We start from the raw sequence: 242,290 nt of genomic DNA, 5'->3' as shown, positions 1-242,290 counted from the left end.
CATTTACTACATAATCTTATCATTTTTATCATTGATAGATTTTGACAAATTTTGTTATATTTATAATTTTTTAAAATGTTACTATATATTTAATTATTTTGAATATAATTACTATATTTATAACTATCTCTTCTAAAACAAGATTAGAAAATAAAAGACTAAATATTAATTTGGTACTTTTAAGACATTCTAAGTTAATTTTGAATAGATGTTTTGTTTGAAGTTTTTAAAGGATGGTTTGCTAATTTTATTGTGCTCGCATCCTAAAATTTTCAATTTGATGCTGAAATACCTTGTAATTAATATAAATGGCCTATTTTTATATAATCCATAATTGCACTCACACCCTAAATTTTCCAATTTGATGTTGAAGACCTTGTTAATATAAATGACCTATTTTTGTATATTTCCATAATAGTCACGTGTATTCATGGAATAGTCTTTTCTTAACAAAATTACAAACATAGCATTAAATTAGTAAGTTCAAACTCACGACTTTTTATGATACAAATATAACGATGATGAATTATTCATATTGTTTTAACTTTTAAACTATAAAAGAATGGATAGAGAAAGAATTGCAAAAGTTCATCATGCCCTTGTAGTATATTGTGATTTAAATGAATATTTCATGTTTTTTTCTAAAGATTATGAATCTTATGTTATGAAGTAAATCAAGGGAGATCTAAAATTTAGGTATGTCTAGCTTGAAATTAGTTGATTTGACATATGAAGGAATCTTCAATGGAGTAGATTGAATCTCAAGTATGAGAATCTTCACATGCAATGTATTTTCAATCATTCATTATGACCAAACCTCTCTAAAAAATTTATTGGCATTATTAGCTCACATGGTGAGAGGAAAAAAACAATATGTAATAACAAAAATCAAATTGACTTACAATTTGATTGCTTTAGGGGAAAGGAGTGTATTAAAGTTACCCAAAATAATCAAATCAGTAGTACTGTAGATTATGAGGGAAAGAAAATTGTGATAGGAAAGAAACCAAACTAAAAAGAATTAAATTAAAAATATATTTTTTTCTTCGATTCAGTAGGTTAAAATCATGTGTTCACAGTTACTTTAAGATGACTCGAAATTAATTTAGTATTTAATTTTATGTTCTCACATACAATATTTTCAAAGTCGAATTTAAGTTTATTTTCAAAATAGTGTCATTCTAAGGCTTTTTAAACAAATTTTAATGATATAGAAATTGTAAAATTAAATATTAAATGGATTTTGAAAAGTTAAATATATGTTTAAAAGTGAAATTGAATGTAATAAGGAGGGATTTAAACAAAATTATATAAAGAAAACACACACACATTAAACCCTCTTCGTTTTTTAACTGAGTGAAAAATGAGATATTGTAGGAAAGGAAGTGAATGGCAAAGTGGAGTGGTTAAAAGTTAAAGCAAGGAGATTTGGAGTATAGCTATCTCCCAAGTCTCTTTCACTTTGGCAGCTCAATGTTAAACCAATAATACATAATACGTGGCAAACATTCGAACTCCCATGTGCCCTATGAAAATATAACAATATATCCATGTATGCACTATATATTTTATTAAAATTTCGGAAGCCTATTAACTTTGGAACCACAATTTATCATCAAGTTTTTGAAGTGGTTAAAGCCAAGAAATCTAAGGCGTACATATTTACACAATCTCTGACGAGTGAATAGGGAGATGAGCTTTGACAAAATATAGTGGTGTAGCCTGCTATATAATTATGATCATAATGTGTGGAACCAACCTTTTGAACTTTTCTGGTTGCATATAGCACGAGTTTATTTATTTATTTATTTATTGTGGTTATTTTATTGTTTTCTTTTTATAAAAAAAGATGATGATGAAAAAAAATGCCTATTGGAGAGTTAAAGCATAGGATACTGATTGGTGGAAATAATTATTAACTTTGATTTCCCTTTCATCTAAGGCATCAAATCTCTGAAAATAAAGAATTCCAAAATTTTAAAAAGTTTCAGCCTTTCATGATTCCATAGTAGACATAAAGTTGGAGCTATTGGAAAACTATTTTCTTATTGTCAATTTGATAGGTATTTGATTGGGTTGACATCTCCACCTCTCTTTGTTTATGGGTGTTTTATTCAATTATATATATATATATTTGAAAAAAATCCTTTTGAATCTAGTATATCTTTAACTTGATTTTTTTATTATTTAGAAGAAAAAAAAAGCATAGAAAAAATTAAATAATATGATTGCTGATCTCTTCAAAATCACTTATTTGCAAGGAGAGTTTTAATTGAAGCACACTAAACAATAGTATAGCATTAATTCTTTCTATGTTCTTTGGTTTCTATCCAAAATTTAAAAATTTATCTAATTTAAGTTAACTCCTAGATTTATTTTTTTCTTTCATTTCTTTCTTTTGGAACAAAGTCATGTTAAAAAGGACAGATGAGGATTGGGATTCTCTGCCTTTTAGTTTTTAAGTATTACACAAAATTTCAAGAAAAAAGAAAAAATATTTTTCCAAAGTTTCTTTAGTGCTGGTTTAACAAAAGCTATTCATATGCCGCAACAATCCACTTTATCGTAAGGATCGAGTTAGATTGAATTTTTTTATGTTTTATTCGAATTAGGTTGGTTTCGGTTACATTTTTAAAAATTGGGATCCAATCTGAATTTCTAATATTATTAAAATATGTATATTATAACTTATAAATATTATTATAAAGTTTGTAATACATGTGTTTGGATTTTGATTTTTAATATTTGAGTTTTATGAAATTTTAGTTATTAATATGGGTTAGCAGACAAATTTATGTATTTTAAGTTAATAAAAATATATTTAATAAAATAAGATAAAATAAATAGCTCGAAAATCCAACCCAACCCAAAATTCAGCTTAAGCTAAAGATATTAGGATTATTTGTGTTGCTAATTTGACCAATATAAAAATTCAAATTAGGCAAAAAAAAATCTACCTAAACCAACACAAATTCACATCACTAGTTCATATATTTATCTAACTCTAATTTACTTGCACTAAAATGTATCCTAAATAAGAAGAATACGGGATGTTATTAAATCATACCAAAAGTCCATTTTCTTTGAGAAGAACTACATTTGACCGTTGAGATTTAAAGTCTATCATTATGTCATAGTTAATAATGTAATTTCAATAACCTTAATAGAGTCCAATCAAATCAAAGGAAATTATTATTATTTTAAAATATTTTTTTTATAATCGAAATGATTTAATAATAATTGAAAAACATTACATTCATATTTTGTTAGAAATTGTTAGGGATGAAAAAGAAATTAAACTATATAAGAAAAACATAAATAAGATATAAACTTTACTGTATTTTATAAATAATTTATGTCCAAATATATAAGTTCACCAAAAACCTGTTAAATACTGGTTTCAAAATTCATAAAGCTCTATAGAAATTCAGTTTTAAAAATCACCTTATCAATATATATGCTTTAAATTATTATTATCATTGTTGTTAAATAAAAATTAAGAATATGGTTAAAATTTAAATATAAACAACAATGGTCTATCAAGATAATTTAAATCTAATTCAACAAATAAAATCATATAAATTACCTTAAAAAACAAACAACCTACACGTGTCAGTAAGCGAAACAAAAGATCGGAAACATTATTATGTTTTGTTCGCCACATCATCATATATAGTTAATAATTTATTAACGATATGATTAAATTGTATAACAATTTTAATATTATTTCTAGAAACTATTATTAATCAAATTAACAATTTAGTGATTGATTGGTTTGGAAGGGGAGCAATATAATTAATTGATTATTAAAGAATAAAACCTTTCGTATCAACGGCTGAGGTTTTCTTCAAATAAAATAAAGGAGATTTTCTATAAATTCACCCTAAAGACAAAAGAAAAAAAAGAAAGAAAGATATTTACTTCTGTTGAAATGGGATGGAGATATGAGGGGGAAAGTCCGATAGTCTGAGGGGAAACAATCTGTTCCGATTTTCCTGAGAGATTTGAGGAATCCCAATTTCTTCTTTTGAATTTTGAAATCAACAGATTTTTCCATTTTCAGTTTGAGTCGCAATCTTCGATTTTTCTTATCCGCAACCAATCTGTTGAAATCAAATAAATTTATTTTTGTTGTTGTGTTTCGTATTTTTTTGGAGCAACAACTGATATTATTCTCAGACTGAGATAAGATTCTGATTATGTTTTGGCCTGAAAGTGACTATATTTAGCTTTTGTTAAGTAAAGTTTGTTTTGATGTTTTCTGGGTTCCGCATATGAGAAACTTCGTTTCCATTTGTAGCGATTGATGAGAAAATCGGGTTTAATCATATGATATGAAGCATATCCTTAGTTGACCGAAACTGGTTTTGAGTAATTGGAGAAGAGATTTTGGAGAATTTTCTTTTTCCCTTAGCCAATCGTACTCCAGAATTCTTAAAGTTTGGACTTTCTTATTGATCGTTCGAGAAATTGATAAGAGTTTTCCTAGTTTTTTCTTTTACTACATATATATTTTCATTTTCCATATGGAGATTACTGCATCAAACAAGTGCCATCTGCCACTTCTTTCCATTTTGAGAGTCTACCTGCAAATTCTTTAGGGAAATCCTCTTATTTTCCGTAAACAAAATTTCCCCCAAAAGTGTTTTTCACTCATCTAGAGTAGAACCGATGGCCGTGTCATTAAGCCGTTTTTCATTATGGTTTTGGAACGGGAAGGAGAAAGAGACAGTTGCAAATGGGTCGACCCCAAATTCTTCATCTGAGTTCGGTACTGGTCTGAGAGAACCGGAGAGTCTTAAGTTCAAGAGGGTGGACTTGCCTTCTTCATCAAAGAAAGTCAATAAGCAGAAATGGCAAAGTAAGAAAGAAACAAGGATTGAGTGGGAATACGATTTTGTGATGGTACCATCTGGCGGTGATGACATGCAAATGTCTGATTCTGGTGACGAGGCTGATTGGTCTATTGGTTGGTTGGAGCCTCATGGTCCCGGTTTTCAGAGTGATGATAGTTTTGCTGTTTTGGTCCCTTCCTATAGCAATCGTTGCAAGGAGGTGGTGGAGGGTTCGAACGTGGAGCTTTTGGCTGCCATTAAAAAACTTCAAAATGAATTCTCACCTGGTAAGGCCTTCTATTCTGTTAGTGGTGTGCATTATTCTGTTATTTGATCCTATGCTATTGTCCATTAGTTTCTAAATTTTCTTTTATGCGCTTCGAATATACTTCTTAAGCTGGTTTTGGGAGTGTAAAAAAAATAGTGTTGCTTTGTGATTTTACTATGATTTGTGCTCCAATTGAGAGATAAAGGGAATGTTTGGGACCTGGGTTGACATTGGGGATGTTTTGGAGCTTTTTTCAGTAATGTTGTTTGTTTTATGTTTGAAGATAAAATTGATTCTTAGATAGCGATCAATTACTTATAAAGATAAAGTCGGATTTTCAAAGGAAAAACTTATCAAGGGCCAATGAGTTGAAAACAACCTTTTGGTATCCTCGAATGTAATCAGAATTATGGAGAACCAGAATTATGAAATGTGTGAAAATGGAAAGAGATTGTAATAGGGATTACAAACCAGGTCCAAAAGCCTCAATGTAAACGTGGGCTTGGGATTACAACCCATTAAAAACTAGCCTCCCAAACAAGGAGTCCATGTTAAACAAAACAGAATGCTTCCCAGAAGTGCTCTCAAACATTTCCCATATGTTATACATTATTGTGGATGGATAGCTGAAAATGCAATGACTTAAACAGTACTTGCACATATTTTCCTTTAATCCTTTATTATATTAAAAAAACAGAATGCTTCTCTAAAAAGCTACTAAGTAATTCATATATGTTATCAATTATTGTATATTCTTCATTATCTTGCATCTGCTGGAATCAAGATGTGGTAGATGAATAGCTGCAAGTCTGCAATAAGTCACTGTATTCATTCTTTAGGAAAACCAGTTTTGAATCTCTCCTTTCAGAGGCAAGACTTTCTTTATATTGTACTGGACAGGTCTCTTGGTTATCTTTTGTGTGCATTGCATGAATTACTCCACTAAATTTCATGATTTGAAGGAAGCAACATCAGACAACTTTTGCATGATGACACCAAGTGTATCATTGTACAACTAAAATGAAAAATCATGGTACTAAGGAAACATGTCGTGGTGGCAGCTGGTCAGACGTAGGGTGATAGATTAACAGCCAAATTTCTCCTCTTTGATGTGCTTTTTGGTAAAACCTTTTTTCCCAGGAAGTTTCAATATAAATAGTGATTTATGTTCTGTTAATTGTTTATTGTCTTCCTATCAACTAGCGTTTGAGTCGTTATTTCCGGTGCATTTGTGTTTCTGAACCATGCTTCATTCTGGACTTAGCCAAGGAATGAGCTTTTAAAGTTGCAGAAAAATGACTGGCGTTACAATACCTTGGAACTATAGTCAGGAGTTGTCAGATGTAATAGCTTTGATGACCAGTATGTTTTCAAGCTGATAAAGCTTAATCCTTTAACTCACTTTTGGTGTGTTTTAAAAAAAGACCTGCTGAGAGAGTTATTTACCATCAATCTCCTAAATTAAGTAGAGATCTCTTTAGTCTTTCCAAAAGATGATTTTTCATTCTGAATCTACATTATAAAATGAGAAGGAAAAGGCAACAGATAACAACTTTCTTTAAATGGTTTTGCAGCTGATGAATAGCTTCAACATCTAAGTTTTAATGTGTCTCATTTTTTTTTTTTTTGTAGAGAGCAAGAAGTATATGGAGCTATGGCTTTCTTCGCTGCAAAACTCGGTAGCCTGAAGTACTCTAGGTGACAACGCTTCGCTGATGCTCATTACCCAAAGTTTAGTATCTTACAGACTAGCAGTTTATAAAATAGAATAACAGACCTAAGTTTTGTTTTGTGCATATCAAGATCTTGCTTTCCATGCTCCTGTTTTGCATACATAAATTTGATTGACAATCTGGAAATCATTGGAAAGGGGATTTTCTTTCTTTTTATTTTTGTTTTCGTTCACCCCATATTGTATACACTATATGGTATACAGTCCATATACTAACTACTACCGTTTTTTTTTGTCCTATTTCCTATAATTATCTCTCATGGACTTGTTCATCCTCCCCTCCCCGTTCCTTAATTCAAATTTCTATTAAACATAAGTTTTTCATTTTGTAGCCACTTCAATTTTTGTTTTCTAAAATTAAACCTATTTTCTCTATTTGTCTCATAACAGTTTACATCTTTTTAAAATATAATGGTTGAATTCTTAGTGACTTTAAAGCTTTATTTTCTAGTTTTAACATTTAGTTTAGTTTTTTATAACCATCATTAAAATATAAATAACAAAGAAAGGAAGTTGGAGTGTTCTGTTTATAAGTTTAATTTTTCGAAATCTTAAACAAAGTAACCATAGGGTCTTCAAAAATTAATGTTTTAAGAAATTAGAGATAAGGATCTGGTGAACAAAGTTTAATTTTATTTACTAGATATTTTTGAAAGTCGATGGCGGAGAGACTGAATACACTCAAAATAAGAACTAAACTTATATAGTCTCCATTTGCCCCAAAAGGTTCATGGTTACATGTACTGTGCGAACTAAATGGGCTTCCATACACATGATGTCTTTTATGTTCCTCGAGAGCAGAGCTTAGCTTAATTAATTTCACTAAGTGGCTTCCTCAAAGTGGTTTAATTGAAACCTCAGATACCACCTTGGCTCCTCTCCCCCTTGCCATGTACAGGCCTATGTGGTGCATCAACTCCTGAACAATATTACTAACATTGATTAAACCAGAAAAAAGATGTACTATTATACTGATTAGAATCCCTCTAATTCACTACAACAATTAGAAAAACAATAAAGTAAAGCAAGTTCATGTGTGATTTCAGCGGGTCCTATCGCCTCCAATAAAAATAAGGTTTGAACCAAAGAAGAGACAAAAAACGCGAGAAATAAAGAACAAGAAAAAAACAAAACCAAAACAGTCCTTTTCATGATATTAAATATTAAAATTTGTATGGAAAGTCAACAATGAATTAAGAATTTGGGTACCTGTGGGTGAGCAATGGCATCTCCTAAGGTCTTGGCCACAGAAACAGGAAGATCATAAGTGGCGCAGCCACCAGAATATACTATCACATCCTCCAATGGTGAAAGGAAACCGCGATTTCTTGCTGATAATGTTGAACATACAAAATCCAGCACGCATATGTCCGTGCAAATTCCTAGCACTAGGATCTATTCATGTTCAAAAGGAGAAAGCATATCAAAATTTACTTCTCTGATTGAATAAACAAAAAAAGAATCCGTAACTAAACCAATTTGGACCTACGATTGAATACTTGAGAGACTCACATTTTTTATCTGATTTTTCTTCACCCAATCGATGAAAATGTTAGAGCCATCTTTTTCCAAACAACCTAAAAATCCATCGATGCAATCTTTGCATCTCAGCGTCACATTCGCCTCGTTTTCCAGCCATTGCAGGGCTGCAAATACGTACGGTAGGTTTTCAAAAATTGGCTGTGTATTTTCATTGCAAATTGCTAAAGTTAGATTCAACCACGGAAATTAGCAGTACGTACCTGGAACTAATTTGGATTCATCTGTTCCAGCAATACAATGAGGAGGATAAGGATGCTCTGGAATGTCCGGATGATGAGAATCAAGAAACGCGAATATAGGCCATTTTTTCTCGCAGAAAACTCTGGCGAGTCTTGCCGATTCTTCCACCATTTGAGAAATTTGCTTGTTGTGTTGTTTCGGAGCCTGTAAAAACAAGCCGTCACAATCTAATCAAATCGACCGAAGCACCAGGAATCTCCGTGATCAATCGAAACTTAAAATTGGTGAACGAGAAGAAGAACAGGAAGGAGCAGATGGAATTACCAAATTTCCAGCGCCGACGGTGCAGAAGCCATTAACGACATCGACGAGGACGAGGCCGGTGTTGACGTCACCGGACAAAACGAAAGGCTCTTGAGTAACGGGAAGGTGCTCCTTCAACAGCTCCATGACCTCCAAGACCATCGTCTTCTTCCGATTCAGATTAAGGGAAAAACAGTAAACAAATAGGAGAGGCTGGTCAAAGAAAGTAGTCTCATTGATTTGCAATCTCAACCATTCGATTTAAAGTAACAAATATATATATATATATATATATATACCCACTAAAAATCACGTAATTGACTTTTAAATATATGAAAGAAGAGTACGGAGAAAGTCTTCTCTCGTGCTTTTTTACGTCACCATTTGGTTTAAAGATTTGTAGATGGTGAGAAGATCTTTGGAAGAAGAGATGTTTATGAAAAATATTATTAGAACAATAAAATTTACCTTTGTCTTATTTCCTCAAATTTTCTAATGGGTTTAAATTTTTTCGTAAGTTTTTATTTATGCTTATAAACTTGAAGGTAAGCTTTAATCATGCTAGGATCATTTCATTTTATTTCAGTATAATTTTACCTATCAGCTTGTCTCAAAATAACATTAGCTTATGCTCAACATTTTTTTTTTTAAAATAAAGAGAGTTTTATTAAATAAAATCATCTTTTAAAAGTTGGTTTGAAAGAGATAGTCAAACAATTGATACTCATTCAATAAAGCCTTAACTTTTGCTATTTTGTTATAACTTCATTACATCCTGACAACCGAAGTTGAAGAGTGTGGATGGAAAATATTTTGTTAATTCCCTCAACTTTTGCTATTTTGTTATAACTTCATTACATTCTCGACTACAGAAGTTGAAGAGTATGGATGGAAAATGTCTTGCTAATTCTTTAATTCTTCAACCAACAATCACATTTAGAGATCCTTTCATCTTCTTCATTAATCATCTTTATAGATGGTTGACAATTAGATTCGATGATCAAATTAGGACATTGAAGGATATTGTAAAATGGAGGCCTTCTCAACTTGCATGAGAACAATTACAAATAAATAAGCATAAATAGTTATCTTTATTGATATGAGAAATTTTTTGAATAGTACAAAAAGAAAATATGACTATAATAATTCCAAATTAACAAATAGTCAAATAGACAAGAAAGGGAAAATGATAGATTATAGCATTAAAATCTGAAATGGACGTAGTGGGAGAATTTGGTTCTGAGTTTGCCACTACTTGCTTCAAGAAATGTGCTTTTGAAGAAATGTGCTTTTTTCCAACCCACAAATTGGGTACAACTTACAAAGAGGTGTGAAATTTACAATCACTCAATATATAATTATTCACCCATAAATCATGATGCCACCACCACCAATCCCCATTGTAATTCCTGCAAAAGCAAAGTTTTATTTACTCTTATAATTGCTTTTTTTTTTTTGTTTTTTTGCTAAACTTTAATCTTATAATATAATATTTATGCTAAATTTTTTTACAAAAATATTTTAAATTACACCAAAAAGAAATTATAGCAAATCATATAAAATACGCACCATCAAATTTAGCCTAATAATTTGCCGACACTAAATTGAGCGTAACCTTTACAATATACTAAACCGCCAAATTAAGAAAATATAGATTCCAACGGAAGTTTACCACCAAATCAAAACAGCGTTCCAAACGGCAGGCTACGACGTCGTTTCACAGACGAGCTTGAGGTTTGGACCATACCCATACCATTCCCACCCAACCCAAGATCCGTTTGACCATTAGATTCAAGAAGTCAAAATTCATCCTCAGAATTCAGAGCATCCACAAGGATTCCATTTGTCTATCCAAATACCGATTCATCTCTCTTTCCGGCGATCGTCGATTTTCAGTCTCCGCCATGTGTAACGGCCACCACCGACCATTGTTCAGAGGTAGCCCTCCTCCATACCAGACCTCCGTACCGGAAAACGGCGCCGCATCCGTTGTGGACAACCTACGGGGCCGATTAGAAGAAACCGAGTTGCGGCTGGCTCAAGTTAGGGCTCGAGAGGCGGAGCTCAGCCGACTCTTGGAGGAAATGAAACGGTTAGTATCTGTGATGGAGATCCTCGAGAACTACCTGAAACGGCAGTACAGCGACCGTCAAGAATATGTGGTTCGTCTCCTCTCCCCTGTATCTCGAAAATAAAAATTCCTCTTCGCCGTCGGTGTCTATAATTTTAGCAGTACCATCCAAAACTCGTTTTGTTTACTTGCATCTTCGCTCTTCTCACTCTCAATCCTCGTAGATTGTAATCGCCACCAAATGTATGGATTTATTCGTCCTAGATTTCTCTTGTGAATGGAATCGTGGAATCGATATCATTGGCTTGCTCAATCGATGGAGATTTTCAGTTTTTTTGAATGAGAGCGAGTTGCAAATCGCTTAGACGATCATTTTGTTGTTTCTTGATGGAATATATGGCAGTTTTCTGTAATCCAATTAGTCATATTGTATGTATTTCTCAGATTAACGTTGGTTTTAATAGGTTTTTAAATGAAACTTATGTGCAATTCATCTGACTTGGGAATGGAATCGTGGAGTTGATACCATTAACTCTGTTCAATCGAAGGAGATTTCGAGTACGCCTAATGAGAGCGAAACCATGAGCAGAATGTTTTGTTGGACTCTTAATGGAATTTTTGACAGTTTTGTGTAGTGTAATTGGACATAATTTATTCTCTGACTGACTAACGTTAGCTTGAAAAGATTCATAGATGAAATTTGATGGCAAATGTTCCATTTCAACTACCAAAAATTATGGAGGATCGAATTTATTATCGTTTGTTGTTATACAAATAGAAATAAGGGTAGAAGAGAGAAGTAAAATACTATTGCTCTTCATAAAGATTTGGGGAGGGACGGTAGAGATCTTGAATATGAACAGTCCCGTGCCTTGGCTTACTGGGTTTTACAGAATTGAGTAGAGAGATAAAGAAAGAAAATCAGAAAAACTCGTCTATTTTCTAGTGTACATTCTAATATTAGTGGCTAAAATGTTTAAACATTTGAGTTCTCATTTTGCCAGTCCTGAATTAGAGAGCGAAGAGTATGATTAGGGGTGAGATAAGGGTGTTGCAGCTTCAAGTTGGTCATTGGTGATGTTTCGTGTCCTGCTCCTATCCATTGTTCTATGGCCTCTAGCTCATACGAAAACCCGTCTGCTGCCACATGTGGGTTCTTCATCACTTCCTGCATCCACAGTTGACCAAATTTGTCCTTTTATTCCACGAACTCAATTTTGTTTTTAGTTGAACTTGAAAGTAAAATAAATTATATGGCTCATGGGTAATGGGTATAATAAGCATTGATGATTTAAGTTGCTTAAGGACGCAGGGAAGTGGTTGTAAGAGCGGAGAAATTCAATAAACCTGCAAGATGGGACAGATGAAGATTCTTGGCACATCATCTACGTCCTCATTAGCTGCATCTGCACCTTCAATAACTTCCACTTTCTTTCCATTTCCCACAACCAGATCATCTGCTTTCCTCTTGATCTCATCGATCTCTTCCATGACCGTTCCCAATTTAACATCTGAACTGGAACCATTTGGAGTTGCACATCTCAAAGCCAGATCAAGTAGATGATCAACCAAGCTCAATGGCCACTGTCCAGCTTTTTCATCTAGAATCTGGACCAGACCCACCTTACCCATTGACAATACCTCCTCAATCTGCCCTGCCCCAGTCCTCCCAGTTACAATGTGTAGCAACAGAGCCCCAAAAGCTCGGATGTCCAACTCAATACCTCTACCTTCATCCAATTCGTCGAGCCCAAAACCAGTGACTTTCGCAGCAAGGTTTTGGTCTAGGAGAATTTTGGACAGGGTGAGCTTGCCATGAGAAATGGGTTGAGGTTGAGCCTGGTGAAGGAAGCTCAGGCCTGAGCATACCTCTGAAGCTATACGGATTCTTTCGCTCCACATGAGAGGGCGACAGATTTTCTTGGATCTCTTGTTGGAATTGGAAGGAAGTAGTCTGTCACTTAAGCTACCACTATGCATGTAATCAAAGACAATGCATTTGAGCTCAGGGCAGAATCCTATCATGGCAATCAGATGAGGGTGATGGATATGGCTTAAAAGCTCCACCTGCAAATAAACATTTCAAAACATTTGGTTTATATGGAAACATATAGTTTTTGGCAGTTGAAAAGTAGGCAGCTGCTACCTTAGATTGGAAATCGTCTTCTGACAGACGATTTCCTGAGGTGATCATCTGGATTGCAACTGACAAATGGTTGATACGTCCTCTATACACTCGGGAACTCAATCTCATTTGTTCTGAAAAGTTATCTGTGGCCAAGGTGATCTCTTCCACCGTGTACACTCTTGTACTACAAGACACTTCGATTGACCTTTCGCCCATTCCAATGGCATCTCTATCTTTACAGAACTCAATTCTCCGGTGAAGAATCTCTCTTTGTCTTCTCAGCTCCTCGATTGCTCTCACCATCCCCTTTTTTGTTTTTGCTGTCTTCTCCAATTGAGCCTCTAAACGTGATTTTTCTGCTGTGGAAATTTGTAGCTTGCTTGATAATTCAGCTTGGAGTTTGAGAAGTGAACTTAATCTGGTCTTGCTTTCCTCGATATCGGCTACTATTTCAAGGATGTATTCTTTTGCAGAATCCAATTCTTTTTGCAAGTCTTCCCTAATTGTAACCTCTTCTTTTATCTTAGCTTCAAGCTCGTCAGTCTGCACATCATGAACGGTTTGATGGTTACGAGAATCAATATAAAATGAATCAAACAGAGGGAAGAAAGAGGCTAAATACCCGCTGACTGCACAAATTAATGGCCCACTCTGCTTTAGCTTGCCTTTCAGAACTACCCTTTGCTTCATCTCTCATCAACTGGATGCTCTTGCGAGCTTCCTCAATTTTAGTTCGCAGGTGCTCAATTCTTTCCTCAGGATTCTGTCAACATCAGCAAGGCAATTGGTATACTGTGTAACATAACTGGTACAGATCAAAATGAGAAACATTTCTAGGAACTAAGTAAAAAAAGGCTCAGTATGGCAGCATCCTTTACTCTATCGTAGACTAATGGTCCAACCCTAGGACAATCAAAGGGGAAGACTACTGTCATTGTTGCTAGAAAGCAAAGTGGATTTGATGCCTCCAAAACTTGACAAATCCAATACTGTAATGTAAAAATGATGATGAAAAGCTATTATTTAATTTATTGCTCGATCAAACAGTAACATTTTTACCATGTTTGAATCCAGATAATCCAGAATATTGAACCGGGTTGAACTAGAATTTTCAAGGACACCATCTTGATCCTGCTCACAGTCTTCTTCTTCCTGCACATTCAATGAAAGTAATTCCTCATAGTAGTTCTCTAGTTCTTGAACATTATGGTCCCAATAATTTTGAGAGCTCATCGAATTTGAACTATGTGGTGAAGAAGACGAGAGACTCAAATTCCTGTCTGAGAAATAGGTTGGGTCTTCCACGAACATCTTTCCCAGCCAACCCTTTAACGAATGCTTAGTGCTGATTTTAGAGATCCTTACACCGCTTTCATCTTCCATGATTCTTTCGTCTCTGAGAAATACCTGTTTTCCTCCCCATATTACATATAACTCGCAAAAATGGGCCTTGTTCCTATAAATGTAAAACGAACCACTAATAGCATTCTTTGGCTTCCTGCAAAAGAACAATTCACAGACAAGATGCTTCAATGTAAGAACTGCAGTCTTATCTAATATCATCAAATCTCAGAAAGTTTCTGCATACCAAGATGAAGATTTCATGAATGTGAAACCAATGACCAAATTGGTTATTCCCAGTTCTGAAACCAAGTCAACAATGAGCTTATGAACAGGTTTATCAGATTTCTCAACTTTGAGAATCTCTGCTCTTACCTAAAGCCACAAAAGGATCAATATTTGGTGCAAATGCTAGAATTTTGCAAGAAACAATAAGGTAGAGAAGCCAAACCTTGCCACAGAATTCCACATATTTAGAGAGTATCTTGTTGATCTTTTCCTGCTCATATCTCCTTAGAACTTCCACTTTCTCCTCACTTACAGAACTCACAGGCAGCTTCCCAACTGAAATGAAGTAAAAAACCAAGAAGATTAGGAGAAGGAATAAGCAATCGAATAATGAAAAATAAATTGAAGAAAAGCCAGAGTTAACATGGAGTGTGAACGTATTCCATGGAATTGTTGTAGGAGACATGAAGAATCACTATTGAAATTGGGTGAGACTTCCATTTCCTTAGAGTCCATCCCAAGGTCTTGAACCCATCTCGAAGATCGTTCCCGATAGCGACAAAAACCTTCTCTTCTTTGGCGTTCATCGACAAAGGTGCTTTGGCATTGGGTTGTGATTGAAGGAGTTGCCAATGACTTCCTCAAGGCGTTAGTGGGTAAATTCAGAAATTGGAAAGGTTTTCTGGGATTTGTTCTTTTTTGGGAGGTTTAAGAGTGAAATCTTCATAGAAGGATGGTTTTAGATATTCAATGTTCTGGCGAAGACTTTTTCCCATCGTCTTCTTCCATTTCCATTTAAATTTACTCTCTCTCTCTGTTCTGTATCTGAAGAGACAAGGACGGCCATGATTTTTTATTTTATATTCGCGCGAGGCCTTGCCATAGGAGACGTTGTTTCGGTTGGCAATTGGCTATCATCTTTTCCTTGGGTTGGTTATTCGTTTCTCTCCCTCCTATTATGTCAAAATGATTAGCCAAATTATTTTTATTTTATTGGGGGTAGTCTAAAGAAGATTTCAAACACCCCCGGTCTTACTTTTAGTACAACAATTACACATCTTCAGAAAGAAAAAAAAATAAATAAAAATAGAACAAACTCACACTTTAAATATAAGACAGGACTCATCTATTTGTTTAAAAAATAAAAGAGAATGAAAAGAAATCTATCATCATAATCACCATTATAATATAGGGGAGGAGGGAAATTGTCCTTTTCGTGGAGGTTGAGTGAATGAAAAGTGCTAAGATTTCTTAATAAAATAAGTCGGGTTTCTTGCTTCAAAAAAATTCCCAATTTCGGTTTATTATTTAGAAATATTACTTCCGGTTAAGGAAGACTTTATTGTAAGATAAGATAAAATATCATTTAATATGTTGTAATATTAGTAATTTATTTAGACACAACAAATAAATATTTAATTCGGATATTTTTAACAAATAACAACAATAATCTTGTAAAAAAAAACCACAATAATTAAATATTTCTTTGCCATGGAGAAATATCAATTTGATCATGGTGATTAATCTTTCACACCTTCGGTTTAATTCTTAACGAAATAACATGTACTGTTTTCAAATCTATTGCATAGTACTACTATAGATAGCAATATGGTATTCTCTCTATAATTTTCATAGACAATTTTACTAAGAATAATTAGAATCAAGTAAGAGGAACAATCCTCAAAATTTATGCCTCTTGTTATTGATATCATATCATGCATAACCTGGGCTATGAAAGAGAGGGATAGAGTAAAAATTAATCTGAAAATAGAAATAATTAAATTAAGGTAAAGCACACTTTTGGTTTCTTAGGTTTGGAGTTAATGTCTATTTGGTCTCTTAACTTTAATGCATATTAGACCATTAAATGTTAATGTGAACGGTTATATTTGATGAAGAGTAAATTATATAGAATTAGTTGAGAAATAAATTAAAATAAAAGCTTTAAAATATATCTATCATCAACGAAGGGCAGCCAAATTTTTTAGTCCTGTGATTATCGAGAAGATTTTCCCATACAATATGATAACCCAAACCCAAAGGGAATAATGAATCATGCTACTTTTATTTCAGCATGGATTGGAAGTTGCTTGACTGTTTAAAGCCATGTAACGGGTAATCGGCCGGTGAAAACGTAAACTCCCTTCACTTCCAGGAAGCCCAAGCAACAATGAGAGCTTTAACATTCTCTATAAGTGTTGGCACTAAAACTAGAGGTCTTCCGGGTATTAGAATTACCAATGTGGGGATTTTGCCGACAACTACTTTTACAATCTCGTTGCCATTGAAGGGTATGATAAGCTTGGAGTCGTTGCCAGCAGATCCGAGGTATGGACTTCCACCTATAGCCACAGTAGCAGATTATATGTATATTTTGAGCTTTTATTTTAATTTATTTTATAATTAATTTAATATAATTTACATATCATTAGATATAACTAAGGTATTTAACAAAGGTAGGAACCAAAGCATCTTATTTTAAAATTAAAACTTCATGAATTAAATAGATGTTAACTTTGAATTTCACAGACCAAAAATGTATTTATACATTTAAATTGCTAAATATCTTAATAACAATCATTGGTAGCTGTATTTTCTATAGTTTTAATAATTTAAGAAAAATTGAACTCGTTTTGTGGACTCTTCGTAACAAATTACGGTATTTTCTATAGTTTTATTAATTTAACAAAAATTTAACTCTACACATATTTTTAGACTCTGTGCTGCGGCGACGCCGGGAACGGACGGCTTTCATTTTACCGGGACGTCTGTTTCTTCTATTCCTGTATGGCTCTCCTCGGCGACGATGGTCGGGGCTATGAGCTAGCTCGAAAGCTCGAAACGCTTGGGGTATGGCGGACTTGGCTCGGAGATTTCAGTTACTCTATCTTTGTGCCTTTTCTCTCTTCGACTTCCACATGGGATACATTCATGCGAACCGACGATTCAAAATCTAGGGCTCAGATCCAGCTACAACTTAGGGCTCGGGCTCTTCTTTTCGACAAAGCTAGCGTCTCCCTCTTCCTCCGTTCCACTCCCTCGCCTTCTTCACCTTCTTATTCTACTGGAAATTCGTTATCGTCCTCTTCTCTGGCTATTTCGAAGCTCAATCCTAATTGTGAGATTCATTTCGATTTCGATTATTGTTTTTCTTATGGTTACTGTACTTCCTCAGCATCGAGTTTGGTGTTATGTTTTGCAGACTTGCAGCTTCACGGTGATGATGTATATTTTACACTAGAAAATTCTTCAAAAGATGGGGTTCAACAGCGGGAGGGTCATGTTTCCTCCAATAAGGCTTCCGGCAAGGTTCTATGTTATGCTTATTCAAGTAGTTTCTAGATATTTTACTATTTCCCATGCTTTAATTGGTTAATTTTGCTTGAAATTTGAATGCGTCACAATTTGCAATTTCTTCCCCCCCCCCCCCCCCCCCCCCCCCCCCAATATTGTTCTTGTGAGAACTACAATTTGTGGATTGAATCTAGTGTTTAGCGGCTTCTTACAATCGTCTGCCTGATTTGGGCGTTTTGTGATTTCGGGAACTGATTGGATTTGGGGTGGAACCTTAATCTACTTATCACGAAAGGATTTGATTAGATGAAGTTGCGTGATCTCAAATCAATTGCATTGATGTTGCTTGTTAGCCATCTCTAAATTTTAATGCTTCCTTTTAAAATTTATTTTATTCCAAAGAGTTACTGGAGCTGTTCAGGTCTAATTTGTGTTCCATTATGGAAAGTACTTAATGGCAGATTATGGCTTAAATTGATCAATTGTATCTATCTTTCTTCTACAGTTTTCTTTGAAATCTGAATTTGCAACAATTATGTAGTTCTATAGTTTAGGCCTCTCATTCTCTTCTATATATATATATATATGTACAAACTAAACCTTCTTCTCGAACGTGATATTATCTTGCTCAAAAGAAGAAGGAAAGAAAAAAGAGAACATCAATAAGCTGATGCCGGTCATGACAGAGAAATATTAGTATCGCATGATACCTTGTGTAGCTATGGTTCTTGCTCAGAAATATGATAGAAGTTTACTTTCCTCCTTGTTAGATTTAGTCTCCTTTGGTGTGGCTTTAATTGTTCAATGTTCATTTCAGATGATTACTAGATAGGATGGGAGATTTGAAGAGCAAAATGTTTTTAAGGTCAATAATATGATCTTGGTATATTTATGCTTATTTATACTTACGAGTGGTTATAGCCTATAATTTGTAGCGTCCAATCCCCAAAATGCAGCATACCTTACTTGTTGACTGGATTTGCAGATTCAGCCAAAAGCAGCTTCAAGTGCTGGGCCAAGATCTAGAGAATCTGACATTGGTGATTCATCCCAAAGATTGAAAAATGAACTTCCTGAAGCATGGTACAGTCAGTTCATTGAGAAGTATAGAGTTAAACAGCCATATCGTTTGTCACATGGGAACAATGTTGCAGACAAAAGAACATCCGAGGAAATGTCTTCTTACCTTAGATTACTTGAGAAACATAAGAAAAGGCGTACGGTCTTTAAAGACGATCTACTGACAAATTTTGGAAATTCTGTCTCAGCAAATGCCTCCAGTTCTGTTTTCGATTTCAGTAATTCAGTTGAAGATGATGCTAATTTTTTCCCAGAAATCATGTTTACTTTTAACTGTGTGCCGGAGAGTGCACTTCCACCGCCTGATGATATGAAAGACAATAGGAAACCGGAAATTTCTGGAGTCATTGACACTTTGCCTCAACCTATTACTAGGAATTCGGCCATGATGGAGAGGCTTGGTGTGAAGCCTGATTATGTTAGCACAGAACGGGGTGTTAATGTACACCGTGCAAAAAGTGGATCAGGAGGGAACAGGAAAAGTCTTGGTCAAGAGCAATCTTTTCAGATGTCTCAGAAAGTAGTAGCTCGAATGTTGATGAGTTTAGGGTTTGAGGGTGCCACAGAAGTTCCATTGGAGGTTTTCTCCCAGTTTTTGAGCTGTCATATCTGTAAACTTGGTAGCACTTTGAGAGTACTGGCTGATAGTTACAGAAAGCAGTGTTCGGCTGTGGATTTACTCAGGATGTTCCTTAAAACAATGGGATATAGGTAAGCTTGAGTTATTTTCCTTATATTTTTCATGAGATTGATATGAAATTAAATGATGTAAATAAAGACTTGGAAGTGTTTAAATGCCCAACAGTTCTACCGTGGACACTTTTTCATGTTAATAATTCTCACCATCTCGTTTCCTCTATTTCTTCGGGTCATGTTTCCAATGTCATCATTCCTAGGGCTATATCTAGTTCCATAATGTTTTGTTATTTTGTCATTTATGTCATTTATGTCAATGCTGTTAATCTGTTTGAACAAATGATTGCAGAAGCTTTTGCTTTTCTTTTCTTAATTATAAAAATATTAAGCTTGAATCTGATCTCTAAACTTGTAGGGGATACAATAATCTCAAAGAGATTTGTTAGATAGCATCTGCATTTGTGATCAAGTTAAGTTCAAGCTACTTTATGACATTTCCTTTGGTTACCTCACCCCATGCAGTAATTTTGGACCCTTGGCGGACATTGTCAAGGATGGTTCCAGGAATTATGTACGGCAATCCACGCACCATGGAGTCCAGCCACAGTTGCAGGCGCAGCATCAGACCCTTCTTCAAGTGCCTCAGCAAGTATGTATCTCTATATTTTCTCCTGCATGTTAATTTTTGTTTTATGCTACTTGCCCTTGTAGTATGAGGTCCCTATTGCATGATGTTCTCATGTTGCAGACGCTAGACATTGAATATCAAGTTCTGGGTAGATATCCTTTGCTGGCATAACTCTCTCCCTGCTTCGAGACACAAACAGATTTCTGTCCCACATTGTTTTCCCGTTTAACTTTAACGTGCCATTCATCTCTTGAATATTCATTGTTTCACATGCCCTTGATGTTGCTGAAAAGAAATTGATGATATTTATTATCCATAGGGTAGCTGGATTTCCTCAAACCATTTGTTAAGACCTCATTGCTGTATTTTGTTTGTCCAACTCTCTGATACTTATTAGAAGTTAAAAACTCGATACTGCATATTGAAATCATAAAACAAATTTGTTGGATCTGTAGGTACCCAGACAAATGCATCCCCAGATGCAGCAGATGGTTCATACACAAGCATTTCAGCAACAGCAGCAGCAGCAATTTGTGCTTGAAAAGATGCGAAGACGGCAAGCTGCAACCCCACGTGCTGTTATGGAAGCAAACAAAGACAGACCACTACTTCAAGTCAAGGTTGAAAACACAGAATTGCCAATGGATGGTAATGCCTTAAATGCTCTTAACATCAGACATCCACAGTTGCAGTTCCGCCAACAGCAAATTGCAGCTATGTCTAATATTCATGCTTCACCGGGAAATCAGTTCAGGCAAATGCCTTCTATGCAAATGCCCCAAATCCAGACACCGTAAGAGAATCTTAAAATATGAAAATTATAAGTTTCTTCTTAAATGAGTTATTTCCTGAGCTGTTGTAGCGTTCTTATTGATATGCAGGAATACTAATGTCGTTAGGGCTCCACCGGTGAAGGTTGAAGGCTTCCAAGAACTGATGGGTGGGGATTCTTCATCTAAACATGACTCGGAGGAAGCTAGATTGACTTCCCCTTCAAGTAAATAGTTTAGGAAGTTGCAATTTATTGTTAAATCTGATCCATGTACATGTGTCTCTCTCTCTCTCTCTCTCTGCGAACCACAAATTTTACAAGGTTCAAAAAACTTGTGCACACCCAATCCCATTATATATCCGAGAAGGCTTGAGCCACCCAAGTTGTGATGGGGTTGGTAACTTCTTACGTCGTCCAGGATAATTGTTTCACCAATCACAGCAGTCTCGGACCCTTGCTCTGCTGGTTCAACATACTTTCCTTCTATTAACTGTCAATAGGGTTTATTTAGAAAAATTATTTTAAACGATAAAACTACTAAAAATTTAAAATTTCACGATCTAGATAAGATATCTTATAGACACATATAGTATTTTATTTTGGTGTGGTCCTAGATAAATTGTTATATTTTATTAAAATAATTTGATATTATGTTAATTGCTATTATATAAATATTATATTAAAATTTGAAATTCGTTTTTGTTTGATGGTCGAGAACATTTACATTGTTCTTTAGATTGTGTAAATGCGGAGTTATTTTTTCCTACTAGAAAGAAAGAGCGGTTTATCCATAAATTCAAACTGTATGTTTGGAATTAAATTCTTGGGTTTTTTTCAATTTAAATTTAACTCCTAATGACAAATTTAACTATTTATTTAATTTTTTGTGGAAGGCTGGAAGTTCAGTTTCAGTTAATCGATTAATTTGTTTTTAACCAAACGAAAAAATACCTCACTTCTTTAATGCCATTTTAGGGCAATTTTTGCAAAGAATTAATCGAAATCTTTTGCAATGAATTTTATATATGCGAAAGAGAAACTTTCCTAATTTTTCATTAGGGAAACCTTTGTGGGGTATTGGGAAATTTCCAACTTTCCAGAAGAAACTTCGGAAACTTCTTCATAAACCCTTTCTCCTCTTTTCTTTCTTTTCTAAAAAAAAATGGATACGCTATTCATGCCAAAACCAAGTTCAATTTGGCAACAAATTTGAGTTTTTCATACTGTAAGTCCCTTCCTCTTAAATCATAAATCTATTTAATCAAATAATGTTATTACATACTCATTATTATTATTATCATTAAACAAAAAATATATGTCATGTACAAAAATATGCAAAATTAATTTGGGCTTTAAAAAATCCCCTATACTTGAAGTATGAAAAATGGGTCATTGGTAGGGAGAGTTTTTTATTATCAGGAGGCGGTTATAAATATGTTAAAAGAGTGTTTTTCTTTCTATTCATCTATTAAAATTTTATAGAGTTTTGACAATGAATTTTATAAATAAAATATAAAAACAAATTATTGTCATACATTCTTAATATGATATTCTCATACACAACTATTCATATATGCATCTTTAATTTCTAATCATTTTATTCTCATCTCAATTTTCTCAATCCAAACGATCCCTATTGATATTGATATGAATTATCTAATTCATTAGGATATTTGTACTACTCATATTTTGATATGAGTTAAAATGATTCACACTTATCCTGATTCATACAATGACCATTTGTTTTTCCCTGTTTAATGGTTGAAAAATTATTTTCTTAGTATATCTTTTCATGGTCTTTATATTTAAATATCTAAATTTTTAGTCCAACTTTAAAACACAAAGTCAAGTTTATAAAAACAATTCTAATAAGATATCATCCAAAAAGAGTGTTATAAACTTAATTTTTAAAAAATAAAAAATTAAATGATCATCGAATCATGCACTTGTTACTAATATTCCAAAATTCTTTAACCTTTACGTCTAATCTATTAAATCTTTAATACAAAAATTTTATTAAATTTTGTTTTTATACGTTAGGATGCAAATATCATATTGGTCTTGGGTCGTTGACAAACTCCTTTTAGTTTGTTGACGTCGAACTGATGAGCTGAGGTAGACTACCAAACGGTGTTTAGTTTAGTTAAATAGTCAAAGTACTTGTTTAAAATAGAGTGAGACTATTCATAAAGTCCATCATTAAACATTGATTGACTCTGAGATATATGTAATATTGAGTGGGAAGTAAGATAGGTTTATTCTCGAAGTTAAAGGCCTAAATATATTACTCTCGAATGATAGAGTTGAGCTCGATATGGTTATATCCACTACTCGAATATGTTTCGAATTTTCATTAAAGAAAAGGACATGCAAACATCAAGGGCTTGGACTACTCTTGGGGTCCTTGTGCTTGGGTTGTCTGTAATTCTTAGACCTCACTTTAGGTAATAAATGAAGTATGGTTAATTTTTATTCCAACATCATTCTAAATGTGTTCATGCAAATAGACATGCCATATAGAACAAAAGAATTTTGATACATTCAATTTTTGCAATTAAAATGTGGAGATTTGATCCTTTTACTAAAATAAAATCTAGCCCAAAAGTAGATCATATTATTCCAACTTGTTTATTTGGTGAATATATTAAAATAGATCTTTTTTACCAAGATTTTTTCTGAAGATTGCGAGCACTGAGAAATTGTTAAATGTATCCAATTTTATCCTAACAATAGGACAATTTTATTTTCGAAGTCTTTTTTTTTTTGTCTAGTTGCATGAAACATGTATAGTGAAAATAAAATTTCTTCGTACTAACTGTTAGGCAAATACTTGAATACATTTGTTCAAGTGCAAAAAAATTTGAATCACACATATATAGATGCTTAATCTTAAGCTCTTGTTGACAACATATCAATTCATTTTAAAATCTCGCTACAATCAAAGGTTACAATAGATAATAAAAAGATATATTAAAGAAAAGTAAATAAAAGTAATAATAAAAGCATAGAATTTGATAACCACATTTCTCCAATAAATAACTCAGTCAAAGTTTACTTCAATGCTATGTTATATATATTTACGCTCTTGTACTTCAATTCCGGACCCTCAACAAAGGAAAGACCTCACAAAAACCTCAATGGACGTCAACCAAGAAGCTTTCCACATAGTTATGCTCCAATGGCTAGCTTTCGGCGCATATGATTCCTTTTCTTGAACTCTCCAAACTCATTGCTCAGATGGGTCACCGAGTCTTCTTCATTTTCATGCTCCCACGTATGATTTCTTTTCTTGAATTATATATGATATCTAAGTAGACTAGTGTAGCTAGTATTGATTGCGATATTTTGTTATATACGTAAGTATTTTTTAAAATTTTATAATTTAAAATAACTTTTCTTGAATTAATTCGATAGATTTTAAAAAATGTATATTAAAGAAAATGTCTTAGAAAAAATAGAAGAAACATACTTTTCTTTTTGTTGTTGTCCTTTCATACTTATTTTTAACTAAGTTTGACCATTTATGTGGAAATAATGTTGTAATCCCTCTCTCTAACATACAAATAGTTTTTATTTTTTTATAATGTTTATTTATTTTTTGAACTAAAATTGTTTATTTCTCAAAAAATATATTATCGTAATTCATCTAAAATAATTTATCACTCAAACAAAAATTGCTAAATATGATAATGTAAAATTATAATCTCTATTGTAAAGTAAAAAACTAGCAATGATGTTGACATGAATCATATATTATTTTAAACCATAATAAAATATCAAAACTTGGGCGCAAATAAAAAAAAAACTAAAAAGTATTGATGATGCATTAAAAAAAGAAAAAGAAAAAAAAGAACAAAGAACAAGAACTACTCTTCCTCTAATTATTTTTTCATATTTGTTTTCTCTAATCTTTCTTTTATTTGGCCGTATTTTGATTTTGTTTGGGACGACAATATTTTAATATTTAGATCTAATGGAATGGAAGCATTTTTTAGAAAAATAAGAATGGTAAATGTGTAAGGTCACATCATTTAAAAATATATATAAAAAAAAAATCCAACTTGATTTTTTAAACTATAAAATAATATAATATTTCCGTTGTCTCTTCCCACTTTTCTAAACTCTCCTTCCTCCTTCCTCCTTCCTCCTTCCCATCCAACAAAGACAGTCTCCTAATTTCCTTACTCTTCTTTCATCCTTATACCTTTCTAACTTCTCCTTTTCTTGGCTTTCTTATTATCAATCTTCTCTCTTCATCTTTTTTTTTTTTTTTTCTCTTTTTTCTTTTCCGTTTCTTTATCTTATTCCTTACCTTTCTAACTTCTCCTTTTTCTTGGGTTTCTTATTATCTATCTTCTCTCTTTTATCTTTTTTTTTTTTTCCGTTTCTTTATCTTATTCCTTATACCTTTCTAATTTCCGATGGATACGGTTAACGGAAGGAAAAGAAATGAACACGGGTATTGGTCTTGAAGCACGTGCAGGCAGCTCCAATTTAATATTAATGAATAAACAAACTCGCTGTCTGCCAACGTTATAGTATATTATATTATATACGTTCGTCCTTTCATACTTCCACTTCCAACACCTCCATTATTTAAATTCACATTTCGCACTACCATAGCAATCCAACTACCCCCACACTACCATGGCCGTCGACAACAAGCTTCATATAGCCATCTTTCCATGGCTAGCTTTCGGCCATATGATACCTTTCCTTGAGCTCTCCAAACTTATTGCTCAAAAAGGTCACCGAGTCTCTTTCGTTTCCACTCCCAGAAACATCGATCGACTCCCCACCAAACTCCCTCCCCATCTATCTTCTTTTCTCCGCTTCGTCAAACTTCCTTTCCCTCAAATCCATGATCTGCCCCCCGACGCAGAGGCCACATCCGATGTCCCTTACGACAAAGTTCAGTTTCTCAAAAAGGCCCTCGACGACCTCAAACAACCCCTCGTTGACTTTCTTCAATCTTCCGATGTTGATTGGATCTTGTTCGACTTCGCTCCCTATTGGTTGAGTCAAGACGTTGGACCAACACTTGGAATCAAAACTGCTTTCTTTAGTATTTACACTCCTGAATGTCTTGTATTTCTCGGACCCATGTTCGGCGATAATCGAATTAAACCAGAGGATTTTACTGTTTCCCCTGATTGGGTTCCCTTCCCAACTAACGTGGTGTTTCGCCACTTCGAAATCATGAGGATCTTCGATAGTGTATCCGGTAACATCACCGGAGTTTCTGATTTAGATCGCATGAAAAGGGGTGCCCATTACAGCGATTTAGTGGTTGTGAGAGGCTGCCCTGAATTTGGACAGGAGTGGATTCAATTACTTGGTGATATATACTGTAAACCTGTTTTCCCAGTAGGTCAACTTCCAACGACGGAGTACGAAACAGGGGATGAAAATCCAGCGTGGGGGACGATTAAAGAGTGGCTGGACAAACAACCCAAAGCTTCGGTTGTTTACGTGGCATTTGGAAGTGAGGCTAAGCCCAGTCAGAATGAACTGACAGAAATCGCTTTAGGATTGGAAAAATCAGATCTGCGATTCTTTTGGGTGTTTAGAACACGACGAGGACCAAGCGACCCAGATCCAATTGAATTACCCGAGGGTTTTGAGGAACGAACCAAAGAACGGGGTGTTGTGTGGACTACCTGGGCGCCACAGTTGAAAATATTGGGGCATGAGTCGGTGGGTGGGTTCTTGACACACTCCGGTTGGAGCTCTGTCGTGGAAGCGATTCAGAGTGAAAAGGCTTTGGTGTTACTGACATTTCTTGCAGATCAAGGAATCAATGCGAGGGTGTTGGAAGAGAAGAAGATGGGTTACTCAGTTCCGAGGAACGAATTAGATGGTTCGTTTACAAGGGATGCGGTGGCAGAATCATTGAAGCTAGTAGTAGCAGAGGAAGAAGGTAAGATTTACCGAGAAACAATAAGAAAGGCGAAATCTTTGTTTGTGAATAAAGAGAAAGACGACAAACTAATTGATCGGCTATTGGACCATATGAAAGAAAAAATGACCAAAAATGAACCACTTTGAGGTGAGTATGCTCCGAATTTTTACGTGTAACCAATCTTGATATGGGGCTTCTTTTATTTGCTTAATTAGTCCCTCTCTCCAAGTATATGGCTTTATTGTTTTAAATTAAAACTTGGTGTTTCAATAATATTTTGATCTTAATAATTGAATATTATTGTTTCATTTTAATTTTAATAAGGTAAAATCATAGTTTTTCCTTCTTTTTTTGGAAATACATGTTTACTAGAACGAGACTTCAATTTTCTTGCATGTGTATTTTGTGTTGGTTTCTATTTGTTACTCAATCCCACAGTTATAAGACTCGTATCACATCAAAATCTAATGATCAGATGTTCTTTTTCTCCTCATCCCCAATCATACCTACAGACTAAAGAGGTAAAAGTATTTATTTTATCAAGAACAAAACCTTTTTGTACTTTTGTTGAAAAGAAACTTAATACAATATAAACCGCATAAATAATAAATATCATCCAATTGAGGTCAGAGACTTTTCAGATTTTTGGTGAATTTGCCCCTTGATTTTCTCTTGATATTGATGAAGATCCATTCGTCAAATTTTACCCATACAATTAGGCAAAATGATGAGACAGGTAGCTTAGATTAATTGGTTCAACCGAAATTCCAAATAACAATATTTTAATGGTGAGGGATAATTCAAAATAGTAATAAAATATTCTTTGAGCTTATTAGGTCAAATCCAGCTTTGTATCATTTGCTGATGTGAATGCTTTTTCACATTTTCGTGGAATTAAAATCACCTTTGTGCGGTGAAAATTAAAAGTTGGTTGTTTTTGAAAGGAAACGACTCTTAATTTTACTTCTGAGGGCCAGAGGGATGGAAAGACAGGGATAGGATAAGATGCCCCAAACAAATAATTGCTGCCTTTTTTCATTTTTATATTTGGACAAAATTAATTAGACAATTTTAAAAAGTACAAATATTTTGTCTAAAATTCTCACAATTCTTCGAATTAATTGTTTTCTTTTTGTGGGTGGATCAATAAAAAAAAAAAAAGAGAAAAATAAAATAAAATAGAACGAGCTTACACTCTATATTTTTTAATTCTTACCACTCTAGCCATAACCTTCCCACAACAGTAAACTAGCAACTTGTAACTTACACCTTAAATTTTAAAACATTTCCTCTGGTTTTGAATTAACTTAAAAAAAAAAAAATTTATAAACTTATTTTTATTTAATTTTTTTTTTATAAAGTTTGTAAAAATGCATAAAAATGAGTGGTCGACAAATATTTCAACTTTTTAAAATAAAAATATATTTTTCTAAAATTATTCCTAATCTATATTTTAAATTGGGATTTTTTTTTTAAAATTTAGAAATCAATAAATTCTATATATTCCCAATGTGTGTTGTCCAAAGTCCACTCAACTATTTTTCCTCTACTAAAATTTTCCTTTTTCTATTCTTCTTTATAAAGTAAAAGCTGCCCAAAAAATTTATACTCCTATAAAACTATACTCTATATATTTAGACTAGAAATTGACAGTCGAAAAAATATATATTCATATTATCTAAAATTAATATTGATGTGCAGCTGTTTTAAATACATTCAATAGGCCTGCGGCCATTATCAATAATGTATTTATTATAACTGCTACGAGTAACACTTCATTTTCTCTGTTTTGTAGCTTACCACAATATAAGCATATGTATGGTTTCTTTTTGGACCTCATTGATTCAGTTGGAGGAGAAGAATACAAAGTCATTTTATAATAAAAAATTTAGATGAATCACTTAATCTATTACAATTGAATCAAGAGTTATTTTCATATATAATAAAATAGATAAAACTAGAAAAACTTTCGTAAATATAACAAATTACTAAATTAGTTAACAATTTTCATATTAGCCTTTTTTTTTTAATATCTCAGATTTTTTTTATCTATTTTCCTTCTCTTTTTTGCTCTTTCTTTTAGCTGTCATTTCTTTCTTACCCAAATCTGATTTCTTTTATTCATTATTGATCGCATAATCATTGAAGCTAGTAGTAGTAGAGAAAGAAGGTAAGATCTACCGAGAAACAATAAGAAAGGCAAAAGATTTGTTTGTGAATAAAGAGAAAGATGACAAACTAATTGATCGGCTATTAGACCATATGGAAAGAAAAAAACGAACAAGAACGAATAACTTTGAGGTTAGTATGCACGTACGGAATTTTTACGTGTAACAAATCTTGATATGGGGCTTCTTTTATTTACTTGATTAGTCTGTGTGTCCAAGTTTATGGCTTTTATTGTGTGGAATTTAAACGTGGTGGGTGTTACAATAATATTTTGATCCACAATGTAACATCTAAATGTCAGTCCAAAAGTAAAATTGAAGGACATTAATAAGTAATAATTGTACTTGCGTGGGGCTGGAGAGATATGGAAAGACACAGATACAAAACGACCAAACAACTAATAATTGTCTTTATTTCTTTATTTTACGTTTGGCCATAACCTTCATTGGGGAAAAGCAAAACTATAAAACTATACATTTATTTATTCAAAGTAAAGAATAAAGTTTGCATTAAAACATTAAGAAAAAGATTCCACAAAATTACCACAAAAAAAGCAAAATTCATCTATCATAATTGCATTTGGCAGCCCATGGTCAGACGACAATAGTGTTCTAATTCTTATGACTAATCATGTCGCAAACACCATCTAATAATTTTTATTGTAATTAGCACATAATTAGTTATCAAATAAATATATGTATTTGTCATTCTAACACCACGAAGCAGAATAATTATAACTATTGAGATTGTGATCGATTGCCACATCCTTTTAATAAGTATATCTAGATATATCAAAACATCGCGTTGTACTAAAAAGAATCTCGCACTTCTAAATATATCGTTATAATCTTTTTTTCTGAACCATTTGCTTTTATGTCGTCTTTTGTATGAATTTTAGTTAGTTCTTGATTTGAGTTTAGGTATACTTATTATGAGTTAATTATTGATTTCAAATAGATTAATTTTAGATTAAGTTGTATTATTTTATTAAAGTTAGATTATTTTCCTTGAAGGTCATTGAAACAGTTAATTGATGAAATTTTTTTAAGGTTGAATTGGGAAAAAAGTTGGATGTTAGGTATGGGTAAATTTTATTAAGTTATTAAATAAACATTTTCCTACTATGTAATGGAAATATTAATTCATCCGATATTTAACATTAAATTCGAAAATAGATATCGATCTAAAATTAAAGTACGGTTTCAATATTAAATTTTGGTTTTTATTTTGAGCTAAGAAATTTTAGCGTAAAATTTTAAAGAATGAGAGTATTTTTTTAGTTTTAAGTATATTAATGAAACTTTTCAATTGATATTTTTTAAACAAAAATTTATGATTTTCATAAAAAATAGGTGATAAAATATTTTTATACTGATTTTCAAAGTGTCATTTTTTTTAACTTCTACAAATTTAGAGGTATTTAAAGTCTACAAAGTTGACCGCTACCAGAAAGTTGGTTATGAACTTTTAAATTTGCTATTTTACGAATGGAAAAAGAGCACTTTTTTTTTTTAACCATTTTTGCAAATATACTACACATTTGACTATGGACAACACGAGTCTGGCATTATTGCTACTGTTTCATCCAAATTTGGACAACGACCCTATACTGAATCCCGATCACACACCACACCCGAACCGGAGCCATCCTTTTCAGACCTTCTTTAGCGTTAACTTCCGCTAACACCCAACATTCTTAACGTTTCCTCCATGGCCGAAGACAAGAAGCTCCACATTGTAATGCTCCCATGGTTCGCTTTTGGGCATATGATCCCTTTTCTTGAGCTCTCCAAACTCATTGCTCAAAAGGGTCACCGTGTCTCCTTCGTTTCCACTCCCAAAAACATCGACCGTCTCCCCACACAACTCCCTCCCCATTTATCTCCTTTTCTAAGCTTCGTCAAAATTCCTATGCCTCAACTCGACAATTTGCCCCCAGATGCAGAGGCCACCATTGATCTCCCTTATGACAAAATTCGATTTCTTAAAGAGGCATACGACGCCCTCAAACAACCCCTCTCTGACTTTCTTCGAACTTCAGATGCAGATTGTGTTTTATACGATTTCTTTCCCTATTGGATTGGTCAAGAGATCGGACCAAACCTTGGGATTAAAACGGCTTTTTTCAGTATCTTTATTCCCGAAACTCTGGCATTCGCCGGTCCTATGTCGTCAAGAGATCATCGTAAGAAAGTCGAGGATTTTACTGTTCCTCCCGACTGGATCCCCTTCCCCACCACTGTAGCCTTACGTCACTACGAAATGAAGAAGATTTTTGACGAGGCTGTAACAGGTGAATCCACTGGGGTTTCTGATTTAGACCGCCTGAAGTTGAGTGCTCACAACAGCGATTTTATTGTTTTGAAAGCTTGCCCTGAGTTCGGACAAGAGTGGATTCAACTTGTTGGAGATATACACGGTAAGAATGTATTTCCAACTGGTCAACTTCCGACATCGGAGTACGATTCTGGGGACGACAATCAAGAGTGGCAGTCGATTAAAGAATGGCTCGACAAACAACCTATAGGTTCTGTGGTCTACGTGGCATTCGGGAGCGAGGCCAAACCTAGTCAGGACGAACTATAACAGAGATCGCTTTTGGGTTGGAAAAATCGGAGTTGCCATTCTTTTGGGTTTTGAGGACACGGTCAGGATTGTCCGACCCAAATGTAACTGAGTTACCTGAGGGGTTCGAGGAACGAACCAAAGGACGGGGCATCGTGTGGAATACATGGGCGCCACAATTGAAAATATTGGGTCATGAGTCTGTGGGTGGGTTTTTGTCACACTCTGGTTGGAGCTCTGCTGTGGAAGCGATTCAGAGTGAGAAAGCTATGATATTTTTGCCCTTTCTGGTGGATCAAGGAATCATCGCAAGAATTTTGGAAGAAAAGAAGGTGGGTTACTGTATTCCAAGGAATCTATTAGATGGTTCGTTTACAAGAGACTCAGTGGAGGAATCATTAAAACTGGTAATGGTGGAGGATGAAGGCAAGATTTATAGAGAGAAAATAAAAGAGTTGAAGGGTTTATTTGTGAACAAAGAAAGGGACGAGAGGTTAATAGATCAGTTTCTAAGCTACTTGAAGACTCATAGAAACGTTGATGAGGCACTTTAAAAATGGTGGATCTTGATTCTTTGGTTTCATATTCTGATCTGCATTGAATATATATGTTGGTAGGCACACGTGCATCTTATTATTTTTCCTCGTAAATAATATAAAATACTTTGAGTTTAGGGGTAGGCTGCAATCCACCCTCTCGCGTTTGAAAATATGTTCAAACACAAGATACTACACCAACCAATTATTTAGGGAACTGTTTTTGAGAGAACGTCTACATAAGGTATCTCATCAAGTTACTAAGTTTCGTTGGATTTGTAACCTTAAGGTTGGAGAGTTACGACATCTTTACATATTGTATTAGGATTCCATTCATCGTATTTGAATGAGTGTAATTTTTATTTCGATAGCATACTTTTTGCGTCTCTACTTGGTACCTTAGCTAAGTTGTACAGCTTGGTGTTTTCTTTTATAATTTGAATCGGAGTTGAGATTTGTTTTTTAAAGAATTCGTGGTAGTTATCAAGCCTTCCTTGATTTTTTTTCTTGTATTGTATATATTTTTCTTTTAAGCGTATTTGGTTGTTTTGATCTCTTAGTCTATTAGTTCTTTACTAGGGGCCACGTTTTCTATATCATACTAGAAAATGACACAAATTATATATAAGATTAAATTACATGTTTAGTTCTCAAATTTTAAAAACTCGTGTCTACAAGTCTTTAGAATAAAAATATATCAATATATTTTTAAAAAAACAAGAAAATTCATCTTTGATTCTTAATATTTTTAATTGAGCTTAATATGTCTCTAAAATTTAATTTTGAGTCTAATTCATTTTTATAATCTATTCTCTCCTCTCTTTTTTTTTTTTTCGAACTAAAAGAAAGCACATGTGTTATATACAAAATTGCAAGTATATATATGGTACATTTTAAAACAATTTATGCTTAATAGAGTCAGCTAATTTTTTTAAGATTTTAGTAATGCATACAAAATGAAAGAAATATCAAAACTTAAGAATCTGTTTAAAATTTGGAAGGGTAGGAACCAATTTGGTAATTTGAATTTCATATATAAATTAGATGTATTGATATATAACACTTTTAGATTAAATAATATTTAGCTACAAAATATCTACATATAAATGTAAAAACAAAATAAAGAAGCACACAAAATAATTTCTTGTTACTTTATTATTTAATTCAACTAAATTAACGTTACTAACCATTTTATTTACATACTATAAAAATATGGAATCTGATTCAATCTATAATCTTTTCAATTCTATAATAAATGTGAGTTAATTATATATCCTGAACAAGCAACAGATCTTCATACACTGACACAGCAAAACGTTTTAAAATTTAACAAATCTTTAAATTAGGAGATAATTAGAATATCTCAAAAAATAAATAATAATAAAGTACAAACTCCATTCATTTCCCACGTGTAAGACAAAATGGTTGACAACCTACTATATTTTTTAATTTAAATCAAAGTAGGTGAGATTACATAGTTATTTTTTAATCCCTTAATGAAATCTTTATGGAATATATTTTAAGTGGATTGCATATACAATTATTGTTATGTATTATTGATGAAAATAATATTAAAAATATTTAATAGTTTTTTTTTTCTTTTTTACATGATTCCAAATATTATCAAACCGCACTAATGAATAAAAGGTTAAATTTGAGGAAATATACCACGATGTTTTGTCTCCAAACTTTGAGAAAGTTTCAATTTTACTGTTAAGTTTGAAGATGGTTTCAAAATCTCATTGTGTTGAAGGAACAAATAATACTTTATAAGATGAAACTAATGGAAGCAGGATCTTAATATTCTATAGAGTTGTGTTGATCATGTGAATATTAATTATCAATACATTTAACCTGTCGTCAAATATAATTGATATCAACACATGCACATAAGATTTATATATATATATATATATATATATACCTCGTACATCCAAACCCAACAACACCTCCATTATTATTTTACTTGTATTTTGCACCACCATCAAAGCCAAGCACCTCCCGCCTCCTCAGTCCTCACAGGCTACCATGGCCGGTGACAAGAATCTCCATATAGTAATGTTCCCATGGCTAGCTTTCGGCCATATGATTCCTTATCTTGAACTTTCCAAACTTATTGCTCAAAAGGGTCACCGAGTCTCCTTCGTTTCCACTCCCAAAAACATCGACCGTCTCCCCACACAACTCCCTCCTCATTTATCTCCTTTTCTCAGCTTCGTCAAAATTCCTCTGCCTCAACTCCATAATCTGCCTCCCGACGCAGAGGCCACATCCGATCTCCCTTACGACAAAGTTCAGTTTCTCAAAGAAGCCTTCGACGCCCTCAAACAACCCCTCTCTGACTTTCTTCGAACTTCCGATGCAGATTGGATCGTGTACGACTTTGTTCCCTATTGGATTGGTCAAGAGGTCGGACCCAATCTCCGGATTAAGACCGCTTTTTTCAGTATCTTCATTCTCCAATCTCTCGCATTCGTCGGTCCTATGTTAGGGGACCGTCGCATGAAACTGGAGGATTTTACGGTTCCTCCCGACTGGATCCCTTTCCCCACTACCGTAGCATTTCGTCACTTCGAAATTAAGAAGCTTTTCGACTTTGTAGCTGGTAATACCACCGGAGTTTCCGATATAGATCGCTTTAAAATGAGTGCTCACTACAGCGATTTAGTGGTTGTGAGAGCCTTCCCTGAATACGAACCGGAGTGGATTCAACTGCTTGAAGATATACACGATAAAACCGTTATCCCAGTTGGTCAACTACCCACGTCGGAGCACGATTCGAAGGAAGACAATCGATCGTGGCAGTCCATTAAAGAATGGCTGGACAAACAAGCTAAAGGTTCTGTGGTCTACGTGGCATTCGGGAGTGAGGCCAAGCCTAGTCAACACGAACTAACAGAGATTGCTTTAGGTTTGGAAAAATCGAGGTTTCCGTTTTTTTGGGTTCTAAGGACACGGCTCGGACTATCTGATCCGGACCCGAATGAGTTACCCGAAGGATTTGAGGAACGAACTAAAGGGCAGGGTGTTGTGTGCACCACTTGGGCGCCGCAATTGAAAATATTGGGGCATGAGTCAGTTGGTGGGTTTTTGACACACTCTGGTTGGAGCTCTGTTGTGGAAGCGATTCAGAGTGAAAGAGCTTTGGTGTTACTATCTTTCTTGGCGGACCAAGGAATCATTGCGAGAGTGTTGGAAGAGAAGAAGATGGGTTACTGCGTTCCAAGGAGCCAATTGGATGGTTCGTTTACAAGGGACTCAGTGGCCGAATCATTGAAGTTGGTAATGGTGGAGGAAGAAGGTAAGATTTATAGGGAGAGAATAAGAGAGATGAAGGATTTGTTTGTGAACAAAGAAAGAGATGAGAAGTTAATGGATGGGTTTTTGAGCTATCTAAAAAAGCATAGAAATGTTGATGATGAGGATCATTAATTATGATATTCTGAACGTTAAACTGTGTAAGACAATCAGTCTTCTTGATTCTTCCACTGGTCGGGTTCATGAACAATGTTAAGGTGCATCTAGGTAACTGGGTTCTTGATCATTGCTCTTTCATTTAAACTTGTTTAAAGTTTGATACAACAATAAAAGATGCACCATTCGTTAACACGGTGATAATCAACGCTGCAAATTTTGATTTTTCCTATTGTGAATTGCTAAAGGGTGAGCAGAATAAATTTTTTTCTTTATGTAAATAGAAAATGTTATGAAGCAATATAACATAAACTCATCAAGATGTTAGAAATAATTGTTTGAGTTTAAAATAAACTCAACATGATATTCTTCGCGAGGTCAAAAATTCGATCCTCTATACCGATGTTAAAAAAATATATAAAAAAAAAAAAAGAACTCGAGTCTTATTATAATTTACTTTTAAACGATAAAGTTTGGCAATAATTTTCGTATGAAATAAAATTAAAGGACGCATACTTCATAGTGGCCTAGTTCTTTTAAATTTTTTGCATGCACAACGAGAACCTCATTTTTTAAAATATAATATCATGACACTCTACTTTCAAAAGAGATTCTTTTTCCTTCTTTTTATTTTTTTAGTATAATAGAGTGACACGTACTTAACCTAGTTTTAGCCAAATTCACTTTAGTTGATTTAAAGTTATTTTTTCTTAATTGATAAAATAATAATGATAATTTTCCTTCAAATAAAGACAAATTGTGCATGTAAATATTTTTTCAAACTCGATAGAAAAGAAGGTTCATTGAGACCTAAATTTATTTTCAAAAATGTTAACATAAACTGATGGTAAATACAAATTTAAGATTTTATTGCGTACTAAATATTAAAAAGTCTCAAACCATAACAACCCAAATTAAGGAGGAAAAACTTTTGCATTCTTGGAATTATCCATGTTCAAAACTTCACCCATATCGCCTTTTGAAAATAAATACAGCTAATCCAATATAGTCTAAGAAGCAATTGCTGTTGAACAACTCCTCAGTTCTAGAAAAACAGGAGCAAAATCAAGCTAATGGCTCTAAGAGAAATTTAAAAAAAATGATTAGTAATTTGACAAAGGAAAAAAATTGTGAGAATTTGGCTAATCCTAGATGCTAATGTTCTATTTCTAAAATAATATCCCTTACATTCTTTGCGATGCAGGCAATGTCAATGATGCTCCTTGGCTTTGAAATTCATCTGCTGAAACCATTGGACCTTGTGTGTACATTCTCTGAGTTCCAGCAGGCGTGGGAATGCATAACCATTCCGATTTCGGTGCCATACCTGCATTTCTATGAACTAATGGAGGTCTATACATTCTCTCTGAAGTGGATGCTAAAGATTCACCTTGTTGGGAAGCAGTGGAAGCCATATTATCATCCCTTTCAGACAAACTAGACAAGAACATTCTGTCTGAGGTTGATTGCAAAGTGACATCGGTATGAGAGGCTAAGCCGATATGGTCATTTCCATCAGAAGAGGGAGGCGCATAATGCCTCTCTGAAGAAGGAAACAAGGAGGTATCAGATCTCTGCAATGTTTGACCTATAGTGTCGTTCAGATGGGAAGTTGCTAGCATGTATACCCGTTCTGATGATTGACACATGCTGTTGATTCTTCGAGACGGACCGGTACTATCATGTCCATGGTTAATTAGACAAATAGTGTCATGAGATGTTGGCACGTATAGCCCCCCCTCTGCAGCTATGACCAAAGCAGGATGAGTTGTTCGACATGCCTGTCCTTTGATGCTGCTTGTCTGTGATAAGGGCGCATGGATCCTGTCAGAACTGGATGGAATTGAATCAGCCCTCGGGGTTTCATCCCAATGAGATTTATGAGGTATGTACAGTCTATCAGATGATCTGGATGTTGCCATTGACATAGCTTGACCAGCTAAATCTCTATCACGCGCTGAAAGCATTGCAGGAGACAAATCTTGGTTGGATACATCCCCCTCCGATGATAAAGTAGAAATCAGGGAGAGTCCCTGACCGTGCAAATTCCTATCAGGAGTCGGCGGAGAGGAGGTGGATCTTTCATTAGTTAAGCCTGTCGGAGTTATTAGAGGGCTCGGCAGCAGTACAGAGACGCTGGGTGAATCCCTTTCGGATGTGGAAGGCAACGGGGGTAAACTCCTGTGCTTCATACCAGGTGAATCTTTCTCAGATGTTGAAACCAACATGGAAGGTGCATCCCGGGATCTCAAACGTCTCTCAGATGGTGAAGGCACCGCCATTGAGACTCCAATACTTGGTGAGTTCTTCCATTGTTGAGCCACTCTCTTCAATTGGGTGTAAAACTCCAGCCCTACCTTGTCTTCAAATTACAAACCAGACGATGAGAGGAGAAAGTGAGAGCAAAAAGAAATGAAGGATAATAGTGCAAGATGGAAACGAGGCATTAAGAGGATGAAAAGTTGAACTGAAAAAGAACTTGATCAACAGCAGAAGTTGGCTTCAAACCATTAAAGGAAGATGGCAACGGAACTGTAACAGGAACATTGATACCAACCTGAAAATGATTTAGGAAGGAAAATAAAAATGAATAGGAAACGAACAACAAATATGTATCTCTATTTAGGAAAACATTCATAGAATAAAATAGGCCTAGGTATGTGGTTATTGGTGACAAATAGGCCCAGCTTAGAACTTCCATGAAAATGTTCGAAGTCCAAAGGTTTCACTCAACATTATAATAAACATGTCAGAGCAAAACATAAAAAATTCAACCTATCGACTTGGGCGTTCAACAAACGAATCTAAATGTATAGAAAATTGTACAGCCAATAAATTTGATCACTAACCATTCCCACTTCCACTTCACTCTGAAACTTCCTCGCATAAATGCCAGAAGTTGTGAATATGGAAGCTCCATTTCGGTTTCTGCAAAAAAATTGACAAAAGAAGATCAAAGAATATCCAGGGAGTCATGACTAAGGAGGAGGAATTTTGCATGTGCAAACACCTTATCATCAAAAAAGAGTCAACAAAAAAAGGGTCTACAAATTTTCTTCTTCAAGAAAGCAGCTTCAAGAAGCTACAACCAACACCAAGATTTAAAAGAAAAGCACTACTTTAAAATAGAGAGAGAAAATTTTAAGGTGTCAAGGAATACCAGAAACGTAAAATGGTATATGGAATGCAGCACCTCAATGACTATAATTGTTAAAGTATGCCATCTAAATGTCACCTCAGATTACTAGAGTCAGAAGAAGTACTTGTTTCGGTTTACAATGGATATAGCCTCCTCTAGGTTGTCCGCCTGCCGGTAAAACCAAAGGAAAACAATAAGACAGCCTGATGAAAACAAAGAATATTACCAATCGGATGAAAAACTGGGTAGTACCTGCATAAAAAGGAGAACTGGTCCAAAAAATTCTTCCTGTCGACACAAATTATTGCCGTTAAAACTAATGTGCAACCGAATGCTGTCAAAAAATTGACAACATTTCAACAGAAAGAGATAAGAGGACCTTGTAGCACTCCATGTCAGTTGTTACACCCGATAAAATGGTTGGGCCGATAAAATTTCCATTTTCATATCCTGAGACCTACATAAGGTTACAAAAAACTTAGAAACGCCCAAAAGTTCTATTGTTCATTAATGAAAAGCAGGAGCATCAGATTTTAGTAAAAGATAATAACAGGAATCTATTTAACAAACTCGGAATAATAACAAATCAGTACCACAATATCTCTACCGTCTAGCAAAAGTCTAGCACCATCTTCAATGCCACTTTGAACTAATTTACAAAAACGATTTTTCACCTGTAGAAGATTTTTCCGAGAATTAATTTAATAGTTGAATATGATTGTGCATGGTAACATAAAGACATGAATGTCCCACTAAACGTACAGACGGCATGCTTTCTTGTAACTGTTTTGAGAGAGAACAAGATGTTAGGCCTCTTATTGTGAATATGTATACTAGGAAGGCCAATGTGAAACCACCCATGGTAGATGTTTATAACAGAAAGGGTAAAAGAGAAAACTGAGTGAGTTTGTAATGGGGACGCGCCCTGTAGCCTTGTAGTTTATGAGAGTGGGGTATCTGTTTATTTTGGGATTAGCGGAGCATTTTTGGGAGAGAGCAAGCCTCTCAAATTGGCTGGTAGCTTGTATGGTGAATTCTTAATTTTTGTTCCTGCTTATACATAAATAAAACATCCCCATACACCTATCACAAGAGTTATGAGTGTCACAAGACCATTAAGAACAAAACACTCAACATGGAATTAAGTTACTTTTAATTGAAGAAGACACATTGGCAAAACATTCACAAAAAAATGAACTGCCAGCTTTAATGACAAAGTTTCATATTCAAATTAAAGTTAGAGTTTAGCCTTCACCTGAAATTATCAAATGATTAGAGGCAAAAGAATAATCTCCTACATATGCATAGACCATAGATCTCGTAACCTAATAATAAGAAGTTTATCTGTACACTTACCTCTTTGGTAGTTACAGGACCAAGGTCAGCATTGGGATCTGTTCCCACATTCACTTTAAGTGCTTTGGCACATTCCACAAGTTTTTCTTCCCTGGAAAATCATGATAGAATACCAATAACTAGAAAACTCATATGTTCATAAATTTAAATTAATAATTAGGAGCACCCTAACTGCAAAAAATTATCGATACAACCGAGAAACCAGTTCATTCCAACAAAAAAAAAAAACACCTAACTAACAAAGGGACAAGATGTCCCTTCCTCAACGAGAAGCTGTTACAGAAACATCCAATCTAGGTTAATGGTGATAGTGGAATAATTACAAAAAGATTTGTGATGGCTATCGATGAACAAAACTTGACAAACTATTGGTCTACATGCCAGTAAGTAGAATTAGACCGTCCAATTTTTATAATTTTCGATACAAAAGGTAGTTTTAATTTTGTTGTTTTCAAAAGTTCAGTGAAAAGCTAATTTACAAGTAGAAAGAAGGAAGAAGTCCAAATGTAGTTGGGAGCCAAAGTGCATACGTTGCATATTTGATACTTGTAGAAATGTTGGGAGGCACAAAAATGTAATGATTGTGTTTCATCTTCATAATACACATACTGTGAAGTAAACAGACCTCCGCAGCATCAAAAGATTAAGGCGTCACTTGGCTGTCTACGACAGCTTATGACTGACGTAATGGATTTATGAAAGCTAATGTTCTTAGACATGCTCTCAATCATAGGAAGCCAATCTGCCTATGCTTGCAACCAGATAATCCATATTCGGAATCTTATAGAACGTGTCTTTTCTCAAGGATCTTAAACTTCAAAATAAAATAGAAAATAAAAAATCAAGAATAAACAAACTAGGTACTAGTACTGCAAGGATAGGAAATAAATTAATGTCCACAAAACCATGAATTTTGATTATAATTGTCCAGAGATGATGAACTCAATCAAGTAGCAGACTTCGAAAGGAAAGGAAAGAAGAAGGAAGAAAAGGATTGCGATAAACAAAAGAATCACTATACCACAGAGTTGAACTCCCAACGGAGACAATGATGTCAACAGCCATACATGTCCGTCCAACAATACCCAACCCAGCATCAACCAGAGCACTTAAAGTAGCCTCCATGTTAGCATCAGGCATAATAATTGCATGACTCTTGCCTCCAAAGTGGGACTAAGCAATCAACATAAAGATCAGCCAAATTCTTCAATAGATTATCCTAATTGTAACACTTTTAACAAAAGGAACAAAACAGTGAACGAACAGGGTAAACCTGAACTTTCTTTGCTGTAGCAGCAGCCCTAGCATATATGTGTTTTCCAACCTTCAAGTAAAATAAACAGTAAAGTAAAAAGAGAAGACAATGAAAATTCTGAATAGTCAACCAAAACATACTAAACTTGCAAGTTAATTTTCGTTTCAATCGTGTACAGGAATGAAAATTACATGGAACGTGTCTTAGTCATAAAGAAAAAGTAGTCATGGGAATTGAACACAAAGCTAATTATGAAAAAAATCATCCATGAAAGTAAAGAACAGTTAAATAAGAGATGTAACATGCTCTTATAGATATTTATCATGGTCCGTCAAACATACTAAACTTTCATTTTTTCATTAGGCATTTCATGTACTATTAATAAGGAGAAGTACTTACTGAACTTGAACTGGAAAAGGATACAGCTTTTATGTCCTCGTCGTCACATATATAGTTGATGATATCCTGACCAGAGAATTTAAAATAAAAAATGGAGAGAACATGAATCAAAACATAGCAAAATCACTATTAAACATAATATTAATCATTCAAAACTAATTTTTATGGTACGAAAATTGCATCTAAAAGAGTCGAATTAAATATTAAATTAATTTTAAGTGATTCAAAGCTTATTTCAAACATGACAAAAATGATTTGAACATTTTCAAAATCACTACCAAACATGCACAAAGAAAATAAAAATCAACAACTCAAATAAGAATTAGAAAAGTAAATATAAAAATATAAGAAATTTGAGAAAGAAGAAAAAGCTTTGAACACCATCATGGTAATGCGTAGTGGTAAATAGGGGGCCATGAACTTGATGAAGGGCTAAGAAAACATGGGTCCGATATGTGGTAGCTACCTACATAGGATTTTAATATCCTACGGATTTTCTGAACACTCAAATTTTGTAGGATGCAGGTTGTCCCATGAGATCAGTTAAAGTGTGTGTAAACTAGTCCAGACAATCATGAATTCAGAAGCACAGATTAACTACACGGACACGGCGATACGCCATATTTTAAAAACCTAGAACACGACACGGCAAGAACATGTCTATTAAATATTCATTTTAATATTTATCTTTTATAGTAAAAAATATATAATAAATGAGTTGATGCATTTATATGCTTACAAAAATTGTATTATGCACTCAAAAGTTATTATCATTGTCATATATGTGCCTTTTTAGTCTACTCAACAAATGTTCTATACATATCTAATATATTTGATGCACAAACAAGTGTCTCATACGTGTCCACCAAGTGTCAGGGTATCTCCGACACGTGTCGGACACAGACATATTGGCCAAACTAAAGTGTCCGTGCTTCTTAGCTCATGGATGTAAAAAAAAAAATTACCAATGGGGTGATGTTAGAAAATGTTATATGACACCCTTTTCATTCAAAGGAATGAGCAGTATACAAGAAAGTGCAACTCCTATTTTCGTGGCAAGCCCGCAGGCATAGGGTATCTAAAGGACTCGGACAGAGTTGCCCGAATCGCTCATAAAATGTGATAGCAAAAGATTAATTTTACTACTCATTAGGAATCGAACTGTTTATGATCTGAATAATACGCCATAAATAAAATCGGGAAGCCATGTTGCTATTTAATTTTGCAGTAAGATAAAACTCAATGAAATTTCAAGAGGTCTAAAGAGGAGATCAATTTCCTCCCAGTATGTTTTATGGATATGCAGATTAAATATTAGGAAGTTAAATGTCTACAATTTAAACTGTATGACATTGTGCATCTGACATTTGGATACGTAAGAGAACTATTGTCTGGTAGTTAAATATTTTATTTTATGATGTTGTTTTAGAACGCCCTTAGTTGGGGACATATTAAGACTATTAAAAGGGCCATATTAGTAATTAACTAGTAAGTTTGTTAAGATTTTTAGTTATAAATAGGAGTGGAGTTGGGAGCAAGGGGTAAAAAATTTAGCAGGAATTTTCAGTTGGGGAATTTGAGAGAGCATAGCCCTCTCGAAAAGCTATAGACTGTAATTTCTTCTTTGATATTGCAATATATATTTCTATCATTTAGTGATCTTTGTGTATTTTTTGTTCTTGAGAGTCCACGTTAGATTGTTAGGGTGATAACTTAACATAGTCATGGGAAGTAAATAAATTTAATTACATAGTTAGCTATCAAATAATGTACCAGTACTAATTGATAGTCTTCTTTTATATTTAAAAAAAATCATCGATATATGAAATGAATAAAGAAGTAGAAAACTCCAAACTCCGAAAGTGGGAAAGTTAATATTATTCAAAATAACAGAAGATTAACTCAGGAAGTATGCTATTTAGATGCCAATCAAAAGAAACAATATCTCTCATGGAACTGTCTTACATGGGATCCATGAACAATATTCAAAACACCATCAGGCAAGCCAGACTCCATCGCTAATGCAGCTAGCAACATTGAAGCCCCTGAAATGGATAATATTACCATATGCTAAAACTGTGACGTGCAGGATAATAAAAGCATTTTTACTCAAAATAATAATAATAATAATAGATTTTGTAGCAAGATCCGTTCACTATACAATAATAAGAAATACAACACTAAATAACCCCTGGACTAATGTTGACTGTAGAAAAGCCAAAAGAACTAGACCAAAATGCGTCTATGTATAATTTATAACATCACGCCAGGGAAGGATTTCTACATGACGTGCCAAGTTTCATCACTGTCAAAGTGAACTCTCGTGGAGATTTTTGTTGCTAGCAACATTCAAATATCAGCGTTCCCAAATCCCAAATAGTAAATCACATTAGATAACTTGTCCCTTATCCTACCTTTTTTTCAAATATAGGAAACGAGATGAGAAAAATGTATTTGATTGCAATAAAAATTAATAGGAAAAAAATTCATCTCTGCTGCAGATGTGGGGATTTCATAGATCACGTTTACAAGTAAGAGAAAGAGATAGATTCTGAACATACCGGGGTGCGTTTCACATGGTTTAAGAACAAATGTATTGCCACATGTAACTGCAATTGGAAACATCTGTGCATGGCAAGGATAACATACTTAGCACTTTGCACTCCGGTTTCCTTTATAAATATGTAAAGCAAAGATTTGAGAGTTCATAAAAGAAAATGATAGAACATAAATTTTAGGTTAAATTACAAGTTTAATTTAAAAAATTTTGAATTTTGTTTCTAATAAGAGAGGAATTTCATGCATTTTTTAAAATTTTATCGATTTATAAAGCACAAAATGAAAACTTTGGAGGCCTACGAGCTACTAGATAATTTTTAGACATATGAAAAGGTTAAATTTCAAGTAAAAATATTGAATAAAGAAAGGAGGTGGGGAAAAGGAATGAAGGTCAATAGAAGCAAACAGAAAGCACGGGGGCATACCCATAAGGAAACTGTTGCTGGATGGTTTAAAGAGCATATGCCAGCACACACACCCATTGGTTCTCTGATGCAGTACGAATCAATTCCATCAGATGCACTAGGGATGAACTCCCCCATTTGCATAGTGGCCAATCCACAAGCATGTTTAACCACCTCTTCAGGCAAAACAGAAGGCAAGTGAGTGCAATCTTTTCATCTGTGATCACGTGATGTGATACTGCAACAAGATATAATAAGTGAATGTACCAACCTAAACCACAGATAATATCATCTTGAGCATCCTTTAATGTTTTTCCCTGTTCTGCAACAATATTCATTACAAGCTTATCCTAATAACAAGAATTCTTGCCATATCAGAAAATCAAGGTTTATATATTTCAAGTTATTCTAGAAAAGACATGACTGATACTAACCATGTCCCTGAGGATGAGCTCCTGGAACTTGAACATAACACACTGACGAGTATAGATCGGTGTGTTTCTCCATGAGGGAAAAGCTTGTTTGGCTGCATTGACAGCAGCCTTAAACTCTTCGTAGGTTGTTAAAGGGACATGAGAAACAACTTCTTGTGTTGCCTAACTCAAAAGTAGAGGGCACACCATGATTGACATGTAAACCCCCATTTATGAACAAATAAGTTGTCTGAAGTATAGAGCTTACTGGGTTAATAACATCAACCACTTGACAGTTGTGCGAATCCAAAAGTTCCCCTCCAATTAAATTAGGAACCTTCTACAGTTCAAACAATTACTTATCACCTTTGGGTCAGTCAAATATGTGTCATATACATTGGAACCAATCAAATAAGAGTATAGGGACAGACATCTCATCTACATCATTTTTTGTCCGTTTGTATTGGATCTTACCAGCTGATGATTTTGCTTGATTGAATCCCCAGCGACAGTATGACTACTATTTGCAGGAACGGAAATATTAGGCCTCCAAGACTTGAAATTCTTTTCTGAAAAAAAAAAATCTGGTTTAAGAGTCTGAGTTTGAGAAAAGCAACCATACTCGCTATTAGAACTCGATGCCTATAACGCCACAAAAGTACTGAAATTTAACGTTCTCATTTATCAATCCAATTGTTGTAACCATAAATGGATGTACAGGAGTATTAGGATTAACCTGAAAAGAGTTACAAACTTTAACTCTAGCCACCTAATAAACTAAAATTGCTCCTCTGACATCAAATTTAGATAAGATGCACCCGAGGACTATATTCTCGATCAAAACAGGGAAAAGAAAAACTAAAAACCAACCACAAGGCCAGCATAGAGCAATATTAGGACTCAGTTTCAATGCTACCTCCATCAAGAGCCTGTGGAACTACATTTCTCTTCGTCTCATTATTATTATTATTATTATTTCTCATCTCCCACATTGACAAGCAATGAATCTTTTCCCAGCAAAGTAGACACAAGCGATAACCTGATAGATTTCCTTGGCGAATTTTGGCTTTGAGGTTATACAAATGCCTTGGTGTTGACTGCAGATCTGGATTGTGTTGTTTGAGAGCTTTAAGCACTTGACGTGGTTTTATACCAGCTTCAGTCATTAGTTTTATTTGCTTTACTTCATCCTCTGTAAAACGGCGACTGTAAGGATGCTCTGACCTATCTTTTAAGGGCTCATGGTTATGGTTCCCATTTTTAATGGTAAGCATCCAGGCATCATCTTCCTTCTTGCCAATTGCTTCAAATGGGCAATTTATCAGGCGTGAGCTAGCTTTCCTTTTGCGTGGACTCTGATCAATCTTACGCCTGTTGCGGTACACACCTCCTCTATCACAACCAAGGATGACCCTTCTATCTTTCCTAGACTTCTTAATCGTTACAACATATCCCTGATCAGCACCAAAATCACGAACATATTTAATAAGATCTTCACGATCTTCAAATCTTCCGGGCTGAGGAGGGTGCATTTTCTTTTGTGCTACTAATCCTGTTTGACCTTGAGTTCCCATTTTACAGATAGTAAAAAAACCTGATAGGAATAAAGAACAATGAGAAATACAATGGCTGAGAATGAGAAATTGTGAAGCTTTTAAACATTAATGGTTTACAAGAAAGTAAAATAAATAAGAAAAAACAATGGAATGGGACCTAGCTTTCTAGACTGCACTGCAAATGAATATATAACAGCATTATAGATTACCATTACAGAGGAACGTCAACTTCCTTAAATAACGCATTCGACTCCATGATCCACATCACAAGTGATAGACCCAAAATAAGCTTCTTCTCGTGTGGGATATTCTCAAATTCCTTTGCCTTCAATCTACTTCGATGGTTACTCTTCAATTGCCTCGGAAAGTTTACTTGACTGTAAGATGGGACCAAAAATCGCATCTATGCTTAAAAAAAAAAAAAAAGCAACAACGCCAATAAAAGGCTTAACTATCGAATACACAATGCAAACTCCCTAAGGAAAGTTAGTACCATTAAAATAAATAATAAAAAATTCAAAAACAAAATCAATCTTCTTGACAACTTGTTGTTTGTAATTTAGGTCATTCTAGAAAGTACTTGTTTCACCTTCAATGCATACACACACTTCATATGCAAAATGCGTTTCTGATATAATTCAATTTTCAAATATTTGGACGTAAGTATAAATTACACATAGATCTCAAACGGAGGTGTAATGATAGTTCATGTCTTAAAGTGAAAATTCCATCAAGAATTCATAAGCTAGTTAGAACAAGATGTCCACAGGAAATAAGAAATGACATTCTATTTGAACCAAAATAATAAAATAATTATAATAACAATTTTGAAAATCATAAACTCCCATTTTTCATGAAGAAGATTAAAAAGAAAAGAGAGGGATGACCAAAGAAAAAGAAATACCACTGAACCATTGAGCAAGCCAATGTGAAGGGTCTTAACTGATAAAGGTTTGAAAATATCTACGTTAAATACTATTCGTCAAGCAACAAAATGCAGAACGATCACAACCAACTTTGTCAAATTTCTAAGCAAAGAAACTTTGACTGTTCAATTCACAACTTGATCAATATCTATCTAAATTATAACACGGACTACATATATCACATGACAACATTTTCACACAGAAGAAGTGAGCGATCTCAATCCATCAGGAAAAAGTTCATTCACAAAAAGTTTTTCAGAATTCAACAACCCCGTAGGAAATGACCAGAGCACAGCTTAAAATGGAAGAATTTCAAACAAAAAAACATAAATAATATCCATACAAAATGTCTCAAATCAGAATAGTAAATACAAAACACAAGACTCCCAAGAATCTCCCCTCCCGCCCAGATATTATTGATCAGAGGTTAAAACCTATTACAATATTCAGATCATTTCTTCTCATGTTCTATCACTTATTTATCAGCTATGGTAGCTATCTTAGGAAAAAATAAATTACATCTGTCACACTATATTCTGTATCCTATACATTGCTAAATATAGAATAAAATTGAATATGTGATATTCTCTTCCTTCTCTAGGATGATTGCGGTATTCCTTCCATCTCTGAAAAGATACACATCGCTGCATATGCCAATACTCCCCCTCAAGTTGGTATGTAAGCATCTTGCATACCTAACTTGTCAATTATGCTGGTGAACGTTTTGCTCATGACAGCCTTCGTTAATATGTCTGCGAGTTGCTCCCCTGATCTCACATGCACCATCTGAATGACATTTGATTCCAGTTTCTCCTTTATAAAATGTCGATCTATCTCCACATGTTTAGTTCTGTCATGCTGTACCGGGTTGTGAGAGATATCAATCGCAGGTCGACTGTCACAATATAAGTCCATTGCCTGAGTAGGTGCGAATCCCAATTCTCCGAGTAACCTCCTCAACCACAATAATTCACATATTCCCTTCGCAACTCCTCTGAATTCAGCTTCTGCACTAGAGAGTGCTACAACACTTTGTTTCTTACTTCTCCAAGTTACTAGATTACCTCCGACAAAGGTAAAGTAACCTGCTGTGGACCTTCTATCACTTACACTCCCTGCCCAATCAGCATCAGTGAAACCTGAAACATCAAGGTGTCCATTCTTCTTGAAAGTTATACCCTTGCCTGGGCATCCCTTCAGATATCGTATTATTCGCATGACTGCGTCCATGTGGTCTTCACTTGGGTTGTGCATAAACTGACTTACCACACTAACCCCATAGGCTATATCCGGCCTTGTATGTGCTAGATAGATCAACTTTCCTACCAACCTTTGGTACCTCTCTTTGTTAGCTGGTACTTGGTCTGGAAATTCTCCTAATTTAACCCCTTGAACTACAGGTGTATCAGCTGGTCTACAGTCCAGCATTCCAATCTCTGCGAGTAGATCCAAAATGTATTTTCTTTGAGATAATACAATACCTTGTCTTGATCGCATTACCTCAATTCCAAGAAAATACTTCAATCCTCCCAAATTCTTCATCTCGAATTCACCTGAGAGTTTCTTTTCCAGAGTTGCAATTTCTTGTGTGTCATTTCCCGTCACTATCATGTCATCGACATAAATGATTAAGGCTGTCAACTTCTCCTGGTTTCTTTTCAGGAACAATGTGTGGTCAGAGTCACATTGTTTGAATCCGTAGCTTTGCATTGCTCTACAAAATCTGCCGAACCAGGCACGTGGGGATTGCTTCAATCCGTACAGCGCTTTGTTCAATTTACACACCATCGGCTTGGCATTTGTACTTTTGTATCCTGGGGGTTGCTCCATGTACACTTCTTCTTTCAGCTCTCCATGTAAAAAAGCATTCTTCACATCAAATTGGTGCAAAGGCCAGTCTAAATTAGCTGCAAGAGACAACAAAACTCGAATGGTATTTAGTTTAGCTACGGGTGAGAAAGTTTCTTGAAAATCTATACCCTGTGTTTGTGTATACCCTTTCGCAACCAGTCTCGCTTTGTATCTGTCAATCTCCCCATTAGCATTGTACTTAATTGAAAACACCCATCTGCACCCTACAGGTATTTTCCCTTGTGGTAGTTCCACCAAAGTCCAAGTTTTGTTGTTATATAATGCACTCATTTCAGCTTCCATAGCTTGTGACCAATTCGGATCAGATTTTGCCTCATCTACATTTTCTGGTATCTTACAGGACAATAAGTTCTCATTAAACCTTTTTACAGGTCCAGATAAAGATTTGGTATCTACGAAATTTGCAATGGGGTATTTGCTCTTTTTATGCCTATCTTCATCTGGTTCATACCGTTTAGGTGGTATACCCCTATTGCATCTGACTGGTAACGTATACTTAGAGGTAGGAAGACTTACCTGAAGCTGATCCTCAGGAGACATTGGGCCTTGTGGTTCTTCATTGGGTTGTATCACTTCTTCATTTTCACTTTCCATTCCAAAGACTGCTCTGTTTTTGTTTCTAGAGTACATTTCTAGTGGTTTATTTCCATCCGTAGCCCCATTACCATCTCCATCCGATTCATCAGTTCCATTACCATTTCCATCTGATTTATCAGTACCAGAAACGCCATCCTGGCCATACTGTTCACAACCAGGGGTCCATCCCTGAAAACTTAATAAATCCTTGTTCTTCCATACATCGGATTCACTACTGTTCTCCCCCTGATCCGATTGTATGGTGGGTTTAAAGAATGCCTCATGTTCCATGAACGTAACATCCATCGTAACGTACCATTTTCGAGAGTCTACATCAAAGCACTTATACCCTTTTTGATTCTGCCCAAAACCGAGAAACACACACCGTACAGCATAAGGTGAAAGTTTTGAGCGTTGTGTTTTTGGTACGTGGACATATGCAACACACCCGAATATTTTTGGTGTCAGACTAAGAACCGATGGAATGGAGTGATGCTTTTCTAATGTTTTTAGAGGAGTTTGGAAATTATTGATCTTTGTGGGTAATCGATTTAATACATATACTGCCATAAGGATTGATTTATCCCAGAATTTTGTCGGAACATGATATTCAAACAACAGTGCTCGTGACATTTCCAAGATGTGTCTATTTTTCCGTTCGGCGACCCCATTTTGTTGCGGTGTCCCTACACACGAGGTCTCATGTACAATTCCCATTTGAACAAAGAAATCTTTAAGTACTTTTCCAATGAACTCCCCGCCGTTATCACTCCGAAAAAATTTAATCCCTTTTCCAAACTGTGTTTTAATCATGGTATAAAAATTTTTAAAAACACTTGGCACTTCATCTTTACTCTTTAACAGGTAAACCCATGTCATTCTTGTACAGTCATCGATAAATAACACAAACCATTTATTTCCATCTATAGAGCTTACAGGAGCGGGTCCCCACACGTCTGAGTGAATCAAATCAAAAGGACTATTACTTTTATTTGAACTTGGTGCATACGACACACGATGACTCTTTGCTTTTATGCAAGTATCACAATTAAACACAGTAAGATTGTTATTCTTGAATAAATGAGGCAGAAGTTTCTTCATATACCCAAGAGAAGGATGACCCAAACGTCGGTGCCATGTCCAAATTTTATTCTGCACTTCCGTTTGATCAACCACTAAACTTGCTCTTCCAGCTTTAAGATCTTCAAGATGATACAACCCATCTCTTTCAATACCACGCCCAATGATCTCCTTCGTGAGGATGTCCTGGATTATAAAATAGTCAGAATACATCTTTACCACACAATTTCTGTCCTTTGTCAATTTACTGACTGACATTAGCCTCGTAGCCAGAGATGGTACTACCAGTACATTTGATAAGTTTAACTGAGAGGTTACTTTAATACTTCCTGCACATTTCACTGGATAGGAGATTCCGTTAGCATTTAATATCTCAGTTTTCTTTGTAACACACTCAGCAGTAAGATCAGTTTTAGTGAATGTCATGTGATCAGATGCACCGGAATCAACTATCCATGTACTGTTATCATTAGACAAGTTGGAGGAGAGAAAGATTATACCTTCACTTGGAGAATCATCACCATTCTTACCCGATACTGCAATGGAGACCTTGCCTCTTTTTGCCTCAGCTTGCTTCTTTTTCAACTCCTTGTACCAATCTGGGTACCCATGGATTTTAAAACAGGTGTCTTTACTATGGCCTTTGCCGCCACAGTGGGTGCACTTGAGAACTGCTTCAGTTTTGTTGTATCGTGTTGTAAAGTGTACAGCACCTTGATTAGAACTGGATTCCTTTCCCTGTACCTGCGATGACAGAGACAGTGGATCTCCTGGAACCGAGTTGTTACTGTTCCCATGGGTTGAGTTAGTACTGATGTGAGGAACACCAGCAACCTGTTTTGCACCTTGCACAATCATTGCCGCTGAGTTAGACAAATCCGTGCTCTTGCCAACCATAACAGATTGACGCACATCTTCACGACGCACATGTCCATACGTCTCTTCAACAGTTGGTAATGGTGTCATCCTAAGGATCTCGGCCCGAATGCCATCGAATCTGTCCTCAAGACCCCCAAGGAAAATATACACCTTTCTATCTTGCTCTACTCTGTTATATTTCTCAATATCTATGGGACAGGTCATAGGGTTTGGTTTTCTAAACTCAATCTCCTTCCAAAGTCCTTGTAGAGTATAGAAATAATCTTCTAGTGTACCGGTTTGTTTTAACCCATAAACCTTTACTTCAAGATCATAGATCTGGGTGTTGTCATTACCATCAAAAAATGTTAATTTGATGCTATCCCATACCTCCTTGGCAGTAGAAAACCGTATGAAATTCCCAATCAAATTAGGGTCAAGGGAGCTGAGAATCCAACCTTTTACCATGGAGTTGTCAGACATCCATCGCTTGTAGCCTGTGTCATTAGACGCAGGTTGAGTTCGTTCGCCATTGATATGGCCGAGTTTGTCCTTAGATGCAAGGAGCACCTCCACCATTTGCGACCATACACCATAGTTACGGCCGTTGAACACTATCGTCATTGGTGGTAGCCCTCCCTCAGGTCCTGTGGCTGGACCAAGCGGCGGTTGAAAGTTTCGAAACATCGCCTTGGTTAATTTCTCGGTGAGATCTTCAATGAACTTGGACGACACAGTATTGCCATCCACAATGAGTTGCTGGTTATTCGTCTCTTCTGCCATGGTTATCGTTTAGAGAGAGGAACGGATATGGTTCGAACTTGGCTCTGATACCATGTCTCAAATCAGAATAGTAAATACAAAACACAAGACTCCCAAGAATCTCCCCTCCCGCCCAGATATTATTGATCAGAGGTTAAAACCTATTACAATATTCAGATCATTTCTTCTCATGTTCTATCACTTATTTATCAGCTATGGTAGCTATCTTAGGAAAAAATAAATTACATCTGTCACACTATATTCTGTATCCTATACATTGCTAAATATAGAATAAAATTGAATATGTGATATTCTCTTCCTTCTCTAGGATGATTGCGGTATTCCTTCCATCTCTGAAAAGATACACATCGCTGCATATGCCAATAACAAAATACCCACCAAATTCAAACAGCAACCTAAGCTAATACTTGGAATTTCAATCCACCCAGCATCTCATAATTTAATTTGTAACAACAACAAGAAGAAATGAGCTTCACCTGACCAGACAGAGCTCATTTGTGCACCTAATTAGCATTTCCAAAGAAAAATAAGCTTCTTAGAATTAGAATCAAACTAAGAAATTTCACAGCGTGATTAAAGAAATAAATGAAAGGGAGAAAAATCAAGTCCAAACCTCCAGTGAGGTGAAAGATCCGACAGACTAGCAATACTTTCAGTAAAGCAACTCCAATCAGTATAATTTCATAATCAAAAAATATATACATAAACAAATTGAAAATCACCTCATGAAAAAATTGAAGTGAAATTTTGAACGGTGGAAGTGGAAGCTGGACAAGATCGTGGGCGCCTCCAAGGTTTTTTCTTTTCTTTTTTTTTTCCTATTTTCTCTTAACGAGCTCGGGCGCCCTTGCGCCGGAGTTCAGAGACGGGAACCGGATTCACGCGATAGATGAAGTCGCGTGTTGAAAACAGTTTGAAGTCAATTGATGTGGAGGTCGAAGATTGGCCGATGTCATGACGCGCCTGATTGAAAGTGGATGATTGGTTATTCTATTTGATTCTTTAAGGCCTTCTTAGTTCTTCTCGTCCGTGTTTTTTGATTTTTTTGGTCGCCGTCCATTTTTAATAGCACGAAATTCGATCGAGTGCATTTTTTAACAACGACGAGATGTAGGATTTTGGACTTTCAATCTCAACAATGGGAGAGTTTGACGTATTTAAAAAGCTATGGTCAATGCTTAGATATTTAAAACTCATCTTTCTTTGCATTAACAAACTTTTTATTTAAATAATACGTTAAAAATATTATAATGGGTAGTTGCAACTCGAAATTAAAAGTTTGCAAATTAGTTTTTGGGATCTTACACGTATGGAAACAATATATTTTATGTGATTTCCTTTTTTTATTATTATTATTATTCAATTTTTTCGATCTTGTTTTTTGAAAGGATACCAGTGATGGGAGCTAGAGAAGAGCATCCCTATCACAATTTTTATTAACATAAGGAGTTGCAAAGGTTCATTTACATAGGAAGATTACAGAAGGCATTTATGTTTAATGTTAAAGTAGCTTGACTGTAATTTTTGAGTATTTTGCTTTTTGAGGACCAACTTTCCGTGAGAGTGCAGATATCTTCCGAAGCGTTTTGATAGGATGAATCTTTTTCTGCAAAGATAAGATTGTTTCTTCGTATCCAAATTGTCCATAAGGTAGCTATGGCTGCATTGAAGCTGATGATGTTCTTTGCATTACCACCTGTTAGTCTACATAGGCTTAAGCAGAGGTCTTTTACATTTTTTCAATCTTTGGTTTATTGTCGTGTATCATTCAATCAAATAAAATTATTGTTAATGAAAAGATTGCTAAATTTATTTACAAAATTTTAGAATTTATAAATAGATGATAGATACCGATAAAAATGTGAGATTATAATATTTTGTAATTATTTTTTGTCATTTTGTTATATCTTCAAAAATCTATAAATTAATATACTTTATAATTGATATTTGATAGATGGATTGATTATACAATTGATATACTAAATTTATCAATCAATGAGTATTCATGCACTTTAGGTTACCTGTGGTCTTGATTCGAACTCTTAGTTGTTTGTTTCATAATATTATTTTTCTAGTACATTGTCATCAATTTAAAATAAATTTATTTTAGGTGGTAAAACATTGTAAATTTACGTTGTTAAATTATTAATACGTCAATATTACACTTGAAATCAAACTTTGAATGGGTGGTTATCTATTTGTTGATGTACTATAGAACAATGTATGTTTAATAATTAACTATTGATAAAGCTAACACAATAACTGTTTTTGGATTGACGTACAATTGATAAATTAATATTACATATTTGAAATCTACTTTATAATAAATGTAATTGATATACTATTAATTTAAATGGACTTAGAACGACTTTTAATATACTATTGGTATACTACTTTTAACTATTCTAGAATGAATTTGAAGAGATCGATAATACATAAATTATAATATGATACTTGCAGTCATTAGTATAGAACTTCAACAAGTTAATGCATTCACCTCGGCACCAACTCACGTTGAGTTGAAGAAGAAAGAGAACAAAAGGAAAACAATAAAGTAATTCTTCATGGGGAAACATCTTACATTAATGATAATTTATTGTGACAGAAAGAATGTTAGTTCGCAATGGGTCAGAATTCTTTTTTTAAAAAAAAAAAAAATTCACATCCTTCAATTTCTGTAGATTTTAACTCGGGTTCTCTACAACTTTTTTCATCATCAGAAGAAAAGTAGATTGAAAATTATGATAAGGCCTAATCTTATGTGAAAGACATACTGTATGTTAAAATGAATTTTGTTAAATCAACGAGTTCTTTTTACTAAGTATCTTATCTTAGCCTTTATTATTTATATTTTAACATATTAACTAATTGATTTAAATCTACTATAACATTATAGAAAAATGAAAGTAATTATTATTTCAAATGGTCAATTATAGATTCATATGGTTAATTATAGATTGTGAATACTGGATATAGTAACTTCTTAAATACATGAATTCTGCCGCATATGGTTAATTAGAGTTCAGTTTTTTTTTCTTTTTCTTTTTCTTTTTGGTAACTTCAAGAAAACAAACACATAAATTTCTTGTATTGATAATAATCACATGAAAAGAAAAAGAAAAAAAAGTTAATTTATGATATGTTGTAACCGATTAAGCATGAAGTCAACTAGAAAACAGTGCAAGGGAAGGGGCCTTGAAAAAGAGCAGATAACGCATATTTGCCTGAAGTATCAGCGCAACTTGGTGCAATACATGGATGCAACAACTCCATGTAAACGTTACAACGGCAATGCCATCACCACGCCACGTTCCATTTTCCCATAGCGACAAAAAGCATCATCTTCATCAAAATTATTTTAATTTCCACCGTTCACTTTAACCTCCACAGAATACTTAATAGCTAGAACCACGATTATTATTATTAATTTAAGTTTTAAGAATTTTTTTATAATAAAAATCTCAAAAAGAAAATAAAAATACATTATCCTTTTTTCTTTTTCAAAAAATTTGTATTTTGTTAATTTTTTTATTTTTTATTTTGAGAATTTTTCATTTTAACTTAAACAAACTCTAATGTATTGATAACAATTCTCAATCATATGATAATTTGAAGTTTATAGAGCACTTTGAATTTATACACTCATTTCCAATTTTGGTTTGTGTTCTCTAACAAATAACCGTCAGAAAATTCAGCTGAAAACGTTGATCATATTTTACATCAACGTTTTTCTTTTCTTAATAATTTCTTTGTGGGTGGGGGATGGCTTACCTCCCAGTCTACGGTAAATGGGTGTATGGATGCAAATCGTGCCACTCCTGAACATCATCGCACCGGGCGGCGCTGTCGCCGGAGTTATATCCTGCTGCCGCCGTTCCCGTCGTCATTGAGGGGGCCGTATAAGAATCCCCAAAGAACCACTCGTCCGCCACCGCAGATTCTCCTCCTGCTCTGGCTCCGGCAACGACGACGGTTTCTTTTCTTGCATTACTGAAATCGGAAGAATTATTGCAAGCCTCCGGTTTCAAAATCTCCAGATTCCGAAACGAGCCTGGGTTCAGTTCTTGGCCGTGATCTTCAAATGCGATTGGAGAGGAAACTCCCCTGTTTTTATCAATGGCGGTATTGTTATGTCCTGATCCAAATAGCATCGCTAGCCTTTGCTGCTGTAATTTCCAGTGAAGGTCTTGGTTCATAGAGCTCAAAGATTCAATCGAAGACGCAAGACTCGTGTCTACATTCAGCGAATTAACAAACCCAGTTGAAGGAATGAAGGAATTATTTAAACTTCTCGATTGATCAAGAGAAAACCCTCCAAACTGATCGTAGAGACCCATCGACGGAGCAGAGGAGAAAGACGAATTTCGACTTCCACTCAATTGACCCGACGAAAAACCATTGACGAAGAAACCCAACCGGCCAATTTCCAAATTAGACGAACCTGAGTCATCCTTGGACGACGACGGCAGCCTCAATGACGACGAAGACGACGACGATTTAAGCTTCTTGTTTTTCCGGCAGCCACCGCCGACTGGAACATTGCGCAACGCCCCACCTTTGGTCCAGTATCTGCGACAGGTCTTGCAGAAATACCTAGGCTGAGTTAGGCTATAATTGTTGTAGTAACAGAATTTGGTGTTGGGGGAATCACAACGAGGGCATTTGAGTGGGTGTTGACTATGATCTGATATAGGTTTTGGGTGCCGGCTGCCACCGGAGGAGAGTTTTTCCGGCAACATTTGAAATTAGCAATGAAAACAGAGGAAGAAGAAGAATAATAATAAGAAGAAGAAGAAGTAGAAAAAGAAGAAGAGGAAGGGAAAGTGCGGTTGGGGGGTTGTTGAGTTTCGTAGTGAAGATGGCAAAGGGAATTAAATGGAGGGAGTGATGCATGGGAAACAAGAGAGGGAACACAAAAAAGAAGGTGGATGCTTGGCCTGTGATTTTCATCAAAGAGGAAGCTACCCATTTTTATTTTTAACTTGTAAATTCAAATTAAATACTAATCTTCATAACTATTAATTAATCCTCATACATACTTATCATCATTTTACTCCTCCTTTTGAGATTCATTGAATTATCAAATAATTTTAGTGAACTTGCTTCCTAACCTAGTTTTTGGATTGTGCGTTTCAAATTATTTTATAAATGTTTTTAATAATTTCTTTTTATAAAATATGTTGTTTAAGTTTATAAACTAATAATTCCTTCTTTGAATTCAAATATGATATAATATCAGAATTTATAAACTGTAACAGCATATATTATAAATCAATAATTATACAAATTTAAGAACATGACAAATACTAATTAATAAATCTTTTCACTATAACAAATAATTAATATCTCATGATAAAATGGCGGGTAGCTATCTTATTCATATATATGTGTGTCTATTTCTTTCTCAAGAAATTATGAAAAAAAAAAAAAAACATACATTAACAACAATTATATTGATATTAAATTTCTAATCAGATACATAAAGAAACGTTGAAAGAAATAACTTTATTATTATTAATTTATTAATCATATCATTTTCAGATATCTATTTTTCATATCACCAATAAAATTTACAATAAATAAGTTGGGTTTATTGCATCTTTGTTATTAGAAAAATCTCCACCTAAAATAAGTAAGTATTATATTCTTAATAAACGAAATTTTTTGTTCATTTTTGACAATTACTCATAACAAACACAATGATTAAGATTAATTATAATTAATTAATATAGACAAGATTATACAAATTAAATATGTAAAAGTGTAATTTTAAAACAATAATAATAGTCTATGCTATATAAGTGTAGGTAAGCAATTGAGCCCTAAGATTTAAAAGTAGCTACTTGACAGTGTTCATAACCATGTTTAAATTTTATTGTAGGGAAAACCTTCACAATTTATACTGCATTTATTATTTGGATAGTGTGAAAGTGTAATACCTTGAACATAAGTAGTAGTTAAAAATTTAAACCTAAAATGTCAAAAGTCCAAACTCTAAACTCCTCCTATGGCATAGGTAGTTATAGCTAGTTGAGAGAAGATATATTAAATGTTGGCAAAGTACCATCAAATATTCTAAGCTATAATTATTTGACATTTTGATACATGCTAAATAGACAGTTGTAACACTAACATTACATTTGTTTAAAAAAATGCATGCCTTAGCATAGTATAGTTAGAGGATAAGAGTGGTATAGATAGAAAAATGTCTATAATAGTACAATATAACTAATACTTTGTTGATTGATATGTACCATCCGACGTATCAAATTTTTATTTAATAATTTGATTGTAGTTTTAGCTTGTCTCTAATTTTATCTATTTTATGATCACATGATGATCGTATGTATTTTTGTCTTTTTTCTATGAACTATTTAAGGATACTCGAATTCCTTCTTTTTAAAGATTATTTAATGTTTTGCCTTTAGATTGTTTGATTTTGATAAGTTGGATAAATTGAATTGTGGCTTTCCAGCATTTTGAATCTTACAATCGATTGAAATTATATGTTAAGAGCTCATGATGGGACTGACGATCATATCTTGTAGAGTGTTTAAATATTGGATCAAGACTTGACTTAAATATCTCATCATAAGCTAATATGCGTTTAACTCGAACTTAGAATAACTCTCGTAGTTAAGATCATATCAGTTTTGGGGTTTCATAGTGATCGAAAAATATGGTACTTCTCATCTCAAAATAGTATGTAGTATGTAATTTCAATTTGCTTGGTTTTGGTATGTGATGTATTCTAACACTTACTTTTATCGCAAACAATAAATTAATGAAAATATAAAGAAAATTAAATTAAGATTGGATAATTTTGATTGGATGTTGAATATACACTAAATACTTTTCTAATTAACCCTACATGAAAATATAATGGGGTGTAGGCGAAGGTTTATATCGTAAAGAAAACAGGGGTGGATGTTTTGGGTAAGGGCAGCCACGGCAGAAAGAGAAGAAATGAAGTGGAGCCAAGGCACTGCCAACTTAATTCCCAACATTTTGTCTATTTCCCTTTCTACGTACAGTACTCTCCTTTCAATCCGATATATGTGTCCTCCACACCCCTCTATTTCTGATCTATTTATTTTCATCAATCTTGGACCAAGTTTCACGTTGCTTTAGGTTTTATATCAAATTAAAGGTTAAATACTAACATAGTACAACAATAACCAAACAATAATATTGTTAGGTTGATGGTCATCATTGGCCAAATGCTTGCCTATAATGTGTATGGTTGAAATTATTCTACCCTCATCTATTCAAAATTTACATCGACTTTAGGTGAAAATTTCAATATTGACGAGGATGAAGAAAATATTTATATTTTAAAAATTAAATAACTAAAATAAACACTTTAAAAATTTAAGACCGACACATATGTAACAAATATAAATATTTAAAGATTCAAATGGAATGGACACACAACTAGAGCACCTAAATGGAATTAAGTACTTGTTATTTTTGTATATCTGATAAATAATGTCATTATTGGCATAAAAGGTTTTTTCTTTTTAGCAAATATGTGTAAACGAGGTAACCAAACCCACCAACTCAAATAAATTATAGGGTGAAAATTCCAGTTAAGAACATAAACTTTAAAATGTGTAGTACACTTTTTTCATTTTGTAGATATGACACTTTTAGTGTATAGAGTGTATGAAGTGTGGATTATGATTCTAACTTTTAGAACTTATTTTGAAATACTATTTGTAAGAAGCTCTAACTTTTATTCCTGATCATGAACGAGAGACAAAACACAACTATGAAAGCTCTCTTTCAAAACCATGAAAAAATGAACTTGTTTGTTCTTGATTTATCTAAGAGCAAACATAAACTTAACACAAAAATGATTATGTATCCATAATATCATCAATAAAAGGACGGGTCTAGATGACAACGTAGTTTGACAAACAGAAATCTAACATATAGTGTTTGACAATTTCACTAACTCCAACAAGTATGATTCAATAACTAGAAGTTGAATTGGCATCACATGCTATTTTTTTCCCTCTCTTATCAGTTCTGATTATATATGAAACCCTGTATGTATGTATTTAAAAGTGTAGAATAATTAAACGCTATATTATTTTTTGCCAAAAATGATTATATATAACATAATCTTAAAATAACTATCAAACATGCACTAGGCTAGATTGCTTCAGCTTCAAGAAAGAGATTGAGTAGACACTATAAATTGTTCAAAAGTTAATCCGAACTTGTGACACACGATCCAAGTCAGCTCTAGAGTTACTATAGCTAAGTTGTTGTAATTTTGAAGTGTGTCCCGTAGTGGGATTTGAATATCATAATATATGAGTTGACATTATTTTGATGGTAATAATTTCTTGGGTTGTTTGATTCTGAAGACAGAAATTAGAAGATCAGGAATTGGAATGAATACGAATATGATCAATCGCCATCAGCCCTGCAACGTGAGACATATGGTATTCATCAACCCACTCATGAATAACGTTTGATTAATTTCCAATGGGTAAAAACTCTGTCTTTGATTTGCTAGCTCTCTCGATATCGTCGCCTTCCCAAGAGTACGGCTAAAGCGTGCTCTGACTATGGCTCTCTGGCCCTACGCCAGGGTCGTCGCTACCATTTTGTCTCACCTGCGGTTAACTCTAAATTTGTAATATGCTATCATAATTTAGCTTGCGCACTTTGGCTTACTCAGCTAACAATTACCAAATGTATTGATTGGCTACCAACATTAATAGAAAAAAGTTGGCAGCATCTACCATGGTGCATGTAAGTATATTTAAACGTGAAAAGAAATTTGAATAATAGTCAACATAATTATATTAGAGAGATAAAAGTTTATTGTAAACGAGATAATTTTTAAAAATATTTACAAATATAACAAAATACAGGTTTCTATTAATTTTTATCGATATTGTTGTCGGTAGAGTTCACGTGAGTAGAAGTCTATCAATTTCTATAATTAATCAATAATAAAATAATTTCTCAACAAATTGAATAACAATAACATTTTTCTAATAAATTTTGGGCTATTTGTATACTTCTTTGATAAATTATGTGATGATCTTCTGATAGAGATTTCGGAGAGAACAAAATTTATTTACTTAAAAATACACCCTCTTTTTGGTCTTATTTGCTTGGCCTTTCTACGGTCTACATTAAATTCAGAGGTTACTCATTGTCGTATTCCTTTGTCCTTATAAATTGTATGTATGAACTTTGGTACAAAGATTTATCTAGTTTGATGGCCTAGTTAAATGGTAAATTTTAGATGAATTGTAAGATGGACCATAATTGTGCGACTCGTGAAAGTTCTCGTTGAAACAATGGTTTTTGACTCTCAATAAGAAAAAGACAACATAACAAGGTAGAGAAACATTGGGTTTTTTCCCAAATCAATGGGTAAAAGGTGAATTCCACTATTGAAATGTTTTTTTTTTTCAATTTGAGTCACTTTCGTCACATATTTTAAAAATAAAATAAAGTTTTTTGTTTTTTTTTTTGACATATCTAACTTTTAATATAATTAAAATGATAATTTGAAATACAACAATTATCTTAAATTAAAGATAACAAATATAACAAAATCTATACTATTTTTTTTTTTTATCTTTTTACCTTGGGTTGTAGTCAAAATTTATCGTAATTACCCCTTTTTTCAAGCTTTTGGTATATCCTTGATTAATGTGGGCACAAAAGTTATATTTGACAGCGGCCCTTAATTTTATTTAGAAAACATTAAAATTATTCCAAAGTCCAAACGAATTATAATTAATTACGAGATAACTTGTAACATACTGTTAATTAACCTAAGCCTATTTTTGTGGTTGGCGCGATCTAAGGCCGCTTATTTGCAGAAATTGCGAAGTGGTTTCTGGACACAAAACGCACGGTCCAATTTGAGAAGAATCGAGTTCTTGCTCCCGCCAATTTTTTCGACTAAACTTCTATTGGTTTGAGAGCAACTCAATTCTCAACATTGAATCTCAGGTATGTGCTTAATGAATCTTTGTATTTATTACGTAATTTTTCTAGCGGCCGCTAAGTTTTTTTTTGTTGTTGCCAACCAAGTGTTTGATGAAATGCCCGTATGAATTATTTTAATAAAGTTGCAATGCTTGCTGGGACTGATCGAGTTTCTTATTTTAACCTGTATGTATTTATGAATAATTTCTGTTCAACTGTTAATTTTTAAGATGCTTGACATCACTCTCTCATTTTTGCTCTTACTTTGTCGCCGTCTTCTTCTTTCCCTAATCAGTATGTTATTCTCATGCTCGTATGATTTAAGACAGTTAATTGCAGCTTTCAGGGTCTTCATTGACTTGGGTAGACCATAGAACTGTCTTTTCTGAGATGATTTACTCAACGCTTTAAAGCATTAACCAAAATATGGCAGCGACAAAGCCTCGGACAGGCAGCTTTTCACGCAACTTCTCTTCTGCTCATTCATCTAAGACGCCAGGATATAAACACGGTCCCAATGGCACGACATTCATCTCATCCGGAATACCAGACCTTGACAGTACTTTCAACACCATATTCATCAGTTCAAAATTGTTGGAATTTGAAATATTGAAACCTTTTAATCCATTCCCATATCCTACTTTTGGACTAGCCTCAATTTCTCCATTTTTTTGGTTGCAGAGATTCTTTGTGGTGGGTTTCCTTTGGGAAGCTTGGTCTTGGTAATGGAAGATGCAGAAGCTCCTCATCACATGCTTTTATTGCGGAATTTTATGTCTCAGGGACTTGTTCACAACCAACCTCTTCTTTATGCTAGTCCATCCAGAGACCCAAGAGGATTCTTGGGTACTTTGCCGAGCCCAGGGGCATCCAAAGATGACAAATCTCGTGATAATTCTTCTGAACAGGTGCTACACTTTTTATTCACTTATACAATTACTTCGATTTCGGATTTAGATGGAAAGATGTATGATCTGATTGGATTTATTTCAGGAGAAGGGCTTGAGGATTGCTTGGCAATATAAGAAGTATTTTGGAGATGATCAAGAGAGCACCAATGCCATTGGTAACCTTACTGACCTCAACCTAATAGTTTTTGGCTGGTGTTTGATCTCAATGAACAGCAACAAATGGATTGTTTTAATTATGTGGTGAAACTGCTTGTCATATTATGATGAAGTCTTCTGGGAAAAAGTACAACTTTCTGTCAACTTTCATGCAGTATATATATTTAGTTCATGTCCATTCGAGGATTGTAGTACAACTTTCATCCTGACATGTTTCCCATGTTACGAAAACATCTTGAAATCTATTTTTTTTTCCCAACCCCTTAAATAATGACTCACTCTCACTGCCACAACATTAAATATAATATAATACTGTTCTTATTGGAGAAAATTATGTAATTCTTGTACAGACAGTAAATACGAGTTTTGCAATGACTTTGATTTGCGAAGGCCATTTGACAGACATTTTTTCAGCGGAAAGCATGTGGAATGTGTTAGTATTCTAGATTCTTCTAGTCTTTCTAATTTTCGCGATCGCTGCGCCACGTTCCTATCACAAGTTCCAAGGTACCGTTGGCCTCTGCTTTCCCTCCTAAATTACATATATTAAAGTAATTGCATTAGTATGTTAGATTCAATTTGAGTTCATTATAAAATATTTCAAGCAACCATTCTTAGTCTGCAATAAGCGCTAGCTTCTTTTTGAGGTGGGTGGAGATGGAAATAGTTGGATTGGGATCTTGGATTAGATTCTGTATCTCCTCGTTGGCATTTGGAGAATGTTTGATAAAGATAAATAGGGTCTTCTTATTTAAGATTGGGATTTGGGAACAAATTGGGCATCAAATTACATCATGCAGTGTTTTCATGACATGTAGTTTTTGCTAAACGCAACCATCCGAGCTCATTTTCTAACTCCGAATGCAAGGGCAAAAACTTTAGGCCAATACGAAATGAACTATTCTGGATTTCATCTGTAATTTATCCCACCTTCAGATTTGGCATTCAAGAAAACCTTTGTGAGAGAGTGAGCGTGGAATCTATTTGGGAGAAAACCTGACTTTTGGACTGAATTGATTATTAACCTGACTTTTGGACTGAATTGATTATTATTTTCTGAAAGGAAACCAGTTTTTCATTGATGAAATGAAAAGATACTAATGCGCAAAATACATTTGAAACAAAATAAGCTGGATAAAGCAAATACAACAAAATATAACACATAACTGACCTAATCAAGAAAAGTAAAGAAAATACAATCAAATACAAAGCCCACAACAGAACAAAATGGCTTCAAACGAAACTCTAAACATCAACCGAGTCGAATTATTTTATTTATGTATTAGTTGAATGTGCATAATTGGAGGATATTTTTAACCGGAGTTGAGGACTTTGTCCCTTGTTCGTTGTTGTACAGCGTCTTGGATATATGTCGCTGCCCTTCTTTTCATCTGTTTGCTTTTGCAACCTTGTTCACCCTCTTATTTTTTTTATATGAAAGTTTTGTTTTCAAAAAGAAAACAATGGGGAAAAGAAAAAGTGAATCTGTCAATTGGGGTAATTTGAACTTTGAAGTTTATTTTAATTTATGTTTGATGTGATCACTCCAGTATGATTCATTTTAATTTATATAGTACTTACATTGATGTCATGCGACAATTCCAGAAATGATGGCAATATATCCTCTGCTGGCCGTATTGCCATTCAATCATTATGTGCTCCACAATGTGATCACTCCAACATGGTTAGTGACAGATTAAATTTAAGCTGGCAATGATCGCATTATAATGATCGTTTCTTAAGTTTCATTACATTGATAGAGCTCTGTGCACATTTTCCTCCAAGGGAAGATTTGAAATTCTTTACTGTGTTAAAAATCTACGTTTGCTGCAGGAATGGGAAATGCTTTCCTTTTTAAGGTATCTGAAAAGCATGGTAAGGTCCTCAAATGCAGTAGCTGTAGTGACGTTTCCACCTTCTCTTCTTTCGCCGTCCTTCTCTAAAAGATGGCAGCACATGGCGGATACCTTGCTTTCAGTCAGAGCAATCCCAGGTTTAGACTTGGCAACTATATTTACCTTTTTGTCTCTGACATCATTGAGAATTGACTAGAAATTATTACAGATGAGGATAAGGAATTAGCAAAGCTCCTCACTGGCTACCAAGACATGGTTGGTCTTCTCAATGTGCATAAAGTAGCTCAAATCAATACACAGGTATGCATGCCTGCAACTTAGGAATGGACTGAATGCTGAAATGCTGTTTGTGCAATTTTTTCACCTAACGTTAGCTTCTTTACTCTTCTGCGTATTTCTATTGGTTTTGGTTCATACATGAGCCGGATCACTGGCCCCCAATGGTCATCTCGACTCTTTATTTATAACTGGACTTGATATGCATCAATATTCTGGTTGATTTTACGTTTAAGCGGATTAATCTAGAAAAAAACTTAACTAGGAAGGCATTTTTATTTTAACTAAAAGGTCAAAGGTTAGAATTTTCACTTCCAAGTGTCCATGAACTAAAATTTTAAAAAAGTATATATATGATCTTCAGAAAACTTCCCTGATCGATCTATTTCCCAAACTTTCTAAATTGAAATATAATTTTCCTGGATGATAACTTCTTTTTAGCTGGTTTCTAATCGTGCTTATTGATTTCAAAATCCAACTGCAGGTTCCAAAGATTCTTGAGGCGACTACGTTCTCTATAAAGTTGCAAAAGAGAAGGTACTTAGTTTTAGAATGCCTTAATCAAGCGCCCATTGATGTTTCAAGTGGCAGCTCATATGGCTCAACTGGGAGTTGTTCTGGCTCCTCTAAGACAGCTTCTCTCGAGTTTTAGTTTGCTAGTGCGTCAGCATAAAGAGTTTTAAGGGTTGAATGATTGAAGTTTAATGTTAAGTTTAAGATGGTATTTTGTTGATTGTTGATTAGTTGTATTTTCCCTTGCTCTTTTGGATCCATTATTGTTTTTTGGTTTCATGTCCATTAGATTTGAAAATTTAAAAAAAAAAAAATCAAATAATTCAAATGGAATTAAAATTTTAATAATTTATTAGATACCAAATTTGAAGGTTTAAAGATTTATAAGATACACTTTTAATTTGATCAAATCTAATATAAATTCGATGAGATCAATTATTCACAAATTTAGTATAAAAGTTGTAATTTGACTTTTCTTTTCCTCCCAACAGAATTATACATATTCATTTTGTCTTGATAAATGAAAACAATTATTCCCTCTCTTGAATATGCCAAATTTGTGGCCAAACACTTCATAAAAAAGTAAAATAATAAAATAAAACTCCCTCTATATGTCAAAGAATAAGACAAAAAAAGCTGCATCGTAAAGACGACACCAGGATAAACAGATATCAAAGGGATAGCAAAACTCAAAGATACATCACATCATATACAAATGTCAAACTGTTTAGGAAAAAGAGACCTGGGAGACTACTTTTGGTTTTATTTCCAATAGAACGTGTTATTCATTTTTATGTCCAATTGCAAGTTTACACCATTATGTTGAGTTCATTGAACACAGGTTGACAAATTCCACTTTTTAAGATCAACCGCAAGAGAATTCCTTTTTCATTGAAGAAAGCAAAATCCCCGGTGTTCGTATTCACAAAGATAATAGAAACAAATAAAGTCACCGAGACAAATACAAAAATTTCAAAGTAGGACTTTCGAGATTGTTCTTTGTTGGACTCGAGCATCACCAACCCATTACCAAGCGGCGCTTGGCTAATTATATACCAAACTTGTGGGTTCACTCCTACTTTGTACACACTGTTATGTTTTTCAACCTTTCACAACTGATAACTATTAAGAAAAATATGGATTGTTTTGAAAATTAATAATGATAAAGAAGGGGAAGGGAAACCATTTCTTTGCCCCTCTTTTATTTTGAGTAATTTAAAATATGATAAAAACAAATTTGTGCTAAAATCGATCTCCCACGTACATTTATTATATTACATTATATTATAACTTTTAAGACTTCTCAAATTTGAAATATACAATCTAACACAGAATGAGAGTGTTTTGTGTTTTCCCATTTAACTATTTGACTTTAGTTTTTAATTTCAAAAATTAAGCTTTACAAATAGTTCATCTTACCCTCTATAAGCTTGTGTCAATAACTTTGTTTCTCCAAATACAAATTCACTTGATATGTGAAGGTTGGGTGAGTTTTTTCGCCAAATTTTTCATCAATAAACTAATAGATACCAGTAATGTTTATAAAATTAATTTTAAAACATCAAATAGAAGACAAAAAAAAAAAAAAAAAAAAAAGTTAATTTATATTTATATATACACACTCTAAAGAATAAGTAGTAACAGCCCTGTTCGTACTAAAATAAAAATTTAAAAAAATTTCTTTATCACGTGAGATCATCTAAAAATTGACTTTTATTTTTATAAAATATTTAGAATTTATGACATATTTACATCAATTGGGTAATGTTTAATTTGATTATATATTTTATATCTAATCATATTAGTGAACATAGATACTACAAATTTAATAGATCAGGCTAGAATTATATTTTTCCAACACACATAAGTCCAAGCCAAATTTTAGTCCCCATAACTTTTGACACATTAATTAGTAGGTGAAAAAACCTGGTGGAATGGCATAGAAATTAAATCCAACTACCCAGCTACTAAACACAACAATAAATGGATACCTATTCAAAAACCCCTCCAACCACCCATATTTAAGGCCTGTTTCTCCTTAATATTATTCATCGAAAAACTTGCGATGCCTACCCGTCAACTCTTATCATCACTGCTAATATATGTTATACGTTAACTGAACAATATTTATTTTGGCATTTTCAATCGAATCGTAGAACGTACTCAATGTATAGAAGTGTTGGTATTAAGCTTGGAAAAGATGACGAAATACACATAAATGACGTTCTAATTAGATCCCTACATCTTACGTACCGTCATTATCACGTCATTCCCTTAAATATAAGTTATGATTGTTACATGTAGTTGGTAATCTCTCAACAAAAGTAAAAGGTAGAGTTTTGGGATGTTCATGTACTTCACAGATCGTAAAAGAAAAATGGCATCCATTTTGTACAGTGGAAGGAAAAGGTTGGAAGATTCTCGTGAAGTGGAGGAGAAGCCGCGGAAACCTAAACTAAATTCAAACCGGCCGAAAAGTGGGGCCGATTTATTTTGGGGCTGAGGTCATGCAGTATGTCAGGTGGACCCTGACCCGGTTTGGCCCAGCCCATGAAAAACGGTGCCTTCTCTTCTATTGGTGCTATTAATAACCAAGACAGGACACTCCCAACCTCCCCACACCATTCACTGGCCTTCAAATCAGCAACTCCAACCAAAGGAAATTACTTCTTCTCCTTATCCTTCTTCGTTTCACATTTTCAAATCTTGTTACGATGGGGAAATCGCCGGCGGAACAGCACCCTAAGAAGGCTTTCGGATGGGCTGCATCCGATACCTCCGGCATTCTTTCTCCCTTTCATTTCTCCCGAAGGTTCTCTTATTTTTCTTTCTTCGTTTTGTGAACAACTGCAGATCATCAATGGAAATATTAATACACGGATTTATTTCTTCTTTTCTTTACACTAGAAATATGTAGTGCGTTCTGGAGAAATGGTTGCATGTGCCTTTTCTTTTGATTCCTATTGTTATTTAAAAAAAAAAGAACAAAAAAAGAACAGAATGATGGTATTGGGTTGGGGTTCTTTCTTCTTGTTCTTGTTCTTGTTTTATGTAGAATATTCAATGGGATTCAAATTTACGATATGCTTGAGAATATCATGGGTGATGAGATCTCTATTTTCTTTAGATGTATCAACAAAAATGTGTAGACGTAGGAATTCTAAAAATTTATATTAATCATCTAAACTCATATTTAGTTTATTATTTTTGAAAAAAATAAACACTTTTCTTTTATCTGTTATTAAATCTGGTCTTCCTATTAGGATTGATGTTCATATTGCGATTTATTGATATATTTTAAATGATATTTATTAAAGATTTTGGAGTCGTCGATAATCTTTTAAGAGTAAATATCGTAGTTATCGATTTTTCTTAAAATATATTGTAGTTATCAATTAATACTTAAACAAACCCTTCATTTGGATCAATCGTAATGTTTAATTTTAAAAATATTAATTACTATCATTAATTTTCTTGGTATATATATCTAGATGCTGAGCTATGCTCACATACAGATTATTTGTGTTTGTGTGACTATTTAGGAAGATTTTATATATAATAGTAATTATATTCTAATTTTTATAATTATAAGACAAATTTATTTTTTTAAAATTATAGGTACTAAATTTTAATGGGACCAAAGTTGTCTTAATTGTTGGCATTTAGTAAGTTTATTATTTATTTGGCTGAGTTCAATGGTAATTGATATCATTTTTTTTTGGCCCATCTTCCATCTTACTAAAAAAAGTTATTTTTACTTTTAATAAATTTTAAAAAAATATATTGGGTGGGATGCACAAAAATAATGGATCACTTGCTCTCTAATAATTGTGGAGGAAACAACTTTAATTGGTTATTTGTACTGAGTGGTTGAACCGATGAATATGGTATGCAGAGAAACAGGGGAAAATGATGTAGCTTTTAAAGTTCTTTACTGTGGAATTTGTCATTCTGATCTTCACATGGTGAAGAATGAATGGGGCAATACTATTTACCCCATTGTTCCTGGGTGCGTCCTCTCTATCTTTTCTTCTTCCCTCCATTTTTGAATCAATTCCCGGCACTCGTGAATTTTCATGATCATGTTCTTAGTTCAAGTATGGTTCTTGTTGTTGTTGTTTGAATTTGTAGTCATGAAATCGTGGGTGAGGTAACCGAGGTTGGAAGCAAAGTAAAGAATTTCAAGGTCGGAGATAAAGTTGGCGTAGGATGTATGGTTGGATCCTGCCGCTCCTGTGATAACTGTTCCAACGACCTTGAGAACTATTGCCCCAAAATGATCCTCACCTACTCCAGCAAGGACTCTGACGGCTCCATAACCTACGGAGGCTACTCCGACTGTATGGTTGCCAATGAGCATTTCATTGTTCGCATTCCCGACAGCATCCCTCTGCAAGCCGGGGCTCCCCTGCTTTGTGCTGGTATCACAGTTTACAGCCCTTTGAGATATTTTGGACTTGATAAGCCTGGAATGAAAATTGGTGTGGTTGGTCTTGGTGGGCTCGGCCATGTCGCCGTCAAATTTGCTAAGGCCTTCGGCGCTAAGGTTACTGTGATTAGTACCTCGCCTAACAAGAAGCAGGAGGCTACTGAACGTCTTGGGGCTGATTCATTCTTGGTCAGCCGTGATCAAGAGCAAATGCAGGTGAGATTTATGAATTATAGTGATTTGAATTTGGTATTGGTTTTGTTGTGTTTTTATGTATGAAAGTACAAGTATAATGATACGATATTGATATTTGTTGACTCAGGCTGCTAGGGGGACTTTGGACGGTATCATAGATACAGTCTCTGCTACCCATCCCCTTCTTCCTCTGCTGTCGCTTGTTAAAACACATGGAAAATTGGTTTTGGTTGGTGCACCAGAGAAGCCACTGGAGATCCCTGCCTTTGCTCTTATTGGGGGTAATATATCAATCATAACATAAAATTCTTTGTGGAAGGGGAAATTTTGATTTTATTTCACATTAATTATATTTTCTGCTCTTGCAATTTACAGGTAGAAAAACAATGGCCGGTAGTTGCATTGGAGGGATGAAGGAAACACAAGAGATGATTGATTTTGCTGCCAAACACAACATTACTGCAGATATTGAGTTGATTCCGATGGACGACGTCAATAAGGCAATGGAACGGATGCTGAAACAGGATGTCAAGTATCGATTCGTCATCGACATTGCTAACTCATTGAAGTCTAGCAGTTAAAAGAAAAAAAAAACACATTTGATTGAGCTTGTCAACTTTCTGATATTGTACCAGCAGACCATTTACCTGTGTTCTTTTTCTTTTTCTCCATGGAAGTCATGTTTTGGTAATTGGGTTATAGTAATATGAAATTGTATGCTTCATTACTAATAAATAATTGGGTATTGGTAACAACAAGGTATATAGCCGAGAAATTGGCTAACAAAAGAAAATGTTGAAAAACTATCTCGAATTACAAGATTTTCCTACTCCTATCTTACAAAAATAATAATGATAATAATAAATGAATATAAACGAAAAAATTGGCTCTACTAGTAATAATCCTATTCGTATTTGGTATCACTCTACGTCTTCGAATCGTATATAGTCGTACATTACTCCTTGAAATGCTCCTGTATGTCTTCTTTGGGTTAGATAGATTACGTTTTCACCTTCTACCAAATATTGGCTTGGAACCTTGAAGTTGAATAACCAATAAAGCCCATGAATTCCATGTCTGGCAATGGCGTTATCTTTTCCTGATGACCAATACCCGGTTGTGAAATGAGGTCGTTTGGTTGACGGGTTGTTGAATCGGATATCGATCACAGCCTCAGTTGAGGAGGCCAAGGCTAATCGAAGCATATAGTTACCGATCTTTTTAGGCCTTTGAAGATGAAACACAATTTGCCACGTTGTTGCCTCATAGATGCCAGAATTCGTAGCTCTAGTGACATGAGCGAAGAACCAGTTACGATGGTAATCGTCGGTGTCGACATTGTACACAAGATCTTGATGTGGATACAATTCGGCATAACGTTCCCAAAGACCGTATTGTCGAAAATTATCGTCATGGATGTGGATCTTGGAATCATTGTAAAAGCGATTCATGAGGGTAGGTCGAGGACTTGGTATATAGAACTCAGCCGCCTTCCGATCTGGGATGCCGATCTCCCACAAAGTTGGGCCTTGTCTTGGAGGGTCAAAGACCAACAAATTTAGATTTGTGGAACTTCTTGGTGTGATGGTGATTTCCTTGTCATACTTGTAATCACCAAGGACACCAGGTACCCAAGCATATAAATTGTAAGTTCCCGATCTTATGTTATCAATAGAGAAGTATCCATGTTCATCCGCTCGTGTCCAAAATTGGTATCCCTATAAATGAGAATGAGGACAATATCAACTGTTCTATATAACCATCTAAGAAGAACAATACTTAAAAAGTGCATTTTAAGCTGCATTTATTTGTCATAGAGCTACCTTGCTTTCTCTTTGCCAAGACCCCAGTTCCCCAGGAGCAGCAAGGCCCACATAAGCGGAATCCGCCCACATCTGTGGGTACTTGGCGTATCTGTCAAAGAAGTAAACGACGTCAGTTTCAGGACATGTGTAAGAAATGTTTTTATTCTTATTATGCACAAAGACAAATGAAAGCAACGGAACAAACCTATCTCGGACTAATAATTGACCTCTCAAGCTTCCTCTTTGGTCTGACGATGGAAATTCTCTGGATTCAACGAAGTTGTATGGCCATCTACTTGTTTCAATCGTCATCTGATTTCAAAAGTATTCTCATTTTACAAATAAATAAATAGCTCCAAATGACACTTTTATTTCTTTTCTAAAAAAAGTTAAAAAGAATACCTGGTTTTTAGCATCCTCCCAGAGTGAACCGGGATTATCATTTCCGGTTGGGTCCGAGTTTAAATAAGTAAAAACCGGTCCGAATACCTTCTTCCAAGCTTCTCCCTCTCGAAATCTCATGGAAACGTCTTTACCCGCATAATGCGTACTCACAAACATCTTTCATATGTGTAGAAAAATATGGTTTAGATTAAAACAAATATCATGAAAAGCACAAAAAAAAAAAAAAAAAAAAAAAAAAAGTAAAGAAAGGTGTTGGGCTTACAGAAAGAGTTATGGGGCCGACGTGGGAAGTGAGATCTTGCTTGACGGGGCCAGCCGTACGGAACTCATCACTGGGCGTGATCATCCAGAATCCCACGTGTGGGTCACTCGACTCCCATCCATGAACCCTGTTCTCCATATTTTCTAATGAGTATTGGTACTTATCGTCCACCTGCACCACACACCGTCCGTCACACCCCAATTACAAAACACACACATTATTCTTATATATATGTATATGTATGTATGTATTTTCTTTTTCTCCATACCTCTCCTTGAAAGCTGGGATCGGCGGGTCGGGTTAATAGAACCGCCTCCGGATAATCCAAAGGCTTCCCAGCAAGACGGTCCTCTGCAGTTGGCATCATCCTCTGTCTATCGTCCGATACCGCCATGTAATGAAATCTGACCGTTGATTACAGTACCAAAAATCAAATAAATGAATTTACGTTTATTTTTTTGATTGACAAAGCTAGGGGAAATAATTAAAAGATTAAAAAATAACACTAACTTGTCCCCTAGGAGTTTGTAGGCAATTCTAATTTGATCAACGTCAATTTGAGGCCATCCATTGAGGCGTTCAAATATACCATATGAATAGAACCCAGAATCGCCACGTCGCACAATATACCTGAAATATATTTTCGACTTAAAACTTTAAAAGTTGTCATGCATTTGAAATATATAAATCATATTTATATATGGAAACACACAAAACACATACATGCATAATTAGAAAATAATTAGGGAGAGAAGGAGCAACCTTTTGTCTATGTTCAAAGGGAGCGAAGAAGCGTCGGAAGGGTCCCATGTTTTGGTGAATGAAAGCTCTACTTGGTCATTGTTGGCGGTAATTACTTTGAAATTCGTCGCTCTTACCCTGTAAATACATCTTTATAAAGTCAATTTATTTGTAAAATTAAAGAAGGGGTTGTTAGATTTGCATGAAATAATTAAACTTGGTCAGTTAAAATAACACAAATCAGTAGTTACCTGTCAGTGGCACTAGCTTTATTAGGGCGGTTCCAAACCACGTCCCAATACCTACACACCACGTCAACAGTAATAACATTAAACCAAATTTTTATGAACATGTAATTAATAATCTTTTGCATAAGTTTTTTTCTTTTTTTCTTTTTTTCTTTTTTTACAATGATTTCTATATATAAAAGAAAAGATTTAGAGATTTTACCCTCTGTTATAGTGGACGTTGTGAATTTCAAGGAGGTTGTCAATACCCTTGTATTTTAAAGCAATAACATTGCCATCAGGACGAGAAAAAGTGACTCGAACTATGCCATTGTCAATTATTACCTGAAAATAAAAAAAAAAATAATAAAAAAAAAAGAATAGAATTTTCCCATCTTAGTAAATAAATAAATACACATAATCCAGACATGCCTTAAATATTTGAAAGCATTGTTTTTTTGCAATATCAAAATTATATTCAACAAGATTCCAGATTTGTAAGGGCGGATCATATGGTTTTATTTTATTTTCAAGATATATCGTAATCAAAATTTAAAAACTTCCAAAAAAAAAATTGCTAAAATATAATCGTTATGTTAAGTTGGGTAACTTTTTTCAATAATGGAAAACCAATACCAAATCCTTAAAAAAAATTTATATTGAATTAAACTGAATTGTTATGCCAAAAAAAAAAAAAAAGTTTAATTGTAAAATATGTTTTTTAGCATAAAATAAACAAACGTAGAGAGGAGGATTAACGTTAGTAGAATTTTCACCTGACCATGATTCTGCAATTCCAACGTTACGTCGCGTGACAACATTGTTTTATTGTTGTTCTCCACCAAAATTCTTCCAACAAAAAAATCAAAATCAAAATCAAACCATTAACCCATTCATCGGGCAACAATTAAAAAAAAAATGTCCAGTCAATTTTTTCAACGTAAAAAAAAAAGCATTAATCTTAATTGTATTTGAAAAGTAAAAGGTTGAACAACAACGCAATGAAGAAGAAGAAGAAGAAGAAGAAGAAGAAGAAGAAGAACTAACTGTTGGGAAAAATCTTGTTGTTGTGGTACCGGTACGGCCATGGCAAGAGCTAAACCGAAGAATAAGAAAAGGAGAGCAGCCATTGTTGAGAAGCGACGAAGCTTTTTGTGTTGTGTTGTTCTTATTTTGGCATTCTTGATCTCCATCGTTGAAGGGGGTTTCAATGAATAATAATACTTCAACGTCGTTCCAATATAACACAGCGACTTCAAAACATTAATTGCCAAAATTAAACCATCTCTCCTTAAAAAGGTTAATTAATTCAATATAATAAACATATATAATACGAGGAATAAAAAGGCTGTAATTAATTAATTTTGCATGGATTAAATAATAAACCAATAATAGTATTAGTAATGAGGTTACCTATATTTGAAGGAAATAAAATAGAATATTTGCAAAACAAGCAGATGTCTTTTGTAATCGAGAGAAAGAGAAAAAAGAAACAAACAAAGCTCTCTCTTTCAAATAGGCAGCAGAGTTGGGTTTTTATAACTTTAGGAAGAGGGAATGTGGAATACTAATGTATATTTAAATTCTTCTAATTTAGAAAAGAAAATATTTTTATTTCCTTAGATACTCCCTATTTATTTTTAGGCCTGCTAACACATTTTACTTTATTCGTATATATTAGTCTATTTCTTTTTTGCTATATTTGAAAACAAATTAAAATATAATTCGAATAGTAATTTATTATAATATTTATAGTTTATTTAATTTTGGTAAATATATAAATTTGAAAGTGGTTTGTGGGTGTTATACCAATATTTGACAAATTGGGAGAGGCAGTTGCTGTGGTGGCATGCATGTTGGAGAGAGACATTTTATTTTATAGTATTAAATGGGAAATTTAATTAATTAGGTGAACTTCTAAATTTCCCTCTCTAAAACCAAAAGATAATTGCTTTGCTAATTTCCTTTCATGAAAACTCTTTTGAATTTCTCTTTTCCTTCAACCCTAACCAATGAACCTCTTCAACTTTCAATCAAACATATGTATGAAAAATACCTTTTTGACACATTAATTCGTTGTTATCTTGCGAGGCTTAACTACGTATATATGAATATTAGATTTGATAAATTTATTTTATCGAATGATAATTTCAATTAATTATGTGATAATCCTAGGAATTATGTTCATTTGGTAGGGGATGAAGATAACAATTAGGTGAAAACCCACTTTGGAAATTAATTAATTGTAATATATATGCCTCCAAATGCGAAAACTACAAAAGATTATTTTGAAGAATATGAGTATTTTACGTTTGTTCACACCACACACATACACAAATTTGTTACAAAAACTAGTTGAGGCATAACTTGATAATAATATGATTTAGGTCAATGTTTTTTTTAATTTCTTTGACTTTTAAAAGACTGGGCATTTGGCAAACCTAACTCTAAGCTTTGCCCGTAATGGACTAGACTTTCCCTTTTGTTTTCTTGACCAAGAAATACTAAGAAAAGTATTCTGGCGGTTCCTCCTAAAATTCCTAATCTTATATTACTATTAACAGTTTCATCAAAGTCTAATCTAACTAATTTTAAGTTTGGGATTATCTCTTAATCAACCAGGATTAGTCAAGGAAGCAAAATTTCAAATTTTAATAATGCATGTGATAGAGATTTGAACTTGTATCTGGATGGAATTTAATATATTGGTTTTCTAATTATATTATATAAATGGTAATCACAATTTTAAGTGATAATAACCAAGAGTATGACAATATTTTTTAAGAATTGAAAATATAAAAGAGTTCGTGGACTATGAGAAAGTTTATGATTTATCATTTATATATTTTAACCGATTTTGCGGTATGCTGTATCTTTGAATTTAATTGTTTTATTTATTACAACCGTCCTTAATAACTAATGATTATTATTCATCGAAAATTTAATCTAATGAGTTGTTCAACCCAAGAGTTAGATTATAAAGTTGAACCAGTCCGATTAAAGCATAAACAACACCTTAAGCTCTCAAACTTATGTGTGGGTTGAAATTTCCAGGGTTGACTCATTAGAATGAGAAGAGTGTGAGGTGGATCATTCAATGCAATTTTGTTAAATGTTATAATATATATTGCAAGCTAATTTAGCTATGTTTTCTTTAGATTAAACTAGTTTCTAGAATTTTGACTTTATACAATTTTTTGTTTTCATTTTCATTTTTATATCCGACTTATACTACTTTTGATCGAAAATTAATTAAAAATTTTGAAAAAATTAAAATTACCCCAATGAATCAAATGAAAGGTTAGTACATTATTGAGAAAGATTGTAAATATGTACTTCAAATAAAACAGATCAGTAGCATACCTTTTATATATCTTCTAAATCACTTGCCAAATTTCATAAAAAAAAAAAAAAAAAAAGTCCAATGAACCCACAAAAATGTTACCCAAAACCAAAATAGGGCAAAGTGTGGGAACTTCCGGCGGTGGACGACGACGTGGAGGCACCCGACCACCGGTGATCAGTCGTCTAAAGATGAAGAAACGAAAATTTATTTACTTTATTGTTCTTCGTTTCCCTAAACTCATTGTGTATGTTTGTGTTTATATATAATATTCACATCAATGTCATAAATCCAAATCCCTCCTTTTACATCATAAATTTCAAATCTTTCAAATATTTAACCTAATTAAATTATCATAAAATCTATTATCTCAACAATTATTTTCAGTTGACTCCATAATCTAAAATTAAAGGAATTAAAGCTAAATTATATAAGATAATCTGTTTTAATTCATGTGGATTTAGCATGTTATATATTTTTTAATTGTAATTAATGTAACCCATCGTTGTTTCGATAAGTATTTTGTTTATTTGTTTTTTGTGTTTACATTTTTAAAATTAAATTAATTTTCCCCTTATTCTTAGAAGGATAACATATCAACTGTTAAATAAAAAAGTTGAAATATTAATCAAATTTTAGAAAACAAAAATAAGTTTTTAAGATTTAGTGTGTTTTGTCGTGTATTAGGAAAGAAACATTTCATTTCTAATATTTCATTCTCTGAAAGTCTATGATTTCATTACCCTATTTTTAACCATATATTTTTTTATCCTATTTTTTGACATTTCTTTTTAAAATAACATTATGTAAAGAAAACAAAATCCCATTTTGCATCCTAAGGTAGTTGTTCTCAAATTGCCCCAACCTTATTGTGGTAGCTTAATATAATTGGGCCTCAGCGTCGAAGCCCTTTTACCCATTTTGAATGAAACGTTATGGCCTATATACTATATGCTATAAACCTTTGGACTTAATTATTATTAAAATTATGGCATTTTATTAATTAGATTAGTTAAATTATACATCTTGATTTATTATTTTATTTAAACACATACATACATCTTTGGGGTTGGTCTCATTGTTAAGTTCATGTTCAATGGTCGACCACATTATCAAAATGACTATCAAATATGGCCACATGTACGTTGGCTTGTCTTAGGTCTCAAGATGGTTGATAAAGTTGCATGTATATGTTATATATTAGCTTCTCACCGCAATTTGATTTTTCTAAATTATCTATTTAATACACACAACTAACAAAGTAACTTAATACCATAATTTCTTTTAACAACTCAAAAACAGATGGATCAAATTAAAGGTGCACATGTACCACCATATTTCAACTAGAGCTAATACATTTTTAGCACGTCCATTACATTCTAGATAAAAATGATGCACTCAAACAAAGAAATGAAAAAATTACAATGTCGATGTACAAGGCCACTAAGAGAGGTGCTCTAGCCTCTAGATACACAAAAACAAGTACAATTAAAATATAAAGTTTAGAGGACAGTCTTCCAAACAAAAATACTTTGATTACATGTTAATTCAATCATCCAATACCTTATCTCAAAAGTTATGTATTTGATTTTTCTTTTTTCCTTTGAAATCCTAGAAATATATTTCAAATTATTAGACCAATAGTGAATTTATTACCGCAAATAATAATAAACACAAAATGTAACATAGATATATATAGGATAAGCTCTAAAAATTAAAGAGATAAATATACATATATAGATAGATAGATGATATTACACAAAGACCAATAAGGCATATGAAAAATGTAATTGAAGAAGATAGCATGTGGGGTTTTAGCATCAAAAGCGACATTCCAAGATTTATCTTCCACTCCCAAAGAACAAATAAAATGAAATAAAATAATACAATACGATCTTAATTTCTCTTGGATGGCTAAACCCTATGAGGGCTATCATAAAGGGAAGAGTATATCATGTGCACATCAAAAAAGAAAAACTATTCTCCACTCTTTTAAGCATGCAATTTCAATTTTATTTGGACACAAAAATCCACAACTAAGTTTTTATTATTTAATTTTTCTTGGGTTTCGATGGTATATGATTTGTTGATGATTGACACCTGTCTAAGCTCGTTAACATAAGCAACAAGTTGAGAGTAATTTAAATGAAAAGGAAAATAATATATATGTAATGTTTTGAATTTAGGTGTGTCCTTAATCCAGGGGGGGGGGGGGGGTTTCATTGGAACTTTCAGCCACATTATCGAATCTTATTGGTACAACCATATCAACTTCACGTGGCCTCGACCAGTAGAAATTCGAGATTTAAGACAAGTCACCAGGACCTTTCATCATTATATATATATATATATTGATTCTATCTATTCACCCCTCCCAAACACTACTATCTTTATTATTATTATTATTATTATTATTATTATTATTATTATTATTATTATTATTATTATTATTATTATTATTATTATTATTATTATTATTATTATTATTATTATGTACTCCAAAACCATATAGAAACTATATCTTTAATTAATTCATTCATGTTAAATTTAACCGATGCTTTTTTAGTATATTTAATTCAATTTGGAAGTTTAATTTATTTGATCCATAAAACTACAATTTTCAGTCTAATTATTTTTTGAAAATTAGTTCTACTAACCCTTCTTTCATTTTTTTTTTAATTTCTTATTTAGTTATATATTTTTTATAAACATTTTCAAGTATTAAAAGTCAAAGTTTCCATTTGATTCATCAATTTTTTTGTTAAAAAAAATGGTGGAAAATATCTTGAAAAATAGTTTTTGTTTCTAAAAATCGGCTCATAATTCAACCCTTTTACTCGATAAAAAAATTTCAAGGAAATAGACTTCATAATAAAACAACAAAAAAGAAAACCAAATGATTATAGGATAGAAACTTACTTATATAATGACATTTTTAACCTTTCGCAAAAAGACTCCGAAGGTGCACTATTTAACCCAAAAAAATATCATAGAAAGATTGTTTTTAAATCTTACGGTAATATTACCAAATAACTCAATTTTTAATAGCTCAATCCTTCGTATAGTTAAAACACAAATATCATTGGAAGACAAATCAATAGTAAAAGAGACCTCCATATTACTAAAAGAGGTGGATTGCAAGTGGGAAATTTGAGTTTTAAGTAAATATACAAACAATAGAGATTAAGATGTAATGATATTTCTTAAATTTTCCTAAAATGGTAGCTTGCAAGTTTCAAAAAAGGGTTCAATTTTTGGTAATATTCCAAGTACCAAATAGAACAAGTGGAGTAAGGACTTAGATATTCTCAAATTCTTTTGATATACTCTTTTAATTAAACAATATTCCTTATTTGGAAACTTTAAAGTTTCAAAAACCAAACCAATTTTTTGCCAAATTGTTTCAAGTTCCAAAAACCAAACTGATCAAAACATGTTGTCTCTGACAATCCCACTCCATCCAGACTTTGCCTCCAATGCCATTTTCTTTTGCTCACTAATTTTCTGATCACCTCAAACTAATAATATATATAAACTTAACTTAGTTTCAACTTCCACTATTTAAGGTTGCAAAACAAATCCAAACAAAAAGTTCTTCTCTCTCGTGGAATGGGTATATATGTTTAAGCAGTACTCCAACAGCTCTATGCCACTAATAATCTTTAATTAGTGGAAGAAATCAAAATAATTAAATAAAATGCAAATGGCACCAAATATAAACCAAATTGCAAATGGCCACAAGAGGTATCATATTCCAACAACATGGGCACAATATATTTAGGATTTTAAAACCTCTATTATTTAAATTTCTTCATAAGAACAATCAAATCATGAACTAGTGTTTTGTGCACAAGTGAAGTAACCCTTCAGTTATGCCCTTTAAAATAAAAGTACTTTATTTATTTATTCTAATTTAAAAATGATGCATCATCATGGATACTTAATTGATAGATTATAAAGCATTTCAGAAAACAATAGCCAATAACATAATCAATCTTTCAAAAATTATAGAAATGTCACTTTAGTTAGTCATCAATTCAAAAGTTTGTGCTAGCTAGTAAAACAAATCATGATTTAATTAGTTTATATTTTTCTCCCATTTCTTTAATTCTAAACTTCTTTTTCTTCTTCTTCTTTCTAAACTATATATTCAATCTCTAATATTTATAAAAACCCATTCCATTTTTGTAAAAAGAGGTCAAAAGAAAAGTGATTGACCTTAAAAAATATAAATAGAATAGTATTAATGTATTGTGTATTTTATATATGTATATATATAAAGTACAAACAATTCGTACAGCAGTTTAGTATAATTTAATAAATCCCCCCATCCCAACTGAATCCCCTTTAAACAGTGCTCAGATTCCTCATTTTGGCCTAAGCCTAAAAAATTTGTTTTCGGCTACCATAAAATCTTCTCGTAGGAGAAACAAAAAACCCAATTGGAGAGAAGAAGGAAGCTACCACTAATTTTTGTTCTTCAAAATAATTAGTAAGTCACAACCTTGCTTTATTTATTTCTAATTGGGGCTTTTTTGTTTGTTTAATTAGTAATCATTGTGAGATTTGTTCACAGGGGTTGGAGAAGGTGAAATAAATCATCAATTGAAGAAACCCTAATTTGAAGAAGATATGGGTAGAGGGAAGATTGTGATAAGAAGGATTGATAATTCAGCAAGTAGACAAGTAACTTTCTCAAAGAGAAGAAAGGGACTTATTAAAAAGGCTAAAGAACTCTCTATTCTCTGTGATGCTGAAGTTGGTCTCATTATTTTTTCTAGTTCTGGCAAACACTACGAATTTGCAAGCTCTAGGTTTGTGATTTCTCTCTCTTAGCTCGTTTTTAGATCAGATATATGTATTAATGGATCGAGTTTTCTGAAATTTTGTTTGACTTGTTAGTTAGTTGATAATCTTAGTTTTTTTTTTTTGGATTTAGAACTCAAAAGGGGAATGGTTATGATGAAATAGGTTTTAAAGCTGCTTTTATTAGGAAGAAATCTCTAGCTATACTATGAAATTATTTTCTTTGATTTGTTTGGGGTGAGATTTAGAGTTATATGATTTGTTTTTGGTGATCAGCATGCATTCAATAATTGAGAAATATAACAGAAGGAAGGAGGAAGATGAACTACTGTTGAATCCAATTTCAGATGTGAAGGTATAGATAATATTTATCCTCCGTGAAAGGAGCTTTTCTTTTTTCTTTCAATTTCTCTTGATCTCTTTGTCCAAATTTATATGTGCATATAGTTTCATATTGTTGAGTTCTACATTTTTTGCTTGCGACATTTAGTGATGTTTTTTTGGGTGGATTTTCTAGTAGAAATAAGTATGTATTGAGATGACTCTTTCATGATTTACAAAAACTTGTCTTTGGGTCTAATTTGACGGATATACACCATATGGGGAAAATGTATGTATGTATAGAAAATTCAAAAGTAGTTTCACATTAATATGAATTACATTCATATAAACACTATAATTAATCTTTTTAACATAATATTGTAACTCCGTGAGTTATCTCTAAAATGTTATTCAATGAAGTTGATACATAATGTATCTAATTTTTCATAATGATTGGATGTGAAGTTTTGAAATTTTGGATTTCCCTTATATTTACATCCTCGTTTAAAGTACATTTCACTTTTTATCTCATACGTTTATTAGCTTCATTATTGTAGCAACCGATTCGAATAATTTATCTTATCCCTACAATTTGTTTGTCGATTGTTTTAATAATGTAATCACCCTTATGATTAGTTGGTTAAATTGCAAAATTTAGACCCTAGAACTTTTCGAGTAGTAAAAGGATCTCTAAACTTAAGAATGTCTTAAAGGTATTTGAATTTTGTTGTATCTAATAGAATGGTAAGCTTTAAAATGTGGTATATAATATCTGATATATTAGATATCAAATTGAATATCGTATGCTTAATCAGAATACATAAGACTTTTAAATTTTCAATGTTGGTCAATGTAGCATGTCTGTAAATTTGAAGAGACCTGGACTAGAATATTGATCTCTCTGCTCTGACACAAAAAATTGAGATTCTCAAAACGAAAAGACTTAAATAATTAAACACATATATAATTTTATTTGTTATTTAATGTGAAAGATGTGTGTTGGGTTGTTCTTTTTACATTGATAGTTATGGCAGAAGGAGGTAACAACATTAAGGCAGCAACTACATAACTTGCAGGAGAACAATAGGTATAACTACACCTTCTTCTTTTTTTTTTAATTTTTCTAAGATTTTTCAATTACCAAAAAATATATGAAAATTTGTTATAAATAGAAAAAGAAGACTACTTACAACATATAGTAAAAACAGATCATGAATTAATTCCTACAAACACAGATGTTAATTTTTAATAAATCTGACACTGGGTTTGTTATATACCTGTGTTTTCATTTTTTATTTCTCTTCTTTTTCCTTCCATTTTTTAAATGACTTCTTTTCCTTAGAAATTGTTGTTGCCTTATAGTATTAAATATGCAGAAAGTTAATGGGGGAGCAACTGTATGGTTTATCAATCAAAGATCTAAACAATCTTGAGAATCAATTGGAGTTTAGCTTACAAAGCATTCGAATTAAAAAGGTTAGTTATGATTTATATCTATCATCGATAGATTCTAATAGATTTTATTAATATTTATAATTTTTTTAATATATGGTAAATTATTATATTCTTACTAATCTCTTTAATGTTATTATTATTAATATTAGAAATTATCAAGTAAATATTAAGCACAGCTAAAAGGTTAGAAAATGACAAACAATTCCAATGGAAATGCTCGAAATGTTTTGAGGAAAGTGGAATATATATATATATATATATACACACTTTTTATAGGTTGAAGTAAAGAGCACTCCAAAGAAAAGGAAACGTCAAGATTGGTATAATTTTTCAAAATAAACATTCTTTCTAAAGTACGTTTTATTATATATTTTTTTTCTACAACAAATTTGAACTTTTGTACTTATGAGTATGCGTTAGTTACCCTCCGGCCTTCATAAATCATGTTGATAGACATTTATAGATAATAATTGTCTACCAGTATGTACAAATTTTTCTCAATTTAACATTAATTAGTAACTTGTATGTTGCATGCAGGAACAAATATTAAACGAAGAAATAAAAGAATTGAACAGAAAGGTAATAGAAAAACATATCTAAATTTTTTTTTCATCTTAACCGAGATTGTGTAAAAAAAAACTTCGAGAATTGATTCTCCATCCCATAACCATTTTATATTTTAATTTTCACTCAATTTTATACTAACTTTTAATGCAAAATGTCATTTGTTGATGTTTATTTGGTTTCTCCGGTTTCAACACTTAACAAGGTTTAAAAAATAGTTCTAAATAGTTCTTATATTAAAGTCGACTAACTGAATAATGACGTAACATTAAAATAATAATTATTTCTAATTATTTTATATTCATTATTTTTATTGCTTATTTTTATTTTCTTTTGTATTTCTTCTTGGGCTCCGGTTATATTTCTGTATTTTATTTTTAGTATTTTTTTTTATGTACTTTAGTTTATTTTATTAGTTAAGTAATGTTCAACTTTTAACGTATAAACTATTTAGAACTATTTCTTTAACTTCATAAATTAAAATGTCACTTTTGAAACTTCATGGATCAAATAGATATCAACACCAAATTTAGACCACAAATGCATGTTGCTCTGAATTATAAAATTTAACTTAGGAATCATTTGAATTGAGAACTTGCAAAAGTTTGAAAGGTAATTTATTTTTATTTAAATTATTTGGATGAAAATAATTTAAATTCACTCTAAGATTGCTGAATAATATTTTAATATTTTCTCTCCAAAGTGACATATTTTTTTATCTTAACATTCGAACAAGTATTCCAAAAACAGCTTTAGTATTTTTAAAACAAACTTATTTGTGTAAAGTAGTTAATTTCTTTAAAACTAGATCGATTAAAATTTTACAATTTTCAGGGAATTCTGATGCACCAAGAAAATATAGAGTTGTGCAATAAAGTAAGCCTTTATTGTCAAGAAAACATGGAATTACACAGAAAGGTATCCACTCTCAAATTTCAAAACATTAACAACAATTACATCCATCCATACATACATCATTATGATAATTCAAATTTGAAAACAAGAAAAAAGCTTCATAATCTCTGCAGGTTTATGGGCATAATTCAAGATCAGAGATGAACTTGGCCAACACCGGAAATGCCTTAATTCCATATGGTATCATCACTGCCACCGCCGCTGCCGCCCCTATTGCCGGGAACGACCTGTGTGTGCCAATTCATCTTCAGCTCAGCCCGCCGGAGCAACAACCTTAATTTTAATCAACTGACTTCAACGCCCTACAAAACGAACGTATTATATATATATATATATATATATATATATATATATAAAAGGGTACAGAATTAATCATTAATTAAAGTTTCGGATAATTTGGTAAATGAATTATAAGTATTACTGTGTACGTAAAAGGATTGGTGTTTTAAATTTTTGAGAAATAAAAGGCAACAATTCCAGTTTTCTTTTCTCTATATGCATTATTGTCAGGTTGCTAATTTTTCTTGATATATATGAAGCCTAAAATTCGAGTCAAAGCAAAGATTCTCTTCCCTTCTTTTTTTAATCAGGAGTGAAAGTGTAAAATATTAAGTTCAAAAATCTTTCACTCGGACAACCCAAATAAATCAGAAGTTTAATAATGTAATAATTTGAATCTCGGGTTAAACAAGAAATTAACCTCCAATTTTACTCTTTTAATGGTAAAGTGTAAGATTATGAAAACCTAATAAACGAAATTAATGAAAAAATATTCAAAACGTAGACTTTAATATATATTTTTGTATCTTTTTCCCTAAATTACTTATTCTTAATGTTGGATGTGGTCGTTTCTTTGAAGGAATAATGGAGCTCATCTCAATCTAATTCTTTTTTCTTAATTATTTGGGACTTGTAAATTTAATATTTTAAAGATATTGTTTTTGTTTCTGTTTTTATTTTTATTTCTTGGCACTTGCAAAGGAAAAAGAAGAAGAAGAATAAGGAAAAAATCAGTTCAACTCATTATCGTCCTGTGGATTAAAAAATATATAAAAACTATTTTTGTATTTCTTTTTATAAAATTTATCAATAATACTCTTCTTTTTAAGTTTAATTACTTTACCTGAAACAAGAGATTTGAACACATTTGATCTCTGGACCAATAATTCATATAAATGTCTCTCGATAGACTTTCTTCTCTCTTTTAAAGAGGAAGATATTTCACGTATTGTCAGAGAAGTTCTTCATACTAAAGTCATTTAAAAGCTCTCCCAGTAGGTAACCGTGAAAGAGGGAAGAGATTTTCGAGTATGGAAAACCTCTGGATTTGAAATCATTGTTTATATACATTGTATTGATTTTGTATATTTTTACAAGATCAATTGCAAATTTTTGTGTATCTCAGTCCTTTCTATCTTTAGCTTTTCCAACTTTCTACGTGGATATCAAGATGCTTTCTAACCTATTGACTAAAAATTGTTACAAATAAAATTAAGAATAAGATTTCCAATCGATATTTGTTATGCGACTAAAATGAATAATAAAGAAAAGCGTGTTTAAAAATATAAATTTTGTTCTCACTCAATTTATTTAACATAAGTGAGTGTGAGAATGCAATAATAATAAAAGAAAAATAATAATAATAAAAGCAAGATCTGCTTTCCTTTTATTCTGAGTAAATAATTTACTTAAACTAATTTAGGAATCTGGAGTTTAGATAAGATTAATGTTAGAAACTGGAATATATTGTGATCAGTTGTGGTATGATATACCACAATATAGACTTTGCTTACATCTACCTTTTTAAAACAAAACACACATTAATAATTAGAACAATTTTTATAAACATAATTGATCATTTTTATCCTTTTCCATATCAATAATTTTGTTTTAAATAAATTACATTAATAAGTAAAAACGAAGATTATAACAATAGGTTACCCAAAAAATTGATATAGATAATAATATTTTCGCATAAAGAACAAAATATTGCCAGAAAAAGTTACAGAAAACGATAAGATGTAAAATAAATTATCAAACATGACCGAGATTCTTAAGATTTATCGGAAGTTTATGGAAACTAAATTTAGACCATTGAAAGGACACGTAGATTATAAAATTCAGAGCACAAAAATATTTATATTTTAAAGATAAATTTAAGATATATAATTTTTAGTTTAGAAATTGTGTGGATGAAGAATTAATTAATTAGTAATTAGTATTTAATTTACTACGATATAATTAGGTGGGTATAATTATTAAAGATCGTAAATATTAAGGCATGGACTTACTAATTAGTGGGTTGCCATGATAATGACGGTCTCATAATAATTGTGCATTGGATATTTATTGAAAAACCATCATGACTCCTAATAATCACTCAATATAGGTATTTCTTTCTCATACATTAATGAGTATTAAGTAAAAAAATTTGACAACCATGTTATTATTAAGGTCTCCTAATATAATTTCATTTCTCCCACTAAGTCAACTTAAACACAGTTTAATTTGGATAAGATCTTTATTTTATTTTAACCATATATATTCTGTTTGTTAATTAGAGTATGTTTCAATTATTAATTTTCTATATCTTTTCCAATCAATTTTTTCCTTTCTGTGTCTTTCCTTTATCATTGTTAGAGTGTCTATTTGTTATGTAATTTATTGTACTCTAAATCAAATTAATCTTGTGTTTTATTGAACATCAACTCGACTTACAATACAATAGATAAATACTCATAAATAAATAAAACAAGACGTACAATATATTTTCTAAACACCAGACTTTGTATATAGGTGTATTGGACAAGACATACACTTGATTTGATATATGCAAAAGAAAAAGAGATAAGGAAAAATATATTAAAAAATTAATAATTAGAATAAATCTTAAATGATGGTAGAAAAATTATCTTCGACAAAATATGTATATCATTAATAAATATGGATTTGTTTTTTTTTTTTTTTTTTTTTTTGTCACTTTATAGTACTATCTATCATTGATAAAGAAATATTCACTAATAAATCTAAATATTATTTACTATATAGAAAAGGATGAATGAGGAAGGTTAGTTGAAGGAAGCAATTTTAGTTTAAAAAGTATGTTTAGAATTACACTTTTGTTGAGCTCACTCAATATGCTATCTTCGTGGGACCCGCCAAAAAGAGAAAAGGAGAAAAAAAAAATGAAAATGGCGGCCAATCAATGGGCGGCATCTGTCATCTGAAAAACTGTACACACAAGAAAGAATGTTCATCTTCTTGGTAGATCTACATTTCTCTAATCTCCACGCTCCCACCATCCATTTATTCATAAATCTCAAACACATCCAAAATTAACGGACTAAAATTTTGGAAAAAACAAAAACAAAAAATCTCAAAAGAAAATTGCAGTGATTCAACTTAGAAACTCCTACCATAATCCATCTACAGCCATCGACGAGGATCGGATCAATTAAACCGTTCATCTCGAAATCCCTATCTCGTTTTCTCGGTTGTAGCTGTCGTAACAACGGCTGCCCTCGTCAAAATTCTGGGAATAGCTAACGGCGTCGTATTGGAAAGACAGAGATTTCGATCCATATATACTCATGCTATCTTTCACCCACTTTCTAAGAAGATACCGCCATCTCCAGGCGCTTCTTTTGCCTCCAGCGCCGCCGTGGATGCGAGTATACCCTACTGATCCTTCGTGGACCGGGAAGCATGCCGCCGGAGAAGCGGGAACGCAGCCGGAGAGGTAGGGAAGTCGACTGCAGCCGAGATCTCTCTCCATGTTAATATTGGGGGAATGGAGGATGAAACCGAGAAAGGAATTAAAGAGAGAAAAGAAAGAAGTTATATTAGGATGAGAGCTTGATGGAGGGTTGCGTCAAAAAGAGATATTAATGAAAGAGAAAAGTGAGATCCACTTGACCAATATGCTCTTGCAGTGGGACGATGCCCTTATGGCCTATTCTGTTTCGTTTCCACCTACTTTATGGGCCTTACCTAATTATTGGATCTGTATTTTTAAATATTACTTACTTACCTTATCTTTCTCTTCCCTTCAAATACTTTCTTTTCTTTTTTTTTTTTGTTTGTTTTCGTAAAAACTAAAAGGAGAGAGAGCAATCCTATGCTGTTTTTGTATTTGTTTTAATTCGAAACTTTTGCTTAAATTATTACCACCTATTCGCACTCAAATCTTGTTATCATTTAAAGCCTATGTAGGCTTGATTGGGTAGGATTTTACAACGTCTTACTTTCCGAATGACATTGTTACAAAATTCTCACATCAATATATACATATAATATTAAGTCTATCTCACACTTTTCTTGTCTAAATATGCATTCATTAAACATAAGCTATATTTCTTTAAAATATATAATGAAGTTTATAATTTAGAAACGAAATAAAAATAAAAGTTATAAGTTTGTAACCCAATCCTTATCCTACAATTGAATTTGTAATTTACATTTTAAATTAGATGAAAATAGTTAGTGAAAATACAAATTTAAATTAGTTGAGTGTATATATTTAATATATATATATATATAAATAAATAAAAATATTGAAATAATTGATTTTACTTCTTGTTTGACATGATTACTACCAAAAAAAAGTAAGTTTGACAAAAGAAGAAGTTTCTAAAATTTTGTTACCAGTAAATTAAGAAAATTCTATTTTATATTATTATTTATGGAAAAAATATTAATATATATGACAAATTTTTAGACGATGGAAAAGTAAATATGGTGATTAGTATATATAATTATAAATGTTGCCGCGCCTATTTTTAGAATACTTTTGCAACAGTCCTAAATAACATTATTAAATAATGTATTTTTAAAGCTTATTTACGTATTTAAAATAATATTGAAAGCAATTATATGCAAAAAAAAAAATGTGTATTCAATATAAGATTTAAAGTGAACATACACATTAAATAACCCGATAAAAAAAAGTTTAGAGTCTAAATCAAATACATTACGATTTTTTTAAAAAAAAGAACAACACCTTAATTAACAAAATTGATAACTAGCTAATATATATACATGACTATCCACAATGGAACGTAACTAAGCCACCAAATAAAATCGGTTGTAATGTAAGAAAGAAGAAGATTAGTTATTTAAAAGAAGAAGAAAGGGAAATTATTGTTGACATCCATTGACGAATCACATAAAAAAGGTATATTATGAAACATGATCAATAAATAAATACAAAAAACTTTTGCCAATGGTTTAGTTAACATTATAAAACTTTTATTCCCTTAATAATAAAATAATAATAGTAGGATGGATGGATGTTTGTTTAATTGATTTGAATAGCTGGCTTTATTGGGTAAAGTATAATATGATAATAATTATAACATCAATACCGCATTACGTCAAGTAGGTCGCTCATGACTCACTACTCACTCCACACCTTCAAATGTAGTTTCTGCCTTCAACAAGATAATTCGTTTTCCTAAATTAAACAAATTACTTTCTTTTTTCTTCTTTCAAATGACAAACTTTGAGATGAGGATACAAACAAACCATAATTGCAATAATTAAAAACAAAGGAAAAAAAAAACATACAAACTAATTATATATATCTAACAAAAGTAGCGCAACTCAATAAAATAGATCGTCTCAGAAAAAAATACATATTTAAAAACTCTTGGATGAAAACATTAAACCACTTAAAATATTACAGGATTTTATTGGATTAAATAACTTGCAAATCATCGTGAACCAAAAATAGGTATAAATATACTAGATGACAACACATCAATTTTGACCGTAGAAGATTGTTCGCACTAAAATGACAATTCGACATGTTTATTATAAAAGTATTGTGTACTATGAAATTTATTTTTTAATTTAATAATTAAAAAAAAATTACTGATAAGAGTCCTATCGGTGTCTAATGCTATTTATCGTTGATCTAGTATGATATCTTGCTATATTTAAAAATATTTATAAAAAAAAGAAAAACTATTTTACGTTGTTGTATTACAATATTTCAAATTTAATAAATCGTGTATTTGTCGAGGGAGGGAAGGTGATATTAAAATTTTAAAGACATTTTTTGTAAAATGAAAACATGTAACGAAAATGGTTCAATTATTTAAGTCCAAGATGTGAGTGTCCGTTAACAACCTCATCTTGAAAAGCCGCACCCGACATGACGGATTTGTTGGTTGTCCTATTTCTAAGCTACATCTCATTCTCCACTACAACTCGTAATATCAAAATAAAATTAGCAATATTATTATTCACTTTTCTTTTCCTATCTTTTTTTTTTTATCATTTTTCTCTTTTCTTTTAAAAACTTCATTCATGATAATATGATGATCTTAATAATCTTCCAACTTATTTCAACTTCTCTTTTGTTGTTTTTTTAAACATCTAAACTTAAAATCATACAACAATATTTATAATTTGAACTAAAATAATGATAAAAATAGAATTTCATTACAAAATTAAGTTTTGGGTTGCGTTCAAAAACCACAATATTTTGTGCTTTAATTTAGTTTAATTTTAAAGCCTTTTTAAATTTAGCGTTTTATATATATATATATATATATATATATATATATATATATGTTTGCATCATAGTTTGTTAGAATTATTATTGAAGTGGATTTTGTACCAATTGGTTTTTGTTAAACTTTTGGGATTTTACCATTTCGGACTCAAAAGTGCTGGACCTCAACGCCAACTTCGTGGGCCAAAACAATTCGGGCCTCCGCAACAAAGCCCATTAATATTTCAGATAATTTTTTATATATTGTTTTAAATAAATGGAGAAATTATGCATTATACCAAATTTAGGTCCGTTTGATAATATTGGTCTTGTTCCTATTTTATTTTAGTTGGCTCATTGAATTAATTTTAAATTAACATTATTTAAGAGAAATGATTTGAATGAGAAATAGTATTTCAAATTAAATTTTAATAGCATGGGATTAATAAAAGCTATAGTATTATAGTTATTGATTTTACAGTAAGATTTATGTTTTTAATATTTTAATAAATTTTGTACTTTCTTTATTTTTACATAATTAAATTATATTTAAACAAAAAAAATCAATCGAAAATGTTATGAAAAACAACACAAGAAACGAAAAATAAAAAATTGACCATCCCACAAATTACCATTTTTACAAGAAAACGAGAACGTTATCAAATAAAATCTTAACGACGCCCATACAATATTAGTATTTCTATTTCAATACTATAAATTGTTGTTTCGATGTGGAAATAGTGATAATAATAATAATGGTAAAAGTATTTATATTTCTAAAGTGGATGTAACGATTATGTGTTCATTTAGTCAAATTTAAACCACAAACTTTTCGATTAGTATAATGTAATTTAACAATAGTGGTTTAGAGGATGCCGCAATTTCGTTACTACCTTGTGTTGTGTTAATGGACATTTATGAGATGTAAATAAAGGCAACCCTATGAAGAAAAAAATGTAGAAAATTTTGTGGCATAGGTTGAATTTAAAAAGTATAGGGTTTGATATTTGAGAAGATGACTTTTTGTGCCTTTTCTTTATATATAAACATTGGAAAAGAAAATTTATATTTGTGGCTTGGAAATGTTCAACTATGGATGGGATATATGCGGTTAATTTTGAATGCGCGCGGGAGCATACTCATGAAAAATACAAAAATGAAAATATGCATTCTTTTTCTTTTTTTTTTTTCAATAAGAAAACCCCACGAACTCAAATGCTAAAATAAAATGTGCGAGCCTGAGTGGAGTGGATAAAACGAAGCAGATAGGGAGAATATGGCACTGGCAATGGCCATGGCGTTACGTAGGCTTTCTTCTTCCGTTCACAGCCCCCTTCGTCACCTCCATGGCGGCTCTTTCCGTTATCTGGTCTCCTTCTCTTTTCTATTCTTCCCTTTACTTTTTTAATTTTTTTTTCTCTCCGCATAATGCATGCCTGAGCTGCTCGGAGCCATTAACTAACGTCGTTTACCTTGCCTTCTTCTTCTTCGTTTTTCTTTTTACACAATCAAGAAACACATAAGAGATTATCTAGATTGATTACTGTATAATTCTTACTCTCCTTCTTCTAATCCTTAACTGTTTCATTGTTTTCTTAGTCTTCTTTGCCCAACGAAGCTGTTTATGATAAGGAGAGACCGCGCGTTCCGGTAATTTAATCTCTCTATTATTCTTTGATGTATACACGCGCATTTCATGTCTCAAATTATGCTTATGGTTTCATATCTTACAGTGGCCTAAACAATTGAACGATCCGCTCGAGGTAGTTGATCCAGAAATTGCAGACATAATCGAACTCGAAAAGGCCAGGCAATGGAAGGTAGAACAGTTTCACTGTGAAGTTTGTTTTGTATTTTAGTTGACAATACTTATTTTATTTTAATTGCTTGAATCTTTTGGATGCTTATCTGATCATCAATCAACATCGTTCAATTTAAAATTGGTTTGGCTGGGATGAGATAAAAACCCTGTGGTACTCAACTCAATCCAATTGAAGTGTTTTTTTTTTTTTCTTTTCTTTTCTCATGTTTTTCAGTTGACAACTTATTTAAATATTTACGCTCTTGTTATTTTGAGTTCTTGTCTGATAGTTAACCACTTTCCTTAATAGATGGTATTTCCATATATTGTCGAGTCAAATGCTTAATTTCTCTTTGAAGTTCAATCTTTCAATGGAAACCTTAATCTATTTTTCATTTGAAGGGCCTGGAACTCATACCATCTGAGAACTTCACTTCCGTGTCTGTGATGCAAGCAGTTGGATCTGTTATGACTAACAAATATAGTGAAGGTTATCCTGGGGCTAGATACTATGGAGGGAACGAGTACGTGAATGTTTAAGTTTTTTCTTAAAAATTATTTTTTCTTGTTATTTGATGGCCATACCTTAAAGTAGCCAATAAACGTGTAAATAAGTCCTATCGTTTACTGGCCGTGCAACACTGAAGATTTCAGTTTCTTATTATCATCGCCATCATTTTTCTTTAGAAAATTGAATCCTCATCATCATCGTTATTGTTTCTACATTTTGTAGGTACATTGACATGGCCGAATCCTTGTGCCAGAAGCGTGCTCTTGAAGCATTTAGATTGGATCCAGAAAAGTGGGGAGGTATTAAATATAGTTGTCTTGGAATAACGAATGTCTAGAATCACTATATGGCATTTAAATTTTATCCAGTGGGATAAGACAGCCATTGGTTAATGGAGAGAGGTTCATATATTCATTGGTATAGGAATGTTTTAACTGGGGAACTTTCAGTCATTCACAATTTTTTATTGAATATCATGGTTTTGTTGCAGTGAATGTCCAATCTTTATCTGGCTCTCCATCCAATTTTCAAGTTTATACTGCATTGCTAAAACCTCACGATAGAATTATGGCACTTGATCTTCCTCATGGTGGACATCTCTCTCATGGTTACCAGGTGCCTGGCTGTAACTTTTTGAACTCTGTTGATATAAGCCTCTGTATCTTTTTTTTTTTTTTTTAAAAAAAATTATTTTTAATTATCATCATGTTCTATTTCTGTAATATACTTTTCTCATCAATCTCTCGATGTTACTCAACCGGTTTCATTTTAGCCATTCATTTTATAAAAAAATTGTTTTTTAGTGGTTGCTATTTTATGAACAAATATCAATAATATGTTGTAACATTATTCCTCTGCATATTTTACTATTAGAAGTATCCTCTTTAGTAAATCATTTTTTGGGCACTGCTTAACTAATAAGTAACAACTAAACTGTCTTTTGTGTGATTGTGCAGACTGATACCAAAAAGATCTCTGCAGTATCTATTTTTTTTGAGACAATGCCATACAGATTGGATGAGAGCACGGGCTATATTGACTATGACCAGGTATTGTGCAATTTATTCTCACCATTCTTTTATCTTTGTTATATGGTCCCAAGCAAAATCCCAAGTTAAAAAAATTTGAGGAGTCCATTTCAAGCAAACAATATGGTGATCTGGAAAAACTAACAAGTTTCTAGCATTTTTTTTTTGCCATGAAAACCGGTTTCTCTGACTAACTTTTCTTCCTGATCAAAGTTTTATCCAAGTCTTCACTATATCAAGTATTTTTGAATGTTTGACCAGAGTTTAGTAATAGTCTACGCAGTATATGAAAGTGTAGTTTTGAACTTACTGGATTAGTGATATAGTTCCTTTTGGTGTAAATTGAGCAATTAATAAACTTTGAAGTCATGTTACTGATGCATTTAACTACAAATGACAGTTGGAGAGAAGTGCTACTCTTTTCCGACCTAAGTTAATTGTTGCTGGTGCCAGTGCCTATGCACGCCTATATGATTATGCACGTATACGCAAGGTACACTCATTGACCTTCATATGCATTTCAACTGAAGCACTTCAATTCTATCGAATATTGTGGTCTCGATCTCAGGCTACACCTTGGATGGTCCAAGGCTCACATGTGCTAAGCCTTTCCACAGGTCTGTGATAAACAAAAAGCTATAATGTTGGCAGATATGGCACATATCAGTGGATTGGTTGCTGCTGGTGTTATCCCTTCACCATTTGAATATGCTGATGTTGTAACCACCACCACTCACAAGTCACTTCGTGGCCCACGTGGAGCCATGATTTTTTTTAGGAAAGGAGTGAAAGAGATAAACAAACAAGGGCGGGAGGTACTTCTGTTTGGTTTTTTATAAGTGCAAATAGTATCCTTGACCTTCTGTATTCATTATTCTCACTTTAGGATAGATGCATTTTTTACAAAATTTTCTGAATTGAAAATTTAAGGCAATTATATGAAGTTGTAATAATGGCAACATCTCTTGCATCCCCCTGAAGGTGTTATATGACTACGAGGACAAAATCAACCAGGCTGTCTTTCCTGGTCTACAAGGTGGTCCGCACAACCACACAATTACTGGTTTAGCAGTTGCACTGAAACAGGTTCGCTTAATGATATACATGTTTCTCTTATTGATTTTACTAGGAATATGAAAATTTTGCAAAATTTTCATTTATGGATGTAGGCAACAACTCCAGAATACAAAGCCTATCAAGAGCAAGTTCTTAGGAATTGCTCAAATTTTGCACAGGTATCTAATTTTCATTAGATGAACTAAATTGTCACCCAGGACATTTTCATATCAGGTACAAAAGTTTTATTTGACTTGCTTTTGATATTTTGGCTGACCATATTAGAAAAACTAATGCAGTCTCTCGTTGAGAAAGGCTATGAACTTGTATCTGGTGGAACTGAGAATCATCTGGTTCTAGTAAACTTGAAGAATAAGGTAAGAGACGCGCCTTGCTCTTGTTTTGCTATTTAAAGAAACTTTCTTTATTTTTTATTTTCTTATTCGTAGTTCTTTGTGAATTGAAATGCTTAGAGAAACTAATAATCTTCTATTTAGTTTGTGTCGCTTAACAAGATATTTTCTAAACAAGGTTACTTTGTTATATATATTCTGGTTATGAAGTTTCGCTCAAGAAGATGCTCTTAGGAAAAAAAGTGAAAACTTGACTATTATTTTAAATAACTCCGTCCAGGGTATTGATGGTTCAAGAGTTGAAAAGGTGCTGGAATCAGTTCATATCGCTGCCAACAAAAACACTGTTCCTGGAGATGTCTCAGCTATGGTTCCCGGTGGTATCAGGATGGGTAAAATCCTAAATTGAGCCGATATCCATTGTGGTTACCATCAGTTTAGCTAATATCCATTTATCATTCAGGAACTCCGGCTCTTACCTCCAGAGGATTTGTTGAGGAAGATTTCGCTAAGGTAGCAGAGTTCTTTGATGCTGCTGTGAACATAGCCGTAAAGATCAAAGCAGAAACCAAAGGTTCCTAATGCCCCTTTTAATTTAACTTTACGGGTACTTGGCATTTATTTATTTTGGCCAAACCTGGGTCTGTCCCTTCTAAGATAAGATTTATCATCTTGTTTATCCAGGAACAAAATTGAAGGACTTTCTTACCACAATGGAATCAACTCCTTACTTCCAGTCCGAGATCAAAAATCTAAAACACGATGTTGAGGAATATGCAAAGAAATTTCCTACTATTGGTTTTGAAAAGGAAACAATGAAATACAAGAGCTGAGAAAAAAAAAGCCTGCCTGGTAAGATATCATTTTAGAAGACAATTTTTTTTTCTTTCTCATGTATGGTTACTTTGTATAAATAACTTAACTGGATTATTGTTATCTTCTTTGTTGCAAGAAGACTCTTTAAGATTTTACCAAATATATTTATACACACACACACACACACACACATATATATTAAAAAGAACTACCTTTTGTTTTGTTTTAAAGCTGAGTTTCTAACATTACTTTTCAAACTTGGAAACTTAGAGACAAAATGTCGATCACTTTCTTCTAAATAACATAAAGTGAAATCCATATGCTGTAGTTGTAATCGCTCAGTTATAAAATGCTTATATATGTCTGGAACAGGAATGAAGCAGAAAAGAAATGGTGGCCAAGAAACTAAAGGGTCGTGTGTCAAGTTTGTAAGTTTTAATTATTTTATGTGCACAAATTCAGCAGATCATTTTGATTGGGTCTGAGATGTATATATTGCATTTTGAAGTTATCTACGAAAATAAACTGGTTTGGTTCCAGTTATTTCTTTCCCAGTAGTTTGTCATCATTTAGAATATATTTAATCATTTGATCTATCTTTTTTTCTTTTCTTAATCCTATTAAATTAAAATTAACTTGGTTATTATGATCTTACTCTGTATTTGATATAGAAAACAGTTCCGTAATACGACTTCTAGCTCCAGGTTCCACCAAAATAAAACTTAAAAGTAAGTTCTCAAAAAAGGGGAGTCCAATTTTTATTTAGAATAAACAAAACATCCACTAAAATAAACGTAACAGCTACGAACATGATCAATGATGGTAGAGCGGCAGTGGCAGCCTCCACAACAATCGTCAATAGGATATATAAACTGGATGACAAGATGTTTGCATTATTACAACTTCATATAATAGAGAGTTTTAGAAAGTAAACTTTGTAGGTATAACCTATTAATGAACTCATTTATTTTTTATATGACAACTCAATAAATCAACGACTCCTTAATTTTTGAAATGACGCAATTATAAATTTGGATATGTTCTTTTAGTGATAGAATATATAAACTGAATTAAACATAAGATTGATAAAGTTTAAAACTTTCTCCTCCTATCTTTTATAATATTTAAATAAGATAGATCAGTAACAAAAACCCTATAGTTTGTTGAGTTACTATGTTGATTAATTTGGGTTAATATAATTTTCTCCATTAATCCATAGTTTTCATTAAAATAAGAAGTTTAAACGTTTAAAATGGTCAGGTTAAGAAGATTAAGTTTATACACTTTATATTTAAAGATCTTGATGTCAAAATAAATATAGATGATAGATTAATCATCGAAAAGCACTTTAAAATAAAACCACAAAGTCATATATTTTCTTTTCTTTTCTTTCTTTCAAAGTTTAAGAAAATAATTAATAGGCAAGTAAAGATCGAAGATAATTATATGTTAGATTGTTAGTTATCCTAAATGTCCCAATACCCTTTCTCAATGTAGTCTTCAATCTTTAGAGGCTTTAAATTTCATATTGTATAAATCTACTTTTTTTAACAAGTCATTATTATCTCTAAATATAATAAATGAAGGAATGGTAAAAAAAAAAAAGGACAAAAATTGACAAGATATTTATGATATCAAATTATCTTTTGTATGTTTGGAAAAAAGACTGATAATGAATATAAACATGCAAAACTTTATGATTTTGTTGATGTTTGTATTCTGAAAATTTTAACGAGTTTATTGTGATGAGCAATTGAATAAGTTACCAAGGTTTAGAAACAGTACATATAGATAAAAGAAAAAAGAAAAGGAAAGGTTGAAATAGTAATACGCAGTTTCTATTTTGTTAAAATTAGTAAAAACTACAAGCAATATTTAATAAGTTTAGAATCTAAAGTCATGAAATTGAAAGATTAAAGAAGAAGGAATTACTTTTGAAGAAAAGAAAAAAAGAAAAAAAGGAAAAATCAAATCCAGTTTTGATCGGAGAGAGATATTTGTGTGTGCAGCTGCATAATATAGTTTGGTGAAAATGGTAACCACAATGAACTCGCTTTCGGGTGGTGGTTTGTTTATGGTTATGCTATATTGAAATTTAGAGCTCAAACCTTGCCTTCCCCTTCAACACCGATTTCAACCCATCTTCTTATTTGAGTTCGCGCCATACAGAAAGATCTCTTTCTCATGGCTAGAGCTGGAGGAATTACCAACGCTGTAAACGTAGGGATAGCGGTTCAAGCTGATTGGGAGAATCGCGAATTCATCTCTCATATTTCCATCAATGTCCGTCGTCTCTTTGATTTCCTCGTCCATTTCGGTACTCGTCCCTTTTTCTCGCTCTCTCTCATCGATTCTTAGATCTCTTCTATTATTAGAAATTTCCTCATGTATTTAACTTGTTATAATTAGTTACCTTTTTTAATCCAAAACTTTTGATATTTTCTTTATGATCTTGATAATTGAATCCCATCTCTTATTCTGGATTTCTATCATTGTTTTATCTTCTGGGAATTGATTAACCGAGCACCCATTTGCCCTATGATTTTTCAATCTCCGGCGATGGTTTTCCTGTAAGATTTTTTTTTTCAATTTTGAAGTCAGTATTGCTGTATATTTTACTTGTTCGGCTACTAATCGTAGGAATATTCGGGTTTCTAATTAATGTCCTTGTTTCATTAGAGGCAACAACAAAAAGCAAGTTGGCATCTTTGAACGAGAAACTTGATACCCTGGAGAGGCGGCTTGAAATGCTTGAAGTGCAAGTCAGTACTGCATCTGCTAACTCATCTCTTTTTACCACTTAATGTTTACTTTACCTTGTATAAAGAGACATAGCTCCCTGTTATAGTTTTTGTCTTGTTTTCACTAGTGTAAACGAAATATGAGGATCTTGTGTAATGATTATGTGTACACATTGATGGTAAAGTCATATCTGTCTAGTGCTTTTATACTGATCTTCTTGAATTCTAATTCATGTTCTGTGCTTCAAGGAATATACACAATTAGGATCATTTTTGTTTCCTTGACTCAACTAGCAAGTTGTTAAATGACACGAGTCTTTGGTGAAGGTTGTTGAAAATACCCCTGGAAGTTCTTTGGGTCATCTTGTCCTTAAATTACCTCCACTCTTCATCAGTCCGTCCACCATAGCACTCAATTTTGATCAAATAATTGTTTTAGCCTTTTCTATTGCATTTCCCTCAGCTAATTGATTGATCAAATAGTTGCTCTTGGGCCTTTTTTTATTGCATTTTTCTTAGCCCCTTAATATTATTCCTGTGTTCTCTATATATTTGATTCTTTAAATATGCAAACATAGCAAATGTTATTTTGTTGCTATGTTTTTTTTGGTCGTCTTTGAACTTTTGGCGGATGCTCCAAATTCTTAGTAATCATAAATGAGCAGCTGTGACACGGGCGAAGACTCCACCAAGGTAATGTAGATATTAACTGGTAGGCCATGAAAACGTAAACCTGAGGCATGACAAATAAGTGACTTCTATGCAAAATACCAATGAAGGAGTTCTTCGGAATTTAGGTTTTTTCAAATATTTGATCATCTCCAATGTTGAAATTGATTTGTTTGCCTGCTTTATTATAGGATATGATTTTTCGATAACAATGCATTTAATTCATCCAAAATTGAGTTAAAGAGAACCGAAAACCAGGATGAAAGAGAGGATGAACGAACAGGACCTAGAGAGGAGGGTGAGCTGCCAGGAATTATTATTCAGCGAGAGAATTTAGAATTGGAATATGGATATGAAGGTGACCCTGCATCATTTGAGAATGAATCTCCTAGGATATTATGGCTATGGACACAGTTTATTATAGCTCTTGAATTTGTTTTTGTCCAAATTCAAGAACTTCGTTGCTGTTATTTTAACTTCGGTTTCTCCAAGGAAATTGAAAGTCATCTTTTACTGCAGTTTCACTGATGTAAGTAGAACTTGGTTTTCCAATACAAGAAAAAAAGAGGGAAAATGAAAGCAAATTTCACTCTGAATTAAATCAGCAATCTAATATAAGAACTAAGTGTATGACCATATTTGGTTCTTCACTTCCTCTGGTTCTTGGATGCAAAACGAAGAATTAGGTAGAATAGAATCCTATAAAGCACGGCCCAAGCAAACATCACAGCCACATTTTCCCACTTTTTATCTGAATCGGTACTGATGTGAAGACTTTCCAATATGTTGATACCAGAAATATCAGTTCCATTTGATTGCTTCCCGAATGAAATGGGAGTTTGATACTCATTCATCAACAGCCCTTCATATGGATATGTCATCGTGGAAATCTTGTTCATCCACTTCCAGTATGGAGGAATGTCGTGGCTGTTTAAGAAGTACCCACAAAACAAGAAAAAGAGGGCAGTGAAAGCAATCACAGCTGCATAACCCAAGATATAGTTTGGTACTACTGAGCTAATGAATACAACGAATGAGTTTGTTGAAAGCAGGGACATGTAGAGGACTATCAGAAAGTATATGAAAGATCCCCGAAGTTTCAAAGCAAACCAAACTATCAAAGCATAAACCAGAGCTTGCAGGCCAAGAAAAGGCAGGTGAGTAATCAAACCAGCTATGGTGTAAGATGATGCTCTGTAGGCATTGTGGGAAGTTTCACGGATGAAAATGAAACGTTCTTGTATGAACGCTGGGACAGCATCATTGGAAGAGAAAAAGAAGAGACAGACGGTAAAGATGAAGAAGCTGAGACGGTCTGTAATTCCTTGGGTATTCTCTTTAGGTTTCAAGAACATTGTAGCCATCATAAATCCCATCACTGTCAGGACCATCAACCTTGAGAGGAACAGCTCGGGTGTTCGTGAGATGTTCTTGAAATTTCTACGCATAAGAATCCAGGTCTCAGAGAAGAACGAGTTTGGAATCCTTTTTCCCAGGTTATTATGGATGGGAACAGATTTTGAACCGATATTTGAAGTCAGGTAGTCATTTTCATTCACTGTGTAATCACTGCTATGAGGTGTTGGTGTGCCATTAAGAACATCAAATGAATATGCATAAGAGGCCGAAGAATTACTGCAAATCAAGTAAAACTGAAGATTATAGTTCTGAATTCGGCTTTGATGCTGTATTAAATGGATGTTAATAGTAAAATAGTAATTAAATGCAACTCTTAAAAATTGGTTTGAAGTACCTCATTTGATTACGATTTTTTGTTCCGTCTTGTTGTCTTTGTGTCAGCCTCGATGCCTGCATAACCACACTATTACTCGCACTCCATGATCTTGATGTATTATAAGGGCTTCTCAAACTATGGTTAAAATCGTTTAAAGCGCGAGAATTAGTTTGCAAATGGAGTCGTTTTCCAGTTACAAAGTTGCCAGACTGAGAGGATGAAACCGGCGAGGATTGTATAGTAGATAGTGAAATCTCTTCATCAGTCAAGTGGGGTGGATTTGTTCCTGTTCTAGCAAACTCGGCTAGTGCCTCCACTCCAAATTCAGACTGATCATATGCTCGAATAACATCCATTAGATATTCAATTGGACTTTCTCCTTGAGGCACTTTTCGTCCCATTACAGTGAGATGGTGATTAACATCCTTTGGTGGTCCTTGAAACATAAGCTGTCCTCGAGCAAGAATGATGAGATGGTCTAAGAATGATAGGATTCGTGATGATGGCTGGTGGATTGTAAGGACCACCGTGCTGCCAGTGCGAGCTATGTTATGAACCTTTTCAATGACACTATAAGCACTGGTTGAGTCTAGTCCTGAAGTTGGCTCATCAAGGAAGAGCAATGATGGCCCATGGATGATGTCCACCCCAATCGATACTCTTCTTCGTTCGCCGCCAGACACCCCTCTTGTTCCTTCATCTCCAATATAGGTGTTTCGAGCTGACTGCAATACAACAACCAACCATTGATTTCATTTGTTAGATCTTGAAATATAGCAAGTACATTAAAAGGAAAAAAGCTAATGATCTGCTTACAGATAAGCCAAGTTGCTCAATCATGTTTTCCGCTCGTTGCATTTTTTCGTTCGTTGGAATTGGACCAAGCCGAAAGTCTGCTGCAAACATCAGAGTCTCATATACAGTGAGCTTTGGGAAGAGCCTGTCATCTTGCATGATATATGCAGAAGTTTTTTTAATCAAGCTTGGGCTCATTTCCATGCCATCTAAAGAAACACTGCCCTTCAGGCTTCCACTTGCAATTCTTCCTGCTAGACCATCCAAAAAGGTAGATTTTCCAGCCCCACTGGGACCTAATACTGCAGTGATACTTCCTTTTGGTGCATACCCCGAAATCCTGTGCAACAAATCTACTTCTTGCTTCACCAGTTTCCCTTCATGTTCCTTGTCTTTTAACACAGTATAAGTAAGGTCAAAAAACTCAAGCCCACCATTAAACTTTGTCCGGTAACCACCACCATTGGCCATCTCTCCTGGTTAGTGTAGCAAGCTTTATAGAGAAAGAAAATTAAAACACCATGCGGAAAGGGAGTTGAGAGACTTCCGGTTCGTTTTGTTTTTCCTTCTTTTGGGGGTCTCCCAATTTTTTGGCTGTAGGAGGCCGAAGAGGAGTTAAATGGAAACAATTCAGCTTAGAATTGGAGCAAAATCCTAAGTTATCAAATTCCATTCTTTGAAGAATCCGTACTAGATTGTATGGATCGCAAAGAACTAGAAACTTTCTTGTTTTCTTCATCCAATTTTGGCTTATGCCTAGCGTTTGTGTTTTTAGCACACCAGCCCTCTGCTGTTTTTCATTCTAGTCCTTGTTAGGATTAACATTCCGACGACAGTTGGATTTGGAGTTTTGCCATTTCGACGTCTCGCTTCTTTCATCAGTGTCGTAAGAACCTGGATATTTATTTGATCCACAGTGTCATCCATTGTTGGATTGCGCATTTTTATATTTTCGAGCTGAGTTTTGTTGGAGATAGGAATCATAATCATCGATGATGCCTTCTTGACTTATGTTTAGATGTTGATTTGTATTGGATCTAAATTATTCTCCACGCTGTAGATAAGGCCAACATGGCAACACCAAGATGACATATTACAAATGTTACCATTATTTACTTCCTATTTTTGATAAGTTATCATAATTTACTTGATTTGACAAAAACAATAGTTCAGAAGTAAATCAAGATAAAGAATGTAAACTTTCGTATGATTCTTGAAAACCTCCAACATTATTATATAAAGTTGTTACATCTAGTCCTACATACACTAAATTTATGCCTTACATAATGATAAAATTTGAAACAAAACAGAGTAAGGTTAGCTAGTAGGCAAACAGACACCATGGATCACAGCACCAGCAGCATTGGTCAACAAGACAGCAGCAGCACAGGGCAGCAAGACTGAGAAATAAGATAGAGAGAAAACATTAGGTTGTTATAAACATTAGGTTGGGATTTAGATGATTGGAATTACCAAGCCTCCAGGCATCCGGGTCCCTGGGGAGGAGCCGCTGCATATTGTGGTGGCGCTACCACTGGAGGCGGCGGCGGTCCCTGATAGTAACCTTCACCGTAGTAAGGATAAGCGTACTTGCCTTGGCTCATCTTTTACTTCATGCAGATCAAAACCCAGAGCAGATTTTATGTGATATTAGCATTTCGATTGAATTAGAAAGAGAGTTTTTATGGTTGTTTGTTGTTGCCAACGTGGCTTAGCAGATTGAAGTGTTGATGACAAGTAGCCATTTTTGCCGAATCCAGAATAAACGTGTGAGTTATCCATAGCCGAGCGGTGATGAAGGAAAGTAAGTTTAATGTTTGTTTTGAGTTTTAACCCAACAATGGAACTGCCGAACTGGAGACCGCATTTTAGGGTTTGGTTTTAAATTTTTAATTTTGGTCTCTAATTATTTATTAGACATATACGACTAAGGGGTAAGTGAATACGAGAATTTTTTAATTCTTGGTTGTTTTTTTTTTCCCTTTGTTTGAAATCAATTTTTTTTCGTTTAATAAATACTCGGCTCAATAAATTTTTGTTTATGTTCAAATTTTATTAAACACATCGTTTAAAGTTTTGTGTCTTATTAAATACAAAATTTGATTTTATGTTTATAAATTTGTTAACCAAATCTTGGATTGGATATCGAATATCTATTAAACTAAAATAATAAAGGATAAAACAAACAAATAAATAATTATCCTTATATACTTGGTTAAAACTTTAAGGGGCCGTTTGGGGAAAGGGTTAGGTTATGATAAACCTAGTTAAGATAAACCTAGAATTATAATAAGATGTGTTTGGGGGAATGATTATAGAGAAAGTGTTATGATAAGATGTGTTTGGGGGAAGGGTTATGGATGAAATGTTATGATAATGTTGTGAAGAAGGATTGAGGAAAAGTTGAAGAAGGGTTAAGAAGTGTTGAACAAGGGTTGGGGAAGGGTTAAGGAGTTAAAACTAGGGTTACATAACCCTTCTCCCAAACGGGGGTTGGATTACATAACCCTGACCCCCATAATCCAACCCTTCCCCCAAACGTCCCATAAAACTTTGTTACTAATTCGCGAGTTTAATGAAAAATTTTCAATTAGGGTTATAGTTTAGGGTTTTTATTTATTTGATTCGTTTTTAGTCTTTTCATGTAGACTCAAATATTAAAAGTTTCAATTCAAGACCATGTAAACTATACTTAAATATAAAACTTCATTAAAAATAACAATGTTTTGTTAATACTTCCTCAAATCAACTGCGAATTTTTAAGTTGAGGTATATTTTAATTTAACACGAGCATATACTTTAAGATGTGTTGATTTCACATATATATACACACTTACAAGACCTGGATTGAAATTACATGCTCTAAATCTCCCAAGCTTATTATATGATCACCAAGAGGAATAACTCTTTTTCCATATTCATCTGCCAAACTAACATGGTTACAAGGATCCACCATTATGCTGCTTTCAGCCGATTGATTTCTCTTCACATACAAGCGATCAAAGCCAATCAGCTGCCGCTGAGGGGTGCCCGTCAAGACCTTTGGAAACTCAGAGAACATCATCACTACATGGCTTCCATCAAACTCACCAACGTTACTAACTGATAACTTAACTTCAAATCTCAGCAAATCACATGATTCTACTTCCTCTACTTCCATATAACTCATATTCACTCCATCTCCTACTTGAGGTATTATTCTTCTCCTAGACATCTCAATTTTCCCCAAAAGACTCAACTTCTTTGGTGCTGATAACAACCTATACTTGAAACTTGTGTAACTCAAGCCTTCCCCGAATCCGTAGACTCTATCTCCGGTGTAAAATCGATATGTTCTTCCGGGGTAACCACGAGATGGGTTGGGTCTCATGTGCATATCGTTCATAGGAACGTTGGTGAATGATTGTGGATACCATGTTACGGGTAACCTTCCACCTGAGATTTAGTTTAAAACAATATAAAATACACAAACTGGAAACGAAAACTAATTTTATATATATGTTAGACTAATGTGCTTTCTACTAATAATGAGTTGTAGTGAGTAAGAGCATACATAGTTCAGAGAATAAGACGCTAATTATTGTGAGGATGCAAACCTGGGTTGTAGTCTCCAAATATGACTTCAGCCAGAGCCTTCCCACCAGCTTCGCCAGGATTCCCAATCCAAAGAATACTTGCAACTCTTGAGTCTTTCTTAGCAAAAGATATATCAAGCGGTCCTCCGCCAATGAGTACAAGAATGATCGGTTTCTTACTCACGGATGCCACGGAAGATACAAGGTCCATTTGTCTACCAGGTAGTAAAAGACTAACTCGGTCTAGATCTTCAGTTTCTTGAGATGCATCAAGTCCAGCCACTACAATGACAAAATCAGCTTTTTTGGCTATAAGAATTGCTTTGTCAAATCCGCTATCCGATGCACATGGCACATCAAGGCAGCCAGATGCAAAAAATATAGTCTCTGCATACTCTTGAAATCCCTCAACAAGGCTCATTGGGCTGCAGGGAACTCCTGATCAACGAAATGAATTTTCTGACTATCATTAGCTCACCAGGATGAGTGATTACATAAAGAACAAAGGAAGCAGATTCTAAGTTCAGCTGCCCATTAATGAAACCTTGGCGTGGTTAGAAACTCAAGTACCAGAACTATGCAACCGACAAAAGTAGAATCAAACTAAAACATAAATAAAGACCAACAAGAAAATCCCACCTGCATAACCTCCAAGCAATTTGCTTGAATCATTAGCCAAAGATCCAATAACAGTTAACGAAGAAATGGCATTCTTATCCAACGGAAGAAATCTGTTTTCATTCTTCAACAGCACAATTCCTTGCCTTGCAGCTTCAAGAGCCAGAGTTTTGTGTTGTGCGGTGCAAACATTTTGTGCTCCCAGCTCCCCAAACATCCCCTCCCTTGGATTCCCATCAAAGAATCCAAGACGGGCTTGAACCGAAAATAGATTAATGAGAGCACTATCCAACTCTTCTTCTTTCACCTTCCCTTGATCAATCGCGGATTTTGTACTCCGAAGCATGAATGTACCACAGTTAATATCCAATCCTACAAGCAGTTAAACATTTTATCATCACTTCTTAGAGTAAAGAAAACACCCCAAACTGAATGACACTAGAGGTAGCTGATCCGTAGCAGGCATAACAATACCTGCTTTTAGAACATCAGCTACAGCATCCTCAGGGGTGTCGGTGTACTTTTGATATTCATAAACTGTTGCTACTGCATCACAGTCTGAGGTGATGTACCTGTATTTGGTTGACACAAGTAAAAAAAACTCCAACCTAAAACAGCATATTAACTTGTTTCTATATGACAAAAGTGATAGTTGTTCAAACTTTCATATCTAGGACATCCCTTACTCTACAAATCTTAAACTTTTACTTAATGCAATAACTAATAAAGGGAAGTGCTTACCCTTTCAATCCCCAATCATTTCGAGCTTTCTTCAGGAGATCGGGATTTGCACATGCAGGCACCCCATTAACCGCATTGTAAGAACACATCAAGCAGCTAGCCTTTCCTTGTTGAATACAGCTTCGAAAAGGTGGCTGATACGTATCCCCGAGATCTTGCTCAGTTACCTACTAAAACGAGAACCGATAAGCTAAAACGATAGCGAAGCTCAGAGTAAGAAAATTTCTTTGGATTTCAAGGAAAAAAAAAAGAAGAAAGAAACAACTTTGCTGACAATTGTTTGTTTGGTCAGAAAAGTCTGAAGTTTTGAAATGAATGGAAAGACAATCTACTTCCATTAAATGATTTATTAGATAGACGAAAACAGAGTATCTTGAAAACAATTCAAAATTCAGAAGAACTCCGTGGGGGGCCATTGAACAGCTGGAGAAAGCGCGGGCTCGCAATTGAGATGATCAGACTAAGGCCTTCTTTGAATTGTGTTTACAATTGATTAAAAGAGAACTTAGAAAAATTAATTCAACAGGCCTATCGTAAAGCAGTTGAGATCATAGTAGGTAGTTTCAAATCTTGGACAGGTACTTGAATGAACTAAGCTAAAAATTGGGTGATATGATAGTGATACATAGCGAGAAAGAAAGTAAATCTTACCACAGAATCGAAGGTATACCTAGAGAAATTATTCCATTTCTCCAAATCGTAAGCAGTGAAATGCTTGCAACAAGCAGAGACCATTAAACTTCCCATCCCATTATCTTCTTCCAATACCCCGTTTCGAATTTCATGTTCTTTCATCCAATTCCCGCTCTGAAGACCTCTCACAAACTGAATCGAATAAGCCGAAGCGACCATGGGATCTTCACCCGGAGTCTCCTGGCCTCTTCCCCATCTGGGGTCCCTAAAAATGTTAATATTAGGGGCCCAAATTGTTAACCCACATTGCCCAACATTGAACATTGCTCTAGCCTCGACTGCGATCGCCGACCCAATTAAGAACCAGAGAGTTCTATTAAACGATGCAGCCGTGACGATGACTTGCGGGAAGATAGTGGCCGAAGTTATGGGGCCGTTGAAGGACACGCCAGGGCCGTTGGTGGCTATGCCATGTAGACCCTCCGACCACCACTGGTAGGAAGGAATACCCAAACGAGGAATGCTAGAGGCATTGTTTGAGAGCTGTTGGATCTTTTCATCGAGAGTGAGCAATGAGACTAAGGACTGAGCTCTGGCTGTGAAGGAGAGGGATTTATTGCAGAAGGGATAAGATTGATGGAGAGATGGATTACATGGAAACTGGAAGTCTGAGGATGAATTGCACAACTGGATCAAGAAGAAGAAGAAGAAGAAGTAGAAGATTGATTTCATTTGGAGATGGAAGAAGATGAGAGAACTGAATCGAAGATGGTTTGGTATGTTTCATAAATGACGAATTTTGGTGATCAACAATTGGTATGTAGTTGTAGCAGAATTGGAGTTCAGTATCCATAAAAGATGACCAATTGGGTATATCTGAAAAGTGTGGATAATTCTATTCCTTTTCTACCTAAATCACAACTTTTCAAGCTTAAACATTTTTAATCAATTTTAGAACCATTTCATTCCAATCATTAAACTTTGAAATAAATTGTTCTCTTACATAATTTACAACATTTTTTACGTATGAATTCGTGTGGTAATTCAAGTACACAAATTGAGTCTGTAAATTCAATATTTTTTGAGTTAACAACTTAATTTTTTATATGATTGAAAAATATCGTACATAATTATTTTGTAGTTTTCCCAAAAAGATTAACCTACATAAATGGAATGGAATAACATGGGATATCATTTAGGGATAAAACTTGATAACAGTTGACATGTATTGGTCAACTAAACAAACAAAATATGTTTATGCTTAGCTACTCATTGGGCCACGAACCCACGAATGGGCCGAATATTTTGGACTCAATATTTGAGAGCTGCTCCAGCCCCAACCAACCCTCCAACAGAATCCAAAAAAAAAAAAAGCAAATAGCACCATTTTGAAGATAAATTAAAAATATTACACAATCATTAAATACTTATAAAAATAACAAACGTTCATCTGTGAAAACGTTGATCCGTGACTATCACTGATAGATTATAGATGATAATTTCTATCAATAATATCAACTAATAGTACATTTTTCAAATTAAAAAAAAAAAAACGAAACATTTGAAATAGTGGACTTTTTTAGCATTCTTTTTACATTACAAATATTTTGTTATTATATATTATTTTAAATGTCATTTATGCAACTTAAACGTGAAAAAAAATAGGTCCATAAACCAAAAGAAACAGAAGAAATACAATACTTTTTGAGAAAAAGGATGGTGTAGTACTCCCATCGACGATGGCTGTCAATCAAATTTCGTTGATTAAATATTAAGGTCAAAGACGTCATTCTATCTAATTCAAAGAAGAAAGATAAAAATCAATTACATTTCGATTTTGATGTGATCTAAATTAGCATACAAAAAACGAATAAGAGGGGGTGGTGGTGGTGGTGGTGGTAATACAACTATTTATATAATTCATAATTTTGTCTCTTGTTTGGGATAGACACCACCCAATCAATCCTCCCTTCTTAATTTGAATCTCACACTTCTTCAAATAAAACACTAAGTATCTAATATAACAAAAATAAAAACAACCACTAACTACATCTTTAACCTCACAAAAAAAGAAAAAAGAAAAAAGAAAAAAGAAAAAAAAGAGAATCCATCATATGATATTCTATTTTTAAGTTTGTAAGTTTAATCACACATCTTTGTAATATTTGTACTATTTTAAATTGACTAAAAAAATGCTTTTTAGAAATCTCATTTTAAATTAAGTAATTTGAGTGATTAATAAATATTCTAATTTTCTTTAAAATGGTTTTTCTAATTAAACACTTGAAAAGTAAATTACAAATACAACATAACTTAAGTGTTAGTCCACTAAAGCAAATAGCAAACAAGTAAGTTAATATTACTTGCAAATCAAGTTTACATTTTCTACTTCTATTCTAAATTTTTAAATGAGGATGATTTAAATTATTAAAAATGGTATCCAACAAAAATCGTACTCGTAAATGAGCAGATAGTTAAATATAAACTTTCTTCATTATCTTGTTGGTGTGTGTGTGATTGCCAAAGATTCCTTTAGTGTTTTTTTTTTTTTTTTTACCACTTTTCTTTTTCCTTTAAACAAAATATAGGAAATTGTAAAAGCAAAAAGATGCGATTTCTTTTAATTACTAAATTCCATATACCGATGCCCCTTCTGCAATAATTGAACAAAAAGGGATTTTTTGTCAATTTTGTTAATGCGTATAAATAGTATACTACACACCCAAATGAGTATTCTAACTCAATTATCATCGTACGTCTTCAAATTTGTGAATCCAAGCTTGTTGAGTTTATACGAGGTAAGGTCCAAATCTTAAAAAAGTCTTAAAATCAACGTGAATCTTTGGATCAATCCATATTCTTAAACTAATCATTGTAATAAATATTACCAAGAGGATAACAATCGAATTGAGCTTACTAATTCAACTTTAACAAAAATTTAGAAGTTGGGGTGTGATTAAGTAAGAATATCGTAGATTTGAATGTTGAAATGGACTTTATAGAATTCATTAGAGTCGTAAGGTAAGTAGAGGCTAAAGAAAGTGAGTTTGGGTGTCTGAAAGGCCGGCCGGCCGGCCGGCGGAGCACTAAATTAATGTTGTAGGAAAAGAACAACACAAACTCAAGGAATCCGCGGAGTAAATTAATGAAAGTAATTAATTAATGACAATAAATTATTAACTGCAGAGATTAATTTTAAAATTACCAATAAATGTGAAACGAATTATAATAAAATTAAATGTCAAGTGTGTGTGTATGTATATATAGAAACTATGTCTCACTCTAAGGCACAGAAGCATAAAAAGGGTCAAACAAGATGCCAAGAATGAAATCATAATAAAATACAAAACCAGCTGTAAAATTTAATCATTTAATGTGGTGTTCTACTCTATGAAAAAAGACACACTGTGACGAACTTGTTTGGATCTCAATCTTCAACTACACAATTATATGTTATTTAGGATTTTTTTTTTCTTGGTTTATTATATTTTGAAAAAGTTGACTACTAGTGGTTCAGCTCTCGTTTTCATATAACAATTAAAGAAAAATCAATTCAGAGGTTCTGATGATGATGATGATGATGTGTAGCATTCAAAATATAAATCATATATAATTTTCAGAGCTTGTCCACATTTATATTTTTTTCAACCAGTTGAAAGTTAAGTTGAAATCTTTTTATTTTCATTATTATTCACATATAAAGAAGAAGTCTGTACCAATCACACAAGACTGTGAGAGTGTATATAGATGAGCCAAATATATACATATCTCTATATATATGATCTTCTCAAGAACAATCTGACAGTTCTGTCTTAAGAAAGAACTGTTTTTTTCCCAGAGTTATGATGAAGCTACACAAAAGTTGAAACCTACACTATTCCAGTACAAGAAACAATTGTTGCACCCACAACTTCATGTCTTTTTTTTAATTTCAATCAAAATTTTCAAATAATTTGTCACTATGTATAGCTGATATATTTCTTTTTCTTTTCTTTTCTTTTCTTTTTTTTTTTTTTTTTTTTTTTTTTTTTTTTTTTTGTTTGGACAAGGTTACGTTTTGATGGAATATTTGATCTGGAAGTTGATAATGCATGCTGCTGCTAAATTAATATCAATTCAGTCATGTTCATTTTGACTAGGAATAAAATATAGGTTAGAATTAAGTATGAAGAAATATGGATCTGTGAAGAAAAGTAGAAGAGAAAAACAGAAGAATATAGTTCAAATCGTTGAATTATACCAATATATATCGGGTATGATAGTTGATAATTAGTATATGTTTCTTTAAGACAGGTTCTCTCTGTCAACTTTCATATATTCTCCTCAACTCAAATACATTTTTAACTTGATTTTAATTTCTATTTTATCCTTTAAAATAAGATTTCTTTTATTCTAATCAAATCTATCTTTTTTATCGTTCCTTCTAAGAAATGAAATCGTATAGTAAAATTTTAGATTCTATCAAAGATAGGCATTGATAAACTTTTATTACTGTCTATCAACGTTACCGATAAAAGTAGTATCTATTCATGACAGAATCTAAAATTTTGCTATATTTATAAATATTTTATCAAAATTGTCATTTTTTAACAATTCCTCAAAATAAAATATATTATTTTAAACAATTATTAAAAACTATAAATTGTATAAAGATAATAATAGTAGGTACCTTATTTTAGTTAATATTTCTAAAACTATATAATTTAACATTATTTACCAAAAGAGAATAACCTATTTTTTCAAGTTTCAAAGTTGAAATTTAAGGAGCATTATTGGACCATTATTGTTAAAAGTTATAATAATATCACATTAGCCTCAACAAAGCTTAGAGTATAAATAGGTAGACACCTTTTCTTATATATATAACTATAAGAGTACTTGTGAAATAAGTGGAACATTTTTTTCACAAAGTTGGTTTAACCATGAATTTGGGGTAAACTTACAATAGAAGATATTTCTTTTTTTCTTTCAAACGAATAATATCTAACATTATTTCACATATTAAAAAAATGTACTATTGCTTTTTCTGAAGTAACATGTAATTAGGGATGCTTATGTTTATCGATCTTTATTTTTCTCTCCTCTTCTACAATATTCATGGTAAAAGCACAACACGATGTGTGGAAAAATGTAGATGAGAATAGAACATCTTCAAAAGGGGATCATATCACAGATTTTAAGCAAACAATTAGATTTTGTTTGTGGATGAGAATTGGTCATCCATTGCAGATTAAAAGGAAGACTGCGGTGTTATGTGATAAAATAAAACAATAGATGGAATCTTATGATTGGATAAGAGAAGAAGAGAATGAAAATGGATATAATATATATATCTTAGTAAAAGATGAAAGGGATTAGGGGTTTGAGAATTGGCGAATTGGGTGTTTACAGTTTCACCACTGCCACAAATATATTGTTAAAAATACACTTCTTTTTAGGCTCTTCTCTTCTCTCCCTTTTCGACCTCCCCCCTCCCCCCACCCCTCCTTTTCTTGTCCTGAAATGACCCGTGAAGCATTCTGACATCTCTCCCCCTCCTCCTCTTTTCATTACTCTACCTCTATTTTAATTACCACAAAGTTTTATAATTACATACTCCCAACTTAATTTTACACATATATCCGTAAAAATAGATGTTTGAAATTATAGCCATGACAATTTTAGTACAAGTGTGGAGAAGATCCTAACATTTGATCATGAAATTTTCCATTAAACTAAATTCATTCTTGCAAAACGTAGAAAAGAAATTTAATATCATAATTTTTACGTTAAATAGTTCATGCAAAGAAGTTTAAATGGATGGTTATAAAGTTATAAGTTTAGTTACTAATATTTCGACACTTTTATCGAATTGATTTTAAAGTCCATCTCTACTTCGATAATTGACAATGACTATAACAATAAAGATAGAAGTTCAAATTAAAAGTAAAATTAAAACGAATATGAAAATAAATTCTCTCATAAAGTATTTTCACAGTGATCTAAGAAGCATTTCTTTTTCTTTCAAAGAACAAAACTCATATCAAATAGAAATGTATGGATGAATTAAAGTAAAGGGGTTGTAATGTGGATTAAAATTATAGAAATTCGGTGGGGGGGGGGGGGGGGGGGGGAAATGATGTCAATTAGAGGGTACTGCAAGAGAAGACATGCACGTACGTACTTGTTGTAGTATACACTCACTCGGGAAGAGTCAGACAACACTTTTGTTTTGAATATATAAATAAATAAATTACGTAATTTAAAAATAACTAAATTTAATTATATATATAAGAAGAAAAAGAAAAGAAAAAAGAGATGAGAAAGCATAGACAACCGAGTCAAAGGGCAAAGTGATGAAAATAATGTTGCTGTCAATTGTTACCTACCAAACACAGCAGCAGCTCCACATCACACAATCCGTACAAACAACCAAATACCACTTTTTATTCACTATTTTAAATACCCAAAAAAAAAAACATGTTTGGTCTGTGGCTGATGATCTGTTCAAAGTCCATGGTTTTTAATCCACTACCAAAACAACTATGGAAGCGGTTTTCCATGTTTCACTATAATATAATATCCTTCCACATAAAAAACCCACCATTTCTAACCAAAAATAAACCACTCTCTTTCTCATTTCTCATTATGATGACTTCTATTTGAGTGTGTGCGCCTAAATTAAAGTTCACCTCACCATAAAGTTCAACTGGAAGGATAATTAATTGACATTTTATTTAATCCCAAGTTGTATTTATGTTTTATATTGGTTTTAATGATTGATATTTGGGAGTAAATGACATAATCGATGTTGATATCAAGCAAAAATGGAGAGGATATAGTTAAAGAAAGAAAGGGTAAGAAGATTTCAGCCATTAATGGCAATTTAGGATCAACATTAGTCTAAAGGTGAAGCCATATAGAATACATAATGAGAAACATATTAACGCATTCTCCGACCCAGCCCTGAGATGATCTTAGGTCTAAATCAATCCTAAAGAAATATCAAAGGTACACGTCCTAAACTAATGATTCAAAAACAAGTTTGAAAGTCTTCTTTAAAGAAGGACCGAGATTAACTAATTAAATCTATAAATACATCATGGAAACCGTAAAAAAAGAGGTATGTGCTTATGCAATATATTGGTGAGCATGTACGTGAAAGTCAAATGTGTATGTTTTCTTTCTATTTAAATTTTGACATGAAGAGTAGGTATTTAATTAATTAATAAAAATGAAAACTGGGAGGTGAAAGAGAGAGGAGTAAGAGAGAATTTTGGTGGTCACATGGTATGGGGTCTGGTTTGGTGTATGCGTATCAGATGGTCGGCCCAATTGCACGATGCCTCTGATATAATTTCTAATCTAAAATCCCCTAACCACACACACACACACATATATATATATTGAAACTAAGAAAACAAAGAAAAGACATTTGTTCCATGCATTGCATCAATATGTATGGATGTTGCAAATCTCACTCAAACCAATCTCTTTCTGACTATTTTGTCCTTTTAAAAACAAGCTTTAATATTATATTCATTCATTTATTTATCATATTTATAGGCAGACTGCCATGAATAACAACTAAAAATATTACAAAATATAGTAAAAATTCATCAAGTTCATTTAAGTTCGATATTAGAATTTTTCTCTTAAAATATTAGTTTGCGGGTTTTCAATAGTAACTTTTTATATATAGTAATTAGGAGTATAAACGTGATGATCACGTTTATTTTATTGATACGAGAATGGTTCTTTTTTGGAACGTAAAATTAAAAACAGAGTCATATTATGTTCAAATGGAAGAAAATCATATTATGTTATTTATCACTGTTATATTTAAAATTATGAATATATTAGTACAAAATTTGATATTATGCTTGATAGATTTCTTTTAACTTGTAAATTTTGTGTAAAGCTCACAAAACTACGAATTAAGACGCTAAAATTAAAAGTTCAAATGGTAATGGGCATCGTTAAAAAATTATACACCTAAATAAAGTTCAAACACCTGAACTTTCTTTTGGTTGAAGATAATTACATACACACATACTTCTTTAATCAGTTAAAGTTATAGATACTCAAACTTTGATCTGAGTAACAATTATCTAGAGAGGCCGGGGAAGTTTATTTGAGAAATTGTCTTGATATTTTTGTTAATGTAGCTTGGTTATTAAAAATCACAATCAAATTCAATTAGTTTGTGTAACGGTGGACTAATGTTGAACGACTGATCCAAATTTAAGTTATCTATACTCCTTAGAATTGCGATGGAAAGGACGACTGTTCCTATATGGTTATGCTTTGTTGCAGAAGAAGACAATTCTTTTGTATGACCTAACGTAAAGGGCACGTTAGTTTAGTATTGATCAAAATGTGCTTTGAAAAAGCCTCCGTCCTACAAAAACTTCTTATATTTTCTTCATGTTGTTTTTAAGAATAAGACTTTCATTGGTGAAAGATATTTTTAAATACAGTAAAATGAATCATTACTAATTAAAATTTTTCTATATTTATAGATTTTATTACAAAATTTATCACTTAAATCAATTTTGCTTTTTATTTTTTGTTTTATATTCTTTGTGTAAAGATCATAATAGAACTGTTTTGATCAATAGCACTAATATCTCAATCTTTTCAAATATACTAGTCACACAAAGTGTACGATTTTATAAAATAGTGTAAGAACAGAAAACTCTACAACTTAAACCCTGAAGTTTTCCTAGCATTAGTATTCAAGATACAAACTTGTCAATAAAATAACTCAACTTGCTTATATAATTAGAGATCAACTGTATGGTGATGATGATCAGAATATTCTAGTTTAATATTTTGCTTAAAGTTGTTAATTTATGTTAAGTAATGTCTATTTATTATTTTATAATTAAATAGTTAACTGTCTTGGTAAGGCTATAAATTAAATTAAACAACCAATTTAATTAAGGTTGTAGCAGAAAGCTTTATATTATCCCTTTATAACCCAACTTTGTTCTTTAGAAAGTGTTGCTATCTCGTGTTTAAGGGAGAGATTTTTTAAATAGAATTTGGTTCTTTGGAGTATGACCTCTCATCTCTAAGGGATCATGAGATTTTTCTGCTTGACCCTAAACTTGTCTTCGATGGTAATTGACCTTGCAGTCAGATATTCATCTCTCCACCACACACATCATAGTGTGCGTATATATCTATATATATATATATATATAGATCAAAAGATGATAGATCACATGTTTGTGTAGTTTTTTTTTTTTTCTTCTTCTTCTTTTTACATCAGTATTTAATTTAATATACTACAACACGTAGGTGTCATTTCAACAGTGGTCGTGAATAATTGAAATTCTAAAGAAAGAGAAAAAACTTATTTACAACAAAAAAGAAATAAGAGAGAGAAAATATATCCTCTCTAAAAGACTAAAACTGATAGATGAGATCAGTACACTATTTGAATACCCAAGAAAGGGAATAAAAAATTGCAAAATATATAATAGTGAAGAAGAAGAAGAAGAAGAAGAAGAAGAAGAAGAGAAAAAGTTGGTTAGAAAAAGAAGATCGGTTGGTTTAAATGATGATATGGAGCAAAAGATCAGAAAAACAAGAAATATATATAAAATGGAAGAATGAAGAAGTGGTGGGGGGAGGGAGAGAGAGGGTTTGTGATGCAATTTCAGAAAATAAGAGAGAAGCCAGGGAGGGGCATGAGAGCAAATTATTAAAGTAGAAGATTGAAAAAGCAAACGCCCTTTTTTCTCAATAATTCTGGTTGCCCTTTTCCTCTGCCCCGACAAAAACTACTTACCTTACCACCACCTCTTCATCAACTTTACAACACACACACACACACACACACACATATATATATATGAATTGACCTCAAAACTATATAATATTCAATTCCTTCCTTATATTACATCACTCTCACTCTCACTCTCACTTTATTTTCTTTTCTTCTTTGCTACTACCCCCACCTCTTTATTTTTATTATTTCAATTACTTTACTTTACTGCAACAAATATGATATTATACATTATTAATTACTTTTCCTCCAAATTTCTTCTCTACTCTCTTCAATATTTATACCTTAGTTTTTAAATTCAATTTATCAATGTAAATCACTACTTATTACAATGCTTCTATATATTGGATTGAGATCAATATCCATGACCTTAACTTTTCATTGAACAAAAACTAAATGTTTTTTTTAAGTATAAGTTGAGGTTGGTAAAGATTTAAACCTCTAATCTAAACAAAATATACATGCATAAACTTTGAAAATCTTGTTAAAAGATTAAAATACGATTTTGAAGGGTTTAATTTTTAAAAGAAAAAAAAAATTAAAGTTGAGAAATAAAATCTCTTTATTTAGATTGTTGCATGCACATATAGTTTGTTTAAATTTTTCTTTTTTCTTAAAATGATTTGCCCGCTTTTCATACTAAATAATTTAAGGTCAAAAAAGCTATTCAAAACCCTAACTATTGCTTTAGGAAATAACTTCTAGTAAAGAAAGAAAAATGATTCAAATTGGTATTAATACGATAAAATCACAAATTGGAAGTCAAAATTAGTTACAAAAGGTAGAATTTTTTAAAGCTAATCCGAGATTAAATAACAATACAAACAAGTCTGAAGCACCCCATTAATTTTGCAAGAGAAAAAAACAAGTTGCTGTAAATGATACGAGTAGGTAAATTATATATTTGATGACCCACTTAATTAATAATTAGGTGGCCGTAATTGAAACTATATATTTATAAATTCAACATCTCATCACACAAACTAATAATAATAATAATAGTAAGCATGACTTGTTTAATTGATATATAATAAAAATTCACGATAGAAAATAATTGGGGGTGACAATCACATCATGTTATCATTTGATTTTATTAAACTAAAAGACAATATGAATTCATTGCAACGTTATCTATGAAAAAGGAAAGAAATTAACATCAAAGTTTTTTTAATGTACTCGTATACATTATAGTTTTTTTTTTCTTTAAGAAAAGAAAACATTATACTTAGTATTTTGTTCAATAATTCTTAATACGCTTTTGGCCACGTATACCTAAGGTTGGTAGAGTTGCATTTCTTTCTGTGTATATATATATTTGGATCAAATGCATTATGTTTTTGTGTGTATATTTACTTTATCCTTGAGCATTGTTTTGGTTTTAGTTCCATGTTTTGTTCTTCAAAAAACCCATCTATTTTTTAACATTACAAAAAACCCATCTATTTTTTAACATTAGGGGGTAAATATATAAGGGCTCATGTGATGATTAATTCTAGCTCATCCAATCTTTATATTGGATTATAAAAATTAAAAATAAATAAATAAATAAACAATATAATGTTTTCTAATCCTTACTCCAAATAAAAATATTTCATCAAATAAAAAATGAGATGCAGTGACACTAAACAAATAAAACTTCAAAATTTGAAATCACATTTAAGATAGAAGCATAATATATTAACTATTTGAGGTTAATTGTCATAATATTGCTAGTTAGTGCTTTCCAAAATAAGTGTAATGCCAAGTTAAAAAAATACCCATATAATACTTCTTTAATAAAAAAAAGTAGGGCACCAAATAATTGGAATTTGAATTTCAGAAAAGAAAGATTTTGTTACTTATAATTTGCAAATGAAAACTTGGATGGACTATACAAAAATGAGTGGAACTCCAAATCCAACCAAGTAATATTTTTCTTTACAACTTTAGCCAACAATAATACTATTAATACTATTTCCCTTAGAAACATTAAATTATATATATGTATGAAGAAATATTACACCAAAATCCCATTTTGTCACATGCTGCATAAGATTTCTATGCTAGGCCTTGTGATAATTGCTTTATTTATTCAATGTGTGTTAAGTTTTCCTTTTTTAAAAAGAAAAAAAGAAAAAAAGAGAGAAGGATCAGGATCAATAGGTGTATAACTATCTTCTAATTCCATTCATTAATGTTAAACAAATTACAAAGGGATTAACCAAAAGAGGAAGCAAGAAAAAAGCCCCCAAATTAGACAAGGGGTTTAAACAAAAGTATTGATGTAACTTCTGAATAACTTTTTAAGCTGAGAGGACCAAAGACCCACCAAAACCAACACCATTTTCCCACGGTTTAAATACATTATTGTGAAGGTCGTTAATAGTATAATTATTTCTCTTTAATCTTAAGATTCCAACGTATAACAATAGAGGCATTGGGTGGTTAGTTACTAAACTCACCCACATTTTAATTAATTTGTCTAATCTCATGCATGACACTTGAGATATAAGAAAATTCATGCGATATTGAACCTCAATGAATTGAAATAATTCACTCTAAATGTTAAAATAATTATACACGTAACAGAGGGGTATAGTATTTATTAATTTATATGGGTATAGTATTGATTAAATGATGGTATGTTGGTGCCTTTTTTTGGGTGAGACAGATTTGTGGGTCAAAGCTATGTTGAGTTGTTTATTTGAAAAAAGAAAACAAATTTTGTCTGATTGATAAGTTGGGTGAAAAAGACATAAATTCACAGAGGAGAGAGAAGTTTTTAGTGAGAGAAAATCGCAAAAAAGCAGATTCCTTTTTCCCATAGCCCTCCTTAGCCCCTTGCCCTTAGGGTTAGTACATACCATATGCAGTATAACATGATCATCACTTTTTTTTTTTTTTTTTTTTTTTTTGTTTAAATCTCAAATCTTTTTTTTTTATTTTTTATATATTATAATATTTCCTCAACTTGGTGTAACTACATGTTCATTACTCTGTTTCCCACTTTCTTCAGACCAAAAGAAGAAGACAATGGAGCTCAGTCAACATGGTTTCTTAGAGGAGTTATTTGCTTCAACACCTTGGACTTCTTCATACTCAAATGGGTTTAATGATTTTTTTCAAAATGGCTGGAATTTCAGTTCTTTTGATGAAAATCCCCAAATGGGTTCTTCCACTTTCCCCAATTTTCCCACTATCCAAACAGCTAATGATTTTTCTTTCGCCGATCAACAACTCTACAGCAATTTTCTCGAAGGGTTTGCAATGCCGGAGCTTGATTCCTCATCCTACACTAAGAACAACGAAACCCCACCGTTTGTTTCGCAAGAAGAAATGAGTAATAAGAATAATGGTTACCCTCCGGTGGCGATGGAGGAGGAAGAACTTGGTTTTATGGAGAGTGAAACAGCTCCAAGTGTTTGTAAAGTGGAAATGGAGCAAATGGGTGTTCGTGAAATTAATGGTTCTATAATGGGTATCGCAGAATTGGGGAAAAGAAGCAGCAACAAAGCTAAGAAGATTGAAGGACAGCCTTCAAAGAATTTAATGGCGGAAAGAAGAAGAAGGAAGCGGTTGAATGATCGGCTTTCAATGCTCAGAGCCATAGTCCCTAAAATAAGCAAGGTGAAAACGAATCTAAGGCTTCCATTTTTCTTTCTTCAATCCATTACTCTTTGTTATTTAAAGTTTTTTTTTTTTTTTTTTTTAAATGTAAAGTAGATGGATAGAACGTCTATACTTGGAGACACCATCGATTATGTGAAAGAGCTGCTAGAAAGAATCAATAACTTGAAAGAAGAGGAAACTGGTTTAGATTCAAATCACGTGGGGTTATTCAATGGGATCTCTAATGAAGGGAAGTCCAATGAAGTTCAAGTGAGAAATTCTCCAAAGGTATCTGGTTTCATTGTCATTGTTTGTTACTGTTTAGTTTTAATCTGCCATTGTTAAGCTAATGGTTGAAGCTTTGTTGTTGTTTGTTACACAGTTCGATGTTGAAAGGAAGGAGAAGGAGACTCGAATCGACATTTGCTGTGCAACAAGGCCAGGATTATTGCTGTCTACAGTCAACACATTAGAAGCATTGGGTCTTGAGATTCAGCAGTGTGTTATTAGCTGCTTCAATGATTTTTCGATGCAAGCTTCTTGTGCAGAGGTTTTGTTTTGTTGTGTTCTGTTTGTTTCTTTTGGTTTGTAATATTTCGATTTCTGTGTTTGTCTTCTTTTTTTTTTTTTTTTTTTCTTTTCTGAATGTTAAAAAAAATGTTGGTCTTTTTTGTCAGCAGGGAAGTGCTCAGAAAGCTGTGGCAAGTTCTGATGATATAAAGGATGCACTGTTCAGAAATGCAGGATATGGAGGAAAGTGCTTGTAGAGGAAACACTTCAAATCAGGAGCTCACCTTCAGGAGGAACGTTGAAGTGAAGAACATTAATGGCGTTCTTCATAAGGATGAATGAGAATCTGTTGCAATTAGAAATAATTGATCCGGAAGGCTCTTTCTAATAATTAATCTTGGTTTTATTCGATGCATTTAGTGATTAGATTTAGATATACCGAAAATGACACTCCAATAATGTACTGAACGAGATGAACAAAAAGGTTCCATTTTTCGTGATAGTATTCTCTTTTCTTAGTTGGGATTTTAGCAGTCTGTTGTTCATGTTATCCTTCCCTTCTGATTAACTCTAATCAACTTATGCTTCGGATTACATCGTAACGTTATATGCCAATGAGTAAAGACTGAAAGGCTTCAAGAATTGCAATTAACATAGACTGGAATTGCTGAAAGTTAGTAACTACACAAAATCGTAAGGAAAACTCTCTTTATACACAGATCCATGTTATCCAAGGCATTTAGGCGAAGTTAAAAAAATTGCATGTATCAAGGATCATCTTCATTATCATAATCGACATTGTAGCAAAAATCTTCGCCGTCTTCAAAATCAGGAATATTGTTCGTTGCATTGGCTTCCAAGTGTTGAAATTGTTGGATGGCATCCCTTGCATCAGAAATTAATGCATTTTTAGCAGCTCTAAGGTCATTAGTTCTTGTGGTATGGATTCCCTTTGAACCCTCCTCTTTGGAGATGCAACTTTTTCTGCATTTTGACATTGATTTTCTCTTTGCTTCCCTACAATGTAACTGGTCGATATACTTCTCGTGCAAGACCCTGTTCTTCACCTGTTTCAATACTGGTGGACTAACAACTCTCTCAACTGAGGTGCTAAATCTAGAAAGTGGCTTCTTGTGATTCGACAAGGATCTCCCATGGAGGAATCCTTGGTTTCCCTGTAAATCTATCATGCTAGAGAGTTGTTTACTTGGAAGAGGAGTATGGTTAGAGAGATTAATATTTGGCTCGAGTTGCGAGAACAAATCGGCCTCATAGTTAATGGCCCCCTGAAAGTTCTTCTCTAACAAATATCTCACAGCTTTCTGTGCATTATGGCTTTTCTGACTCTTGCGACTAGGCTTTCTCGACTTCGCACTATCAAGATTTAGAAGCTCGCCCTCTGAAAACAAGAGTTCCGTTGGAGATGATTTTGTACTCCGTGTTCTGAATCGAGGCCGAGGTTGAGGAGGAGTCATATGATCAGAATGAACTTTGTCGAAGCAATCTTGGGCAGACTTTCCAGGCACCTGTGAATTGCAATCCACATAACACAATGTTAAAGTAGATTGGGTTTTCCTTTTTCAACGGAATGATGAAGATATTGCCAACCAAAAAGTAGACTTTGTGGACCTACTATAATACAAAGGAAGCGATGAGTTTTCAATGCATTGCGAAACAGAAAAGAACTTGGTAATTAAATAAATGAAATGCAGACAAGACCATTCTAGTGGCTATAACTGAATTGGTGCATTTTTAAAATTTTGAAAACGTATAAGCTCCCAACTGAAGTCTAATTAAGTAGAAAAAAACTACTTCAGCTTGTAGAAAATCCTGTCCATTCCATTGCAGTCTGAACGTTAAGATAAATGGAGAGGAGTTGGTAACAAAATTTTCATTGACTTCATGTCCTAGATTTACAAAATTTAAGCCATCGTTCACTATTCCTGGAAATGTACCAAAATGTGCTAGTGTGCCCAATAGCTCTTATATACTACGAGCACAGAAAAAGTGGAGGGAGAATAGGTGAATTAAATTGGAAGAACAACTGCACATTCCTGATACCACCACAAACAACCGACTTAAATCAAACTCTAGAAAATGATGCCTAGTAAAATTCTCAACTATTTCTTAGAAAACTGTTGTTCGTATTACAAATTTACAAGACACACGGAAGCAATAATGGAGTGCCAAATGTATAGCAGTGAAAAAGATGAGACAAGCAGCAGTACGAGTTATCTAATCAAATATCAAAAGCAAGATAGCAGGAAATACCAATTTGGAAACCTTCTTCCAAAATTGGGGAGTGGGCTTTGCAACATAATATGCTCTCTGCAACGCGACTTCCTGTTCCTTAGTCCACCCTTGTCTAATCCCAACCACGCCATCCTCTCGCTTTCTTTTCCTTGTACCCACTGATTTTTTTTCCATTTCTCCATCAACTACTTGTGTTCCCTCAGCTTTTGTTGCAATATCCTCACGATCAGCAGAATTTCCCCTCTGCCTCTCTCCTGCGGCCACTTTTTCCCCATGGGAGCTCACACTTGCATCAACATTCAGGTCACGTAATGACCCAGTCGTTCTTCTCGAACCAGTATGATTCTCCCGTTTTCGGCTACTCTTCTCGAGACCAGCTTGCTGACCCGAAAAAATGTGGGACTTGCCGATACTTCGATTCCCCCCAACTCCATTACTGAATCTTGGAGATCTTCTCACATTAGGGCTTGGATTTTTCAAATCATTCAACCACCCCCCAGAGGAAATTGAACTCTTTGAAACTTTCGTGTTACGACCCTCGAGCGCATTGTCAATCTTCGGCGCACAGGATAACCTAGGAGATCGTCTTGGAGCCCATTTTTCCTCAAACACATTTTCAAATATCGAATACTTTTTCGACCCAGTACTCGAACCCTTGTTTTTACTCGAAACAACACCAGATTTACTCGCTCTTTTCGGGGTATTTACACGAACAGATTTAGGGGTTTTAAGAGAAACATCGTTAGAAGGTTCGAGAGAAGCGTGGGAAGAGTGTACCTGGCGGATTGGGGACAGAGCACGGCGGAACGTCGGGGTTGTGGGAGATGAAATTTCATTCTTTCGCAGAAACCTAAGAGATCTCCGCGTAGTGGGAAATTCCTGCTGTTCAGTGGAAGGTAGAAATCTTGGGGATCTTCGAAGAGTTTTGATGTCCACAGAGCTAGCGATGGAGTTGACGATGGGCATTCTCACAAACACTTTCCAGACATCTTTGGTTTGAATGTTGGGAAAAACGCGCTATCATAATTTTTTTAAAAAATAAAATAAAATAAAATAACTAAAACTAAAAACTAATAAATGATCAAATGAAAGGGCTAAAGGCTAAGGGCCCATGAGTGAGCTTCGGGCCTTGTTTATTACTCCCAATACAATTGTCCATTTTGTTGGGCTCCATGCAATGAATTCAATGGACCAAGCCCAATTAATAATTTATCTCATACCGAAACTTCTGACCTTTTGGAGGGACTTTCCGCACTTTATTTGTTGATATTAAAGATTTATATTCATAAATATCAGTAAACTTCACATAATGTTAATGTTAACAGACATGCCCCACACAATTTAAGAAAAACTGTTTGAGTTGGATGGTATAGTAAAGGATGTAGACCGTCGTGGCTCAAAGGCCAAGCCAAACACACTCTCCTCTCGATTGGTTCAAAGTAAAAAATTTGATTTATTCACCCAAGTGAAGAGTTTGTGTGTGTGTGTGTGTTTTATATCACACCAATAGTGGTCAAGTACAGTAGATTAAAGTGAAGAAAATATATTAGGATATAACAGAAATTCCATGCCCCCAATGAGGTTAAAAATGACAATTTACACCAAAAGAACACCTTCTAGTCTCTCTCTTTCTTTTTGTTTTTCTCTCTTTTTCTTTGGAATATATAGATAAATAAATAGAGTAGAGTAATTAAGCAATTGCACTTTCATTTTGTCATTGCAGACAGCATCTGATAGTACACAGAAAGAAGAAAAAGAAAATAATATTGCAGCATCTAATGATCTAAAGGAATTAGATTCCTGCATAATCGCATCCATCCAATCCTAAGAACAATCCCATTTTAAAAATAGACAAGGAAAATTTTACTTATATATATATATATATAAATGAAAAAGAAAAAAGAAAAAGTAGGGTTTATTATATATTCTAATATTTGTACCTAACTTGGTCACTAGGGAATTGGAGTAGAAGTGGTGATATTTGTAAGCAAGTGGTTTGTTTTGTTTTGTTTGAATTTGGTGTGTTCTGTAGTATCCCACTCTCCAACGTCCCTTTCATTCAATAATAAAATCATATTTCCCTATTTACCTAATTTCCCTATTTTCTTTTCTTTTTATATATTATCTCTATATTTATCTCTTTTTCTTCCTTTTTCTTTTTTCTTTCTTTTTTTCTTTTCAATATCACTTTAAAGTTAACTTACCCATTTCCATATTTGTCATTTTCTTTTTCTATAAAACAAGCAATGAGCAGTAAGTGATTTTTTTAAAGTGAAAGCAACTTTTTTACGTGCAGTGGAGTTGGAACCACCAGTTTAAATGGATCAAGTGTTAATACTACATCTATATGCACACAAAAAGAGAAAAAAAAATCAAGATTTCGAAATTATATATATACACACATATAGTTGAACTAAAATTAACTAAAACGGTCGTTATAGAAATTGCTATATAATATATATTAAAAAAAAAAACAAAAGAATTCATGTAATTTAATTGGAAAAAAAAAACACACACACACTAAGCAAACACAATGTCTCACCATGGGTAACTCCCACTGTTTTAGTGGAGATTTTGCTATGATACAGAATGTTGTGATCAGGTTGTAAAAAAAGAATTAGATACACAACAATCCGAACTAAATGAATTTTTAAACCGTATTAATATATTCATAATACTCGTATAATATTTGGAATTGTTTTTTTTTTCCTTTTAAATATATACTATTCAAAAAGTATTTTTTATTATTCATTAATAGCGTGATGAATAAGCACATATTATAAATTTAAAAAAGTTGATTATTTGACCTCTCATCATACTTTCATTGAACCTAAAAAGGAAATAGATTGAGCCATATGAAAGTGTTGTCCTGCTGAAATTTAAAAAGAAAAGAAAGTCATTTAACAAGTAAAAACCCAATTTTATGGTTGCTGAAAAATCTCAAAACATTATTATTAAGCATAAGACTAACAAAAAGGCAATTCTAATAATAAGAATTAGATTTAAACTTTTTTTTTTTTTTTAATTTCCAAAGTATAGGTACGACATTTAAAAATGGATGTTGGAGAAGTGGGTTGAAATTAAAACCATATCCTGGAATGAATTAAGCCAGCCCATAGTTATGAATTTGGGATTATCATCATTAATTTGACTTAGTTGTTAAACAAACCCAACAATTGATTTTTAATTGGGAAAAAGAAACATGCATGTTACGTCGTATTTCCACTTCAGTGTAATGAAAATTAGTTATATTGGAGATAAGAACACTAAAAATTAATAAAAATAAAAACCAAAGAATTTGCATCTCATTGGGCACTACCAATTCAATTTGTCCCACACCAACGAAGGCTCAGAGTAGTACTCTTTTCTCATCCGTACGTTTGTAACCCTTCGTTTTTGGTTTGAATTGTGGGGTGGCGGAAACTCCCCTTTCCCTTTTCTCCCCTCTGCCCTACCTTCTTTTTCATTTAATTAGGTCAATGTTTATTTTCCATTATTGATGCTAATTATTTTCCCTTCTATTTTGAATACCATCTCTCTAATAATATCTTTTTCAATTAATTTTATATGTGTATCATTTCTCGAATCAAAATATTTGTAAAATATATTTTAGTGATATTTTGTTATATTTATATATTTTTTAAAAATATTTTAGTTGTACATCAAACATCTTTTTCTTTTTCTATTTTTTACTTTCTTTCTTTTTTTTTTGGATTTTTTTCTGTTTTTTTTTTAATTAAAGAGTGGATTTTGTCAGAAATTTGTGTGGTAATTTATATAGAACATTTATGTTATGTCGTTTGACTTTATAATTGATTTGCTTATTACATTTACACACTACTAAAAAAAATCCATTTTTTACTAAATTCTAAAGTACATAAAGTACTTAAAATAAGTACTGTTTTTTAATATTATTATCATATACTTTTTGTATATATATTTTCACCTTAATAATGCATAATTCCACTGATTATATTTTGGGAGATATTATTTTGGCTAAACATATATTCTTGAGAAATAATAATAATAAGAATAAGAGACAAAATCTTATGATGTAATACCTTTGTTCTCTTGTGTAACTAAAAAGTGGTTGGGAAGAAGTTTGAGAAAGAAAAAAGAAAATTAAAAAAAGTGGACATATAATATATGCTCACTATTAAACCTTCCATAATATTCTATTAGCTAATATTTCTTTACACCATAAATTATATATCAAACTTTAATATCGATCATTGTTCTTATTCATATGTTATATTAAAATAATAATTATTAATATTATAATGAATATTAGAATATAATTATTCTCTACTTTAAAACTCTATTTAGTAGCATTTACTCTCTATGAGAATCTCTATTATATTTAATTGTCCATTTGTTTTGTACCAATTTTTCTTTTTTCTTTGGGGGAAAAACACTTTTTACCAAACCTAAATTAAAATATAATTATATTAAGACAAGTGATGCATGGTAATCTTGTTACTGAGTTAATGGAGATTTAACTGTTTAAAAAAAATTTGATGTGAATTTTAAATATGTAAACTAAGACTCAACCGGAAAAAAAAAATTAAAATTAATCGAAAAGGGAAGTAAATGTTATGTCTATTTTAATAAACGATCTCTTGGACCATTATTTACTTTCATACTTTAATAAGCCATACAGCTTGATCTAAAACTTTTAAGTTAATTGGTGAAAGTAAATTTAATAGTAAAGACACAGTTGCAAATATAACAATTATACCGAAAGAATTTGTAAACATAACACGATTTATAAGAATTTGTAAATATATCAAAATTTAAGTGATGGGCAATGTCACTACATGATAGACCATATCGCTAAAAAAAGTCAAGTCCATCATCATCGATATATTTTGGTGTATTAAATTTTCAATTCTTTATTATACTTTTTAATTATTAACCTAAAAAAGTGCTATCCATCGTATGCAATTAACCTTAACCCTAACAAATACATCACTATGTCCATATATAGTAAATACATGTCATTACTAAAAAGTTTGTCATTATAGGAGGTACTGAAATTGACTTAAAAAGTTTGTCATTAGAATTTTTGAGTGTGTTAGTAATTAATAAAACGAAATTAGGATGGTTAGGAGAGTGAGATTGTTTATTAAAAGAAAAGTTGAAATATTAGTGAGATGCAGACGTGGTTCGTACAAGCTTGAAATCATGGTTGGGTGTGTGTGGTACATGCCCAAGATGTACTTGGGAAGATGGTGGAAACAATATATGGTAGTGTTTTAAAATATTTAAAACAAAACAAAACAAAAGAAGGGCATATTTACCTTTTTGTTTATAGAATGGTCAATGGCTTCTGCTTTATGGAGGTGGAATATCAACCAAAGTGCTCGACAATGGAATCATCTCGTGATCAAATTTTTTATCATTAAATTAAATTATGACCCAAAGAAAATTATATTTTTCACTAAGTTTTCCTGTTTCAAGTCAATTAATTTACCAAATTGTTTCATGGGGGAATTGATTTGGACGTTGATTTCATCATGTATACCATATTATTCTTTATTTAGGGAGAGAATGAAAGAAAAATCTTAAGCCATTTTAAGGAGAGAGAGAAAAAAAAAACGTCCTTTTCTATTTATTTAACTTTGAAAATTCCAATTCATCTACAAATTAAGTCTGGGGATTGGAAATGTCCTTGTAATTTACAAATGGTAAGTTTTTCTTTTTTAAAAAAAAAAAAAAAAAAAACCATTTAAAATCAACTTTGATTTGCTGATTAAAAGGGTTAATTTTCAAATTTCATGACTAATTAAATAGGCCATAAATTCAAATTTTAGAAATCAAATGGGTGTATTTTATTTGGAAAAGGTAAGTTTTTTAAAGTTCAATTTCTCAATGTCAAGCCTCCAAAAATAAACAATCATACAATTCTGAATTTTTTAAATTCATCATATCCGTATACACTCACAACAATCATATTCTTGTTCTTTCAACAATGCTTCTACAATTATAGAAATTTTAATCGTTTTTTTTTTTTATCTTTTAAAATATATTGATGTGATCCAAATTTTAAAATATCCCCAATATCAATTAAAACATCCTCCATGGATATTTTCAAAAGAAAAAAAACTAATAATCAAACACATAATAACAAAAATAGTTTATACTTTCCATATAAGTTAAAACGTTGCTATCAACTTTACTAATTTTTTTTCATAACGTCAAATTTAAGAACGTTGTAATATTAGATAATAGGAAGGAAAATGTAATACAAAAACACACCTCAAACGTGGGCTTTCAGTTCAAGAAAAAAGAAATGGTGAAGAAGAGATACAAAAGATCAAAGGTACAAAACAAAAGATCAAAGTACAATGGAGGAAGTAAAGAAAGAATTAAGGAAAAGAAAGATGAAAGAGCATAGTGCGGGAAACAGGGGAATTTAAAGTGATGATGAGGTGAATGTGAATGAAAAATGGAGTTGAAATGTATACAAATATGTGGGTCAGTGTTTGTGTTTGTGTTTGTCATCATTTTGCACTCTCTATCCATCTTCTCTTCTTCTTCATCCCTCATCATATAATCTCATCTCTATCATCCCATTTCTTCCATTTTTAAAATGTCAACATTTATAGAAATTATAATGACAAAATCTTTATGTCAATAGTGTTTTCTATGCCATCTAAAACAAGTTTAAATATTTATTATTTATGTACACGTTTGGGTCTCCTCCATGTTGATTTTTGTTGCGGATGTCCAAAGAGGTATTAAGCCAAATTCATAGCTGAAAAAGAGATAAAACTCTCAAGATCAAAGCTCTATATTGAAATGTTAATCAAAAGACTTTCTATTACAATCATAAATTATTGACAATTTATATAAATAGTAACTAAATCATACTAATCACCTTCTAGTTCATCTCATCACCAATCATCTAATCACTCATTTCATTATCAATTGGTTATGAGATGAAATTTTATACTATTAAATAAGTTATCGTCTAGTAAAGACTATAAACTAATTTATATTTTATAATTATTTTGACAAGATTGAGAAAGATGTTAAAGCTTAAGCAATATGATTAATTTCCTGATGCCAATGATTTGAACTTTGAAGGGAATAATATAGTATTGTTGATTTATATAAACAATAATATTTATAGTGTGTATTTGTTGAAATCTTGAATGAACATGGATGAGATTTTGTTCTGATTGCATCAAATTTAGTTCAATAAAAATTTAAATTAAACAGAGGTAAAATATAAATATAGTTTTAAGAAATATATATATATATATATATATATATATATAAAGGAAAAAAAAAAGAAATACTACATTATTGCTCATTATTGTTTCATATTAAAGTATAAAATGTTTTTGTTTTAAATGAATTAAAATGGGTGTCATGTTCTATTTTTTGTGCTTTGGATTTATTTTGAGGTTACTTGTACTTGAGGCCAAAGTATGCTAACATAATTGGTTCTAAACTTGTACCAAAATTATTAAGAATGATCTGTCCACAAACCTCTACTTTTCTTCTTATTTTTCCTCTTTAATACACTTAGCAATATTCGATGGCCAAAAATTATGAGGACAACGTTCACGTATTGCTTTTCTAATTTTATGGTGACTAAAAGTTACTAAGAGAATCTAAAGTAAACTTCTTTTCAAGATAATTCAATGCAAATTCACATTTTCTTAGATGTATTTGTTTTGAAAGGCAACGGGAAAATAAGAAGAATAAAAATTTACGAATACAAAGATTGTGATGTTTTAATTTGAGAATTAAAATATGAAAAATTGCAATCCTATAAAATATGGTCAAATGAAACCGTTTTAGTTTGGAAATTTTTTATGTATAATTTGAAAGTCCTGAAAATTATTAAATAAGTCCCAAAAATTCAATTCATAGGGTTCCAATCCAAACAATCTCTAAATTTGGGTGTTAGAAATACTTAACTCTTCTTTCATCATTCTCCAAAATTGAAATTGAATCTTAAAAATCGAAAAAGGAAAATAACTAAAAAGGGTTTTTTCTGTCCTCAAATGACAATTTATTCCTTGCTTCAATAAAAATCATTCTCTTTTATATTTTAATATTTAATAACTTGTCAACTTTGTTAACGGTATCAAATTAGACTTTAAATTTTTATAAGTGTATTATTTTCGTATATAAAATACGACCTTACAACTCGATTTAAATTTATATATTCACTTAATAATTTTGTAACAAATGAACTACTTTAACTAAACATAACATCTCCTTGCAGTTAAAAGCCTTTAGTTTGGTGTCTTTCTTTCTTTCTTTCTTTCTTTCTTTCTTTTTTGAAAAAAGCACATTTAAAGTTTATATATTTGACCTAAAAAGTGAGAGTATAACTTTTTCTTGAGATTCCTCTCTAAAAAATGAAGTTTATTATTATTTTTTTTAACATTTTAATCTTGCTTTCATATATATCTTTTTAGAAGTAGAATACCTGAATTGTTAACTAATTTTAACCACAAAATAAAATTTCAAAAACTTGATTTTGATTTTTAAAAATATTAGTAAAAGTAAATAACATAAGAAGAAGAGACACAAAGGTGAATGAGATTTTTATAAATTGAACTTTCAAAAACTAAAAAGTTATGGGGCAAACAAAACTTAATTAAAATATCAGGGAAAAAGTAGTTGAAATCAACTACCTTTATTGATTTTTCTTAAAAATAAAAAGAAAACCTTATATTTTATAACCAAAATTTAATTTAGATTATTGCTTTTAGATTATAGGAGCATAATTTTACTGATATTGTACTTCCAGACACAGTGGGGTTCAATTTCTCTTACTCTACGGATTGTTATAAAAACTCAAATGAATTGATAAATCCCAAATTCATTACCAAATGTCTTCTTAAAAGCATATTCATTGGGTTGGTTAGTGCTCTGTTTTTAATTGCTTTCACAAATCATTTCGTTAAACATCAAAAAGGAATTAGAGTGAAACAGAACATTAATAAAATAGACTGTTTTTAATTCATAATAATTACGCTCCTCTCTTTTTTTTTTTTTTTTTTCCTCCGTAAGTTTGTAACTGCGGCAAAGGCAGATACGAAACTTGGTGATGAACGCTTGTGAAATTGAAATATACAAAATAATGAAATTGGAAGCCATTGAAATTCCTTTTCACAAGGAAAGAAAAAACAGATGAAACTCAAAAGAATTCATTTGTTTCTACTATCTATGTACACACATCAATCAATGGTGAAACTGAATCTGAATCTGAGTCGGCTAATAGAAAGGAACCGCAATTCGCAGCGGCTTTAACGGCTTCTCCACTTTCACCTCAATCATCTCCGGCCGCAACGGTTCCCTAGGGCACGGCATCGCAATAAACTTCGGAATGGAATCCCCAGGCATCAACACCGACAAGCTTTCTCTCTGGTTCTTCTCCAAATCCTGGTTCACGAAAACCAATTCATCGTTTCAGCAAAAATCAAAACCCGAAAGAGGAAAAAAAAAAGAAAAAGAAAAAAAAAAAAAAGGAAAGCACGCACGAAGAATGAATGAAAATTACCTGAGTAGGGTTGGATTTGGAGGGAGGTGATTGTGGGTGAAGATCGTGACGATCGCGTAAGGGTTGAGAAGTGGAACGGCGGAGGGATCTGAGTTTGTCCCAGTGATAGCAACAGGAGAAGATTCCGCTCAAGGTGAAGATAACGAGAAGGAGAAGAGCAGTGCCGAGGGGAAAGCCTAAGGAGGGTCGGGATGGGTCGGAGTGAGGGGGAGAGAAATTGGGACTCTCCATGTGGAATCTGTCATGGAAATGGGTAAAGCAAAATCAAGAAGGGGAAAGAAAAATGGAATGAGGAAATGGGAGGGAGGATTTGGGGGAATATATAATAATGGAAAACAGAGGAAAGTGAGAGAAGGAAGAAGAAGAAGAAGAAGAAGAAGAAGAAAAGTATGTGTACAATGTAAAGGTACAGCTAAGTACGGAAAAAGATATGGAGCCCACAATGGTGTTGGTGCTAATGCTGCTCAGCACTCTGCACTTGCTAAGAAAAAGGTATTTATTTGGTTTTTCTTTTCCTTTTTAACTTTCATTTTCTGTAGAAAAATGCTTACAAGATATGATTCGGTTGTTTGTTTGTTTATTTGTTTATTTCCTTTTGGGAGTGTCTAGATTCAATCTTATGAACTGTAATTGTGAATTTGAGATAGCAACAAAGGAGAGAGCAAAAGAGGCTGCGGCCGTATGCCGTGTGGGATTAGGATTATTAACAAATTGCTGTGAGTGCCGTCCATTTGGCTTCACTCTTTTGTTGACTTCACCATCTGTAGATGAAAGCCGAGTTTGGGATTGTAGTTGTAGTGAAGTGAGTAACAAAATCAAGTGCTTTGGAGTATAGTGAATCCTGATATCTATCTCTATTTAGGAAGTGACAAGTTGGGGGGAGAAATGAGTATGAGATGGAAAGGATAGATAAGATAGAGGGAGAAAGTGGGTGGAAGAAAGTGGAAGGTAAAGGGAGGAAGAGAAGGCCCAGTTGATAAACGGGCCACACCAGACTCAGGGTCAGGGGGAAACAACGGACGCCACTTTGGGTTGGCTCAGGCTGTCTCCCAATAAAACTGACCCTTCGTTACCACCAACCCTCACCCACTCGCTTTCCCTCTCCTTTTTTCATATCCTTCTTAGTTCTTTCTTTCCAATCGCATTTAACATTTTCCGCATACAACTGTACATTATATCAAACCTTTTCTATTCCCCTACAAATGCAAATGATTGTGATATTTTTATACTTTCTTTCAATTCTAATACATCAAACTTTTTCCATGTGCAAAATTCTATATTGAAAAAATCAATACGACTTTAACTTTTTATAAGATAAATGAATCACTATTCTTATTCATAATTGGCTTTGAGATGGAATTTTATACTATCATATATAGAATCTATCAAACCCATATAGGTATTCAATCTAATAAAAAAAATCATTCAATCTGTTCAAGATTGGTCATCCCAAAAAATGGACGGACATGTTGAGGATCTCACACTGAAAAAACAAAAGGAACTAACTCTTTGTAAGATAGATAAGAAGAAATTACATACTTTCAAATATATAGTCATATCTACATCTATACAAACTAAATTAAAGTTTTCATTTTTCATTAAAAATTTGAGAGGGCAACCGACTACACATTAGTTTAACTCTCCAAACCTTTCAAATTTTAATTGGATTAAGTTGAATTGCTATTTTTTTTTTTATTAACTTATAATATTCTAATTTATCTTACATTATAGCTAAAATCTCATAAAACATATCTATTATAAATCTTGAACAAAGACAATATTGCAACAAATCCTTAAAGAAAAAGGATAAAAATTCAACCTAAAGTTGAAACCCTAAAATTAAAAATATGCAGATGCAATTGGGGTTAAGTAAACTCAAAACCAACTTGACAAAATAGAAAACATTTATTAAACCTAACACACATTTATTATATGGGATTGGATAGTTGAAATTGAAAATATTCGAATATTCGAATCATTTGAACACCCCCACAGCTGAAGTAGTTATTGGTCATATTTTGTCGTAGTTATTGTAATAGTGGTAGAGTTTGAAAAAGTGCATATTGTTTTCTTCGGATAAAGGAGAAGGGAATATTTGAGGTAAAAGAAAAGAAGGTGTACTTTTGGAGTTTGAAAGTTTGAAAAAATGAAGTTGGGGCGAGGCCCATATGCTTCGGCCTTGTCTATAGGACCACTAGCCTTCATCCCTCCTTAGGGGCCACTACAAATATCTATACAAAATCCCCATTTTCAACCCTACAATACCAAAGTCAGATTTGAATTAAACCTTTTTTCTTCTCTCCACTTCGTTTCCAGGAAACAACGTGTGGAATAAATTCCTCAGACGGCACCAATTGCTAGATTTTATTTTTCTTTATGTCAAAAATATCTCAATTAGATTTATTGCATTAATCAATTTCTAATCTTTTTATATATATAACTTGAATAAGTTCATAGACTGAACCAACATAACCATGGATATTTGAGGACTAAAACTGTAACTTAACCAGTTGTTAAATAAAATATAGATATGTTACAAATTTACGGCATATATATAAAGACGAAATTATGCACAATTTGGGTTTCATGAGGTTCTCAATTTATTCGGGCTTCGGCCTTTTACACTTCTTCGGTGGTGGGCTATCTACGGGTTGGCCCAGCTGTTTTTGTCCATATCAAATGCCTCTTTTTCTAGATATATTCTGAAAACTCATATTTATTTTACATTTCTTGCCATCTACTTTTTTCTTTTTCAATGATTTGTTATCAATTCTATCTCTACTTTAATGAAGTAATTGTTCTTTTATATATATATATATATATATATATATAATAATAATAATAAAATATATTGCACAAGGATAAAATAATTTTATATATAGTATAAAAATAGTAAAAAACTAAAATATCCACGTCCAACCATCAATTTTGGCATTGCTTAACGAAATTCTCAAATTAATAATTATCACCGATGACATCTATCAACGATGAAATCCATCAGTGATAACAACTATAACTGATAGCACGAGAGGAAAAAATTGAATGGTAAAATTGACATTTAAAAAATTTACCATATTACTGGTAGAAATTGCTATTTTTACAAATATTGTTCTCGTGACCATATATTATGTTTATTTTATGATTTATGCAATCTTCTTTTATTAATGTTAAATTACCATACAAAAAGCATACTATAAAATGTTATAAACTAATAGTTTAAAATAACAACCGTTGGAGGTGGCCAACAATAAATTCCAAAAGTGATAGGTAAAGTATGTCGATGACAATTGTTGAAAGTTAGTTGGTAGACCACATTAAAGTTTGTTAGCAATGGTGATCATAATTTCTCGTACAAATTAGAGATAGCTTAACTATTAAACATTGAAAGTTAATTTTTTTAAAAAATTGATTTCAAGTGTTTAACCTAAACTTCAATGTAATGTATGTCACAATAATCCAAATAAATATACATTTGAATTGCATGCATTGGTTATATCCCAATCGACGTGGGGTTAAGTTTTCTTTTTTTCTTCTTCTATTAATTTAATTGAAATTGGTCCTTGAAGTGGTTGAAATACATAAAGTTGGGTTCATTTGAAGAATGCAAAAACTCGTGTCTGAAATAGATGTTCCTAAAACACGTTCGGAGTATATGAGGTATTAAGTAGTTACATTATAATAAAGTGTTATAATAATTTAGGTTTAAGAATCAGAATTATTTTAGGTCGGATGAAAAATAATAAATACGATAAAAAAAAAAGAATTTAAAGAGAAAAATAATGTTGTGAATGATAGGTTAAAATAATTAAAAATAATGTTGTGGTGTTTTTTTTTTTTTTATTGGGAATTAAAATTGAATTGGAATACAAAGGAGGGTGGTAAAATTGGATGAAGAAGTTCCCATACATAACTTGGGACTACGGTCAGTTGTAAAGAAGATGAAAAGTTAAGAGGGAGTGGTGGGGGGAAGGTTAAGAGTGAGACAAAGAAGGTATCTTCCACACGTGGGAGAGATAAACGTGTGTGAAGTGAATGGTCCCCAAGGCAGAGGGCAGGGCAGGGCAGGGCAGAGTGTGTCGCTGTTGATGGTTAATCCACTGTTCAAAATCAGAAGAAGAAGAGGAAGGAAGGAAGGAAAAAAGGCCAAATTGGTTTTTGATACTTGTCAGTAGTGCTACTCACTCTTGTCGTTCCCCTGCCATCTCACCAATCCCTTACTATTGGGCCTCCTCCCTCCGCCCGGCCCATTACAGAGACACAAGGAAAAAGAAAAACGGAGTTGAAGCCGGCACTGGGTCCCCCACTCCTTCAAAAATGATGAGAAATGAGAAGGAAAGGAAGAAGCAAAGCGTGAAAGAAGGTTTGGGTTCTGTGAGTTTTAATTAGGAAGAGAGTGGGCGTGGGAAACCGGACCCAGCTGAGGTCATGATGCCTTGCCGGTGCCGCCACCAACTCTGCTGCCACCCTCTCTGTCTCTCTCCCTTTTTCTTTTCTTTTCTTTTCTTTTCTTTTCTTTTTTTCTATAATAAAATTTTAAAACTATTTGAAATTAAGTATTACTAATGGTATTATTATTTTAGAAAACAAACAAATAAAAAAGAAAAGTAATGATGGGGGGTGGAAGAGGGATAGTTAAAGGAAAGAAATGAAGGGGGGAAGGGGGGAAGGGGGAAGGGGTCAGAAAGTTAAGGAGTAAGAAGCCGGCAAAGGAACTTGAAAGTGGCGCTTTTCTGTCCCCCCACCTCCTCCCTGTTTTCTTCTGTCCCCCTCCTCTCTTTTTTTTTTTTTTCTCTTCTTATTTCTCTTCCCTACAAATTACTTACACCCCTACTTCATAAATGTTAATATTCAATATTCCTACTCCTATCATTTTCAATTTAATAACCATTAACTCGACCTTTTTTTATATATTTATACCAAAAAAAAAAACTTCATTTTATTTTCTATTACAATATGGTTTAGTCAATAATATATATCATTTATTATTCTCGATGTCAAATCGATAATAATTTTTTTTAAAGAAAACATAATTTCATAAACCGAAGCAAAATTTGTGGTTTAAGCCATGGAAATGATGCAAGCAAGGCGGACAATAAGTAGTATTTATAGAAAAAATATGTTCCATTTAGGGAGGGAAAAATGTTTTGGTTTTTGTTTTTCAAACAACTTTTCTTTTTCCTTTCTTATCTATCTGGATGGATGAAACCCTCTTTTAAAACTAATATTTACTAAATTTTAACTTTTAGATTTAACATGTTTGTATCTCTATTTGTAATCACAAATAATTGTACGTTGATTTGTGTATAACTCAATTTGACAAAATCTTACCTTTCTTTTATTAACAAAAGTAAGATATTGGAGCATCCGAACTTAATGAATTGGGGATTAAGTATTTAGTTTGTATATATAAGACTTATTAGTCGATTTCTTGTTAAGAAGATGATGCTGTTTTAATATTTTTTCCTATTCATAACAATTTCTAGTAAATTTAATATAGAGGTAAAATAGATAATTAAATACATTATGCCAATGGTTGCATGTGTATATTAAAGAATCTAAAAGTCACAAGCAATTTGAACGGTTGGATGTCACACTCAAAAGGTCAACTTCGATTTTTATTATATCAAACAAATATTGTTTCTTCGTATATAAGTATCAAACAAACATTGAAAGACGAAGAAAAATACCAAAATGCCACTATAGTATTTCGTAGTATTATCTTCTCTTCTTTTCTTCTTCTAACCAACAAGAATACAAGAGAATTATGTATGAATTATTAGAAAAAGATTGTTTATGAATTTATTTGATTACTTTATATAAGTTTACATTTTTTTTTAATTTGTGTCGCAATTCACCAAATATTATGTTTGTCGTGCTAAATATACGTGTGATTTCGTAATTTATTTTAAAAATATATATCATCCACATCAATATTTTTACCCAATGTCGTATTTTTTTTACATTATAGACCCGTAGTGCACTCAATTTGACTATTTTTAAAATTCAAACATGGATACATGTGGAAATTTAATGTTTTGTAGTTTGAAAGATTTATAATACTAAAAAGTGAGTTGAATTGGGTCGATTCAACCTAAGACCAAACTAATTGTCAAACAAAAAGTTATATTTGGTTCAATTAAATTTCACTGTACTCAAAGTTAGTATCTTTAAATACCAACAAACCACACTTATTTTTATTAACCAACAACGACGTGACAACAATTTATTTCAAAGTAATTAACGTTCGAAAGAATTCGACATGTTTTTATTGAATAAAAAAAAATCACATTTTCTTATAATAAAGTTACCACCTAACTAAAATAAATAAATAAATCAAAATTGAAATAACTATTTATAATGAAGATTTAAATCGTAGAATATTCTTTTTTTGAAATAGTACGAAACTACGTCGTAACTATAAAATTTGTTATAACGAACTATACTCGTAAAATTTGAGATGGAAGATGGTATAGTTTATTAATGATTAGAATCCAAGCCATGGAGATAAATTTATGTATAAAAGATGTTAATCTGGATCAAATATGATGTAAAAGATGAAGGGTAGTTTGTGTAATTAGAATAATTAAAAGAGAAGAAGAAGGAAGTAATGAATAAATGAAATTGGGGGGGGGGGGGGGGGGGGGAGAGAAGGGTAAAGTGGAGATTTCGAGGTGGACAGGCATTTCTGGAGTCGCCCCAACGAATTCGAAGATGATTTTTTTTAAACTTTGGAGACGTAGAGGAGACCAACAAAAAAAAAAGAAGAAGAAGAAGAAGAAGGATTCACTACATTCGTTCATATATTAATGTTGGTTGCCTATCAAGAAGCTTCCACCCCCCCTCCATTCTTTTTTTTTTACTTTCTTTTTACTCTCTAACTAATATTATTCGTATTTTGAAGATTGTATTTTTAATTTAGAAAATAGAATAGAGTTTTTATATATGTAATGTAAAATATGATCATAAATTGAAATAAAGATTCGATATAATATATATACACACTTTTTGGGATATAATCATTATGAAGATGTACGACAATACTGACAAAATAAAACTAGACAAAATTAATTCAAAATTTGGGCAGAGTTTTAACACTTATTTTCAACTCTGCCCCTTTCTCTTTTTTAATTTCCGGAGCTTGGAGTTTTCTCGGGGAAGAAAACACACAATACTCTTTTGTTGCTTTCTGCTTAATGGAAGGCCCTTAACCCTCCCTCCCTCCCCCTCTCTCTCTCTCTCTCTCTCGTTCTCCCTCCCCAAATCATCACCCTTCTGATCTTCCCTTCTGATCTACAGCTTCTTCTAGGTAATCTCTACTCTCTTCTTCCTTGTATTCTTCTCTCTCTTTACACGCTCTTCAATATCATGTTGCCTACGCTCCCAATCCATTTTTCTTTTCAATGTCTAAGCTGGAGCTGAGTTCTCCAGTTTTGTTATGATCCTACTCTTCTTCTCTCTCGGCCTTAACGTGACTGAGAATATTCAAGAAAACGAAGAGATGGAAGATGATGAGCCGTTACTCTCATCACCATGTTTTAATGAAACGAATAATGAACTTTTAAGCTAACTACTGCTGCATTAGCAGTTGCTGTGTTTTTTTGTTCATTTCTGTGAAATAAGGCCGTCGGAAATCTGCGTATGTCATTTTCTGAAATTAAGAGAAGTTGTATCGATTAGTTTCTTTTGATTTTGCTCTTCTCCAAACACATGGACGACTTGTGCTTTCTATTGACTAGTTTCTTCTGATTTTATTTCATCTTGCTCTTCATTCTGATCAAACGAAAAGCTGCTGCCGGTGTATATATTCATGTTTCTTCGTTTGGTTGATTTTTATTTTCTGCCTTTGCTTCTGAATCAAGCCATGCAGTTCCGGTATTTCATGGTGTTAATTGTTGGTCAAAGTCAAGCTGTTTTTACAATGTATTTTGGGTTATAACGTCTGTATCAAGTGATCCTCAAGGGTTGATTCTCGAATCGCAATACTCCTCTATAATTTTTTCAGAACTTCAGACTATTGGCTAGTTTGAAAGGGATCTTTTACTTTTAACTCGAAGAAAGGGAGATCAATCGTGTGATCCCTTGATTTTAATTCCAATACTCCTGGCATAACCCCTTTTAAACCTAAAAATTTGGATCCTTTTTGCCTTGTAAACTATCTGCTTTCTTTTTTAGTTCAGTTCCCATATTTGTGTAATACTGATCTAGTTTTGCTTATTTCAGGGTTTAAAACATTTTGATTAGATTGTATAGATATTTCAACTTTGAAGTTCAATGTCACCTCCACTGCTGAATTCTGTAGAGGAGGCTCTTGGCAATGTCCCTGTAGTGGCTGCTTCACCTTCTATGGACTGTCATTCCCAAAATGGTACCAAATTTAGAGAGCGGAACTACCTCCGGCTATCACCCTGTTCTTCGGTGGACAGCTCTGCGGTGTCTAACTTGTCAGAGGAGAACAAAAGCAACCTCAATTTGAAAGCTACCGAGTTGAGACTTGGTCTACCTGGATCTCTGTCACCTGAAAGAGATCAGGAATTTACCTTGATAAGCTCTGGAGAACCTGATGAGAAAACTTTACTTCAATTGCTTCCTTCAACGGATGGGTATAGTGTGGCATCACAGAAGAATATTATTGCTGGCAGCAAAAGAGGTTTTTCTGATACCATGGAGGGGTACTCAGAGGTGAAAGGCCCCCTTTACACCGAAAGAAATTGGATGTTTCATGCAGCCAGTTCGGATCCTGAGTCTCCATATCCTGTGAGCCAAGGGAAGTTTCATGCCAGTTCAGGTATAAATGCAATGCTATCGTCCAGGCCGTCTGGTTCCCATCCAAATGCAACCAAAGAATTGCCCTCAAAGGGATTGCAGGAATGGCCCTGTGAGACTAAAGGATCTGACAATGGCAATAAAGGTGCTACGAATGACCACAACAATGCTCCGGCTTCAAAGTAAGTGAAACTGGTTGTAGACGGGTGCACTTGATTTTGATGGCAGGAACTATGATATTATCTAGGATAGAAGTAATTTAAGTTCAACTGATGACAGATTGCCAACTCTTCTCCTTTTACAGGGCGCAGGTTGTTGGTTGGCCACCTATTAAATCATTCCGGAAAAATTCATTGGTCACTAACTCTAAAAACAATGATGAAGTTGACGGAAAGCCAGGTTCAAGTGCTCTTTTTGTGAAAGTGAGCATGGAGGGAGCTCCATATTTGAGGAAGGTAGATCTGAGAACTTACTCTACATATCAGGAACTCTCTTCTGCCCTCGAGAAGATGTTTAGCTGTTTTACTCTAGGTGAGGTCCAATTATTTTCAACTTATAGTATGCCAGATCTTTTTTCTACGATGAGACTAAAATAATATTTCACATTTTCCAAACTCATTATGGTTAGTATTGGTATTAGGTGGTCCTTATCTACATTGTCACATTGAATCTTAAGTATACCATATTTTTCTATGGATCTCATGTTGTAGGTCAATGTGGATCCCATGGAGTTTCTGGGAGGGATAAACTGAGTGAGAGCAAGTTAAGGGATCATCTGCATGGATCCGAATATGTGCTTACATATGAAGATAGAGATGGTGACTGGATGCTTGTTGGGGAAATCCCCTGGGAGTAAGTTTTCTGACTTCGATTATTCGATCATAGATGGTATTCTTACTTTTGTCAATGTAAATTCTTTAGTAACTTAACAAGAGTACTATATTGAGTGAGTTGACTCCTGAATATGTTTTAGAAGTTCCATCCTTTTATAGAGAATGGATTGTTTAGATTTTTGTCTTTGAAATACTTCTCCTTCAGCATGTTGTCGCTGATTTCTCCCATTAATTTGATTTTATTAGATAATATTTTCAAGATTCTGGCTAATTACTCTACATAAAATTTTGTGGACTTGTATGACAGGATGTTCATTGATTCCTGCAAGAGGCTGAAAATCGTAAAGGGCTCTGACGCAATTGGTTTAGGTACAGTTCAGAAGTTGATTTTTTATTTTTTTAGATATGTATTTCATCTGCCAAAACTTAGTTGTTTGGCAGACTCAACTTTTTTCCTGTTGGAAAGGCAGTTGAAACTATGAAACATCACTCCATTTTTTATGAGATTAAGAGGGGTAGAAGTGATTCATGAATTTAACGAATAAATATATGCTCATTTCTTTCTCATTCAAGGTCTGTGTATTCCATCAACTCATATGATAATAGTTTGTCTATACTTCCAGCTCATTATTATCCCTCCGAGTTACTTACCCATCGGAATCTATTGCTATAGATATGCCTTGGAGTTAAAAGTATCTCTTGTTTGTTATTTCTTTGCTCTCTGTCCGTCACTTTAAGTGGTGAACATGAGAAGAACACTATCTCTCTTTTATTGACTAAATAAGCCTAGGATCAATTAGTACGTCTAACTTACTAATTTGCACCATGAATTAGCCCTTTTGCCTTTGCATCAACTGTTAGTTTGACCTTTGTTGGGGGTGGGTTCTGGTTCACATGTATTGTAGATTGTAGTTGATAAGTAGTGGCACTCATTAATTGCTTTCTTCTGTAGCCCCAAGAGCAACGGAGATCCAAAAATAGGATTTTTAGCTATTGCTGAAGTGACGACTCCTCTACCAAAATTCAGAATGGTGGTGTGAAGGAGAGAAAACGTATAAGTTAAAAGAAGTTAGAAAATGACTGCTGCGCAGGATGGCATTTGTGGTTCAGATGCGTACCTTGTCCTTTTTCCATGTTTTGACTCCCTGAAAGTTGTCCTCTTTCATTTATTTTTGTCTTTTGCCTTTGCTTTTGTAAACCATAATTTAGTCATTTATCATAATTGTTGTTTCTGGATCTTATAACCTTCTATGAATCTTATCGTTCAGATAATTTGTATTCATCGAATGCACCTGATTAGATCACTCTGACTATTTTCTCCCTTGCCTAGCTTTTCTTGGTTTGAAGCTATAACACAATATGGTTGTCATTGTTTACTGTTTAGTTTTGAAGTGATAAGTTAAATTGTAATCTGGGATAGAGTGGTATAAAAGTTAGTTTAATGATAAATGTCTAATCTCATTATGTAAATACAATTATTGAGATGCAACACTCCGCTATAAACAACGGATTTATAGTTAGTTTCTTCAAAGTTCAAACTATAACAGATCTGTTGACTTTCTCATTGTAGGGATAAGTAAGCATATAGTTTTGTTTATCTACAATTTGTGAGTGGAAGTAATTATATCAACCATATTGCTGTTTCAACCTTTTTGGTTTGATTATGTTTGAATCACCTGTCATCTCAACACTTCCTCCACTGTCTTTTTGTTTGATTGGACCATTCTATATGAGAACATATCTTGCTTAACTTTCCATTCCAAATTGCCTTACTATTTGTTAAACTCTGCTTCATAAACAATTCAGGTTCGTGGATTTTATTCTTTAATATTATTAATTATTGGTCATAAGTTAGTGCTTTGTAAATCATGACTAGCCCCTCTAAAGTTAGCAAGAACAAAGAAGGTATTTTGATGGGACCTATTAGCTCTTGATTATATGGATTATTGATATCCTTTTGCTTTTCCTCCCAATGGTGTCTTTTTGTTGTTTACCATTGAAAATTGTAGTCTCTTTTCCAGCGGCCGACGCCCACTGGCTGGGGGCTTTCTTTTTCAGGGGAACAGGATCAAAGGTGAGTTCTATATTTAAGTTGAAGTCAATTATTTAGTGCATAAAGCTTTTAATCATGGTAATTTTTTACTCTGCAAGATTTTTTTTTTCCTGCCGACTCTTATCGTTATCAAGTGGATGGTGTTTAAGTATTATTTTGGGCTCGAGATGTGACACAACAGGACTCATAGAGGGTAGATTTTAAATTATTGTATGGCCTTGATTTTCTTACCTTCATTTGAAAGGCTGTGTTCCCAGGTGTTAGAAGATTTTGACCTTTGAATGGTCTTCACAAGTCCCAGAACTTGCAAAGACGTCTCATAATTGATCTCAGTTCTTTAAACTACATTCCATGATGGGGAAGAATTGATTCTTTAATTTTCAATTAGTTTTTTTAGTCAACAAGAATTTTGAAATGTCAAATTAGTTTTGGTTTTTTTTTTTTTTACTGAGTTTTTATTTAAATTTAATCCATGTATTTTTAATTTATGACAAACTTCAATAGAAATCTTTTAAATTTTGTAATGAAATTTCATCGAAATCAAGCATCAATTGTTATTATGTACTAAACTTTTGTAGTTAGTAACTGCGTTTGAACCATAAAATTGATGATATATAGATTTAGTTATTGTAACTTCAAGTAAATCGTTTTGTTTACGAGGCAAAGTCGTTTAGCTAACAACTTTCTCTTCCCCTCAAATGATGACTTTTATAAAAATAATTGCTATTCATAAATTCGAAAAGTTCAGTAATGGAATAATATTGGCGTATATTTTAATTAAGAATGAGCCACCTTTTTTCATATCAAAATTAAATGGTAATTTATTTTTCCTGAATTTGGGGTTTGATCTCCCATACTTTTTTTATACTGAGAAAGAAATTAATTTCAATATTATTCTCTTTTTCATTATTTTCTAAATTTCTGGAATAATTTCATAGGACTGATTCCCTATTAAGTAGTGTAGGTACATCACTTTCACTACATATATTATTCTTTTTCTTGAAACGCTTTCAATGTATTGCTTTGTTTATGAATAGTTTAGTTATTTTTGTAAAAACGGAATGGGTTTTGTTACTTTAGCATATCAAGAGATCATTTTAGTTCACAAGCATGCATGTCTGTATAAGATGCATTATCAAGAACTGATCAGTGCTTCAAACTTTAGCATTGAACAAAACGTACGAATTGCAGGTTTGTTTTTGAAAGAGAGACACAGATCTACAAAATGGGTGGGTGTGGTATGGCTAAATGTTCTAGAGATACTCAAAACAAGAACCAACTTGACAACAACCAATGTTCTTCACCACATGTATGAAATGGCCATAACAGAATGAGTAATAAGACAACAAACTCCATTGGGAAACCATAACAAAAAAAAAAAAAAAAAAAAAAAGACATCAAATTTCCGAAAAGGACGCCCGGCTGCAAGAGCAAGAGATAATGAATAAAACATGTTTGTAAAAAGTCCTCAATGAAAAAAGAAAAAAAGACCTAAACCACAGTACAGCTCAAGCTGAAGGCTGAAGCAGAGGCATTTAATAGTGAAACATAGTGATTGTGCAATGGCAGTGTTGGTCAGTCCCTACAAAAACTCTTATGCCCACACCATTAACATCAATGTGTACCGTACCCTTCTGTTTTTTTTTTTTGGTAATTTTATGGCCTCTTTCTTCTCTTCTCTTCATCTCTTTCATATGCCCCCACACATTCCCTAAATGACTTTGTCAAATCAAACCAAAAACAAAAACTTAGCCATATAATATAACTGATGCCCTCACCCTCGTTGCTCCACGCGTTCTTTCCTAACCCTTTCACGTCGTCGTCAATCGATTAGAGACTTTTCACGTTGTTTTTATAAGATGTTAAATGTTTCGACTATGGTTAATAATTTAAAAACTAAATCGTCGTTGTCTAAGTTATAAAATTTAAAGACTAAGTTGGAGTAAACCTTTGATTGTCTCAGCTCACGTTTTTTTGTAAATTTAAAGTTGGTGTAATGTATGGCAAATGTTTGTTCTGCATTTATTTCTTATTGTCTGATCTGATATTGACAGATGCTCATATTAATTACTTTCTGGTTTACACTCTCAGAAAACCACATACCCTTGTAATCATCAACACATTCAGTTCCTTAGTAAATGCATCTCTGTAGAGATTTTCTTTCCACCTTTCATCATTTGGAATTAAAACAATAATAAATAATAACCATCTCCATTCGGTACAAATCTTCACATCTGGAAGGAACGTTGCCTAATTCATCTTCATGCCATGCGATTGATATAATCTAAGGTTGAGAAGTTGAGCTTATGTGTTTGTTATATATAATTATGGATCCAGCCATATCCACAAACTTCAAATGTTAGATGAAAACTTCAAATTTCCACCCACGTTTAATGTTAAACTTGAATAATTAAATAATTAATTGATAAGTCAAACAACGTTGGTTGCAATAAAACGACATAAACTTGTATAAAATGTTTTTATAAATTAAACCAATATATAAGATTGTACAAATCTAGGTATGCCAACTCCAAAAAGAGGTTAATAAATTGAGTCAGAAAAAGAAAAAGGGTAAGTCAAACATATCTTCTAAGCATAATATATATATGCATATGTCAGTGTTTTGCATTGTTCTTTTTTTTTTTTTATTTATTGTGGAGATGTCAGGATGGGTTAATAGAGAGATGTGATTTTAAATTATAGTCCCATAAATCATTGCCTTTATCCTGATTTTGATTATAGGGATCACACACAAATCTATTGGTCTCTTCAAATGGTGGCATAAGGTGGTGGTTTAATTTCTCAATAACCTAATTCTTGTCTTAATCCTTCCAAAATAATATACTCATTTACACCCAACTTCACTTCCTATCTCCCTCAAAATCTCTCCACATTTTTCACGTTGATTTTAAATTTCTTTTCTACCTAATTCATTTACATTACTTACTTTCCGTCGCATATTTTTAAAATAATAATTAATTAGAAGCTTATAGTCTAAATTTTAAAATCATATTGACAACTTAATACATTAGTTGAATAGATGTGTGTTGAAACTTGAAATTAGTAAATTAGAGGAGTGGTATGAGATTTGCTATAATATCTTTAAATTAAAAAAAAAAAAAAACTAAAACAAAGATCTAGTATACGTGTTTATAACGTTATATATACAATACTATTTTGATATTGTATTTTTAACTCTAATTTATTTTGGTTGATGTATTTTGAAATATTTATTTAAACATGAGTTTTAAATTAATAATAAAAAAGGAGTAAAATTGTGGGTTTGCCATTAGATGCGACCATATGGTTTGGAATCATATGCTTCTCTCCTCTTCTCTTAAGTGGGGGTTTTTGTTTTTATATATACAAAAAAAGAATTGTTAATACAAAAGTGGAAAAGAATCGTAATGATATTTTGGTGGGAAATCAAATCCATTAAGTGTAAAGAAATAAGAAAAACTAATTTTGGGGGGGTGAGGAGATGGGATTAATAATTAGGGAGATGGGGGTGGTGGGTGTGGGTGTGGGTGCGGTGCATTCCCTTTGCATCCCACTCCAAAGTGGACTTAACCCTTCTTTTCTTTTCTTTTCTTTTCTTTTCTCTTCTCTTCTCTTCTTTCTTATTATAAATTTAAATTTCTTTCTTTTCACTTTCTTGGATATAAATCACATTAATTAATTATAACCTCTCTTTTAAAACACATCAAATCCATCCATTTTATTTCTTTTTTTCCCTTTTCCTTCTAGAATGCTTACAATATTATTATTCTTTATGCACAATTCTAATTCCCCTTTTGTTCCTATCTATCTATCTTTTCAATTTTATTTCATCTTCAAGTTTTTACATCTCCTTTTATTTTCTATTTTTTATTTCCTAAATTTTGTTATTGTTGGATGTTATTCCATAGATTTCAAATTATTCGGGTTCCCTTTTTATATATAACGTCGACATGTTGTGTCATGTGTGTTTGTTGAAATAAGTAAATAGTTTTTTTAAAAAAAAATTATCGTAAATTACATAAGTGTTGAAAATATTTATCAAATATAACAAAATTTCGTATTTTATCAATAATAAACGTTGATAAAATTCTATCGGTGTTATATATAAAATTTTGATATATTTTGAATCATTTTACTATATATTAAAAAGTATCCCTAGTTGGTATTGAAAAAATGAAAAAGTAATTATAAGAACAAATATTCATTTTCTTTTTGAATGTTTAAGGTCCAAAATATTCTTTTTTTTAATAATAAAAAAAAGAACAAAACCTTATAAAATTAAAGGAGAAAACTTTTGCTTAAGAATATTTTTTTAAAAAAAAAAAAACATTTGCATTTAAAGGATTTAGTTTTAGTATAGATATATTATTTTGTTTTAATTTGATGTAAATATACTATCTAGACTTGGCAATAAGAACAATCCCTTTTAAATATATATATATATATATATATATATATATATATATATATATATATATATATATATATATATATATATATATATATATATATATATATATATATATAATTAAGTACATTCTTAATTGAAATATTAAAATTAGATCACTAGAAAGATATATAGGATGTTAGAGAGAGAGAGAGAGAGAGAGAGTAAAATTAGAATCAAAATTTTAAAACATTAAAAAGTACATCCTTAATTGAAAAAATGATTTGAGAAAGATAGAGGATAAGAAAAAAAGAAAAAGGTAACAGTAAATAAAATAAAAATAACATAGAGCATATGATGAGAAGATTGAATAAATAAGAATGTTAGTGTTGGAGTTTAAAGAAGAAGTGAGATTATCTGAAAATTATTGGCAACCACTTCTTTTTGTTTTATATTTATTTGAGCTTCTTTAATTTGTATATTATTTTCATGAAGATATGGCTAAAGAAACCTTATGGACCCTCCAAATAGGCCTAAGATTCCTTCTTCCAGTGGGTCCAAATTTGTGTTACATTTTCTTTTTCCAACCAAATATATATATATATATATATATATATATATATATATATATATATATATATATATATATATTCAACTCAATCCCACTGCATTTAATTAAAGACTTCCCTTACTTTGGTTAATACATGGTTCTTATGTATTAATACAACATTCATATACTTCATATCAGACATTTTATTTTTAAAATATATTAATGAGCATGTTCCAAATATAACAATCAACTTAATCAATTAAAGTATCCAATTATATATTACAAGCTAAAATATTTTGTAGATATAGAGTTTTATACTAATATATATTTTTTATTTTATTTGTAATTAAATTAATAAACTAAATTATGTCACTGCTCTTTCTTTTTTCTTTATATTTTTATATGTAAGTTATCATGTAAAGATTTATGTCATCTTTGTTTATTTCATTATTTCTTAGATGCAACAATTGATACCTATCTTAAAGCTAAAGTTGGGGCTAGTTTACATAATTAAGCCCTAATATTGTTAATACAAGTAGTCTATTTATTTTATTTGGTTCATAAAGTAAATATCAATTAAAGGAAAACACATGCATTTGTTTATTCTAAAAGAATTTGATGTGAAATGACGAGCCAATTTTTCTATTTTTAATTACAATTTTAATTTTTTTTTTTACTTCAATTCTTTCTAAATATTTACTTTCAAATAATGGAAAAAAAAAATTATTTCTATTAAATAAAATGACTTAGCTACTTTAACCTAAAACAACGTTTCAAAAAAAAAATTTAATTTTTAGAGAATTATTGGACTATGTTAGAACAATGTAAGTAATAACTTTCATTAATAGTGACAAATTAAAAGAAAAGTATCAAATCTTTACGTGAGTACCAAAGCAAAGGTATTAAATCTTTTACACTTTCTGAATATCATAGAGAAATAATTAAAATTTTCCAACAAAAAATGGAGAAAAGTTCCAAGAAGGAAAGCAATATAATTGAACAAAGTAAGATATGGTATGTAAAGACATTAGATTTAAGATATAGGAGGGAATGAAATATTAAAAATGGGAACATAGAGTTAAAAATGATATTATATAGGAATGTTAGGGTTGGGGATATGCATGGTAAATAGGGTGTTGAGTTTGCCACTATGAATGATATGTAATAGAGACATATGCTTCATAGTTGTAAGAGAGGAATCAAAAAAAAAAGGAAAGTGACAACACCATTGCCCAATACATAATAAATAATATCAAAAAAAAATTCACATATTTTCAGCATCATTATTCCGTCACATCAATTCACTATCATTATATTTCTCTTTTTTGTTCCATCCTTAAATTAAATTTACAATGCTTAAATATATTGAAGCTAAAGAAATCCACCGGCTAATAGTTATAATTAGTTACATTAATTTTGTATTTTTAATTATCTTATTATAGTGTGAAATAATAAAAAGAAAAAAGAAAAAAGAAAAAACTTTGTTAGAAATGTAATGTGACAAAATTTTTAGAGAAACGTTAAATAAAAAAGGAAAAAAGGTAAGGGAAAAAAAATTGATTGATTTGATTGAATGATTGATAGGTTAGAGTAGAGAGAGGTGTGGAGGGCCACCCAACCCCCCAATCAAACACACGGAATTCCCATCAATCATGTGCTGCCCTATTTTCACATTCAGTGCAAATAATTGTGCTCTAAACCCCTGCCCGCTGCCCTTCCTTCCTTTTCCTTTTTCTTTTTCTTTTTTTTCTCACAAATACCCAAAAAGAAAAATATATATATATATATACGAAATTTGCAATTCATACTTTACTTTCAATTCAAAACAAGATGCCGAGGAAATTAACCATAACTTTTAAGCAGGCTGATAATTGATGAATGAAAATGTGGATTTTTCTTTTAATTTGTAATGTTACATTAAAATAGGCATATGGTGAGCAATTTAAAAATAATAATAGTAAGTAAGAAAGGCTCCTATAATGTGACAATTATTATGATGCAAAGTACGATTGTATTATTGAAAGAGGACAAGGGATTCACTATTGTTGTAGAAGGCAGGCATAAATCATTATTCAATTTGAGAGTACAATAGGTTTCTTATTTCTATATATTTAATTAATTAATTAATTAATTAATTAAGTTAAGCATTGAATATATTTACTTCTTTTTAGGCCACTATGGTTTTAAATGTAGTTTTGGTTTTTGCCTAAAATTGGTATGAAAGGAATTTTTATTTACGTTTTATTCCATCTTTTCTTCTTCTTTTTTTCTTTTCTGGCTATGTGCTTAAATTTTGTGAAATTAATAATCTTGAAGTTTATCAATATTCCAATAAATTAAAATAAACAACTTTTTATTTGATATATTGGTGTAGTATATATTTGTTGGGATCGTGGATATGTAATTCATCACAAACCTAATTTGTATTGATAAAAGATCTATATTGGATGAAACAAAAGTAAAGTTGTGAAAAAGCAAACTTATAAAAATTAGATCCAAATTGAACAGCCCTAAAAATCTAAAAGCATATAATTTAGGGACTATTAAAATGGCCCCTAAAAACTTAGCCATGTAAGAGTGATTTTCAAGGTTTAACAACCAATTTCTACATTTTAAAAAATACACTTTCACGACAATTCTTAGTAGAGTTTTGTTATATTAACATTACTTTTTAACGATGAGACATAGACTTTGTTAAATTTAGTTACCAATTTCACCATACAAACATCTATACATAATAACATATAGAGATTATTTTGATCCTAAACTATCTAAAAATGATATAGATGATTATTTATTTCATACAAATATAAAAACTAATTAAAGTGAGTATAGTTTAATTATCGTTGTCTCATAAATTATGTTAAAAATATTTCACAAACATAAAAGGTAAAACTTTTGGAACAAAAGACAATTATTCATGAAACTATGCAATAAGTCATCAATATATATATATATATATAGTTATAAGGCAATATGTTTTGGCATGGGGACTTTTTGCCTTTAGTAGCTTTAAAAATCTACTTTTTCTTATTACATTCTTTTTGTACATTTACTAATTTCAACCTTCACATCATTTTTTATTTTTACTGCTGTCTCTCTCTCTCTCTCTCTCTCTCTCTCCCCCCACTTTACCTACTCACTTTTTCTCAATTACTTTATTCTTCACTTTCCCACATTTTATTTTATTTATTTTTCAAAAATAAATAAGCAAATAAAATCTCCTTTTCAGATAAAAATGAAAAGAACTTATGTGTGGGACCATTTTTTTTTCTGCTATTTACACACTTTTTATTTTCAGTATTTATATTTATTTTCAATATTATAAACATTATCTAAAAATGTAGGCTCTCTTTTTATAAAACCCATTAAATTGAGAAAGAAACAAAATTAGCTGTCAATTACAAGGTTCTATTTTCATTTAAAATTATGATGTGATTTCTCTCTCAATCTTTAATATTCAATTTCAAGTTTCCAAGTCTTTTTTTTTTTCTTTTTAAAGAAAAAGAAATTAAATAATATAAAACCATCAATCATGCAATGTTCAAGATTCCTACATGATATATTGTATCTTTTTTCAATCAATTTCTACTTTCGCTGGAAACTAAACAAAATTCATTGATTAGATAATAATGCAATATAACAAAGTTTAAAATTACCATGTATCTATTCAACATTCACATAAATTATCTATCAATTATAGTTATATTTAAACTTTGAATTAAAACTACCTAAAAAAATCATTTCAACATGTCAACAATTAACATTTTTGTAATACAACTTGATTTGTCTAACTTAAATATGTCGAACTAGAAAATAAAGTATAATGTACAAATCATTTTAAGAATTCATTGTTTTTTAATGTTTATGTCATTCTTTTTTATTTGAAGTCGTTGAACAGTGAAAAATATCTAATTAAATAATGACTATATAAATATACACACCAAAGGATGGGATCCTTTAATCTGTCAGTTTAATTCTTAATTATACTCTTTTCAAAATAATATATTAAAATAATCAATCGGATCATTCTAGGCAGAAATATTAAATTAGAGTGTGTTAACAAAATAAAATGGATGCATTCATATAGAAATATGTAAATGAAGAAATAATTTATTACTAAACATCAACAATTTTTTATAAGGAAATTGATTTAGGCCTTTTTTTAAGGGACATGTTCTAATTACCAAATCTGACAACTGACATGGCTAATTAGACATGTTGAAGAGTGGCATGCTTATAACTTTAAAAATGTATTCACAAAATTAAACATAATTTGACAATGCAAATTTTTGTATGGAAATACTTAATTTTATATTGTTTTTTAATTTTTCTATTGAAGGACTTAATCAATAAGTTTAATATAATAATATATAACTGGTAAATTATCAAGGGATTTTTTTTTTTTTAAAAAAAATACTAACTATGAAAAAAAAACCATTAAAATACCAAAACTTATTACACTTTTTTATTTTGTTACAAAGCATAAATAATTTGTTCATTCTATTATTTTATTTTAAGAAGGGGGAAATTTAAAATCCATTTAAAAGTATCCAAATGATTAAGAATGATAGGATACATACCTAACTGTTGACAATCAACTAAGCATTAGAATGAATCTTGACTATTATTTATTTACTTATTTTTAAAATAGTTATGAGATTTTTTATAAAATCTTTTATTTTACAGTATCATACAATATACGATATACACATTTTTATTAGATATTATCTTAAATTTAATTCTATTCATTAGTTTAAACTTTTGAATGAACAAGTATTCGTATCAAAATAGGTTACTTCAAAATATTAAGATTGAAATCAAGAGAGAACAATGGAGAAAATTGTATTAATTTGTTGTGAATGTTACAAACGACAATAAATTAAATGAAAAATATTACATATCTTTACATAAATCAAGCAATACATAATTGATAGTACATTTAACTTATTACACTAAATAATTTAACATTCTTATAAAATCAAGTAAGAAAAAAAATATTAGATGTTATATTAAATTTACCATTATCTATTAGTTTATGTATTTAGGTTAACGGTGATTCAAGATATTTTAATTAAAAAAATAAAATAAAAATCGAAATTATAGTATGAAATATTGTGTTTATCCAACATTTTACCTTTTAAAGTCATAATCTAAATACATTTTTTTTAATATTGTTTCAAATTTAAAACTTTTTAGAAAACAAATAATATGTATGTATGTATAGAACAAAAGTCGAAAATGTAAATCAAATTTACTATTCAATATTTAAAATGCTTAAAATTGAAGAGAGTTTTTTTAGGTGGATTTTATTTTTAATTAAAAATGAAAATTGCAAAAAGAATTGACCAAATGAGAAAAAAAAAAAAAGCATAAATGATTTATTTTGATAATGAGGATATTAAAATGATGGAATTGGAATAAAAAAAGAGTAAAAACCGAATGGTTTGAAAGCGTAAGTTGAGGTAAGTGTCAGAATTATCTCATGCATGGGGTTAAAAGTTAAAAATATAATTTACACAAGCACTTTTTACCCATTTTCCAATTTCACAATGCCACTCACCCTCCACCCCACCACCTGCCGGTAACCGGTAACCGGTCACCTCCCTTTGAAAACATAATCAAACCGGGAGGTGAGGATCCACACGAACCTTAACAAAATCATCTCCATTTCCCAATATTAACACAAACCCTAATTATTTTCTACTAATTACCCTAAACCCCACTTTTTCCTTTTTCTTTTTAACTTTTTTTTTTTTTTTTAATCTTTTTACCGCCATCCATCCACCGTCCCACGGACGGATCCCGTCTACCCTGCAGTCCCGTTCCCAGTGGATTGCGGGTAATTATTTTCTTGAACTCCGTAACACTATAAATCCACGGCTCTCGTTTATCATCTCCTCCATCTACCAATTATCACTCCTCAAAATTAAATAAAAGAAAAGAAAGGGTTTTGCTGCCAATAATGCGACAGCAATAAGTAGCCCATGTTACTCCACACAAATTTTAATTAAACTCTTTTCTTCCTCTCTCTTTCTACTCATTGATTTTTATTCTTTCTTTTTAACTAATTAACCAATTCAATTTCTTAAATAATCTTACCCTAAAGCGAAAATGAAAAGAAATTTAACTTCCTAGGTTGCTTTGGCATCAATTGTTCTAAGGTACTGATTTTAATTAGTTTAACTTTATAACTCTTTTGGAGAGAGAGTCACGTCAATTCAATAATGGTGGGTTTTTAGAAAAATCCTTGTCACATTAATGCATGACCTAAGTTTGATATACCCCATAACTGAAGCCTCCAGAAATATACATATATAAAATTGTTTATCCGTTGATAATAAAATAATATATTGGAAGATGGCTTGAAAATTAAGCTAATTTCTATGATAAAGATTGTAGATCTCTATCAAACTTATTTTAAAAAAGGAAGATATATATAAATAAAAAATGCGGCTTTTGGCTTTAATAATAAGTCAAATTTCAAAACACACATATCTCTCTCTTTTTATTTTATAATTATTGTGCATTGGACTTTGGAAAAAAGCATGTGAATTTAGTCCCATGAGTCAAGATCGCCCCCCTTCATTCAAACATTGCTTCTATTTGTCATCTTCTCTATCTATTTCTTCTTCTTCTTCTTCTTATTCTTCTTCTTCTTATTCTTTTTTCTTTTTTTTTCCTCAAGTTTTTTTACAAATATTAATGTTCAATTAATTGATTTAATCACTTCTACTGTATATACCAATATTAGACATTCTTAATATCTTTTATAAATACTGGTGAAACATAGATGTTAGAATGATATTATCAACATTTGACATTCCTAACTTACACAAGTATTTGTTGACATTATCAATATATATCCAATAAAATTAAAATGATTTCAATATTGCTATATGGGTATTAGAATTGATGAGAAAGTTAAGTTATCTTTATATGCAGCAAAGCAGAATTACAGACATATATGGCATATTTGAAATAGTAAAAAAAAAAAAAAAAAGGGGGAAGAAAGGGAGGAGGAAGGACGAAGAAAAAGTTGTATTGAATAAAAGCAATAATAATTAAAAAAGGAGGGAACTAAAAGAAGCCAAAAACACATAATAATGGGAAAACAAAATCCTGAAGATCTTATCAAATTAATGAAAATGAACGTGCAAAAGCAAAACAAAAGGAAATGGACCCTTTCTTTTTTCTTTTTTCTTTTTTTTTTTTTAATTTTTATTTTAATTTTTAATTTATATATGTTTTTGGTTTGTGGTATAGAAATGGACAGAATCAGAAGGATCTGAGTGTGTGCAGTCTTTGTGGGTGCAGAGAGGGTTCAGTGGCAGAGCCACACACACACACCCAGACCCAGACCAAGACCCATTCTATTCTAATTCTTTTTAAAAATTAAAAGGGAAACAGACAGACCCTCCTAACCAAAAAATATTTGGTAGCTTTCTATCACTCCCCAATCACCCAAATTGGTAAGTTTTTAATACTTTGGGTGTGGTGTGGGTATCAAATGCTAAAGGCTGCCCAATCCTCAATCCCAAACAATGCCTTTCCACTTCATCCTTTAAGTATCATGTATTTACGCTCCTTTCTTCTGTGGTTAAAAGTCTTTTTTGTTTTTAACCAACATTTTCTTTTCTTTCTTCTCTTTTTAAGAAATCTAATGGTTTTGGTTTCTAAATTTTCATTTTGTTAAAAATTTAATCTGTAATATTCTTTTTATGTGTATCCATTGTTCAGTAAAGTTTTGGTTAAAATAACATCATCCGTGCGTGTTTAAAATAAGATCGGTATTGTGTGTGTTTTATTTTCTTCTAAATTCTTTTAGTTTGGTTAAATAACGCTTAAGTTATTGGTAAATTTTAAGACAAAAACAAGTTCTTGATTATTTTTTTAATTTTATAATTGACTTGAGTTTTTAAAAAATAACAGTAGATTGTAAATGATTATGGGTGAGAGTGATGTTTATAAGCTTACTTTTTAAAAACCAAATAGTTATAAATAAAGGTTTTAATTTTTATTTTGAAAACTATATCTGCTTCCTTCTAGTTTCTTCACTGTGGTTTCATTTTTTAAAAGGAAAAATTCAAATTCTTTTGCAAAATTTAAAGATAAATTAGGTTTTAGGAACTATAGTATGTTCGATTACGATTTCTAAAAAATTGTATTTCGTTGGTATTTGGATTTTGTTCATATTCGTTGTTATAAGACACTTGTGAGTTTGACCTTTGGTTGGCTCCTTTGTTTGTGGTTGTAATTTTTGAGATGAGATGTCTTCTGTAAGAGATTCTCATGTTGTCGTGAAGCAGAGTTAACCACACTTTAAGCACACGAGGTCAAGATTATGTTTTGGAGATTACTAATTCTTTTTCCTTGGAAGTTATGGAGTGGACTAACTACTAGGCCTTCCCTTAACACTTGCCTCTTGTTAAGTGTAATGTTAGCAACCTGTAATATTTATCGATTGATCAACTAATTGTCCCAAACCACCGGACATTGACTTTGTCCATGAGGTTTGGATCTCAAGATGCTTATTTCTTCGTAAATTTTTATCATTATTTTCATCACGCATCTAAATTATTAGCTAAATTGTATATATATATAAACCAAATTTGTATAAAGCAACTAATTAACAAATAGAGCCTACATATTTTGTTGTAAAATTTTTGGCATAGATAGATAACAAAAAATTCAATTTACAAAAAACAGAAAACATGCAATTAAACTTTTGGGTAATCTTGGTGTTAATAATTTTAGTTTTTGAAATGACCAATTAAAAATGGCATATATGTTAATGAGGAAGGATGTAGCAAAAGAAAAGGACACGTGTCATTATCCTGGAAAAGTAAATTAGGCTTAGGAATAGAAGCGAGAGCGTTGACCTGTGAAAAAAAGTCGGCAACCTCCAGTTGCCAGTCACCTTCACCCGTAAACTCCATCCCCCAAATTCTTTAGTCTTACCCATTCCGCAATCTCCCCATCAATCCCTCTCCCATTCAGATTCATTATTATTCCCGAGAACACTAAACCCCTTTCTTTTTTCTCTTTCAAATTCCTTCTTTTTCTTTTTGTCAAATCCTTCTTCTTCAGTTCCCATTTCGAACCAGCACACTCTCCCCATCCATTTCATTTCTTCCATGTGATCCATTTTCACCTCTCATTTTTCCTTTTGAAACACATTCAAGATTATTTACAATGACGGGTTGGAGAAGGGCCTTCTGCACTTCCATTCCTAAAGATACACTTTCAACTGATATCTCCAATGAATCCTTAAGCCCCAGAATCAGCTCTAAATTTGGGTTTTTCTCTAACCCATCAACCCCTCCTTCTCAATCCCGCCGCCAGCCCGACCACCCTGGTCTCGGTCTCCGCTGTCGAACCTCCGTTGCCACTTCTGTTTCTACACCTTCTTCCACTTCCAATAGCCCCAAGCTGATGACCCAAAAGAAAACCGGTGCCTCTAGATTGTTGTTCCATTTCTCCAATCCTTCTTCTCCCAAATCCCCTTCTGGTTTCTCCTTCATTAAAACTGGTTTACGGCTTTCCAAGGTATGCAATTCTCTTTTTCTCTCTGCTCTACTCTGCACGGTCGCAGTCAAATATGGTCTCTTATTCAAGATTCAATGAAATTGTCTCTATTTCTAATTCCCCTTTGCTTTTTTTCAATAAGCTATCATTTTAACCCGACCTTTTTTTTTTTTTTTCACTTTGCAGAGTAGGTGTGGAATCTGTTTACAGAGTGTTAAAAGAGGACAAGGAACGGCCATTTTCACATCAGAATGCTCTCACTCCTTTCACTTTCCTTGCATCTCTGCTCACATTAAGAAGAATCGAACTGTGGCGTGTCCTGTTTGCAGCTCTATCTGGAATGAAGCTCCGTTGCTTGATGGTCATAACGCTCTGAAGAAACCAATCCAGACGGATAAGACGAGAGGTGTAGAATCGATCAAATCCGGAGAAGTCAAATCGAAGCCGCTTAAGGTTTATAATGATGACGAGCCTTTGATGTCCCCGACTTCCGGTGGTCGCTGTAATCCTATACCGGAATCTGACGAAAACGAAGACGATGAAGAACAGGATAGCGCTGTGGAGTTCCAAGGTTTCTTTGCTACATCTGCACCCTTAGCGTCACCGAGATTACCTAACATTGTGAAAAATGTTGAAGTAAGTCTATTGCCTGAGGCTGCGGTGATTGCAGCCGGTCGCAGCTATGAGACTTATGCGGTGGTGTTGAAGGTGAAGGCTCCTGCTCAATCTGCGACGACATCCTCTTCGCCAATGAATCGGAGCCTTCGTCCTCCAATCGATTTGGTAACCGTGTTGGATGTGAGTGCAAGTGCGAACAACGCCAAACTCCAAATGGTGAAACGCACTATGCGATTAGTCATTTCATCTCTCGGTTGCACGGACCGCCTCTCGATTGTGGCGTTCTCCGCCAGTTCGAAGCGGTTGTTGTCACTACGGAGAATGACCTCCAATGGCCGCCGATCGGCGCGCCGAATCGTTGATTTGCTCTGCGAAGTTGGCCAAGGGGCGTGCATTAACGATGCAATAAAGAAGGCAGCGAAAGTTCTCGAAGATCGGCGAGAGAGAAATCCCGCCGCCAGTATCATCCTCATTTCCGACGGTCGCGATGACCGCGTTGGAGCTTCTTACTCCGGCAACTACAAACGATCTTCTCCAGTCGTGTGCTCCACGCGCTTCCCCCACCTGGAGATACCCGTTCACGCCATATCCTTCGGCGACGGCCTGGTGGCGCCGGAAGACGCGTTGGCCAATTGTGTTAGTGGCCTGTTGAGTGTGGTGGTTCAAGATCTCAGACTCCAACTCGGCTTCGTATCCGGTTCGACCCCGGCCGAGATAGCTGCGGTCTATTCGCTCTCCTCTCGCCCGACAGTTCTGGAACCCGGTTCGATTCGGATCGGGGATCTCTCTTCCGAAGAAGTCCGAGAAATGCTTGTGGAATTGAAAGTGCCAGCTTCCTCCATTGGGACCCACCCTCTATTGTCCGTACGATCATCTTTCAAGGACACGTCATCGCACTCACAAGGACTCGTTTGTTCCAAACAACACGCATTACCTTTACCCAGGCCGCGGACCGTCCGATCTTCCGGGTCTAACATCGAACGGCTAAGGAACCTCCACGTCACAATCCGAGCTGTAGCCGAGTCACAACGCTTGATAGAACACAATGATTTCTCGGCAGCACAACACTTGCTGTCATCGGCTCGAGCCTTGCTGTTAAAACAATCCGGTTCCACATCAGCCAGCGAGTACATAAAAGGCTTGGACGTCGAGTCTGCCGCGCTGAACCGACGGAAACAACAACAGATGCAAACCCAACGACAGAACGTGATGGCAGGACGAGAGACAAGCAGAATAGACGAAAAGGTTGAGCAGCTTACGCCCACTTCGGCTTGGAGAGCCGCGGAAAGACTGGCTAAAGTTGCGATTATGAGGAAGTCGATGAACAGAGTCAGCGACTTACACGGCTTCGAAGATGCCAGATTTTAATTCAAAAATTATAATTTAAAAAAAAAAAACATAAAATAATAAATCATTCTTGAAAATAAAAAATAATAAAAAAGGAAAAAAATTATGATTGGACTAGTGGGGGATGGGCCCGAGCCTAGAATATGGACAAGAGGAACAAGACGGCTAGGCCCTTTTCCTTCTTTTTTTTCTTTTAATTTTGGGGGTTGGCAATTGAAAGGAACAGTTTGGTAAGGGTAGAGCGGGGGACCCAACAAAGAAGAGATTCAAGAAGAAGAAATTTGCATTATTTTGATCCAAAACTTAGGCAGCCCCATCTCTGTTTGTTTCTTCCTCCTTTAAATATCCACTTCTTCTTTTCTTTTTCTTTTTCTTTTTTTTTTTTTTCTCTCTCTTAATTTTGTAAAAAAACTTGAAGATATAATATAGCTCTTTTATTATGAAATGAACTGAGAACATGTTCGGTTTTGTACGTTTGTTTCTTATGTTTGTATGTATGAGCTGTTGGTTAATGTTCAAATCGATTTTGTTTCTATGTACCCATTTCTTTTAACAGTATTGTATTTCTATTTCTATTTCTTTTTCTTTTTCGGAGGGTTTAAGAATTAGGAATTAGTTGGAAGGAAGGAAGGAAGGAAGTGATGTGGGTGGGTGGGAGGTTTTTATGAGAAGGGGTTTTGTTTATGTTATATTAAATTAAAAGGGTATTTGTTTTGAAGTGATGGTCATAATTAAAGAGTGGACATTTAATTAGAGTATACATAAGGGTGTGATTGATATGATAATGTTTAAAGGGAGGGGATATGAATGAATTTGGTTGCTATTTGGATATATTCATATATAAATATCACATGTGGCGCACTAAACCAATTACTTTAGTCAATCAAATGTCAAAGAAAAAGAAAAAAGAGGAAAAGGAAAAGGAAACACACTGGATAACCTCAAACATCATCAATAGAAAGAGAGAGAAGGCGAAAGTGGTGTATCGTCTCAGTTTCACATCTTTCACAACAGACCAAAACAGGAATTCCATACAAAAAATGCAATTTCAAACCTCATCCCATCTATTCTGGAGTAACCTATTTTACAACTTTCTTAATTCTCTCCCTGCCAAACAAAAACAATCCCTCAAACATTCATTGGGATAAATGTTATGACAGATCAAAACAAACAAATAAGAAAGAAAAGAAAGAGTAATAATTGGGTGCATCCGGATGCACCCATCGTTGTGTATTGCACTACTCACTCTAATCACACAAAAACAAATAAAAAATGTTTGTAAAAAGAAGTTAAAAATTGGCATATGGTAAACTATAATTAACAATTAAATGAGATCCAAAAAATAAATGTAATCTATAATGCAAACAAATTTTTTTATGAGAATTATGTTTTTTCTAAAGTAAAAAAAAGACAAAAAGATCGAAACTAAAACGGGGATAACTCAAATAACATCAAATATGTATAATCAACTTTAAAGTTAAAAGATTTGAACTCCATCTCTAAACGAAGGAAAGAAAGTCCAAAAAAGTCCAAAATTTTTGTAACCGAGTAGGTCCAAATAAAAGTGTTGATCTAAGATGTACAACCCCACAAAATATTTCCTTACGGTAGTAAGTAAAGATTCCGTGGAAGATGCAGACACCACCACCTGCCTAAAAGCAATTGCAAAGGTCAAGATTTGGTTTTTGATCTTGGGATACATCCGTAGGTAGGGGAGAGGAAAAAGAGCAAGTAACAAACCATGGAGTCATTTGGATAAATATTACTTTCATCTATAAGTTCGTATGCTATTGTTATTCATTTTCTTTCCCATTTTTCAAAAATCAATCTCTGTTTTGGGGAAAGTTTTAAAGACTAGTTTTTGTTTTTGAAATTTGGGTAAGAATTCACGTATTTCTAATGTTGAAATAATAAGAGAACAATTAAAAATGAAAAAGCATAAATTTAAAGAATAGAAATCTAGAAACAAATTCCCCGACACTGCTGTAGCATTAGAAATGCCTAAATAATAGAGAGAGATTTTCACTCTACTGTCAAAATCTTTCCCATTCCCATATTTACTTTAAACAAACCAAAACGTATTTAATATCATCGATATCAGCCGGTACAAAACTGAAATGCATCGATGCAAAAAAGAAGTGACTTTTCAATGGTCCTTTGAAGGGTTAAAAAAAGGACAGAAGGTAAGAAAAGGTTTAGGATGAAAGGGGGAGGCTTTTATAAGCTTATTTTTAGAGGATTTCTTTACTGCGCCACCTTTTGGAGAGCTAATGACCTCCTTAATTTGCGCAGACTTTTGGAACCAAAACCAATTATGATGAGTGGTTTGGGCTTCGTATTCTTTAGCTTTACTTTAGTTTCGATAATGTATTGGTTGAAGGAGCATGAATCATGTCTATGAATAATGCAATAATAAAGTAGTGTGTATGTGGGTAGGTATCAATATCCCCCTCTCCCTTCTAGTGCCCACTCCCCATTCTATTTATTCAATAAAAAAAGAAAAAGAAAAGAAATGGTGAAGGTGGTGCATCATCATAATCCCTATGTCTATGTGGGCAACAAGGTTTCCATAATGAGCGACAAAAGACTTGAGGAGGAGGTGCAAAAGTTGGTAATCAAGACCTGAGTCTTGCTCCGACTTGTTCATCTTTTCTTTCAAATATTCTTGCCTCCTCAACACAGGAATCATTTTGTTTAGAATATACAAATGGAAAGGGAATGAGTAAAATCATTGGTTAGAGATCTTAAAGTATTGTATCAACTTTTCTATATACATGGGTAAGAATGAGTTCGACGTAACTTTCATAACAATGACAAATAGAAGTTAGTAAAGTGTACTTTACAATAACTTTTCCTTATCTTTTCTCTCTTTTTTAGAAAATGTAAATAGTGCTGCTATCTCCAAGAGTTTGGCTATTAATAATAATAAGGTTAAAAGGTAAATTTGGTCCTTATAGTTTCAAAAACTTATAATTTAGTCTCTATATTTTGATAAAAACGGCATATGGACTACCTATGAAGTTTTATCGACAACCATGAGTAAATTCAAACTTTTAAAATTATATAAACTAAACTCCAAGAAGGGGGTATTAGGGCCGAGAATTATTCTGATACTATAATAATCACCTCTTGTTATAGTAAATACTATTTAAAACTTTCCAATTAAGCTACGGTCAACATTATTTCAAAAATACTCAAATTGCTATAGTATTTACTATTTTACATTCATCATATCTTTTTATTATTTGCTATAGTATTTTACTATTTTCTTTTCAAACTAAACAGTTTACACCTAAAAAACACATTATTATAACTCAAACTAAAATAATTAACATCTCAAATACAAATTATTATACCTCAACTATAATAACCCCAGACTATAATAACCATTCCCTTACCCTAAACGCCCCCGCCCTCTGAGGGATCGCTTGAGCACTCAATTCCAAGTAGGTGGAGTGCGCTATTATAACCTACTCCATGTCTAGGGCTCTACATGTACTAATGATGTTCCCAACTATTATAACCTACAATTAACTATAGGATTACTTTACTATTTCCTATCTATCCTCTCTCTTCCTCTTTATTGCAATGTTTTCTATTTTTTACTCGGACTAAAATAGTTTATACCTCAATCACAAACTATAAACCAACTCAACGCCCCCACGCCCCCACATGCTCCCCCAGCTCTTTCAAACCACAGGCCAAATTTACAATTTAACCTAGTAATAATAATTCACTTTAAAAGTACTAATTTTGAAAGTTATTGGGGCTCACCTTCAGTATTCTCATCGCATACGTTCTGCTGTAGTTGTCACAGGTTGCTGATTAGAATAATAGGTTCATAGGGGCCATATGGATCTGTATTGGCCTAACATCAAATTCCAGCATCTCCATCGTCAAGGCCTAATGTTGATGAAATTAGGCCCATGGCCAAATCCATACCTGAACACAGGGCCACAAAAACCTAAGCATCCAAGAGGCGGTAGATCTCTATCTCATTAGACAAAATCCAAGTAACTTAGTATGGGGCTTAAATTTCTTTGATCTCAATTATAGTTATGTTGAGAAAATAAAAGGAGAAAACATATTTATTTAGGAGGTGAGCTCCAGAAGCAGCTAAGCACACTCCTATGCTGTAAACCTATCATCAAACTTAAAAGATGTCTATGGAGTGACTTGCTCAACGTTCCAACACGTAGAAAGAATATGTATTTACAACAAATACAGCAACAAACAGTACACAACCGACAACCATTTCCCCCCCATTTCACACCCTTTGTTACACCACAACTAAATCCAGCAAATATTGGTTCAGTTGAAGAGAGGAAGTTTCATACAACATTAACCATGACTTTCGTGTAAGCGTCAAAAGTACAATTGCCTACACCGTGTAGCATCAATGTCTGTTGGACAATACGGGCACTTAAATGATTTTGTGCTGTTTTTGGACATCTTCATGATAGACTGCTTGCAGAGGACATGGCCACACAGCATTAACATTGGTGGATTTTCTTCGGTTGACTGTTCCTTCGACACTGGACAAACAAAGATGGAATGGAACTGAAATTCTCTGCCCAACTCCACAGGAACAGGCAACTGCTTCATAGATTGCCATTCCTGTTTCTTCCCAGCCATAACATTCATAAACTTCAGGAGAGGAGGCAATCCCTGGACCCCTGCTGCAACCGTTACACCTAAGGGGCTCTCATAGGACTGACCAAGAAAATTGCAGAACTGTCGTATAAGCTCTTCAGCAACTTTATCCCAATTCGCTACTGATAATAATTGAGAATGAGAGTATGGGGAGCAATCAAGCCTTCCAGTCCACAACAGGCAAGCCATAAGCTTCTGAAGTTCAGCCATGTGGTTAGATGCAAGAGGTGCAAGGTAGGTCCTAGCGTACTTCAAAGCATCATGTCTATCTCCCTTCTGTAGAATCTCCATGAACTGCATGCTATGAAGTTTTAGCAAAAGATCCGACCCACATTCCTTAAGTTTATTTGAGTTATTCAGAGCCCAGTTCAGAGCTGGCTCTAGATTCCGGGACTTCATGGATTCAAGGATCTGATACATTTCCTGAAATGGAGACCTCAATGAAGCAGCAGACTCTGACTCGCCAGCCTCACTAATAAAGCAGTCACCAAGTTCAAACATACCCTGGCGATAGAAATGACTAGCAATAATCTGGTTAACAGTATGCCTATCAAAATCAACGTTTCTATAAGCTTTTGATATATCTGGATTGAAAGATTTTTCAACAAGCTTTGGATACTTGGTCAGAGCAGCATTCAACTCCTTTTGTGTGCTATCGAGCTGAGTGAGTGGGGCAATATCCTTCAATTTAGTTTTGAGTTCAGCAAAAACTGAACTCAAATCAATAGGACATTCCGGATTATCAGCTAGCTGTATCTTTTGTAGCACCTGTTCCAGTTCCAGATGGATCCGGTCAACTACTTCTTGACTTTTGGAAGAAGATAATTTCTGCTTCTTTGTCACACGATCAAATGCATCTTTAATGCTATCCAACTCCATTTCTTACTCTAACCTGCAAAGAAACTCATACTGTCAAACAAATTTGCTCACCAACAAACAGATATTACTAATGACCAATGGAATGGAAGAATCTCAAGGTGTTAAAAAAACTCAGAGACGGGAATGCTAAGAAAAAATAAGGGAGAGGAAAGGAGGGAAAAGCGCATAACAACCATGCCATTAATTTAATACAGAGTTCTACCAAGGAAAGAAAAGGTTTTAGTACTCTAAAGTAAAATCATTTACCTACTTTATAGCTAAAAACCCTACAAAAGCAGTAGGAGGAGAAAATCCTGAGGTCGTAATAGTTCAAAGTGTTTTCACTGCTTCAGTTCCCCATATTATTTATTTATTCACATTCACCTTAGTATTAAAATCAAACATGAGTAGAAATCCCATCAAACAAACATCAAAAAAGGTCATTAATGCCTTGTCAAGTCGACAATTTAGCACTTCAATAGAACAAAGAGTTTTCAAGATATAAATATTCAGCTAAAAGTAAGCACTAAATGAATAAAAAATAAGTAAATAGCCCAGGCATACAGGTCACTAGCTATAAATATAACGGTAATAGAACTCAAATATTACAAGTCTTGGTAACATAACTCAAATATTACAAGCGTTTCTCTTTATCGCTTCCTTAGACTTATAGCTACAAAATCACAAAAATATACTACAAAATAACATATAAACAACTAAAATTTAGGACCTCTAACTATCCCACTCCCATTTTCCACATCATTTACGGTATTTGCTCTCTTAATCTTCCTCTTGGGTCTCATAATATATTAAATTTCCATTGACATGTTGATATTTCCACATTTCCATTGGTTAGATAAGGGGTGAACCAATGTTTACTTATTTTGTAGAAAAAACCATGAAGCCATAAAAAAATAAGCAACACAATGTCACTAATGTAAATATAGTATAAAAAGAAGACATATTAACTTGTTCAAAAATCATAAAATGTTTATTTACTAATTTAAATTTATTTTTTCAAATTTTTCTTATATATAATTTTAAAAAAAATATCCATCGAAATCAATATCTCCATCAAAATTTCCATAAAATTGAGATTGATATTTCCATTGAAATTGACATTTTAGATCCTCATCTCCATTTCTCTACCACTTCTAGTTGTGGAGAGAATGTCAAATGAAGATGATGAAGTAAAAGTATTTTCCCCCTTTCTTTGGTTTGATTTAACCCTAGTATAATAGCAAATGGTGTACTAAAGTAACAATTGTGGGCTCACAATGTCAGGCACCATCCCTACATCTAGACGCAAAATCACAACTCGACACATTTTTGCTTGAGTGTCCTAAAATAGGGATCACTATTCATTAGGATTCTTTACCAAATACTAGGTGCACCTATTTCAACTACTTTCTAAAACTAATAAGATACTATAAAACATAAACCAAACCATACTTGTATGTTCTTAGTTAAAATTTTTAAACCAAAATTAAATGGACAATCCATATCTACATGTCATTAGACATGAAAGAAAAGCAACCCCAAACATCAATACTTATTAGGCTTCTTTCAAAAATATTCAAACACTTCAGCAGAATATGCATTACTACAAAGGTCCTCTCCTATATAGAAAATATATATATATAGTTTCAATGAAATTGAATTTAGAAAATAAGTGAGACAAACATTATCTTAAGACAACATATGTAGTAGAGCTAAAGCTAACTTACGGCTATCAGTGTCTAACACTTCAAACCAAAAGATGCACTAATAACACCAGATTACCAATCACGATGAGATGAGTGATGGAAATAGGGAATACAGATCAATTTTCATTCTCAATCACAGTTGGCAGTAGCACAAAATCTTTTTGCAACAGGCTTAATGGATCAACAAGATCAAGTAATTGTGAGCATCAAAGTGATAGTGAGACCAAATTACAGATGAGACAAAATGATAACTAGATATATGTGTCAATTGATATTAAAGGGTGTGATAAAAATGGTAAAGAATGTCAATATATGGTATCTGAAAATTATATACCCTCGCAAGGTGGGTACTCTAGAACTGTTAACATGGAATTTGTGCTACGAATGTGCAACCATACGAAACACAGGATAAGAAAAGAATTACACGGTAGAAAACGCTCGCTTCAATATTTATAAAGATACAACAATTACAGATATCAAATATAGCCCATTATACGATGACTACCTACCGATTCAACAGTAAATTGAACACAAAAACTACTAACTTAAGCAGTAGACGATATCCAATGTGAAACGATCGAATTCGGGGAAAAGAAGTTGAAGGAAAACGGACTACCTTGCACAACCCCAAAAGTTAGGAACAAAAACAAAACACCCAAAGCCAGAAATCATTAAAAAAAAACAAAAAAAAACAAAACTATAATTCGCACTCCAACAGAAGGTCCCAACATAAACCTTGATAAATAGAGATTCTTATGAATGAAACCGAAACAAGTAAACATAAAAAGCAAAAAAACTCAAAGATAGATATTGGTGGATTGGAAGCAAGGCAAGGAAAAGATGCGAATCTGAATAAAAAAATGAGAGCAAAGCGATTCAGATACGAAAAATAAATTTAACACAATAAGAAGAAGAAATAGGATTCAACAAAAATGCAGAATATATAAAAATTAGATCTGAATATAGTATGAAGAAAATGAAGTGCATACATAGATCAGCAAGAAGAAGAAGAGAGAAGAGAAGAGAAGAGAAGAAACCTTGGTAGGAAGTGAGGACCCGAATGAGAGAGATTTTTCCCCTTCCGTTTGCGTTACAGCTTTTATATAAAAATGAAGAAAATACGGGACATTCTGTTTATTTATTTACTTAGGGTATGTTTTAACTCATTTGCTTTTCTTTTTTAGAAATTTCATTTTTTAAAAATAATTGTGTTGGCTAACTAATTCATTTTTTTTTTTATAAAAACTATAAATTTATTTTTAGAATTATGAATAAAGATCGAAAATAAAAAATAAGTGTTAAAAAGTTTCCAAAATCATTTTACATTTTTCGTTTTTAATAAACAAGACTTTTAAAAACAAAAAATTGAAATAGTTATTAAATAAGGCTTGGGATTTTTCATTTTAGCATAAGACTTTTTTATGACTAAGGTTGGAAGTATGGATACCATGTAAATATGGAGGGTCCGATTTTACGAAAATGTCGAAAAAAATAAAAATATTAATAAGATTTTAAAGGAATTTTATGAAAATTGTTATAATTAGATAATAAAGTTTTATTATTACACTATTGTTTATCATTTTTAATCATCACAAGATAACAATTAGATTTATATGGTAAATATTTGTTTAATGTCAATAAGAGAGGATAAATTTTAAAAAATAAACAAAAATAATAATTATATGTTAATGCTATTATTAATCAGGAATTACAAAATTAAATGATGCATAAAATATTTATATAATTTAAGTGAAAAATAATTATAAATTATTTATTATAAAATGTAATGTCTAACACACAAAAAAAACGAATATGAAGTATTTATTTTATAAGGAGTTTGAGCTTCTATTGAAACCCATTTGAGCTTTTGTAAGGTCTCATACCATATTTGATAATATAAGATTTTGGTTTGAAACGTTTTTTTATTATACTTTATTTTTGTGACTTAAATAAACTAAATTAAGCGCACTAATAGTAAAATCATCCACGCTTTGCTTTATCCAATCTTGTTATGCTTTGTTAACTTTATTAAAGTTTTGATGTTTATAAAAATTCAACTACATGTTCGAGATAGATGCCCAAGATTCTATTTCTAGATGTTGGAAAAGTCAACTATCAGGTCTCTAGCACTTGCAAGATACAAAATGCAATTATCTGACCATTGACTTTTCACTTAAGCAATTTCAAAGAATTAATTAGTAAACTCTGGTGCCAAATAACGAAATAAGTTCTTAAATAATATAAAACCCAGTTTTATGATGGAAAAATAATTATACACGTCTTCTCAATGTGGTCGAAGTTCATCTAGGAATGAATGATTAAAAATTATGGTTTATGACAAACATATTCGAATTTGTGATTGTGCCATAAAAGAATTACAATCGATAAAGATAATATTAATCTGAAATGCACATCTTCAACTGTCTCCAAAACCTCAATTTTTTTATCTAATATAAAAAAACAAAAACAAAAGGACAAACTTGAAATTATATTGTAATGAGATGGAGGGGAAAAAAGAAATCCAACAAATTTATTACATCAAAAGATTCTAATTTCAATTTTCAACTACTGTATTAATAAATTTAAAAAATGCAAAAAAATGTTGCATAATATAATGATTATGACAGCTATGGAAAGCAAGTGACTGGATTAAAGAAGAATAACAAGAATCCAATTTTTATAGTATTGAAGATAATTTAGCTTAGCAACATCGCTTTTTAGAGGTTTGATCTCCTATTTTTACACTATTGTAAAAATAATTAAAAAAAAAAAATCAACATGCCAGTTGGCCGGAAGTACGAATGGGTTAATATCTTAGAATATAAAAACATTTGGAGCATAAACCAAGTGATTGGATGAAGTTGACCCAATGCTAAAATTGGTACTAATAAACCGAAGCTTTCTACTTCGTACACCAAATAATACTTTACTGGCATTCCAGAACCCAGGTGTATGGTTGTCACTTTTATTCCTCCACATCCAATGCACAGAAACAAGTTATTGATGCAGGCAGAAAAAAAGGACCTAAAGGGCAGCCCTAATAATGGACCCTTCATTATAAATACAAAATACCCAAAATTTTCAATACGTCACATCTAAGAAGCAGCTGCAAGGGCATCGCCAATATTCTTAATAACTGTGGCATTATGTTTTATAACAACTGGCATTACCTGTGGCAGGTAAATAACTCGGTGTGTTCAACACATAAGGGTGAAAGGTGAAAAAAATATATTAAAATATATAATGCTGCCGTAAGCATTCAACTTCTCCATACTATGCCAAAGAATGATTCAGTAATATACCTGATGCATCTGTATAATCAATTAAATGGGTTTTACTGAGAATAAAACGACATAATAGCTTAGCTGCAAGGTTCTCCTAGTCTGGTAGGTTTCTATGTTGAAAGTATGGCAACAAGCATCTCTGTGAAACACCGTCATCTACTTCCATTGAAAGACCGATTCTCTTGAACAAATTGATAATATTTTTCCTCACCATAAAGTTTCCTATATATCATACAGAAAACAAAAGATGGAATATTTAATGGCGTATCACCTCAAAACTAGATCAAAAGTTAAAATGGCAATATTGGTCGTAAACTAATAGCATTTACTTACGCTAGGTCTGCAAGGGATTCAGATTTTATCACGGCCTTTCCGTCTGGCAGTTCAAGACAAGAATGATGCATTATCATTTCTTTTAGCGTATACTTTGTACTTTTGATATCATTATCCCACAAGATGCTCTGAGTCCAACACAAGAATTTAATCACTTCAGTTCTGTTTGTGTGTGTGTATCTACATACGTAAAATCTAGCGAGGGAACTATAAAACTCTAAAGCATTCACTCTCATTAATTAATTAATTGACTGAATTGACTGTGTGCATGATAAGTATCTCACCTTCCTAACATATTCTCTTTTCACATCTTCCCATGGTAATTTGCCTTCTGGAGAGAAGATTGAAGCATTCCAAAGAGCTCCTCGAGCAACCATCAGTGAAGAAGCACCTTAAGAGAGAATGGACAGACAAGTAAAAGCCTAAACTGCTTGAAATAGCATCTCTGTCGGCCCAAGCAGCTTCATCCGTGATGAATTACAACATTACTATAGTTCATTCATGTCAACTAAATTTAACCACACACTCTCTTCCACCAAAGGAACGCACAGATCAAGACCATGTGTTTACACCATTCAACATGGTTAACAAGTTGAAGTAACAGTAACACCAAGGTTGATGATTCAAAAAGACGTCCATATGGATTTTCTACACCATAATTAGTTTATTTGCTAATTCAAAAAGCATTGAAACTATTTCACAGCCTTGTAGGTTAAGAACTGAAATTTTTTCCAAATTGTTTCTTCCACATTCGGCAATTATTGGATAACTGAATTTTCCCGATCAATGGTCAGAAATATCGTGCTTGAGGCTTGTGCATGCCTTAATAATCCTCACAAGACTATTTTCTGACAGTACATCACGGTAGCTGGGTAACTTATAAGAAATTTTGGACCTCTACCTCTAGTTCAAAACTAACTCGCTATCGCCATATTGCTTCACTGGTTGGTATATCAAAGGATAAATGAGTGTTTCTAGTAAAAACGGCTGTTGTCTATTTTGTTTACGAGAAGACCAGTAAAAGAAATGAAAGAGATCAAGCCAGGCAAAAGCAGCCTCTTAGTGAATGTGGTACAATCAGATTTAAAGAGTTCCAATTAGTAGTACCGCCCCTCCTCCCGCACACACACACACAAAACAAAAACAGTGCCTTCTGTAATAACATACCTGTATGAACTTTGATCCGTTGAAAATCATCATACTCAAAGATATCACCATTTGCAATAACAGGAATAGTCAATGCTGCTACAACATCTGCAATCTCACTCCATTTAGCTGGATCTCTTGGTCTGTCTGCAACTCTTCTGCAAGTTATCGAGCATGACTACAAAAACCAATTAAAATAGAATGAAAACAAAGCATTCATGCAAAGCTAACAAAAGTATCATTTGGAACTCAAAGGTCTGATCAAATCTAGTTTATTCTTTCACTTTCTTTTGTTTTCAGCTGTGGCAACGCAGCTCAGTTCTCTGTCCTTTTTTCATTATTATAATACAAATTACACAATTCAATGCCAACCTAAAATGGTATAAAATACCCATACCCAGCAACCTTTTATACAAGTGGACTCTCCCAGTGCAGCAAATTCTTTTGTGTGTGTGTGTGTGTGAGAGAGAGAGAGAGAGAGATAAAAAGAACCACTATTGTTGAGGAAAAAAATGAAAGAAACAACAAAGCATAATATTCACCATAGTTTTAAATTTTTCCCTCTGAGCATGCTTGGTACTATATATTCATTATTCTGCTTACTTCCTAGCAATCTCTCAATCCTACTATCTTTAGGACTAGAATGAATTACAAATTTTTAGGCCTCAAATGCAAGAGACATCTAAGTAACTGCCCTTCTTAAAGCACAAAAGTATATCGAAATGTTTTGTAGCAAATGAATGTCCTCTGGTGTAATGATATTCTTCTATTGACTATTAACAATTGGCGGGCTCTCCTTTATTAGTTTTGTGGGTGGGGGTTTCCTCAACCCTCTGCCTTGGGCGGAGAAGAAAAAAAACTAAATTTCGTTTCTTTAATAGACATGAGTGTCCAGACCAACTTGCTTAGGGACAACCCACTGACCTTATTCTACAACTAAATTCTTCTGGCATAAATCGTAACTATCTTAAATAGAAGGAAACGGCAAAAACTTGACGATCACCTTCCATGAACACCAAGAGCTGAAACACCAGTAGTTTCTATTCGTCTAGCTAACTCCACTGTATCCTGAGGTGAATTTAAAAGTCGAATCTTACAGGTAATTAGAACGTCCAAGTTTCTCCTCAATGTTGTCAAAATCTGAAAAAACAAGTAAATAAAAGGTGAGTAGGAAAGTAATATTGCCAGAAATACAAAAGAGGGAGAATAAATCAGAAATTATATCAATCCGTAAGGAGATGAATTGCATACATCATGAATAAGGTCTGGTTTATTCAACAGTGCCGCACCCATGCCCCCACTGATAGAAAATGACTTAGGGCAACCCATATTGATATCTATGGCAGCAACGTCTCGACACCTACAAAAATGAAATTTTCCAACAATTATACAAATATGGTTTCATTAGAAAAAGAAGCATTCTACACCAATTAAGTACCCAATTATCTCCTAACACAGAAGTAATCCGTAGAGAGACTAGTGATATGGTGCAACTGCTCACAGCAATCTTTCACTTAATTAGTGAACATTTAAGGGTATCAAGAAAATAAGCCTTTTATCTGTCATCATAGCAACTACTTGACTCCATACTGTTGCTGATCGTCAATGTACGCCTAATCAATTATAGATTTCATGTTGCAAGAAATTGAACAGAAGAACCGAATGAAAGAGTATGAGACATAATCAACGAAGCCAAATGAACCCCGAATGGTTATCAAGATGATCACATTAAAATAAATACTGCGAAAAAAATTGCCACTAAAAAGTGACCACAAAAGAGGCTACTAAGAGATAAATCACATCATTACATTAATCGAACAAGTAAATAAACAAATATATTCTTTTTAAAATGCCACTAAGATTAAGTTCAATCCATAACAGAGCTCATTACAATAAATTGAAGGATAAATAATAATAGTAAGAATATAGTACAGAGCAAGGTGTGCATAAGCTGGCACACCACTCACATATGACACGTGTATGTATATAAAGTATGAAGTGAGGATAACCACCACCAAAATTCATAAGACCGCCAATTGCGTAATGAAGGGAAAAATGGAAGTAACAAACTTACACTAACTGAGCAGCACTCAGAGCCCTCGCAGCATTAGAAGTACCCATTTGAAAAACTACATGTTTTCTTTCTAGGCTGCAGGTCCTGAAAACTACATTGTTTGTCCCCTTCTCAACAAAATCAGTTGAACCTACATGCTCTGGATGAAGAGAAGTACAGGAAGTTCACTAGACCATCATTGGTAAAGAAAAGGGAAGAAAATATGCTTAATGCAACCTTCATCTCTTAAGCCGCTAACTAATCACATCTTTCCTTCTAACTTCCAATTGAAGCCAGATTTATAGACGAAAAATAAAAATTCCGACAAATTGTTATGACTTCAAATACAACATTGAAAAAAATGGATAGAGGATAACATTAAACAAACAGACCCATAATTATCAATAAATGAACACAGTAACTTATTGCCAATATGCATACGACGGCGAAAATCTCCCTCTACAGGTGAATTCAAATATATCATTTTTCTGGGTGAAACAGACTTCATATGAATAGAGTAACACTGCTATTTGATAAATATAGCATTTGGTGTGAGAGTACAATTAAAAACCAATAACTTCAATTTTTAAAAAATACAGAGGAGAAAAGTACCACTACCATTTAATCTACGCTCGCATTTGATCATCTTATGGTCAATAATTTCCTCGCCATAGGTAATGTCTGCACCGTATTGTGAAGCTAATAATCTAAACGGTAACGTTCCCTGAAAACATGAAGGGCCAATAACAGAAAACACCATGAAAAAAACATGTTTTGTAATTCGAAACACATAATCTCATCATATTCACAATTCTCCATAACTTTGATCAGCAACCTAAATGGTAACAATCTGGCGGGTATTTTGCAAGAAAAGACTACGATTGAGTGATTTACTAATCTAGCTTCAAACTATTCGAAATGATTGGCATCTAGATGTAGACAATCGAGCGGCAATTTTTTTTACAAAAACTAAGATTAGAAGGTAAACTCGATCAAGTAATGAGAGCAACTCAAGCGACAAATATTATAATTTGGTGTAACTTACAACGCGAACCATGGGAGCTAGGACGAGTTTGTTCTCGTAATCCATCTTAAACGGAGACGGTCGGACTAGAAAATCGGCAACAATTTCTTCGTCTTCTCTTCTTGTGAACTTTGGGCCGGAAAACTAAGGACGAGACTCTAACTTAGGTTTAGGAAATTTGGACTCGATCGCTACTCGTGCCCGACAGTTAACCATTGGTTAAATTTTGTTTAAAGGTGATGAATTGGCGTATAAACAATTCTTTTATTATTTCATTCTCAAACTAAAAACCTAGAAATATAAAATCAATAGGCAGCGTTACAATACAAACTAAGATAATTTATATTTTAAATATAAATTATTATGATCTAACTCTAACATATAATAATTTATACAAATTATTATAATCTAATTAGGATAGCAATTACTTGTGTTATTAAGTTCATTACAATTCAAAAATTCCATCAAAATTAAATTTCATGTTGTAGATTTTGTATTTCGTAAAAAAGTGAGTCACTTATTAGTTTACCAATTTGTTTATACAAGTTAACCACTTGTCAACCATGTGCACTTGCATTAGACTTAAGATTGTTCTACCATACAGTATAAAAGATGTATTTAATAAATTGTTTAATGTGTTGTTTACGTTGTGGGTTGAAATTAAGCATAATTTTTTTTGTTATAATTTTAATTAAAAACAGAAAATCACGTTAATTATCGTGACTTTTAATCTTTCAATTTTCAATTTTACCTTAAGATGTAACATAGTTATTAATAGTTAATAAAGAAGTGATAGACAGCAGTTAACCAACAAATTTTATTAAAATGTATGTAGTTGAATTAGTATAAAATTTAGTATGAAAGAGAAAAATTGGATTTAACAATACACATAAGAAATGTTGAAGAAGAAAACATAGGATCATAATTGGAATGTATAAAAAAGTGGGAAAAGTTAATGATTGAATAGAAAAGACCTTCCCCAGAAGCAAACTAAACCACGGCCATGTTAGCGTCACTCCCCACTCGTGCTCTCCAACTCAAGCCGTTGATGTCGTATTCAACTAGTGATTTTCCCAAAAACAGCTAACAAATTGATAAGAGAGAGACCCTTTTTTTATTATTATTATTATTTGTTTCTTATCCTTTTTATATATATTTCTCTAACTACATTTCAACTTCTTACAAGTAATTAGAAATAAGGAAGATAACCGATGATTGATGAATACTTTTTTTTTTTTTTTTTTTTACTTTATCAAAATGTTGATATTTATTGGTGATTTAATAGAATATCGTGAAAAATTTGAATTTAAATTCCTTTAAAAGAACTCTTGTAAATCTCGTAATTAAATCTAATATATATATTTTGATGGTGGAAATTTGAATGTTGAAGTTTATAATTTGTAGGAAAAAAATTAATAAAGGAACAAGGTAGGGAGGGAGGGAGAAGGGGTTTTTGAATAAAAACTTGATGCTTTCTTATTTTCCACCTTCCCCGTTGGAACAATTGATAATTTGAGGATTTTCAAGTCTAATAAATGCTTATACGATTGTGTTCATCATTTGGGAATTAAATTCAGGAATATTTTAATTATTACTGTACAATAATATATTTTTGAGAGGTGAAGATTTTGTCCCATAACAATACATCTAGCTAGCTAGGGTGCTTTTGAATAAAATCCTTACAAAATTATATGCCTTTGAAAAAGATTTTAAAAAAAAAAAATCCAAATTATAATTGAACGATTAGTTTTCTTATGGATATAAAAAATTTGTTTCTTTTAGATTTAATACATAACACTCGTCAAAGTAATTAAAAAATATCATAGATCGAATATGTAATTTAGATTAAATTATATATTTTTTACTAGATTTAACATGACACGTAGATGTAATAATTGAATTTTCGTTGACAACCTCTTAAATCACCAATTAATCGAATTAAGAATGAAGAGATTTGAATATATTTAGTAAAGAAAAACTTCAAATACTACCGATTATCTTTTTTCTCTTCATAATTTAACATGTGGTCTGGTCATCCATTCCACACGTGCAATGCTACATTTGAATAATTAACTGGTTTTGTGGTCTTTCAAATTTCCTAACGTTTTATAAGATGAACAAGACGTCTAACTTCATAATTCTTGAAAGTCTATAGTCGTCTTGTCGGAAAAAAGAAATAGCTATTTGAATACTTATGCAGATAAACTGACAAATTATTAAATCAATACCGTCTTTTTCTTCAAAACTTTGAATAACACCATATTATTGTCAAAACAAGAAAGTGCTTCCATGTTACCTTATGCTTCAAGGACTTCTATTCTATTATATATCGTCATAATAAAAGTTTTGAACTTATTGATAAAACAATTTAATTTTATGGTTTTTGTGGTAAAAAAAACCTTCTAATATGAGTTACTGTACCATGTAGCAAGTTTGACATCTTATTCTTATAGATAATCATATCGTTAATTGACATGAAAATATGTCTCCATAACTCTGATATTGGCCCTTTTATCTCGTGGATGATTCGATGGCTTGTTATACATGCTTGCATAACACAGGTATCATTCGACTTTTACAAGTTTGAGGTCATGTATGATGTACACCATTAAAAATAGTTTGAACGTACTTTTTTTATTAAACTGAAATAGTTAATGCATATACATCTAGTTAAGTTGTGATAAAAACAAAATATGTTGATTGACACAATTTAAAACGTTTGGGACATAATTCAAAATTATGTGTACTGATTAATATACTTAACTTTCAAAAAAGTATGAACTTAGTTTTAGATTGAGTTATTTATTCCTTATTGTTTAGGTTATAGCCTAACTTTGTTCTAAAAAAACATAATATAATTTTAATGTGGTAATTATATTATTTTCACGTATGTTTATTTATTTCATTATTCCCATCTAATAAAAACATTTTCAAAATTATAGCAATTTTCTTCTACTGTAATTAATAAACTTCAAATGGATCAAATTTAATCTTAATTGTATCTGTTTCTATAAAACTTTCATTTACAACTCAAATACATATCTTGAGAAATGTGAAAAACATTTTAAAAAACAAACTCTATATTTTAAGGAAAAAAAAAAGATTTAAGAAACCATATATCAAGATATACATTTCTTGTCTCAAACGTTAGAGACAAATAAAAGCGAAACAATAAAGTTAGTGAAAGGTAGACTTAATTAAAAGAGTGAGACGTATTTATACATTATAGTTCAACACAAAATGTGTTTTAATGTTCAAAAATACAAAGTCCTACGATTTCGATCGATGGAATTTGAAATGGATGTTGGGGATTGTTATTTATTATTTCTCAATGCAAACTTTCTAAAAAGCAAAATGTATGAGGTTTATTAAAAAAATGAAATTAATTGACACATTTTTATACTACGTAGACACCAAATATTAAAATCAATCCATCTCTTATCCTAAAATTTCAAAATTTAATACTTAAACAATTAATGTTAAGATGGAGTTTAGGAATTTTCATTCTACTCGATAATAAATAAAAAAAAAAACATAAGATTTAAAAAAAAAATAAAAATAAAAAATATCAACGTGTGACAATTTATAATTTAGAACTTGCGAATATTTTTTATAATTAAATATCATATTTTACATGCTTATTATAGTTCGAAATTTATAACTGCTCGACGTTGGGTTGGTGAGAAAGAAGAGCATTTGTGACGTGGCGGTTGCCCATATCATAATCGGAAAAATTGGCGGCCTCCCTACGTCACCTTGCATTGGCTGCCAATCACGAATATCGCACCACACCTTTTCGTTCTTGTTGCCATCCTTATTTTATTCATTTCACCCTTATTCGGATAAGCTTTATTTCATAATTATTTTATACTAATAATAATAATTACGGTGAATAACACGAATAGTGATTGGTACGGTGTTATTGATAAAATATAAAATCTTATTATATTTACACGTAAGTATTTTAATTTATTTTATTATATTTAAAATTTTATTTAATATTAATTATATTTTGTTAGTTAATAAATGAGTTTTAATCATTCTTTTTACGTAAAAAAAAATGTTATGTTGCGAACACAAAAGTTTGTGTGTTGTCAATTTTAAAAGGGTAATTAATTAGACATATTTAGAATTTTAGTATTTCGATTAATAAGTGATTGTATCTTAAAATGTATCAAATAAGTATTTATGTAATTTCTTTTCGTATTTAATATTTTCTTAAATTTTTAATTGAGAGTCGAAAAAATGAACAAATAAATAAACTATTTGCACTCCATGATGAAATGGAGTTAAGTGTGATTTTTTGTGATTTTCTTTTTCTTGAAATGTAAATGGATTGAACTTTAAGTATTTTAAGTTATTTGAAAATTGATTTAGAATTTAATGTATTTATCAAATATGAAATTAAGAACCTTCAAAGACAAATTATAATTTCTCTTATATGAATATGAAAGTACGGAACTATACTTGTAATTATAATAAATTTATAAAATTTCATATTAAACTATAAAATTTAAGAACACGTATGTATTTGTATGTATGCAAACTTTGAGAATTAACTAAAAACCCTGATGGTACTAAAAAGAATTGCCTTACCTACACGTATACATATTTTTTATAAAAGAAAATAACCAAAGAAAAAAACCCACGATAAATAACTAACAAATCAAAGGTCTATTTAGAATATTACATATACGAGTGAAACATAAATATATAAAATATTCATAGATTTATCTTTACCGATTTACAATAAACTCCTGAGCCCCTTCAAAGATTTTCCTTTGTTTTTTTTTTTTTATTATTATTATTACTTTTTGCCTTTTCTATATCTTAACCTACAAATTACAATTTAAATTTTCAATAGAAGAAATTAAAAAATAATAATCATTAACTAAAAAACATGATTTTTTTTTTAATCCCACAAAAAAACGACAGCCACACGAAGTGTTTTAAATAAAACGTGAAAGAAAAGTTCAACTGTGGCGTTTAAGTTGCAAAAAAAAAAGTGACTATGTTGGGAATTCGACAAGAAATTGTCGGAGATTATAGAATTTGCGAGAAAACCTATCCGACCAACTATTGATTTAATTTAATTTCTCTTCTACTACTACTATTGTTGTTGTTTTGAAAAGAATCACATTCTTAATTTGGGAAAGAACAAAAAAGAGATTACAATGGTCCCGAGACGACCGGATTGTACATCCCAAAATCTACCAATAGCTTACGCATTAATTTCGCAGTATATTTTGAATTTTGGATGACATTTAACCATGGTCAAGTTTACCCTGGTTAGAAAAGTTCTAAAACTCTGCTCGTGAAGCCTTTAAAAAGGGATTCCACAACTCCCCATTTCCCATTCATCAAAACTCAACCACTCTCTCTCTCTCTCTTTCTCTCTACATTCACACTTTTGATTTCATTCATCTCATAACCGTTCTTTGCCAAACTTCTGTACGTCTACTTTTCTCCGATTCCCTCTCTTTCTTTACTTCTTAACCATTATTCCAATTCTTTAACATGATAATCAGACATTGAATTTGAATTTCCATCTGTTTTTCTTGTATAGGATTGACATGGCTGATTCAATCATATCCAACGGATTTGCCAAAAAAATTAATACGTCGACGAAGCAAGGGAATGGGGTGTGCCACGATGACAGCTCGTCGCCGATCAAAGCCCAAACCATCGATGAACTTCATAGCCTGCAGAAGAAGAGATCCACGCCGACCACTCCCATCGGCTCGGCTCCGTCGTCAGCTTTCTCTTTAATAACTGAAGAGGATCGCCAGCGGCAACAACTTCAGTCAATCAGGTACCATGCAGCGTCATGTACACTAATTCGTGGTAATTTCATATACTGAAGAAACATAATATTATGGGGCTTGGGAAATGTGCTGATAGTATCCATTAAAACTTGATGTGTGCAATTTACTTAAAGGTAGATTTTATGTATGTTTTAAATTATAAGGTTTATTAATCTGGTTGGAAATTGGAATCCAGTGCAACGTTAGCATCGTTGACGAGAGAGACTGGACCAAAGGTGGTGAAAGGAGACCCGGCTCGGAAAGAAACAAGTACAAAGGTTGCACATGTGGCGCATCATCAATACGCACCCGCCATTAATATAAGTGATAGTTCGTTGAAATTCACACACGTCCTCTACAATCTCTCCCCTGCAGGTCTAAAAAAAAATACACAAATTCAATATTTTAAATTTGATATGTTTAACGTAGTCATATTTAAGCTCAATAGAGACGGCGTCGTGTTGTTTTGATAGAGTTGTACGAGCAAGCCATTAGATACGAGAAAGGTTCGTTTTTGACCTCAGTAGGAGCACTTGCGACTCTTTCTGGAGCTAAGACCGGGCGATCACCAAAAGACAAACGAGTTGTTAAGGATGAGAATACCGAAAGAGAGCTTTGGTGGGGAAAGTGAGTAATATTACCCTTGTAGAAAACATCATCGTTTTTCATCTTTTTTCCTGTTGGACTATATTTGATCTATGTGTTTTTCTTTTCGAGCAACAGGGGATCACCAAACATTGAAATGGACGAGCATACATTCATGATAAACAGAGAAAGAGCTGTGGATTACTTGAACTCTCTAGATAAAGTCTTCGTTAATGATCAATTCTTGAATTGGGATCCAGAAAACAAAATCAAAGTCCGAATTGTGTCTGCCAGAGCTTATCACTCGCTCTTTATGCACAACATGTAAGCAAAAGAAAAAACAGAGGACATTAAAAATTTAAAAAGGAATGACAAATTATTGTTTTGTGGTTTTTTTTTTTGGGCAGGTGCATTCGACCAACGGAGGAAGAGTTGGAGAATTTTGGGACACCAGATTTCACGATATACAATGCTGGGCAGTTTCCATGCAACCGTTTTACACATTACATGACATCTTCAACTAGCATAGATGTGAATCTGGCAAGAAAGGAAATGGTGATCCTTGGAACACAGTATGCAGGAGAAATGAAGAAAGGATTGTTCAGTTTAATGCATTATCTCATGCCCAAACGACACATTCTCTCATTGCATTCTGGTTGTAATATGGGAAAAGATGGCGATGTTGCACTATTCTTTGGGTTATCAGGTATATAAATATTCGTAAACTATACTTAGAATTAAACATTTAAACTAAAATCGTTTCTTAATTTATTTGCTTTGATTTAGGTACCGGAAAGACGACTTTATCGACAGATCACAACCGTTACTTGATAGGAGACGATGAACATTGTTGGAGCAATAACGGTGTCTCGAACATTGAAGGAGGTTGTTATGCTAAGTGCATTGACCTTTCACGAGAGAAAGAGCCTGATATCTGGAACGCCATCAAATTTGGAACCGGTAATGATAATAATATTAATAATACTTCGAATTAAAGATAATAAACTATTGTTTTTTAATTACCCAAACATCGACATTCTTTAAATGGTTGATTTGGATTGACAGTGTTGGAGAACGTAGTATTTGATGAGCACACTAGAGAGGTCGACTATTCTGACAATTCAGTAACAGGTACTAACCAATCAATTAATTAAACTCATTACAAGTATAATTAATAACAACCATAAAATTGAATTATAAATAATAAATTATTTTACGATACAGAGAACACTCGAGCTGCGTACCCAATCGAGTACATACCTAATGCTCTAATACCATGTGTGGGGCCGCATCCAAAGAACGTTATATTGTTGGCCTGTGATGCATTTGGTGTGCTTCCTCCAGTGAGCAAGCTCAGTTTGGCTCAAACCATGTATCATTTCATCAGTGGATATACAGCATTGGTAAAAAAAAACACAAACACATAATAAATCAAACTTTTGAACTGTGGTGATATTGCCGAGGGTTAAAAATGAAGTGAAATTGGGAAATTGTAGGTGGCTGGGACAGAAGATGGTATAAAGGAGCCACAAGCGACATTCTCGGCTTGCTTTGGAGCGGCTTTCATAATGTTACATCCCACAAAGTACGCCGCTATGCTCGCTGAAAAGATGCAGAACCACGGCGCCACCGGCTGGCTCGTTAACACCGGCTGGTCAGGCGGCCGATATGGCTACGGTAGCCGTATTAAGCTTTCTTACACTAGAAAAATCATCGACGCCATTCATTCTGGCGAGCTTCTCAATGCAAATTACTGTAAAACCAAAGTCTTTGGTCTCGAAATCCCTACCGCCATTGAAGGAATTCCCTCTGAGATTTTGGACCCAATGAACACTGTAAGACCAAAAAAAAAAAAAAGAGGCATTATTTATAAGAGTACGTAATTAAATTTCTTTCAATTTATCGTTGATTATTATTATCTTTTTTCGCAGTGGCCAGATAAGGATGCGTATGATGAAACATTGCTGAAACTGGCGAATCTTTTCAAGAACAATTTTGAGACATTTACCAATTACAAGATTGGTGAAGACAATAGCTTGACAGAGGAAATCCTTGCTGCTGGTCCGATATTTTAAAACAAAAAGGGGGAAAGAGAAGGATTTGTAGTCATGGATGACGCTTCGTCTATTATTGTTTTTGTTTATTTTCTTTTTTGCTCATTGTATTCATTTTAATTTTTAATGCCTAATTGTCGAGGAAGCTATGTTGCTTTCCATTTTTATTTTTACTTTTTTTTGTTTTAAAGGCAGAGAGTTGGGAAAAAGGAGAGATGTAGTTGGCTCTGGTTTAGTGTCGTGTAAAGAGACCAACCAGAGTTTGACATATTTTATGTATGCAAGTTAATATATATGCTGCAAATTCTGAAGAATTGCTGTTGTGTCTTTGTTTTGCTTCTTCTTCTTGTTTAGTAGAGATAAGATAAAATAAAGTACTATCGGCACGTTTTAGTTTTGGATCTTAAAAACAAGTTGGTAAAAGAATAAATTGAATTAGATTTAAAATTGAGACAAACTATGAAATCTATATAGATAATAACTTGAGGTAAGACTATAATCTATAATTGAACCGTGTTGCCTATCAGTAGGCTAAGGCAAGTCTTTTGTATGGTGAGATAGAACGATGTGTTTTGTTTCGTCCCTTCTTAATTCCCTGAGGGAGGTGGGAGAGATGTTTGTGGGGCTCTCGCTTGGTTCTTCTATCCTCTTTACGAGGATGTTTGGTAATTGTTTGCTACTTGTTTGATTGTCATTTGTACATTTTTTTCTACCACGCAATCAGACAAAAGCTGACATGATCTTTACCATTAGGGAGGCCGACTCGAAGTGAATCCTTCAACCTAGAAGTGGATTTTTTTAGATATATTTTTTATACTTTTTATTATTTTATTGTCTCGTCTCATTCCTTTATTAGTTTCCCCTTTTCTTCTTTTTTCTATTGCTCCCCTTTTAAGTTTTTCAAAAAAGAAAAAAAAAATATATCACATAAGCTAATTTTCATCGGATACATCAAACAAATCTGACGACATAGATAGAAAAAAAATCTCAAACTTCGGTATTAGATTGTCAAAATTTAAAATTCACGTAAAAAGATATATCACATAAGCTAATTTTCATCGGATACTTCAAACCAAATTACTTTAAAAAAAACAATGAAAGAAGAAAAAGAAGAAGAAGGATTCAGTTTCAATATTTAATTAATAAGGTCCGGGTCAATTCTATATAACTAAGCTTAGAGACGAATCGAGCGTTTATTTAGGAATTCACATCAATTTTGGGCTCAAATCTACTTTTGACAACCAACTCGTTAATTTTCATCGATTCACGAAGGATTGTATACATCAAAAATCCCCCCTTCAATGAATTTAGTAATTTGAACACGACAAAAAATATTAAACCTTGATAATAAAAAATAGATAAATAAAAAAATCAACCTGATCAAATAGTCTTTAAAATCAATCGATGGATATCAATTTGGTTGATAGTATCAAATATCGTATAGTTAGGGAGGAATCCGTAGACTAAAATTGTATATAGATTAAATTTTCAAATAAGTGTGAAAAAAAATTTATAATTAACTAGAAAGTTAATCCACAAAAAAAGTGACGTCGTAGACTGGGGATGCAATCCTTACTAATGGGCTGAGGGAGTGCAAAGAAGTATAAAATTGGGCCCAAAATTATAAAGGTATTATCATGTAGCGTAAGTTAAACGCAGATTAGTAATTTGGAGGGGGGGAACACATAGAGGAGGAGGAGGAGGAGGAAGAGGAGGGAAAATGGTGGAAAGCGCGTAAAATCTAAAATTACGCGGAAGACGATGAATTGTTAGTTATAAATAATTAAGAGAAGTTAATAAGGAAAAAAATAAAAAAAAAAAAAAGGAAAAGAAAAAGGAAAAAGCAAAAAAGAAAATGGGGGGAATCTTTTTGGCTTTAATAATGGACTTTGGAAACTCATTTTCCTAAACGGACTAACGAGGCCTCCGCATAGTCGATCCCCCGAATTTCACAATATGAATAGGTCACGACGCCCCCTGCGCACGTTAGTAATGACCCCTTTGCTTCTCGCCCCTTCTTCTCCTTCCGCTCTCTCTATTATATCTATCTCTCCCCCGCTCAACCCTCCTTTTTTCCGTCCGTCATTCCATTCCATTTACAGATCTTACCCCTTTTCTTTCCCTCCCCTTGTTTTCCCTTTCTTTTTGCTCTATTTTGCTTAGGCTTCCATCCGATTCCGATTCCAGGCTCTAGATCTGTTTTCAGGTTTGATTTCAATCCTAATTTTTATTCTCCGATTCGTTTTGTTTCAATTTTTTTTCTGCTATTTATTTACTTTACTGCGATGTTCTTGTTTTACGTTCGATGGTTACGATGTTTGTTGATTGGGGTTCAGAGATCTGTTTGTTACGATTTTGATTTTGATTTTGATTTTTTTAAAAAAATTTGGTTTAGGTTAGGGTTTGATTGATTTGAATTATTTCTTTCGTTTTTTTTACGACGGGGTTTCGTTCTTGTAAATCGATTTCGTTGTTGTCGAGAAAACTGATATTCGAAAAATCAAGTTCGATCCTTTTGGATCGATTAGATTAGATTGGAGATTTCGAGGTCGGTTTTTGCCTTTTGTTTTAATGAAAGAGGCCGAGGTTTATTATTTTTGTGTTGGAATGAGAAATCCTATTTCAACGAGACGCTAGGTAACTTTGATCCGAAAATTACGGTAATTATAGATGAGATGATCTCAATTCTTGAACTGTAAAATAATCTTTATTTGTGATTGAAGTTTTGAAATTGATGGAATTCTGGATGGACTACCGTATGTGGTGATGTGTGGAGAGTTTTCTCATTCAGCTTTAGAAGAAGCTGCATTTTATTTCCATGAAATATCATGTCATTAGCTGAAAAATTTGTTTATACTTATATTTGGTTTTTGTTATCATTGTATTTGGTTTGTTTTATTGTATTTTGTATTTTCAAACATGGATTGTATAAACTCCTAGTGCTTAATTTAGATACATGGGCGCTACATTGAAAGATGTTTAAAAATATACATTCTGAAAGTGTATTCTATTATTCTTGTGTGTAGCAAAGATGGAACATTCGATGGAAGACTATGAAGGGTACGAAGACTATGATGAATATGAAGATGATGATCAAATGGAAGAAGAAGAGGAGGAGGAGGAATATGAAGAGGTGGAGGTACCTAAACCTACCAAGGAAGAAAAAGAATATCTTGAATTAAGGCAAAGGCTGAAAGAAAAAATTAGAAGGCAGTCGAAAAAAGATGGCAGCTCTCACTTAAAGTCCAATGATAGGAAGAAGCTTCCTTATGACAAGTAGGTTTCAGCCCGAAGCTTTTCATTTTGGGATTGGTCATTGCACGTTCTTAGAGTTATTTTTTCATGTTTTCCCGTTTGGTAGCTTATAGTGTTAAAGGTAGCTTAAAGTAAAAATTTTGTCAGATAAGGACCATATAGAATTATGTTTTTTTTTTCCATTATATAAATTGAAGTCTATTATTGTTTGGGCCTTAGATTGCTGGTAAGTCTTTGTAAACATCTATGTAAGGTTTTCTGGCGTGTCTTTTCTCCTTTTATTTCCAATAAAGCTGGACCAGCAGTTAGTTGCTGTTGCAGTGAAAAGATTGTTCTTAGTTGTTATGAGCCCAAACACATTTTACTTCCAACTATTCACTTTTCAAAATCTCAAATTGGGGTGTTAATGCTTGAAATTTTTATGTTAATTGCTGCAGTTTTGGGTCATTCTTTGGACCTTCTCAACCTGTCATTTCTCAAAGAGTAATTCAAGAAAGCAAGTCCTTATTAGAAAACCAGCACCTGGCATCTAGGGTTTCTGACCACGATCATGGCGTAAGTATTTTAACCTCCATATTGTTCCTAGTCAGCTACCTTGGACATGCACATTATATAATCTTATGCATGTAGGTTTCATAGTATACTTGCATGGTTGCATGGCTTAATTAGTTTTGTGAAGAATATCATTCAACATTTTGTTACTGCTGAAGATGCCTGGGTGAAAGTTATTTGAAAGTTTGTTTATTTGGTGTTACTCTACTTGCTGTTTCATGTAGACTTGAAAAATTCAACCAACTGGAATAATGAAATATGCGGGAAAAGGGGATTTTGCACAATCTCATTCATTTGTGATTTTATCTTTCGAGAGCATTTATTAATGGTCTTTGAAGAATATTGAACCTGATGATTATGCAAATGTTGCCAGAATAAGAAGAGCCAAGGTTCAAACAGTGTAGCTTCCAAACCTAAGGTTCTACCGAAGGTCGTAAGTGAGGTACTATGGCCTTTCTTTTTTGGATTTTACTCTCTTTCTCTTCAACATTGTTGGTTTTGATGGATATAATGGATTATTATGCAGAAGCAAACTAAAGTTCAAAAACTGAAGGACACCAGAGACTACTCCTTTCTATTTTCTGAGGATGCAAATGTTCCTGCTCCTACAAAAGAGTCCTCAAGAAGTGTTTATGCTCCAAGTACTGGTATGTTGCTATTGGATCATGTGAATTATAGCTGTGTCGGGGTTTACTTAGAAACTTCTTTTCCTAAAAAAATTAGAACCTACATAGAATGAGAGACTCATTGTTGTTTCTTTGGTCGTGTTTTAGAGGCACGCTCAGCTCACGTTCCCATGAAAAGTAAGCAACCTCTGAGTAATCCTCGCCAAAATATTCATGTCGATCATAAAGAGAAGAAATCTGTTCCTATGAATGGGCTAATGCAGACCAAAAACAAGTCAGCATCTTCTGGCAATCCCAATTTGTCCATGATGAAGGCTAAGAAACAATTGGCTAATAGCAGCAGCGGGAATGGTCCTCGTCGGCCAATGGGAAATAACAATGGGAGTGGTCCTGGCCGGCCAATGGGTAATAGCAACAGCGGAAATCGTTCTGGCCGGCCTTTAGGTAATAGCAACAACGGGAATGGTCCTGGTCGGCCACTGGGTAATAGCAACAACGGGAATGGTCCTGGCCGGCCACTTGGTAATAGCAACAACGGGAATGGTCCTGGCCGGCCGTTGGGTAATAGCAACAACGGGAATGGTCCTGGCCGGCCAATGGTGGCACCAAAAGCCTCATCTGCTGTCCTGCAGAAGAAGCCTTCTCTCCCAGGTACAAGGAATTCCGTACCTGCAGGTGTTCACAAGCCATTACCGTCAAGAAAGCTAGAAGATAAGAGGAATGACATGCGTCCACCTGCCAAGGCCAAAGTAGCACCAAGTCGGCCGGTGTCATCATCAAGACCTCAGGTTATATGTTCTCTCATGCTAAATTCACGTTCAATTTGTTTAGAAATAATTTCCTTAGCCAATGCTGGATGGTACCCTCTCTTAACCAACTTTGCGATGAAACTAACAGATGACTAAGGCACCAGCACAAAGACAGGTTTCATCTCGTCCTGCTGTGAATGATCAGCGGCTCAAGAAAAGACCTGCAAGACGATACTCTGATGAAGAAGATGATGCTGAGGGTGAAGAAGCTATTAGTCTAATCAGAAAAATGTTCGGGTATACATTTTTACTCACTGAACTCATTCATATTTAGTACTCATTTTGAGAGGAGAGAAGACCCGTGACACCAGACACATTGTCTGATGTTTTGTTTTTGTGTTGTATACACACAGTAATGGTGTTAGGATTATTTCCAAGTACGGTTTTCTTATAATTATACGATATCATATCATTTCATTCCAACACTCCATTTTTAACTTGTTTGCAGATATAATCCTGGAAAATTTTCCCGAGATGATGATGATAGTGATATGGAGGCCAATTTCGACGATATTATGATGGAGGAGCAGAGAAGGTAAAGCTGTGATTTACTCTACTCATGTAGTACAGATTTGCTCTACTCATGTAGTACAGATTTGTTTTTCCCCTTCATTGTGAATTTACATATTTATTTGCAATACAGTGCAAGAATAGCAAGGAAGGAGGACGAAGAGCAACTTCGTCTAATCCAGGAAGAAGAAGAACGGGAGAGGCGAGCGAGATTAAAGAGGCTTAAAAGATCAAGGGGGCAGTAATTAGTGATATTCTTTTGGGAAAGTTTATATGGGTTAGATTTAATATTTGTTAATTTGATGAAATCATCAAAGAAGTCCCCCCTTCTCCCCCAAATTACAGTTTGTTGTATTTTCATTTTCATTAGTACAAAAAGCTGCTCTGCTTAAATTATGATGGGGATTTCCTTTTTGTAGATTGCAAAAAATCAAATTTCAACTTCGCCAACAAACATTGAAGTCTTTCCCTGTATTTAGCCCCAAGGCTCCTATGGCGACCCAATTCTCTCACATACCTCCTCGATAATTCTAGTGACTACCCATGATTAATATTTGGTTTCTCTCTCTCTCTCTCTCTCTCTCTCTCTCTCTTGAAATATTAAAAAAAAAAGTAAATTTAATATGTGGTGAATGTTACGGTCTTTTTGGGTAGAGGATTTGAAGATGAACAACCTATGAGAATGATTGGTGCTGAGCTGTCAAGCTGGCAGCTTAGTGCCAAATTTAAAACGATGATTGGTTTTCTTTTGATGTTCTTTCTTGTCAATATTGGTAGAGCTAGGCTAGGTTATTAAATATATGATTGCATCAATGCATCGCATTTTAAGTTAAAATTGGTTTTAATAATAAATCTGCTTTATCCTCACATTTATTACAAAATACACCCTTGCATCTATTAAAATATTCTTTTTTTTAGTTGAACCATCATTTACTCGGTTCTTTTGTTGACAATTCAACCTATATAATTCTGTACACAATTTAACATATATAATTAATTTTTACAGATCCAATGCGAAAGTGATTAAACAGTTGTTCTCAGTTGATGAAAAGAGTGGCTGTGGCTGTGTGTGATACTAAAAATGATATAATTTTGTCTTTAAAACATATAATCAATTTATAAGGGATCTCATGATTCTCGGTTTAAAAATAGTAAACTATTTTAATTTGAAATAATAATATAATACACAACAATAACAAAGATAAAAGATAAACAGTATAAAAAATAAAAAGACAAAACAACAACAACAATTAATTTGTGAGATAAATGCTCTCACCAAAGCGGGGGGAAAAATGAAAAAGGAATTCACGCTCCAAACTTCCAACTTCCATCGTCTTCTGATTGGTTCTTAATTGCTCATATTTCCGGGAACTGGCATACGTGATCGTTTCCTTTCGACGGAGGAGGATCATTGGATTCGAAGCTCACATGCTGCTACAGCTGAACTTCTGGCATTTGCTATTCAGACCTTCTCTGTAGGTGTCTATTTTGTGCTTTCTTTGTTAATCAGCTCAATCGCCATCTTCATTCACCAAAGCCACACCCTGTGGGCGAGCTTTTGAGCCCGAGTATAATGGTTGTTTCTACACTAACGACGACTACCTTCTCTTCATGTTTTCCCTTTCCAAAATGCATCCCTGCCCACTTGAAATCTTCTGGAGGTCACCCTCGAACTCTCTGTTGCTCAAGGCGAGTTTCTTGTTTCCCATTTTGTTTGTTTTCTTTTAGTTAATTTCATGCTCTTATTGTAATCATATTGAGTTTCATGCGATTCTTATGCCCATTGTTCAGTTCGAACATAAATTCTCCAGTTCAGTTTGTTGAGTTGGAGGTTTGATATGGATGACGTGTTCGATTTAAAAAGAAATGAGAAACACCCCTAGTATTGGTCTGCGGAACAATTTGTAGTAACCAGTAGAAGAGAACATCATATTCTAACCAGTAGAAGAGAACATCGTATTCTCAAAATAGATCGTAAAGCTACTCTTACCTATGGCTTTCTAGTTCTGAGTTTACATGTAAGAGCTAATTTGAGCTTATGGTGATGAGTGAGTGTAGCAAACGTTCTTCTTTTCTTCTTTTTTTGAGTTAAACTTATGTGTTGGTGTGAGATTTCAACCTCTGACTTCTTGTTTATATGTTTTATCCTGGAATGTTGAATCAACTCATTAGTAGTTCGATGGAAATCTTGTTTATTTGACCGTAGAAATTCTGTTGTATCAGTTTAATCCATTCACAGTCTTGCTGTAAATTCTTGGAAAGTTCTGTTCGATCGTTATCAATAAGAAATAAATTTTTTCGTGAACTATTTCTTGAATTCTTTGATAGTCTTTGAAGTTATACTCAGGGTTTGTCAATGTTACTACACTCCGAGTTAGACAGCAATTTAATTTCCCTCTTTCATCAACTCTATAGTGTTTGGCGTCATGACCATTTTAACTGTCTATTCATTTCAGTGGAGATGAAGATCTTAATGGCTTAATTAATGTGTCATCGATGTCGGAGTAATTTTTCCTAGTTTTCCTTTGCAGTCATCTCTTGGTGCTTTTCGTATTTCAATAGCCTTGTTATCTATGACAGCTTGAGTTTTTGTTCTATAACTCTAGGTCGGAAAGACGTGGGGGTGCACAGATGGTGAAGGTAATGCCTCATTGCTTTAAATATGTCTGTTTACTTGTCCATTTAGTGAATGTGATAGCTGTTATTTGCACTTTGCGGGCTAGTCATCTGATAGTAAACGTTGCATTCAGTCGTCAGATGGTGAATTACCGGCAAAAAACAGTGAAATTTGGCAACTCTTCAAAGAAGCTCGGCAGAGTATCTCCTCAACTATTTCATGTTTTTATATTTGTTGCTTAATTGTCATTTCCTGTACTTCGAACTCCATTCAACCTGTTGTTGTTTGCATTCTCATATGGACTGTATTACTCAGATATCTTGTACTTGGATAAACAACGTGCTCTTGCTATAGAGGAGCTGAACAAAGCAATCAGTGAGAAAAACTCACTGCTTGAAAAGATCGAGGAACTAGAGTTAGAAAAGCAGGCTATGGATAGAAAAGGTGACAAATAATCACGGCCCAATCTTATTGTACCCGAATAATTTAATTGACTGATGTAACTAATACTGAATATTACTTCAAAGTGTTTATTTTCGTGCTTCTTTTCTAATTGGCATATGGTGCTTTGTTTTCTGGTGGACAATACTTTTCCCCCTTTTTTGTTTGTTTGCTTGTGTCTCTCTCGCTCTCTGTTATTTATACTTCACAAAAGTTTGTCATCTAATAAAGATAAACTGGCACAAGAGAGTAAGGTAACTGATAATAGAAGATTGAAGTTGTAAAAATGTTTCTTGGGCTGTCGTTTGAACCAGATCAGGCATCAATATGCTGGCAGTTGCTACTTCGGATTGATTCTATGGTTCTCACCGGCATGATTAACTCTGAAGAGGTGTCTAAAATGAGACGGCTGGTAATGGATCACAAAGTTAGCATCGTTGATGCTTTCACAGATATCCTGCAGAAGAAAGATGCTGAGGTTTTAGCAGAGCTACGTCAGTTTTCTTACAGAAGCAAGAAGTAATTTATCTACTTGAGTTTGCAATCATATTCATCTTTCCCTTTTTCTACTCACCATCTAAGGATTATGCTTTAAACTGTGAAACTGCATCAGGACTTGTAATATTCTAAATATGTAAAGGATGTGATTTGTCTTTTTGGTTGCTGCTTAAGAACCGACAGAGAATTCTATTCCATTGCTTGTTCAATACATCTAAGCTGGTAAACTTTATAAATTTTCATTGGAAAACACAATTGACACAGAAATACTGCAAAGCCAAAGATTTTTCGTACAACCTTTATATATTGATGACTTAGTCCTTGAAAGTTGAAAGCTACGTACCATACATACACAATAGTTTCACAAGAGATTCTTGATGGCAGATGAAGTGTCGAGTTACTGGCACTCCACAGGCACTTATAGTTTCTTTCTTTAATCTTCCATGCTCTCCCCTTTCCTACACCCTTCCAAGTCATTTTCTTCTTTTTATTATAATCTATCAATTCACAGTATTCTGTTCATTTCAGGAATGGTTTTCACATTGTTCACATTTGTACTGAAATGGCTCCAATAGCATCTTTTGGAGCGGTAGCATCATTTGTAACAGGGTTATCTCAAGCTCTACAAAGAAAAGGACACTTGGTGGAGGTTATCTTACCAAAGTAAAGATCTTCCTTTTGTTAATTGGTTTCATCAATTCTGGCCATTAGATGCATGATTACTGGAAATCTTATTGCTTACATGCCAATTTTGGATTCCATTTCTTATTTGTAAGGAGCAGAGGCAAACAGAAAGTGATTATAACCTTTTCATTAAAACTGGCTCTTGTCGTTAATTTTCCCCTTTGTCTACTGCTAACTCATTAGGTAGCTGCCACAGCCCTCAAGTCTAAATACGCCTTTATGTTTTTCAGCTCGTCCGTGTAAAATTACTATTCGTGTGGTGCATGTCTTCTGTTTTCCAAAAGTTGCCTTGAAGTACCTCAATTTCTTTTTGAGCGTGTGCACGCGCACTTTGCGATCATCCACGAACTGTTTGTAAATAAATTCAATATTAACTCATAGGCAAAATGGAAATATGAAACTTTAATGACATAAACTACCCGACCATTGATCGTTACATTGAAAAGCAATTATTTGGTCTATCTAAACAATTTTCTTAAAGTCAATCTCCTGCTAGTTTTTATCTTCTTCCCACTTGGATTTGTGTGAACTGTGATTAGCCGTGTGCATCATGGTTGGAAATCGTTGGTTGGAGCTCTGAGTGACCTCGGGATCCTAAAGCAAGAAAGTTGTAGTTCTTGAATTATGACATTTTTTGGTTGCCTGGAACTATAGCGAACCTTAAATAATTCACCAAATGTTTACCAACAAGCCTGTAGGTGAAGCATAGTGGTACAGAGCGGGCTGCAGTTGAAAACCTGCTTATTGTCCAATTGTTCATTTGTTTGAATTATTTTTTTTATGAGGGAAATCAAAATTTGTTTTTCTAATTTCAGGAGCATCGTTAAATTTGATAGATCTTCACTCTTTTAATTCTTATTCAAAGATGGATCGCAAAGTTTAAGTTCAACATGTTGCTTTCAAGGTATGGAAGCATGAACCTAAATGAGGTTCAAGGGTTGCGAGAGATTGAGGTGGAGTACTATTCGTATTTTAATGGCCAACTGCATGGAAACAAGATATGGACCGGGTGAGTCTGATTGAAATTAAAAAAGAAAAAAAGAGAAGAAGAAAAGAAGAAACTAATTGAAATTTAAAATTGGAAACTACTGTATATAATTCTTGTATCTCATTTTCACGTCCTTGTATAGGGTTGTTCGTGGCATAGGGGTTACTTTCATTCAACCTTTGTATTACTCATCATTTTTCAACCGTGAGAAGGCACATGGATACTCTGATGACTTTGAACGGTATGTGAATAGACCTGAGGCTGCTTATGGCTGCCAAGACATTCTTACTCCATTTGAGGATTCCTCTGAGTACAAACTCTGCCTATGCTTGTCGAATGTCTATTTCATTTTCTAGGCATACTTTAAATTGTGTCAAGACGCTTAGAATTTAAAAGTTAATGCTGCTTTCTTCCACCTTATTGGCATCCGAAGCTTGAAAAGTAAAAGACCGTTCCATGCCCTACAGATAATTGAACTTCATTAAGACTGGAAGTGTGCATCGTTTAATAATCTCTTGCAAAATTTAGGATATCTAACTCATTGGATTTTGTACCAAAGTGGTCATCTTCCAGCCAAGAAAATAATTTAGGCTATTATAAAAAGTTTTGTTTCCAACTATCACTATCCATATAATTCGAGATAAATGTTGAAATGCTCTGGTTGAAATGCTTCGATATGAATCTTATCAATGAGGAAGACGATTTTCATTAACAAAAGAAACAAAGGCACGTTTCTTGATCTCACCTATTTAGTTATTCTCACGTTTTCAGTTTTATGTACTTCTCTCGAGCATCATTGGACTACATTGTGAAATCTGGCAAGAAGCCTGATGTGTTACACATACACAATTGGCAAACTGCTTTAATAGGACCGCTTTTCTGGGACATTTTTGTTCAACAGGTTTGTTCAACTTGTAATTAGTAACTCTTGTTTTCTCATCCTTTTCTCCCAATATCACTTTTAGGTTCAGATTATACATCGATTTAAGGGCTAAACTTTCGTTTCCATATTTGTTCCTTTCTGTATATCTATGACATCGTGTTAATTTATGTTAGTTTCTTGTAATAAAATGTTAATTTATCTTAGAAACTGATTTTCCTTTTTCCCACACCATACGATCTTTTTAATGTCTAGAAGTTAGTTCTGAAATTTCACGCAACTCAAAATAGTAGTAAGGGAAGTATGAAACCAGGGAAAAGTTTTTTGAGAAAGAGGTAAACGTTGAAATATGTAAATGGGGATTTATAAAATGTAGCAGATAAAGGTCAGGATAGATGATCTCGAGCTTCCTAACTTCAAATTTCGAGAAAACAGCAATTTTTAGTATGATCTCTTGATTGTCGGCTGAGTACTAATCTAAACCCTTTCTTGGCCGACAAAAGTTCTATGAACTTTCTGTTGTCCTAGTGGATTTTCTTACAAATTCCAGTGTAGAATCTGTAAACCAAGAAAAAACCTCAGTTGCTGTGGCAAATAGCAAACCGGTCTATTCACCATTTTGTTATCCTCTATGGATTTATTCTCCATTGGTGGATATTGGAGTACGTATCTTTTAATTTAGATAAGTCGTCATGGACCTTTTTGGCTGAATGGGTTGCTATATCATCACATTGTTTTAGATGAAATACTTGAAGTAGTATATTGCTCTGAATTAAATACGTAAGGTGGTTTTTTTTAACCTTGTCAAACATTGATTTCCATTACATACAGCTGAGCTGTTTGGTTTATGACCTGGAAATTACTAAGAAAAATGGAGCTTATTAGCTAAATTATCTATATATACTTAGCTACTTAGCTTCTACTAATTTTTAAAAATGTCTGTAGGGACTTGAAGGTTCTAGAATCTTATTTTCGTGTCATGACATTCATGCACAGGCAAGTTGGAAGTTCTGGTTTTTGCAGTTTTTTAAAACGTGTTTCCATTAGGATGTTTATCTAAAGTTGTCCAATTTGAAAAATATCCTAGTCTCTAGTACAACCGGAGAAACTAGCACTATGTGGACTTGATCCTGCAAGGCTTCATCGCCCTGACCGTCTGCAAGACAGTTCCAATACGCACCTTGCAAACCCAATGAAGGTATAGAATGTAGAATATACGTGCATTTCTTAGCAAATGCCAATCTTATTTTTTTAGGTGTAACTATAGTCTAACTCTTGTTTGTCTTGTTACTAGACAGTATTATGTTCTTGAAGAGTTATACATAGGCCTCATTGGTGTTGAGGATAGAGCATCATTATTTATGCTTGTAGTTCGACAACACAGGTTGAACTTCTTGACAGGTTTTTAGGCACTGGAAAGTTCATTATGCTTGAATGATATATACTATGAAATGTTGGAGGAATCAATAGTTATTTTCTAGAAATGCATAAGGTCGCTTAATGGAGGTAGGTTCAATTCTGGAAGCTTATGATAGGTAATTGAAGACGTGCCAGAAATAAAGTATTTGTTAAATGTGCCAGCACGAGCTATGCCATAACTTTAGTCTTTATTTATTTTAAATCTTTGTTTCATATTCAATCTGTCTATTATATATCAAGCTTCTTATGGCCCGGTATCATGCAATAAGTAATTTATTGCTTCTGGTTTTGCAGGGTGGAATCGTTTACTCCAATAAAGTTGTAATAATGTCATCCACACATTCGAAAGGCCGTATAATTCATAGTTCGAGTCATGGTTTGGAAACTACCTTAAACATGCACAAGTAAGTGGCAGTTTTTTATATCTCAATACAGGAAAAAGAAAAGCAGAGGAAAAATAGTAATCTTTGGGAATTCCTAAAACTGGATTGGTTGAGTTCTTTCTTGAATTATGTTACAGAATAATTATCCTTGTTCTTAATGATTGAAACTTGATGATAATTCTTAGTAGACAACCAATATAGAGACTACCGCCAGCGTGTGGCTCTCTAATATTTTGCTAAAATGAGAAGGGGAACAATTCCAATCTACCTTCGACATTGTTGCATCAGCATATATATGCATATACTTCCTATATATTACTACCCTAGGGCTCCACACTACCTTTGTACAAAATAATTTCCCTCCGTTCTGAATTCTGATTATTAACCTACTTTGTGCCTTGCCGCCCCCACCTTTCTTCTATCATTTGAAACATAAACATGGCAAAAATATTAGGTTCAGATGTTTAACGGATAAAAAAAAGGGACTAGTGTTATTTTATCATTATTAGTGTTTTTTTTTTTTTTTTTGGGGGGGGGGGGGGGATGGGAGTGGAGAAAAGGGGGAGAAATGCATATGAGTACAAGAGAGCAATCAATAATCAAATCTCATTTCATTGGACCTAAGTAGCTGTTTACTCAGGGCAAACATTTATTGATTGGTAGAAGAAGCTTAAGTAAATAGTAAAATTTCACACTTTTAAAGGGAAACAACATACTGCTCCTTGTTTGGCTTCAGGCAATGCAACCTCCTCTGACAAAATACCAAAGCATGGTAAATACTTTTCTCTTAGGAATTTGAGGTGCTTGCCTCGTCTTCACCCTACTTCTCGCAAGCACACATAATTTTTCCCCTTTCATATACAGTATCTTACTTAGATACTGCATATGAAAGGAAAAAAGAGAGAAAACTTTGCATCTCTCATATAAATCTTAGGAATTTTATTTGATAGCTTCTAACTATACCTTCAGTGACTAGGTCAAAGTGCAACATATTACTCCTGGTCGTAAAAGCCATGTGGGATGATTTTACTATTTTTCCTTCAAGTTTCTGCTTGTTGCTTTATTGCAGGGAAAAATTGCTTGTTGCTCCTTGTGGGTTTGACAGCTCGGCTTGGGATCCTGAAAAAGATAAAATTCTTCCAGAAAATTATAGTGCAGATGATATGAAAGGAAAAGCTGTATGCAAAATCGCATTGCAGAAAAAAATGGGGTTAGCTGAGAATTCTTCTTTTATTACCGTGAGTATCATTCTTGTTCAAATAGGCTCTGGAATGGAATGTTCTCTGGAACTATAGGTTTCTAAGTCATGATATTTTATTGTTGTCTGTTCTGATACTAATGGAAAGATTTATGAAACAATTTTCTAGTCAATGGATTCTCATATGAAATTTTATTCATGAATCCAAATGTGACCATTTGGAGAAGTTTTCTTTCAAGATATAGAAAGTTTTCCAGGTAATAGAGATGAATGTTGTAAGATTCATTGTAGAGGCTATATGTAATAGGGGAAATGGCAAACTAGATTATACTTTCTTCCGAGTAACCTTGTGATGATGTTTGCCAAACTATCATCATTGTGCATAATGCGCAATCTCCAAGCTATCAAGCATCGCATTGTTGCATTCCCTGTGGAATCTTTCTATCTTCATTAGTGGAAATAGTCATGAAACAGTGGTCTCATTGTTTTCTCTGGAAGCCTCGTTAAATACCTTTTTGTTGTACTAGAAGTAAAGACCCTTTGCATGGAATGTTTGAGGATTGGGCTTTATAGGTAGTTTAAAATCAACTTCAGTTTCCCCCCTGTCCCAATTGCTCTTGAATTTACTTGTCATCCAAGGAATTTAATTCCCATGAAAAAAAGAAGGCATCTCTTTTGTTTTACTTAAAACTTTGGAACTCCGCTAGTCATGCGCATGCCAGAAGAATCTAATGGGTTAATTGAAGGTAGTCCCATGACTGCCTTCCCTTGCTCATCTACTTCTTGGGATCAGAAGATGCAGAATGCAGACAACTCTCCTTGCCTGAAGATTCCATTGTTAACCAATTGGTCAAAGAAAATTCTCTGCTTGAAATAATCTTCCACAAGTATGTTTCCCATGAAGGAAGGCATCTACTTTGTTTTACGTAAATCAAAACTCTAAAACTTTTCCACCTATATGCACAGGAGAAGAATTTGGTAGTCGAACAAAGGAATACCCTTGCTGCCTTTCCTCTATCAATTTCTGTGGGCATAGCAGGAGTTGGTAACTCTCCTTGCTTGGAAATTCTTGTTTCATCTGCACTTTCACACTACAGTCCAATATTATCATCACTTCATTCTGAACTTGCCATGTCTTCAAAATTAGAATTCATATCCTGTCAATACTTTCTCGTTTACGTTCAATTAAGGTCCTATTCTTCATGCTGCTACTATTTCATGCCAATCTTCTACAAAAATTCCTCAAAGGTACCAATGTGTTAGAACTTAATTCCAATATTCATATAGTGCTTGAAAGAATGCACGGGTTACAAAGAATTTGGCGAGCCTTCATTTCTGTTTCTCCAACAAAGTTGACTTCCTATAAATAGAATTCAATATCCTACTTGTAAACTAAAAAAATTGATGTCGGTTTTCAATGAGCTATGAATTCTCTTACCATCAGCACCTTACTAAACCAATTTGTTCGTCAATTTTCAGTTGCCAGGTTTACTTCATTTCTTCTTTCCACGCCCTTCTTCTTACATACTCAGAACGGTATGGGTGCCTATCGTCATACTTACCATCCACATCCATATATTTATGTTTGTAGCATCCCATTCTATCATTTTCTCCTGCAAATTATCTTCTGACCTTAATTTAGGAGAGAGGCTAATGGTGTCTGAGTGTCTACCAGACAGCTTTCCCTTCTTTTTACTTCACGGCTTTTATTTTCATGATGTATTGTTACTTTTTCTCTTTGCTTGAATACTGAATCTATAAGATGCTTAGTCTCTTTGCATTATGTATTTCTAATACACTTCCCATTTTCCATCAGGTTGGATGTTTTTTGTCAGATTTGTCAGATTTGTCAGATGTTGACACAGAGAACCTGAGAGCAATTGTTCAGAATGCTACCAAAATGGGTGTCCAGGTTGTAATCTCCTCCCTTCAACTACATTGACTATTGAAACCTTTTCCTTACTGACATGGTTGATTTGAAGTTACTGGAAATTTATGGTCTGTAAGTGTGCTCTATGAACGCACTCAGTGGAGTTGGTTTAGTTTTTGTAACCTCGTCCTTTTCTTATACAAATTGTCTCATGGCATGACGAGTGTCAACCGGTTTCTTATAGTTCATTTTCATGATGACTGGGGAAGTGACAAGTAGACACAAGGGACTAGAATCTCTTCAAGTAAAAATTGAGGTACTTGTTTTTTGTTTTTCTCATGTATTTTCCTTTCATCTCATAAATCAAATAATATCCTGGGGACCACACTCAATAGGTAAGCATACTGTGATAGTCTTACTGTTATCTGACACGACTAATTCCTCATATATGAAGTAGTGCACGATTCTGGTAACCGGCTAGATTTTTGGTTGCTTATCTTTAAACTGACCCAATTTGGCACTGTTCAACCAGATAATTTTTCATTGGGAACTATCTATTATTGTAGGATGCAAACGTGAGGTTCATAAACAGACACGATGAGACATTGTCACATCTCATTTTTGGAGGCTCCGACATTATTCTTTGTCATTCTCTTCACGATCCTATTCTGCAAGTGCCAGTAAGTTATTAATTTTCTCTTGATCCAGAGTACGAAAGCCAAATGGCCGAAGGCAGAGGGAAATCCCCTCCCCAAAGCAACTAAATCAGTACAGCCTTCCAATAATTTATAATAGACAATCAACTGTAGCTTCAAATGCATTTTTTTTCCGGTGTGGTTAGAGCACCCTATATGAAGTGTGCTAATTTTCTGTAACTGATGAAAAGAAACCCCACAATGCGACCTCCTTATCCTAAAAAATTCTGCTGTTTCTTTCCCTCCAAGTCAGCCATCATTGCACAGTTCCACAAAATGTGACTGTCTTTCGAAAGAGGACCACCAAAGGATTTAGAATAAGGTGCTCCATCTTATCTGGAAGGCACATATCCATCCCAAACTTTTGCTGCACAAAAGCCCAACCTTTCCTATCAAATGAACAATGAATGTAAATGTGGTCAAACGTCTCTTTGTTTTACTTACCAGCAATCTGAGGTGGAGATTGTTCGGTGGGGCAATTTTCTTTGGAGTTTTGCTGCTGTGTTTAACTAGTTTGGGGATCTTCGGGCCCCAAAATAATCTTCTCCAGAGGAACTCTTCCTCGAGAGCTCTCTATCAAACAGAGAGAATAGGTGAACTCTTCAGGAAGAGGAAATATGCATTGAAGTCGACCTTAGGTCAGTTTTAAGGTAATGATTTTTTTCTGGACATTTTATAAACCATCCGAAACTCCTATAAGTATTGTGGGATAATTAGATGACATCTATACTTTATCCCCTTGAGTCCCCTTATCAGTCTAATCTTCTATCCTGGACTGTCATGTGAAAATGTTTTAACTTGGAGCTTCATCCCACCTGTCGAAGTTGTACCCATAAGGTGGCTTAATTCCTGGAAGCCAGGAACTTCATGTTTATTTATGAATCCTAATTCTATAATCACAATGTGGGACAGCCTAACTTCTGGAGCATGAAGATTAATCAGCACCCTGATCCCCCTTTTTTCTTTTTTCCTTCGATAATGTAGTTGAAGGCTCTGAGATATGGATCTGCACCGATTGCAATTACCACCAATAACGATAATGGATTCAGGTAACCGTTTGTTAGCAAATCGAAATTTGGTAGTATGTGAATGGTGACTCTTTGCTCATTTATTGTGATAAAAAAAATGCTAGGCACTTTCCAGATCATGACAACGAGACCACTAAATTAGCCATGTTCATTAACTCTACCTTCGGATACTTGTCCTTCCGCCAAGCCCTAGATGAAATTGTGAGTGTTAGATGAGCTATAAAACCTCATGCAAAGTACCTTTTCAGAAATTTATTATATATTGTAGCTGCTTTATAATGCTCAATACCTTACTTATATTTGTTCTCTATGACTCTGTACAGAATAACAATCCATCGGAGTGGAATCACAAAGTATTTGATGCAATGACGAAGGACTTCTCTTGGGATGCAGAGTGCTGTGATATACATATCTCTGCTTACACAGCTATAAAGAGCTTGTGAATCAAGTACAAAGTAGAACGTAAGAGCATACATATGACGAAATTTGCATCCATCTTTGCAGCTTACGTGCAACTGGAGCTCGATTCCAGATTTCCAGTCTAGAATGTCCAGATTTTAGGTTTGTACATGAAGAGGTACATTGTTTTTATTTTCGATTATAAGTTGTATGTGAATAATAAGAATGGGAACGCGCTAAAGGTTAAGGTGCAGCTAACTAAAGTAGTCCAAGTTGTCTAAAAAGTGTAGTCATGTATGTCTAAATCTTAAACTAAGATTGACTGAGATTCAATACAATAACTGGAGTTTTCTTAAACAAGAATAAATAATATTTAACAATGTTTTTAATGATTGATGATGTACAACCAGCCATTAATTAATTGAGATCAAACCTAAGATTAGAAAACTCTAATTGCTATTTTTTATAGTCATATATAGCTCTCTCAAAGGTAAATATGACAAAATTTGTCAAATTAAAAAGGGTATACATCTGTCATTTTTTTTTCTTTAAAAAAAGGAAACACATCAAAAAAAACAAAATATCACATCTCAGTGAAAAATACTAATGAGTTGTAATACTAATGAAACAGCTCAGTATAAGGGGGAGAACAATATACAAGAAATTCTCTAGTCTAAGACCTCGACAAATGGTTATGATCCAAAGCGTTGTGAGATTGATGAGCGTGAAAAAATAAATCTCCCCTAAAATTTACATCAATTTCTTTTTTACTATATGGTTTAGATTGCTTTCAAACTCTCCTAGATCAATCTTGATGGAGGAAATCAAATGAAGATTAATGAAAATCGAACTATGTAATTATATACTCATGGAAGTCATGGAAGATATCTCGTGATTTTGGAGGTAAACTATTGATTTGAAATCCTTGAAATTTTATGGTCAAAAGAAGAGGAGTGGGAAGATAGACGATTGCAAATCTGAATTAATCACACATTTTCATGGCATTTTTGGAATAAAGTTGTTTAAGTTGTACTTGATGTTTTCCTTGAATTTTCGAGTCAACCAAAATTTTGAAACAAAAAAAAAAGTAGTTTTGTTTTATTTATTAGAACTTGGTCGATAATTTAAAATAAGATGTAAATCATTAAGAAATTTAGAGGGTCAATGTTTATGTTTTGTCCTAGTCTATTGTTGTTGCATGCCCCCATAGATTTTTAACCTTCAATTCACTTTAGTGGTCTTGTCTCAGTTTTCAAGTTGACTTACATAAGAGACCATCGTATTAATATGTCTAAGTTAGTACATTTATTTGTACAGGAGATATAGTTGAACTAAGCACACATGTAGTAAGATCAAAGCTCTCATTTAAATACCATTCACTCTTCTTCTTTGAGAAATCGTCAAGTAGAGACGGTTATAACCTTCATTTAACACTTGCCTCTTATTACATGTAACGACATAAAGGTCAAATTGTTTTTTGGCATGCAAGGTAGGATGCCGTCAATGCCTACCCAACTCAACTATTTTTATGATTGCCATATATTTACTGAAATGGCTGGTTGACCCCTCAATACTCTAAAGTGTTAGTTTTTTTCTTTTGGAACGTGTTCCCATTCTTAATGACAATCCTCAACAGCGAAGGGATAAGATTTAATTTTAAAAATAACAAAACTACCAATGAAATGAATATGCATAACCAATGAAATCTTTTAAATTGTAGAGCATTCTTTATTTGATTGATAGAATTTGTGGAGTTAATTCAATCTAAGAAGTTAATAACACACTTAATGTGTTAAAGAATATTATTCAATTCACTCAAACTTAGAAACTTGTCCTTCTCTAAGTTTTAAATGTAGTTGCAGTCCGATCCAACAGTCTATTGAACCAAAGCAATACTATCATTCTTTTTTTAGTATGTTCCCTACATAATCATATAGCACATTTACAATGATGGAAAATTTTCAATAGAAATCTGTATCTAAGTGTTTATTATCAATAGAATTTGAAATTTTTCTCCATTTTATAATTATTTTAGTTTTTTTTCGTTACATTTGGAAACAACTCCATAAATCAATTTATTAGAGATAAATTTAACAAAACCTTAAACTCTAACTTTTTAATGTTTTTGTAGATGTACCAAAGATGTTCATAGTTCAAGGAATTGAAATTCATAAATTTAGAAGTCTAAGAATTAAATAGATACATATATATATATATATATATATATATATATATATATATATATATATTTTGTAACAATACCTAAGATTTTATTCCACAGCTCAATGCCAGGTGTCAACTTTAAGAAATAAATAATAATAATTTGGAGTTCCACAATTTCACATTTCAAAAGTTCCGTAGGAAAAAAGAAGAAAAGAAAATAGAAATTAATGGCACGTTCAAAGAAACAAAATGGATTTTGTATGTTGTGTTGTAATATGCACCGTTGAGATATTTTGAACAATATTTCAAAAGATTTGTCATTTAATGATGACATTTTTTTAGACAAACATATCTATGTAATTATTTTCTAAGATAGGTCAACCTCTAGAAAAGCTACTCCAAAAAAACCAAACTTTTGAGTGTTTGCTAGAGGAAACATAGTTTTTGAATGCGACAAATATTCCAAACTAGGAAAAATATTTTGTCCTAATTTAGTTTAAAAAACCTCTATTTTTATGAGCTTATGTCGAGCTGAGAAGACAAATTTATAAAGTAATCAAACAGAGTGATTGTAATTTTTTTTCCTACTAAATATAGATTTTGTTATAGAAAAAGAAGAAAACATGGTATTTTAAAGTGTCACACACATATTTTTACCTTGACATTGTTGTTGTTTGTCACTATGCAAATTCCAAGTAAGGGTCTACATGAAGCAATTTAGACTATCAATTTATCATACTTTTATCTGTCAATATGATAGAATGCTATGTACAAGGAATTGTCCATAGCAATTTAGTCATATGTGTCCCACCCCTGAATGACCGAGTCTAATGAGTTCCAACCTTTAGTATTAATCATTCCCTTCTATTTTTCATATATTTCCATTACATGAAGGATAGTTGGAAAACCAAGGAACTAAAAAAAAAAGAAGAATATCGACAATATTGGACATATAATAAAGAAGAAAAAAAAAAAAAGAGAAGATTGAGGTGTGTCATAAAAAGGTCACAGAGAAAAAAGTGCCGAAAGAAAATGAAAATGAAAAGAAGGAAAAAGCGTCATAAAAAAGGTCGTAATTATTACCCTTATCATACGCAACCCGCAAAAAACCAATTTCAATTTGCGGTACATTTCCAAATCAAACCAACGGTCTCGATCATTCCATTTCCAGCAACCCCTTCGTTACCAATGAAAACCAAATTCCACTTGCCAGTTGCCGTCCATTTCGAAACCAACGAACGGTCTCGATCCATCCAGTTCTTCTCCAGCTCCTCCAGCTCCTCCTCTTCCTCCTCCGTCGTTACTCCATTTTAATGGCCGTTCCTTGAATTTCCATTTCTCTCTCTCATTACTTTACATTGCCACTATAATACGCCATTCATTCAACCACCGTATACTTGATCTTTTCTTTTTTTTTCCCTTTCTTCACCATACCCATTTTCTCTCTTTTCGCTTTTCACACCCCTGGGCCCGGTTTCCTTTTCAACTTCGATCATCGCTCTCTCGCCGTTTTCTTCAGGTTTGTTGTTTTCTTTTCTTGTTTATTTTCTTCGTTGTCTTCTTATCATTATGACATTGTTTTGTGATAATTCATCGTTTATGATTCTTGATTGTCTTTTCCAGGATGGGAGGAGTTCACTTAATCTTCGCATGTGGTTTCAATGCCATTTTAGGGTTAGCGATGTGACGAGAGAGAGATTGATTGATTTCTTTTCGGTTTTTTGGCATTGTTTTCTACTTAAGTTTGTTGTGATTTTCGTTTGGAGTGAAATGTGAGGAAATGTCTATTTCAGAATGCGACTGCCAGATGTAAAATGTGTTATAGATTGTTGTCAAGGCGTTTAGGTAAAATTGGACCCAAGGAACTCCATCTGATTGTTTATTGAGTATTGTGGAAATCAATGTCTGCTCAAAATGCCCAGCATCAGAGCACCCGGAGCGAAGAAATCCACGACTCTGACTGTTCGTTATTTTCCTTTTCCAACCTCCAGTTTCCTACTGCGTTATTTACTTCATGATATCCTTGTTGCATTTTGTTCTTCAGGTTGCAGTGAAATGCCGTCCTCTAAGGGAGAGAGAGCGTGGCCGTGATATTGTCAGAGTAATTGAAAGCAAGGTTATCTCAGCTGAATGCGATTGGAAATTTCTTTTTATTGACATTTTTGTCAACCAAATTAAATGCTGAAATTTGGCATCTCTAAAATTTTAGGAGGTGCTTATCCTCGATCCTGACCTGTCGAAGGATTACCTCGACCGCATACAGAACCGAACGAAGGAGAAACAATACTGTTTCGACCATGCATTTGGTCCAGAAAGTACTAATCAGGTATTTATAAGTCATCTCCAACCCCAAATTTTTGGTTTATTGGGTCTGTATACAGGTCGAATAATTGATTGATCTTTCCGGAACGATTACGAAATTGAATTCAATTGGAAAATTTCTCCATAATGCTGAAAACATGCCAAATATTTTGAATTCTGATTAGATTTTGGATCTTAGAAATTATTATTCTGGACTCTTTGGTACGTTCGTTAAACTAACCTTTTTGTGATTCATCTGCCCAACCAAATCGTTTATTTCTACTTCCTCTAAATTCTCTCCATTTGCAGAGCTTCTATAGATGTAAGATCTACATTTCATGAACAAAAAAGGGTGAAAGTTCCCGTTTATCGTCGATTCCATTATATTGAGGAATGGTTTTCACGTTTTAAGATATTGATTTTGCTAGTTTAAAATGTTAACGCAGGAATATTTTTTGTTTCTGACAACACTCATTATTGACTTCTTATCGTCTGGAAAAGATGAACTTCAAATACTGATTGGTTGTTGTGGTTGCTAAATATTTTTCTTACATTTGTTGCTAAGAATGATAGTATCTTTTTTCCGCAATTCAAAATTCTTAATTAGTATAACTATTTCATTGAAACATATTCTCTTTGCTGACGTTTGTAGCTTATTCCTAATTATTTCCTAATCCCCGTGTATTCAGGAAGTCTACACAAAAAGTATATCTTCCATAATACCTGGAGTTGTTCAAGGTCTGAACGTGACTGTCTTTGCCTATGGCTCAACTGGAAGGTATTAAAGAGGTGTTCTCTTGCTCTGAAGTTATCTCCATCTTTTCTTTAGCGGAGTTGCACCTTGTGTGCTGTATAGAGCATGCAACTAATTGGCTCTATTTTCTTCACCTTTATTTAAACCCAAGGTTTTAATGGTATATACTTCTAGTTTTCAGAGAGTTAGTACATCGTCTTTAGGTCATTATATTGACAACCAAGTACTCATGGAATTAAGTTGTGATCATGGAACTGGAATCACCTGGATGGATTTAAGTTAATAAAAGCTCCAAGGCTAAATGCACATATTGCAAAATGTGCAGTTTCATGTTTGTAACATTTTTCTTATAAATTTTTTTTGTAACATTTTGCCCTCTGATCTGTCTTCTTGCAGTTATAAATATTGCTTGATTAAATTCCATACAACTTAACATAATAAAAAAAAAGTTAATCTGATTCCTTGGTGGTGACTCAATCTGTTTAAGAGATTAGAGCTTTCTACTGTTAATGTTTAAAGTTGGTACATAATTTAAACCTGAAATGCCACGGGCTTTGATCAAATTTTATTCTGTATAGTGTATAGTCTAAATGGAAAACAAATGTAGATTGGAATAGAATATTTTCTTTTATTCTTCTATATTCTAATCTAGAATAACCATTCTCAAATTACATTTTAAAATTCAACTCCGTTTACCAGTGGTAAAACATACACAATGGTTGGGACCAAAGATGACCCTGGACTCATGGTGCTCAGTTTGCATACTGTATTCGATCTTATAAAAAAGGACAAGCGGTCTGATGAATTTGAAGTTACTTGCTCATATCTTGAAGTCTATAATGAAGTATGCTCGCCTTCCCTTTCTTTGGCAATCCTGCATGTGGTTACCTTCTTTCTTACAGAAACATTCATATTTTAAAACTATTTTTCAGGTAATATACGATTTGCTTGAAAAATCATCTGGTCATTTAGAACTTAGAGAGGATCCTGAGCAAGGAATAACTGTTGCTGGGCTTAGGTGTATCAAGGTTTATTCTTTTTCTAGTTTTATTAGATCCTTGAAATCAATATAACATGTTACATAAATTTTCACTCATCAATGAGGAGTTGCATGGCATTTTTTAAACACTTTGTTGTGTCAGGAAATTTGATGATTTAACCTGTTCAATATTGTTTTGGAAGTTGATGATGAAAACTTTAATACTTCTTAATAATAATGGTTTGGTCTTGAGCTCCAAACTTATAATCCAACTCGCACAATGTCCTTTAAGTTTATGTAGATTGTTGCTAAGTGCATGGTCTTTTCAAAGTGAGAAGGCCTTCAATTTAGAGGTCAAAATGCAAAACGGCCTTTAGTCTTCACTTTTTCTGCATTAGTTGTTATATGCTACTAATGATAATGATTTGGTGGTGCAATACTTTCGATTGGATATTCTTTAAAGTTTTGCCTTTTCTTTCAGCTAAATTACCGACTTCTTTTTCGGTTAGGAACTGTTTAAACATTTGTGAAGGTTGTTAATAAACCTCAATTCCCTGGTTTCTTTTGGATCCCTGCATCACCCTATTTGTCCTGACCTATTGAAAAAGACCCTTTTAAATCTTCTCTAAGCTGTAATTTTTCGAAAAGTTAATGATGCTCTTTTTTCCTTCTATTTTCTGTTCACTCTATAATCAAAATGCCTTTGATCTTGGGTTTACTTCAGGTTCGTTCTGCAGATAAAATTCTTGAACTTTTGAACATGGGTAATAGTCGAAGGAAAACAGATTGCACAGAGGTAAATGCTACCTCTTCAAGGTATGTTATCCATAGTTGTCATAGGTGAAGGGTTCTGATACCAGCATATCTTATATTCTCTTTGAGTTTTGCATTTTATGTTTGGCTGTTAACTAAGGTTAGTTTTCGTGTTAAAAAATTATTCTCCAAGACCTTGCTTTTTAATGCTAAAGCAGAGATTATCTATTGGACTCCATTCAAAATTGCATCACTTGCAACTTATTTAAAGGAAAAATTAGGTGCCCACTTGCAACATTTTAGGAAGCCGATCTTTAGGTATTCGTCATTACCACTGCCCACGATAATGGCTCAAGTTCATTCAACATGCATAACAGCACCTAGTCATTCGGGTTTTCAATCTCATGACTTGTCAAGTACTTTATTGGCTCATCGATTATATGATGCAGAGTCAGTTTACAGTAATTGGCCTAACCATGGATCATTTGTTGCTTCCTCATTATCACTACCATCAAGTCTAGTTATAAAAATGTGTTTAGTTATTATGTTATCCTACTGGCTCCTCTCAGTGAGTATTTATCATTTTTAGTTGCCTTATGCAACATAAGCTTACTACTCGAAATAATTTGAATAAAATCACATAAACAGATCACATGCAGTTTTGGAGATTAGTGTGAAAAGAAAGCAAAGAAACAAATATTCAAATCAGGTCTTGCATGGGAAACTTGCACTTGTAGATCTTGCTGGTAGTGAACGGGCTACTGAGACAAATAATGCTGGCCAAAAATTGAGGGATGGAGCTAACATTAATCGTTCACTCCTTGCTTTAGCAAACTGCATAAATGCGTTGGGAAAACAACAGAAAAAAGGTCTCGCTTATGTCCCTTACCGGAACAGGTATTTATGTCAGTTATTACAACATCTTAACTACTAGAACTAAAGCCTGAAACTTTATTTCTAGGCATCATAGCTGGTTTTCATTCTTTAATTACTATTTATTTTTGCAGTAAATTGACACGAATTTTGAAAGATGGTTTAAGTGGTAATTCTCAGACTGTGATGATTGCTACGATATCACCTGCAGATGTTCAGTATCATCATACTGTGAATACGTTGAAATATGCTGACCGAGCAAAGGAAATTAAGACACACGTCCAGGTCATATTTTCAGTCCTTGTGATGTCACATTCGGATTTAAACTTTGGGTTGGGGGGGGGGGGATTCTAAGCTTTTTTTTATTAATAAAATTACATCCTTTTATCAAATGCCCTTTCTTTTCTTCCTTTCATGCAGTATGACATTGTATCCTTTTAAATTCCAACCATATGTTTTTTTACTTTGTTAAATTAATTGTTTTTATGACGTCATTTGCTTGAGTTGTTTCTTATTTAAAACAAGAAATGACGTGATTTACTGAAAAGATCTGTTTACATGACTTCGATGGTTGCCAATTGCCATTACACGGATCTCAAAATTTTCTGTTTTCCAGAAAAACATTGGAGCGGTAGACACCCATGTATCAGACTACCAACGGATGATCGATAGTCTTCAGGTGGTCTGTTAATTTAATTTCTTTCTTAATGATTGTTGACCCATATATTTATCCCTGGTTATTTAATTTCTTCAGACTGAGGTTTGTCAATTGAAAAAGAAACTTGCTGAAAAGGAATCCCAGCTCAGTAGTAAACCTGTGGAAAAAGCAGCAGATGATGAGTTGTCTTGGTTGGATATCGTAAGTCATGAAATAAGCGAGAACGTTCAGGAAAGAATAAACTTACAGAAGGCTATGTCAGAGCTAGAAGAAACCAACCTTAATAATCGCTCAGAACTTCAACGACTTGATGACATTATTGCAAGACATCAGGTCCATCGTTAATTTGCAACTTTTTCTTCTGTTTTCTCTATTGATTTTTATTATTACGATAGAAAAAGCACAATTTAGTATTTTGTGACTGGCTCACACTTTCACGCTCCCAGGCTATTGAAATGGATGGAGCAATCGTAGAGGATTTGATTTCCCGACGGCTAGTGATTTTAGATAACATTCGTGACAATGATGAAGCAGGAATTAATTATCAGAAGGTATGGGCCTATGCTTAAGTCTCCCTTTAATATCCATACGATTTGTACAGTACCTCTAATGCTTATTCTAATTCTAACTCTAATTCTTTAGGAAATTGAAGCAAATGAAAAGCATCGGTGTCAACTTCAAGGCATGATTGACGATGCTGTTAGTAGAAATGGGAACAAAACCTATTTGCAGATACTTAGTCAGTATAGACTGCTGGTTAGTTTATTCTGGATTGATCTTAGATTAGAAGAGTTGATTTGCTGGACCATATATAATGTATAGGATTTTATGACTCAGCACCGGTGGTGACATACAAGGAAAATATGCCTTGTTCAGATAAAGATACGAAAAGGCAAATGAGATTATGATACAACAAAGTCCATTTCTGATATGCTTTTTCAAAATAAAATAAAAATATTTTTAAGTTTGGTATGAACCATTCATCTATTCTAAAAAGAGTTGGAATCAATTTATCCACAAACTGTAAATATTATAATTTAACTTTAAATGTTTAATTAAGTTATAAAAATGTATTATATTCAAGCATCGCATTCAAGTTTTCTTCATACCAACACTCTCTTAAAATGCATTGATTTTGATTTTTTAAAGAGGGGCATAGTCGGTCATTGGGAAATTACTTTTTCCAAACACTAGGCAAGTTAATCTTATTAAATATGGGAAAATGAAAATAGACTTGGCTTGACAGTTTTGACTTATTTTGTTCTGTTTCTGGACCTGATATTCTTTACTTCAGTTGAATGCGGTCAGTCATAGAAATCTCGTGGAGGAAAAAGAAAAAGAAAATGAAATTGAAGAAAAATTACTCTTTAAAGAATTTTGTAGATCTTATGGATGGCTTATTCCATTAATATATGGTTCAGTAATTTTCTTCAGAACCTAACGTTTGAGAAATACTATAGGGAATGGCTAATTCCGAGCTTCAGTTAGAGATGGCAATGAGAGATCAAGTCATTCACAATCAGCGAGAATCTCTGAAAAACTTGTGGAACCTGCTCATGGGACTGGGACTTGACGAGAAACAGATATTTCACCTTGCAGCCAAGCAGGGTTTGACAATTGAAGGCTGGACAATGACTTCTTCTCTGGGGCTTCTTGAAAAGCAGTCAGCCAATCTCTCTTCTAGTAGATCTACATCAGTTGGCCCATCTTCTGGAATAGAGTACATATATGCTGGATATTCAAGTTTACCTTAGCATGGTGTTTGTCTAGATTGCCACTTATATCACATTTATCATATTTATCTTTTGCAGGGAGGGAAACCAGAACTGTGACTTTCCATGTCCCGACTTCTCACCACCAGCATATTTAAGGGGGAGGAATGTCGATGCAAAGCCAACTATGTCGTTTGGTTCTCCTGAAAAGTATCCTCAAGATCTTTACAAGTCGTATCTGGATATGACAAGTCATGCTTCTCATGGTGGGAGCTGCATGTCATCATCATCTGTAGTTGGGGATTTATCGAGCAGCAGAAGGTACATTCATTCCAATGAGCTTAACACAGTTTTAGTCCTGTTGTATAAGCAATTATCATAGCTTGTATTCTGTTATTCTGAAGAGATCAAATTGGATTATTTTTCACTCATTGAGAGCCTTTCTGATGACGCTTACCAAAGCCTCGCTTCTTCTGGTCATCCTTCTTTTCATGTGCGTTCATCCTGAGATGCATATTTATCTTCTAACATGTTAGTAATTCTCCAACAGGATTATTGACGCAGTGCCTTTTACTACGAAATTATAGGGGGACGAAGGCATATAGCAACATCTATTACTAGAAAATCATCAAGCAACCCAAGAAATGAATACATCCCAGCCCATTCACGTGGCTTTAAAATAAGCTTCATGAATTGCTGTTGAAAACAAGCTCTTGGATCTGGCATGCTTTGCTCCATTTTCTGCTAGCCGGTAAGGGTGCCCATTGGTTTTGCTTTAACAACCCTGATCATGGAGGCTAGACCTCGGCTGTTTTGTAGGACAAAGAACTGATGACATTACATTTTTTTTTTTTTTTTTATAAAAGTCAACTGTAAATGTGGAGACTTGCAGCATCTTGTGATGAAGCGATATGCTTGATATGCTTGTTATTGACTCGTAAATTTCTTTTTCCTCTTCCATTAGTCAATAGCACCAACATAGCTAAGTAATATGGGTGCTATTTTGCCTGTATATATACTATTGATGTAAATACTCTTGGACGGTATGACATTTTTTTGAATTGTAAAGTGATTTACTTAATTTTAATTTTTATTTGATTAAGCGGCGCCAATTCTTAAATTTTACTCCATCTTATTAGGGTTAAAAAGGTAATGCAATTGAAAAGAGGTGTCACCTCCATAGTAAAACCAGGTATGAGCTCAGTTGAGAAAAAAGAGTAATGAGCTTATTTCAAAGAATAGATGATGGATGGAGCATATTTTCAAGACAGAGCAACGTAGGATGAACATAATAAAAATGAGCTCGTTAGGGTGGTGATGCGCTCTTATTCTTGGATTGAGTTTGATGGTTGTGGTTGTGGCTTTTAGGATAGTTTTAATCTCTTAACTTTTTAAGACAGACTTTTATTATTGAAGACTCTAAATTAGAGCTCAAGATCTTGGGAAAGCTCCCTATACTCACACGACATCCTCTTACCTTCCAAGCGGTTTTTCATTATCGATGTCCCAAGATGTAATTTCATAGTCGTTTGCAACTTGTTTTCTTCAAAAGGAAAAAGAAAATATAATAAATAAATTCTCACAATATCTAACATATACATACATACTAGCCCAATTCTTCTAATCTACCAATGGATGATTAATCTTACAATAATCCTCCATTATCGCTAAGATATGAAAGATCCAAGTTTGTTTTGAAGAAAAAACTGGGGTTTTGTATTTTCATATCCCCGCCAAATCTTAGCGCCGAGCTGTAAGAGAAAATCTCTCATCCCGTTGGGCGGTCTGAAAATCGGAGTAATCTCTACTCCCTATCATCGGAGCCGGAGAATTTGAGTCTTCACTTCGCCTTCATCTCCGGTTTTCCCCCGTTGGGTTCATATTAAACACCTTGGAATTGCGCTTTTCATTGACAGATTGAAGAGATGTTATCGGAGCCATCTCAAACAGATTCATATAAACCTTACACTCTATCCCAAACCCTAACATCCCATAAGCGGTGTATTTCATCCGTCAAATTCTCTGCAGATGGCCGTCTTCTTGGCTCTTCCTCCGCCGATAAAACCCTTCGCACTTATTCTTGCTCAAATTCCACTGTGACCCCAGTTCAAGAATTCCAAGGTCATGAACAGGGTGTCTCTGACTTGGCTTTCTCCTCCGATTCTCGTTTTCTTGTATCCGCCTCCGACGATAAGACTCTTCGCCTTTGGGATGTCTCCACTGGATCTCTTGTGAAGACGCTTAATGGCCATACTAACTATGTGTTCTGTGTTAACTTCAATCCCCAATCTAACATGATTGTATCTGGTTCCTTCGATGAGACTGTCCGCATTTGGGACGTCAAATCTGGCAAGTGTCTTAAAGTCCTTCCAGCTCACTCTGATCCTGTCACTGGCGTGGATTTCAATCGCGATGGTTCGCTGATTGTTTCGAGTAGCTATGATGGGTTGTGCAGGATTTGGGATGCGTCTACTGGTCATTGTGTGAAGACTTTGATTGATGATGAAAACCCACCCGTTTCTTTCGTCAAGTTCTCACCCAATGGGAAATTTATTCTTGTTGGGACTTTAGATAATACGTTGGTGAGTATCTTCTTACATCTTTTTCTTCATGATTTGGGATTATATATATTATGCTTGTTATCGAATATTTTGTGCTTTTGTGGATGAGTGGTTTAGTTACTGGGGATTTTTGTAGCATTTTGGTTCATTCGCTAAACTTTCGTATTGGTAGGCGTGGAAATTATTCATCACCTGAATGGCATTCTCTCATTTAGGCAAAAGTTTCAATTGGAATTCTTTATTGTTCAAAACCCAGAAACAATTACGTGTGCTAAGATATTACATTTGGAACATTTTCATCTAGGCTGAGGTCTTGGAGTATTATAAAAAATAGAACATCCACCAAACGTTTACTCGGGAGGTGTTGCGAGTGAACCTTATATTTGATCACTCTCTCGAGGGTGCTTTCACCTTTTTACTTCAGTGTCATACTCTGCGGCTCTGCCTGTCAGATTCAGAACATTAGTTTGGATGTTATATTTGAATTTGTGATCTATGATTTAAGTTGAAGGTACGCATGAGCCTCTTCTGCGTTGCTATTGCTTAATATATACTTCTTCAATTGTTGGCGACTTGTTTCAGAAGTCGTTGTGATTATTTAGGGCTAACGATAAGTTGGATATCTAAGTATTGCTTTTATAGTTATGGAAGAGAAACCTTAGAACTATTACGCATACATTTAAATCTTATCTTGCATCCAGAAGATGTGAGGGTAGAAAAACAACTTGTGGGACTAAATTAATGATAATATGACACTGATTTATAATTATTTTTCATTATCATTTCGTTATTTACAATGCTAATAAATATCCTTTTACTGGATTATTTCTTGTTTCCTCATCTTGATGGGAGTGGAACTCATGAAAACTTCACCTTGAGATTAGTAATTTGAAGGTACACTGAGTTATCAACATTTTCTGTATGTGGCTTCTGTTGTGGTCACTTTAAATGTTAAACTCTTGATGAAGATGGTTATCATTTTGACAGAAGTCAAATTTGGAATTTCTTGTAAAAATAGAACAGTTATATCTTTTGGTTTGAATTTGTTTGTCTTTTAAAACTCAAAGACATAGTTGGACAACTTGTAGAACAGTTTCTTTCTTTTGTTCCTTTTATTTGTAGAGAACCGAACTTTCATTGAGAGAGAAGAAAGAATACAAGGGCATCTAAAAAAGCAAGCCCACAGAGAGAAGTCTTACTAAAGGAAGGGATTTCTACTTTTCTATGAAGATGGTTATCATTGTTGTTGTTAGGTTTTATTTTTGACTCTGGATGCTGGAGTCTACGCATGATATGTTGATATATGGCGAGTAAGCAAGTATTATGAATGAAAGTGTACAATATGATAATTTGAAAAGCTTGTCTTTTGAACTGATGATATCAAGCAAGCCAGACTGCTGATCTCGCTTTCCACTATTTCTACTTTTATATCATTTCTTTAGTATATTGATTATTTACATGCTGGCTATCTTTTTTGTTTTTGAAATCACAGAGATTATGGAACTTCTCTACTGGAAAATTTCTGAAGACTTATACGGGCCATACCAATTCAAAATTCTGCATCTCCTCCACCTTCTCCGTAACAAATGGGAGGTATATTGTGAGTGGTTCAGAAGACAATTGTGTATACCTATGGGAGCTGCAGACCAGGCAGATAGTTCAAAAACTGGAAGGTCACTCTGATACAGTTATATCAGTATCTTGTCATCCCAGCGAGAACATGATTGCTTCTGGAGCTGTGGGAAATGACAAAACTGTGAAGATCTGGACCCAGAAGGGTCCAGAAGAATGACTAATTTATTTGTCAAAGCAATCCACGATCAAGGTTTGAACATATAACTCTGTCGTGGTGGCACAGTTCTTGTAGCTTAGTTTAATTAATTATAAACTGTTGAGAACATAACTTTTGAAAAGGTTAGCATGTAAGTTTTGTTTCTATTCTCGGCATCTCTGTTATCATCACCCCAACGTCTGCTATCACAGATTTGGTGGCGTTTATGGATGTAAAGTAGTTGGTTTGCTCCATCCAAGAGTTAGGAATGGTATTTTCTTTCTGTTTGCTTTAATTTCCCCAGAATGTTGTATAAGTATGAGTTTCGGGCTGTAAGAAGGAGAGTGGTAGTGGCTAGTGAGCCCCAAGAATGCCTCTTCAGGACCTCCGATGTACTTATAATTAGGGTTGTACAGGGAATGAATGACGCAGAACGCACTGAAGCTGAGAAATGGTCCACAAAAACGCTGACCCTGTGGAAATAATTGATTCCAACAGTATTCGCTTTGTGGACATAACAAAAGAAGAAAATAAGAGTACAAGACTTTGGTTTAGATATAGATGGATGTGTCGACTGAGGCACAAACTAACTGCAACTCTTCAAACCCAATCGTCTTCGTTTCAATCGAAGGTGAGGTATGAGTCGTTTTGTGACTCGTAGCTTTATTGGTTTGATGTTCTGCCATTTGATTTGTTTTCAAAACAAGAGTACAAGACTTGAGTTAAAACTATATCGTAACAAGATTGATTTCTAATTTCCTCTACTCGTCAGTGCATTTGACTAGTCTGGTTTTGCCTTGCTGGCAGTAGGAACATGAGACTATGGTATGTTGTAGAAACTGCAGTAGAGTTGAATTTGTTTGGCCTAAGAAGTTGGAGTTAGAGAAGGAGAGTTGCAAACTTCACTCGAGTTCGAGTTCGAGTTCTTTTCATGACTAAAAAACGTCAAATTCTTCTTAATTTCCACCCAGATAAGGGAAGTTATTTAGAAATGATCATGAGTGATTAGCTGGTTGAGGTTGAACTCAAATGAAGTCAAACTTAAGAGCCTTATGCTGTATCATTGTACAGATTCAACTTTGGACAGTGAATCGTGCCCTTTGAGTCTCCTCACTCCATTTTGTCTATTAATTGCATAAATCTCTTCCTCCTAATTAAGTTCCATTGATGTTTGCTCATTTTGGCAAATGCCTATGTTTCTGTTGCCAAGTTGATTCCTTTCTTTAGAGAGCTCTATTGGGCCCCTTACAGTTCTATTAATCTTTTAGCAACATTCCTACTCCTCTCTTTAGGGTCGCAAATGCGAATGACCACTCTTGTTTTTCAAGGTTCTCACTATACCCTCCTATTCGTTTTTCAATATTTGTTCACAATTCTTTTCTTAGACTATGTAATATACTTTGTTGATGTGAAACAAAATTGATTCAAAGAAAAGTGTAAACTTTGTCCATTATGGTGACACCACAAAACATTGTCCATTACGGTTTTGACAAGTTACATATGGTGAAAGGAAAAATAGGGTTAATTTGTGTTCTATTGATGACTTCGTAAACATGATTTGATCGAAACATTTTGAAAGTATGTAAACTAAAATAAAATAAGGCTGTGCTTACCAAAGTTAATGTTACCGTTCAACCCCAACGGGAATTGTAAATGTGATAGATTCATAATTTTTATTTTCTAACAATAGTAATACTAATAACTGTAGCGATATTGGTCGGTGGGTTTCACATAATTTTAAAACATAATTGGATTGATAGTTCTTTATTCGTCAATTAGTTTATGTTTTTCAATCATAGAATTTTGAGATAGGTTTCACATGTCAATATGAGTATGAAACAAAGGTAAATAGCAAAGAACGACATAGTCAAATGAATCAAATTACCATTAATATATTATGTTTTTCTTGAAATAAACGTATCCTAAAAATCAAAGTAGTATTTAAAGTTTTTTAAATTTATGATATGAGAGTTTGCTTCTAACTTTTACCCTAGTTTGTTCGGGGATTTCTCATGTAAAATCAACATGTACTATTTTCTCACTTTAATTAGCTACTATCTCACTCTATTTAGTCGCAATTCATGTTTAACAATAATGTCTAGCAAGGTACTTAGATCGGCTAATATAATGACTTTAAATATATAAAAATTATTATATATGTAATGTAATATATAATAATTTTTAATAATTGTATAATAGAACATGTTCTTAAAAGGACAAAGAAAATCCCTCATAAAAGAGCTTCCTTCCTTTTATATGGCACAATCATCACTGAAAATTACATTTTGGAAGCAGTATTCATGTAGCTTTAAAAAATTTCATTTGAATTGGATAGAAGAACTTTGTATATTTATAACTTGAAATATAATTATTGTTAACATTTAAAAACATTCGTCTACTTTATCCTCTTAATATTTTAAAGGTCTTGACGCCAAGCCGTAGTTTCTTTTCTTCATTTTTCTCATTCACACAACAACCAGTTTTCTTCAAAATAACAACACTAATCAATTTAATTTAATTAAGACCAAAAGATAATTTTTCTTATCTTTACTTCTTTTTTTTTCTTTTCTTAGAAATTTTATTTCAATTTGGATGGATTTTATTTTAATTAATGAAATTAAAGTGAATAGTTTAGTTATGAATCACAAAGAAAGAATCAAATCTAACGGTGGTTAAACAGTTTTAATTGATACAATATATAATACAATTTGTTTTCACTATTATTTTGCATAACAGATTACATTATTTAAATTCGGTTGTTGTTTTACAAAATTGATAGTCTAATTTTATATGTGACGTTTATTCAACATATCTTCTATCTTTATGTATTTTTCATTAAATTCCTATATAGCTTATTTAAATTTTTTACTATATTTTATAAATAATTTTATTTTTTATGTCATTCATAACACTTCACCTAATTCTTTTTACCTAATAGATATACATATTTCTTTGTTAATAAAAATATATATATATATATATATATATATATATATATATATATATATATGTTTGTTGAATATTGAATCATTAATTATACGAACAAAAATTCCTCTAATATATTAACAAAAACAATGATCAAATATATTATCTCTCGTACTTAAATGTTAAAAGAGTAAAGAAAAAGAAAAGTTCCCTAAAACCTCAAAATAAGTCTTAGAAAGAGCCTCCAAATGTATAGTTCAAAATTCCTAATATATTAACAAAAACAATGATCACTTCATTCATTTTAAGTCAAAGGTATAACCAATTAAATTTGTTATTTTCATATATATCATAGTTTTGGCCTTCATTTTGTTCAACTTCAATTCCTCCATTTTCTTTCCCTCAGTTGAAAGCAAAAATAATAATACATCGTTTCTTTGATGGAAATCTCATCGGCCAAATGGTTATCCGATCTAGTAAGCTAAATTAATTAAGTTCTTGATGCTTATTGATTTTAATAATTAATATACGTGCTCTTAATAATATTTGGAATTGAATTAATTGATTTTTTTTTTTTAATTATAGGAAATGATGGAGTGTTCATATGAATACGAGAGGATGAAGAAATGCCCCCATGATTATACACTGGATGAGCTGAATTTTCCGGCGAAGGAAAAAGTCAATAATTTGAGAAGTTCCAGCCAGTTGGTTTCATTTGGGGATTATTCAGGTGAAATTGAGAATTATAAGTTTGATAATTATGGGAATTTAATTGGATCTGGAGAAAAAGGGCATGAAATTAAGAAGGATTATTGTTCAACAATAATAATGGGTCAGCTGCCAAATCGTAATCGTAATCATAATAATTCAGAACATGTTATAGCTGAGAGAAGAAGAAGAGAAAAGATAAGACAAAACTTTATTGCTCTTTCAGCTCTCATACCCGGCCTCATTAAGGTAATTATTTTTAACTAATTAAACTTTAATTTCCTTCATATATATTTTATTTTTTTCTTTAATTAGTTTATTTATAGTTAGGGTTGGTATCTGTTAGGACATAATTTCTTCATATTTTCTAATATGATTGAATTTTGCATTATTGCATACACAGATAGAGATTAGTAGAGCTTCCAAGAAATAATTGTGACCAAAAGAAAAAAAAACACTCTAATTGCTAAGAACAAAAAAAGGGTTATTAATGGCTGCCACGGTGGGCGGGCTTAAGTGGATCTTTCAGGATCACGATGGTCATACGGTTCTCGAAGTTGAGGTTTCTGTGGAGGGTTTGAAAGCGTTTGAGTAAGAGTGTTCCAAGCTTAACCCCTCACTTTCACTTGAATTAAGATTACTCCTTTAAACGGAAGAACAAATTAAAACTATTCATGCTATTGAATCGCAGCTTTGACATCCTCGATCTCTAGATGTATTCTCTTGCTCATCCTTTATGAGGTGCTTGCGAGTAACTGATAGGAATTATTGGTTGCTATAGTTTTGTTATGTTACATTTTTAATTCTATATGATTTAACTGCCATTAGGTTTTAAGTGAAATTTATTTTTATACTATTAACGATAATAATATATATATAGGTCTAAAAAAAAAGTGATATATAATCGATAAACTTTTGAAAAAGGATCTCTGAATAGACATATATGAGAGGATATATTTTTGGTGAAAGAGGGACAAAGCTTCGGTGCTTGGTGGAGCTATCGAGTATGTGAAAGAGCTTCAAGAACGTCTCAAATGGGCTGAGGAAGAAGCAGAGAAGCAGAAGAGTGTAATTAAATCATTCGTGTTTGGGAAAAGAATCAATCTCGACTCCGACGACTCTGAAAACGAAACCTTTTCATTGGACGAGAACGGTGACAGATCTTCGGTCCGATCAGTTCCTACAATAGAAATAAGAGTTTTGGAGAAGGATGTTATGGTAAGAATTCATTGCAAGAAACGGCAGGGATGTTATACAAGCATATTAAGTCAAATAGAGAAGCTTAAGCTTACGATTCTGAATAGCTGCGTTTCTCCATTTGGTGAATCGAGACTCGACATAACCATTGTTGCCGAGGTAAAAATATTAAAATAATTAACCATTGTTAATTTTTTGATAAAGTTCATTGGTTATTAAGTAATAGTATTTGGTTAATTTGTTATTGTAGATGGAGGCTGGTTTTTGCATGACACCGATGGATGTTGGGAAGAATCTAAGAGAGACTTTGGTCGAGTTCATATAGTGGATTTTAATTAAACATCATTAGCTTGTTAATTAATCCCTTTTGGATTTCATTAATAACGTAAATTAAGCATTATCTATATATATATATATATATATATATATATATATATATATATATATATATATATATATATATATATATATATATATATATATTTCTCTGGTTTCATTCTTCTAAAGCCAATTCATATTTTTATGCACACAAAAATTAATATATAGCTTAATTACATATGAATGACTATGGATAATGTTTGAATTAGGATTATTGCATAACTAATATGTGAATAACAATGTTAAAAGTTGCATATGCTATGTCGTGGTGTGCAATTTTGGTCGATTTAAAATGATGCTTGTATGAATATGATATAGAATTAGAGAATAGGATAACATTATTACGGTATCTATATCAAATATCGATCATATACCAACACATATGATAGTGTCTACGTAACATAAACATCAAAAAACTTTTTAAATGCTAAAATTTAAATTTATAAAAGCTTAGTGAAGTGAATAATTCAAATGCTAAAACACAGTGTATTTAGTCGTGGAAAAATCTTAATTCTTAGTTTCATTTTATTGTGTCTATTATTTGAAAATGAATAGGGAAATTTTGCTAACAACCCCTAGAAACTACAGTTAGATTTGGGAGGAAGCAATATCATTGATTGTACTTTTGTTTCTACTAGATCTAAGCTATTCTTTTAATTATACATTTGATATCGTTGTTCTAATTAATTTGTAGATTGCTTTACTATAGCTTCTTTCTTTGCATGTCGTTTCTATACGTAATGAAGTATCTATACATCTCTTTCTCAATATTAATTAAAAACCTTTCAAGGATGTTTAGGAACATAGTTACCCAAAAACATCTAACAAAATTTCCATCACAAAAATAAGACCTTTGACTTTGGATATAGAGATATATGGCAATCTCCAATAATTGGGAGTTTAACCTAATTTAGACCAACAAGACATTCAAACTTTAATATAACATTGGACCTTAAATTTCCTTAAAGACACATAATAGAAATGTCCCAACCAAACCCCACCAACTCTAAAATTTAAGTACATCTTAAAGAATAAAAAAGAAGAAGCTTGAAATTACGTTTTGTCGTCATGCTAAAGCAATCAACTTTCTCAACCCTAATTTTATTTTATTTATTTATTTACATTATTTTTGAAACATCAACCAATATTATTAGAGCTCCAATATGGGACAAAGTTTTATAATTAATATTCTCTCTCCAAATGTTATATAAGAAGATCATGTCAAGAGAGACCTCAATCACATAGAAAAAATATCCAACTTTAACTTCTTAATCAATATTTATTTATTTTTGGATTTTATTAATTACTTGAATTTATATAAATATTTGTTTATAATATATATATATATATATATATATATATATATATATATATATATTACACTTTTTTTTTTTTCCTCGCATCGTGTGCTTGTCTTTTAATTTGTGAACTTAAGGAATATATAGTACGTGATTGTTAAATTTCAATTGGATTTCGATTGATCAGCATCTAATTGAATAGATTATCAAAATCTAGAGAGAGAGACAGAGAGAGAAACTAATTATATATATTGGAATGTATGAGGAAATGTATAATAATAATAATAATTATTATTGTATAAGATTTGTTAGAGCTACCGTATCGCATAATTGGAACAAAAATCTAAACTTATTCTTCTTTTTATTTATGTTTCATATTTATTGTAGATTTGTTTAATAGATTCTGATCCCTTTTTAAAGTCCTTACATAATTAATTTGCGTCTCTAATCGTTCTGAGGAAAGAAATATTGAAAGTTCTATAATTGTTTGCCAAATTATAAACAAAAACATGTTGAGAATTGAGAGAGATTTCAATTATATTTTTCATTATCCTCTACACATCATTATGTTTTTTTAAAAATATGTATATATTTTGTATCTAAACTATCACAAAACTAACGGTAACAATTTAGCCCCTAAGTGTGTAATAATTAAGCCCTTAAAACTTCAGTAACTAATAATTTAGTTAATTTGAAATTTACAATTCATAACAATTCAGTCTCTGTTGTAAAAGAAATCATTAAAATTAAACTTCAATTTTCTGTTATATAGCAAATAGTTATTAATAAATTTGATTTCTGAGTTTATCAATTTATACGTCTAAAAAGTTTCATTAAAGTATACCGTATTTCATTATAAATTGTAAAATATATAAAACCTAAATCACTGCTTTATTGGAGTTTATGAAGTAAATTCTAACAAATTTGAAAATATATTAGACTTAATTATTATTTTAATTCAAAGATAAAAAAAAAAAAAAAAGTGTATTACAACCTTAAAAAATAATTAGTAAAAAAAAAAAAAAAAAAGGAAGGGACCATGTATTTAATTTTCATTTATACTAATGAGTAGTGAAAGAAATATTTAAAAGCAATATTTGATAAAATTGATAAAATTATCATAATTAGCCAATGACGTTGATACCACGACTTAATCATTTGATTAGGACAAGTTAGAGTTTTGGCTAATTGGGTTCAACTTGTTAATATCATAATATTGTTTGGAATGGGACTATACTAATTATTAATATTCATACAATTAATTGGGAAATTTGCAAAACAATAAAAAAGAAAAAAGGAAAATTTGTTCTCTCTCCTACTTAGTTGGAATTGACCATCACATCATAATCTTGGAATCAAATCCATTAAACATAATGTTTGGAATAATGATATAGCATTTAATTAATTTGTCGTTTGTTAGTAAACTAAATTAAAAACGAACATAAACAGTTTGTAATTGCAATAAAATGAGCTGTGAACCTCTTATCAATTTCTATCGTATTAGATATTAATTATTGTCACTTGTCAGGGTTAAGAAGATGAGAACCACAATTATTGTTTTACAAGGTTATTTATGGTTTTAAGATTATTTGTATATTTAATTTTCTATTTTTATCAAAAAAAAAAAAAAAAAACTTGTTTCTATTCTCAAAATAACTTGTTTGTTCTGGAAAAATGTGAAATTAGTATTTAATTAATTAAAATACATTTCAAAATTATATTAACCATATTTTGTATTATATATATATATAATAACACTCATTTGTTGTTTGAGTTGCATCTAATTTTTTACCATTTCTCTCCTTTTTTATTATTTTTTTAAGATTTTATTTTTATTTTATTTACTCTTTTTTCTATTCACAAATCGTTAAATTTGACAAAATATTTATAAAATATAGTAATATTTTAGATTTTATCAATGATAAATATCGATAGGAGAAGTCTATCAATATCAATTCGTACCAATCACTAATAAATTTTAAATTTTTATTATATTTTATAAATATTTTAGTTTATTTTTCTATATATGAAAATATTTTAAATTTTAATTAGTTTTAAAAAAGATATTTATCTCTACAAAATTTGAACAAAAAATCAGGTAAATATGGTAAAAAGTAATACATATTTAAAAATTATTTAAAAAAAAAGAAGAATAAAGGTGAGGATTTATGTAGATTATAATTTTTAAAAAGGTCCAAGTTTATTTATAAAATAGTAAAAAGGAATTATTCAAAACAAACACAAAATAAAAATTGGTAGAAAAAAAAAGAAGCCAGAAACCAACCATTACATTGATTTTTATTTTAGGTAATCATAACATGTAACAATTTTTAGAATAATTATTAAGTATGTAGCAATATTTTTAAAAAATTGTAAATATAGCAAAGTCTATCCGTGATATATTTTGATAGATTTTGCTGTATTTGTAATTTTTTAAAAACTATTGCACGTAGGCTTCTATCCACTTTATGAAATCCAATTGTTTTAGTTTAGTTTAGTTTAACTGATGGATCGGCTAAAAGATCAATGAAACTAAACTAACCATTACAATATAAAATCATTTTTGGGTATTAAATTTGGCCCATGAGAGTTTCAAATTAGGGGTAAGCCCAGGTTATGGCACTTGAAATATAATGTTTAGAAGCACCAAACTATATTCATAGGTTTATTGAAAAATAAAGTGAATCTAATATGGAGTATAAATGTCAAGCATGGTTGTTGTTGTGCAATCACTAACAAATACAATAACTTAATACCATATAATAAAAACAAAAACAATGAGAGACAGAGATACATAACCTAGTTTGGTACAATATTACATCTACGTTCGTTTATGTGGTTGTGTGATTGAAAGATTTTAACTTTAGTGATTCACATAAAACTTATATTCAATTTTAATTTAAATTTTCTTTTTTGTATGTGAGAGAAAAAATATATATATGAGATGGCAATTTTTGTTTGTTGATTTAGTGAGGGGGTGGGGTGAAGGAGAGGAACCTTCTGTTGGCCCTTCCAACTTCCAAGGTCTTTGACTTATAAAATCATCACGTTTTTAAAATTATCTTAATTCATATATATATATATATATATATATATATAATACTTGTTTTGGATGAGATGTTTTGACCTTCGTCCACACTATTTTGTAGTCAAAATTTAATACCTGTGTGTGTTTCCAGGATTGTCGGAATAATAATAATTACAATTGTAAATATGCAAATTTTACTTTAACTTAATTAGATTATTTAAGATTTACAAGTTTAATTAAATCGTATAATAAATATTGTTGGGGCAAAACTGCTTCATTTTAAAAAAAAAAAAAAAAAAAAGAATTTTAAAAAAATTCATTTACATCACGAGATGTCACCTAATATATTTTGATTCATCTTGTTATTTTTAGAAATAACTAAGAAAATAAAATTTTCTCTCTAGAAGAATTTTACAAGAGTTTTCATAATAATAAAAATAAATTTGTCTGTTTTCTTTTTTTCTTTATTTTGATTTATTTTTTTAATATTTTTCATTTTCGTTTATGGTTTAAATTTTTCGAAATTAATTCTTTTTCGTTTTTTGATTGATCGACTTTTCGATTTGATAGGTCGACTTGATTTTTCGATCTATCATGTTCACCTCCATATCATTATCTTGAAATCAAGTCTATTAAACATAATGTTTAGAATAATGTTATAGCATTTAATTAATTTGCCTCCTTGGTACTCAACTAAATTAGAAATACAAATATTAATAGAGTTCATGTATGAATTTTGTAGCTTAATTACGTCATATTAACATCACCGACGAACATTGGGCCATGATACTTGATAATGGAATTAATTCATCGGCCCATGACTTAGTACACACATATATGAGACAAATTGGTTTTACTTTGTTATTATTATAAATCTTGCTTTAATTTGTTATTTTCAACGTTATAGCTCTTATTATATTCACACTACGAACAACCCACAACTTTAAACAATGAACTTCAAATAGTTCCCATCTATTTCAATCATTATTAACCTCAATTTGGAACTCAATTGATACTGTGTATTTTTGGAGAAAGGGTTTTAGGATTTTGAGATATGTGGAACAATGTTTGGAGATTGCATCTCCTCCCATTTTTCCAATTTTGGAGATGCATTCATTGACAAGATGTTTTAGTTAATTGCTTGAGGTTATTGTAGTGGTATGAATATAGCATCGACTCAATTTTTCTTGATTAGTATATATTTCATCAATTGGGGATTGGTTAGCCAAAACCCTAGGACACTGGCATTTCTAGGTACCTTTTGGATGTAGTCTGTTTGTGGACTTTAATTTAAACTTAGCCTTCAACAACTCTCAACATCAAATCTTTTACCATACTTAAATGTTTAGTATTTTGCCTTGACATATTCCAAATTTGAATAGAAAATTAGAAAAAGAATTAAAAATAACAATAAAGATAATTGTAATAATTATCACTTTTAAAACTAATAACAAAATCTATTAATCATAGATTCTATGACACCAATAGACTTTTATTTGGTGATAATTAAAGTTCATATTATCAATATGGTCTGTAATATTTTTATAAAAAAAGTTGTATTGTATTCCATGTACAAATTAAATACTCTGATCATCATTATTTCTGGTCTAACGGCACGAAAACTTTAAAAAGTTTGGAAGAGTAAAATAAAATAAATAAAAGTAAAAGGAAGATGAATTTTTCTTAAATAAATATAAAACACAATCAGAAGAAACAGTGGAAGTGGAGGCAAGAAGGAAAATTCATCTTCAACTACGATCTCTTACCCAAAATTAAAACAGGTGAGGTAAGATGATGAGAGTCGAGACATGGGCTCATTTATCTCTTCCTAATTAATATTATGGGTTCTCGTATTCTCCAACATACACACATATAGAATTATGGAATTATTTGGGATTTCTACTAGAAATGGTTAATGTGAGAAAGGAGTACACTCATGCTTACTAGGGGAACTAACTAACCATGGTTAATTTAAACTTTTGGGTGAGTTGAATTATTTTATATAATTATATTTATTGATCAACGGGTTTCATGTGATGGCAACTATTGGATTACTTAAAAAAATTGTACATCATCACCCAGCCCCCATTATATGACTGGGACATTTATAGTTTTTTTTTTTTATATATATATATATTATAGAAAACCAGAAGATGTAATAAATAAATAAAATAGTCTATGTTTGTTTAATTTTTTTATATAAGAAATGAGATCTCAAATAAAATAAAGGCCATCCCGTTACCACTTAGGAACTTTCTTAATTTGGAAACACAGCTCCATCATAAGGGTTGTGCTTTTCATGTTTAGGGCTTTTTTTTTTTTTTTTTTTTTTAATTCCTTGGTTCCAATCGTAGCGGCGAAAAATCTTATAAACATTAGATTTGTTATCTTCTGATCATATTAATATAATCAAATTTTCCATTTAAATAATTAGTTGAATCAAATTTTCCATTTAATAATTTGATTGATTTAGTTGATGATCAATTATAAAATGTCTAATTGCTATTATTAATCGTTTAATTAGTTAGATCGATTTTTGTTATTGCGTCTTTTTTATAAAAAAAAAACAGAGAGAAGTAGGAAACATTAAGATATATATATATATGATAAGTCTCCGTGCTACAATCATATATTTAATTGATTTTGTATTTAAATTTAGTTAATCGAAAGATATAGTTGAATCATCAATGTGTAAATTTGAAGATACAGTTCCTAAAAGAAGGCTAATGTATATTTAATTGAGATTATATTTTAAAGTCTTTGCGAATGAGAGAAAAATAATAATTAAAGGAGAAAAAGAAGAGATGAATTAACTACGGGAATGATATTTTACTAATACATTTAAATCCGTAAAGAAAAACTCCAATCCAATTGAAAAGCAAAAATGATCAATTCAATTGTACTAAAAAAATTACGTGTTATGCTTTTAGAGAAAAAAATTTGATTTTAACATGGTTAATATTATCCGTATGGTTTGGGTTAATCAAGATCATAATAGGGATGTTAAATTTTAACAAGATTTTACAGTTTTAAATAAGTATACAAAGAAGAGAATTGAATTAGATTTGAGATTGGGAAGGGTGGTTTGTTAATTAACAATAATAATGTGAGTATTCGTACAAAAATTGGGTGGTGCATTCAGATTAGAGCTAGGTACTGCTACGCGGGGTTAACATAAACTACATTACACATGGGGGGTGATGTAATAATGTAACCGACGGTCAATGATATGAGCGAAATGATTTGTGATTGGCTGATTAAAATCCACACCATTGTTTGACCAAGTAGTTCGTACTCGTACCACCCCGTCTTCCTGGGGTTTTTCCCTTTTACACTTAGACCTAGGAAGCTCCGAGCCTGGATCATCCCCCACCTTCCTTTCTCATATCATCTGTTTTTCCTTTCATTCTTTCAACTAGGAAATATAAAAGATTATAGTATGATAATCATCAATATTTCATAATCATCATAGTAGTAAACAACATTGACACATGAATATAAACTTATTATTATTATGGTGACAATAATTTTTGAAATGTCATACATATGGGGATGCATTATTGGAAGTTGAAAGTTGAAGCAAAAAGTCTAAAGATGGAAGGCCGTGTGATAGTAATAGATAGATACAAAGGAAGCCAAAAAGGCAGGAGGGAGCTATTCACATGTGCGAAATCAAATATATATAATAATAAAAGCGTGTACGGTTTATAGCATCTATAAATCTTCCCAATTTTCTTCTCACTTCATTTCATTCTTCCATCGCTATTTGGCAAACCCTTCGTCAAGTTCAAGGTCACCTTAATGTTCAACTCTCTCGCTCTTCTTTCTTCACAAACTCCAAATTCTGTTTCTTCACATATACAGTTTTCAACTTTCTAATTTCTTTGTCTCTTTTATTCATTAAAATTAGTCTCCACTGACTTTATTTTTTTGTTAATTGATTTATGCAGCTCATAGATTGTGATAAACTAGACCAAAGTTCATCAAATTTCCCCCATGGAAATCTCATCTGCAAATTGGCTATCTGAAATGGTAAAAGGAAACAAAAGTTTTTTCCTTTTTTTTTTTTTTTTGCACAAATTAATTATGGGGAAAAAATCTGATTTTTCTTGTTGGGTTTATGGTAAATTACAATTAGGAACTGGAATCTTCATTCATGAATGATTTGGAAATGAACCCTTTTGAGTGCACACTAGAGGAGTTGAGTAGTTTCCAGACATTCTCCGACGAAAGCTACACATCCCACGTAGATCTGGACAATAATTCTGTACAAACTCCGACAGCACCGCCACCAGCAAAGCAGGCAAGGACCAGCGGCTCAAGCCGTAGAATTGCTTCGATGGCAACTTCTTCTTCGTCGTCCCAAATCATTTCATTTGGGAACGTTGAGTTGTCTTCAATGGTTGCTCAACCTTCATATGACAACAAAAATAATAATAAAACTCCAAATTATTATTGTTCACCAAATAAAAACCATGGGGTTGGAATCAAAAGGTCTGTTGCAGCTATGAATAGTAATAATCGCAGCCCTTTGGTTGCTCAAGAACATGTCTTAGCTGAAAGAAAGCGCAGAGAAAAGCTTAGCCAGCGATTTGTTGCTCTTTCTGCCCTTATTCCAGATCTTAAGAAGGTGACATTTATGTTCCTTAATATTAAATTTCTCTTCTTTATAATTATGCCACATATTTCAAAAAAACAATTTAAATCGTTTTTATTTTTTCATTTATCATTTTACAATCCGCGGGTGCACAAGTTGGCTTACTGCGCATCCGATCATTGCTCTTCCTTGAATTAGTAGTAACTGTTAAATCACAGAAATCAACTAATTAATTAAAAGCATATACTATTATGGTTTAATTATCAATATTTCAACAATTGGTTGTATTATCAAAAGTTAAAGGTTTCAAATTAGATCAAAGTTTACTATGCAAAATTTATTTTGACGTTCAAATTGCACAATGTACATGTGCTTTCAAGTAACATATAGTACAGTTCGTCTAAAAGTTTAGGTGTGTGAAGATTTAATTTTTTGTTCCTCTATTTCTTGCTTTTATCCTTTTTTTAGAAAAGAAAAAAAAAAAAGAGCTTTTTAATATATTCAAATTCTCAGTGGTTGCAATGATTTTCTTTGGGTACTAGATGGATAAAGCTTCCATTCTTGGGGATGCAATAACATACATCAAAGATCTTCAAGAACGTTTGAAGGTTGCAAATGAACAAGCAGCCAAAGCAACAGTGGAATCAGTGGTGTTTGTGAACAAATCTGAGGATGCCTCTACCATCGTCGTCAGTGACGATTCCTCGGAGGAAAACAGCTCCTCCTCGTCGGACGGAGCAATTCCGGACGTAGAAGCAAGAGTGTCTGGAAAGGACGTCCTTTTGAAGATTCATTGCAAGAAATGCACAGGCTGTCTTTCAAATATACTAAATCAAATAGAGAAACTTAATCTAACAGTTCTCAACTCTAGTGCTTTGCCATTTGGCAATTTCAGGGTTGATATAACAATTATTGCTCAGGTACTTAATACAACTTTTTTATTTTTTATTTTTTTTATAATTTTGGGGATATTGAGGTTCACAGAACTAATTTAATTTTATTAATTATATAATTTGCAGATGGATGACGATTTCTCCATAACAGTGGAGGAACTAGTGCAGAAACTAAGACAAGCTTCTCTTAAATTTATGTAAACTTACAAATGTTGAATTTTCTCCCATAATTAATCCTTAATTTTAGAGATAATAAAAGCCTTGTGGAATCCCTAATTAAGGTTCTGTTAATTTTTTGTTTCCTTTAGAAATTTTTGCGTGGGGCAAATCTTTGACCGGCCACGTTAAGGAAATTTAGGAAAAGAAAAACAACCACATGTGCTGTAAATCAAGCTTTGTTTTTTTTTTCCCCTCTTTTAAGATTACTTTTGATTCCAATTTTTTGGGGGTCTCTCCTTTTGCACTTGAATCTAAAAAATTTAATGTAAGATTTTGTTTATTGGATTAATTAACTTTTGTTGCAATAATTATGAAGATAATACAACTAATTATATAGATCTGACAGCTCCAATGCAACATATATATAATTAAAACAACAACTAAGAACAAATTCCTTAATTTAAACAAACAAGTTATGGGTTGTCGGAGGCACAGTGGAGTGACGATGTCCCACTAAGATTACGAGATCTTTGATTCTCCAATATTGTCAACGCTACATGTTTAATTTTATTTCTCCTCAAATTAAAATTCCAATTTGGAATGTGAAAGCAAAGAATTTCCACTTATGAATATGGGAATTATATATACACACAGTTTTGTCTTAGGTTTTAAGGGCATACTTTTGGTTTTGGGGTTTGATCATTTGGAGTGGTTTGTTCAATTATTTGGTGTCACTATTTTATGGTATAAAAACAAAGTATTTGGTAGGAAGTGGCTGAAACACGAAAGTAACCTTTTCTTACTTTCTTTATTTTAAAGGGAAAAAATATAGGTTAGAATATATTCAAACCCTATTCTTTAATGGGGGGAAATATGTATAAAGTTTAGGTAATGATATTAATATATTACTAACTTTTGTTTTTCGTCACGTTTAGGAAATGATTTTGATTCTTTATATAACATAAACCAAGAATGATTTCTAACTTCAATGAACAACGGGAAGAAAACAAAATTAACATAGTTATATAATGATCACATAACCATCTTGGATAACTTTGAATATTAAATTTGTTTATATATGTATGTGTGAAAATGAAATTATTCGTATCAAAATTTTACCGACACTACTCATGACTTATTCACTTTTGGACTTAAAATAATAGATAAAACACCCGACGAGTGGAAGTGATATTGGTTTGAGAGAAACTTAACATCGTAAGAGTTTGAACACATGGTTTTTAATTTGAACCATATTTTTTGATATTATTAGATAACATGGGATCTATCTCAAAATCAATTGGTTATTTCAAAAGTAACTCATCTATTGTACAAGAATCATGAGGTCGATCCCTTGATTTTTTGAATGTGGGATTTTACACCTTCTTAAGGTGGTACCTTTTTTGGGTTTACCATTTTTTATTGAATATCTCAATTTCTTTTTATTGGACCAAATAACCATTCGGGGTCTATGAACTCTGATATCATACTAAATAACATGAGCTTTCATCACAAACCAATTTGTTGTGTGAAAAGTATTACTTTATCTTATAATTAGGTGCATAGGGGTCTCTTGATTTTTTCAATATGTGATTCTCAACAGATACCAATAGTACCTGTTACCAAACTTCGAATATTTTTAACATCATGTAGGATGTCTCATATACTTGTCATTTATCCTGACTTGGGATATATGTCATATTTTGGCTCAATTCATGCCAGCACCACAAATAAGAACACAATATGTACAATTTGTTATTTGAAAAAGTTGCCAAGAACCCTTCTTCAATTCATGTGTGATCTTTCTTTATCACGTGGGTGTGATTCGGATTGGGAGGGCCAATTGCCCCTTAACTCGCAGCCCGTTCTTAGGTTCTCCCTTTTTTTTCTTCTAGCATCTCTTTGGAAATCCAAAAAGTATGAACTATAACTGGTTCGTCCGCAGATGTTGAGTCAGATTTTATATTTATATAGATGCATCTAAATGGATACAAAACTCATTATATCTTGTAAGTCATATATATTATTAGATTACAACATAAAGTCTCATCGAGAAGAGTAGTTCGTGTATCTTATAAATACTATGGTTTCTAGATTTTTTTTTTCCAATACGACTATTGACACATTAAAATAATGTAAGTATCTATTAACGCACTTCTTAACGGTATTAAGAGATATCTCTTATGTATATCAAAAGAAGAAAATTAAACGTGAAAGAGATGTGAATAAATACCAAAACAAAACTATATTGGGTACCAAATTGTAATTATGTGTTTAGTTTGTATATAATATAATAAAATGGGCAAGAAAATATTCATGAGGGAAAATGTAGAAATTCGAAATCGACGACCAAATCAAAATTAAACTCGAATCTCTAGAAGAATTTGTTTTATATATATAAAATTTTGTATTTTTGTTTGTTATCTATCCTTTAATTCTACGAATAACACCGGAGTAGATGTCAAAGGTTAGATTAAGCATGTGGGAGAAATCTTGTTCCGATTGCTACCTCTCCCCTTCCTTTTTAGCATGTGATGACAGATGGTCCGTTCAAAAACAACCGGTCTTTCACTTAACCACATCCCTTCCTTAAACCAACTTACTAATCCATCCTTACTTTAAACCATTATCCAACTACAGTTAACTCACACTACATTTTATTTTTTAAATTCAATATCAAAATTATTAATAATGGACAAAAGGAAACAGAAGAATTAACACACATGTGTTTATGTTCTTTTAAAAAAACCATATAATAAATGAGATTTGTTCCCCCCCTCCTTTTTTTTTATTGCTTTCTCACTGGCAAATCATGGGAAATCCTGACGACGTACATGTATATCTAACTATACCCTTCAATTCAATTCATCAATTACTTCATCTTCAACCTTTTTCTTGACCATTAAATGATTCTCTGTTTATTAGAGAGTTTATGTGGATTAAATAAATTTTTATTTTATTTTTATCATCTCAACTTTAATTTTGATTTTGATATATAATGGGGTCCGCTGGTGGATATATTATCAAATTCCTTTTTCAAAACGATTAAAACCCCTTCAAATAATTGGTTCTTTGTAATATTATAATAATACTTTCTTTCCTTTTTTTTTTTTTTAAAGAAGAATATTATAACATTACTTTGTTTTCGAGTACATTGAAACTGTTAAAATATTAACTAAAAAGTTATTTATTTTATCTTTTTCTTCCCGTCCCCTTTTATTAAATAATTTTATTTAATGGATTTTCAACTTTCATATGCGTGGAAGAAATGACATCAACAAAACAATAAATATGTTCAAAATATTTTATATTCACGACGATTCATCTTCACATCGATTTAACGTGGTCCACGTGGGTTTAAACTTATGCATCGTAAACTTAATATAATATCTAACAATTTAAATGACTTATACCGGTTGAATTACATTCTCTACCTTTTTTCATGATCTTTTAATTTTTGTTAACATAGACTACCAATAATGATTATTAAAATTTTCAAGTTGAATTTAGCTTAATCATAATTTGATATACCTTCTTCTTCCATCTTTGAAGTGGCCGGTGGTTGATGTCTCATCTTCATAAATGTTGTAAACTAATTCATAATCATCTTGTTATAATTTGTACAATGATTGTAGGATCGTACTTAATTAGTCCTACAAACCTAATAATTATTGTGTTGAAGGAAAAATACGTATAATGAGAGGAGATGGAACTTTTTGATTTTGGAAATGAAAAAGGAACATAATTACATTTAGCTCTACTTTTATCTTAGAGAAACGATAATGCAATTAATTAAGTGGGGGTGGGGGGTTACGTGGGGTGATGTAATTGGGTGATATTTTGAAAATGGAGGCAGGTCAATTAATTTTAGGGGATGGGAGAATTTCGAAGAACATGAATGGGACCCGCATTCCCTTAATCTTGTAGGACCATATGCCCTAATTAAGGGTAAGGGACTCTCAACTCTGCAGTCTACGGCTCCTTCGTGTCAAGTTCCTAATTCCCACGTGCCGCTTATCCCACTTAATTAACGGGAGGTTGCCTCCACGTATGGATGACATAAACTAAGCAAAAGCAAAGGCGTAGGATATTTCCAAATATATTTTTGGAACTTTATTATTGTTTCCATCCATTTCAAGTATATTCACATTTAATTATTATAATATATATTCTTGGGTTAATTATGTAACCTACAACCTTAGTTTCTATGTTAGAGGAAAAAAAAATTTTCTTTTTAAATTTAAATACATATTACCTACAAACTTGAAAATATAAAAATCAAAGGTTTGGGAAAAGTCCAATAAAACCCATAATTCAGACCATTATGTGAAATCGGAAATATTAAGAGCTATAGAACTACTCGTACGTACAATCTTTAAAAAGTATTGATATGTGTGAATTCGATCAAAGTCTTACATCGATTAGATAAGAAGATGATCTTTGGTATATAAGTGATGACAACTATTTTCATTGACATGAGTCTTTTTGGGATGATACCAAAAGCAAAATCATGAAAATGTATATCCAAAGTGGACAATATCATAGCATTGCGAATATATTTGAGAGGATTGTTATCCTAATAATTAAGTGATATCAAAGTCATGCCTTTAACTTAACCAACCATGCTTATGCTTATGAGATTCGTGGTTGACTCTATTGGACGAACAAGGTGGAACAAGGAGGAAGAAAGAGAGAGGTGACATAAATGATAATTTTTAATTTATAAATCAAATTAGGTGAAATAGAGAAGCCCAATCATTATTATGACCGGTTACCGGCTACATCTCATGTGGTCAGTCAAGTATGATGAGACCGAAATGTGCATTAATTTTGATTGTCTTCTAGGGAAGAATGGGTCTCTTAAATAAAGCCAAAAATCTCATCTCTTACCAAAATAGTTTCAAAACCAACGGTATAAAGGGGTTTTAAATTTGAAAATTTGAGGAGTCTACGTCTGATTTAATTTGGATGTGGTAGGCGGAGTGTTATACTAGAAATTAGAAAAAGTTAAAGGAGTTGGATTGCAAAAGAGGACCTGAAGAAAGAAATATAATGGAAAATTTGTAAAAAAATAAAATAAGATTTGTTTTAAGAAAAGAGGCAAAACGTGAGAGAATTCGGAGATCCGTTGACCAAATACGAACCCGAATGCTGACTCTACCACACTCTTTCACACGTGCCACATTATTCCCACAAAACCGTGTTCTTATTTCTATAAAACCCTTTCACCTTTTCCCTCTTTCTCACAAATCCAACAACAACAACAATAATAATAATAATCCAATTCCTTTTTCTAATTTAAACTTTCTTTTCTCAATCTATAAATTTCAACCACCCGATTTCACTTCTAAATGGAGATCTCATCAGTGAAATGGATTTCTGATTGGGTACTTTTTAATTACTGATTTTTCATTCATTAATTGTAATTTCCTATAAATTTACTTTTTTATTTTTATTTTTATTTTTATTTTTTAGGAAATTGAAGATGCTTCGCCGTTTATGGATGAATTTAAGATAGACCCATTTGAGTTTTCGTTAGATGCGTTGCAATTTGATGACTTGTATGAGTTGCCGGTTCCGCCATATGCGGTGGAGGAAAAGCCTGCGAAGCAGGTGAAGGTGGAGAAGGAGGAGGAGGAGGAGGAGCAGGCGGGGGCCGGGGGGATAAATAAATGTAAGACGACATTTGTTGGGAATAATTATAAGGGCCGTGATTCGTCATTATCGTCTTCTTCCCGAATAATTAGCTTTGAGAACAATTGGAATCATGAATCAGTAAATAATTGGAATTCTAATAATGGGAAGAGAAGTTGTTCAATGAATAGAAATGCAATGAACGGTAGAGAACATGTGATAGCTGAGAGAAAGCGTAGGGAGAAGCTTAGCCAAAGATTCATTGCTCTTTCAGCTCTAATCCCTGGTCTTAGCAAGGTATTGTGTACTAACTACACTTTAGCTTATATATTTCTTATTTTTCATTCTAACTTTTTATATAAGTTTGTGTAATTTAATTTTCAATGTAATTATGGTCAAATTAGAAAGAAAAGTTTAAAGGGTTTAGAAATTGTTTCTTCTTTTTTTCTTAAAAATTGACTCTGAAAAACTGTGAAATTGTGTGGTAGATACCTGCTATATCTCACAGATTTCTTATTTTGAAATGTATATTATACTACCAAGTTTAAGAATTTATTAGAAATTTTTTTGAAATGAAATGGTTTAGATCAATACTCTTACGGCTTTCTGGTTTAAGAAAATGCTCTATTATGTTTCTTCTATTTCTTTAAATTGTTCATAAACTCTTTTTGTATCTTTTTTAGCAATATATTAAATTTGGTCTGGGGTATGGTAAAAATGCTAAGAATGTGTAACCTAAATGAGATTTTTTAGGGTTTTTTTTAGTAATCTGACTTAAGAATTTATTTATTTATTTTCATATAAAAAAGGTTAAAATTTAGAAGAAAATATGCATATAAATTTGAAAAGCATAAAACTAATTAAAGATAAAATGGTCATCAAAGAAGACCTAGAATTTATTTGATTTGTGTGTTGGCAGGTAGACAAAGCTTCAATATTGGGAGGAGCCATAAGACATGTAAAAGAGCTTCAAGAGCGTTTGAAAGGGGTGGAGGAACAAACTACTTCCAAAACGTCGGAGCCACAAGTACCAGTGGTGTGTGTGAAGAGAACCACCCTGCAGCCTTCCTCATCCGACGATGACACGTCATCATCGGACGAGAACAGTTTTTCCGGCAGACTAAGAAGTACACCTGAGATAGAAGCAAGATTCTTAAACAAAGATGTTCTGATCAGAATTCACTGCCACAAACGCAAAGGCTGTCTCTCTTATTTGCTCAACAAAATCCAGAGCCTCAATAATCTCACAATCCTCAACACTTGTGCTTTGCCATTTTCCCACTCCAACCTCGATATTACCATTGTTGCTCAGGTATAATTATCCATTTTAAAGCTCTCTTTATTTGGTTAATTATTG

At 32.7% G+C, this 242,290-nt stretch overlaps 32 protein-coding genes, 2 long non-coding RNA genes and 1 pseudogene across 80 annotated transcripts in view; 24 read left to right on the top strand and 11 right to left on the bottom strand.

The window, feature by feature from the left end:
• The first annotated feature begins 3,867 nt into the window (after positions 1 to 3,867).
• LOC103484930 (uncharacterized) lies at positions 3,868 to 7,093 on the top strand. 6 transcript variants are annotated; one of them, XR_001762027.2, is made up of 3 exons: positions 3,892 to 5,122; positions 6,004 to 6,224; positions 6,736 to 7,093. XR_001762027.2 is itself a non-coding variant. In XM_008442314.3 (2 exons), the coding sequence occupies exons 1-2, from the start codon at positions 4,672 to 4,674 to the stop codon at positions 6,789 to 6,791; spliced, it is 507 nt and encodes a 168-aa protein (XP_008440536.1). In that variant the 5' UTR covers positions 3,868 to 4,671; the 3' UTR covers positions 6,792 to 7,093. The 6 variants fall into 6 exon arrangements, 1 of the variants encoding a protein (XP_008440536.1); XR_007823132.1 differs by having other exon boundaries at positions 3,893 to 5,122; positions 6,066 to 6,224; XR_007823134.1 differs by lacking the exon at positions 6,004 to 6,224 and adding an exon at positions 6,395 to 6,465 and having other exon boundaries at positions 3,894 to 5,122.
• Positions 7,094 to 7,448: 355 nt separating this feature from the next.
• LOC103484929 (nicotinamidase 1) lies at positions 7,449 to 9,344 on the bottom strand. Its single transcript, XM_008442312.3, has 5 exons — positions 8,882 to 9,344; positions 8,578 to 8,761; positions 8,348 to 8,481; positions 8,045 to 8,230; positions 7,449 to 7,754 (listed from the first exon to the last, which is right to left on the bottom strand). The coding sequence occupies exons 1-5, from the start codon at positions 9,020 to 9,022 to the stop codon at positions 7,671 to 7,673; spliced, it is 729 nt and encodes a 242-aa protein (XP_008440534.1). The 5' UTR covers positions 9,023 to 9,344; the 3' UTR covers positions 7,449 to 7,670.
• A 1,271-nt stretch (positions 9,345 to 10,615) lies between these two features.
• Positions 10,616 to 11,344, top strand: LOC103484928 (protein SKIP34). Its single transcript, XM_008442311.3, has one exon. It carries the CDS (start codon positions 10,765 to 10,767, stop codon positions 11,053 to 11,055), a length of 291 nt encoding a protein of 96 aa, XP_008440533.1. The 5' UTR covers positions 10,616 to 10,764; the 3' UTR covers positions 11,056 to 11,344.
• A 381-nt stretch (positions 11,345 to 11,725) lies between these two features.
• On the bottom strand, positions 11,726 to 15,443 carry LOC103484927 (putative U-box domain-containing protein 50). Of its 3 annotated transcripts, none has more exons than XM_008442308.3 (8): positions 15,053 to 15,443; positions 14,852 to 14,964; positions 14,648 to 14,775; positions 14,119 to 14,557; positions 13,682 to 13,822; positions 13,078 to 13,602; positions 12,279 to 12,998; positions 11,726 to 12,099 (listed from the first exon to the last, which is right to left on the bottom strand). In XM_008442308.3, the coding sequence occupies exons 1-8, from the start codon at positions 15,213 to 15,215 to the stop codon at positions 11,908 to 11,910; spliced, it is 2,421 nt and encodes an 806-aa protein (XP_008440530.2). In that variant the 5' UTR covers positions 15,216 to 15,443; the 3' UTR covers positions 11,726 to 11,907. The 3 variants fall into 3 exon arrangements, with proteins under 3 accessions (XP_008440530.2, XP_008440531.2, XP_050944788.1); XM_008442309.3 differs by having other exon boundaries at positions 13,682 to 13,813; XM_051088831.1 differs by lacking the exon at positions 15,053 to 15,443 and having other exon boundaries at positions 14,648 to 14,702; positions 14,852 to 14,956.
• A 1,867-nt stretch (positions 15,444 to 17,310) lies between these two features.
• LOC103484926 (uncharacterized) lies at positions 17,311 to 21,439 on the top strand. Its single transcript, XM_008442306.3, has 6 exons — positions 17,311 to 17,746; positions 17,831 to 17,937; positions 18,908 to 19,713; positions 20,161 to 20,287; positions 20,722 to 21,059; positions 21,148 to 21,439. The coding sequence occupies exons 1-6, from the start codon at positions 17,416 to 17,418 to the stop codon at positions 21,269 to 21,271; spliced, it is 1,833 nt and encodes a 610-aa protein (XP_008440528.1). The 5' UTR covers positions 17,311 to 17,415; the 3' UTR covers positions 21,272 to 21,439.
• A 3,973-nt stretch (positions 21,440 to 25,412) lies between these two features.
• On the top strand, positions 25,413 to 27,235 carry LOC103484924 (UDP-glycosyltransferase 91A1-like). Its single transcript, XM_008442305.3, has one exon. It carries the CDS (start codon positions 25,686 to 25,688, stop codon positions 27,084 to 27,086), a length of 1,401 nt encoding a protein of 466 aa, XP_008440527.2. The 5' UTR covers positions 25,413 to 25,685; the 3' UTR covers positions 27,087 to 27,235.
• A 3,522-nt stretch (positions 27,236 to 30,757) lies between these two features.
• LOC103484923 (UDP-glycosyltransferase 91A1-like) lies at positions 30,758 to 32,582 on the top strand (annotated as a pseudogene).
• A 1,558-nt stretch (positions 32,583 to 34,140) lies between these two features.
• LOC103484922 (UDP-glycosyltransferase 91A1-like) lies at positions 34,141 to 35,818 on the top strand. Its single transcript, XM_008442303.3, has one exon. It carries the CDS (start codon positions 34,239 to 34,241, stop codon positions 35,640 to 35,642), a length of 1,404 nt encoding a protein of 467 aa, XP_008440525.2. The 5' UTR covers positions 34,141 to 34,238; the 3' UTR covers positions 35,643 to 35,818.
• Positions 35,819 to 36,538: 720 nt separating this feature from the next.
• On the bottom strand, positions 36,539 to 53,927 carry LOC103484921 (methylmalonate-semialdehyde dehydrogenase [acylating], mitochondrial-like). Of its 10 annotated transcripts, none has more exons than XM_051088829.1 (22): positions 53,523 to 53,924; positions 46,915 to 47,082; positions 46,189 to 46,743; positions 45,624 to 45,718; positions 45,418 to 45,489; positions 45,171 to 45,332; positions 45,008 to 45,086; positions 44,758 to 44,912; positions 44,335 to 44,398; positions 43,739 to 43,818; positions 41,774 to 41,839; positions 41,393 to 41,443; positions 41,141 to 41,292; positions 40,120 to 40,210; positions 39,357 to 39,437; positions 39,143 to 39,220; positions 39,016 to 39,051; positions 38,888 to 38,931; positions 38,474 to 38,552; positions 38,133 to 38,181; positions 37,253 to 37,986; positions 36,539 to 37,167 (listed from the first exon to the last, which is right to left on the bottom strand). In XM_051088829.1, the coding sequence occupies exons 2-22, from the start codon at positions 46,949 to 46,951 to the stop codon at positions 37,117 to 37,119; spliced, it is 2,811 nt and encodes a 936-aa protein (XP_050944786.1). In that variant the 5' UTR covers positions 46,952 to 47,082; positions 53,523 to 53,924; the 3' UTR covers positions 36,539 to 37,116. The 10 variants fall into 10 exon arrangements, with proteins under 10 accessions (XP_050944786.1, XP_050944782.1, XP_050944780.1 ...); XM_051088825.1 differs by adding an exon at positions 53,277 to 53,303 and having other exon boundaries at positions 36,539 to 37,986; positions 46,915 to 47,108; positions 53,523 to 53,923; XM_051088823.1 differs by adding an exon at positions 53,277 to 53,303 and having other exon boundaries at positions 36,539 to 37,986; positions 53,523 to 53,923.
• LOC127150610 (uncharacterized) lies at positions 47,978 to 53,106 on the top strand. Its single transcript, XR_007823131.1, has 2 exons — positions 47,978 to 48,057; positions 48,233 to 53,106. It is a non-coding gene; the product is annotated as an uncharacterized LOC127150610 (long non-coding RNA).
• A 2,453-nt stretch (positions 53,928 to 56,380) lies between the features above and the next one.
• On the bottom strand, positions 56,381 to 57,695 carry LOC103484920 (dof zinc finger protein DOF5.7). The gene has a single exon (XM_008442301.3). It carries the CDS (start codon positions 57,537 to 57,539, stop codon positions 56,580 to 56,582), a length of 960 nt encoding a protein of 319 aa, XP_008440523.2. The 5' UTR covers positions 57,540 to 57,695; the 3' UTR covers positions 56,381 to 56,579.
• Positions 57,696 to 62,519: 4,824 nt separating this feature from the next.
• On the top strand, positions 62,520 to 66,735 carry LOC103484919 (elongator complex protein 4). 6 transcript variants are annotated; one of them, XM_017043657.2, is made up of 9 exons: positions 62,520 to 62,787; positions 63,197 to 63,356; positions 63,445 to 63,671; positions 63,757 to 63,829; positions 64,181 to 64,337; positions 65,436 to 65,514; positions 65,664 to 65,823; positions 65,895 to 65,986; positions 66,447 to 66,735. In XM_017043657.2, exons 3-9 carry the CDS (start codon positions 63,489 to 63,491, stop codon positions 66,612 to 66,614), a joined length of 912 nt encoding a protein of 303 aa, XP_016899146.1. In that variant the 5' UTR covers positions 62,520 to 62,787; positions 63,197 to 63,356; positions 63,445 to 63,488; the 3' UTR covers positions 66,615 to 66,735. The 6 variants fall into 6 exon arrangements, with proteins under 6 accessions (XP_016899146.1, XP_050944777.1, XP_050944775.1 ...); XM_051088820.1 differs by having other exon boundaries at positions 62,522 to 62,787; positions 63,197 to 63,322; XM_051088818.1 differs by having other exon boundaries at positions 62,522 to 62,787; positions 63,110 to 63,322.
• A 2,325-nt stretch (positions 66,736 to 69,060) lies between these two features.
• Positions 69,061 to 71,857, top strand: LOC103484917 (8-hydroxygeraniol dehydrogenase-like). 2 transcript variants are annotated; one of them, XM_008442294.3, is made up of 5 exons: positions 69,061 to 69,287; positions 70,371 to 70,484; positions 70,607 to 71,120; positions 71,227 to 71,380; positions 71,475 to 71,857. In XM_008442294.3, the coding sequence occupies exons 1-5, from the start codon at positions 69,190 to 69,192 to the stop codon at positions 71,678 to 71,680; spliced, it is 1,086 nt and encodes a 361-aa protein (XP_008440516.1). In that variant the 5' UTR covers positions 69,061 to 69,189; the 3' UTR covers positions 71,681 to 71,857. The 2 variants fall into 2 exon arrangements, with proteins under 2 accessions (XP_008440516.1, XP_050944774.1); XM_051088817.1 differs by having other exon boundaries at positions 69,072 to 69,287; positions 71,479 to 71,857.
• A 126-nt stretch (positions 71,858 to 71,983) lies between these two features.
• Positions 71,984 to 76,054, bottom strand: LOC103484918 (rhamnogalacturonate lyase B). Its single transcript, XM_008442295.2, has 13 exons — positions 75,953 to 76,054; positions 75,587 to 75,792; positions 75,316 to 75,388; positions 74,763 to 74,884; positions 74,564 to 74,614; positions 74,334 to 74,450; positions 74,082 to 74,201; positions 73,840 to 73,975; positions 73,572 to 73,742; positions 73,307 to 73,465; positions 73,110 to 73,216; positions 72,923 to 73,013; positions 71,984 to 72,817 (listed from the first exon to the last, which is right to left on the bottom strand). Exons 2-13 carry the CDS (start codon positions 75,730 to 75,732, stop codon positions 72,020 to 72,022), a joined length of 2,091 nt encoding a protein of 696 aa, XP_008440517.2. The 5' UTR covers positions 75,733 to 75,792; positions 75,953 to 76,054; the 3' UTR covers positions 71,984 to 72,019.
• A 6,222-nt stretch (positions 76,055 to 82,276) lies between these two features.
• On the top strand, positions 82,277 to 86,427 carry LOC103484916 (MADS-box transcription factor 23). Its single transcript, XM_008442290.3, has 8 exons — positions 82,277 to 82,374; positions 82,459 to 82,696; positions 82,965 to 83,043; positions 84,035 to 84,096; positions 84,386 to 84,485; positions 85,002 to 85,043; positions 85,863 to 85,946; positions 86,057 to 86,427. The coding sequence occupies exons 2-8, from the start codon at positions 82,515 to 82,517 to the stop codon at positions 86,219 to 86,221; spliced, it is 714 nt and encodes a 237-aa protein (XP_008440512.2). The 5' UTR covers positions 82,277 to 82,374; positions 82,459 to 82,514; the 3' UTR covers positions 86,222 to 86,427.
• A 7,082-nt stretch (positions 86,428 to 93,509) lies between these two features.
• On the top strand, positions 93,510 to 98,558 carry LOC103484914 (serine hydroxymethyltransferase, mitochondrial). 2 transcript variants are annotated; one of them, XM_008442287.3, is made up of 16 exons: positions 93,510 to 93,808; positions 94,039 to 94,089; positions 94,173 to 94,259; positions 94,643 to 94,764; positions 94,974 to 95,050; positions 95,242 to 95,366; positions 95,708 to 95,800; positions 96,180 to 96,272; positions 96,397 to 96,594; positions 96,761 to 96,865; positions 96,949 to 97,014; positions 97,135 to 97,212; positions 97,469 to 97,580; positions 97,652 to 97,762; positions 97,873 to 98,040; positions 98,377 to 98,558. In XM_008442287.3, the coding sequence occupies exons 1-15, from the start codon at positions 93,716 to 93,718 to the stop codon at positions 98,019 to 98,021; spliced, it is 1,560 nt and encodes a 519-aa protein (XP_008440509.1). In that variant the 5' UTR covers positions 93,510 to 93,715; the 3' UTR covers positions 98,022 to 98,040; positions 98,377 to 98,558. The 2 variants fall into 2 exon arrangements, with proteins under 2 accessions (XP_008440509.1, XP_050944773.1); XM_051088816.1 differs by lacking the exon at positions 98,377 to 98,558 and having other exon boundaries at positions 93,624 to 93,808; positions 97,873 to 98,046.
• A 1,267-nt stretch (positions 98,559 to 99,825) lies between these two features.
• On the top strand, positions 99,826 to 100,958 carry LOC103484915 (protein BRICK 1). Its single transcript, XM_008442289.3, has 2 exons — positions 99,826 to 100,321; positions 100,684 to 100,958. The coding sequence occupies exons 1-2, from the start codon at positions 100,189 to 100,191 to the stop codon at positions 100,806 to 100,808; spliced, it is 258 nt and encodes an 85-aa protein (XP_008440511.1). The 5' UTR covers positions 99,826 to 100,188; the 3' UTR covers positions 100,809 to 100,958.
• Positions 100,959 to 101,907: 949 nt separating this feature from the next.
• LOC103484913 (ABC transporter G family member STR2-like) lies at positions 101,908 to 105,874 on the bottom strand. The gene is made up of 4 exons (XM_051088815.1): positions 105,418 to 105,874; positions 103,966 to 105,344; positions 103,168 to 103,874; positions 101,908 to 103,049 (listed from the first exon to the last, which is right to left on the bottom strand). The coding sequence occupies exons 2-4, from the start codon at positions 104,413 to 104,415 to the stop codon at positions 102,062 to 102,064; spliced, it is 2,145 nt and encodes a 714-aa protein (XP_050944772.1). The 5' UTR covers positions 104,416 to 105,344; positions 105,418 to 105,874; the 3' UTR covers positions 101,908 to 102,061.
• Positions 105,875 to 106,631: 757 nt separating this feature from the next.
• On the bottom strand, positions 106,632 to 110,390 carry LOC103484912 (probable beta-D-xylosidase 6). Its single transcript, XM_008442283.3, has 6 exons — positions 109,530 to 110,390; positions 108,879 to 109,045; positions 108,612 to 108,709; positions 108,159 to 108,509; positions 107,541 to 107,957; positions 106,632 to 107,379 (listed from the first exon to the last, which is right to left on the bottom strand). The coding sequence occupies exons 1-6, from the start codon at positions 110,241 to 110,243 to the stop codon at positions 106,778 to 106,780; spliced, it is 2,349 nt and encodes a 782-aa protein (XP_008440505.2). The 5' UTR covers positions 110,244 to 110,390; the 3' UTR covers positions 106,632 to 106,777.
• Positions 110,391 to 121,930: 11,540 nt separating this feature from the next.
• On the top strand, positions 121,931 to 123,914 carry LOC103484909 (transcription factor bHLH93). Of its 3 annotated transcripts, XM_017043819.2 has the most exons (5): positions 121,931 to 122,117; positions 122,282 to 122,892; positions 122,989 to 123,162; positions 123,257 to 123,424; positions 123,552 to 123,914. In XM_017043819.2, exons 2-5 carry the CDS (start codon positions 122,299 to 122,301, stop codon positions 123,639 to 123,641), a joined length of 1,026 nt encoding a protein of 341 aa, XP_016899308.2. In that variant the 5' UTR covers positions 121,931 to 122,117; positions 122,282 to 122,298; the 3' UTR covers positions 123,642 to 123,914. The 3 variants fall into 3 exon arrangements, with proteins under 3 accessions (XP_016899308.2, XP_008440501.2, XP_008440500.2); XM_008442279.3 differs by having other exon boundaries at positions 122,072 to 122,892; positions 123,555 to 123,914; XM_008442278.3 differs by lacking the exon at positions 121,931 to 122,117 and having other exon boundaries at positions 122,193 to 122,892.
• An 89-nt stretch (positions 123,915 to 124,003) lies between these two features.
• On the bottom strand, positions 124,004 to 127,600 carry LOC103484910 (uncharacterized). The gene is made up of 2 exons (XM_008442281.3): positions 125,656 to 127,600; positions 124,004 to 124,910 (listed from the first exon to the last, which is right to left on the bottom strand). Exons 1-2 carry the CDS (start codon positions 126,601 to 126,603, stop codon positions 124,152 to 124,154), a joined length of 1,707 nt encoding a protein of 568 aa, XP_008440503.2. The 5' UTR covers positions 126,604 to 127,600; the 3' UTR covers positions 124,004 to 124,151.
• Positions 127,601 to 134,599: 6,999 nt separating this feature from the next.
• On the bottom strand, positions 134,600 to 135,776 carry LOC103484911 (uncharacterized protein At5g65660). The gene is made up of 2 exons (XM_008442282.3): positions 135,164 to 135,776; positions 134,600 to 135,045 (listed from the first exon to the last, which is right to left on the bottom strand). The coding sequence occupies exons 1-2, from the start codon at positions 135,392 to 135,394 to the stop codon at positions 134,878 to 134,880; spliced, it is 399 nt and encodes a 132-aa protein (XP_008440504.1). The 5' UTR covers positions 135,395 to 135,776; the 3' UTR covers positions 134,600 to 134,877.
• LOC127150609 (uncharacterized) lies at positions 135,518 to 137,739 on the top strand. The gene is made up of 2 exons (XR_007823130.1): positions 135,518 to 135,655; positions 135,773 to 137,739. It is a non-coding gene; the product is annotated as an uncharacterized LOC127150609 (long non-coding RNA).
• Positions 137,740 to 142,304: 4,565 nt separating this feature from the next.
• On the top strand, positions 142,305 to 146,063 carry LOC103484908 (auxin-responsive protein IAA9-like). Its single transcript, XM_008442276.3, has 6 exons — positions 142,305 to 142,469; positions 143,384 to 144,108; positions 144,231 to 144,457; positions 144,637 to 144,778; positions 145,067 to 145,128; positions 145,712 to 146,063. The coding sequence occupies exons 2-6, from the start codon at positions 143,435 to 143,437 to the stop codon at positions 145,738 to 145,740; spliced, it is 1,134 nt and encodes a 377-aa protein (XP_008440498.2). The 5' UTR covers positions 142,305 to 142,469; positions 143,384 to 143,434; the 3' UTR covers positions 145,741 to 146,063.
• A 14,678-nt stretch (positions 146,064 to 160,741) lies between these two features.
• Positions 160,742 to 163,785, top strand: LOC103484907 (E3 ubiquitin-protein ligase WAVH1). The gene is made up of 2 exons (XM_008442275.3): positions 160,742 to 161,298; positions 161,464 to 163,785. The coding sequence occupies exons 1-2, from the start codon at positions 160,945 to 160,947 to the stop codon at positions 163,261 to 163,263; spliced, it is 2,154 nt and encodes a 717-aa protein (XP_008440497.2). The 5' UTR covers positions 160,742 to 160,944; the 3' UTR covers positions 163,264 to 163,785.
• Positions 163,786 to 167,303: 3,518 nt separating this feature from the next.
• Positions 167,304 to 171,616, bottom strand: LOC103484906 (protein RMD5 homolog). Of its 2 annotated transcripts, none has more exons than XM_008442273.3 (2): positions 171,497 to 171,616; positions 167,304 to 168,787 (listed from the first exon to the last, which is right to left on the bottom strand). In XM_008442273.3, exon 2 carries the CDS (start codon positions 168,772 to 168,774, stop codon positions 167,608 to 167,610), a length of 1,167 nt encoding a protein of 388 aa, XP_008440495.2. In that variant the 5' UTR covers positions 168,775 to 168,787; positions 171,497 to 171,616; the 3' UTR covers positions 167,304 to 167,607. The 2 variants fall into 2 exon arrangements, with proteins under 2 accessions (XP_008440495.2, XP_050944770.1); XM_051088813.1 differs by having other exon boundaries at positions 171,449 to 171,502.
• A 1,937-nt stretch (positions 171,617 to 173,553) lies between these two features.
• Positions 173,554 to 178,551, bottom strand: LOC103484905 (uncharacterized). Of its 2 annotated transcripts, XM_008442270.3 has the most exons (9): positions 178,321 to 178,551; positions 177,894 to 177,999; positions 177,297 to 177,435; positions 176,474 to 176,582; positions 176,226 to 176,362; positions 175,244 to 175,380; positions 174,361 to 174,467; positions 174,077 to 174,204; positions 173,554 to 173,965 (listed from the first exon to the last, which is right to left on the bottom strand). In XM_008442270.3, exons 1-9 carry the CDS (start codon positions 178,363 to 178,365, stop codon positions 173,896 to 173,898), a joined length of 978 nt encoding a protein of 325 aa, XP_008440492.2. In that variant the 5' UTR covers positions 178,366 to 178,551; the 3' UTR covers positions 173,554 to 173,895. The 2 variants fall into 2 exon arrangements, with proteins under 2 accessions (XP_008440492.2, XP_050944769.1); XM_051088812.1 differs by lacking the exon at positions 173,554 to 173,965 and having other exon boundaries at positions 174,071 to 174,204; positions 174,361 to 174,537; positions 178,321 to 178,549.
• Positions 178,552 to 183,589: 5,038 nt separating this feature from the next.
• LOC103484904 (phosphoenolpyruvate carboxykinase (ATP) 1-like) lies at positions 183,590 to 187,056 on the top strand. The gene is made up of 11 exons (XM_008442269.3): positions 183,590 to 183,750; positions 183,866 to 184,111; positions 184,300 to 184,478; positions 184,577 to 184,730; positions 184,827 to 185,012; positions 185,096 to 185,394; positions 185,475 to 185,648; positions 185,754 to 185,819; positions 185,913 to 186,091; positions 186,185 to 186,523; positions 186,620 to 187,056. Exons 2-11 carry the CDS (start codon positions 183,873 to 183,875, stop codon positions 186,761 to 186,763), a joined length of 1,959 nt encoding a protein of 652 aa, XP_008440491.2. The 5' UTR covers positions 183,590 to 183,750; positions 183,866 to 183,872; the 3' UTR covers positions 186,764 to 187,056.
• Positions 187,057 to 188,568: 1,512 nt separating this feature from the next.
• On the top strand, positions 188,569 to 193,045 carry LOC103484898 (uncharacterized). Of its 2 annotated transcripts, none has more exons than XM_008442249.3 (9): positions 188,569 to 188,948; positions 189,769 to 190,018; positions 190,435 to 190,552; positions 190,923 to 190,991; positions 191,076 to 191,196; positions 191,323 to 191,963; positions 192,073 to 192,221; positions 192,433 to 192,519; positions 192,628 to 193,045. In XM_008442249.3, the coding sequence occupies exons 2-9, from the start codon at positions 189,774 to 189,776 to the stop codon at positions 192,737 to 192,739; spliced, it is 1,542 nt and encodes a 513-aa protein (XP_008440471.2). In that variant the 5' UTR covers positions 188,569 to 188,948; positions 189,769 to 189,773; the 3' UTR covers positions 192,740 to 193,045. The 2 variants fall into 2 exon arrangements, with proteins under 2 accessions (XP_008440471.2, XP_008440473.2); XM_008442251.3 differs by having other exon boundaries at positions 188,580 to 188,948; positions 189,774 to 190,018.
• A 664-nt stretch (positions 193,046 to 193,709) lies between these two features.
• On the top strand, positions 193,710 to 205,983 carry LOC103484900 (probable starch synthase 4, chloroplastic/amyloplastic). Of its 12 annotated transcripts, none has more exons than XM_008442253.3 (20): positions 193,727 to 194,183; positions 194,951 to 194,998; positions 195,101 to 195,134; positions 195,245 to 195,311; positions 195,427 to 195,555; positions 195,867 to 196,071; positions 196,579 to 196,713; positions 197,600 to 197,743; positions 197,865 to 197,963; positions 198,494 to 198,623; positions 199,548 to 199,598; positions 199,690 to 199,800; positions 200,316 to 200,425; positions 201,474 to 201,642; positions 203,419 to 203,514; positions 203,717 to 203,788; positions 204,039 to 204,152; positions 205,152 to 205,216; positions 205,300 to 205,396; positions 205,519 to 205,983. In XM_008442253.3, exons 1-20 carry the CDS (start codon positions 194,068 to 194,070, stop codon positions 205,636 to 205,638), a joined length of 2,112 nt encoding a protein of 703 aa, XP_008440475.2. In that variant the 5' UTR covers positions 193,727 to 194,067; the 3' UTR covers positions 205,639 to 205,983. The 12 variants fall into 12 exon arrangements, 10 of the variants coding, with proteins under 10 accessions (XP_008440483.2, XP_050944767.1, XP_050944766.1 ...); XM_008442255.3 differs by having other exon boundaries at positions 193,731 to 194,183; positions 197,639 to 197,743; XR_007823129.1 differs by lacking the exon at positions 205,519 to 205,983 and having other exon boundaries at positions 193,712 to 194,183; positions 204,039 to 204,817; positions 205,311 to 205,396.
• A 2,931-nt stretch (positions 205,984 to 208,914) lies between these two features.
• LOC103484901 (kinesin-like protein KIN-8B) lies at positions 208,915 to 219,989 on the top strand. 8 transcript variants are annotated; one of them, XR_007823127.1, is made up of 18 exons: positions 208,915 to 209,276; positions 209,381 to 209,719; positions 209,802 to 209,873; positions 209,967 to 210,083; positions 210,748 to 210,836; positions 211,512 to 211,656; positions 211,745 to 211,840; positions 212,516 to 212,607; positions 213,193 to 213,441; positions 213,552 to 213,702; positions 214,034 to 214,096; positions 214,172 to 214,408; positions 214,522 to 214,626; positions 214,718 to 214,831; positions 215,536 to 215,795; positions 215,887 to 216,108; positions 216,375 to 216,538; positions 219,841 to 219,989. XR_007823127.1 is itself a non-coding variant. In XM_017043790.2 (18 exons), the coding sequence occupies exons 3-18, from the start codon at positions 209,672 to 209,674 to the stop codon at positions 216,372 to 216,374; spliced, it is 2,097 nt and encodes a 698-aa protein (XP_016899279.2). In that variant the 5' UTR covers positions 208,922 to 209,276; positions 209,381 to 209,431; positions 209,551 to 209,671; the 3' UTR covers positions 216,375 to 216,880. The 8 variants fall into 8 exon arrangements, 4 of the variants coding, with proteins under 4 accessions (XP_008440488.2, XP_016899280.2, XP_016899279.2 ...); XR_007823126.1 differs by lacking the exon at positions 219,841 to 219,989 and adding an exon at positions 216,654 to 216,880; XR_001762020.2 differs by lacking the exon at positions 219,841 to 219,989 and adding an exon at positions 216,654 to 216,880 and having other exon boundaries at positions 216,338 to 216,538.
• On the top strand, positions 217,198 to 220,414 carry LOC103484903 (COMPASS-like H3K4 histone methylase component WDR5A). The gene is made up of 2 exons (XM_008442268.3): positions 217,198 to 218,369; positions 219,841 to 220,414. The coding sequence occupies exons 1-2, from the start codon at positions 217,713 to 217,715 to the stop codon at positions 220,138 to 220,140; spliced, it is 957 nt and encodes a 318-aa protein (XP_008440490.2). The 5' UTR covers positions 217,198 to 217,712; the 3' UTR covers positions 220,141 to 220,414.
• A 3,221-nt stretch (positions 220,415 to 223,635) lies between these two features.
• On the top strand, positions 223,636 to 225,274 carry LOC103484897 (transcription factor bHLH25-like). The gene is made up of 3 exons (XM_008442246.3): positions 223,636 to 224,001; positions 224,722 to 225,108; positions 225,200 to 225,274. The coding sequence occupies exons 1-3, from the start codon at positions 223,636 to 223,638 to the stop codon at positions 225,272 to 225,274; spliced, it is 828 nt and encodes a 275-aa protein (XP_008440468.2).
• Positions 225,275 to 233,420: 8,146 nt separating this feature from the next.
• LOC103484896 (transcription factor bHLH18-like) lies at positions 233,421 to 235,651 on the top strand. The gene is made up of 5 exons (XM_008442245.2): positions 233,421 to 233,445; positions 233,604 to 233,685; positions 233,792 to 234,283; positions 234,793 to 235,170; positions 235,270 to 235,651. The coding sequence occupies exons 2-5, from the start codon at positions 233,650 to 233,652 to the stop codon at positions 235,342 to 235,344; spliced, it is 981 nt and encodes a 326-aa protein (XP_008440467.2). The 5' UTR covers positions 233,421 to 233,445; positions 233,604 to 233,649; the 3' UTR covers positions 235,345 to 235,651.
• A 4,905-nt stretch (positions 235,652 to 240,556) lies between these two features.
• LOC103484895 (transcription factor bHLH18-like) overlaps positions 240,557 to 242,290 on the top strand; it is a 2,901-nt gene continuing 1,167 nt past the window's right edge. Inside the window, exons 1-3 of the mRNA XM_051088805.1 lie at positions 240,557 to 240,686; positions 240,775 to 241,230; positions 241,853 to 242,245. Coding sequence (XP_050944762.1) covers positions 240,651 to 240,686; positions 240,775 to 241,230; positions 241,853 to 242,245 — 885 coding nt within the window. The 5' untranslated portion in view covers positions 240,557 to 240,650. The remainder of the gene's footprint in view (positions 240,687 to 240,774; positions 241,231 to 241,852; positions 242,246 to 242,290) is intronic.

Source organism: Cucumis melo, chromosome 8, assembly GCF_025177605.1.
Source record: "Cucumis melo cultivar AY chromosome 8, USDA_Cmelo_AY_1.0, whole genome shotgun sequence".
NCBI classification, from domain to species: Eukaryota; Viridiplantae; Streptophyta; class Magnoliopsida; order Cucurbitales; family Cucurbitaceae; genus Cucumis; species Cucumis melo.
This window is presented reverse-complemented; position numbering and strand designations above follow the sequence as displayed.

Coding starts and splice junctions, on each gene's coding strand:
- LOC103484927 (XM_008442308.3), bottom strand. CDS start 15,215: ATGAACGCCAAAGAAGAGAAGGTTTTTGTCGCTATCGGGAACGATCTT. Junction 13,603..13,681: donor TTAATTTGTGCAGTCAGCGG/GTATTTAGCCTC, acceptor CATGATGTGCAG/ACTGACGAGCTTGAAGCTAA. Junction 12,100..12,278: donor TCATCTGTCCCATCTTGCAG/GTTTATTGAATT, acceptor CTGTGGATGCAG/GAAGTGATGAAGAACCCACA.
- LOC103484921 (XM_051088825.1), bottom strand. CDS start 46,951: ATGCGTTATTTAAGGAAGTTGACGTTCCTCTGTAATG. Junction 43,819..44,334: donor ACCATGTGAAACGCACCCCG/GTATGTTCAGAA, acceptor TATCCATTTCAG/GGGCTTCAATGTTGCTAGCT. Junction 38,182..38,473: donor GTGAAGTGGAAGTGGGAATG/GTTAGTGATCAA, acceptor AATCATTTTCAG/GTTGGTATCAATGTTCCTGT.
- LOC103484916 (XM_008442290.3), top strand. CDS start 82,515: ATGGGTAGAGGGAAGATTGTGATAAGAAGGATTGATAATTCAGCAAGT. Junction 84,097..84,385: donor AACTTGCAGGAGAACAATAG/GTATAACTACAC, acceptor TTAAATATGCAG/AAAGTTAATGGGGGAGCAAC. Junction 84,486..85,001: donor AAAGCATTCGAATTAAAAAG/GTTAGTTATGAT, acceptor TGTTGCATGCAG/GAACAAATATTAAACGAAGA.
- LOC103484914 (XM_008442287.3), top strand. CDS start 93,716: ATGGCACTGGCAATGGCCATGGCGTTACGTAGGCTTTCTTCTTCCGTT. Junction 95,051..95,241: donor GGATCCAGAAAAGTGGGGAG/GTATTAAATATA, acceptor GTTTTGTTGCAG/TGAATGTCCAATCTTTATCT. Junction 97,763..97,872: donor GATCAAAGCAGAAACCAAAG/GTTCCTAATGCC, acceptor TTGTTTATCCAG/GAACAAAATTGAAGGACTTT.
- LOC103484913 (XM_051088815.1), bottom strand. CDS start 104,415: ATGGCCAATGGTGGTGGTTACCGGACAAAGTTTAATGGTGGGCTTGAG. Junction 103,875..103,965: donor TTGAGCAACTTGGCTTATCT/GTAAGCAGATCA, acceptor GTTGTATTGCAG/TCAGCTCGAAACACCTATAT. Junction 103,050..103,167: donor AAAAATCGTAATCAAATGAG/GTACTTCAAACC, acceptor CTTGATTTGCAG/TAATTCTTCGGCCTCTTATG.
- LOC103484918 (XM_008442295.2), bottom strand. CDS start 75,732: ATGGAGATCAAGAATGCCAAAATAAGAACAACACAACACAAAAAGCTT. Junction 73,976..74,081: donor TACAAACTCCTAGGGGACAA/GTTAGTGTTATT, acceptor ATCAACGGTCAG/ATTTCATTACATGGCGGTAT. Junction 73,217..73,306: donor GGGAGGATGCTAAAAACCAG/GTATTCTTTTTA, acceptor TTTTGAAATCAG/ATGACGATTGAAACAAGTAG.
- LOC103484901 (XM_017043790.2), top strand. CDS start 209,672: ATGCCCAGCATCAGAGCACCCGGAGCGAAGAAATCCACGACTCTGACT. Junction 210,084..210,747: donor GTCCAGAAAGTACTAATCAG/GTATTTATAAGT, acceptor CCGTGTATTCAG/GAAGTCTACACAAAAAGTAT. Junction 211,657..211,744: donor ATCTTGAAGTCTATAATGAA/GTATGCTCGCCT, acceptor ACTATTTTTCAG/GTAATATACGATTTGCTTGA.
- LOC103484926 (XM_008442306.3), top strand. CDS start 17,416: ATGGCTCTCCTCGGCGACGATGGTCGGGGCTATGAGCTAGCTCGAAAG. Junction 17,747..17,830: donor TTCGAAGCTCAATCCTAATT/GTGAGATTCATT, acceptor TATGTTTTGCAG/ACTTGCAGCTTCACGGTGAT. Junction 17,938..18,907: donor CCAATAAGGCTTCCGGCAAG/GTTCTATGTTAT, acceptor CTGGATTTGCAG/ATTCAGCCAAAAGCAGCTTC.
- LOC103484898 (XM_008442249.3), top strand. CDS start 189,774: ATGGAACATTCGATGGAAGACTATGAAGGGTACGAAGACTATGATGAA. Junction 190,992..191,075: donor TACCGAAGGTCGTAAGTGAG/GTACTATGGCCT, acceptor ATTATTATGCAG/AAGCAAACTAAAGTTCAAAA. Junction 191,197..191,322: donor TGTTTATGCTCCAAGTACTG/GTATGTTGCTAT, acceptor GTCGTGTTTTAG/AGGCACGCTCAGCTCACGTT.
- LOC103484922 (XM_008442303.3), top strand. CDS start 34,239: ATGGCCGGTGACAAGAATCTCCATATAGTAATGTTCCCATGGCTAGCT.
- LOC103484900 (XM_008442253.3), top strand. CDS start 194,068: ATGGTTGTTTCTACACTAACGACGACTACCTTCTCTTCATGTTTTCCC. Junction 205,217..205,299: donor AATAACGATAATGGATTCAG/GTAACCGTTTGT, acceptor AAAAAATGCTAG/GCACTTTCCAGATCATGACA. Junction 205,397..205,518: donor GCCAAGCCCTAGATGAAATT/GTGAGTGTTAGA, acceptor GACTCTGTACAG/AATAACAATCCATCGGAGTG.
- LOC103484915 (XM_008442289.3), top strand. CDS start 100,189: ATGGCTAGAGCTGGAGGAATTACCAACGCTGTAAACGTAGGGATAGCG. Junction 100,322..100,683: donor TGATTTCCTCGTCCATTTCG/GTACTCGTCCCT, acceptor TTGTTTCATTAG/AGGCAACAACAAAAAGCAAG.
- LOC103484920 (XM_008442301.3), bottom strand. CDS start 57,539: ATGTTGCCGGAAAAACTCTCCTCCGGTGGCAGCCGGCACCCAAAACCT.
- LOC103484896 (XM_008442245.2), top strand. CDS start 233,650: ATGGAAATCTCATCTGCAAATTGGCTATCTGAAATG. Junction 233,686..233,791: donor CAAATTGGCTATCTGAAATG/GTAAAAGGAAAC, acceptor AATTACAATTAG/GAACTGGAATCTTCATTCAT. Junction 235,171..235,269: donor ATATAACAATTATTGCTCAG/GTACTTAATACA, acceptor TATAATTTGCAG/ATGGATGACGATTTCTCCAT.
- LOC103484919 (XM_051088818.1), top strand. CDS start 63,190: ATGGCAGCGACAAAGCCTCGGACAGGCAGCTTTTCACGCAACTTCTCT. Junction 63,672..63,756: donor GTGATAATTCTTCTGAACAG/GTGCTACACTTT, acceptor GATTTATTTCAG/GAGAAGGGCTTGAGGATTGC. Junction 65,515..65,663: donor AATGTGATCACTCCAACATG/GTTAGTGACAGA, acceptor CGTTTGCTGCAG/GAATGGGAAATGCTTTCCTT.
- LOC103484907 (XM_008442275.3), top strand. CDS start 160,945: ATGACGGGTTGGAGAAGGGCCTTCTGCACTTCCATTCCTAAAGATACA. Junction 161,299..161,463: donor CTGGTTTACGGCTTTCCAAG/GTATGCAATTCT, acceptor TTCACTTTGCAG/AGTAGGTGTGGAATCTGTTT.
- LOC103484924 (XM_008442305.3), top strand. CDS start 25,686: ATGGCCGTCGACAACAAGCTTCATATAGCCATCTTTCCATGGCTAGCT.
- LOC103484910 (XM_008442281.3), bottom strand. CDS start 126,603: ATGCCCATCGTCAACTCCATCGCTAGCTCTGTGGACATCAAAACTCTT. Junction 124,911..125,655: donor GGAAGAAGGTTTCCAAATTG/GTATTTCCTGCT, acceptor TGCAATTCACAG/GTGCCTGGAAAGTCTGCCCA.
- LOC103484903 (XM_008442268.3), top strand. CDS start 217,713: ATGTTATCGGAGCCATCTCAAACAGATTCATATAAACCTTACACTCTA. Junction 218,370..219,840: donor GGACTTTAGATAATACGTTG/GTGAGTATCTTC, acceptor TTGAAATCACAG/AGATTATGGAACTTCTCTAC.
- LOC103484909 (XM_017043819.2), top strand. CDS start 122,299: ATGGAGCTCAGTCAACATGGTTTCTTAGAGGAGTTATTTGCTTCAACA. Junction 122,893..122,988: donor TAGTCCCTAAAATAAGCAAG/GTGAAAACGAAT, acceptor AATGTAAAGTAG/ATGGATAGAACGTCTATACT. Junction 123,425..123,551: donor TGCAAGCTTCTTGTGCAGAG/GTTTTGTTTTGT, acceptor CTTTTTTGTCAG/CAGGGAAGTGCTCAGAAAGC.
- LOC103484912 (XM_008442283.3), bottom strand. CDS start 110,243: ATGAAATCAATCTTCTACTTCTTCTTCTTCTTCTTCTTGATCCAGTTG. Junction 107,958..108,158: donor ATTGCTTGGAGGTTATGCAG/GTGGGATTTTCT, acceptor TTCGTTGATCAG/GAGTTCCCTGCAGCCCAATG. Junction 107,380..107,540: donor ATTTGGAGACTACAACCCAG/GTTTGCATCCTC, acceptor ACTAAATCTCAG/GTGGAAGGTTACCCGTAACA.
- LOC103484911 (XM_008442282.3), bottom strand. CDS start 135,394: ATGGAGAGTCCCAATTTCTCTCCCCCTCACTCCGACCCATCCCGACCC. Junction 135,046..135,163: donor CCAAATCCAACCCTACTCAG/GTAATTTTCATT, acceptor TTCGTGAACCAG/GATTTGGAGAAGAACCAGAG.
- LOC103484897 (XM_008442246.3), top strand. CDS start 223,636: ATGGAGTGTTCATATGAATACGAGAGGATGAAGAAATGCCCCCATGAT. Junction 224,002..224,721: donor TCATACCCGGCCTCATTAAG/GTAATTATTTTT, acceptor TTTTGGTGAAAG/AGGGACAAAGCTTCGGTGCT. Junction 225,109..225,199: donor ACATAACCATTGTTGCCGAG/GTAAAAATATTA, acceptor TTGTTATTGTAG/ATGGAGGCTGGTTTTTGCAT.
- LOC103484930 (XM_008442314.3), top strand. CDS start 4,672: ATGGCCGTGTCATTAAGCCGTTTTTCATTATGGTTTTGGAACGGGAAG. Junction 5,123..6,735: donor TCAAAATGAATTCTCACCTG/GTAAGGCCTTCT, acceptor TTTTTTTTGTAG/AGAGCAAGAAGTATATGGAG.
- LOC103484906 (XM_008442273.3), bottom strand. CDS start 168,774: ATGGAGTTGGATAGCATTAAAGATGCATTTGATCGTGTGACAAAGAAG.
- LOC103484929 (XM_008442312.3), bottom strand. CDS start 9,022: ATGGTCTTGGAGGTCATGGAGCTGTTGAAGGAGCACCTTCCCGTTACT. Junction 8,482..8,577: donor TGAATCCAAATTAGTTCCAG/GTACGTACTGCT, acceptor ACGTATTTGCAG/CCCTGCAATGGCTGGAAAAC. Junction 8,231..8,347: donor AGAAAAATCAGATAAAAAAT/GTGAGTCTCTCA, acceptor GAACATGAATAG/ATCCTAGTGCTAGGAATTTG.
- LOC103484908 (XM_008442276.3), top strand. CDS start 143,435: ATGTCACCTCCACTGCTGAATTCTGTAGAGGAGGCTCTTGGCAATGTC. Junction 144,109..144,230: donor AACAATGCTCCGGCTTCAAA/GTAAGTGAAACT, acceptor CTCCTTTTACAG/GGCGCAGGTTGTTGGTTGGC. Junction 144,458..144,636: donor GTTTAGCTGTTTTACTCTAG/GTGAGGTCCAAT, acceptor CTCATGTTGTAG/GTCAATGTGGATCCCATGGA.
- LOC103484905 (XM_008442270.3), bottom strand. CDS start 178,365: ATGGATTACGAGAACAAACTCGTCCTAGCTCCCATGGTTCGCGTT. Junction 178,000..178,320: donor TAGCTCCCATGGTTCGCGTT/GTAAGTTACACC, acceptor TCATGTTTTCAG/GGAACGTTACCGTTTAGATT. Junction 173,966..174,076: donor GAATCCCTTGCAGACCTAGC/GTAAGTAAATGC, acceptor TATGATATATAG/GAAACTTTATGGTGAGGAAA.
- LOC103484928 (XM_008442311.3), top strand. CDS start 10,765: ATGTGTAACGGCCACCACCGACCATTGTTCAGAGGTAGCCCTCCTCCA.
- LOC103484917 (XM_008442294.3), top strand. CDS start 69,190: ATGGGGAAATCGCCGGCGGAACAGCACCCTAAGAAGGCTTTCGGATGG. Junction 70,485..70,606: donor ATTTACCCCATTGTTCCTGG/GTGCGTCCTCTC, acceptor TTGAATTTGTAG/TCATGAAATCGTGGGTGAGG. Junction 71,121..71,226: donor GTGATCAAGAGCAAATGCAG/GTGAGATTTATG, acceptor TTGTTGACTCAG/GCTGCTAGGGGGACTTTGGA.
- LOC103484904 (XM_008442269.3), top strand. CDS start 183,873: ATGGCTGATTCAATCATATCCAACGGATTTGCCAAAAAAATTAATACG. Junction 185,395..185,474: donor ACTATTCTTTGGGTTATCAG/GTATATAAATAT, acceptor GCTTTGATTTAG/GTACCGGAAAGACGACTTTA. Junction 185,820..185,912: donor TTCTGACAATTCAGTAACAG/GTACTAACCAAT, acceptor TTTACGATACAG/AGAACACTCGAGCTGCGTAC.